The sequence below is a fragment of the Rhinichthys klamathensis genome, unplaced genomic scaffold (genome assembly GCF_029890125.1).
Source record: "Rhinichthys klamathensis goyatoka isolate OS25496 unplaced genomic scaffold, OSU_Roscu_1.1 h1tg000098l_1, whole genome shotgun sequence".
NCBI lineage: Eukaryota > Metazoa > Chordata > Actinopteri > Cypriniformes > Leuciscidae > Rhinichthys > Rhinichthys klamathensis.
Genome location: NW_026606637.1, coordinates 3,255,409 through 3,512,941, shown reverse-complemented (window position 1 = coordinate 3,512,941; position 257,533 = coordinate 3,255,409). Strand labels below are relative to the sequence as shown.

Below are 257,533 nucleotides of genomic sequence, written 5' to 3'. Positions count from 1 at the left end.
CTTCCATTTTCTAATGATTGCGCCAACTGTTGTTGCCTTCTCACCAAGCTGCTTGCCTATTGTCCTGTAGCCCATCCCAGCCTTGTGCAGGTCTACAATTTTATCCCTGATGTCCTTACACAGCTCTCTGGTCTTGGCCATAGGGGATTATCACGCTTCCGGGTTTCATGGGCGGGATTTGTCAACTTTGTGCATGTCCACTTCCGACGCAGTTCAACAATGGCTGAAACGAAGGCTAGATGTCACTGCTCTGTTCCACTTTGTAAATCTAACCAACAACGCTAACCCTACTTAAGTTCTCATGGATTCCCGACTGAATTGAGTATAAGGAAGAAGTGGATTAAAGCGGTTCGCCGGGATTAAGGTCCAAACTTTAAAATAAAACAAGGTAGCACGTTTGTTTGTAGCCGGCACTTTAGTGAATCAGACTAATTTACCAGGGATGCCGTATAAATAAACTTAGTGTAGTCCGTCATCAGTTCGCCAGAGTGATCGGTGATTCAACGGAAGTGGCAGTGCACAAAGATCACTGAATGCGGAAGTACTACGTATCAGCATGATAATCCCCTATCGTGAAGAGGTTGAAGTCTATTTGATGGTGAGTGTGTGGACAGGTGTCTTTTATACAGGTAACGGGTTCAAACAGGTGCAGTTAATACAGGTAATGAGTGAAGAACAGGAGGGCTTCTTAAAGAGAAACTAACAGGTCTGAGAGAGCCGGAATTCTTACTGGTTGGTAGGTGATCAAATACTTATGTCATGCAATAAAATGCAAATGAATTACTTAAATATCATACAATGTGATTTTCTGGATTTTTGTCACTCACAGTTGAAAAGTACCTATGATAAAAATGACAGACTTCTACTTGCTTTGTAAGTGGGAAAACCTGCAAAATCGGCAGTGTATCAAATACTTGTTCTCCCCACTGTATATATATATACATAACCATAAAGTATATAACCAATTTGAATTTAATGGTGATAAATGGGAGCATACAAATTGTCCGATATATTTATTTTATTTTAAAATTTATTTTTTTTATTTGTATTATTATTATTATTTTTTTTAGTAGTATTTTATTTTATTAGATTAGATTTTTTTTAAATTATAATTTATTATATTTTATTTTATTTACTTTTTCCTGCACGAAATAAATGTATGAAATAACGTGAACAAGTTCAGTAGTATCCTGTTCATTAATCAGTATTAAGTGATGGAAGCACATACTATGAAAATTCAGATTCCCATAGACTTCGTCATCAGAAAACACAATCTGTGATGTTGTTTTATCGTCCAACCTGTTACCAAACATGGGTCATTCTCAGTTAAGTGTGCCCAGCTGTACATCCAGCAGCTGTCAGCAAGGTTATTGTCCTGTAATTTGAAGCTGACCAGATTAGCCGTGTTCATACAGCCTCACACCATATAGGCTACTTGCTAAAATGACGCTCTCCATCTCACTCCCTGCCTCCCTTCTGCTTTCCAGTGCAATCTAAAACTTTATAAACACCTTTCCCCTGCACAGCGGCTTATTTTCATTCCTTGTTACAGGAGACTAAAGCTGCCCTCGCTGTGACCCTCACAGACGTCTCGCAGGATTTAACATTCTGGAAACATCCACAGAATCTTAAAGAGGAAACATTATAGCCTTTAAAAACTCAAATAAATGAATCAACCAAAAAAAAAGAATCATCAGTATTCCACTGGCATACTGTTGCGAATGCAGAGAATGCTTGATTTCTATCTAGTTAACTCATTTAGACCATGTGATGCAGATAAGACCCATCTGAGTATCATCATCTCAGGATGGAGAGAGAGAGAGAGAGAGAGAGAGAGAGAGAGAGAGAGAGAGAGAGAGAGGAATCACTGATAACAATTACAACTACCTCTCAGCACTTCCTCTTTGAAGATTGTTCTACTTCAGCTGTTCCTGCTCACAAGAGGTAGAAACAGTTCCTCACACACACACACACACACACACACACACACACACACACACACACACATACTGGTACGGGTGGTTTATAAAGACTTTTTCCCCTAAAAAGTTCCATCCTGGTTTATGGGGACCCACCTTTCCCTTTGTCATAGAGATTAATAATAAATATTAAACTGCTCCTTATGGCATGGGGTAAAAAGCTGACTGCTCAGAATTTAATTCTAATGAAACAGTCTGGTAATATGAAGACCTGACAAACTAAAGCACTGTAAGGACAGGGCAGGAGTGGGCGTTTCCTGATTTAATTATGATTTATGAGGACTACCCTGGTTTATCTGGACATCACTCACATACATACACACACACACACCTGACCCTTAATTATGAGGACAACCCTGGTTTATCTGGACATCTCACACATACACACACACACCTAACCCTTAATTATGAGGACTAACCTGGTATAACCTGGACTAACTTTACCCATGAGAGTGCCGCATCACTTAAGTTTGTTTCAATACCAGCATATAGAAAAACAAAACAAGAAATTATCAGCAATTGTTCAACCTGGCTTAAACTTTAAGAGAGATTTCAGAAAACTAACCTGAGTTTGTAATGTGAGATTTAGCAGGTGTGAAGTGAGTGAAGAGCAAAGAGAGAAGAAGGAAAGTGAAATACGGAAATATTTTAGCTTTAAAAATTAAGAAATTAAAAAACCAAAAGGAGAGTTTACTATTTAACCATCACTGACAAATGCATTCACCCACAAATATTTTTCATAATTGAACCTTGAATGTCAGTCTTAATTTATTCATTAGATTAAGAAGTTTTGTCTAAAGATAGTTTTGAATAAAGCTAAATATTTCCAGTTGATTGGGTTTGGGTTTTGTTAAAGGTGACCTATAATTCAAAATTGAATTTACCTTGGTATAGTCAAATAACAAGAGTTCAGTGCATGGACATGACATAGAGTGAATCTCAAACTGGACTGTTTTCGCGTTCTCATTTAATTCACGTTTATGAAAAACACCCCTGAAAAACGGTCGGTTCTCCACACAATACCGACTGTGACGCAATAGTCGGGATCATTAATATGTACGCCTCCAAATATTTGCATAATGCCAGCCCTCAATGCCAGGCGGAACTGCGCAGCCGAAGCATGGCAGTTGCTCAGTGTGGTAAACACATGAACACAAAAGTATTTTTTAGTTCCTTCATCTGAGCCTCTGAAGAAACAATGGGTTAATTTTATTTTGTCTGGAAATTTCCAAACATTTCACCGACTGTTTCCTCAACTTGGGCCAATACAGAGCTGGCCTCGGATCGAGCTACCAAGCAACACTTTCTGATGTGTAATTGTTCAAGTTCAGACAGGTAATCTTTCTCTCAAAATCGTTCAATACTGTTTATGCATCAGTAAGTCAAGCCAGTGACTAAAATATCAGCTTCACATCGTTTCTTTTAGTAGGATGAAAATAATCGTTTTTAAATTGTGAACAAATTATATACAGAAAGCGATCAAAGAACACTCTTTCCACACAGCGTGAGTTTATCTGGACACTTGCCAAACTCGTTATGAAATCAATGAAGCACGTTACACTGCACAACGAAGCTCTTACTGTATTTACATCATCATGTTTGCATTGGTGAAAGCATTAGAGAGAGTGCAGGAACTGCTTTGCAATGATAAGATCTTCATTCTCGCGATCAACACACAGTCATCTGCTCAATGCTCATCACGGCAACATTTTATGTGATGGGAATAGATCTAAATACTTTAAAAACATCTCACGATTCGTTAATCTCGATAGCTGTTATAGTAAAAACGTATAATAGCAGTAGTAAAAGTATTCGGGAGAGAGTTTCACATGTAATGCGTTGCTATTTCATATGCAAGCATGTCAGCCAATCACAGCAGTGGCCGCGGTTACACTGAATCCCACAGCAGCCAATCACAGCAGTGGCCGCGGTTACACTGAATCCCACAGCAGCCAATCACAGCAGTGGCCGCGGTTACACTGAATCCCACAGCCAATCACAGCAGTGGCCGCGGTTACACTGAATCCCACAGCCAATCACAGCAGTGGCCGCGGTTACACTGAATCCCACAGCAGCCAATCACAGCAGTGGCCGCGGTTACACTGAATCCCACAGCCAATCACAGCAGTGGCCGCGGTTACACTGAATCCCACAGCCAATCACAGCAGTGGCCGCGGTTACACTGAATCCCACAGCCAATCACAGCAGTGGCCGCGGTTACACTGAATCCCACAGCCAATCACAGCAGTGGCCGCGGTTACACTGAATCCCACAGCAGCCAATCACAGCAGTGGCCGCGGTTACACTGAATCCCACAGCAGCCAATCACAGCAGTGGCCGCGGTTACACTGAATCCCACAGCCAATCACAGCAGTGGCCGCGGTTACACTGAATCCAACAGAGACACGCCCCTTCAAACAGAGCGTTCAAATCAGAGGCTAAAAGCAGGCTAGGAAAAATGCCATTTATTTCTAAATTATGATTATTTTTTATCTAAAAAAAACATACTAACATTATAAGGGTAACCCAGGAAACATTATAAAATAATAATACAAAACATTCAAGGGCACCTTTAATGTAAAAAGAGAAGATTGTTCAAGACTTGTTATTAGTATCTAAATGAACATTCCTGACCATTTGGGTTTAACTGGACATCAGTAACCATATGAATCATGCATACACACACACACAACCCTACCAAACCCTTGATTATGGGGACATTTTGGGTTTAACTGGACCTCACTCACACACACTCTCAAACACACACAACCCTAACTAACCCTGGATTATGAGGACATTTTGGGTTTAACTGGACCTCACTCACACACACACACTCTCAAACACACACAAACACCTAACTAACCCTTGATTATGAGGACATTTTGGGTTTAACTGGACCTCACTCACACACACTCTCAAACACACACAAACACCTAACTAACCCTTGATTATGAGGACATTTTGGGTTTAACTGGACCTCACTCACACACACTCTCAAACACACACAACCCTAACTAACCCTTGATTATGAGGACATTTTGGGTTTAACTGGACCTCACTCACACACACTCTCAAACACACACAAACACCTAACTAACCCTTGATTATGAGGACATTTTGGGTTTAACTGGACCTCACTCACACACACTCTCAAACACACACAAACACCTAACTAACCCTTGATTATGAGGACATTTTGGGTTTAACTGGACCTCACTCACACACACTCTCAAACACACACAAACACCTAACTAACCCTTGATTATGAGGACATTTTGGGTTTAACTGGACCTCACTCACACACACTCTCAAACACACACAAACACCTAACTAACCCTGGATTATGAGGACATTTTGGGTTTAACTGGACCTCACTCACACACACTCTCAAACACACACAAACACCTAACTAACCCTTGATTATGAGGACATTTTGGGTTTAACTGGACCTCACTCACACACACTCTCAAACACACACAAACACCTAACTAACCCTGGATTATGAGGACATTTTGGGTTTAACTGGACCTCACTCAAACACACACTCTCAAACACCTAACTAACCCTTGATTATGAGGACATTTTGGGTTTAACTGGACCTCACTCACACACACTCTCAAACACACACAAACACCTAACTAACCCTTGATTATGGAGGACAAACTGGGTTTAACTGGACCTCACTCACACACTCTCAAACACACACAAACACCTAACTAACCCTTGATTATGAGGACAAACTGGGTTTAAATGGACATCACTATTAACTCCACACATAGCAGGAGTACCTGTATTAGAGTTAACCATACTAAACCAAATCAACTATTCTACATTAAAGAGTGAATTCACAAATTATTGTGCATCTTTTTGCTGCCACTAAACCTGTAAAAGTAATACGCACACCTAAGGAAATAGTGCTACAATGTGCTGTTGCTATATCAACCAACATATACACATGTGGTGCAAAATGAACCTGGTTGGAGAAAATTCAGTGATCAAAAATCAGCAAGTTTTACACTTCATAGAAGACTAGTTAAAGGGCAATTAGATGAAGAAATGCAACTAGACAGCCAATAAAAACTAACAAAATTAAACTGAAAGGGCAATTTTTATTTTGCAAATGGTAAAAAAAGGCTCAACAACTGAGATCTAATAAGGCCATTATTAGAGATGCACAGATTGATCGGCTTGGGACCGGAATTGGGCGATTTTCACGTGATCGGCCGGTCAGTCTGACATATGCCGATTTTATACCGGTCAAACGCACTCGGGCGCCGCATGATTAACATCAGCATCACACGTGCACACGGAACGCACATGTAGAAAACCTCGTGAATTACGTCCGTTTCACACCGCAAGCGTGAGAGGCGTGTATTTTTTTCGGCGTGCATGTTAACCAGTGAATGCATCACACTGGGAGCGGGAGCAGAGCGTCAAGCAGGAGCGTCGCGTGAGCAGCAGTGAAGCGGTTTCGGCACAGAGTCTATTTTTGCTGCGCTGCTCACACTCAATTAAAGTGAAAGCACACTTTTTTTGATGGGCAAAATAAATATGATTTCACACAAAAAGTGCCCAAAATGCACAGAATTTGCATGTCTAGTGTGTTTTAACAAGAACTGGAGTAGGCTATGTCAGAAAAGAAAATGAAGAAGACTCAAAAATATTTATAGAAAATTCACCCATTTAAACTTGTTTTTATTATTCAGTTTGGGTAGAAGTATATGGTGTTTTATAAAAATAAAAAAATAGAAAATAAATATTTGTGTGTGCTGTAAAGTGGTTAGAAAAAATGAAATCGGAATCGGCTAAAATCGGTATCGGCAGGTCAAACTCGGAAAAATCGGAATCGGCCTAGAAAATTGTAATTGGCGCATCTCTAACCATTATGGGACTAAAGTGCATGAGGGAGTGTGCCTCAAAATGACCGCAGCAACACACTGGAAATAAAACCAAATTAAATTGCCTTCCAGTAAATGCATGTATTTGTACATTTCTTTCAAAACAGTGTTTTAATAAAAGTAAATAAAAGGATGTCTTGAACACTCTTCTGGCCCAACAACACTTTAGAGAACAAAACCCACAGACATTAAAGGTTGTATCAGCGATTTCAGGCCCAAATATAAATGATCACATTCATCTAATTTTTCCTAACGATCCACTAGCTGCCCGCTCCATAAGCATGCCGTCCAAAAAACGCATCTCTGTAGGCAGCCTAGGCTCTGAGATCTGCACACAAAAACAATGGGTTTCACCAACCACTCAAAACCAAAATAAACAGTGTTCCAACCAATCACCGACAGTTCCAACCAATCACCGCAAAATCTCAAACCACAACACCCCCACCTTTTGTGTGCAGATCTCAGAGCCTAGGCTGCCTACAGAGACACGGTTTTTGGACGGCATGCTTATGGAGCGGGCAGCTAGCGGATCGTTAGGAAAAATTAGATGAATGTGATCATTTATATTTGGGCCTTTTTTGGGCCTGAAATCGCTGATACAACCTTTAATGGAAGGCGACACTGATCTCTCGAAGAACTCTAAGAAGATTTCTTTTTCAACATCAAACCTCGGTTCCTCACGAAATCCCTTATATTTTGGGCCATTCTTTCTCTCAGAACAGGGTCCTCTGCAGTCTTGCACTGCTCACACTCTGCCTTTGTTGCAAGGTGTCCCTTAGAAATATGGACTCTGAAATGTTTCATGACAGCATTCACTTCATTTGGGCTCCATGGCCTTTTCGCAATTCTCCTCAATTTGGTCCCTGTAAAACAAACAAACAAACAAACAAACAAACATATACATACACATATGTATACCTATACACCTATATGTATATACATGGAATAACTTTAATATACCCAAATGTTTAAATACCTATGGAGTTCTCAGTTTCATCCTGATTCATTTGGCTTTTTCCTGAGGGGTAAAAAGCAAGAATTAAAATGTATTCCAGCCCTACGATCCAAACAGTTTCGGACCATGTGAAATATCAGCAGATAAGCACACAGGGAAAACTAGTCTCTGGTCCTGTGTAACATGAAAAGGACCACTTTACACTGAATTACTGTGGAAGATAAAAAATAAAATCAACATGTATCCTTTTTCTCAAATAAATATCTAAAATATATGCGCATACACATACCTGTGGAGCTGTCAGCCTCACCCAGGCCCATTTTTGTTTTTTCTAAGGGAAAAAAAGCAACACACTATTCATCTTCTCTACACAGCAAACAGGTATATATAATATATATATAATTATTATTATTATTATTATTATGTAAATATGAGGGCTCTGAACCAGTTCAAAGAATGAAAACAAAAACTGGGGAAAAACCAGAAACGATTACTTGAAATGACCATTAACTGGTTAATAATGGTGTTTTTTTTCTTCTTTTTTCTGTTTAAAGGGTAATTCCACCGGTTGAGACATGAATATGTATTGAAAGTGGGTCATATATGTAGTAGAATAGTAGCATACATTTCTAATTTGGGTCCTTCTTGGCCGATAAAAGGCAGAAAATGACTTTTTAGTGCTTGTGGATTGTAGACAACAATCCCCATAATGCATTGCAATGCTCAGCTCCGCAGGCCACTCCCACTACCTACCGCCTGGAAATCATTTCACACAATTTCTAGTGAAGAGTTACTTTGCGAACTAATTATTTGCTTTATCATGCTCGTTAGCTGAGATAGCTTATACCTGCGTGCATGAAGTTGTCTGGACTTGTGTTCTTCCACAGCTTTCTCAGTCATTTTTACCGTCCGTTTTTCACTGTCTTGTTCATCCATAACGAGCGAATGTTTACACACTTTATTAGTGCAAATATCAAAACCGTAGGGTGAGCTTAACACACACACTGCGTTCCACTTTTATTTATTTATTTCTCACACAGCGGCGCGCGCGCCCATAGTCCTCTAGGTTTCGATTAACGATCCACAGCACAGCAAGGAAAGCTACGACTTAGTTTCACCGTGAAAGTTTCCTCCTTCCGGCTTTTATCTCGATATCGTACAGTAGAAATTGGCACCGCTGGAATGAAAAAGTTTCTGCCGGTGAAATCAAACGCACGGCACTGATCTGTGATGTGTCTGTTAAGCCTAGTTCACACTACAGGATTATAAGCCCGATTTAAGCCCGATTTGCAAATCGTTGAGCTCGCCGACAGGTCAGGGTGTTATCGCGTGCAAATCGCGGGGGATTAGCGGACGATGGACGCTCGCCAATCTGTTAGTATGAAAGAGCCAACAACGCATCAAAGACGCTCGCTGACGCCTCGCAGACGCGTCGCCGAGCCCAGAAAAATATTTAGCATGCTAGATATCCAGAGCTGTCGCCCGACTCAACCTCAGTGATGTCATTAGCTACAGCCAATCAGAGCAAGGCATGGGTTGCTCCAATCAGAGCAAGGCATGGGTTGCTCCAATCAGAGCAAGGCATGGGTTGCTCCAATCAGAGCAAGGCATGGGTTGCTCCAATCAGAGCAAGGCATGGGTTTTCGTCTTCTTCGCTGGGTATTAGCGCGCGTGATATTTCGCGTCATTTCCGGTTCGTTTTATCGCGTGATTTTTTGTGACAAAACGTGGTTTGTAGACAAGATTGAATCGTTGGGTGACAGAGTTGTTGTCAACTCGTGTAGTGCGTTACCTCCTGTTGCGGATCAATCACGTTGTGTCGTGTGGTGTGAACAGCTCAACAACTTGAACACTCCTGATTTCACAGAGAGCAAGTCATGTAGTGTGAACCGCACAGTTCAGCCCGACGTTTTAAAATCATGTAGTGTGAACTAGGCTTTAGCGCATTAGGTCCAACCCCCTATGGGCGGGTTTGAAAGGGTGGGAACTAGAGCTTGTAGTCTTTACAGAAATCCCCCCCTCTTACACTTCCTCCTACAATGACGTAAAATGACGATTTTAGGAGGAAGTGAAAAGGGTAAATAGCGGATTTCTCTCGTCTCAGGGGAAAATGAGAGAGAGTGTTGCACGACCATTCAATAGTATGACTGGGTTTCTAACAATGATGCAGATACTGACATTTGCATGTAAGGCCAAGCCATTTTCGACTTGACACAGGTCCACTGCAATCTTCACAAGAATCCAAACTGGAAATAACAGCACTGTGAACTTCATGGTGGCACTATAACAAAAATTATTTATTAAATCAACATATATTGAACATAGCACAACTTTCATTCCAGAGTGTGGTGTGAATGGGCCTTAACAGTTTACGTCTCTGTGACTGAAAGTCACAAAGCATATCCAGATTGAAAAGAGTGCATATTGGGTCTACAGCTTACCCACAATAAAGAAGCAGCCGACACATACCCAAAGCAACATCTTTTCCACAAACCCTAACCCTGACATGATGGTCCTCGTAGTGGAGAACTGTCCTTATATTTCAGGTCAGTGTCATGCCCATCCCCCAACGCACGAGTTATGAAAATGAATGAACCGATTCCATTTTACACAAAGGAACAAATATTATCCAACAGATTGACTTAATTTATATCAATCTGTATAATTCCAATCGTAATTTCAAAAGCAGTTATGTTAAAAAAAATAGAAAAAAAAACTTCATGGGGTTCCATATAGGCTACAGAAAGAGTTTTTAAAAACATGGTTGTGTAACAAGGTGCGATTTGCTGGTGGGGGATTTCCCCCCTCCACAGTAATCAATGCTATAGCCTAATTTACCAATAGACCATATCACATATATTATATATTTTTAAAAATATGCAACACGCACGTTTAAACAACAAACGATACAATCTGAACTGGCGCTTCTGCTCCTGTATTGAGAGATAACATGCAGCGCGTTTCAGCTACGATCCTGGTTCCAGTGGCCTTAATACATTCACGGCTTTTCAGAATGTCACAAAGCGTTTTGAGATGTTTTTGAACGAAATATTGATTGTTTATAATTAAGTGTTTTGGCACACCGAGTGGCGCTAAGCATTGTTCTAAAATTGGGTTTTATTCTGGCATGTTGAACTAGAGTTCGACAAACGCGGCGGCGCTTTCACTTGAATTAATTTTTTTCTCATTACAGCTAAAATAACTTAAAAGGCTAGCCTACTCCGTAATTTTTGGTCATACAGATAAGATATCATCTTTTTTTAAACTGTAAAAGGTCTACAATATGCTAACGATAAAACGTTTTCTCGCTCATGTGAACGAACACACTGGAGAAACAAACGTTTGGTCATTTCACAAAGAGTAAAATCATGGCCGAGTGGAAGAACTTACGGTTCGATCATTTAGATGACACGGGTTCAAATCCCGAACAAACTTGGTACTTTTGTAAATTTTATATTAGCCTATTAATGCATTTTATATCCGATTATTAATGCAGAGAGATTTGTCTAGTTCTAAAACTCTGTTACACCATATAGTTTTTGCTTATATTTATAAAATAAAATTGCCAAGCATTTCCATTTTACACTGGAACAAATAGTATCCAACAGAATGACTTTACATCTGTATAATAATACCAATCGTAATTTATAAATAGCTATAGCCTATATAAATTTTTGGGATTCCCTATAGGTTATAGGCTACTTCACCAATATACCATATACAATATATAAAATAGAAATATGCAACAGGCACGTTTAAACGACAAACAATAAAATCAAAACCAGCGTTTCAGTTGTTCATTAGTTCCAGTGGCCTTAATGTAGGCCCTATGCACGGCTTTTCCAAAAGGTCACAAAGCGTTTTGAGATTATTTTGAATGAAATATTGAAGTTTATAATTAAGTGTTTTGGCACACCACGCCGAGTGGCGCTATTGTTCTAAAGTCGGGTTTTATTCTGGCATGTTGAATTAGAGTTCGACAAACGCGGCGGCGCGTTCATTTGGATTTATTTTTCTCATAACAGCTAAAATAGCTTAATAGGCTACTCCGTATTTTTTGCCTACATCGTTCAAAACTGTAAACTTCTATTCATATTAGGCTAACAACATTTTAGCTGTCGTCTCGTCTCTGTCTCCGGGAACTGCGCGTCACAAAAATGAACCGATAGCCACTTGCCTCAGCTCAGTCACGATAAGAAATCGGCTATGTCTAAAGCCTTTAATTGTCTAAATATTTAATAAATGTTATCTGATTTTGTAATCCATCTGAAACTGAGAGGTACAGATGATCTACTCAAACATGTTTAGCTATGATGTGAGCGCTTCCCAACGAGGAAAGGACAAGGCAAGGGGGAAAATCTCGCTCTAATTAAATGTAGGCTAAATCGCCCTGAATTAAAATGTAAAAGCAAATCAAATAATTTTTTGTCGAAATGTTGCTATATTGTTTCATTTAAGTTCATAATTATTCTATAAATGTTATTTAGTTTAACAGCAGCACAACGAAGCACTGTGGTTCGAGGTTTATTTGAATAAAAAAGAACAACTTATTGAATTTGAATGAATTATTGAAATGAAATATTTAGTAATAAAGTTTCATGACAAAAAATATCACTACATGTAGCTTACATTATTTAATTCCTTCATTATCAACACTTTAATAGTCTAATGCTAGAATAGCGGTTTAAGTGTGAATTGCGACTTCTTTTTGTTGTAAGTCAGTCTCAGAGAGCCTGTGGGGGGGTTGGAGGGACAGTGGCTTTATCGGCACAATAGGTGTTAATGTTCCTCTTTCATATGGAGATGTCGGATAGCCAGCCTGCAGGCAAAGGCTAAATTCTTATAAATCTCTCGTGTGTCCAAATGTAGGCCCTATATCTTATTAAATTATAAATATTGTAGTTTATTTTTTGTATTTAAAGTTTTCACACAAAATTTAAATTAAAGTGTTCAATCCAGTTGTTTCAACATTCTAAAATTCAAGTTTTAGAATGTTTGAGCACTGTGTATGATTGTCAACAATCTGGCATTATCTAAACATTAACTGTTGACTAAACACATTCATGCCACAGCAGATACAGAGCTCTTTAATTCGCGATCAACCTCGTTTTATTGTAAGGTGAATTCAACAAGGCATGCTTTGTCTTTGAAGCAACAAAGGCTAAATAATTTGTTACAGTTTTTTTTTTTTTTGGAGGGAGGGAGGGAGACAAAATAAACTTGCTAAAAAGAGATCCAGCGCGAGAGACAGGCAAAGAAAAACGCATGTTCTTAATTTATGTGGCTTTGGACTATTTTCGTTTTGTACTGTTTTAATTGTTTAATTTAGCTGAAATTCCTTTGACAATACAAATTTAAAATGTTGCAAGAATAAGATTCTGTGTTTCTTACATTCTTCAAAATTTGCGATGGGTTTCAAACTTAATTAATTGTAGTGTTCTTTTACATTTTCATTTGTTTTTATATTGAAAGTAATACTATTTAGTTAGTCTGTCAAGTCAACAAAATCAGTCTTTTCTGATTTGTTCAATGTATGGATCTGTTTTGAAAAATTTCTCCCGTTGCTATGGCCAGGTATCACTGTCAGTCAACTCAATTTCGTGAATGATTCACAAAACAATAATTTAGCAGATGAAAGACGAGCTTCATTATTTTCATTTTCTGACACGATCAGCTTTCTTTTTTTATTTATTTTCATTTCCCTCATCAGCTTTGTCGTGCAGCGGACATGGAATGTAGCAAATTTACGTTAATGTGGCATTGATAATTAAACAAAACGCTTGACTTTAAATAAATAAACAGTTAATGAACTCGCTAATAAACAGTTACCTATTTAAGCATCAAGAACGGTAAAACATAAATGAAGTCGGCCAACATTGAGATGAGTTGGCTACATTGAGATTCGATCTCGGATCGCTTGAAGCTCCGTGAGGCTCATGTTGTTGCGTTAACCACTGAGCTACCGTCTGAACGCTATTAAATTACGTCTTATGCTCTTCCAGACCCTCATTGATAGCCTAATATATTTCTGTTGCAATGTTTTATGTTGTAATGTTTTCACTATTTATTCAATTTAATTTCAGTATTGTGATTATGAATTCGTTTAACTACAATGTTTCACTTGAATTCATCTGTTACCAGCTTTCAATCGCTCTGAATGAGTCGCGGCGCGGCGGTAGATTACGCAATAGAGAGAATAAACTGACACCTTGATTGTAGCGCCTCTTAGCGGTAAAAGGCAGCAAATACACATCCGAATTTTACCGCCGCGGGGGCGGCGGCGGTAAAAGTATTATTCTTGAGTACCAACTGTACCCAAAGCAACATCTTTTCCACAAACCCTAACCCTGACATGATGGTCCTCGTAGTGGAGAACTGTCCTTATATTTCAGGTCAGTGTCATGCCCATCCCCCAACGCACGAGTTATGAAAATGAATGAACCGAGCAATGTACATTTTACTCGAATTTGAGACGTCACAACAGCGTCTTTAAGACGACAGTCCACGTCAACCAGTCTAGCATGATGCCCAACCATCCTACACTTAACATTGCCTGTGTCAAAGAGAAGAAAACAATGAAGGAACATGCGCTCACTTACTTTCTCTTTCACTGATGAGGAAGGATTCACACTGCATTCAGTCACAGCCACTGATGTCTCGTCACACAATTCCTGTAATTATGAGAAAGACAGGTACAACACTGAGGCAAGGATGCTTGCCAATCGGTCACCGCAACTAATTCTAGTATCAACCAAAGACTAAATATCTAGTGTCCCTTTCATGGCTCCGTCATGCACAAAGCAGACGTGCAGAATTTTTTTTAATAATCTGCATCATATAAAAAACTAACATTCATGAAATACAGAACATGGTTGACTTTCAGTGATAAAGTCTTTAAGAGACTCACCCTTAAACGCGAAGGCCAAGAGGAATCCCCATAGTTGTATGTGACCTCCTCATCTGGAAAGATATGTCTTATACTAAACAGACACAGGTGTGGCCTTCCGTCAACAATGATTGTCTTGACTTTGCAATTTGGATTTTTGTCATCATCATTCCTCCACCGTCCTCTTTTGTTGCATCTATGCTGTGATAAAAATAGTGCAGTAAGAAACTTAAAACATAGACACACACTGAAACATACGGTTCTAACTGAACATTTGGGTTAGGCTAACCTTGGCCTATTTAACCTATATTCAAATACACATTGTGAAAGTTAACTTGACTTCCTAAGAATTTAATAGGTCAGATGATCCACTTAAGGTAAAAAAATAATACCCCAGTTGAACAATAACCATGTTATTGATTATCACTAACTAATAAGTTCCTAATGTTATGAGAACCCTAGCAAATCTGCTATTGTAATAGTGCGGCACGATTAATCTTATCGCAATCGCAATCGCGATGTCAAGCCTGTGCGATTATATGGCGCAAAATGCTGCGATTTTATGTAAAATAAACAATGGGCTGTTAACGCAATTAACGCAGCATCTGTTATTATTTGTCATCCTTTGGCTAGTGTTACATGATAATGCTCTCATGCGATTGCTTAAAACCATTCATGCGAGACAAGTCAAAAGAGAGCGCGCTGAATGTCCGACTGTGACTCACAGAAAGACGCGCCAGAATACAGTTCTCTTTCGCGCTTGAACGAACAACAACACACACAATTATGCCAAAATGTCGTTTGTCGAGTATCTTCATAACATAAGAGCAGTCTTATGATGGACGTATAGAGTTGTGAGAGGATGAGGCGCATGTGAGATCCGTGTCTCTGTCAGCAGCGGCTGCTCTTAAAGGGCCAGCAGCCAAAGCTTTCTGTCAGTAAAGTTAATCACAGAACAAAGGGGACAGAGAAAATTACTCACTGCTCTTGACTAAAGAACTTATGTAGCTTTAATAAGGATTAGTCTATTTATTATTTATGCAGCGCAGAGTCGCAGACTGTTTGATAACTTTATTAAATTTCTGCATACCTGTTAGACAGGAAGGGCACAGGTAAATATGACATGTCATTTATAATGGGTTTATGTGAGGATTATTTGAAGTTCACTTAAATTAAAAGCTGTTATATTTTTTGACGTCTAATAAATGTTTTTAAAAAAATTATAGCTTTCAATTGTAATGATGGAATCACTGTAATGTTGGATGGCTATAATTAATGTTTTAAATGGGGGTGGATTAATTTTTATCCAGACATCAATGGCTTAGATGTTATCAATCATTTAGTTGTTGTTGCTAGTTTGAGTTGAGAAATACACATTTCAGAATTATCACTAATCTGTGTGTGCATTTTGCTTTAGAACCAAGCAAGTTGACTCATGAAACCATTTGTTTATTATATCGCAATCGCATATTCCAATTGCAATATTGACCTCAATAATCAGAATGACATTTTCCCCAAATCGTGCAGCCCTATATTGTAATAATAATAGTAATAATAATAAATCATAATTATAACTGTTTTTATTAGAATGACATGCAACTAGTTTGCTCTGAATATGAACCAAAAATAAATAAACCAAAAAAGAAACAGCCAGCTTACCAATAACGTGTTCCATTCCATGTGAAGTCAAACAAGTAGTTGCCTTGAACATCTTTAACATGTTTACTTTGAGAGAGAATCCCACGGTATTCAACAACAAAGGTGGATGGTTCAATGTGCTCAAGTGCAAACACACCTCTCCCTGAAAGGGCAAAATAATATATAGGCTAATAATACAAATAAAACATGAATCCAAGTGCACCTATATGTTACACAGCTAACCAACCTATCCTTTTAAAGAGTTAAATCCTGTAAAACTGTGTAATGTAATATGAGGTGCAGGAAATAAAAAAAATAATCAAGCATTGGCTTTCACTGTGATATAGCCTACTAGTTGATTTTGGTTACACTATTCTCTGTATACATAGTTTTATGTATTTATTTTAAAATAATAATTATAAAAAAATTGTTTAAAGTTTTTTTTTTCATCTCTTAACCTTTATGAAAATGAGCGGCTTACCCAAGGGTAAAATGTGTGAATGTGAAAGATCATGTCCAGACTGCCAGCAATAGGCCTACTTTTCATTCTTACAAGTGCATGCCTACTTTATGATTTGATTTGCCTGCAGTCTGAACATAGTCAAATTGCCTTGTGGTGCACAATTTACCTTTGAATGTGTTGATTTGTCGTCCCTCAATGAAGGCTTTGTCTTTGCCCGACAATATGTGTTCTTTTGCATCCTGCTCAGGTTTTATTCTCTTCTTTCTTAACATGTTGACTGAAAACATTCCAGACAACATAATTAGTATGTATTTATAAATATATAAATATATAGGCCTATATATATATATATATAGACAGATAGATAGATAGATAGATAGATAGATATGCTTTATATACAGTACATTATTGTCAGACTGTAGTCTATATCAATAAATACAACATTTTACACAGAAATAGTTGATCAGTGAGGTAACTTTTGAGGCTTGTTACTTTTGATAAGAAACAGTCTCCGATTTCAAATTCAGTCCATTTTAATACCATTTTATCACTCTTTAATGTGGCGCCTCAGATCAAATGAAGCTAAACTCGTTACTTAGAAAAATTAACTATAGAGAGAAAGTTTTAGAAAATGTTACATGTATTACACCTGATTTACATTAAAATAATAAATGTAAAATCGAATTGGAAATAGAATCGAAAGCACGTGAATTAAAATTGAATGGAATCATAAAATGTCTGCTAATATCCAGCCCTAAAATGAATCAACCAGATAATTTTGGCAAGTCATTCTAATGACAGTAACGTTACATTAATGAAAGTATACTTTTACATTAGTCTCGTTTCTGTTTATTTAATATATTTCTGTATCTTACTGTATTAAACTGTAAATTCATCCACTCAACTTTACCAGTCATCACGATGACAACATAGATTTGATTTATTTCAAAATGTAAATTAATTCTCTCAAGCATCCATGGAGATGTATCTTTCATCAACTAATACTAATACTGTAGTATCCAACTGCTTATGGATTTATATTAGCACGTTTAGTGGCCACGTTTAAAGTAATGTAACTAACGTTATTAAAAACTGTCTGACTCATGACACTTAACTCCATAAAGGTAGAATATATAAATAAACGCACTTACCTTCCTCGTGATAAAGTGAAAATCTCCCACTGTAGCTCGTCAACTTCGCTCGAATTCTGCTAATTAATCTTTCATGATGATGATTAATCTTCTGATTAATCACACGGTCACACCACACGTCTGCGATAGAAGATCAGAGGCGCAGGCGCGCTGACTTTGACGGATGTGAAATGCAGCCAATCACTGACGAGGATTCCAGCAGCCAATCACTGACGAGGATTCCAGCGTTCCACCAATGAATCGCGCTTGGGCGTGGTCTGGGTGTATGAAATGTGTATGATACTGCAGTAGCGTCGAATTTCACATAGAGGGAGATTATACACTCTGAGCATACTCTGGCACACACTGAAAAACGGGTACAACGGATTTATAAGGACATATTGAGAAAAAGCGGGAGGTGGTTAGGCGCAGCCTGATAAGCCTTTCTACACTGCTCGACTTATGAGGACACTAGTGCTGTCCTCGTAGTTACGGTATGTCCTCATAGAGTCGGTATGTATCCATGGTTTTTGTCCTCATAATCCGGTCGCACCAACGCACACACACACACACACACACACACTCCAATCATCGTATGGAAACTCATTCCCTCACCTTGACAGTCATTCTGTAGCCCTCAGCTGTGGGAAGCATTGTAAGCGAGCTGTTCGAGACTGGGAACATGGAGGAACAGCTTCTTAAGGGCTTATTTTGTTTCACTGGCTGAAAGGGATGGTGTGCTTTGAGAGTGAGACTTGAAACACCTGGTCCCATGGCTGTATGGGTCTTTTTTTTTCAACAAGGTTTTTTTTTTTTTTTTTTTTTTTGACCTGTTGACTCTTAGAAACACACTTTTTTTAACCCTCTCCCAAGCATTATATATATCAGGAGAACTTTTTCAAAACATTTTTTTCCAAAATGTTATGACCATTTCTACTACACTTAGTGTAATTTCCATCACATATCAAGTGATGCACTTATTAACAATGCTGAAAACGGTTGTGCTGCTTTATATTTTTGTTGGAAACATAATACATTTAATCAAAACTCTGATGAATAGTTCAAAAGTACAGAATTTTTGGGAATATAATCTTTTCGTAACAATTATGTCTTTACGCTTTTGATCAATGTAATGCATTTAAATGCTTTACAAATGTGATATACATACATATATATATATATATATATATATAATACAGTTGTGGCCGAAAGAGATGTTTCGAGGAAAATGTACCCTTTATTCAAATATTACAAATTTGTTTAAGATTTTGTAAGCATATACGCGATGCTTGGAATCAATTGTTTGATAATGCAATGTGAAGCCAAATTGTGCAGACATAATTTTTGGCAAGGCTGACATACAAAGAAATGATCACATGCATAAACAAGCAAGAACCAACTAAATATTAATAACTGAATTATGTTGTAGTCAGTGTATGCTTTTTCCATTGAGCTTTTTGTTTTTCTGTGTATTTGTACCAAGTTTAGTGTTTTGCTCTTTCTCATGTTTGAAATATAAAAAAATATATAAGATATTGTCCTCATATTTTGATGGTTTAATCAAACTTGTAGGATTTATATATATATATATATATATATATATATATATATATATATATATATATATATATAGCCTATAATTACAAATCTACTAAAATGTAAAAAAAAATTATCAGCATTTTTTTATATATATTTTTTTTACTATATTTGCCTTGAATTTTTTTTTTCACACATTATGTCTCATATCAAGCATGCACTTCACTGACTCTTTGGAAATCAAGTACACATGGTGATTTTCAGTGGCAGCATATATCCTATGATATCCCACAATCCTCTGTGTGTGGATTGGCTTCTTGAAAAAATGTAATTGGCATTTTATAGAGCAGTTTAAAGCAGCATATTTGATCGATTTCTACAAATGTACATTTTAATTTCTCCCTGAATATTCAGTTGGCTGACTTTAAATTCATCAGATGTGAATTTTTAATAGCTTGAAAGGTGCTCTGAGGCAAATTTCTTTAAGTAGTATTAAATGGATATTTCACCAAAAAATGACATCTGACATCAATTATAACCTGCGAGCCATTCTAAGCACGACTTTCTTATTCTTTGGAGCACAAAATATTTTGAAAAATATTGACGCCCATATGGACCCCATTTACTTGTTAGGTAAAAACAGTTGGAACATCCTTATTGCTGTCTGTTTGACATGTCTGTTTTTAGTGGCTTTATACATGAGCCAGTGATTATTGAAATTAAAAGAGCAGTATGCAGGGAAACTCAAAGTCTTGATTACAATATCGCTCAAACATTAAATCTGTGTTGATTTCCGTGGCGCTCCATGCAGCTGCCATTTGGATGTTTTTGTCATCAGCGCTGCAGAATATAGCCTACTTAAAAGTCTCCACTGGTTTCTGCACGCTGACCAAATCAAATGTTTTCTGAATGTCCTATGCAAATATAGCCCTCGAATTTCAACACGTTCTCAAGAAGGATGTGAATAATTGAAATGGTCTCTGTTAAACTGCTAATGTTGCCATGAGATGACCCATCTGGGCTGCTGGGAAATTTGTCACAGCAGCGTATGAAGGCTGAAGACTGTGCGATGCGCAAACAGCCAGCGCTTGTGTTTACCACTGAGAGCTGTTTCCCTTTCAAGCAGAACTCTCATTTCAATGCCAGCACGTCTTCTTATTTACAACTTTGCTTATTTAATGTCAAGAGATTTAGCGGATTTACTGCCATGTGTTCAGCAGAATTCTGTCTCGTGCTCTTTCTTTGAAACACTAAATGTCATGTAGTCTCAAAATCCATATATCCATGTTTTCTGGGAAACAAATGAGCAAAAAAGGTAATGGATCCGATGTGCTTTTTTTAGTTAGCTTACTTTTAAATGTCAATTGCTAAGGGCTGGGTCCTCATGCAGCAAATAATTACAGGTTATCAATGAATGTGGGCATTTATTCTTTCATTTTTAAGTCTTGCTAAAACATTTTTCATACCCTCACATTTTGATACGTCAAATATAATTAGAAATGTGGGACTAATCATGCTTGCTGCTTTTAATGTACTTCACTTTACCCGTTCTGCAAGTACTTTTCATTGATTTTCTTCAAATAAGTTTAAAGCCTTGAACCAAACCATCAAATCCATCCAAATAACCATAACATTGTAACATTTGATTCAAAGCAAAAGGAACAAAATGCAAAGGTATACAAAGATTTAATATCCTTTAACCCTGCACTGTTCGAATTCTGTGTACACCCTTTATGGAGCGGGTCAAATTGACCCTAATTGGATTCAATACAATTCCTCAAAAATCACACTATAAAACAACAAAGATTTAGATACATACTGTAAACTTTTAATATCAACATTTGTCAAACATTACAAAAACATTATATCTGAAAATATGATTTATAAAAATGTTTTTAAACCAATTTTTGACAAAATTGGAAAATAAACAGTATACTGACTTTTTTTGCATATAATTTTTTTTTCCTTTTTTTTTTTTTTTTTTTTAACATTTTATGCTTTGAACATCGTAACTGAACAATAAAATTTTGCTGTATAATGAAATTTTTTAATTTTCCTAAGTTAACTTTCCCTAATTTCCTAAGACCTAGTTATTAACTCACAGTGAAGTGAGAATCCAAACATAACAAAAACATACATCAAATAAATGTTTTTTATTCATTTTTTGGCTCTGTGAAGCTGCCTTTGAAAATCCTACATAAAAGTTTTGGTAAAAGCTTGGTATTTTAGATAATTTGACTATTGAAATGAGAGCTTATTTTACTATCTGTGTCTGACAAAGATTTTCATCTGTAATTTGCAAATAATTCTAAACACTGTGATTTTAGCTTTTTCAAGTGTGTTTAGTTAGATCACTTTTAGATACACTTGCACGTTAGAACTGGAGTTGAAGTGTCCTTACATACAGAAAATAAATGTTTTTATTTTGTGTCTGTACAGTTGCTTTTGAATGGCTGCCTATGAGGGTCAAATTGACCCGCGAACATCACGAACGTAATAGTAATTTTGTTTGTATATGTCAAAACACATCAGCATGTTGAAACTTTGCATGCATGTTCATCATGAAAAATGAGAAAAAGTCACAAAATATCAAGAAAAAAAACAAAGGTTAACCAGTATTTCCAACAACTAGAAAATCGAAACGGGTCAAATTGACCCGCAACATAAGGGAAGGAACTACTATTCCCATAAAACATTGCATATATATATACTGTATATCAGTGGCAAAAAAAACAATTTGCTAAAAGTCAATGGATTAAAGTAACAGTCTATGAACAGTTTAGGCTTATGAAGGGTGTTTAGTTTGAGAGACCCTGCTATTGGCCTTGTTTTTCTTTCATTTGCCAATAAGTGGAGGTACTCATTAATGTTCATCAGTTATGGACAATATTCCTTAGGATGCATAATAAAATACAGTCAGCAGCAGAGGAGCACCCGCATACTGTCCCGTCGGTCTCTGATCTTTTTTTCTTTTCCTCCAGGCATTTATAGGGATATTTCAGGGGAATATTTTATCACAGAATTTCAGATGTCTGTGTCTTATTTCTGACTCTTAAAATTGAATTAAAGTCCCCCTGTGGTGTTTTTAATATGCTTTAAGACACACCATGTGCAAATTCACAAGTCAACACCATTGCTGAGTATTTTCTCCTTAAAACTGCAGTGAACCAAAGACAGTCTCAAAAATCGAAAATCGCTGGTGTTTCTGACGTGACAAATACCCTGTAACCAATCACAACAACGCGTCATCTGGAGTGAGTGAAGGCGGGGCTAATCTGCATATTCATAGAACCCTCAAGGGTATAGAGTTACATTCAAGCTATTTTAAGACATGAAGATGTTTTTAAGGAAAAAACACGTAAATACGTAATTTTGGTGAACAAAGATGAGTTTTAAAGGGGTCATATAATGCCATTTTTGTACAAGCTAATATGATTCTTTAGGGTCTAAATTAAAAGTTTGTAATATACTTTAATTAAAAATTCTCATTAGTATTGTAAGAAAACACTTATTTTACTTGGTCAAAAACAGCTCTGTTTTCAGCATGCCGTTTCAGTGCATATGACTTTAAATGATAATGAGCTTTGCTCACCCCGCCCCTCTGTTCTGTGTACACCGTTTGAACACAATAACACAATAACCATAACGCGTTGTTCAGTATAAACGTGGGATTATGAATTATATTGAGAACGTCATACATAGAAAACATGCCGTAATGTACCCTAAGTGTAAACCTTGGCTTAGACGCATTCATTGTGAAGCGTGCAGCTAGCGATTTGCAAAGATTAATATATTAATATAAAGTTTAATAAAACGTTACACTCACTTCCATTCTTCTGGAGATTCAGCAGGAACACGAATAGCTGGTACCGATCCTTTTTTGAGCAGCTTCTTAGCAAATCCAGCTTTATACTGATCCTCGTTTATAAAGCAGTCTGGTGTGTGAAATGATTTGCGCAAACATGAGAGCATTGACGTTGCTCGTGGGGAATATTCCCTTCGAAAACAAACTCAGCCACTGCGTCTTCAGCGGTTCGGATTTAGGAACATTAAAATGACTGCTGTGTTCGTTATTGCACCCAAGAACAGAACACCACAATCGCTTAGACGCCATTCTGCTCATAGACAGTGCTCCAGCATATCAACAATGACCGCGCCTGTCCGCGCGGACTATGATTGACAGCTCCCTCACGAGGGTCTGTGTTGAAACGCTCCTGTCAATCAACAATCGTGGGAGGGGCTTCCGACCGTGTGACGTCACAAGGTCGAACGGCTTGATTTGAGGCAGGGGAAAACATAAGGAGATTAAAACAAAAACACTGGATGGATTTTTATCATTATATGATGGTTGTGTACAGGCACTGCCAACACACATTTCAGTACAATCAACTTGTAAAAGTGCATGTACCATTATATGACCCCTTTAAGGGATAAAATTATTGACTACAGGGGAACTTTAAAAAAAAAACCCGTACATATACTGGATAATGCATAGCTGGTGTGGACCAAACTTCCCACGAGGCTTGGCTAATGGTCTCATGATGCATCTGAGACTCTTGTTGTTAAAACTAAAGGCTTTTGGAAAGCTGTAAACTCACAGATACCATCAAATAGCAGATATAAAACTTGATGGTCTCTTTTATAAGTGTAGTCAGGTATTTAATACATACAGGAGTCAGGGCCATGCTTGCACTTCTCAACAATCTCTCCTTGTTGTCAGTGAATATACAACAAATCCAAAGAACCCAGAAAAAAAGTTTCCACAAACATATTAAGCAGCACAATTATTATTATTTTTTTTTCAACACTGATAATAATGAGAAATGTTTCTTGAGGACCAAATCAGTGTCTTGGAATGATTTCTGAAGGGAAATGTGAGAAAAGGGAAAATTCAGCGTTGCAATCATAAGAATAAATTACATTTTAAAATATATTAAAATAAAAAATTTTAATAATATTTCACAATATTACTATTAATACTATATATTTGATTTGAAGAGGCTTTCGAAAATATGATTACAATTCTTTTACCAACCGTATATACACACACAGAGAGAGAGAGAGAGAGAGAGAGAGAGAGAGAGAGAGAGAGAGAGAGAGAGAGAGAGAGAGAGAGAGAGAGAGAGAGCTTTGGATGGACAATAAATTAAAAGAATATAATTGTATGTGGAATGAGCTGTGGTGTTCTCCATGTGTGTGTACACTGGAGGAATTTCAATGCATGGTAATTTTACTCTGTCATTCAGCTGGTTGGGCAAAGCAGTGGTGTGTGAATATATAATAAAGGGGTTAATCCAGAATTCTCTAGAGCTCACACAAAAGTAACAAATCCACCTACTTCGCTTGGTTCAGTTTCATACAGCGTGGCCTGACCGTGATGAGATTTCTACAGCCTGGATCCTGACTGTGACATTTAAGAGGCCGGTGAAGAGAGTGAATGTGGTTTCGTTGCTGATCAGATTTATCACATTTTTTTATGCATGTCAAAGCACAGGAAGTGAGTGGAATATGTCTGTAAGAATCTTTTTGTATATGTGAATGTTTTAAGCGTACTTGTAGGGTTTTTTTTTTTTTGCATGATATTTCCAAAAGACCACAAGTTTGGCTATAAACATTTCTGTAGACAAATATTTTATTCAATGGGTCATGTGACATGTTTTTCTGTTCTTGTAGTTGCTGGGACGGTGCACTCCTGCATGAGTGAAATTACAGAAATACTGCGCCTTTCATCAAACCAATTATAGACTCCATATACTTAAATATTTTGCTTATGAACTGAAGTCTTTCCTACAAAGCAAAGATAAACCCAATGAATTAGAGAAATGAAAATCAAAAGAGCGCCGTAGTGTTATATAAAAAGGAAGATGAAAGTAGAAAGAGCCTAAAATAAAGGAAGTGAAAAATAAATGCCCACTGTAACATTTGGAATAGAGGTCTCAGATCTAGTGCTGTCGATCGATTAATTTTTTTCTGTGATTAATCGCGATTAATCGTAATTAAAAACTATTTTTATGTTTTTTTATATATTTTATAATGTAATCATTTCACAGTCAATCTCCAAATTAATGTAGAAACATCATAAAGACAGTATAAGGTCTCAACCCAGTCACGAGTGTCCAGGTGTCTAGACCTTTTTGGTCTCATGGTTTTTGTCTTGTTAGTCTCCCATGTAATGAGGCAGAGAATTAGGAAGGAAAGACTTGGCATCAAGTTTGCATTACCGAGATCTGCCTCAAGCACCTCTGGCCCTGATCCAGTTTCACTGAGCACTGAAATCCGATTTTTAGGTGATTGGATGGAAACACAAGAGTGAGAGAGGGGAACTTTATTTTTTTAAGGGTAAAAGGTTTTGGTGACTAAATGAAGCGTATTCCCAAAGGACGAGAAATATTGTGTCTCACAATTGCTTTTTAATAAATGGCCGAAGGGAGCAGGCACAGTGAACTTATAAATCAGATACTGCATCAACACAAACAAGAAGGCTTTTCTGAAATTACCTCAACTATAAGGAGATATTAGAGTTCTGATCATGGAAAGACATATTCAAGATGGATTGGTTAATAAAATTGGATATGACTACAGTAAGCAACTCTGAGGATTGAAATATGTGACATATTTAAGCAGCATCACAAGCAAAAGTGGTCTAAATCTATGAAACCAGGCCTTAGATTATCTGATTTTAACCGTAATAATAATAATCTAATTACAATGACTTAATTTTTGGAATCTGATTACGTAATCCAGATTACATGTAATCAGTTACTACCCAGCACTGCGTTTGACAACCACAAATTGCCCGTATTTGTTAAATACATCTGTCTTTTTTCCCAATAACTCCATTTGTTTTGATATTTTGTCTAATACAATCTGTTGAGTATTTGGGCCACGTGATTGATAGTTCGGGACTTCATAAGGCACCCTCGAAAGTGAAGGCAATAGTGGAAGCGCCAGCTCCACAAAACGTCAGTCAGCTTCGGTCTTTTTTGGGGTTGTTGACTTATTATGGGAAATTTGTGCCAAATTTAGCTAACAGGCTGAAACCGTTGCACGAGCTACTGAACAAATCCAAAAAGTGGGAATGGACTAAACAATGTGAAGAGTCTTTCAATGAGGTGAAAACAGCCTTAGCCAAGTCTGAAGCTCTCACTCATTTCAACCCCGCTCTGCCAGTGCAGCTGGCATGTGACGCATCGCCCTATGGCATCGGGGCTGTGGTGTCACACATCATGCCATCGGGTGAGGAAAAACCCATCGCTTTTGCTTCACGAACTTTGAGCAAGGCAGAATGTAACTATGCCCAAATTGAACGTGAGGCACTTGCTATTGTCTTTGGGGTGAAGAAATTTCATCAATTCTTGTTTGGCAGAAGATTCACGCTCCTAACTGATCACAGACCTCTCACCTCCATCTTTGGCCCACATTCAGGTATTCCTTCACTTGCTGCTGCAAGAATGCAGCGTTGGGCCCTTCTTCTGTCTGCGCATCAGTATGATATCAAGTACAGAAGATCGGAACATCATGCTAATGCTGACGGGCTCTCCCGACTGCCATTGCCCACTACACATCCAGAACCAACAAAGGCGGAAATTTTCTACTTCAAAGAGGTAGTTAATTCCCCTGTAACGGCAGCTCAGGTAAAAAAGCACACACGTACTGACCCAGTGATGTCCAAGGTATTGGATCTTGTGCTCAGAGGGGAAGTGGGAGAAATGTCTCCTTTCCTAAGGCCTTATGTGATCAGGAGAAATGAGCTTACAGTTGAATCTGGATGTCTACTGTGGGGCTCAAGGGTCATTATTCCACCACCATTGAGACAACGAGTACTGGAGGAACTTCATTCTGGACACTGTGGAGTTGTTCGGATGAAGGAGATTGCCCGTAGCTACCTTTGGTGGCCAGGTTTGGACTCTGAGATTGAAGAAAAAGCAAAAATGTGCAGTGCATGTCAAAAGCTGAGAAATACCCCTCAACCAGCCCCGTTACACCCCTGGCAATGGCCCGAGGAACCGTGGGTGAGAGTCCATAGTGATTTTGCAGGGCCATTGGAAGACCATATGTTTTTAGTTCTTCTTGATGCCCACAGCAAATGGCCAGAGGTTGAGGTAATGAAATGCACGTCATCAATGAAAACTGTGGAAGCCCTTCGTTCAATCTTTGGTCGGTTTGGCTTGCCACAGCAACTTGTCAGTGACAATGGGCCTCAGCTGGTCTCGGAGGAGTTTGAGGCTTTTATGAAGACCAACGGGATTCAACACATTCGATCAGCACCTTATCACCCGTCCACTAACGGTCTTGCTGAGTGGTTTGTCCAGACAATGAAGCAAGCTCTTAAGTCGACACAGGGTAAAGGATCACTGAATCAGCGCCTCAACACTTTTCTACTTTCATACAGAAACACCCCCCATTCCACCACCAAAGTGTCTCCTGCCACCGCTATGTTCAAAAGACAACTTCGCACACGTCTGGATTTGTTGAAACCCCTGAAAACAAAACAGACTGTTCAAGCGCAACAACATCTTCAGATGGAACGACGTCTAAAAGCAAAACATCGTTGTTTTAGACCTGGAGACAAAGTGCTAGCTCGTAACTATGGGAAAGGTGTAAAATGGCTACCAGCAGTAGTGATTGCACAAACAGGGCCAGTGTCTTACACGGTTGAGCTGGCTGATGGTCATCTCATCTGGAAAAGGCATGTAGACCAATTATTAGCTGCAAATTCATGTGACAACTCGGGAGGACAGGTGACAATAGATCCTTACCTGGAAATTGCTCCAGAATACCATGATCTGTCTGAGAGTTCTTCCACACCAACCCTCGAGAATGCACAGACTGAGGCTCTACCAAGTCCGGCGAAAGAGACTGTTCCAGGTACAAGTCAGTCAGTGCCCCTGTCAAACCAAATCCCTGCAAAAGAGACTGTAACTGTGAATGTACCTACTGTTCGGAAATATCCTAAAAGAGAACGTCGTCCTCCAAATAGACTGACATTCTAGTTAGTGACAAACCCACAACAATGGGGCAGAATAATCCCCAGGGTTATGTCTGGGAATAGAGGTAGTCTACCCTCTTTCCCTAGTTACTAAAAAAAGAAGAAGAAAAAGAAAATATATATTATCTTCTAAAATAAAAAAAAATAAAAAAATATTGTATGTATCTGATGTTAAAAGAAATTGTTACTGTTGAAGTAATATTGTTTTTTTTTCCTACTACAAATTTAGGAGGGAGGAATATGTTGTGTATTTACGAAATGCAACTTGACCTTTCTGTGTTTCCTTATACCCTTCTATGTTACGTGATTGTTCTACGTAAACACCGTAGAGTTCGAGTGTAAAAGAATAAACGGCAAGCACTGGTTTACGGTTACTCCTGCCTCTCGTGTCTTTAACTAAAAAACATATAATACATAACACAATCACATTCATGTTTTTTTTTAGTTCTCTGAACAAATTTCAAGGCATTTTCAGGAGCAAACCATATGCTGATACTGAATAACTCAGATTGTAGGTTATAGAATATTCATGATTGCTTGCCAAATTCTCAAGGCAAATACCTGAGGTGGTTCAACCATCTGACAGCTTGTTTATTAAGGATGGAAGAATCTGACAGATGCAGAGTGAATGAGAGTTTTTTAAACAGAGAGAGAAAGAAACATTCACTGTTATCTGAATCTGAGAGGATAATGAATAGGCTGCGAGCGACGCTCATCTGGCATAGGGCGATTCAGCAAAAGCAATGTGTTTTCTTCTTACAGAGGTATATATGACAATATTGACATCCGGTACTGTATTTTGTACATTATTAATGATAAATTGACCTTGACATTTCACAGTTTGATAGGATACCAGTGATAAATGATAAGTGATGAGAAGGGTATTTCTCTGTCAACTTATTTAAAACCATCATCTACATCCCCCCTAAAGAAAGCTCGGGTAATTTTGTGGCATTTGTGGAAAATCCCCTTTATTTTCATAAGCTTTGAAGATATGTGATTCTCCTTGCTTTAGTCACCTGGCTCGGAGAGTGTACAAAGCACCCTCCTTCATCCCCTGTTACATTTCACGCTCATGTGGAACCACGGACGTCTCAGGAATGTTGAAACGGCACCATGACATTTAAAAAAGCTGACCGCCTTATTGCATTGTCACGATTCTCTGACAGAAAACAGAAGGATAAGACAAGGTTCTTCTTCATCTCAAAAAGGGAACTCATGAAATGGGGTCTTCTTACAAAGGTGACTGACCATCCAACCTTTAGATCCTGGTAATTTATTTCTGTCACCTACAGATGATGATTTTTTTGTAGAACTAAAATTCAAATAAAAATGTTTTCACCGCAATGCCATAGAATAATCATTTTGGTTGACCCAAAGAACTTTTCAGTTAACAGTTTATTAATTTTTTTTTTTTTTTTTTTTTTTTACTAATCTCAAGAACCTCTTTCTGTGACAGAATCACGGACTCAAAACAGGTGGTTAGTGGAGAAACTTAGATTTTTTATCACAGCAATGGGAAATGCAGGAAAGCAAATCCGAGTTCTCTTTCATCATCTCTTGTTCGAGATCCACCTATGGGAAGGGCATCCGTACCTGACCTCTGCAGTAGCATCCAATTGCACCAAGTCTGGCTAGACAGACAGAAGCGCTCAGCCAATGCCAGGTAAGGCCCACCCGCTTACCAAGGGGCATATAACGCCTGGAAGCGCTACTGTTCTCCAGTCGACATTCGCTTCTCGCGATCTCTGCACTTACACAGTTTGGTTGGATTTTCACTACTCACTTGCGTGTCTTTAGTAGGACATATCGCCAGATAGGCCTGCGCCAGACGTGACAGTCGTTTATTCAGCCTGATTAGCTGTGTTTTGCATCCGGAGCCGCTCACGCTCTCGCCGTTCTCACCTGCTCCTCCTTCCACGGCTGCCCGCCACGGATTTTTCGGAGTTTTTCACCGGTATGTCGCTGTCTAAATCTGCCGCTTTTTCGGGGGAACAGCCTATCACAGGCCTGCCCGGCCGCGTGTGGTGCGCTGATCGCCGCAAAGGACCTTCACTCTTTCTGCGTGGTCTGCTTTGGCCTCAAACACGCTCAAGAAGCCTTGGAGAACCCGAAGAATTGCAGTCAGTGCCTTACCTTTCCCAAAAAGCTTTTGCGACGCCAAATAAAAGTCGCAGCAACCCAGTGCGCCATGCTCGGCCTTTCTGACTGGGATGCGGTACAGGTTGACGCCGACGCACTACAGGGGGCCTCCCGGGGCGCCACTTCACTTATCTCGGCTGACCAGCCCAATCCTGCGTTTCCCGAAGATGACATCTTCGTGGGCAACCTCCCGCTCATCGACGAACCGGCCGGTTCCGGCGATGAGGATGAGGATGACGCGGCCCTTCTTGGGATCTCAGAGGACGAGGAGGCCATCTCGCCCTCTGGCGTTTCCCAGGCCTACGCCCTCGCGGCTTTGCCTCAGTCTATTCTTCTGGAAGTGTGTGAGCGAGCGGCCACTCGGTTCAACATCGAGTGGCCGGCTCCACAGAGCGCCACCGACCAGGAGAGGGACATTTACGATGGGAAAGTGCTGGGACCCCCTCCCGGTTCGAGGAAACAACTCTTCCCCGTCCTTCCAGCGGGCGCTAAGCACATGAGGCACAGCTGGAGCGACCCGCTCGATCTCAAGCATGGTCTCACGGGCTTTGAGGTGAAGGATATGGCGGCTCTTGGCATGGGTGACCCCCCCGCTATCGAGCCATCCATTGCTAGGCAGCTTAACCCCACCCAGGGTGGGCTGCTCGCTCCCCCTAAGTCAGTCTTGCCCAATAAGATGGACCATTTTTCTGCCTCAGTTCACCAGGCTGTTCACCAGGAAATAACTTGGGTTTACTGTCTTTGCAGGTGATGAAGAAGATCGTTGATGTGGACTGGGGTGAGTAGACTGGTATTTTGAGGGGCACTGGTAGACAACACTGGCGATGGAGAAACGAAGGAGATGGAAACACACTAGAGAAACGTCAGAGCTTTGGAACGGTAAGTAGTCCTTTTCTCATAAAGTAGACCAGACAATGAGGGTAGGTGAGGTGTGCAGCAGATGTGGATCCTTGAACCTTGAAAAATATATTTTTTAAAAAGGCAGCGGCTATTTGCACTAGTGAAAATAGTATTTTCATTGCACTGTGTACATAGTTGTTAGATATTTATACTTAGCACAAATAGTGGCAGATACTATTTGCACCTCAATGTATTGTAGTATGTTATAAAACAGTATGCAATAATAACAATTATACCAGACGGAGTTGTTGAATGCTTGAATCTGATTGGTTGACAAATGTACTAAACTGTGCAGGGACAGCTCTATTTTTAGTGTCCCAACTTATTATTAAAAAATCATGTTTTTGAAGGTGATCATAGAAGCAAGTAGTAGTCTTCCGTCATGCGAGAATAGCCTAATCAAAGGTAGCCAATCTCATCATAGTATATTTTGGAGAACAAAACTACCCTCCAATCACAATTAGTTATTGATTTACTTGCAGTTAGTGAAGGCGGGAGAGAGCGTGGAGGAGATCAAGTCAAAGTATCGTCAAGTTATCGTCAAGCCAGTTGAGGTGGTTTGGACATCTGGTAAGGATGCCCCTTGGGCGCCTTTCTAGGGAGGTGTTCCAGGCACGTCCAGCTGGAAGGAGGCCTCGGGAAGACCGAAGAGGATTAGGTGGAGAGATTATATCTCCACATTGGCCTGGGAATGCCTCGGGATCCCCCAGTTAGAGCTAGGTAATGTGGCTCGAGAAAGGGATGTTTGGGGTCCCCTGCTGGAGCTGCTGCCCCTGCGACCCAACCTGGATAAGCGGTTAAAGATGGATGGAAAAAACCCATTATAAAACCCCATAGGAAAATCTCGAAGGAACCAGCGGAGGAAGGAATTACTCTTCTGGGTTCTGACGTCATACCTGCACCACTCTATTTGCACTTTGTGTAAATAAACGCCCCATTTAAAAAAAATAATAATTCAGTGTGTAAGGAAAATATATTATTACTTTTTACTTGATGGTCATTCAGTTGAAACTTTTCTTAGAAATAGAGTAAAAGTTTTTCGGAACAATCTGACACAAAAATAAATTCAAAGAGTACATTTCTTAGAACTTGACGGTTTTTTTTTAAAGTAAAGATTTTCCTTTCTATTTTCGACACTTATTTTTAATCAACCCTATTTACACATTTCATCCGCATTCTTGTTTCACCTTCTGAAAGTTACATTCTTAAGGTTTTCTTTGTCAACGTACTAGGTTTTCTTTTAGGAATCCCCCCCATACCCCCCCCCCCCCCCCCCTCCCCCTCCCCCCTCCCCCCTCCATCTTGAGACTGCTTGTGTTTTCTGCTTAGTATCAAATGTTTGTGAAATTGACACAGAACAAGGGCACACACTACAGCCAGGGAGTTATCTGTTAGGTTCAGACATTATTTAAACAATGACAAAGTCTGCATATTTGCCCTGGCTTTTTTTGTTCATCTTGGAGAGATAAAGTCTTTCATTTAATTGGTGTTGTCCTATGTTGGCTTTTGTATCACAGTCTCCCTGTTAATCTCATCTCATTTCCTCTGCAGTTGAAAGGACAGTGGATGTTCACCTATTATCAGAACACCTTTAGAGACGAGGATACCTCTCTGCTGTGTATTACCCAGCTCAGATCAGTTGATCGCGCACGCTGATCAATATACGGTCTCGAGGAAATTGGCTGGGGTAGTTGTATTACAGAAAAAGGTTCAGCTGCATGACAGCTGTGACTGAGGGGTTCCTAATGAGGCTGAGTGTTCGTGCAAGCTGGGTGATGTTGCAAACCAACCCAATTATATACTTCAGGGAGGCCTTATTGAAAAAAACAAAACAAGCTGTAATAGCTATGAGTTTGTGCATTATCACTTTCCAGGAGTTTCTCGTGTTCTTGTAGCTCACATCAAGTTTTGTTCAACCAAAACATGCGCCCAGGGGATCGATTGGGGGTTAGGTGTCTTGCTCAAGGGCACATCAGTCATTTCCTGCTGGTATTGAGAATTGAATCTGCAGGTTACCAGTCTGACTCTCTAACCATTAGGCCAAGACTGCCCCAGTCATTTTTTCTTTTATTTGTTGGCTTGTAGACCTAATGTTTTATGCTTTCTTGTTGATTAAAGAAGGATAAGGATTTTTTTTTTTAAATGAAAAGCCTGTTATTATGAATTTATCTCTTCAGTGTTATTTATGTTTTATGTTTCCTGAAAAAATGAATCAGCAGTCTTATTTTAATGTTCTGTGAGAAATGCAATATGCTAATTGTAGCATTCCATAGTGCTGACAAGTATTAACTGCATTGCATAGTGATTACATACCTTCAACTACACGGCCTTTACAGTTTTAAATAAAGCCGACGAGGGAGTGACAGTAAATTTGCACCTTCCTCTTCCTATGAGTGATTTAATCCATATTTCATACTTTTTCCTTTCTGTGGGAAAGTTATAGAATCTTAATAGATTTTTTTCTTACTGTTGGAGAAAAATATTCCTCTACCAGCTGTATTTACCCTGCTATTGTTTACTTCAGCGCATCAAACTCAGAAATATGAAGGGTCAGCTTCAAACAATTGAGCATATTTGCTGACAGTTTTTTTTTTGTTGTTACTTTAAATCCAAAGATTATATTCTGACGTTTCATTCACCACACCTAAGGAATAACCAGCATCGATGTATGGTGACTTTTTGTTGTTGTTGTTCAATTCAGCTTTTAGTGCTTAATATTATAGGCCTAATTAAGGGGAATTCAACATTAGTCTCACATTCCATGCTACTCTAGTTCTAAATAGCGTATAAAAGAGAGTATGATTGGTCGAGGCTTCAGTCCACTTCTATCAGATTCGATTTTACCGCATGACTGGCCCGTATCGAATCTCTGATACATGGGTCCAAAACAGTGACCCACTTACCATCACCTGCCTTCTGTGATCTCTCTCTTCTATTTTTCATGTTAATTTAAGCGCTTCTATCCCTCCATCTTGTTTTTTTTTCTATAACTGCAGATTTGATAATTTGATGTTGTAAATTTGAATGTTGTAATATTTGTGAAATATTACATGAATTAATCATATTTGAGTGTCTTAGCATGTGAAAATGCATTGAGGGTTTTACACCTATAGGACAATTTTGGGAGGAGACATAATTTACCCAATGCTTTGATAATTCATTATTTCTACTCACCCTCTTTTTGTTCCAGGTCATTTCAAAGCATTTTTTTGAGAACTTTTAACAGATCTGTATGCCATACTTCCACAGTAAACAGTAGGCTAACCAAAGAATGACCACAATCTGCCAAGCTCCAAAAAAGAAAAGAAAAAGAAGAACAAAACACTTACAAGTTGTGGGCTATTTTCCAAGTCTTCTAAATTCTATACGATGAGATAGTTTTGTGTGACAAATAAATCAAAATGTCAGGCATTAAATTAATACCATTGGTTCTTGTATGGGAAGCCATTAGTTTGAAAAGACTGATATTTGAGAGCTGCAGTGGAGGGGAAAGCTTTCAGTTTAATGATGAATAATTTTTTTTTAAGTGTGTGTGCCCTTGCTGTAGCCTATCCTGCATCTTTTTTCATACAAAAAAAGAAAAAAGAAAAAAAAAGAAAAGACTTTTAGTTAAATAAGTTCTTGTTTATAATCAGTTTCATGGTAGGAAAAGTCATGTAACTACCTCTCTAAAACCGCAAACAACATGAGGATTGAAGTGTAAAAAACATTACTTTGGGCAAAAAGAGGTGTTAATAACAGAGTCGTTCTCTCTCGCGCTGTTCTCCTAATGATACATTACGCCTCTCCAGCGCTTCTTTGGGTGTGAACGCAACGACATCCCCGCCTTTCGAGAAACCCCCACCTCTCCTGAGCAGAGTATCACATTCACACAGTAACTCCATAGATCACTCCTCATACACCATCCTGCACAAAAAAAAACAAAAAACAAAAAAAACAAAAAAAGGACGTTAAAGAAAAGACCAGACAACAAGGCGAGCAATGCTATCTTCTGACAATGCCTCATCACCACCTTTGAGAGTGAAGCAGGATGAATTTTATCTTCTACATATTCTTGGCATACTTTTATTTGGCATCGCAAATATTCCTTCTCCATACCCTGCTCGTCCAGCCCGCTCATTCTCACCCGCAGCCCTGCCACATCCTAGCGCGGATAGGACACACCGTGCGCCTGGGTGCCCTCCTGCCTTCCCGTCAGTCGGTCCGGGTGCGGGCGGCTCTCCACCGCGCCCTCAGCGGTCTCGCCGAAAGCGGCAACAACTTTCTTCCGTACAACTTGAGCCTGGACGTGGTGGCTCGGGAAGCCCCGAGCGGAGACCCCGAGTCGCTCTTCAGGTGTGTGTGTCAGGATATAGTGATCCAGGGGGTCTCGGCTGTGCTCGCCTTCCCTCAGACGCAGGAGGAAATAGTACAAATGGAATTTATGTCCTCTTTTTTGGAAATTCCTTTTATAAGCATCATTGAGCACGGAGAACCCATCAAAACTCAGGTAACGCGTTTCATTTAAGCAACAAAGCTGCTTCTCTTTTTAATCATGTGATGATTTGTTGACTTTTTAACGCGTAGGGCTATTTGCAACTTACATTTGTGATGCGTTTTATGCGCAAACCTTATACACACACGACTTTCATTCATCTGTTGACTGGTTTTAAAAGCACATGAATCTGTGTGAGTTATGTGGCGTTTGGAGGCAAGGGCTAATTAAGGCTTGAATGCCCCCTAATTAATGCTTGACCCTACCAAAAATATTCAAATCAAAACACCCTGTGGGTGTGTATGTTTTCTCTTTTTTTTTATTTTTTTTAACTTAACATATGCACTTCAACAATTATTTCAAACTACGTTTCAGTAGCCTAATCAAAAAAGTTGTCAAAAGGAGGTAACCATAGCAACAGTTCACAGCTCGAACACTTTCCATTAAGATTACTATTGGACAGTGCCATGTACGGGCATTATATAACTTTATTGAAGATGTTCACAAAAAAAAAAAAAAAAAAAATACGTAAGTGTTTGATTTATAACGTTTTTAAAGTAGTTGTCTAAAGTTGTTACAGCCTAGTTGTTAACAAAACAGTGGACAATTACATAAATACACATAGTAAAAAAAGTAAAATTCTTGAAGGACACATGTAAGTTTTCCCTCTTTTTCATCACTTTATTGTATATTTTCTTAGGTTTGTCAGTAGGGGACAATCTTAAATAGTTAAGCATGTTACCATGATTTTGTGCAGTAAACAACTGATTATAAAAATAAGAAAAATAGATATAAGATTTAATTCATTGTAGGCCTAATAAGCACATTCTTGTCATGACCTTGAACAAAAGGCTAGTAATGGCTAAATTACCTTTGTAATTCCTTACCTTGTTACTGTCAACCCTGTTATGTTTTTAAAGGCATAACTTAATCTTAACGTGTTAAAATGTTTAAATTTAGCATGAGATGGCACAATGCAGATGATTGACAATGTCCTTGACAATGCAAATGTCACCTTGGATCATCTATAATAGTTCAAATATTAATAATACAAATCTAGATGATGTTAGATAGACAACACACAAGACAAATTTCCAAATATTCCAGTTTTAATATAGCTAATCTCCAAATCAAGGTGTAAAACAGTTTATATAAGACCAACTAATTAACCACCATGCCCTCAATTTATGTGCTACCCGAAATGGCTCATACGATTCAGAGTTTTTTTTCTTCTTCTTCTCACTCTCTTTGATGTCAACGGAGATTCGTTTTTGTGGAGATTTTGGCTTCGCTCTGAGATGGCAGCTTTACGTGGACTAGCTGATCTTTCCCTCAGGGTCACAACAGATCTCTTCAGCTTGTGTGCTAGCTTTGTGTTCGGACTGTTATGATGCACCTGCTCTATATGAGAAAATATTTCTCTGACAGGTGTGTTCTCTCGAGCAGAAATATATGCCACATTGCATTACACTCAGTCAGGTATGTCATACGCTGAGACGGTTTCCCAGACATCAGTGTCAAATTAAATGTTCTGCTAAAACGCTGGAGTTAATGATATGCCCTAGAACACATTAGATGCATAATGACATTTGCATGAAGCAGCTGCACTGTATGAATTTGATTGTATTTCTCTCATTTGTTCATTGTCATGTTTGATTCTGAATTCTTGGCATACATAATGATATATTGTGAAGTTCCGTTGAGCATATTGAATATTGTGCACCTGTCTGCAGAAGGAAGCTTCATGTGCTGGTGTATTTGGCATGCGCCACTGGCTGAAAAGTGCTTACATCACAAGGTACTTTAAGAAATTAAAAGAGGGCAAAAATACTGTAAATCTTACAGGCAGCTTGGGCAACGCATACATTTGTCTTATTTAATATCCATCCATTAAAATAACTTCGGGGGCTTCTTAACCCTACAAATATGTGGTCCAATGAAAATCTGCACATCAAGTCTTTCCTTTTAAATAGAAAGACTTTGATCTCGCCAAGGAAGGACACTGTCTTAGATTAAAGCAGGAACTCCAGTCCAGATGATGTTGCGGCATTAACACGGTGCGGTCCACTGTTGAATGATTATTACACGCTTGAGTCATGATGCTGACATCGAACAACCGTCACAGATAGATCAGACAATGACAGAGGCTGTAAACCTCCTATGTCTATGTCCTTCTGGGATCTGCCAATCAGTGTAAAAGCTCACGACGCTCTGCTCTAGTGTGCGACATCGCTCAGGCAAAAATAAAGGCAGAGTGATAATAGGGCTTGTGAACTGGCTATGCTGTAATGCTTATGGGACACTCTGGAGCTCCGAGCCGCTTGGATCCTCCTTCACTTGATCTGCTAATCTTGCTGGTTGAGGAGAAACGTGTGTTTTTCAGCAGGCTGGCCTTTGCCTTGTGTTTTGTTCATCAATTGTTAGAGCGAGGCGCACTGGGCAGTGATGTAGTGCAAGTTTTTTTTCCTCTCTCATTGTTTTATTCCTTACAGTTTGATTTGTGAAGGATGATGCGGTTCTAGCAACTTTAAAGCTTAAACTCTGGTGTTCTCATGGTAGAGGTCCTTAAGGCCCCAGGGTCTTTTTAATTGACCCCAAACAGAAACAATGTAACTATAGTGGTGGCTGACAATGGCTTTTATAACATGTCTACTTCGTAATAATACAACAAACCCAAAAGCTTCAGTTATCTCAGCCTAATGGGTTTCAATTAGATCAGACAAGTTGGCCTATATATATATAAAATAAAAAAAATACAGTAAAATAAGAAGTTAATCAGTGGTAGATTCAGCATTGCAATTCAACATTGTTTAATGTAATAAATACAGATTTTTATACCTCTAAAAATGTGGTGTAACCACCAAGTAAACAAGTAAAAACATGTTTTCCCTTACACCTTGCATACATTTAAATGAATACATCTTAATTATTATTTTCAAAAATGTTTTATAACATATGTTTTCATATTATTATTATATTTTTTTTTTTACAAATATTATGAATAACAATTATTCATAAATATCATTAAACATTTGGAAAGTCACACCACATGACATTCTACAACCGGAACTAACACTGGCTTGTCATGAAAAGGTCAAATGATCTTTTAAGACACTTATTGACCTTGATGAAGTCGTGTTATATGCTTCCATCAGCTCACTTTCTGATTTGGTATCGTTTCATTCCACGTGACAATCTACAGAATGCGAGTGTGTCGGGATTTCTGATCTTGCTGTAAATATCCAACTTGTTGAATATCTATGATTTGAGATTGGTGCGGCCCCGGCGTACTTCAGAGCGTATTCAATCACTCTTAACAGACCTCACACCACAGGGAAATCTGATAAGATAATCTGAGAACCATCAAGATAATTGAGACTTCACCTAGGATTGTCGGAAAGGAAGAATTGGGCCCAAAATCGGGCTCAGTCTATAGGAGGTTCAGGCCGATATTTGCCTTATTTACCCCTCCCAACATTCAGAGAAAAAAATCACGTCCAGGGCATCGGTCGGTTCCGATGTTCGGCCCACATTATTTGGTAAGGTGAGGCAATTTTATGTGTAATCTTAAACCTCCCGATCTGCTCGCGGACACATTGGGGCCACCCCGACAATATCAAACATGTTTGATATTTAGGATTTTAAATCGGGATGATTCCGACTAGGATTACGTCAGTAGTTCCACCAGAAAGACTCGGGAGGCAAAATGACATTAACAAAGCATTCATTTATTAACAGCCCAGCAAGCAAGTATCGTGTTATAAAGTTCTTTGGCATAGGCCACAATCCGAGGGTAACGGAACCTGCATTTCCTGTCTGAAGACGAAGGCAGGGGCGCAGTCGACCCCCTGGGAGGTATGGGCAGGGACCATCCTGGTGGTGGTGGTGGGGAGGACAGAGGTGAATGTTGGCATCAGCATCTGCGAACTCAGACATGTGTAAGTACCGATCTTTTATACTCCAAGTATTAGAACACGATTGGTTAGATGTGAAGGTAATAAGTGACGTAACAATTGAGTCTTCCTGGCAGAACTTAGGCTAAAGCTTTCATTTCCACAATAGCCAATGAGAGACAAGTCTACAAGGAGACAATGGCAACCGCAAATGGCAACCGCAAAACAACAAGCAGTTAAAGAACTAGTGGCAATGAAAGCTGACTGTGTTGTCGCCTCACATCGGCTGCGTCTCGGCCAAAAAGCTGCACTTGAACACACTGCAAAGACTACAGGCGACTGTCAGCTAGTGCTTGCATTCTGAGTCTGCGTGTAACGAAACAACTGTCTATATCAGCGGGTATCAATAATCTATATTCGTCATTCAAAAAGGGAAACCAAAACCAGGACGGCAGATATACAAACAGTAAACAAAGCAGCGCTTATTTATCGTTTTTAAAATCAATCATACTGATTACTTTCTTCATTCCAGGCGGCTCATGTTATTATGAAAATGTGAAGTTCACAACGTAATTTCGGGAGGAGTGAACCAATCTAATCTTTCAATTAACTGCCGGAGCATATAAGCAGCCACTCACCTTGCTCTTGCATCAGCCGTTTTGGCATCCCTCCACCTCCCCAACTCCACAAACATAATTTAGGCATCTTGCTACCATACTCATCATCCAAGCATTAGTAGTCCCACATCTAAGCTCGAGTTGAAGCTGCTTCCTTAAGCCCCTCCATTGCGGACAGCAAGCCAAATACACTTAACGCTATTAGCTTAAAGATTATATAAAGGAACTCGTGAAATTCATGTAATCTAATGTTCAGGAAAGGTATTATAACAGCCTTTTTTTCTGTTCTTTGCTCACTTTCATCACTTTCGCTTTTATTCTCGCCACTAACTGGGGTGCGTTTCCCAGAGCCACGTACTGTCATTACTAACATAATTCAACAGAATCTGTGACCATAGTTCAGGCGATTCAACACGCTGATTCTGGTAAACTCCCGCCGACGGAAGCCCAAATACGTGTGGAACACTCCGCAAAAACTAACCCGAGAGATGCTCGCCGACCGTTTTTGAACAAAAATATAGTAAAAACTGTAATATTGTGAAATATTAAAACAATCTAAATGTGATTTCTATTGCCAGCAGCCATATCACCCTGTAGCCCAAGGCTGGTTGCCCACTGAAGCTAAGCAGGCTTAAGCAAATTTGCCATTGGCCTCTGTCCATAATCTGATATATAACCAAATATATATAGGCTATATATATACTGATTGGCTTTATCACTCTGTCTCCAGTCCTCTCCACCAATAAGCTGGTGTGTGGTGGGTGTTCTGGCGCAATATGGCTGCCGTCGCATCGTCCAGATGGATGCTGCACATTGGTGGTGGTTGAGGAGATTTAAAACACAGTATGTGAACTAGTATTTAAGATTTTGAAAAGAACATATACTGTAACAAACGGTAATGCAATAAGAATATAGAAAAAAAGGTGTGATAGAATAGTCTAAAAAAACTTGTTTGATTCTTTTTGTTGGCATCAGTGTGAGTAGTGTGTGTGTGTGCATTTACTCATTTCACATTTACTGTTGCTGTTTTTCATTAAAACTAATGAAAAACGGAATGGCAGTTTAAGGTCACACCATTGAAGACATATATTATCATATTATAACATTATTAATATATCATATTAATAATATTATTAATTAATAAACATTAAAGTTCATAAAACATTAAAGGTACAATATGTAGAAGTTTTTCGCCATAAGAGGGCGCAGTTACCAACAATAACAAAGGCGAAGCTTAATGACGCTATGAGGGAGAGTTGAACGATGGGAGATCGTTATGAGATGTTATGGAATTAATGAATCATGATCACGGATGAGGTGATTTATTTGTTTTTGTATTACCTGTACGTCTAATTTTTATGTCACCATAATGAATTAACTGCAAGGAACGCGAAATGTTATGCTATATTATCCTGTTACAGCTATTTGTCAAATGATTTGTTGGGTTAATGCAGCGCAGTTTTACGTGTTTATGGTTAATGCCGTGTTGTTTTACGTGTTCAAACCAATCGTACTCAAAGTAAATTTGAACGAACATTTGCAAGTAATGGCTAAATATTGTTTAACAACACATATCCGATTGTATTTAATTGCACTGCCATAATCTCGGTCAAAACACAAGTGATAAAAAGCATTACCAGAGCAAGAGCAATATAACTGTGAATTTTCATCAGCATAACGATCACTTGATAGTTTTTGAGGTGAATCAACATATGCATAATGATTGATCTGTCACGTCATATAGGCCTTCTCGCATTGTTTATAAGTGATATTATTGACAGTTGCATGTGTTGCAAGGAAACACAGATACATCCTTTTGTTTTATGTACATTTGCTCACCTGTCTAATAAAGTATATGCAAGAGCGGTGTTGCTCCAAATTAGTCGCGGACGTGGAGCTCTCGGCATCTCGAAAATGCCACGCCGATATTGATCCTCATTTTAGTTCTCCTTTTTTGTCCCAAAGTCTGCTTGCCATGGTCCATAATGATTGAACGAAACAACAACAGCGTGCAGCTAAACGTTACGCACTACACAGTTGTCCACGTCTGTCGCCATGGTTACGTCATGGCTATGGCAGTACGAGCGGAAACCGAGGAAAGCGCGGATATTGCGTCATTGACAGGCGGCAATTTTTTTCCGGGACAGCCACTTTTTTAAAATTGGAATTTCTCTGAAATAAAAAATCTTTGGAGACTTTTGGGATATTGTAACTACACAACTGCAGGAAATATATCACACTGTGCAAGTGATTTGTGGATATTTTATTACAAAATTCCTACATATTGTACCTTTAACATTAGAATTTGTTTTGAAATGCTTGCACAAATTTTACAACCTGGCACACAACTATGTTATGAGGTTCCTGCTGATATCCTTCAAGACCTGATGCCTATTGCGATTAAAACAATTCCTGTGATCTACAGCTCTGAAAGATCTTCAAATTAACTTTGAATATTATCAGTTGATACTATTAAGATTATTACAATTGCAAGTTGATGGTTATACCAACATAAATTAGCAAATAAATGTCTTATGTTATATTGTGGTTATATTTTCATTGTGACTGGAGACCAATCAGAGACCAGGCAGTACTCATATTATACAAACATACAATTGTATTGGTTTAAACTAAAAACCATGTGATGTCTATTTCAATGACCTCAGGGTCTGAAGGGGTTAAAGTAAAAAAAAAACGTAATTATTCCAAACTTTTGACTGGTAGTACACACACACACACTCACACACCCACATACGCGATTAACAAGCTTCCACGGTCCAAGGACATTTTTATTATTTATTATTATTGTAGAGATACTGTATATTTGTTCTCTGTCCCATCTGGACTAACATCCAAGCTCTGCTTGCATGAACTCGATTAAAACAACAAATGTTCCTTCTTGTCTCTAATTTGCAGTAGAAAAAAAAACACCAGAGGGGATGCTATAAAATGAAAGAGAAACCCAGCGCGCAGACCCAAAACCCAAAGCTCTTTAGAGTCTATACCTTTATAGCTAGCACTGTCATGCTGTGGAAGTATTCTATAAAGACTTCCATAGAGCTTGCACTGACTGTTGCAGAGCTCATAAAAGTGTCGCTTTATTTTATCACAGTTTATCACAGCACCATAAATTTAAACACAATCCTATACGAGAATTGTTAACTGGCAGTTGCTAAATGCCAGTACTCAATTGTATTTGATTAGAAACTGTCTCTGCACATCAGCAAAGATTATTAAACTGAAGCCCAATTCTTAATGTGTGTATGAAAGGTCCCATGTATAGTTTGCTTAACATGAAATGTGAGATTTTAAAGGTCACCCTCGGGCAAAACTCAAGACTATTACTTGCTCCATGAATTTAAAGTTCATAGAATCCAGGTACCTAAAACAGCACAAAATCGAAGCAGAAATTGCAAAGGATTCCAAGTCATTTAATAAGAAAAAGTATGCTGTTCAAGGAGTTTTGGTTGCTGAACAGTTAAAGGAACTTTACTTGACACAAATGGCCAGTAAGCGCAAAACATTGTGCTTCGTCTTTTGCTGATTGTTGGTTAAACATAAAAAAAAATCAGCAATTTATACAATCTAGTGGTCATTTATTATTATAAAATAGTTTTTATGTTAACAGCAAAATTGCAAGGTGAACATTAAGTACATATACACTAGTGGTGGATACAATGGTATCCTGTCCCAGGAGCTTAAAGTTGCAGGCTCCTGCTGTTCTCACATCTTGTTGAAACAATTCACAATTGTTTGATGTGAAAAATCCATACAAATCACTACTATTGAACTTAATATTCAAATGCCCGGTTTCATAGACAAGGCTTAAGCTAGTCCTAGACTAAAATGCATGTTTGAGCTGTCTTAACTGAAAGCAACTTGCACTGACATATACATCAGTACCATTTTTTTGTCTCAAGATTCACACCATAATGTTATTTTTCTAAGGCACGTTTATAAAAGCTACTTAAATGTCCTAATTTAACTAAGACCACTCCTTGCTTAATCCAAGCCCTGTCTGTGAAACCAGGTTTCAAACTATGTTGTTTTGTCTTTCTCACTGCATTTACTAAACTTCCCCATTCCAAATAATAACCTCCATGTATAGCCTGGTAACTTGGTGGATAAAAATCAGGGCTGTTAATACGAATCAATCCCAGGCAGAGGTGAATCCCATGAGCTACCTACAGTAACTACTGTAATTACTGAGATCACAATCTTTCCATTATTGTGACCTTGAACAAAGCACTTAACTTGAGGGACTGACCCATGTGATCGCTGTACTGTGGAGCCTTTTAGATAAAAGTAATGTTGCTTATCATTATGTTACGATAATAGTTAATGTTGTTCTTTAATTCTAGAGGGATGTTTGATTCTGTTTTTTACCTCCCATTTCTCAAGACTAAGTTTCTTCTTATGTGTGTTATACACTAGCCTGACTACGTCAGACTTTGTACTTCCGCTCAATTTCATTTCGCTTCTGTACTCAGTCTGAGACAGCGGCCTATCTATCCGTTTTCCTCCGGCCTGAAAACAGCCGGGCCAATCAACGAACAGAGGGCGGGCTGAAAGCCGTGACGTAGTCGCTAAGCGCCGAGTTTAAGATTAGGTTAGGGAAATCGAAAACAACCACGGATATGGAGACGCGGATGCAATTCAATCTGTTGTGGAGAATATTCCCGGCATTAGCAAACTGAAGCCCGAACAAGAAGAGTGTGTATTAAACATTTTGAATGGAGGTGATGTTGTGGCCCTACTCCCTTTGGGAAAAGTTTAATTTATCAACTATTATCGATCGTCAGCGAGAAACTGGGGAGCCTTTTGACAGGTCAGTGTCTCCTTTCTTTTCCAGGTCTTAAATATTGCCATGACATGCTGTAATCTTGCAATTAAGTTGCAGCATTTCCAACAGACTCGAGATGAACAAAGAGCTGTCTTTAACAGAACTAATCCTAACTTTGACAGTTGGCTGCAAATATTTTTTTGTTTCTCTCTACTGTCAAATATCAGTTTAGAGGCCCTGATTGTACCGTGGATGCGTAGATTAACTTCGCATAATCTGCAAAAGTCGTTTACAGCCATGTTCACTCCGGTATTTCGCTCGCATCATCAAGTGTTTACAGCAGGTTTACAGTGGAAGTTCGATCATAGATTTGAGTTCGATGCATGATGTCTGTGGTTCCATGCGGCTGTGTCGGCGCATAACATATGTCATATATAAACTTATCTGATTGGCTTACGGGTAACCAATGATTTTAAACTTCAGACAAGCGCCCCCTAGCGAGATAGAAAACACTTCTCTATTATGCCATTCCAGACTCTGTCTACGAAGCAAAGTGAAGTAGCAGAGTCTGGTATTACCAGGCTAGTTATACACTGCCAAGACCAAAAAAAAAAGAGAAAGTTTCTGTTTGGATTTAAATAGGCAAATAAGAGTCTATGATTGGATCATTATTCCAGTGATTATTATGTTTCTAGCATGTTATATGTTTGGCAACGGTTCTTCTAACCTTAATTGATGGAGTGTGTAGCTTTTTATTTCCTAAACAACCATGTAGGAAAACACATCATGGCCGTAATACAGCACGACAATGTCAAGATTCATCAGGCTCAAATTGTGAAAGAATGGTTTTGAGGGAGCATGAAGAATCATTTTCACACATGAAGTGGCTCTGAGTCCAGACCTTAAATTCATTGAAAGTCTTTGGGATTGTGCTGGAGGAAACTTTACAGAGTGCTGGACTTTTGGTCAATATAAGATCTTGACCAAAAATGTATGCGCCTCTTGATGGAAATAACACCACAACATTTATTTCCATCTAGAGGTGCATACATTTTTGGTCAAGATCTTGTATTGACAATGCAAGAGTCAAGCACTCTATAAAGTCTACTCAGCTGATGATTTGATGTAATGTTACTTGTTCTGCCTTAACACAAGTAGAATTTTTACTTACAAGCATTTGGCTTTTTATTTAACTTTTTGGCTTTTAAGTATTTTCAAACTGTTCATATGCTGGCTTTAGAGATTTTTTTTCATAATGTTTAAATTGTTCAAGTGAGAGCAGAAAAAGTTTGCTCTGTTTGCTCTGAAAGCAAAACATCATCAAACTTGAATGCTTCTGATTTGTAACTGAATTATGTTTTTTAAATGACTCTCCAATTTCAAAATATGTTGCAATAACTTCAGGAGTCATTTGAGTCAGAGATCAGAATATCACTAAAATCAATATGAATGTAATCAAAATTCCAGGAGCCAGTTATTAGGCAGGATGATACCGTGTGTTGAAGAGAGTGTGGGATACACACACTCCACGACCTCAGCACTCAGTGTAAAGTGAACAAACCATACCTGTATCTCAGCACTGCAGTCAGAGAACCAGCAAGAACTACATCAATCCTTCAGAGATCATCTACTGTCAAAGATGTTCATACTCTTTCAAGTATGTTTACGTCCATCCTCCCTCATCCACGGCTGTACTTAAACCTTGACAAGAAATTGATCAAAGGTCTAAAATACCAGGAGAGAGCTACCCGTTAGCATTCTTATTCAGGCATGGGAGTAGCCCACATGATCTACATGCCATGTGACTGATCACAATGGTGTGATGGCTGGTTGATGGCACCATGAGAACACACTCTTGAGTTCTTCACTAGCAGTGTATTAGAACTCTCGCTCCAGGCTAATGTGTCAGCTGTGATGTGAAAAGGCAGCAGACAGGGAAAAGTAAAGTCTATTTCATGCTTTTAAAACCCTGGAAAATTGTACACTGGTGAAATATGTGATATAATGAATTTTTGATTTATGTGGTTTTATGTCGTCACAATAATACATGGCTAATGAATGGCTATGGAGAAACAGAGAACAGCAGAAGACAGAAAACTTGGAATGTATTACAGTCATAAGGACCAGGGGTTTTCAAACTTTGAAAGTTTTTAAAGATGCACTATGCAGGATTTTTACTGTTTGTAAACGCAACATTTAAATTTGGCTCCTCCTCGTGGGCGGAACACTGCTAAACATACGCCCTCTCCCCTGATATGATATCAGTTGCACACGCAGCCCAACCGACTCAAGAAACTACTTGCGGGAAGATGAGTGGTGAGCCATTTTGCAAATATTGTGTTTATCATGCATAAATAGCCTTTTTTTATGTATATGAATGAACAGTTACACCTACAACCCTATCTCATGAAATGCGTCTCTATAGCACGCATTGTATTTATTGTGCAATTCATACGCAATTTATATCGTTTTTACGTGCAGTCTAGCTCGCTAATAAACAATGATTACGTTTCATCATAAAAACATAATTGCAATGCTGTCGAGTTAAAGATAGCAGTCAATAAACCTTATTCAAAGCAGCGCCATCTTTGAGGCTGTAAGGGATAGACATACATCTCTTCAGTGGGTGGTACTAAAATTTTATGTGTTTCTGGATTGTTCTGCTGACGAAACACTGCAAAAATAGTAGATGAGTTTACCTGTTCGGTATGAGGATGTTTACTGCCCCTGCAAACTCTGTAGTCCCATTTAGCCACTTGTTAGCCACCACCTTTTTCAAGACAAAAAAAAAAAAACAAAAAAAACATCACAAGTGGGTATTACTAATGTATTTTATGTTCTAGAATAAAATGTGAAAATATCTTACAGTTGTGGGATTTTGTTAAAGTCCCCCTGTGGTGAAAATCAAGCTTTTAATGTTGTTTATATGTCTATGTGGTGTTTTTATAATATGTCAACACCATTGCTAGTATTTTCTCCTTAAAACTGCAGTGAACCAAAGACAGTCTCAAAAACACGGTTTGAAATCGCTGGTGTTTCTGACGTCACAAACTACCTTGTAACCAATCAGGTCAACGTGTGATTGTCGACGACTGGATCTCTGAGCTGGTGTGAGTGAGTGGAGGCGGGGCTAGTTTGCATATTCATAAAACCAGGTATACTAAATGAGGCTAGGGTGTAGAGTTACATTCAAGCTATTTTAAGGCATGACAAATGCATGACATGAGCTTTAAGGGATCAAATTATTGACTACAGGGGGATTTTAACAGACTTTATTTCAGGTATTTAACCAAAAACTAAAAAAAGTCAGGACGATGGAACCGGAACTCATTTCTGGGTTTTGGCCTACAAAAATACATCATCCCTTCAGCACTAAATATTTTTTTGTGTGAGCCCCATTTATGCTGTGAGAGGAAATTAAATAAGCCTCTTATTATTCACATAAGATGTTGTTTACAAATTTAAATAGTTACCTTTTATATTGTCACTGTACTTGGACAAATCAACTTATTAAAATATGAAATTAATATCTATTTTCTGTATAATACTCAAGCCTTATTAAACTGTATTTGTTTTAACATTATTTGTCAAATAATGTCCCAAAAGTATCTTATAAAATTCAAAGAAAAAAAAACCCCCGGAAGAAAATAGTTCAGAAAGATTTAAAGGTTTTCCACCAACAATATGCAATTTTTTTGATTTCTTACTGTTAAAGTCCTCTGAAATAAATTTGAAACATTGATAATAACAAATTAGTGTATTTTATGTTAACTTTGACAGCCATAAAATATATTTTGTAAAATTATACTTTATCAGTCAGATCATAATTAAAAATTGGATTGAACATACGGTGCTTTCATGTGTGTGTGTGTGTGTGTTGAAAAAAAAAAAACATTGTTAGGAATAATATTAATGAGTAAATGGTGATAGAAATACAGATTTAACATTAGCAGACTGAGACAGGCTTCTGTAACGGTCCTAGACGTACAACACTGGCCTTCGAATTACAGCCCGTGCCCTTGACATTCCCACACTGTTGCAGTTGTGTAATTCCCCTCTACCTGACGCTCTGTCTACTGTCTGGATCTGTGGAGACGGCTTGCTGTGTCGGAGCGAGGCAGACTTGATGAGCAGTGACTTGATAAGTAAAAAATTGAAGGAGTCCCAGAAAAGGAGGCTGTAGAGGCGTAGAGAGATAAGTTATAACAGTGCACAGGTGTGAGACAGTGATAGGCAGCCTTGCCTCCTGGGTACAAGACTTCTCCGGGAGATTTTCACCCCTGACGTTTGGAAGTGACAGTGTGGCCTCTGTGGGAATGTTCTGGCCTGTGCTAATTTTATACTGGCAATGTGAGAGAACCCAAAGGGCCAGTTTAACAGCGATTTCCTTTAACTCCCCTAGCACATGTGAAAATTAGCATGAATCTTTGTCAGAACATGTGCTTGTTAAATGTTTGCCTTATCAAAAGAACCATTCCCTCTTGGGTGAACAAAAGCAGACGACTGAGAAATTCAGATTTCATCTTGCACATTTAACCATCAACAACTTAGATTTATTCCGGGTTTAATTCAAGTTAACGTCGACATGAAATGAAAATTCATCTTATCTATATTGCAAATGCATGTTTTGTATCTTGTTGTGAACGAATCATCCATGTATGTTTTTTTTTTGTTTTTTTTTGTCAACCTTCATTCTGATCCTCTTTCTAAAATGATCCGTTTTTAATGGGCGGCTCCTTTAAGGCTTGTCAGTAAATGGTCACTGTTATGATTGGCTAACGGCATTGGATTGCAAACAGTATCAACGGCCACTCGCTATTGCACGAGAGTAAGTGTTTTGAAAACATTATCCACATAAATCCATCATTTACAGACAACGCATTATGAAATTGTTTACCTACGGTTTGCGATACAGTTGGCTGCTTCGTCTTTCAACACATTTTTTTTTGTAAACTCTCCATTACACTGTGCATCACTTACAAAACAATCTGCAGTCAATTTCTCAGAACAAACATATAATCCTCTGACGCAATTAAATTAACCACCCCCTTGCTTCCGATGCTGTGATCCTTCTAAAATCTGTACAGAGACGCAAAAGAGCTGTTTGAACTGGACACGTCAAAGTAAACGTTCTTTCTCTCTTCCATTTGTCCTGTTGTCGACAGACTCAAGGGCTCAAGTATGTCAGAAACTGAGCACGCATCTGTATACTGTATCTAGACACCATTTCTGATTATAATGGGTACTATTTGCTATTGACGCGACGCAACGCTCACATCCAGTGCAGGCAAATGTCAAGAGTTAAGCGACTGAATGCCAGTGGGCAGAGCATTATGGTGCGATGATTCGTCGATGTCTTGCTCTGGAGGCAGTCACGTGCAAATGTATTTGCCTATGTGATCTCACAGATCCTGCAATATCAAAATGAGCCATTCTTAGAGCTTGATTAAATAAATGCTTTGTTTTGTAATGAGGAGGACGTTTTAAGATATGAAATTTGCAGGATGTTTTAATGGAAGTGTAAATGATTAGCCTGGGAAAACCCAGACAACTTCCAGCAAATTTAGATTTGCTCTGAAAGTTAGTCTGGCAAAGAGCTCATTCAAGCTCATTTCCAATCCGCCGAAATCACGGCACCAATCAGAAACGTTGGGGCGGGCTTTACAAGATGACGACAGCGCTGGGATTTTGAAGCAGATTTTGTAGCCTACATTACAAAGATGGATGCCCCCGTCAAACATCACTCGTTCGAATCAGCAATCACGTCTGTTTTAAGCGATTTGAACGTTTCCTTTTTGTTAAAAACCGAGCAAAGAACAACACTCGGAGATGTGTCTCCGCCGCTCTGCATACGTCATCTCCTTCATCGCTCTGATTGGTTTTAGGTCTATCCGCGACGTCCGTTGGTGACGCCCCTCTGGAAATGATTTGTCTATGACGCTTTGCCAGACCATAACTCAGTTACAACTGAGAATGGTCTGGTTTTAACCATGCAGGCTAGTAAATGATGACAATTAAGTACTGATTTTGGAATATTCCTTTAAGATCCTCCTCCATTTTGTGTTGTTTTGAGAAATTTGTCAATTGGTTACCTGCTCACTGCTGACTTGATATTTCTTGGGGTTTAAATTGGTTCCACTTCTGGCATCAAAGTGGCTTGTAATGACCAGGATATATTACCTACGTACTAAATGAGAGAAAAAAAGTAATTTGGCCGCTTACCCACTGCTGTCTACAAGCTTGATACTTAGTCTTGATAATGTCCTTAAAAGACCCAAGAGCAAGAGAAGCATTTATCTACCACAATGCTTTTTTTGCTCAGATTAAGCACTAGAATCAATTTGAAGTGTCTTGTCACGAGAGAGAAAATGTTTATCAATTACAGCTGTTCTTTAAGTGAAGCAGTGATTTACAATAGAGGGTATGCATTGACGTCACTTTCCCGCCGGAACACGCACCCTTAAGCCGGACTGAGTGGCAAAAGAGCTGCTGCATGACTGGATTCAATAGGGGAATCTGTGAAAATGTGAGTAAAACAAATGATTATCAGTTTAAACTAAAGGTTGGACTCGATCTAGGGTTCCTTACAACTTACAAAAGATCCAGTGATCCATGGATATTGACATGCAGCCAGGAATCGTGCGTGTTTCCTGACATTCATATTTGCCTGATTTCGACGCTGGGGAAATACATAAAATGAACGCTATATAAAAATACAATATAAGTAGGTCTAAATCTGGGTCATTACTTATATCAATGTTTTACATATCATCATATCGTCCACACTCTTAAAAATAAAGGTGCCAGGAAGAACCTTTTTTTGGATCCCCAAACAACCGTTCTCTGAAAGAACCTATTTTTTCTAAGTGCCACAAAGAACCTTTTTCAGTACTGCAAAGAACCCTTCTCGAAGGTTCTTTAAATAACCTATAACAGTTCTTCATGTCACTTTATTAGGTTCTTTGTAGAACCATTTATGAAAAGGTTTTTTATGACACCCATAGTAAACAACATACAAAGCACCTTTGAAGAACCTTTATTTTTAAGAGTGGAGCCGTTTTTGTCCGTCTTTATTTGAAAAACAGCCAATTAATGATGTTTTATTAACAAAGTTTGGGAGGAGCACGTTCAGATAATTAACACGGGTGGAGAGCACTCAACAATCAATGATAAGAGGCGTATATATAGACTCAGCAGTCTCACCTCAATCCATTGACAGTTTAGGAGCACCCCTCCACCGCCCCTTCTCCACACTTCTAGTCCTAACTACTTACATAGGGGGGAGTACTCTGGGTTCGGGCCAGCACGCCAAATACGCATTAAACTTTACCCCCCTCAATTGTATGAAACTGTGAACTCGTGAATGCAGAATATAAGATGGTAAATATTTAATTGATGAGTTGTCAGTACAATATATAACAAAACAATGTATAGGGTATGATTTTACCCCAAAAATTCAACATATTGACACGTTTCGCTGCCTGGAGTCCAGTTGTTTCTGTGAATTGCAGTGATCATTTGCTTCTCTATTCTGTAGCTTTCAGCAGTCTGTAAAAATATACTTCAGATTTCTTGTCAAATCTATTTGTACAATCAAAGCTGTTTTCTGTTTTAGATGTGTTTAGTGTGTTTTTCGCAGCATTCACGCTGAAAACCAATGCTGCCATTAAGTCTTTTTGCCACTCAGTGGGCGTAACCGCAGTCACTCCAGCCGACGGTGACGTCACACGCATACCCTCTATACTTGGATGGGCTTGGAGTTTCTTGAGTTTTAGTAACTGATTAACAATTATAATAAAAGCAAGTGACCCAACAAATAAATACTTAATATATTTATATGGTATATGTTATAATAATTCACCTAAAAAGGAACACAGTATCATGCTTTTCTCACCCTGTCGTTCCAAATTGAAATGAATTTGATATGATATGAATACAATGAAAATCAGTGAACTCCAAAACAATATTGAATCCAGGTGGCTTTCATTGCACAGACTAATAATTATTTTTATAAAATTATTTGATAATCGGTGTTTGTGTGAGACTCCCCTTTTTTAGTATCAAACCTGCATACTAATCCTTTATCTGTAACGGCAACTTAACCCTGCTTTGATTTTTTTAAATCCCGTGAATTTTCTTTTTTTGTCATTTTCAGTTCCTCTGTTCTGCCTTTTCTTATCCCCCCATTCATGTACTCTTCTTTTTCTCTGTTCATCCACTCTATTACTCATTGCTTCTCTTTCTTATTCATCTACTTTTCTGCTCTCTCTATGAATGAGTTCAGCTGAGTAGGCTTTGGCAGGTTGAAGCGTGAGATGGGCCCTCCTTTAAAACTAATCCTTTGTTTTTCACTCAGACTGCAAACCATCTTTTGGCAGGCGACAGACTCATTGGATTCCAGCAGGGCAGAGGAGCCTGCCAAAGCCTTGTCTCCCAACACAGCGCTCTGATATTATCCAACTCTTTGTCATGTTGTGCTCCTAATGTTTGGGTCGTGACCGCCATTTTCTGTTCTGATGCGTCAAAGTCTGGGTCGCCTGCGTGTCTTCGGCAGTTGTCTGCCAGGGGTCTTGACAGAGGCTGTGCTAAACTGGGGCAGCTCTGACCCAGTTGCTGTAATAGACTGTCAGGATAAAGGAGCTGATGACGGATGCTTATGTGACGAGCATTTCAACAAGGCACTTTTCACTGACCGATGTAACAGCAGGGATGGACTTAACACCAGGCAAAGGTATGCATCTGTCAAGGACCCCCTTAAACAATTTTAACTATAAAATGCCACTGGTTTAGCAAACACTTTAAAATAGAAGTTTAATTATAGCATTGCTAGTTCAATACAATATACTCATCCCTTGTTTTCTTTAAAAAAAAGTTATGGTGAGACACTTTAGGTGGGGTTCAGCAATTTTTTGTTGGCGAAATAAAGTAATTTCAAATCAGTAAGAATCTTCGAGAAGTTTCGAGTTAATGCGAAACGTTTAACATGCTTATTCCGTATATGTTCAAGGTGGTTATATAAATTCACCACGTTGACCAAAGCTGCTTGGTTTGAAATTGACTGAGCTGATTCATAAATCGCTACACTATTGACACTGGACCTTTTTTCTTTTGCCCCGAACATCTTGCAGAAATGACCCCAACTTTATATAGAGCGTTTCTAAAGGGACATGGTGATGGGAAAAATATGAGATGGGAAAGAAAATGGATTTCTGTGCCATGTTTGTAGTCCCTTGTAGTTTGTCATGTTGATTAGTTCCCTGATTTTCCCCCTTGTGTTTCCCTTGTTCCTTGCCTGTCGATGTTTACTCTGGATGTCTTCTTTAGATGGTTCTTGTTTCAGTTGCCTGTGTTCCCTGGTTTCCAGTTCTCGTGTTTATTGTTTTGTTGAACGTTGTTGTACTTGAACGCCTGCCTTGAATTCAGCTCCTTGTGTGACTGAAATACAATTTCTAAAAATACTAATTTTCCCCCCATCACAATGTCCTTTATAGTGGCTCTTTACACTTACATTGGAAGTCCATTTTTGGATGGTTTGAGTATATAAATGTAAAGAAATTTGTATATATTTTGAGCTAAAAAGCTGTAAATCATAATCCTTTTTGGCTTTTAGGGTTTTTTTCCGTTTCATTTTAAGGCCAACAAAGTTGTAAAATTGAATATTACTTTACAAAAATTAATTTACACAGGTTAATAAGTAATTTTCAATTACTAAAATAATGTTTTAAAATATTTTGTTCATATCTTCCGGTTATGATTTTGAAGCAGTGAGTATTTTAACATATACGGATTTCCACTATTTTAGTGCTTCACTGAAACTTACAAATTTTTGCTTTCTTTTAAAGGAAAAAGTCAAATAATTTTTTTTTGTGGTAATCAACATTGCACCGTTCATTACACAAGTTCAGCTGTTAACTAAGTTTGATATTGAATCTAGAATATTCCTATAATGCAAGCCCAACCCTCCAGTCTAGATAGTAATGGAATATTGCAAAGTTTTTGTGACTACACAACTGCATTGCGGCAAAGTGTTTCAACCTTAAATGGAAGTCCTAAAAGGAACTTTCAGATAGTCGATTATTTTAATTAAGCCTAAACCTGTTACCTCAAAGAGTCTTAAACTAAATTAACAGCAAAACAACAACAACAACAAACAAATTCCATGGTGCAAGCTGGGGAGAGAAGGCTCTGGGAAAACCCTGATTATTTTCTTTTGGACTAATAACACTCAGTCACTATGGTTCAATTTACTGTGGTATAGTGTGGTGTGTACTGTTACTGTAAAGTGATATATAACTTCTAATTTAGAAGATGGAGCCATTCAGTGATGAGATGTTTATTGAGAGTTGCGCTCTGTGGCGCTACAACAGTTTTTTCTTTATTGCTTTATAACTGTTTATTATGGTTTTTAATGAAAGGTTCATGGCAATGAGTATTTTTTAGCTCTCCTGACTAGACCACAGGCTTTATTCAAAGCAAATTTATCTGGGGTCTCCTCCTTCTCATTGCCAAGCTAATTAAGTAAACACCTAAATAAAACGAGCAGATTCACCAACAAAGTCAGATACTACACAAAACAGAAATACATTGGTTATAATCAGAAAATATAATTATAATATAATCCGAGTAATCAGAATATAATATAATCCGAGTAATCAGAAAATATTTGGCGATTATTGGCATCCTCTGATGAACATGCCAGCTTAGATGATTAACAGAAGAATGATTAAACTTGATTAAACAGATCATGTTTTCCGGGTCCAAGCCCAAAGTAACAGGGTCAGGACTACAACAGACATTAGGGCACCATGGGGCACATGCCCATCTTGCAATATACAGATCAGTGGTCAATAAATATGGTTTTGTCAGTGACAAACGCACTGAAAATAACATGATTAGTTTTGTAATGTATCATACAGTACACAGTTAATCCATTACATTTCTCTTTCAATACAAATTTGTTATTTGAAGGTCAATATATTACACAATAGTATACCATTATTTTTAAAGAGGGAAATGGCAGTAAAAATGGGTTGAGCAGAAATTCAGTTTTTCCTTAAATTGTATCACACACACATGTACTGAACTTTTCAGGGTCTGTACATTTTTTTGTTTGTTTTGTTTGTGCGGTTGTTCGTTTTTGAAAGACTTCTCTTATGCTCACCAAGCCTGTGTTCAGTTGACAAATACAAAAACAGTAACAAAATGTAATTTATTCCTGTGATGGAAAGCTCATATTTTTTTTTAGAAGTCATTTATCTAGTCTTCAGTGTCACATGATTCTTCAGAAATCATTCTAATATGCTTATTTGGTGCTCCAGAAACATTTCTTATTATTATCAATGTTGAAAACAGTATATTTTTGTGAAAACCATGATATAATTTTTTAAAGATTCTTCAATGACTATGAAGTTCAAAAGAATGGCATTTATTTGTGAAATCAATTTTTTTGTAATAAATGTAGAAGTCTTTACTATCACTTTTGATCAATTCAATGTGTCATGAAAGTGTAACAGTAGTGACATAACAGTAGTGTATTATATACGTATATATATATATATATATATATATATATTTTTTTTTAAAATAAAAGTAAGATTTAACTAGAATTATTTTTTATTTGTATATCGTTAAAAAACATTAAAAAAAAAATAACAGGGTCTATTCTAGCGCTCTTATTCTACAAGCCCTCTTTAAGCTCTTTGCAAAGACCACACTGTACCGTGGCCAAATAGGAGAGGTCGAGGGAAACACAGATACGGCCATGTTGCAGCAGCTCTGGAGCAGACAGGGATTTACTCAAAGGCCCAACAGCAATGATAATGAAAGCACATCAGAGCCAGCAGTCCTCTGGTACCACATCTATATCCTCAGAGCCCACATAATGATGCTGAACACAGACTCGTCTCATTTAAACAGGGTTTATTATTAACACACAGCGAGACATGAAAGCTGAAGCCAAGAAAATCCAGATCTTCCAACAAATAGCTCCTAATTTGCTCTTTAGTTCTCTTTATTAGACTAGTGCGACTGACTTCTCACTGACCCTCCAACCCCTGAAACAGTCATGCACCCCTGCCTGACTGTTATAGACTTTCTTCATATAAAGGCGGTCTGTGCCAGCCGAACAACTGCCGTGAGATCAATGTGAAAGCTAATGGATAACTTTCTCCAGATATTATAGAACTCCTCGATAAAGATGCTGAAACCTTTAGCACAAATGATTCAAATGACCTCTCAAACAGTTAGTTCTGCCACGGGAAGGCATTCAGCTAAGAAGAAATAAATGTGAATGACGTCAAATCCTTTTTGAACTTGCTTGACCTATATTTAGAAAGTATTCAATGTTTTTTTTTTTTTTGAAAATACCTAAGATAAATGAATTAATTCATAACTTTTTTCAGTAATTCGTTTAGCAGAATCTCTTCTTGTGTCAACAGACTGAATCATCTGACAACGGAAACACTTCTCTGTCTGGTTTACTTTTGTCTTCTGGATGCGTTTGTGATGAACAGTGATCTCTCAGTCTTGTGCGAGAACTATTAGATAAACTATTATCTAACATATAAAATTAACCTGCATGAAAATGACTGAAATTATTGTACGAGACCCTTTATTATTTTATCCTAATTAACGTTTATGTACGCTATACTGTTCAAAAGTTTGGGGTAGTTTTTTTCATAAATGTTTTTATATGCTCGCCAAGGCTGCATTTATTTGATCATTTAAAAAAAGAAGTGAAATATTGTGAAATATGGTCATATTGTGAAATATTACTACAATTTAAAATATCTGTTTTCAAATGTAGTTTATAATCAAAACTGATGAGCTGATTCTCAGTGAAATTGGCAAACTCTTTACAGCTTCTTCACATTCTTTCATCGTGTGAGCAATCGCATGCAAAATTATCCATTCAATTATCAAAATCTGTCAGACAAGCACGTATATTCCATACATTTCTGACATGGAATGTTTATAATGACTGCTAAATTGGCAAATGGATGAATATGAAATAAGAATCACAATCTTACCAATCAACCAATCAATTTTGGATGCATAAATAGTTTGCCCAGCACAATCATAGCAGTTTTGAACATGGAGGAACGCCACAACCCTAAACAGCAGCAGCTACAGCATACGGTATGAATACATTTGTATTGTAGGAAGATATGCAAGAATGTGTGGTGGCGGTGGCGTTAGGGGAAGACATATAGAGTGTAAAAATGAACAAGCAACTGTGAATTTTCAGTTTACATGTTATTTTATGGGGGTTTTTTTAGTCAAAAAGGAAAGACCTGTTCATGTTTAATGCAGTTATGTTTGACATTTAAAAGAGATTCTGTAATGTACATGAAGGTAAACAATACATTGATTCTATAAACGACAAGTATCGCACTTGTTCATAAAATATTCATGCTAAATTAGTTACATTTAAAATGTTCTATAGCTGTGGATTTTAACTAAATTAGATAAGATTAGAGTTTTTCTCTGTTGCTTTAGTAAATACATACTCTGTAATATGTATATGTGTGTATGTGTATTTGTGTGATATAGTATGCATCTGTATTTACAATAGTATGCATCTGTATTTAAGTGTATTTACTATATACTGTAAAAAAGCAATATGCTACTGTAGGTGTAAAATGCTACCGTAATATAAAGCATTACAGTAAGTATACAGTAATTGAGCACAGTGCACATTGTTGAAACACATTCCTGTTCATTCTACGAAATGCTTGGATGATTGAGGAAACATTGTTCTCCAAACATTCGACTGCACCTTTCGACCCACCTCAGCCAGTAAGGTCATGATTGGGAACATGGTCTACAATAGTGGTCCTTATTTCATCAGAAACACACTTCTGTTTTGCCTCCACACATCCTTACTCCTCTTCTTCTTCCCGGCTTGCTTGTCCATTGAATGCATGTTATTTCTACTTTGTGACACAAGTCAAGGCCATACCAGTGATGACAGCAAATGTAATATATCTGAGCTTCATGGATTCTGGCAGATTCTTACACTAATCAGTGAATTTTTTATTCTCCACAAGTCAGAATCATCATTCACTTCTTTGAACTGAACTTTGATTAAGACAAACTTTACATCAGATTTTGACATGGTTCTTTCTCATTCCACTGTGGCAGAGGGCTTGCGTCTGTCATGATTGATTCTCCTTTTGTCTAATGAAGCATTGGGCTGCAGGGGTTCATCTTTGGTCTCATCAATCAGTGTCAACAGTGACATGATCTGTGCACAGTCTTCGTGGAGACTAGAACACAGAACCACGGCAAAGAACGACACCAGCATCGCAGAAATGTCAGGGTGAAAAAAGGCCTAATTAGTTCAAAACAAAACAGGAAATGACATCACAAAGAGCCCCTGCTGGCCCTCATTAAGGTCAATAATTTACTTTAGTTACGTATAAAACAAAAAGTTATATTATTATATCAAATTACACAATTAATTAATTTCAAAGTAAACTATTGCAATAGTAATATTTCTTATTTTTGCGTAACAATTTTATTTAATAATAATAAAATATGTAATACATTAATAATAATATAATAATAATAATAACAATTATTACTATTATTTTAATATTACAGGTTTTCTCAATCGATTTGACACATTTCTCCAAATAAATGTGGTTGCTCTCAAAGCAATTAACACAGCAAACTAACCACACTCTTATGTTGGCGAAACAGTTCAATATTCACTGCATTTTATTCTAGCAATGCATTTATCAAAAATGTCTTCTTATATTTTCTTCTCTAGCTCTTTCCACTAATACCATTGCATTCCACTCTGCCATCTCTTCTCCCTTTACTCCTCTTTCTACATTAGTCTCAGCTCTTCTTGCTTCTCCTAAATCCTCAACTCTTCTTGCGCCATCTCCTCTAACTATACCATCTATTTCTTTCCCCTCATCTCTTTCTGCCTCTTCCACTGTTCCTCTCCCTCTCAATATTACCATTCTATCTTCTCCAAAAACCACTAACTCTTACACCTCTCCCTTTTCCCATTCTTCTTCTTTTTTTTCTTTTCCCCTTTTATTGTTTTTGTAATTGAGATAGCTGGGTAAACATTAGGACATTTGCATTTCCTGTGTTGTGTATATTATTAACTCAGCAGATATATATACATTTGTGGTTTTGTTGTGTTTGGAAAAATGGTGCACAAATGATTGTGATTTTTGTAAAACAAATAAAAAGAGCTGCAATTGTATTTTCCTCATATATTAAAGTGTTGATTGGCTGTATGAACTACTGTGAAAACATTTGAGAAAATGATGCGTGTGATTTGTAATTAGCATGAACTGAAGGGTAATTTACAACCTGTTTAGGACAATTACAAAGCGTTCAGATTACTGTGTTAATTGTTTTGAGAACAGTGACCTGAGTTTGGAGAAATGTGTCGAATTGAAAGAAAACCTGTAATGTGTAGTCATATTAATACAGTATATAATCGCAAAAGTTTTGGGTGAAATTGTAATTGAAATCGCAGACTTACAAACAAGCACAGCAAACCTTGAGGTTTTTTTTTATTTTAAATAATAATAATAATAGTCACATCTAAATTTTTATAATAAAAGTCACACATTTTTTTTTTGGCCTCCAAATCATGCCACCAGGTGGGTGGCATTGTAATCCCATCCATCACTGAGAAGCCTGGCAGGAGCCTTGGCAAGGTATTTGATTGCAGCCTCAGGGATGCAACGGCCATCCAAGCCACCATCAGGGAGCTTAAATCTCGGCTCACCACAGTCAAGAAGTCTGGCCTACCAGGATTTAAGGCCTGGATATACCAACGTGGCATCTTACCTCGAGTCCTCTGGCCTCTGCTGTTGTAACCTAATCAAGAGTGGAGACCATGCAGAAGAAGGTCAGTGGCTACCCTCGCAGGTGGCTGGGACTTCCACAGAGCGTGAGCAGTGCAGCACTCTATGGAAAGAGAAGCAAGCTCCAGCTCCTGTTGAGCAGCCTCGACAAGGAGTTCAAGGGCTCCCGCACCAGAGGTGCACTACTCTATCGGGACTCCAAGGACTTGAGAGTTGCATCAGCAGGCATCACAGGTAGGAAGTAGAGAGCACAGGAAGGCCTGGAGATTGCTGAGACACAGGGCTTTGGTTGGCACGGTAGCTACAGGCCGGGCAGAGTCAGGAGCCAACCCATAACCCTGTTAAAACAAGGTCCACGATAGGGACCGCAGCCAGCTGGTCCTGGAGGAGGTGCAGGCTGGTGCTGAAGAGAAAAGGACCTGCAGGATGGTGGGTATGCAGCAGCAGAGAGCATGGACGAGGTGGAAGGGCACACTGGAGAAGAAGATCTCCTGGACCGAGATCTGGCAGGCAGATGCCCAGCAGATCAAGTTCCTGGTCTGAGCGGTCTTTGATGTCCTTCCTAAATCTGACGCGGGCTCGTAAGCATAGAAGCATAAAGGATCTACAATAATGTACAGTATGTGAAAAATTATTTATTTTTTGAATATTAAAGAATGTTAACATAATACACCCAATACACAAAAAAAGCTATTTGAAAATACATCATGACACCTTTAATTTAAAATATTAGATAATTTTATGTTTTTATGGCAAAGCAAGGTTAGTTCAGGTTGTAAAATGTATGTGGTGTGTTGTTATGTTAATGATATTTATGTTTTTTTAATATATATTTTTGAAACACGTGTTTTAAAATAGACGTTTTCAAAGATTTTTCCTTTATCGTTATTTTCATTGACAAATTTTTTACGTTTTGTCAGCTGAAAATCAAAACTTTTTATACATGTTGGTAACTGATAAAAAAAAAAACCATTATAGATCAAATAAGCCTCACCAAAGATGTGACTTTGGCATGCTGGGATATTCAAAGTGTATGTTATCCTGTCCAAACTGTCATCTCCTGCAGTGTAAAACTGCTCTTCCGCTACACACTTCAATGATAAAGTTTTGCTAAACTTCTGTGGTCATTAACCTTCACCTTGAATTAGCAGCATCACTGACAGATGCCGTTGTAGCGTAAGATTGTTTTTTGGGAAGCTGGCTCTTGCCTGCTCTTTATCTTTCCAGGTCATTGGGTCAAATATTAGTTTGTTGATAACTGGCCTGTAAACCGTGGCTGCTGTTTTCACCTGTTTAATCATTAATGTCTAGAAAGTGGGTTAATTAAATATACGATTGAGCAGTGTTGAGGTAAACTTTATTTTCATTCCTTATATTTGGGGAAAAAACATCAAACTATCTGATCTCTTGTCTTAGTTAAAGAGCCCGTGTGGTGAAAATTACGTTTTTAATGTTGTGTACTGTATATGTAATGTGTTGTTTTTAAAATGCTTTAAGACAAACCATGTGCAAATGTATCACTCAACACCATTGCGAGTATTTTTTCCCCTTAAAACTGCAATTTACAAAAGGCAGTCTCAAAAACGCTGTTTTAAACCACCCGTTTCCTGCCGTCACGAACATGTAACCAATCCCGTCAATGTGCGGGGCGGGGTTTTTCTCCACGGACTTTCTATGGTGTTCAAAGCGTTTCTAAGGATGTTGATTTTAAGAAGGCAGCTGTCTAGATGGTGAACGAAACAAGGTTTGTGTAACATTAGCAACACATTATTAGCTGTTTGATAACATAGTCAAGCCAAAGGCTTATCATATCAATTACCGTTATGTGTAAACCAATATTTCCACTTGCCATAGCGTTTACTGCATTTGACCGAGTGGATCCGGTAGTCCAAGCTGGTGTGATTGAGTAGGGGCGGGGACTAATTTACATATTCATGATTCCACGTATACTGATTGAAGTAAGGGTACAGAGTTACATTCAAACTATTTTCACAGAGAAAAAAAACATGTATATAATTTTGATTATCAAAGATGAGTTTTGATAAGGGATGAAATAATTGACTGCAGGGGGACTTTAAATTGTGGCCACTGTTTGACTAAATAAAAATGAAGGAAATAATTAATACCACACAGTCTTGATTTAACTAAATTGAGGGAACAAATTCTTCATTTGTAGCCACGACATATATTTTTTCTTCTATATGTCATGTGCTGGGCTCTGTAGATATCTGAGTGGGTGAGCTGTGTATTTTATGTTCCCTTTCGAGGGTGCTCACGCTGCGTCAATGACACTTTGGGAACGCCTTTGCGTGATTGCGTCTAAAGCACGTGTGTCAACATGTCCAATGGCGAGACGGAATGTCACGGGCGGGTGACATCACAAACAGGAAAGCTGGAATGACCGGCGTTAGCTTCTGTGTCCCCGCAAGATCTCTGTGTCAAAGCTGTTTGTCTTATTTATTGTTGTCTGTCCCGATATAGTGCAGTACAGAAACAAAGAAAAAGAATGGTGAATAAGCAGACATTCAAGTTGTGTGCTTCTCCCTGCCCTTGTTTCCTTACGGGTGGGGATACACATGACTTGTGTGTTATTTGTTTGGGGATGTGTTATGTCAGCCTTCGAGGGGGCTGACTGTTAGCATTGTGTGAAGTTGTTGTTTCGCACGCTCCGCTCCCGTCTGTCCCTCTTCGAGGAGAGTGTTGAAACTCGCGTTCCCTATGGTTCCGGCCCCCGCTGTTCCGGCCCCCGCGGGTCGGGTCCGAATCTATTACTTCGGGTCCCGGGTCTGTTTAACATTGTGTGTACCCGTGCGATCGGAGTCATCGGACTCGATCAGAGTCAGAATGAGTCAGTCAGCACTGCTTGTGTTTTTTTGCAACTTGTAAAATTAGGTAAAGAAAGTGTGAGCCGAAAAAAAGAGCGATATCACTCTCTCTCTCTGCCATTAGAAGCAGAGCGCGCAGTCTCAAGCCCGTGTCATGTTTCTATTGCAACCAGAGCTTCCGCCAAACCGCGCTTTACATTTTCTCCCATTTTTATAATAATATAAATAAACCGTCTTGTTTAATCTTAAAGTTTTGGTGGTCAGATTCAGACTCAATGCAGAGCAAAGAGCACAGATATGATAGCAAATAAATAACGTCAGCGGCCATGGCACTGAACGAGCATTCGTTATTGTTCAAAAGGGCAAACAGTTAAAATTATTATGCGAGTTAACTCGAGTCAGAATGTACATGTGCAAAGTTGCATTTGTCATCCATCACCGTGACATCAAGTGGACTTTTAAAGCTGAAATAATGAGTGGATTAAGCTTGGAATAACGAGAGAAATAACATGGATAGAACTTTCTTGTCGGTGGATTGTAATGCATCACAATCACAGTCAGTCTGGTAACGTTAACGTTTCAAGGAAGTGAGACGACGGCTACTAAAATTAGGTAAGACAAAAAGTTTAATTTTTCGCAACTTGTGTGAAATAATATGACAATCGGGTCCAGTCGGGTTTGTGTCTTCCCGCCGGGTTCGGGTCCAGTTTTCAAATAATAGACGGGTCCAGGTCGGGTCCGGGCAGTACATTTAAGGCATTTCTCGGGTCTGCACGGGTCCGGGTCCAACTTTTGAAATAATAGACGGGTCCGGGTCGGTTCGGTGTAGCACATTACGGGTCTCTTCCGGTTCGGGCATGAATTTTTGGACCCGTGAAGACCTCTAGTCCACGCCACCAGGCCGTTCTGCCAACCTCGCCTCCTAGGAAATGGATGTTTTCTTTGTGGCACTTTGAGGCTGAGGCCTGCAATTCGTACCAGGGTTCCTGCTTGGGACCTGGCTATTGTTCTAGAAGGCTTATCTGGGGCTCCCTTCGAGCCCCTTGATACGGTCCCATAAAAAGTTTCTGACCTTAAAAACAGTATTCCTTCTAGCCATATCTTCTCTAAAGAGAGTAGGAGATCTTCAGGCCCTGTCGGTATCCCCCACGTGCCTTGAGTTCGCACCAGGGATGCCGACCAACGTACCTCGGGCTATAGTTTTGCAAGCCTTCTGCCCTCCTCCTTTCAAAGATCAGGACCAGGAAAAGCTGAACCTTGTGTGTCCAGTTAAAGCGCTGGATACTTATGTCAACAGAAGCGCCCTGTGGAGGAAAACAGATCAGCTGTTTGTCTGTTTTGGATCGCCTAAAAAGGGGCTCTCCCCATCAAAACAGACAGTCAGCAAGTGGATAGTCGAGGCTATTTCTCTTGCTTATGAGGTCTCTGGTCAGCCATCCCCTTTGGCTGTAAGAGCTCACTCTACTAGGAGCTGCCTCCAAGGCATTAATTTCGGGGGTCTCCCTTCAAGATGTTTGTGATGCGGCGGGCTATCTGCTCACATTTGTAAGGTTCTACAACCTGGTCCTGGACACTGCCCCAGGTTCACTGGTGCTCATGTCTTAGTTAAGCTCACAGTTTTCACACAGACAGGCACTTGTATGGCTTTGGGGCATTATCATTCCCAAAGCATCATTGACGCAGGGCGAGTTCCCTCGAAAGGGAACGTCTCAGGTTACGACTGTAAACATAGTTCCCTGAGAACGAGACGCTGCGTCACCCTGCCATACTTCCTTCATCGCTGTGATCGACTTGCTTCGACTAATTGTAGCTAACGCCGATCATTCTGGATGTGCTTTTATGCTTTATTGGTCATGACGTTACCCACCCGTGACGTTCTGTCTCACAATTGGACTAGTTTACACACATGCTTCAGACGTAATTATGCAGAGGCGTTCCCCAAGCGTCATCGACACAGCGTCTCATTCCCTTCTCAGGGAACTATTGTTACAGTCGTAACCTGAGATGTTTTTCTGTCCATTGCCACTAGTTTTACCCATTCAAGGGAGGAATAGAGCTGCTACCTCCTTTGCAACATGGCATCATGACTTTGCGTAAACATACACGCCACTTTCAAGTCAAGTGGCGTGTTATCTATACGCATTTTGAGCTATCCGCGTGTATGTCCACGCCGAAACGAACTGTCATCTTTTGGGTGTATGTCTACGCCGTTAAATGTCCGAGTGATTCCGAGTGTATGTACACTCCGTTAAATGTCCGAGCGAAACGAAGCAAAATGTAGATCTACATCTGGGGAGCGATATTTTTTTTCCTAGGATGGTAGGGGAACACTAATAAATGGTATTAACCCCAGTGACGGGTAGGTTTAGGGACGGGGTAGGTCATATATTTATACAGTAATGTAACGTAAGTCAACGGCGTTGATAAACACGCTGAAAAGCGATTATGCGTGTTGATAGCACGCCAAAAATGGAAATACGAAGTGGCATGTCATACATACGCCATTTAATGAGATCAGTCTGTCCTTTGTGAAACATGATCTACTGCTGTAATTTCTGGACAGTTTTGATTTGGATAAATGGAAATGTTACACACTATTTGATCTTATTTTATATTTGTTCATTTATTGTTTTATTTTTGTACTGTCAATTATTTTCTAATTTATTAATACATTAAAATGTGTATTGTTTATTTTAAATTAAATATAAAAAATCGAATATTAATATTGAAATTAATTAATAAATTGGTAAAAATGAATTACATATATTTATATTTAATATATATAGATATTAAATAATATATATATATATATATATTGAATATAAGCATTGAAAGCATTACAATAATGATATAAGTATTATATTCATATATTGAATATAAGTATTGAATGCAGATTTATAGATTGAACTGTTTTATCAGTATTGAATTCATCTCATTGGAATGCATTTTGGGATTGTTTTTACCCCAAACTATGTTAGAAGACAGCATAATATTGCCATTATCATGTCTTAAAATGCTAGATGTCTAAATAGGTAGCTCAATAAGTTTGTGTTATGTGGATGGCGGATGAACCCAAGCGCATACAGCAAATGACTTTCACAGGATTTAGTAAAGGACAAAAACAAAAGCCCACGATGGGGCAAAACAAGACAGGGAGAGGCAAATACTCACAGTAAACTAACAACTACGACAGGAACAGAACTTCTAGATGACAAGACTCTCAACAGATTACTCACGGCAAGACTCACACAACGTATGACAATGTCAAACAATGACCCAACACAGGACAGCAAACACAAAGGGATGATAAAGGGAACACTAATGACAAGGACAGGTGAAACTGACTTGACAAAAATGACGAGACGAGGATAACAAGGGGGCGGGGTAACGTAACGAGACAACACAAGCACATGGTCCAAACAATTGGCCATGCGCTTGTACACAAAACATGATTCTGTCATGATCCTGCCTCACGACTAGGAAAATCAAGGATACTAAGGCAGAATCATGACAGTTTGTATATGTACATGGAATGTAATTTGTAAATGTATATGGAATGATTTTTAGGTTTGTTTTTCAATTGTGCTCTTTTGGTCTTGGTGCTTTTTTGGTTTAACAACTAAAAATGCTTAAAAAATGTTTCCTCTTCACTTCATGTCATCCTGACTGAGATATCCAGAACACTTATCATAATCCATAACAACACACAAACAAACACACACACCTCATCTATAATCCAGTAAAACTCTTTATTCTTCTCTGCTGTGTTTGCGGCTTTCTGTGGATCCAGTATTTGCGTTCAGGGCTTTAAGCCTCTATTTCTTTTTCTCGCCCTTCTGTCCTTGAACCCCTGTGTTCAGCGTCTGTGGGAATATCAAAGGATTTACACTTCAGCATAGTCATTCTTATTAAAAAAAGAAGAGGGAGAAAAAGGTGTGGAATCTTCCATTAAATCTCTTTTATCTCCCAGAATGTCAGTGCTGGCATTGAGGGATGAGTGCGCCCAATCTGAGAAAAGATAAATTTAAGAAAAGAGAGAAAGAAAAAAGTAATCGTCTCAATCTGTCCATGTCCTGCTCACTCTGCACGATGGGAGGGTTTTTAAAGTCAGTCTCAGCTGAGGTGTACTTGAGAAAGGAAGAAAGAGCCTCAAATGACTCATCTTAATTTGTGACGCACTGCAGCCTTTGATTGTTTGATGTGGACAGACGTGTATAAGATCTCAATGAGATTTTAAATAGTTGTGTTTGGTCATGAGTGTATTTTTCAAATATGCCCCATCAATTTACTTTATTAACACACTGGATACACTGCTAAATCACTTTGGTAGGAAAATATCTGTTGAGAGCTTAAATATAATGTAGAAGGTTAAAGTGGCTCTTAATTTTCCCTTTTATTTATTTACTATTATATTTTTGGTGACACTTTACAATAAGGTTTAATTTGTAAACAATAGTTAGCTACATTATTTAACATGAATTAACTATGTAAAAATACCCTTTACATTGGTTAATCTCAACAAATACATTTTTAAAATCAAAATTTGTCGGACTGTATCTGTATTAACATTGTATAATCTAACAAAGGTTAATAATTACCTTAAAAAAATATATTGCTTATTGTTAGTTCATGTTAATCAATGCATTTATGTTATCAAATGAGATTTTATTGTAAAGTGTTGCCATTTTTTCCATCCTCTTGCAGACAATTAGATTGAAACTATTTTGGCGATACATCGGTTGACTACTATATTTAAAGGTATAGTTCACACAAAAAATAAATATTCGGTCATCATTTACTCACCCTCAAGTTGTTCCAAACTTGTATGAATTTATTTCTTCTGCTGAACACAAAAGAAGATATTTTGAAGAAAAAGGGTAACCAAACAGTTGATGAACCCCATTGACTTAGTATGACAAAAATAAATACTATGGAAGTCAATGGGGCCCATCAACTGTTTGGTTTTCATACAGGTTTGGAACAACTTAAAGGTGAATTAATTATGACATAATTTTCATTTTTGGGGTGAATTCCTTTAAGAAATGCCTCCTTCACTTCCTTCACAAAGCAATCTGCAATGAAAAGTGCTGCACAGACGGTTAAGATCAATCTAAATGATCATAGTTCATGTTTAAATTAAACATCACCTTCTCATTCGTAACATTGGGATCCAATGGAAGAAGCATGTCGTTCAGCTTGAACTCTATAGAGCCGGTACAGTATCGTCTGTTCTATTTGTCATTTAGGTTTTACCTTGATTGCTATTGGTGCTGTACATCACCACAGGTTATTTTTTTGAATGTCATTTAATCTCATAAATTATGAATTGGTAATTTTTCACAGCATGACAGCAAATTCTGTGACAAATTACACCATTATGTGATGAAATGTAAGTCTTGGTTCATGTACTATATATTGAGCATTTTCCCTTTATTCTGTTTTCCAGAAAATGGACTCTGTGACTGTGAGGTGCTTATACTTTTTAATTAAAGTCATATCAATCAAATACCTTTACTGGTATACTGTAATCATACTAATTACTGACTATTTCACAGGTCTTTTATGTCATTTTTCACTAGTCCCATTTTCATTAGTTTTGCTACTGTACCTGTAGGATGAGTAGTAACTGACATTCGTTTTGAGGGGTTTGTTTCTTCAACACACAGGAATGTTCAAGTAATATTCAAGTTTGGGGTTTCCTGTCAGACATACTGTATGGAAATCTAGTTTTAAAACCCACTGGTGGAGTCTTCCATGAATTGTTTAAGCCTGAAAAAAGGTGTAATTTTCATTATCATTATGGTGGCTCTGTGGGCCTGTGACGAATGTTCTCTAAATGATGGTTTCTCAGAGCCGTGGAACAGACACACTAATCTCAGCGTGTTTTGATTCGGCAGCTGCAGCAGACAGAGGGCAGATAGCATTCACCACTGATCCGCTTTTCTGACTGGAACGGCAGCCGCTAATGAACTTGCCTTTGTTTGGTGGAACAGGGTCTAGAAACGGCCGACTTCACCGACAGGTTTATTTTTGAATTTTGGACACTCAACTAGGTTTGCTTCAGGACCAAATTTTACATTGGACATCAAGTGACAACCCAACAGGATACCAGAATTGTTTTTCCATACAAAAGAGAAGTCAAGTCACCTTTATTTACATAGTGCTTATACAATACAGGTTGTTTAAAGCAGCTCTAAAAAATGACAATAGTGTCATTGTTTAGCTGAAGTCAGATCAATGTTGATTCAGTTCCGTTCAATAATTGTGTAAAGTTCAACAATTATGAAATGAGTTCAATTCAGCTATAAAGCACCTCTGGAGATAACATCATCCAGCTCAGTTCAGTTCTCATTCAAAAGTGTCAGGGCAGACAAATCAATAATATTTCTGAATATTTAGAAGATACATATCAATTAAACATTGAAATTAATATTACCAATATCAATATTATCATTTTAATGTAACCATATTGCATAAAGGAACTAAAGCTTTGGCTGGAGGCAAATCACCTTAAATTTAACTTCAAACTTAACTGCGGTGATTCTGATTGGTTCTAAATCTGTTGTGTTTAAACTATCTGGACAACTGATAGATCTGGAGGGTGACCTGATTATGCCCTCTAGGACAGTTTGAAATCTTCTTCTCGATTTCACTCTTTCATTTAATGCTCACATTGGTAGAGTGGTAAGGACAGCTTGGTAACACTTTATAATAAGTATACAGTAACAAAGCACTTGTAAATGACTCGAAAACTATTAGTTTATAGTTAATCAATAGTTTATTAACATTAATGGAATAAATTCAAATTGTGAGTTATTCATTCATTGTCACTGTAATTAACAAGTCAAGTCACCTTCATATAGCGCTTTTCACAATACAGATCGTTTCAAAGCAGCTTTACAGTGATAATAGGAAATTAATGCAACAAAGATTGTTTTGGCTGTACAGCAGCTCTGCAAGAAAGTCATTGTCTTAAGTACTGTAAGCTTAAGTAAGTTTTTGATTGATTAATTTCCATTGTAAAAATGATTAGTTATCAACTTAGGCGCTGCTGACATGACACCGTTTTTTCTGAAAAAGTTTCACAGAAAACTTTTAATGAGTTCTGGCCGTTCATTTACACGACAAATGCATTTTGGTGGCCTGAGAACGCAAACTTTGAAATAGGTTATCATCTCCATGTAAACTTCACAAATGTGAATCTGTGAAAACGGTGAAGGCATGCACATGCCTATTATGTGTTTAGTCTATAGGTGAGCGTGTTTGAATGCGTATGTGCACAGGCTCGTAGTCTTTCTTTACAAAGTGACATCACCAATTACTTGTCTGGCATACATAATGCAACGGTTTTAGTCGTTTCCGTGAATCCGTGTGAATGGGAATCATTTTGATAACATTTTTATCTGTACAGAGAAAAAACTTTGTCGTGTTGATGAGACCTTCGCAGTGGATAGTCTAGGGCCTCGTTTACACTGTCAGTGAAATGTGACCCAATTCCGATTTTTTACTCGTATGCGACACAGATCGGATGTGTTCTATGACAGTGTAAACAGGAAAAAAACGCATGCATTCGGATATTTCGAGATCGGTTTCAGGCCTCGTTCATATGTGGAAATAAATCAGATGTAAATCGGATATGTGCCAATGCGACTGTCATGTAAACAGGCAGATCGGATTTTCTGAGGCATTAGGCTGTCTCCACGGTTTAGTGACGAGAGAAACCCCGACGCGCATCTGCGGATGGACGGATGGCCCGACGAAACATTGTGTCGTCGTAGGAGAGGAATGTGGACACGTTGACACAACATATCAAAGGTTGGCTTGCTCATCCTAAAATTTCGGACCCACTGCTCCTCGTTAAAGCCCGCCACGATTTCATGAAAGTGCGTTTATTGCACGATTTTTTTTCATGTGGCATTTACGCCAAAAATAGTTTTTGCGTGCATGATACGCACTTTATGGCGTTTAATACGCACGTTTACAGTGCGTATCATATGCAAGCAAAAACTATTTTTGGCGTATAAATGGCATGAGAAATAAAATTTGTGCTATAGATACTTACTTTTATGAGATCGTGTTGTATGTTCCCACCTGTCCTGAGATCTCGCTGCGCGTACGTCCATCTGAGCAAGAAGAACCCTTTAAACATGCGCGATGTTTCAGTCAAGTGTAAACACATGACTCGGATATGGGTCACAATTTAAAGAACGTGTAAACGGACGGTAAAAAAAATCGGATATAGGCAACAAATCAGAATTGGGCATCAAGACCTGCAGTGTAAACGAGGCCCTAGTTGACACGGTCCCTGCTGACACTTCAGGATTGCGTTGTGGTCGTGTCCAGGCGCAGGTCCTTCATCTGATCCGGATACAGCCCGCGCGGATCCGGCTGACTACGGTTTAACCTCGGGATAAACAGAGAGACTAATATTAGTGTAGATGCCATTCTTCATATGATGTAACATGTACATCAGGTGTTATAAGAAGTGATTCCGGATCCTAATTTATGTAGCCTAACAATCATTTTACATTATTTGAATTATAGAAATTGATAATGTGTTATGTGTGTGCCAGGTTAAAGAGATGTGTTTTTAGTGGAGTGTTGACAGAACCGGGCTAATATGGTCATCCGTCCTGCTTCTAGTAAGAACTCTAACTGCTGAATTTTGGACTAGCTGGAGTTTGCTTATTAAGCATACAGGGCAACCACCCAGTAGTAGAGCATTATAATAATCTGGCCTTGAGGTCATGAAGCCTTGAGGTCACCCAGGTTCCTAACTGACAAAAAAGACTTGAGTGTTGAGTTTAACATTTGCCGGAACCCGCCTCCTTCTTCCCTGAACTTGGAATTTGTTACAGTAACGTTTGATCCCTTAAATTCAGTTTATTTTATTTCATTCTAAGGAAATAGCCGCAAGTGTTGAATTACTACTCATACAGGTCACTTTATTTGACAAATTAAAATTAAAATACAATGAAATGTTATAATGTTACATAATATATATAACTATGATTAGTTTTCTATCGATGAAGGTATCCAAACAGTTGTTCTGCTGTCTCCTAAAACAACATAATAAAGTGCCTTTGTTGTTTCCATGGATTCTATGGAAGTAAAACCGGAAATCGAGGGTGTGATTTCATGTGATGCATTGACAGGCGACCCAATGATATGGGCCGTTACACGGGTTAAAATTGCCGATTTATCTGGATTTAAAAATTTGAAAATATTTGGGATACTGTACATAAGCCAAAAAATAAATAAAATAACAATGTTATTATAATATTTTCATCCAAAAATCTTACGTATTGTGCCTTTAAGATCTTCTAGTAGCAAATTAGCTCTATGAAATATTAATAATCAATCATAACTTGTTATAATTGATTATGAATATTTGGATCAGTTAATCGGGTTAACTTGATGTAGCTACATTAACATTACAACCAATTACTCGGTTCATCCTGTGAACACTCAATATTGGTTATTAATTCTAAAGAAATGTACATTTCCAGGGTATGGGAAATGTCTTTTTTACTGTACAGTACTATTCAGAGCCTGTAGCCAGAAATCTATGATTAGTGACTCCAGTATGTGAGCTTGAGACATGGACAACTTTACGTGTGACATGAACAAGATTTTATTAACTAGACTAAACACTTAAACTACTCTAACATACACAAACATACATGCATACAGTTTACCAAGGCAAAGAGAGCAGAAGCAGAATACAGGAAAGCAAGAATTTATAGCATTGTTTGAAATTCAGCAGATCAACAGCCTTGAGCAAACCATCAGTTTAGTTCCAACACGCCCTTCTTTAAAAGGGGTAAGGATACTTATATCAAATAATGAGACTAAGTTTGATACTTGCATGTCTCGCCCATTTGAATTAAACTGTCCTGATGCAATTTGTTGAGGCTCCAGTTGATCTTTGCTGATGTGGTCTTGATGAGAGAGAACCAGTGGGAGTCAGAGGATCTTTGGTGAATGGAAAGACAAGGCCAAACTACATAAAAGGAAAATCATGAGATGGGAAAATTAGATACATGTTTATACATTTCTCAAGTGGTTATATATATGGAATATATAGGATTAACAGGGTTTATTTCTCTTTCTCAGTAAGAATTAAGTGAGTGTCACAGCCCTCTGCACATTCCCTTTTGGGGTCGTAAACTCTTATCAGTCTTAAGGTGTCCTGTAACAGAACAATGGGTTCTGCCAGTGTTGGCTTCATTTGTGATGTTAGTTTTGGGGGAAGTTTCATAGACCTTTGTTGGGAGAGTGAGTTTGCTGGATTATTCATTAAATATAAATGAATAATTAGTGTGTGTCTGATTGGTCCAGACGCTATAACAGAATTGTTAATGACTCCTAATTTTAGTATGGTCACTATGAGTGCCAAGTCTTTTAGTGGTGTGGCTCCCAGGATGGGGAATACTCTACCCCAAGACATCCGTCAAGCATCCTCTCTTCTTTTTTTCCAAAACCTCTTAAAAACACACTTATTCTCTCTTCAGCTTCTCTTCTCTTCATTATTGTTATAATATGGAATGATAGAAAATAAATAACTAATAATAAAAATATTCATTTGTCTATTCTTATAAATGTATTTATCATTATTTTCTTGGTTTATTATTAGTATTGTTATTATATGTCATAATTAAGTCAAAAGCGCAACGGGGTAGTTTGGCAGTGCCCATGTTGTGTGTTGGAATTCCTTGCTATGACATATTTCAGAGTGTGTGCAGCTGTTGGGTGTTTGAGCCCATAGTGGGACTGTAAAATATGACAGGCTGAATACAGAGAACAACCTGCAAAACCTCCCCAGTCTACAACAGATCAACCGTTTTCTCGTCTGTCTCTGCTGGTCTCTCAAACTCTCTTCCTGTGCTCCTTGTCTTTCTATGCATTTCCTATAACTGTGATTTAAGTTGCCAGTGCCAGTAATCCACATCCTCTGGGATTTAGGTTCCTCTAAAATCTCACTCAGCTATTTACCATGTAAAGTCTCACCATCCACACTATGGAATGCATATCCATTGTTCCAGAGCCAATGGTAACTCTGATCCTATAAGAGAAAAGTGGTGCTTTACTCAATATAAAACTAATGCTCTGCACAGTATTTTCTGTCCTTAATTTCTATCTTCATTTACATTCTCTCTTGCAATTTCAAGTTATTTAAATTAAACTAGGAAAGAATTACTTACTGCAGCCCTGCCCTGTGTATTCGTCACAAATACATTTACAAATAAATAAATTAGAATAATAACTCAAACAATTAGAAAATAATTATTTTTGCTATATTTTGAGTTTACTAGTCACTTTTCAAATATATCATGCAACAAATGACAGAACAAATGAAAAAACAGGACTCAAATATTTTATGATACAAATCACTGTCAAACACATTATTCACGTTTTTTTTATATCTGCTTTACTTTTAAATTAACAATGTGTCTTCCAGAAATAGCATAGCATGAACATGGATCAGTAAATGTTCCATGATATTTTTATGTGCGTTTAAACTCATATAATGAATAAAATTAAGTGATGTAACAGGAAGAGATGTGATGCAACCATCCAGGAATTACATATGTAGCACATCACCAGAAGTTCATTTCTTTTGAAAAGTAGAGCAAGAGTATGCAGGGTGTTGCCTGTGGTGAGAGAATGCATGATCTACCAGATGATAGCAGACTGAAAGTGGGGACCATAGATTTAGGATTCAGCGTGGGACGTGGAAGTAGGAAGAACTGAATTAATAGGATCTGAGCTCAATGCAAAGTTAAAGACGTCTAAGTCCAACATACCTTTCCACCAGGTAGGAGAGGCTGCAGGTGCTTGTTCAGTCCATGCCTACCCTTACGAAAAAGAAGTTTATTCAAGTTTCCTATTGGTATACTTTTTTTAAAACTAATAGTGTACTTTCAGTCCACTTTTTATGTACTTCTCAGAAATATAAATAGCACTTTAGTATATACTTGACTTATACTGACAGAAAGGTCCAAGTATATTTGGACTATACATGTACTCAATCTTTTGATTAAGTATATATATAACTAAGTATTCTAAGTACACTTGGCTTGTAGTTGTGTTTACTCTTTTGATTGAGTAGCCTATTAAATACTTTTTTCACAAATTTTTGCATACTGTATAAACTTACATTGTTTGAAAACATTGATTTACAAAGGAAACAGATATGTTACTAATTCTGAGTATCCGAATATTGTGTAGGCTAGTTCACTGGTAGCGTCCAAAGGAATTTACTTCAAATCTACTTTACTCTTTACCCGCCACTGACTGAATTTTCCGGTTATCCATGTTTTTACTGTTATACGGTAGGAGGTGCTATAATGTATCTTCTGAAAGAGTACACAATCTCCGGATCAAAACACAGGGGGAAGAAGAAGCAGCGATAAATAACATGGAAAAAGTATGCGATCATCAACATTAAACAGCATATAAATCAAAACTGCCAAATGTTACCTAATGAAATGTTGACCCAGGACAAGCTATAGGACTGTGAAGCTTTAGGGGTGTTGATGGACTCAATCTACTCCATCTATGTTTTGATCATTGTTCTGAATCCGATCAGGATGTAGTCTTTGAAAAAAATGCGATTTCTCAGCTTTTTGTTTAAAATGAATGAAACTTACCCACGTTCAAGTGTTGAAAAAAATGGATGCATGAAGCTAGAATAAAATGTTTTTAAAATGGAAAGAGTTAAAGGTACAGTTAAAGGTATATTCCAAAAATTAAAAAAAATAATACCTAAATAGGAACATAGTGGTATACTTAAAGTGCAAAAATAATATAGGCCTATAAATAGTAAACTATAAGTATAATGTTATGTTCACTTAAAGAAAACGTCTAGGTTACATATATGTAACCCTCGTTCTCTGAAGGAGGGAGCGGGAGACGTTACGTCGAGATTCCGATGTAATTGGGATCACTTCAGGGAGTATCTACAGAAAAAGCCAATGAACGTTGGCGTGCGTGAATCGCGTCACGCGACCCGCCCTCCCTGACTTTGCACAGTGTCTGTGTAAGAAGGCTCACTGGGGGAGACACATACTTACATAGGCCCCGGGGCCAGCTGTGTGCCAGAGCATCCGTGCCGAGTAGAACAGCTGGCAGTGGGACGTGTCCGGGGCGGCAAACAGATCTACCTGTCCGGTCCCAAAGCGCCTCCAAATCAGCTGGACCACCTGGGGATGGAGTCTCCATTCTCCCGGTAGCACCTGCTGCTGTGAGAGCTAGTCGGCTGCACGGTTGAGCAGGCCCGGCATATGAATGGCACGACGCAACCTCAGATACTTCTGACTCCAAAGGAAGAGATGGCGGGCGAGTTGTGATATGCGGCAGAAGCGTAGACCACCCTGGCGGTTGATGTACACAACGGCCGATGTGCTGTCCGTACGGACCAGTACATGCTTGCCTAGTAGCAGCTTTTTGAAGCGGCCCAGTGCAAGGTGTACTGGTAACAGCTCAAGGTAGTTGATGTGCCAATGCAGTTGAGGCCCCGTCCACAGACCTGAAGCTGCATGCCGCGCTGCCACGCCCATCTCGGGACTCGACCCTGGAGCCAGTGTTGAAGCGGCCTCATATGAAGCAATCCGAGCGGCGTCACCACGGCTGCAGATGCCATATGCCCCAGGAGCCTCTGAAATAGTTTCAGTGGTGCCGCTGTCCTGCGTCTGAGAAAGCTCACGCAGTTCAACACTGACTGGACGCGGGCCTCCGTGAGGCCTCGCGCTGTCAGGTTGATCGAGTCCAGCTCCATACCGAGGAAAGAGATCCTCTGCCTGGGGGTGAGTTTGCTCTTTTTCCAGTTGACTCGAAGCCCTAGGTGGCTGAGGTGACTGAGCACCATGTCTCTTAGGTAGTTGAGAATGCGAACACCACGCTCGCACATGGGAGCAATGGCCACCTCCGTGACTTTCGTTCAGACATGGGGCAACAGGGCCAGCCCGAAGGGTAAGACTTTGTACTGATATGCCCACCCCTCGAACGCAAAGGGAAGAAACGGTCTGTGTCAAGGGAGAATCGAGACATGAAAGTACTTCAGGTCAATCGCTGCAAACCAATCTTGGGGACGGATGTACTTGAAAATGCATTTCTGCGTAAGCATCTTGAATGGCAGCCTGTGAAGAGACCGGTTCGGGACACGCAGGGCCAAGATTGGTCGTAACCCACCGCCTTTCTTGGGTACAATGAAGTACGGGCTGTAGAAGAGGGACCGGCTCGATCGCGTCCTTCGCCAGAAGGACTGGGGGCGCCGGGCGAACTGAATCGTATAGCCGAGTCTGATGGTACGGATGAGCCAGCGAGACGCGCTGGGAAGCGCTAGCAAGGTTCCCAGGAACAGTGCAAGTGGGAATGTCATACCCGCGGTGGGGCAGCGCGGCGGAATGCAGAGATCGGACTCCGACCCGGGGGCTAGTGGCGGTACAAAAAGAAAAGGAAACAAAAGACTTTCCACCCGGCCCTCCTCCGGGCGTGTTCACTGTCTCCTGAAGAGCAGTCTGATCCACCTCCGGGTCGCCCGGGCGTTTGCACCTCCACTTGCCACCTGGTTTGGCAGCGGCCTGGACGGGCGGGGTCGACTTCCTACGGCTGGCTCCACGCTGAGGCCTGGTTGGTGGCTGCTGCTGCAGCTTAGCGGTAGCAGAGGACACCGCAGGAGGTCGACCTCGGCGAAGAGCAGATGGAGGGTCTACAGCAGGCGGACGGGTGGAGGCCACAGTGGTCCGAATAACCCTACCTGGGAGAGGGGGGAGTCCAGGAACCGATATTTATCGGTCTCCCTCATATCCACCAGGTTGAGCCAGAGGTGGCATTCCTGGACGACCAAGGTGGACATCGCCTGACCAACTGAACGTGCATTCTCCTTCGTCGCCTGGGTCAGAACCCCCCTTGTGCATGTCCATGAGCGCCTGGGCCTGGTGGACCTGCAGGAGTGCCATGTCATGGAGGGCGGAAGCAGCCTGTCCACAGGCTTTGTAAGCCTTCGCCGTTAGAACGGATGTAAACGTACAGGCGTGGATTACCCCGCCTCCCGTCCAAGAGGAACGGACGCCGGACACAGTTGCATCGCGACGGCTTCTGGCACTATACGGCGCCTTCCATGTCCAAGTGAGCTCCTCATGCACCTCCGGGAAGAATGGCACCGGGGCGGAACGCTGAGAACCAGCGCGGCCCGCCCCTAGAAACTAATCGTCCAATCGAGACAGTTCGGTACGTGGTGGAGGGTTCCACACAAGCCCTACCTTCTCTGCGGCCCGGGAAAGCATAGCTGCCCATTCTGGATCTGACTCGGGCAACGCTATACTCCCTGAAGGAAGTAACGTATCCGAGTCCTCATCTCCAGAGGACTGAAGCTCCCCCTCCGATGCTGCGACCAACATTTGGTCATCAGCTGGAGCCCCAATGGAAACGACTGGTCTTCCATGTGAAGGATCAGCGCGCTCCGTTTGAGGCTTCATCGGCTGCTGTAGTTGTGAGGCGTGAGGGGCCCACCGAGATTGCCTCGGCGGGGAAGCCTCAGATCACCCTGGCTAAGCGCCGAAGTAGCCTTATTCTGGGGACCAGAATAAGCACTAGATCGGTGAAGAGGGGACTGCACCTCCCTTGAGGTAAGCGAGTCTCGATCTTAACACAGCAATAGTCATGTTCCCGCACTGAGAACATGTACTATGCACAAAAGCAGCCTCCGCGTGCTTAATGCCCAAACACGAGAGGCAACTATTGTGGCCGTCTGCTGGCGCCAGGGAACGACCGCACCACAGAAATGACTGGGCCCCTGAAAAGGTCCAGTGAATGGGCCCTCCCCAAATCTGCTAGGCTACTCATATCATGCGTGTTCTCTCTCTCTCTCTCTCTCTCTCTCTCTCTCTCTCTCTCTCTCTCTCTCTCTCTCTCTCTCTCTCTCTCTCTCTCTCTCTCTCTCTCTCTCTCTCTCTCTCTCTCTCTCTCTCACACACACACACACACACACACACACACACATTAACATACATTTAACAGAGAGACTTGACTCTCAAACGATCTGCACTGTAAACCCGAATAAGTTGGCAAAACTCAAAACATTTAAAGGGGTCATGACCTGGCTTTTTAAATTGTTTTATATTGTTGTCTGAGGTCAACTTATGACATTCGCTTGGTTTTTACATTCAAAAACATCAAAATGAATAAGTAATAGGCTATTTTCTACCCTAGTTTTGAGCCTAGCTCAAAAACGCTCGGTTTTTATGGGCGTCTCACGTTGAAGACTTGGAAGTAAACGCCCACTGCTGTGAGTGGATAACAGTTTTGCATATTATAATGAGTTTCGTGTAATGCGCAAATCGGTGGGCGGGGCTAAACCTGGCCGTGTTGAAGTAGGCGTTGATCTTCTTCTGCGGGGCTGGTGTTTTATCCTCTTTGTCGTCATAGTTCCCCACTTTGAAAAACGAGTCGTTTGCTGAGCCTGGTGTCAATAAAAGCTTTTATTGGACTAACAAGGACGTTTTCAGTTCTGAAACTTACAGGATATTCTTATAATTTGATGACCTCTTAGATGTCAAAAGGGGTGGTTGAATATGATTTCACTTTTCTAACTTTAGTTAGTGTGTAATGTTGCTGTTTGAGCATAAACAACATCTGTAAAGTTACAAATGAAGCGTGAACACATGTTACAGTGCACCCCACAAACACAATCAAGCCTTCGAAAAAAAGTGATTTACCACCCCTTTAAGGCAATCGATTGCCTCAATGAAATTCAAAGTTTAATTAAGCAGAACTGGCAAATTTTATTTTGTACTAGGGATGCACGATATTGGATTTTGGCCAATATTCGATATGCCGATATTTTCTAACTAATTTTGCCCGATGCCGATATATTTGTATTTTTTTAAGTGCAAAAAAAGCTTATTAAAGCTTCTATTAAAGTTCTCAGTCAAGAGCAGTGAGTGATTTCCTCTGTGTTTTGTTGTTTTATTAACATTAAAGGGATAGTTCTCCCAAAAATTTAAATTGTCATCATTTACTCTCTCAAGTTTCTTTCTTCTGTTGAAAATAAAAGTTATTTGGAAGAATGTGGCTAACCAAACAGTTGCTGTACTCCAGTGACTTCCATAGTATATTTAAGCACAAGAAAGAAATGAATACAGGCAGTGCTTAATTTGTAAAGTGGGAGGTCCCGGAGCGCAGAGGGGGGGTGGATCCGGCGACTCAAAACGGGTGTTGGAGGTAACGAAAAAAAAAGAAAAAAAAGCTATGTAGCTTTTGACTAAAAAAAACCCTTAACAACACTGTGTGTGTATCAGGGCAATGTTTATTTTAATTTCAGAACATGCACTACATGGGTGCAAAATGTAAAAAAAAACAACGTTTTCACAAGCAGCAAGGGGGTCGCACACCGGACGAGAAGCGCCGCGTTGCGTCTAGGACAACTCGAGGTATCGCACATCAGACGCGCACTTTCTCAGTTTATGGCCAGCAATATTGTTATGTTTAAGGACATTATGGAATTAAGATAATGTCTGTATTATGTTATGATTGTACTGTACAATCGTTGCTAGTCTGCAGACTCTGAACACTTCACCTCAGAGTGTCCGTTAACTGAATGAATTGAGAATCTCACCTGAAAATCCGATAACATCAGCAATTTTCATTCAAGCAACTGATTTCTGCAAATGAATGTAAAACTAAATGTATATTGCATGCAGCACAGGGTGAAGTCAGACAGTTTTTACATTAACAACGCCGAATGGTGCTGCCGGTGTGTGTACATAGAGAATAATGTGTTCGAATTTTAAAGACGTGGCGCTGCGCTTCTTGTCCGGTGTGCGACCCACTTTACCCTGAAAATTCACCTCAAAAACGCATCGAAACTGCAAACACAAGATTTTTGTGGAACTTCAATGGGGAATAAAGACTAACAAGACAGATAACAACATTAAACCTTACACAAACAGAAATGATTAATTTGCCATAGTGACACAGGAGGTGCCAGATCCAATAAAAAAGGTTCCGGATCCAACGTCGGAGGTGCAGGAACATGTTCCGGCGTGTTCTGGCTCAAATTAAGCCCTGAATACAGGTTTGGAACAACATTAGAGTGAGTAAATAATGACAGAATTTTTATTTCTGGGTGCAGTATCTCTTTAAAGGGTTAGTTCGCCCATTTAAGACATGAAGTTGTATGCAATCCTTACCAGCACTATAGTGCATACACACTGACCCACTCTGTTGTCACCTCCCTGGTCAGAGTTCTGGCCGCTGGAAGTTTTTCAATAAAGTACTCCCGGTTATTTTCCGGGGCCACAAAACTGTGCGTTTTTACGTGAAACAATGATTTGCGTTTCAAAGCTTGAGTAATTTACCACACAAAAAACACGCCGGTCAAAATTCATACCTCAGTTTTAATCGGCACTATTTTCTATCCATTTCTATCGATCCGCGCTGCTGTCAACGTCAACAGTGCGCACGTTCCGATCAGCTGTTGATAGCGCGACTCGCTGACAACATGTCTGACTGCGAAACTTCTGATGATGAAACCAATTTTAGCACAATGTCAGACGGATCAGATGATGAAAGTAATTTTAGCACAACGACAATGTTATTGATTGCAACACAAAACCTCAATTGTGTGTGTGTGTGTTCAATCAAATAGTTTTCTCAGCAAATTGTACCAATATCCCTATATACTGTTTTTATTTTAGACATCTTTTCACGTGTTTTATAATGGAGTCTAAACATCAGCTTGTTTACCGTACAGTTTAGACATGGGATCATAAAGTCAGTAAATAGAGCTTACCCGTGGTACTACAGCAAAACTCTTTAATTCTCCTTTTCCTCCTTGGTTGGGGATGTAATCGTCTTCGCTGAAGTGAGCACTACACACACGAAAATCCTTTATTATGGATATTTTAGCTCCCGCAGAGTAGCCGATGGCAACCAGCCAAAGCTGTCTCATAGTTATATTCGAAACAGGAAAACGATGGAATCCCGGCACGTCCTTGTGGTCACAGCCTGTGAATTTACAAGTTCGCACCATTGTTAATTTAATACTTTTTACGTCGTTGTCAATCGATTGTGTAAACACTATGGAACAGCTGATCGGAACGTGCGCACTGTTGACGTTGACAGCAGCGCGGATCGATAGAAATGGATAGAAAATAGTGCCGATTAAAACTGAGGTATGAATTTTGACCGGCGTGTTTTTTGTGTGGTAAATTAATCAAGCTTTGAAACGCAAATCATTTTTTCACGTAAAAACGCACAGTTTTGTGGCCCCGGAAAATAACCGGGAGTACTTTATTGAAAAACTTCCAGCGGCCAGAACTCTGACCAGGGAGGTGACAACAGAGTGGGTCAGTGTGTATGACCTATAGTGCTGGTAAGGATTGCATACAACTTCATGTCTTAAATGGGCGAACTAACCCTTTAAGGACAAGCGGCACCATATTATTACTGTCTCTTTAAGAACTGCACGCGACGCGTCTAATGCTGCGTTCCAGGCAGGTTTTTGAGCACGTAAATCACGACTTCAAACCACGACTCACGACTTTGTAGCATTCCAGGCCAGTCACGCCAAACTACCTGAGCGCAATATACATACTTATTTTTTCAGACACATAACATTGTAATACATAATCGTGTGTGTATATACATACTTATTGTTTCAGACACATAACATTGTAATAGATAATCTTGTGTGTATTATTATCATTATTATTATATTATTATTAATTTGACTGCAACGTTATATTGTCCAAAGTGTATTCTCACTGTGTACCGCCTGCAGAAACACTGCATCCGTAGGGGCTGCCATTGTTGTTTTGTATGGTTTTGCGGGCTATGTGACGTCAGAACTCGTAACTGGGAGTACATCGATCTAGTACGAGTTCACGGGTGGGAAGTCACGGGTTTGACTGCCGTTCCAGTGCACTTTCACGGGTATAAGATTGGAAAAACACGGGTTACAGGTTGCCTGGAACGCGGCATAATATACACGCATTTGATAAGCAGATTTTCTCTGTTTGCTTTCACTTTAGACATAACCAACTTTGTTTATGTAAACCTTGTGTGTATTTGACAGTATCAGCGCAATAAGACTCGAAAGATTAGTCCAGTATGCAGGCGCTGTGACAGGCTTTTAGTTCCTGTGAGTGTCAGGTGTACGCGCTCAGAAAAGCGGATGTTAGAACAGCGCATCAGCACGTGAATGACATGTTTACCTAGCAAGACTTTGACGCACATGCAAATAATGAACTTTTGTGAATTGCAGTGTCCCGTGAGTGTAACTCTACCTCTGCGTTTACATGTGATGTGATGTGAATGTACGTCGCGTTGTACAGTATGTTGAGATGAAGGCGCCAGAATTGAACTGATAGAATGCACGATACTATGATTTTTCTTCAAAAGCAGATCGTGAAGAGATATTTTAATCGTCCACGATCAAAAAACGCGTGAGACGCACACCCCTAGTTGGAAGTTTAAGTTGCTGGCGCTCATGCTTCGTTCACGGTCGTCACGTGCGCATAGGAAACACGCCACCCTATCGGCAAGGCTCATCGGCAGAAATATTCATATCGGCCGATGCCGATGATGGTCATTTTAAGCTTTTATCGGCCGATACCGATGTTGTCCCGATATCATCGTGCATCCCTATTTTGTACTTAAACATTTCAAGGTACTTAAGATTTATGAGTACACTAATTCATACATTTACTTAAAACCTTCATGTGATCTCAATTAGAACAAATCTCCCAGTTAACATTAATCTTGCACAAAAAACAACAACATTATATTACACTTCATTTTAGCATTTACTCTCGAGTGCCATCAGCAAAGCATGCTGGGAAATAGACATACCAGCCGCTTCAGTTAAACTTAATTTTTTCTTAATTAAAATAAATTTCATAAAACTCAGTACAATGAAACAGTTCAGTTTACTTAAAATATATCAGTTCTGTGAACTAAATACTCTAATAAAAGTTAATTTGACTGAACTAATTAGTTTAATTTAAGCAATTTTTATTTTGAGTGTCAGGATTTCTCAGAAGGAAATGAATCTTTGCCTCTTATATAGCCATCTTCCTTGTCTTTCTGGATGCAAAGTCCTTTATAATGTCTTTAAAGTCCACCTGTTTAGCCAGTTCACACTCAATGGCAAGTTTTGCCAGGTTATTGAGTCTCTCTTGGCTCATTGTGGAGCACAGACAATTCTTTATTATTTTCAGTTTACTGAAGGATCTCTCTCCTCCGGCCACAGTAACAGGTAAAGTGCAAAATATCCTTAGTGCAATGCAAACGTCACCATAAATGCTCTCAAGCTTCAAGTCATAAATCCTGTTGAGCAACTCCAGGGGTGTTGATGATCCTGCGAATGTGGCACTGTAAATCCTTTTCAGATGGAGCATTTGTTTTTCCAAATCTTCAGATAGATCTATGGAATATTTAGTTATCAAATGTCTACAAGATGACTTAAGATCCTCCTCACTCAACTGCTGGAACTTGAGTATTCCCTTGAAATCATTGCAGATGTCTCTAATTGACTGAAATCTGGACGTCAGCTGTGCAATGACAGTATCCAGTGCAATATAATACACAGAATTCCTAAATGTTATATCAGGAGTAACCTGTGCATCTGACCTTTCTTCAGGGCGCTGGCGCTTTCTTTGCCTGCTGTGGGGGAACTCAGGTGGGATACCCATTGCATCCGCTATATTTTGAGATTCAGCAAGGATTAAGTCCCACTTATTTCTCAAAGAAATTATTTCCTGCTGTAAAGCTTCAATGTTTGCTGCTTCCTGATCCAAAGATAGGCTGCCACTCTGCAGAAGCAAATTCCTATCTTCGATATGTTGTAGTATTTTTAGCCAGACAGTGCACATGACAACTGCTGTAAATGACATGAAATATTCTCTCAGTCCTTGCGCATCTGATAAGGCCTCATTAGATAATTTACAGGACGATATTATGCAATCGATTGCTTCAATCACACTGGGGAGGTGGTGAGCATTATAGGTCTTACCGCGTCAATTCGGCCACTCCATCGTGTGTCACTCAGTCGGTGGAGTGAACATCCCATCTTTTCCTTTAACACAGACCACCGGTCTGGACTCGCGCTAAAAAGTGTGTAAAGGCGATTGACACATCCGAAATAATAGTTGATATTGATATTTCCTTACATGACTGGACAGCATGTACACCTACTAGATTCAGTGTATGCGATGCGCAGGGGGAAAATGTGGCCAAAGGATTTACTTTGATAATTTGGGCTTGCACACCCTTAACTTTTCCCGACATATTACTTCCGTTATATACCCTTGTCCACGGCAATCAGTGAGGTCGATTCCATGCCTTTGGAGAGACTCCTCTATTATGCTGGCGATTTCTTTTCCTGTCTTTTTTTCAAAATCCACAAACTCAATAAAACGTTCGTTTATTGTCCATCCTTTGCCATGTGCATTATCGTTACACACGTATCTCAGAAGCAGAACATTCTGCTCAACATGTGATATATCTGGGGTTGCATCACAAATGATCTAAAAATATATTGACTGGAGTCTTTCCCCGAGAATGTTGTTGAGAACGGGATTCCACACAGTTCAATGAATTCATTCTGCGAGCGTCCTGAGAGATAGAGCGCTGGTAGCCATTTCCCTCTCTGTCGATATTCTTTGACTTTTTCTAGATGCTCTCGCATGACAGAATCATATTTTGCAATCAGCTCGAGTAACCCTAAAAAAATTCCATTATGAACATCATCAAGCTCACTGGTCTCCCCTCTGAAAGCTAAATTTCTAGATGCCAAAAAGAGCGTTACATCTAATAATCTCTCCAACAAAGCCCTGTTTTTTTCCACTTGCGTTTGGAACTCCTTTTGAAACTGGCCATCAACTCCTGTGCCATGCATCAGGGAATGTTGTAGATTTCGCCACTTCCAGTAGCAGTGTTTATGTGGGCTGGTTTTTTCATGCTCTGGTAATTTACTGTAGAGTTTTTGCCACTTCGTTGCTTTAGAGTATGAAAAATACTCTGGGAAAGGCCTGCAGAATCTTTAACTGACATACCTTGTAACAAAGTAATGCTGTCAACACCTGTCAGTGCTCTAACAATGTTGTCTCTCTCTACATTGTTAAGTCTTTCGGGCCATTTTCCTGGATCGGTGTTTCATTATGGCACTGGCTACATTTTAGTCAAGCAGCATTAAATAAAATGCATTTTCAACAATTAATGGTGCTTTTTTGGTTCAACATAAAATATGGTAACCTGATATTTAGGATGAACATAATTATTGCTGGACTGCATGGGCCCCCCCTAGCGGCTGGGCCCCAGAAAACGTTCCCCTTTATCCCCCCCTTATGGACGGCCCTGCACCCAGAAACGTCTGCTCGAATGTGTTGCTCTTTTGTGAGGAAAAGTACTCTTTTTCAATCTCTCAAATAGTGCTGAGGCACCCAGGGAATGGCCGCAGTGCACAGGAGATATAGTGCAGGCTGCTCTGCAATCTGAGGGAAACGCCCACCGAACCGACACAGAAATTTGTGTGCTGTGAAAACAGCAGTTTGTTGAGATGTTTATAGTTCGCGGCCACTCGCTGCTCGCACCCTCACACCAACACTATAACAGATGTGTGTGAGAGAGAGAGAGAGAGAGAGAGAGAGAGAGAGAGAGAGAGAGAGAGAGAGAGAGAGAGAGAGAGAGAGAGAGAGAGAGAGAGAGAGAGAGTCTCAGATGCAGTTGAGTCTATACTGAAGACAAACAGGATGCTCGGCTATGAAGTTAAAGACAAAGGTGCATGCGTCCGCTTCCGTGTTTATACCCACGCGGCGGGGTGCGTGAGGCGATTCACGCACGCCAACGTTCATTGGCTCGTTCTGTAGATACTCGAAGATGATAGGGCTCCCTGAAGTGATTCCAATTATGTCGGCATGTCGACGTAACGTTGAACCTGACCGACTGAAGGGAACTTACAAGTATACTTGCCAACAATTAGTTCATGCGTTCATGACCTCAAAGCTAGATTATTGTAATGCTCTACTGGGTGGTTTCCCTGCACGCTTAATAAATAAACTACAGCTAGTTCAAAACGCAGCAGCTTGAGTTCTTACCAGAACCGGGAAGGATGACCATATTAGCCCGGTTCTGTCAACACTGCATTGGCTGCCTATTAAACATCGTATACATTTTAAAATATTGTTGATTACTTACAAAGCACTAAATGGTTTAGCTCCGCAGTACTTGAGCGAGCTCTTAACGCATTATAGTCCTTCACGTCTATTGCGATCTCAAAATTCCGGCCAGTTGATAATACCTAAAATATCAAAATCGACTGCTGGCGGTAGATCCTTTTCCTATTTAGCACCAAAACTTTGGAACAGTCTTCCTACCATTGTCCGGGAAGCAGACACACTCTGTCAGTTCAAAGCTAGACTAAAAACACATCTCTTTGACCTAGCATACACATAATACATTATAGACTTCTATAATTCAATGTTAGGCTGCATAGATTAGGTCAGCCGGAACTGGGAACACTTCCCTTAAATCCAGATGTACTCGTTACATCATAAGAAGAATGGCATCTACGCTAACTTTAGTGTCGTTGTTTATCCCGAGGTTTTCCCGCAGCCTACCGGATCCAGGCTGTATCCAGATCTGACGAAGGAGATTCGCCTGGACCCGATGACAATGCAGTGCTGAAGTGTCAACTATCCTCTCCCTATGGAGGATCCCTTTCCCACTCAACAGATAAAGCGTTGTGAATTTCGGTTCGCGTACCCCGAAGTGATAAAATAAAACAAAATTCTGTATCAAAATTTATAGGCAAGACAAGTAGTTTGTTAGGCATGGGTTGTATGGAATTACAAACCTGCGCACATATTTTCAAAAGCACATAACTATAGAATCAATTCTTAATGTGCATGTGAACGCTGTCAGCGTTAATCACAGGTTCGCGTTTAAAGTCTGTTTAGAGAGAACGGCGTCGTCTTAGCGGCCCCTAATTTAATTACAAATGATCATTTTAACGGAGGTGAATCAATCAAAACTAACTTTAGCTGGAAATAACATTATTCAAGAGCCGCTATAAAGCCAAAACTGTCATAATTCTGCCATCATGTTATTGATTATTCCTGGTCTTGTGGCAGGATCATGACAGAACCAATGTTTTGTGTACAAGCGCATGGCCAATTGTCAAGGCCATGTGCTTGTGTTGTCTCGTCTCTTAACCCCGCCCCCTTGTTATCCTGATTCAGTCTTTATTGCTTCACTCGTGTCACCTGTTATGTCTTGATTAGTCTCCTTATTTAATCCCCTTGTGTTTGCTGTCTTGTGTCGGTTCATTGCCGAATGTTACTTGTGAGTATCTTGTGAAAGTCTTGTCATTGAAAGTCATTGTAGGTCTAGTCATTGTTAGTATCTCTCGAAGTGTTGTTTGTTTTCTAGTATTTTGTCAGTGTCGTTGTCTAGTTAGTCACCAGAGTCCTGTCTTGTTTTGCCCCCTCGTGGGCTTTGTTTTCCCCTTTTTGTCTTCAATAAATTGTGTGAAGAGCATTCAGTCTGCTTTTGGGTTCGTCAATCTGCATCCACGTAACAGAATGAACCGACCAGAACTGAACCCAGCAGACAGTATGTCCTTCCTGCTTAAGCGACAGTCAGCTGACCAGGAATTATGGTGGCAGTCAGCTATCACCGACAGCAAGTTGGGCAAGCTTCCTTTCCCTCCCCAGGGAGAGAGGTCTCTGAGGAGATATGCTCAGGCCGTGGAAGCAAGGAGGTTTTTCTTGCCTGAGATCCTTGTCAACCGTTACCTCATGGCGGGTCTCAACGCTCCGCCTCCTCTGGCTGAACGGGAGAGGCTGGTCCACCGCCCGTTCCGGGACATGGTGGACTGTTTGTCTCGTAAGGAGCCGCAGGGTCCCATCGTGTCTTCACCTCCTGCCTGTCTGCCGGTGATCCCGGAGGGTCGTATGTTAGGCGTCGTGACGCTTGGAGACCAGACTCGTCCCACTTCGACACCCGAGGCATCATCTGCACCCGCTGATCTCCGTGGCAAACGAGAGAGACGGCTGTCGTGGGAGTCGACTTCGGAGTCCTCTTCCGCTGAGACTGCAGTCCCTGCTGTACAGCCTCAACTGGTCACAAGCCCGGCTACGGCCTCTGCTCCGCGACCCAGGAAGAAGAAAAGGAAGAGGGGAGTCTCTTGCCCTCCGTCTCTTCCAGAGCCCGCTCCTGCAAGCGCTGTCCCAGAGCCCGCTCCTGCAAGCGCTGTCCCAGAGCCCGCTCCTGCAAGCGCTGTCCCAGAGCCCGCTCCTGCAAGCGCTGTCCCAGAGCCCGCTCCTGCAAGCGCTGTCCCAGAGCCCGCTCCTGCAAGCGCTGTCCCAGAGCCCGCCCCTGCAAGCGCTGTCCCAGAGCCCGCCCCTGCAAGCGCTGTCCCAGAGCCCGCCCCTGCAAGCGCTGTCCCAGAGCCCGCCCCTGCAAGCGCTGTCCCAGAGCCCGCCCCTGCAAGCGCTGTCCCAGAGCCCGCCCCTGCAAGCGCTGTCCCAGAGCCCGCCCCTGCAAGCGCTGTCCCAGAGCCCGCCCCTGCAAGCGCTGTCCCAGAGCCCGCCCCTGCAAGCGCTGTCCCAGAGCCCGCCCCTGCAAGCGCTGTTCCAGGATCTGCGGAGAGAGTTGCGGCCGATCTAGCCGCTAAAGATGTTCTGCAAGCTGTTTCTGCTTATCAGGAGATGCCGGTCATCATTGCGGCCAAGGCCCTTTCTAATTATCTGTCCCGTCTTGTCGCGATTCTTGAACCCCCTGTCTGTCCTGCCTTGTCCTCCGCATCCAAGCCTGTCCCTGTGAGCGCTGCACCCGAGCCGGTCGCCGTGAGCGCCGCACCCAGTCCTTCCCCGTCACCTGCCATGTCCCCCGTCAGAAGTCCCGTTACCTCATCCTCCGTGTCCTCTGTGTCCCCTGTGTCTGAGTCTGTTGCTGCAGCATCCCCGACTGTTTCCCCGTTCGTCCCTGTCTCCACCAGCCCCCGGACTGTTTCCCCGTTTGTCCCTGTCGTCACTAGTCCCCGGACTGTTCCCCCCGTCACCACGAAACCCCGGACTGTTCCGCCCAAGTCTTGTCCTCGTGTGTCTTCCGCCAGACCTGCCCTGAGTTCTTGTCCTCAGCCCTCATCCCATGGACCCAAGACCCCCAGTCCTCCCATCCACCCTGGACCACCCCCCATGAACTCTGTGTTTCCTCCACCTCCTTTGCCTTGTATGTTGTTTTTGATGTTTCACCCTAACCCTGTTATTGTTTATTCATGTATGCCGCTTTTAGTGTTTTCCATGTTTTGTTGGTTTTTGTCAATGTCTCGTTCCGTCTTGTCTTGTGCTTAGTGTCCCTTTGAGGAGCGTCTGGTAGCCGCTCCTTAAAGTGGGGGTTCTGTCATGATTCTGCCATCATGTTATTGATTATTCCTGGTCTTGTGGCAGGATCATGACAGAACCAATGTTTTGTGTACAAGCGCATGGCCAATTGTCAAGGCCATGTGCTTGTGTTGTCTCGTCTCTTAACCCCGCCCCCTTGTTATCCTGATTCAGTCTTTATTGCTTCACTCATGTCACCTGTTATGTCTTGATTAGTCTCCTTATTTAATCCCCTTGTGTTTGCTGTCTTGTGTCGGTTCATTGCCGAATGTTACTTGTGAGTATCTTGTAAAAGTCTTGTCATTGTTAGTATCTCTCGAAGTGTTTGTTTTCTAGTATTTTGTCAGTGTCGTTGTCTAGTTAGTCACCAGAGTCCTGTCTTGTTTTGCCCCCTCGTGGGCTTTGTTTTCCCCTTTTTGTCTTCAATAAATTGTGTGAAGAGCATTCAGTCTGCTTTTGGGTTCGTCAATCTGCATCCACGTAACAAAAACAATCTCTGTTACCTTAAATGATATGTTTATCTCTGTAAAGCTGCTTTGAAACAATCCATTGTTAAAAGCGCTATATAGAAGATGACTTGACTTGCAGTATAGAACTACTATACAAGTAGTTTACTAAGGGCACACATCAAAGTGTTCTTTCATAAACTCAAAAGAATGTACTACAAGTATTAAAGAACTAGTATAATTATAATTTCACTTGTAGTACAGATGCAGTACAAATGAGGAACGTATTTGTTAACAAGTTGTGCACTTAAAGTTTACTACTGTTACACTTATAGTATACTTAAACGTATACTTAATATACTGAAACGTGGGCCAATTTAGTACCAAGCAGAATTGAATTGAAATAGTACACTTACAAGTTTACTACTGGTACATTGATATAAGTATACGTACAACATAAAGTATACTTAAAAATATACTAGAACTTTACTTAAGTATACTTCACTTGAAGTAGGCTATACTTCTTTTTTGCAAGGATATAAATGGCTTTGAAATTTAGACAAAATTTGCCCACATACATTTCATTACATTTATGTAGTCCTCTGGATTTCTCTCCCTGATAATCAGACAAAAGTTGTTCTGCCGTGTCCAAAGTCTATATTGTATAATAGGCAGCTCAAGCCAGTTGAATCCACTCACAGCTGTATTTGCCTCCTGTAATGAATGTTTGTCTTTTACTGCCAACAGAAAGCATCTGCTAAACAGAGTTATTTGAAAGGGATGTCTGATCTATTGACCATGGCAGTAATTCATCAAATGAGGATCAAATGATGAAGAACTGACTATCTTTACGATTTATGGCAGATGTCCTCAAATAGCGGATCGCCATCCAGTTCCGGACCCTTGTTTGGTTCCTACCGGACCACGAGACATAATGCCAACATTAGCACCATTTTACCATTTCTACAGTTTAAAGTGAGCAGCGCATCAAAACAAGCAGTACGCACTACCGAGTGATCAGGGTCATCTATGGTAAATACTCTGATATTTTTATCTAGAAGCAAACGTGCTTCATTCAAGCTATTTCTTCTGTGATCGGAATCCACATCAGATCCAAGTTGGATGTTTTTTTTTTAACTCTCTCTGGTGTTTTGAACACAAAATATAATAATCACAAATGATCATTTAGATATCAAATTAGACTTATTGAACGGCATTTAAAGGCTAATTCACACACCGAACTCCAACAAACACCACAAACACAGTCGGATGACTGTCGTGTGCACACAGAGTGTCATCCCCTGCAAAAAGCAATAATGAACTCACTGAATCAGCAATAATGAACCATTTTAAGATTGCACATATCTTGTACAATCACACACACATACAACTGTGTCAAGGTCAATAAGTATCTTTAAATAACAGATATGTTCAGTTTGTTCAGTATGTTCAGTTTGTAAATGATCATGTACTGTGACCCTGAATGACATTTAGAAATGAATAATTTATGATATTTAGTTTAAAAAAAAACATATTATAATAACTTATAATAAGGTTATTATTATTTCTTCTATATTTTCCTTAATGTTATTATTGTCCTTAATCTTAATTTACATTCTCTCTTTTATTTCAATTTTAATTGTTTAGAGGTAAGAAGATTTTGATTTGAATTTAAAAGTGATGTTTATTTTTTTCCCCATATGCCTATTGTCACATTCTGTTATTTTTTCAGGTTCATTTTAATGTACTTTAAGTTTGTTTTTCATTGTTTCCTTTTTCCTTTGTTCCCAGTTTTCCTACTCATCTTTTACATGGTTTTTAATTGGTGATTTTGCTTTTTGAATTATCTTCTTGTTGGATTATTGTCTTGCTTTTGTATATTAAAGTGCTGCAGTTAGATCCGCCTTGCCTTGCCCCATCTTTTTGCCTGACCCCGCTGTGACACCTATATACAGGGCCTAAAATTAACACTGCGAGTAAAAAACAGTGTTGGTGCGTATATGAAATGGTGTCATTCAGCAGTTGGCCAGTAACTTTTTTAATGAATTCTAACGTGAATTCTAAGTGCAATGTTGTGAGAACATGAACAACGCTCTGGACAGACGGGCCAGACAGACGGGCCAGCACTGCATTGTCACAAAAGTTCAAGCTTTGCCAATTTAAATATTCCAGAGCAAGAAGACGCAAAGAGGAACTCGATTCTTTACTCACACGCTGTGTGGGAAGTTTAGTGTGCGTACACATCCGAAGCTCGAGCTTTGTTTTTGCAAAAATGGTTTAATGGCTGGTAAAATATATTTTCACTGGCCATTAGCAGGTGTGGAAAAGGGTTTTAGGCCCTGCCTATATATTATAAATATTATATATATTATAATTCTTGATTGTTATTTTTCTCTATTTTCAAAATGATGTAAAACCAACATGAATACAATGTTTTAAACTATAGATTATTCCTTTTCTTTATTATGATCACTTGTATTTGTACAAGTCATTGCAATACACATATTTATTGGCACTTTAATTGTACTGTCTTTAGTCAGCGCTAAAACTGCTGTTATTAACAATTCAGGTTTATGATATACTGTTCTGAGTTCTGACTGAAATCACTGGTACTGCAAAAAACATTGTCTGACTAACTAACAGCAAATGATTTTAAGCATAATAAAATTGTCATTTAGCCCCAATAACTGTGAGAACAACAAAGCTGAGCTAATGATCTTATTAAGTGTGAACTTAGAGTTACCCACTCTGAGACTTACAGTATAGCATCCAAAGTATGCGCTCTTCTCCAACCTTAAGAGCTTGTCCTTTATGTTAATCTCTTGCGCAATCATTGGTTTATGCGTCTAGTTAGATTCTTGGATGGAAAGTCAAATTGTGTCCCTGACTAAAGAGATTTTCTCCCACTAATGCATGAGGCAAATATCCATCAGTTTAGTGAAATGCATTATTCTATTTGCCCTTCAAATTTTTAACTCTTCTCCTAGATCACACTGACAGGATTGTTATGCTTTGTTTTGCCAGATAAGAAATCATTATATAAAATGAATCATCTGTAACGCATTTGGCTCCAGTTCTCATTGTTTATGCGCTTGTCAGTGTTTATTCCAGTTGTTGTAGAAGTCAGATGTGAAGCATCATTCTCATAGATGCAATAAAACATATTTTATTATTATTAAATACAATTTTATCATGTATGTTTTAATTACTATTTTAAATTATACTATTATTTTTATTTACTTTTAGTCAATTTTATGTGTAACAATGTATTAGATAAGAGCATAGAACTGATGCTGAACTGTGCTGTTGGGTGTAATGCATTACAGTAATCACATTACTGTATCTGTAATGAGGTAATAGAGGGGGGTACTCTTTATTTTTCAGTAATAGTGTAGTAATTACCGTTTTGTTTTCATCTATTCTGTTGTAAAAAGTAATTTAGTGTAACGGTCTCATTCTGTTTTGGTTTTGTTTTCATTCGTTTCCCTTTGCCTATTTCGCTGGCATTAATTTCTATGTATCTAAATTATAGTTAGACCTGTGTTTCTGTTCTTGTTAATTAATTACCTCTCTATGTTTTTATATACCCATATAGGCTGAAATCGCATACTCTCTTGAGTAGGTACTTATTTTGAATAAGTAATTACTTTGCGTACTAAAAAAGTATGTTCTATATAGTATGAATGCTTGTAGAATGAATATAATCCGGACATCACTATCATGTGACCTACCAGCATCAGTTGTGTCGCTTCACTGCCATTCATAAATCCATTCCCGTGGCTATCCTAATGGATAGTAGAGTGTCCATCGTATGCACACTTCAGAATCTCGCCGGTATAGTAGTAGGTCATCCGAGTACCTTTTGCCTACACTTTCATGAGTGCTGTGAAACTTCTTTCGTCATATACTGTTTTTCGCCTACTATAGGGTCGGGAAGTATACGATTTCGGATGCAGCCTTAGTTCCTTCACTTCATTGTTCCATGGCTGTCTTTAGATAAGTGGTATGTTACTTTGCTCTCCTGCACGTTCTCTTTTATCAGATTATTATTAAAAGTCTGTTGATTTATTTCTCGTCCTTGTCTGTTCATTATAGCCAACAAGCGTGACAATCTGTGTGCAATCTGATGACATTTTGTTCTTCTGTCTGTGTTTCCATATTTATACAACTTCCATTCTTCCATATTGCTCCATGTTTATTCAACAGATGTCTCTTTAACTTTACTTGTATTCTCCCTCAAGATGGGCATCGATGACTGAGTCTCATGTTCTTAAAGGTGCATTGCGCACCTCTCTGAGTTTTTGCAGAACTATGCCCCCTCTGGCGACAAGCGAAACTGCCTTACAGTCTTTGTCTTACGTGGAGTTTGCGTTGGGGTTTATGAACTACAAGCCAGTCTCTTTGAATCCACCTTGTACTTTTGTCGAAAGTTTTGTCGCCTGAGTTGTCTTCGCTAATACGGAGAATGGCGGTGAATACACAAACCTACCAGACATAGCCAGGTGAGCGTGAACGCGCATGACGTCACGCCCAGTCTCACGTTCCGGCCCGAATCCCTCTTATTTATTTGACTGTACAGGATTATAGAGGCAATCGCAGTGATCAGAGAAGGGCTCATTCAGCCCATCAGGCAATTGTTTCCTATGGGTTAGAAAAACGGGTATTTTTAACATGAAATGTTGTGCAATGCACCTTTAAGTTTCTTAATACAAGAAAAATACAAGAAATAATGTGAGCACAACAGAGGAGCTTCACCAGTAAAACTGACACTTCGGAAATTCATCTCATATTTAGTCAGGATGGAGAGGTGTTCTTTATTATTCTCTTTGTATTTTTAACATTTTCAGTAGGACATCTGCGCCAATGGCAGGTGGTTGGTCACAAACAATCTGTCAGGGACCAAATAACGCTGTGATGCTGGAGATACCGAGGGAGTTATGGGGGGACAGGTCCACCGTCTCTGCGGCAGGCTGTCTCATTCTTTTCTGTGACTTTAGATGAGCTCTGGTGTGTGTGTGTGTGTGTGTGTGTGTGTGTGTGTGTGTTAACTTTTTTATTTTGTGATTTGCTTCTTTTTACTTAGCATAGAGTAGAGAATGGCAGGTAATTATTGAGGAGAAACAGGGTGAATAAGGAAATGTTGTAGGCCTCTCAAACCACCTCAGTGTTGCAGAAGCATGTGCGACAGGGACATAAGAATGATCTGAAAGTGTGTGTGGGCAGTAGTGCTGGAGGAAGTTTCAGAGTGGACAGGGGACAAACATTGGTGGGTTATGATGTCACTGCATGGAGAAGCCTGTGGATATGAATATTAATTAGCTGATGTAGTTATGACATTGATTCAGAATTTAGTAGGTTTAGTCGGCTTGGATCTTCAAAGCAAAAAAGGTACAAATACCTGTTAGGGTAACCTGTTTTGAATAATATCATTAAATCATTAATATCAATAAAATCATTGCATAATTTAGCCTGTATAAGAAGTGTTTTTAATGTGAGCCAGAAGAGGTGGATATTTTAATAACATTGTCAGAGTGAGCTAAAAGTGCTGGCACCCTTGGGCGGTGGCGGGGCGTCTGGGCTAGGCGCATTATAAATCTTATCAATTTTGCTAATTAATATTAATTAGGTGATGTAACACTGACCTAATCCTGATTTGCTGAAAGGAATAACTGGGCTGTAGCCCAATACAATTACTGCTTTCACATTACTTTAGTCCTCTGTTGATGGCAAAATGTTATTGTAATTAAAAAAAAATTTGTAATGTAAAATTTCTTAATTGTTTGTTTATATAATGTATGTATTTATACAAATATAAAATAATTGATTGAATCTCCCAAAAATAGTTTATTTTTAATTGTATTATATATTTATAAAGATTATAATAGAGATTAAGATTATAAAGAATACAGAACTAGAATATATTATATATTGTGTTGGGAGGAGGGTAATAGGTTGTAGGTTTTTTTAGCTGCTAGGGTTCACTAAAATCCGTGGAGTTTCAGCCAGATTGACAAGATGTAAGATTACCTATTGTAGACAATTTACAAAGACAGAGTTCAGACACAGAATACAGGAGGTGATATTTTTCCTTTCTGAAACATCAGAAAACTCTAGGTCCATATTTCTTGCACTTTGATGTCGAAGCTTGCCACATAAAATAAAAGTGTGATTATTTCTCATTTTTTCACTCTTTCTGTGTGTTTTTACAGCATTGCACCGAACAAAGTCAAGTTGTCAGTCATGGCCATTTAGTAATTATTTTCTCAAAATGAAATGAATGACTTGCACAAACAGGAACATGAGCATCTCAGTCAGTAGAGAACAGAAAGAGAAGCACACACCTTGATCAATACTTCATTCCTGACTCCAGTAACACTGTCTCACGGATGCACTCAGCTGAGCCTGAACTGAGCAGAGATCAAAAGAATTCAATCAGTGCCGGTCAGGGCCGTGGAGCACGCCAGCTCCAGAGTCATCGTGGCAATCATTAGAAGTCTCTGGAGATCAGGTGCCCTCTGCCTCCTGTCACCCTGAGTCCTCACTGCACACTTTACGTATCATGAACTAAGAATGAAATCCACAGGATGCAACGTCTCAGCCGTCTGTTAAGCATGGGAGGGGTTTCACTTGTGAACATTTGGGCTGCAGGGAGGAAGGTATACAGACTAACTTCCAAAAACTTTCTGGTTATATTAATTTATTAATTATTATTTAGCATCGATTTTATTTAAAAACATATTTTTGTGTCTCTATATGAAAGTGCAACATTTGAATTTGATGCTTGGTAAGTGTTGATTTTGGACCCTGGGCATTTATAGCATGAAAGATGCTTGCAGACACTCTTTTTAATACACAGAGTCAACAAACTACATGTACAGTACATTGTAAGAGTATAAGCTCTTAAAAATAAAGGTTTCAAAAGGAGGCTTTTACAGTGATGAACCACTTCTTCTTGGTGTGAAGAACATTCAATTAATCTAAATAAACCTTTTCCACTGTACATATGTTTCTAAATGTAAAAATAATAATAGCCTGATAGAACATCTAATCTTACCTTTTACTATTCATATCCCATTGTGCATGAAACATTGATTTTTTTTTAAATTATCAGATGCCACTGCTTTGGTTCTCGGGACCCGTTATCCTCTTTGATGGCTATTTTGACTTTTTAGAAAAACAATTTTTTTTTGTCTTTTACAAACTACTACTGCTGCCCAGATAGAAATATATATAACTATTTTGCAGCCGGTCTTTTGATTTTTCTGATTTTGCATTCATCTGAATGACAAGGTACAGTAGGCTTCATAAAGCATAAAGTCTTTATAAATAAATTGGTTGTCAAGGATAACTCCGTCTTCCGGGCTGTCTTGGAAAGTATGTGTTTGTGAGGCTAACTGAATGGTGATGTTGAGCTGAGTTGTTGAGTGGGAGAATAAGAGGCTTTTGTGTTTTCTGCAGTAATTAAATGTAGCATAACAATAGCACCTTATTACTTAGCAGTTAAGCTTGAGCTTTTCAACTGTTTTGTACTTGTACTTCACTCAAGAATCTCGTGTTCCAGATATTGTGTTCCAAATAATGTATTTTCATGACATGCTCAATCAGCTCAAGACTGGAAATATTTGATCCAAGTGTATTTGCTGATTAAACTTTTCTACCTGGGGTTGCATTCTTATAATCACAATGATGCATTGAGAAGTCTGAATTGGCAGAGAGAAAATCATTTACATTTACATTCACATTCACATTTATGTTACTGGCAAACACTTACAAAAAAACCCCTACTTAATCAAAACTACTTAGTCTTGCATAGGTTTGACTGAATGGCAAAAAGTCTCTTTCACACTGCAGCGTATTCTTGCCAAGAACACACTTAGACAGGAAGAGTCAATCTGGCTGATATCAAATCTGAAGAGACAAACCACAGTTGATTTTGTATGCATACATATAATAACTATGCATATGTATTGACTCAATATTCTGCTCCGTGAAGGAAAACTTCTGCAATATATCATCCTTTTGATAATCAATATACAAAAGCATATTGTTCAATCTTGTGGCTGCTTTCAGCATGTTATGAATTTTAAAACAGAGTTTTATGGAAGTTTAGAGACAATTTATGCTTTCACTTCCTAGGGATATGGGACAAGAAGAAATGTTCCTCTTATACAGAGACGGCATTAACCGTAATGCTTCATAAATGTTGATTAGCTGCCATTATGATGCCAGTACTTTGCATTGTGATGGCAGTCTGCAGTATTAAAATATTCCTCTTTCTCTGTCCATTACCGTAGTAATCTCACATTACAAAAAGAGGACGTTTTTGCTTATGTTCACTGAATTGCAAGCAGGTTTGACTGATGCAGCCACAATTTTTGCTGCCCCTTTTGAGCTGAATTGCATGTGAAATAGTTGTGTAATATGGCTCTTGAAAGTATCTATGTGGACATTAGTGATTTCAAACATTTATAAGGAGATCCTCAGGGAACTGCTCCGGCTCTGGCTGAATATATCACTTTTTATGTGAGAAAGGGGAGAGAGCAAATGAGCAGAATGAGTTTTGATAACCTCAGATGTGTTTTTAGTGTATAATATATCAATGATCATTATTGAGACCAGCACCATATTCATCTCAGAAAACAAATGTCTACCCGAGCAGCTATGAATTGAAAGTAAACATCCTGTCATCTCTTATGTTTATATTTATCCATCAAAACTCGAATGCTCTGAATTTGTTCCTGTAGCAGTCTATTGTAATTTTTCTCAATGAGATCACACACATCATCTTACTTTACATTACTGCTGCATTTAGCTAGCCACAACGATAGACGTCTTCAGAATAATGCAGGTGTCTGACACAGGAGAAATTGAAATTGGTGGTTTGTGATGTTACATTTATTTTGGATTCCTGTCTCCTTTAAGACTAATGACTCGCCTCCAATAAACACCTAACTGAAAAGCATCTGCTAAACAGCCATCTCAAAAGTATTCAGTGGTGAATCATTCTTTTAAGTTAAGTGCTGCAAAAGACAAATTATTTTTTGCACTTTGCATGAGTTTAAAGAGGAACTTAAAATAGCAGCTTGAATACATTTGGAAATGTTGCAATATTTTTTTTAAGTAGTTTTTAAATATTTCCCCATGGGGCCGGGCTGTATACTATGAAAACTTGTTTCCAGCACAGAAAAAAAAAAAAAAAAAAAAGGTAATTGCGACTTTTTATTTCACAATTCTGACTTTTTCTCACATTTGCGAGTTTACATCTTGCAATTCTGACTTTTTATCTCACAATTGCATGATATAACGTTGCGAGTTATAAAGTCAGAATTGTGTGATATAAAGTCAGAATTGTGAGATATAAACTCGCAATTGCAAGAAATAAACATCAGAATTGACCAGATGATTTTCTCAGAACTCGCAATTCTGACATTATAACACGCAATTGGGAGATACAAATTCAGAATTGCATGACATAGTCACAATTGCGTGTAATAAAGTCAGAATTGTGAGATATAAACACACAATTCTGAGGGAAAAAGACACAACAATCTTTTAAAATGTTTAATTCTGTGGCGGAAACAAGCTTCCATAGTATACCTAGCAAACTACATGATTTATAATGGAAGTCACGTGACATGTTAGCATGTCCCTCCTCACATGGGTCTGAAAAGTTTCTGATGTGAGTCAGATGAATGGTTAAAATGATGTAGTCATGAAACAAATTAATAAAGTTAACTAACGGATTTAACAAAATAAATCAGAGAGGCAAACAACCACGAGACAGACGAGCCATAAGACAAGCGAGAAAAAAACATCATGAAGATCAATGCTTTTATTTTCAGAAGAGATCAATCAATTCCAACAGTAGTGAATATTGTATTGAGAAAAGCTGCCTCCTGTTCCATACATGCTGTTAGGCCAGTGCTACATGCTTTATTCATACAGTACATGGGAGAATCTTCTTGAAACATGCTTTTCAGACGTACATGACATGGCAGCAGTGAAATGTATTCTGACAGAATAAGACAGATAGCAGTAAAGTTCCTCCCAAGAGAGTATCCTGAAACCTAAGCTCTTTGAAACAATAATATGCTATAATATTTATAATATATAAAGTGGTCTCCGAAAGTTAAGAAACGCCCTAGGCAAACTGAGGTTTTGGACAATACCTGCATAAATGGTTAGTATATTTTGTAAACTTACAATACAGAAAACTTTAAGCCTAACCTGGTTTGCTGGTCTTAGTCCACTGGCCATCTTAGCCTGGCTGGGAGACCATCTGAAACCAGTTAAAACCAGCAAACCATTTTAGGCTGGATTAAGCCGTTTTCTTTTCATCAGGGAATTACTAGAGATCTTTATAAAATATCTCTAGACTGTTGTAATTTGTTCTGTTGTGTAATAACAGTAATTGGCAATCAATCCATGAAGCTATACATTTATATATTATAGCTTTCTTTCTTCTGAGGAAACAAAAGAAGATATTTTGAAGAATGTTTTAGTAGTGTAACTCAATGGAGCCCGAAACAACACTGAACCCAATTGACTTGAGTGTATGGTCAAAAAAATGAATAATTTTCAGCAAACAAATTCTCATCATGACCAGTAAGACATTAAACAACTGTATGGGGTTTCTTCTGCATGTATATATGCACACACTGCACCGGGTGTCATAAGATGTGTGTGTCCGTGTGTTTTGAGGATGATAATGCTGATGAGTCTCAAGCCCCTGGTGACTAAACGCAACAGCTGCAGGGACTTGGAGTGAGTTGATTTGGGTCCCATCAATTCAGCTGCATGTGCAGAGACTGCATTAGACACTACAGTGATTTCTCCTCATCATCCAGAGACAGGTGCTTTGGTTTCTGTGCTTCAATCATAAAGCAATTGTATATGTACGTTATGTGCATTAAATTAGTACATGTGAGAGTTGGGTAATTTCATTGAATCAGTGTACATATTCCTTTGTGTAACTGGCATAATAAATCACTTTGCAGAAGCTTTGATAAGGGTAAAATAATTTGAAAGGCTATTTTGTTACACCAGTTTTATTTTATGACTCCATATGCATTTACTGTAATAGTATTTGTAATAGTATGTCTTGCATTTGGAGGCAAAGCTTACTATTATTATTACCTGCCCTACCTTATTCCTGATGATGGGCAGGAGGAACCACAAATCTTCCCGTGAATGTAGTGTGGCTAATAATATGTTTATCCCCGCAAAGGGACAGTCAACAAGAGGCAAATATGTTAATGTATTCCAAATGTATTATATATTTTAGTGCAAAAAGACGTAGAAAAGTTATTAAAACGGGAGGCCCCTGGGGAGACAGAAACAGGAGACAGCAACCCAGCACCAGTCGAAGCATGCAACACAGCAAGCTCTACACACTTAAGATCTTTAGATACCACTACAAAATATCACACCGTGTTGTAGTTATAAGTACACACCAATACAGTGTCTCTCCCAGTGTGGTCCCCTGAAGAGAAGGGGCAAAGCATCAGTATAGATCCGACCTTGTACAAGGATAACCTACGCAGAAAACATAGTTAGGGAGGAGAACCACCAGCATAAATGGCAACACTTAGTCAAGAAAAATAAAATAAAAAATGCCACTATGAATGTGCAGCCCGTTCTCATCCCAAGGCGTCATACATGTGACGCTTTTGACATTTCGTCTAAATCCGACGCACATGGCATCCTTTAGCGTCAATATGAGACGCAGATCCCAAGGCATCATAACCGGAACCCTACCCCAGACCTAAACCTACCCATAACAGTGCGTGTTATATTGACGCTAAAGGATGCCATGTGCGTAAGATTTCGACGAAATGTCATATGGCGTCACCTATATGACGCCAAAGGATGAGAATGTGTTGGAATGTGGCACATGAGAGACAAAATTAACCAAACAACAACAGGAAACACTAAAGAAATGCTTAGCAGTCACATGAAAACAGTGGCTGGCCTGGTCCTTTTCAGTATGCTCAACTGTCCCACAGCACATTAACACATGCAGAGAAAAGGTGAACGTTCCGTTGCAGTGCAGCCCAGCAGCTCGAGTCACATTGGGGGTGATCGCATAAAGGTTAAACCCCCAGACAGAAGCCTGTGTCCTCCGTGAAGAGTAGACACGCGCTTCTGCATAAAAAAGGGAGCCCAACTCACACAACATAGCATCAACACAAAAAAAGTCTGCCTTGCAGGCAGCAAACATTTATCACTTCCTGATTAGTCATGTGACCTTACAACAGATCATATGATCCCGGGTGTTGAGTGAATGTGCTGCAGCTGTGTTGTATGCCTGCCTGAGTAGATCCCCACATTAGTTTAGTCACTGACCCAACTTACCCTGTCAAATCACGTTTTAGCCAAATAATTTTCATGGTTTTATATTGACAAATTGCAGATTAACTTATTTACCTTGCACTGCTCTATACAGTATGTCTTCATTCTCTATGTATGTTTTACATTTTACAGTATTCCCAGTATACCCTCTAAACTCTTCATGAAGGTCCTCCTGGCCTTGGATCGGATCTTTGGTTCAATAAATCTGGTTGAAATGCATTGCATCATCTGTTGCACTGATTTCACAACCTTGATTTTATCCAGTTGTATTGAGAAACTTGGAAAGTGGTTCTTCATGACTCTTCATGGACAGTAGTCTCTCTCTGATGTGTGGACCACGGAGAGCCGAGCTGCCACATTAACTCGTCAGACAGGTCAATGAATAAACGTTGGCCTTTTGAATCAGATTGTCGATCAAGATGAGTCAATCCCGAGATGCACATCCCGAGAGTGTGCAATGATCTGTGTTTAACGGTATATAAGTTGGTGAAGAGCTGTGATCAGTTGTTTCTGTATGGCATTAAAACTGCTGGTGTAGCACTGTCTGTCAAGAGCATGGCAGAGAGAGTAAATTTCTTGTGGCCTTTGGTTTTACAGTACAAAATCAATAGAGCAACTAGCAATATTGTGGAAGGACATGCAGAAACTGTGGCCAAGAATACAAGATGGCAGGACATGTGGGGTTATTTCATGTGAGCAGCATACTGAGGAGGAAGGAGCCCTGGGGAACGAAAATATAAAAGTGATCTCTTTAACATCTCAAATGTTTCTTCTAGACAAAAATGAGGTCACTTCAACATCAAATGGAGACTTTTGCTTGAGTTTCCTCCTTCTCACACTTGTCTCCTACAAAAACACTCTCACAACGGTCTCTCCTTTAAAGTTTTAGAAGAGATCTCATCATCATCACACACTGTGCTCAGATTTTTCTCCTTACCAAGAGACTCTGCTGGACTCACATTTGTCTCCTCTAAAGATTTAGAAGAGATCTCAACAACATCACACTGCGTTTAGATTTTTCTCCTTAGCTATAGAGACTTTGGATCGCTCACATGTGTCTTCTCTAAAGATTTAGAAGAGATCTCAACAACATCACACACATGTGCTCAGATTTTTCTCCGCATCTAGAGACGCCGGTGATCTCATATTTGTGTCCTCCAAAGTTTTAGACAAGATCTAAACAACATCATACAGTACATAGGCTCAGATTTTTCTCAGCTAGAGGAGCTCTCACATTTGTCTCTTTTAAAGTGTCGAAGAAATCTCAACAACTTTACAAATTGTCCACCAAGTCAAGTACTTCAAAGGCACCTGCAGAGTTTAAGCTGAGTGAGTTATGCAGAAATAAGATTAACGTTAATCTTAATTGCTGACACACAATAGGAGAATAGAGCTGTACAGTTTATGTGCATAGGGCACATTATTTGTTCTTGGAAATAGTAATGTACCTGATGCCTTTGTAAAACTTAATTGCAGAGGTCTTACTAAAGGAACAGTAACCCTGGAGCTTACTTTTCTAAAAGGCACATTAAATGTCTCACGACTCAATCCTTGACCAATTTGATTATTCATATATATTATATGGTAGCAATCTTTGAGTTCATACTGAGACCTTTTGATTTGTAAAGTTGTTGAGATCTCTTCTAAACTTTAGAGGAGACAAATGTAAGACCCCTGAGTCTTTAGTTTAGGATAAAACTCTGAGCACAGTGTGTGATGCTGTTGAGATATTTTCTAAAACTTTAAAGGAGACTATTGTGAGAGTGTTAGAATTGTTTTTGTCTCAGAAGAAAAGTGTGAGAAGCGACTCAAACAAAAGTCTCCATTTGATGTTGATGTAACCTCATTTATATCTAGCAGAAACATCTGAGATGTGAAAGAGATGACTTTTATTTTATTTTATTCACTCTGGGTAGCTTCAATCTCATTCATCCACACCATTTCAGTCAAACACAATACATGCATTGTCATATTTGAAGTTGTTTAGTGTAGACATTGTTGCACGATGATTTAATAGAGAAAATCATGACCTATATTTACATGCAAAATGAAATGCACAAGACAACATTTTCAATGCTAAACAAAAAAAAAGGTTATGCAATAACAATGAAGTACTGGTATACACTAGTGCTACTTTTGGTAAGTAAGTATGTATCTCTTATACTAAACATACACTTCTCTAATTCTAGTGTGTTTGGAAAATGTGCTGCATATACAATGCTGGGCATTGAAGATAAATTGAGACTGGTAACCCTTAATATTCTGAAATGTATAATGGTATTTAAATGATAGTTTCAGTATTTACAATCTTAAAATGCTTAAGATGCTGCACATTGGTGGTGGTTGAGGAGATGTAAAGCACTTTGGCCCAGTTTCACAGACAGGGCTTAGATGAAGCCTGGACTAGGCCTTAGTTAAATTTGGACATTTAGTAGCTTTTTTTGACAAAACATTACTGGTGTGCATCTTGAGACAAAACAATAGCACCGGCATATTTTAAGATATTTCAGTGCAAGTTGCTTTCAGTTAAAACAGCTCAAACATGCAATTTAGTCTAGGACTATCTTAAGCCTTGTATGTGAAACCGGGGGTTTGAGTGCAGAGAGAAGCGCTATATAAATGTAACAAATTATAAATAACTATAATTAAATAAAGTTGCAATTGCGAGAAATAAAAAGTGACAATTTTGAGACCTAACATCACAATTTATGAGAAATAGAGTTACAATTATGAGAAATAAAGATTTAGAGTCTCAACTGTGAGATCTAAAGTTGCAATTATGAGAGATAGACTGGCAATAGGAAATAAAGATAAAAAGTCACAACTGCGATATTCAAAGTCGTAATTGCGAATAATAAAGACAAAAATTCACAATTGTGAGACCTAAAGTTGCAATTACAAGAAATAGAGTTGCAATTGACCCTTCGCAGGAACCTTGATTGACAGGTGATCTGACCAATCATACTTCGCCATCCGCCATTTTGTCCGACAAAGCAGTCAGGAGAGTTAGTTAGTTAGTAGAGGATTTGAACTTGAAAAACGGAATGTACTGATGCCTTTCTGCGGTTAAAACAACATTACTTCTTATGTTCATTCATGTTTATTTGATGCTATAAATGAACTAGAAGGAAGAGATGATCGGATCACGAGCAGTTTTAACTGATGCTCTACAGTGATCTGTCACGACACATTAAAGAGCCACAAAACGGTATTTATTGTTTAAATTTCTTTAAAAATGTTTTTGAAAGGTGAGACTTTGTTTAATATGTTTAATATCAAAAGTAACCGAAAAGTAACCTGGTCTGTCCTGTCTGTCAGCGTGTTGTCAGTCCGCGATGTATTTTTCACTGCGTGAGAACATGATGTGTGTGAGAGAGCAGCGTAGCTTGTCGGACATAGCGACAGTAACTAAGGGGGGCGGGTCTTTGCGAACGGTCAATTGCAAGAAATAAAGATAAAAAGTCACAATTGGGAGACCTAAATTCGCAACTATGAGAAATAAAAATAATAAAAAAGTATTTTGAGATCTAAAGTCACAATTATGAGAAATAAAGTTGCAATTAAGTCACATTAAGAACTAATTATTTGATGACCATATTGTCTTTCTGTGCTTGTTCTGTTTTCAGAATCGCTTCCACTTGCAGATGACAACTCGTATGTCCCCTTCAGTACTGGTGGAGCTGCTTCTAGATGTTCTGCAGCGCAGTGGCTGGGAAGAGAGTATGGCAGTGCTTTGCCAAGGCTGGGAGGACGCTGGTCTTCTGGATCTCCTGGAACTCCAAAGCCGCTCTGGCTGGGGACCCTCACACTGGCAACTTCGATCCGCCCTGAACCTCTCCCACAGCATACCTCACATTGCCAACATTTCTGACTTCCTCTCTGAACACTTTAACCAGGACCATCCTCCTCCTGCCTCTGTCCTGCTTTTTGGGGCCGACCCGGAGTGTGCCTCTTCTGTTCTGCGCAGTGCGCATGACCTGGGGTTGACATTGCCCACTGTACATTGGATTATGGGACATCCTTTAAGCCCAGACACCCTTCATTCTATTGGCCTGCCTTTAGGACTGCTGGCTTATGGAGAGGTCGACCGCAAACCACTAGACCTCTACATTCATGATGCCCTGCAGTTGGTCAACCGAGCTGTTAGTGCAGCAACGGTCGTACGGCCTGATCTAGCCCTCATCCAAAATATGGTAAACTGTTTTGACAAACCCAACAAACACGAGCTGCCCTCATCAGGACAGTACATTGCCAGGTAAATCCATATTCTCTCAGTTTATCAGTCAGTTCAGTATGTAACCTGTTAAAAAGGTGTTTTGGGTGCAGGTCCCCAACAAACTTCTAGTAGTCTGTATATAGCAGCTAACCAGTTTCATCACAGTTGAGTTCCAAATGTTCCAAAAAATGTTCCAAAAATATCCCATAAAGTAAATTGTCATGCCATAAAGTGTATGATACACTTAACATTTGATGAATTTGTCATTTTCCATTTGAAGGTGAATGGCTTTTCAAATGCACCTGATATGTTTTATTAGTGTCACTTTAGCATGTTTAGCCCAAAGCTGTGACCGTTGAATTCCTAAACTTTATGTACTTTACTCCAAAGTATCCATAAAGTATCCAACTTTGTAGTTTCAGTTGAAGAGCTGGTGTAGAATAGTGTGTCAAATGGGATGCACCTTGTGAACAGCATGGCGAGGCTTGTCCACCAGCTACTGTAGACTAGCACCAAAGTAGCACCATCTGAGACCACAATATAAATTAATCTATTTATTATTTATTCTTGAGAAAAGTTGCCATAAATCTTGTAAGTATAGTGTTACATGCTTTATGCATACATTACAGAATGTTTTTTGAAACATGCTTGTAAAAATGTACATTTCAACAGCCATAGCAAATGTACCCTGGCAGAAAGGACAGCAAGCTCTTCAGTTTTTTCCAACAGAGCACCCTGAACCCCCAAGATAAAAAATGAATTATATTTTGTGAAATGGTATGTTCCAATAAAGTCTGTTTAGCTTTTGTATTGATTTAGAACCAGGGTGTATGCATCAGTGTACAGCACAACAGTATTGCAGGGGCCTTCTTATTTTTTACAATTAAATTAGAAGTGATTTAATTCTTCAAAGAAGCCACATCAAAGTGGCAAATATAAAAACAGTTTTTAATGTAGCATAGAGCTGAAACTAAATAATTACAGAAACAATTAAGGCCCTGATATACTTCAAACTAAATCGAAGAATGAACTGGTGTGGCATTATTTCGAACATAATTGGGCCGAAACAAAGTGCTAAAGTGTTATTTTGTTAAATAACAGATTGGAGATTAAAATAATAGCAGATTTGTGTCATTTTTTATAAACACTAAAAACTGAGATGAAAAAGTAACATCAGGAGGAAATGTACTTTTGCTTTGGTTAAATAAATATTCAGTGATATCTTCCAAAGATCTTTGAATTTTGGTGCAATTTTTTTCTCTATATATTTTTGAAATGGCAACTAGTAAATATGATTTTTGTCATGCTGGCATGTGTGGAAACCTTTAAACCATGTGTGTTATAACTAGCCCTGTGATAGGTTGTGCCCCACCCACCCCTACAGACACCTATTTATGTGTTAAATTAACTGCTCTTAGAAAAATAGATTGGTATTTCATACATAAATAATTGAATTGAGAAATTTGATTCTTCAAAAAGTCATCAATAATTGATAAACAGGAATAAAACTGCCGCATTTGACACTTTATTACATGTAACATATTTTTAGAGAATAAATGGCTTTGATGTTTTATTCTGAACACTCATCAGTAGAACATCCTACCATCTGGATGAGATGTTCCAGACAGCTAGTGTCATGCTTAAGGACAGGCGCACGGCCATTTTCTCTTGCTGCGGCAAATTACTGGTGTTTGCCCAGACACTCAGCTGGAATGCAGACATGCTTTAGAGCTTTAAGCTTTATTTATGACTTCCCCTCAGTTGCCTTTCCCTGAGGAGGGATCACTCTTATCAAAAGCTCTGGCACATGCCTACCATGCAGGCCCGTCATTTTGTGTGGATCATGCCAGCACTCTGCCACACACCACTATATCTCTCACAACAAACAGAAGTGAAATGTGGCTGTGTAGGAAGCCTGGGTCTCTCATCACAACAGGATAAGGCTGAAAATCTGCCAACCAGACCCAAACATGCTGCATAATACCGGACAATTGCGAGGGTATAGCTGCAGGAGTGTGATACATAGCTCAGCAGCTCGTGCAAGATTTTGGCCACATTGTAATACAATAAAAGTAAATAACTTTCATTTTTTTATCAATATTTTGCATTTGCATGCATTTTTCTTACATTGAGGAGTTTAGTGAGGGAGAAGATAGTTATTAGTCAAACTGTGGCATTATCCCGCATAGGACAGTACCCGAGTCCTGTGAATGACTATTGTAAAATCGAAATTCTGTTCTTTTTAAGGAGTTTTACTTTACTGTGAAATAACGATTAGATCGAAAAATCATCCTATATTTTGCTAAATTGCCATATTGGTCAATACCCATTATATACAAAGCATTGGGTAGTAGATTAAAACTAATATTCATGTGTAATGTTGAAATTTCTTATTAATTCTAGTGAATCAGTTCAGATTGTTCATGTAAATGAACCAATTCTAGAAATATTTCACAGGCTTTGCTTCACAGAAGTTCTGTGCTGCATTTTAGGTCTTCTTTTTATAGTCAAATATTTATTTAAATGGTGCTGTTTATTAATATAATCACATAACAGAGGTATGTTACTCGTAGTGAGCAACCTTTTGTTAGTAGCTTGTGTAGATATTTGTCCCAAAAAAGTAGCTTGACTTTAGATTAACTACTTTAAATTGATTCACAAGTTCACACATACAAATAACCGGATAGAGTAAAAGAGTAGGCGTATTTAGCGTGCTGTCCGAGGGGAGGGCTCCGAGCTCAGAATTTGGCCCAAACCCAGAGGGATAGGAAGCAGCGGAGAGTTGCGAGTCGGGGGTGGCGGAGGGATGCAGAAAATTGTCGAGGAACATAGGTGAGTCAGCTACGTATATGGGCCTCCTCTTGTTCTGAATGGATAGATCATTTGAACGTGTTCCTACTGAATAAAACATAATTTAGCAACATTTTCTAAGTAGCTTCACCTACAATGAACGCTTGGATTAATAGAAGTAATATTTCTCTATCAGTTCCAATATCTTTTCCCATCTCACCTTACAATAGCCCCTCTCTTCTCAATATATAAAAGATCAGAAAAGTAAGAGCAGAGACAAAGAAAGCTTTTAAGTATTTAACAACATGTTCTCTTAATTGAGCTGAAACACACATGCTGTAACTTAGATGTCCTTTAGATACACACTGTCAGTCATTGGCAGACTAAGATGGGCCATTTGCTTTCTGTGACAGGTAGAACTATGGATAAATGTTTGGAGCCAAATTATATATTAAGCTTTTCTCCTCAGTTTTTCATTAACCAGCACAGCATTTGTCAAATGTCATATCTATTATTTATGACTCCAGACATTAATCTACAAGCTCAATGTCAAGACATTTCCTTAAGTGACCCGACTTGTGCACCAGAGCAGCAGCTGCCGACTGAGCGGCTGTAATTCTGAAGAGTGGGAGGGGGTTTCTCAATCAAATATATTGCTCTTTGAAAGCAACATCTGTAGTTTATGGTGTGACGGATGCCAGACCGTGTCAGTCATCCAGCTAGCCAATCCCTCTCCCAGGCCTTCCCCCCTCTGCCGCAGTTATATTTACTGTCTGCTTTGCTGTTGGAGAGGATAAAGCAAGCTTAACCTGTGTCCGATCCTGTTACTTACTCCCACATGTCTAGTTGTGAACCAGAGTCTTTGTCTGGGATCCCCCTGAGTAATTTTTCAGGCCTGATTAGCTTGGGCCCATTAGCTCGTGCTGGTATCATAGCTACATCATAAGCATTTTTGTTTACTGATGGCCATTTAAACTTACAATTCAGACTCGAAAGGTTCCCATGAGCAAAGATGGTAGCTTTCAGGTTACATACTTCCAGAGGGTTCTGCTGCAGCCGAGCAACTCGGCATAAATAGGAATGCTAACAAATAGTGTTCTCCAAATAATATAGGCCTCTTCCGATCATAATTTGACACTTGTATTCTTTCCCCCTCAGGTTCCTCTCTAATACGTCCTTTGTAGGGTTGACTGGCCCTGTCAGCGTTCAACGCAACCTTTCTCGTGTACACACCTCTCAGAGGGTCCACATTTGGAGTCTGCGGCGTGATGCCATCGGTCAGCCCACGTGGGTGACTGTAGGCAGCTGGGAAGGCGGTAGGTTGGATATAGAGGAGCAGGGATTGTGGCAGGGCTCGTCCCCTCGGCAGCGCACTGAGGGCCAGTTGGGCAGGGAAGGTCGTAGATGGCGGGCTGGCTTTCCTGTGTTGGGGAGTCGTGTGCGTGTGGTCACTCTGGTGGAGCACCCGTTCGTGTTCACTCGAGAGGTAGATGAGGATGGGAACTGTCCCGCTGGGCAATACTGTCTGGATGCAGGGACAAACAGCTCGGGAACCCTGGACCACTTGTATTCCGAGCGGGCTCAAGGCAACAGCAGCTTCTTGCCACCGGATTACAGCAAGTGTTGCTATGGATACTGTATTGATCTACTGGAGAAGCTGGCAGAAGACATGAACTTCAAGTTTGACCTGTACATAGTTGGGGACGGAAAATATGGTGCAGTCAAGGGTGGGCAGTGGACGGGGTTGGTGGGCGACCTGCTGAGTGGGGTGGCCGATATGGCTGTTACCAGCTTCAGCATCAACTCGGCTCGCAGTAAAGTGATTGACTTTACCAGTCCATTTTTTTCAACAAGTTTGGGAATACTGGTGCGCAGTAAAGACACAGCTGCACCTATTGGAGCATTCATGTGGCCATTGCACTGGTCCATGTGGATGGGCATCTTTGTAGCACTGCATATTACAGCGCTCTTCCTCACCCTCTACGAATGGAAGAGTCCCTTTGGCATGACGCCTCATGGACGTAACCGTGTGAAGGTCTTCTCCTATTCCTCAGCCCTCAACCTCTGCTACGCCATCCTCTTTGGCCGAACAGTCTCTAGTAAGACGCCCAAGTGTTGGACTGGACGTTTCCTGATGAACCTGTGGGCCATATTTTGCCTGCTGGTTTTGTCAAGTTACACAGCAAACCTGGCTGCAGTCATGGTTGGGGAAAAGACTTTTGAAGAGCTCTCTGGAATACATGATGCCAAGGTAAGATCTTTTGAGACACTTCGGTATATAGTAGAGATGCACGATTCTGGATTTTTTGAGATTCATGCTTTATTTGTTTAAACAAATAACAAATAACATGTAATGTACTAGAGGTTCTGACAAAATGTTAATTGCTGCAGTATATTTAGAAAATATAATTTTTTTAGCGGTTTGACTGAATGCTTCACTAATGCCGAGTTCAGACTGCACGATTTTCAAAATAATCGGGTCACTGTTGTTTTCACTCTGCATGACTATCTGGGGTAACATTCAGTTGCTGCTGTGTTCACACTGCACGATGGATCGGCGACAGGAGGTTTCACACTGCATGACTTTACAAAAGAAAGAATCGCCGACAACTTCTGCCTGGTCCGCAAACTACGTTTCACAACCAAACAAACGCAAGAAGTGATAGGAAATAACGGAAGATCACGCGTGCGTGAGACCGGAGTTCTCGCGCGACACTGAATTTGTTATTAAAAATGATAGCCTACAAATTGTCTGTGCACTGATTTGTAGCGAAAATGAAAAAAAATAATAAACAGTTTATGCAGAAAATGGTTGGGAAGACGAGGGGAGCAAGGACTGTGTTTTGCAAAGAGAGTTGGGGGTAAATAAATACATTTGCAAATGTCCTGCTGTTGCTGCTGGTCATGCAAATGTTTGTGCTTTGTTTCTGTTTGATATAATTGTAAATATAGGCCTATCTATTAAAATATTGATATTCTGGTCTATAACTCCTCCCCGAACATCCCGCTGTCCTTTATCTTGCTCTCTCATTGGCTGTCGGTCATCGCCGATGTAGTTTTCAGTCAGAACACATTCACACAGCAGGATTATGAATCGCCGACAGCTCCAGATATTTAGCATGCCAAATATCTCACGGGCGTCGGCGACTCGTCGGCGATTCTCTCAGATCGCGTCTTTGCTCATTCACACTGCGTGATTGTCACTCGCGTGAACGAGCACCGATTTGCCTGTGATTTCGGGCATTTGTCGGCGATTTCTCAAAACCTGTCGGCGAGCCAAAATCGGGGCTAAAATCGTGCAGTCTGAACTCGGCATAACTTGCGCATAAAGAGTTACTTGTTTACTTGCTGGATGATTCAGGGTATTTGAACAAATCTCATGAATGAATCATTCAATGACAAATAATTTTTTTAACAGTCATTTGTCGCCACCTTCTGGTGTAATGATGTAATCAATACAATCTTTATTTGAAGCTTCAAGTTCGCTACCGTAGACATCAGTGTTTATATCCGAACTATAAACTTGTATCCCAGTACTTCAATGATAATATGAATTATTGTAACACAGACATTTTGATACTGTGTGGTTAAAAATACTTTTTGTGAAGCTATTTCATACCTACACATGATAACTGCTCTCTCTGGGTCAGCGGCAGGGCCAAAGCAGATTTTAATATTCGCTATGAGCGTACTTAGACACAGCCGAATCGTTGTCATTTAGAAATAAGATTGTGTGGGTGTTTGAATCGGGATCACAAACTTTTAACAATTAATCGCTCAGCTCTAGTGCATACTGTATTTATAACCTCCATAAAACAATGTTGCTATAATTTAGTCTATCTTTGAACAGGTCATGTCATAGTTTTTTTTTTTTTTTTAAGACAAGGTCCTCTACGTTAAATGTGCAGTATGTAATATTGACAGCTAGTTGGCGAAATGGGTACTGCGGTTTTTCTAATTTCTAATTCTAAATATTGGAGAGAGTTGTTTCCCCCGCCAGAATCAATGGTCATGCTGGTTGCCAGTTTGAGGAAAAGCAAAAGGATCGAGCGCAATTGAAAATGGAAGGCGAGCAGACTTGTAAGTTTATGAGTTGATTTATCCGCGTTTTAATATGCTCCCATTCATGGAGATTTTTAGAAGGATGCTGAGGCTTCTGAAACAGTCAAACTGGATCTCTGACCCAGTTTGATTGGTCTCCATGGCTGCAATACGCTGTGTTTTTGCCAACTGGCAACCTGGGTTGTCGAAATACTATTGGGTAATTGGCAACGTGCCGTATCGCACAGAACAAAACAAAAACACACATTCCGACAAGGAATGCACATTACAAAGTAGAATAACTGGCTGTTGCGTTGTTTTTCAGAAAAACGAGTATGTGAACTTAGCATGTTTCCTAAATATCTGCAAACATATTATGGTATTTTTATGCTTTAGTACAGTGAAAAAATTGCATACAGCACCTTTAAAGACTAGTGTAAACATAACGTCTATCCTGAAGTCTAGTCCTACAGTGCTTCTGTCTACTTCATAGTGCCTGGCATGTCAAGTTGCTGAAAAACTAATGAGTGTTGACATTTATGGGTGGTCTCAGTTTAAAAAAAACTTTTTTGGACTGATACATTTTTGGGTTCTGAAACATACTCTATGCTTACATTATACATAAAACTGTTAAATCAAAGTTATCAAAGAGCATACAGTAGCTCAATCAGTAGAGCATGGCGCTGACAATGCTAATGTCATGGGTGCTATTCCCTGGGAATGCATGAACTGATAAAATGGATACTTTGAGTACAATTTAAATCACTGTCTGACAAATTAATTGATTTAATGTAAATAAAGTAAAATTGCATTTATCATGATATCACCCTGTAGAGCAAGCTAAAACAGTGCACTATAATCTGAGACTTAGCTGTTTTTCAGCTTCATCACCCATCTCAGGGATTCCGATTTGGCACTGTTCGGGAAAGCAGTGCAGAGGATTACATGAAAAAGAGTTTTCCTGAGATGCACGAGTATATGCGGAAATTCAATGAGCCCACCACACCTGAAGGGGTCGCCACTCTCAAGTAAGAGACCAATTCACCCAACAGAATACACTCAGCTAGCAGATGGCAGTTAGTGCTCCTGGTGTAGTCATACTGCCAAACACTATTAGTACATAGAGAAATGTACAACACATGGAGAAAAAAAACTGTGCATAGTTATCAATAATTCAAACAGCAGTTGCGCCCTTGTTCATTACAATGCAAATGCTGAATCTCAAGTCTTTTCTATATCAATCCTCCCTAGTGACTGGTTGACAATACTAGAGGTGTCAATACCTCGGCCAAAAAATTTCATTTTTTGAAAAATGCTGTCATTAAAATGAGGTGTTTGCCTGAAGCATTTTTTTCCTCTCAGCATATTTGAGTCTAAGTTCTGAGATTCCCTCTCACGGCTGCTCGCCAGGCGAGCGGTTTGTTGTTTCCTGCCAGATGCAGTGACACAGTCTGTCTCACACATACCAAATTCTGAAGAGTGTGCTTTTTTTTGTTTATTTATTTAAATATTGATTTATTTTTGGGCTATATAAAAAAATAGAGGAGAACTATGATGGAAAAAAGGAGGAGAATTAAAAATTCTTATGTGATTTTTATCTAAAGCCTAATTAACAAGTTTGAAAGCAACGACATAAATGGATTTTTTTTTCTAGCCTAGTTTGCACTCACACTAGAGATGAATTTAGAACAGCAGAAATATTAACATTTTGAGAGTCAGCGCATCTCACTTCCTTCCATAATTCCTTAGTAAAGGTTTGAGTCTGTATGACAGATGGCAGAATTAAGCCTGAAATCATGGCATAGAAGTTGCTTCATTTAATATTTGGATGTATCATTCGGAATGTAATTGGAAGAAAAACTTAAAAGAGACAAACGTCTTCAAAAGAGTCAAAGATCCATGAAGTATTTAAATTGGCTGGAAACACTTTAATCCTTTTTTTTTTCATTTTGAGAAGAGGATCAGAGGTATCAGTGACCATATGTATCGCAATGAACCAGCAAAGCAATTCATTTCTGAAATATTTGATTTTCAAATTTATGCCACAGTATGTCTGTTTTTGCCCTTTGATGGTGTTTATATGCAGTATTATTTGTACTCTAGATTTAGAAAAAATCATATTTAAAAGAATATACTAGTGGTAAAATGTTAAAAGTTTTCATTTGTCAATAAGCATTTTGATTAGCCAGATTGGGATAACACAGATTGGGATAAAATGTGTGGGAAAAGAAATGTTCTTATCAACCAAAAGTGCTACTAAATATGTTTAATTTCAAATTTGCTGCTGGCTGAACTTTTTGATAAATGACATCTTTTTCTTAATCATTAAATTAAGTAAGGGTGGACCGCTGCCCTTAAGGTGTCACAATCCATTAAAAGTCATTTTCGGGCTCTATTCAGCTTGCATGTGGTTTAGCGTATAGCTGCTGATTTATGGCCGCCACTGGAGTTTAAGAACATTTAGCTCAGACAAATGATGTCTGTGTTCCATTTGCACCGGAATCATACTGTGAATGTTTAATGAGAGTGTGTGCTTGCCTGTGTGTGTAGTTTTGTAGCCCCCCCTCTTTTTATGTTGTGAAGGACAGATCCGCCTCAACTTGATGCTTTTATCATGGACAAAGCCCTGCTGGACTATGAGGTGTCCATTGATGCCGACTGCAAGCTGCTGACAGTTGGTAAACCCTTTGCTATTGAAGGTAAGCAGAATGTACTATCAAACTCTTTTACTGGACACATTGGGCAGTTTAGTGTGTAACATTAAAGAGATAGTTCACCCTACTCACCTTCATGTTGTTCCAAACCTTTCTTTCTCAGTGTTGCTTTGGACCCTATTGACATTCAACTATATGAAAAACAGTTACAACATTCTTCAAAATATCTTTTTAAAGATTCATTCAAGGCGGCAGGGTTGCCGCGGGTCCTTTAAATTCAGTTTTATCAAGTTTAAAGCCATAAAAAAGTCTTAAATGGCTTAAATTGAATACGAAAAGTTTATACATTTATTATAATTTCAAGAGGTCTTAAATTTGGGACAGAAAAACAGGAAAAGTGAAATGCCCTAATGTGATTGATTATTAAACTTCAAAAGGCTATGATTTAATTAAAGGTACAATATGTAGGAATTTTGTAATAAAATATCCAAAAATCACTTGCACAGTGTGAAATATTTCCTGCAGTTGTGTACTTACAATATCCCAAAAGTCTCCAAAGATTTTTTATTTCAGAGAAATTCCAATTTTAAATAAGTGGCCGTCCCGGAAAAAAATGTCACCTGTCAATGACGCAATATCCGCGCTTTCCTCAGTTTCCGCTCGTACTGCCATAGCCATGACGTAACCATGGCGACAGACGTGGACAACTGTGTAGTGCGTAACGTTTAGCTGCACGCTGTTGTTGTTTCGTTCAACCATTATGGACCATGGCAAGCAGACTTTGAGACAAAAAAGGAGAACTAAAATGAGGATCAATATCGGCGTGGCGTTTTCGAGATGCCGAGAGCTCCACGTTCGCGACTAACTTGGAGCAACACCGCACTTGCATATACTTTTAGACAGGTGAGCAAATGTACATAAAACAAAAGGATGTATCTGTTTTTCCTTGCAACGCAAGTGAACTGTCAATAATATCACTTAAACAATGCGAGATACATAGGCCTATATGACGTGACAGATCAATCATTATGCATATGTTGATTCACCTCAAAAACTATCAAGTGATCGTTATGCTGATGAAAATTCACAGTTATATTGCTCTTTGTACTTTGGTAATGCTTTTTATCACTTGTGTTTTGACCGAGATTATGGCAGTGCAATTAAATACAATCGGATATGTGTTGTTAAACAATATTTAGCCATTACTTGCACATGTCTGTTCAAATTTACTTTGAGTACAATTGGTTTGAACACATAAAACAACACGGCATTAACCATAAACACGTAAAACTGCGCTGCATTAACCCAACAAATCATTTGACAAATAGCTGTAACAGGATAATATAGCATAACATTTCGCGTTCCTTGCAGTTAATTCATTTTGGTGACATAAAATATTGTGATTAGACGTACAGGTAATACAAAAACAAATAAATTACCTCATCCGTGATCATGATTCATTAATTCCATAACATCTCTGGATGGTGAAAACGACATCTCCCATCGTTCAACTCTCCCTCATAGCGTCATCAAGCTTCGCCTTTGTTATTGTTGGTAACTGCGCCTAGCCTGGCTCCGCCCTCCTACGCACTTCCGCTCAATTTTATTTTCCTTCAGTACTACGTCTGGGATTGTGCTGTAGACTTTGGTTTCCAGAAATAATTCTTTTACCGGTCCAATCAGCGAACAGAGGGAGTGGCTGAGAACGATGACGTTGATGTAGCGCGTCAGTTTGAGTTGGAGTTCAGTTGCAAAACTGCCGAATATCCAGAAGTTAAAGCCGGAGCAAGATCAATGTTTTGCTAAGTGTTGTTGGTGGCCATGATGTTGTGGCCCTCCTCCCCACGGGGTTCGGGAAAAGTTTAATTTTCCAGCTCACTCCGCTAGTGGTGAATGAGTTAGCTAAGGCGAACGATAGGATGCAAAGCCTATAGTTGTTGTCGTCTCCTCTTGTTGCACTAATGGAGGACCAAGTGAGGGAGGCAGAGAGGTTAGGAGTTGGTGCTGGGCAGCTCGGCGTGCACGATGATCACTGTACAGCATTTTGCGGCAGATCCGAAACGACCGCAGCGGCGTATTGTTAATGATTACACCCAGCTTCGACAGTTGACTGAATACATCACTGTCATTAGTGTCAAATATACATTTAGAATTTAGAATTGTTCCTTGAACTCTTAAATTCTATTCTAAACATCTTATTCTAAACATAATCCTCTGATCATTCGGACTTGTTTTTTTTTATTGCTTAAAACAATACACAAGTAATAACAGAAAACATAATACAAAAACAAACAAAAAATAATAATAAAAACAAAAATAAAACAGTAGGGGGATAATATAAAATAAACATGAACAAGTTAAGAGAATTACATGACACTGAAAAAAGGAAAATAATTACAAACATAATGTTTTTAAGGCTTTTTTTGTTCTCAGACAACTTAATTGAAAAGAGGTATTTTTACAATTCTTTCACAAATATAAGAAAGAGAGGTTTAGCATTTAGATATTTAGATTTATGAATATGGAATTCGGACTTGTTGTTTCCAGCCGGTTTCGGCGCATGACATACGTCACGACCACACGTTAGCGATTGGCTATGGCAGATCCTGAGTGACGCTGGGCAGATCCAATAGTTTTGAACTTTAACAGAGAACCCGCCTACAAGGAAGTAAACGTTTCTCAATGGAGCGAGGCCAGACTCTCTGTACAAATGAAATGTACGAGAGTCTGGTAGAACCAGGCTAAACTGCGCCCTCTTCTGGCAAAAAATTCCTACATATTGTACCTTTAAATGGGAACGCTGCACGTTTCAAAGTAAATACATGACACTGTTGCACGTTGTAAAGGCTCATGGTTTCAGAGTAGTTCGCAATCAATGAATGCCACAGATTTGTGCCAGGCAATTGTCGACTGCTTAGGATCTACTGTTGATGAATTATGACATTGTTTACATTATGGTGTTTATATCACCAGCAAACTCATCGCCATTCTAATACGTTCAACAGCTTTGTATACAGGGGTTATCAGGGTTTCAGTTGTATTTCTTCTGTTCCATAAGTGCCACCTACTGTCAGATAGTGAATTTGCATTTTCATTCAGCCAGTCTGCTGTTTAAAGGGTGGAATATGCAGGATGTTTTATAAAAAACAAAGTATAGGCTCATACAAAAATAATCCCTCTCAATCATTACTTATGATCCACTAGAAGTGTGTGGTGGTGTTTGTGTCTACAAAGACCTTAGTTGCATCAGAAATAGCAAACTTCCCTACTATATAAACAGACTATGTGACAAAAGAAGTATGTCCGAATTCACAGTACTGATAAAGGAGTAGGCAAAAAGTACCTGAATGACCTATTACTTCCAGCGAAATTCTGAGTGCGCATACGATGGACACTTTACTATCCCATTAGCCACGGAAGAGGATTTGTGAATGGCATTGAAGTGACGCAACTGATGCTGGTAGGTCACATGATAAAGACAACATGGCTAATCCATAGACTGTAAAAAAATATGGACGTAGTGTCCCTGACGTCACCTGTAGGTTTCTGAAGAGCATTTTTAAAGCCCAAAGTGGGCAGAGCCGGCCATCGCCGTCTTGGCCGCGCGTCACTCCCGGATAACCAAAACTGGGCAAAGAGGCAGGATTAGCTGAGGTGACGTGATGGATAACAGACAGCAGACAAACGGCTAGTAGTGACAACAGCGACAATCCACCTGTCACTCAAGTGGCCATCCCCTTAATTATGCAGAACTTTAAGGCTTAATATAATTTAAACGAATAAGTTATGAAAAAAATAATTCTCCCCTCACAGTTGTCATGAAGGGAAAAATTAGCTATATAGACCAAAACCGCTTTTTGTACCAGGCTGTAAACCTATTTTGTTCTGCTGTAAAGTTATTAAAGTTAACATGGGGGGTATATTGACTCACTTTTGCAGCCTGTCTCTAGCGGCCAGTCGATGAATTGCAGTTGAAGTCACTTCCGTGTTGGATTCAAGAAAGAGACCGGAAGGTTGCCGCTTGGGCTAATGTTGAACGTCCGGATTGCATTCATAATACACATATTCATACTATATAGAACGTACCTTTTTTAGCAGTTGTGAAGTAATTACTTATTCAAAAGTACCTCTTCAAGAGAGTATGAGATAGATGCAGATATTGTCTTTTGCCTGTATTTTCTTATTTTATAATTCTATTGCTGTGCTTGGAACGTTTCTGGGCTGCAACCTTTGGCAAGTGTCGTCTGTGCTATTCGCTAATGTTGCTATTGCCTTATTGACTGCTGTCTGTAACTCGACAGATTACTAGGCATTGTAATTACGTTTTAATGATGACACGTAATTATTGTTTATTATAGCGAGCTAGACTGAAGATGGGTAAACAACTCACTCGCAAATTACAGTCAGTCATCAAATGATTAGCCTAACTGTTCGTTGCACACAGAAATGCCATTTATGCATGATAATCTTCCAGTTAGTCTGCTCTGTTAGGCGCTGTCTCATGTGATGATGATGCAGGTTGGACTGCGTGTATTCTGTCAACTGATATGATGTCAGGAGTAGAGGGTAATTTACAAATCTCATAAACTTATATTTTATTCACAATAGAATATAGATAACATATCAAATGTTGAAAGTGAGACATTTTGAAATGTCATGCCAAATATTGGCTCATTTTGGATTTCATGAGAGCTACACATTCCCAAAAAGTTGGGACAGGTAGCAATAAGAGGCCGGAAAAGTTAAATGTACATATAAGGAACATCTAGAGGACCAATTTGCAACTTATTAGGTCAATTGGCAACATGATTGGGTATAAAAAGAACCTCTCAGAGTGGCAGTGTCTCTCAGAAGTCAAGATGGGCAGAGGATCACCAATTCCCTCAATGCTGCGGTGAAAAATAGTGGAGCAATATCAGAAAGGAGTTTCTAAGAGAAAAATTGGAAAGAGTTTGAAGTTATCATCATCTACAGTGCATAATATCATCCAAAGATTCAGAGAATCTGGAACAATCTACAATCAAAGGGTCAAGGCCGGAAAACCATACTGGATGCCCGTGATCTTCGGGCCCTTAGACGGCACTGCATCACATACAGGAATGGTAATGGAAATCACAACATGGGCTCAGGAATACTTCCAGAAAAAATTGTTGTGAACACAATCCACCTTGCCATTTGCCGTTGCCGGCTAAAACTCTATAGGTTAAAAAAGAAGCCATATCTAAACAGGATCCAGAAGCGCAGGCGTTTTCTCTGGGCCAAGCCTAATTTAAAATGGACTGTGGCAAAGTGGAAAACTGTTCTGTGGTCAGACAAATCAAAATTTGAAGTTCTTTTTGGAAAACTGGGACACCATGTCATCCGGACTAAAGAGGACAAGGACAACCCAAGTTGTTATCAGCGCTCGGTTCAGAAGCCTGCATCTCTGATGGTATGGGGTTGCATGAGTGCGTGTGGCATGGGCACCTTACACATCTGGAAAGGCACCATCAATGCTGAAAGGTATATCCAAGTTCTAGAACAACATATGCTCCCATCCAGATGTCGTCTCTTTCAGGGAAGACCTTGCATTTTCCAACATGACAATGCCAGACCAGATACTGCATCAATTACAATATCATGGCTGCGTAGAAGAAGGATCCGGGTAGCTACTGAAATGGCCAGCCTGCAGTCCAGATCTTTCACCCATAGAAAACATTTGGCGCATCATAAAGAGGAAGATGCGACAAAGAAGACCTAAGACAGTTGAGCAACTAAAAGCCTGTGACAAGAATGGGACAACATTCCTATTCCTACACTTGAGCAACTTGTCTCCTACGTCCCCAGACGTTTGCAGACTGTTATAAAAAGTAGAGGGGATATTCCTCGACCTGGCCAATGCTTTTGGTTCCGTCTCCCATTCTGTCATCTGGGCAGCCTTCAACTTCTTTCATGTGCCTGAAACCATCACAAATTTGGTCAGAAACTACTTCAAAGATTTGCAATTCTGCATAACAACCGCAGAATACACAACATCATGGCAACCATTGGAAGTGGGTATCATGGCAGGGTGCACCATATCTCCTCTAGCCTTCACCATGGCAATGGAGGTGATTATCAGGGCATCTAGATGGGTAGTCGGAGGGGAGCGTCAGCAGGCTGGACAGCGGCTACCTCCGATTTGCGCCTATATGGACGACATGACCACCTTGACCTCAACCATCGCCTGTACCAAACGCCTGTTAGTGAAGCTTCATTCCAACATAACATGGGCAAGGATGAAGTTGAAACCCAGTAAATCCAGGAGCATATCCATCATCAAAGGAAAGCTTACAGACCAGAGGTTCAATATCAATGAAACACCCATTCCATTGGTATCAGACAGTGTTGTTTTTGGCAGCCCTTTTAGTTTTAGTCTTAGTCTTAGTCTTTTGGACGAAAATGCTTTTTAGTTTTAGTCACATTTTAGTCACTTAAAAACTTCATAGTTTTGGTCAAGTTTTAGTCGACGAAAACGCAAAAAGGTTTTAATCAAGTTTTGGTCAATTTTAGTAAAAAAAAAAATAAAATAAATAGTCTTTAAAAAATAGAGAAAATAAAATGTGGCTGTGTCAAAATTGGTATCAAGTTCAAAAATAGAAAAGAAATAAAAGTGCCACTTTGCAATCTGTTAAAAAAAAGAAAAGAATAGAAATCCATTTGGCAAGACAGGTCTATTTATCCCTGCATTAGTGGCTGCAATGAGCCTGTTTTGAATTGCACAATTTCTCAAAAGTCATGCTCAATGTTCAGCTGAGATCTGTATTTTGTTTTCAGTGAAACTGAAACAGCTGAAAAGCCCATCTCACAGACAGAGATATGATGTGGCGAAGGGAAGAAGAATGCACACAGCTCTCTGCCTTTAGCCTACTTGAAAATGTGATATAGACTTAGACTTAGACTTAGACTTATCTTTATTAATCCTTTTAGGAAGACTCCTGCAAGGAAATTGACAATTCCAGCAGCAGTTTTAGCAAAGGAAAAAGAGAGTAGCAGAGAAAAGGAGAGAATTCAATACAACAGTACAATAATAATAATAACATTAACCAGAATATCAACAACCATAAATTATTTAAAAAATTGTCAATGTTAAGTCCACTGTTATAGTGATATAGTGACCAGGTATAATGTAAGTCCAGGTGTGTATGTATGTGTGTATGTATGTGTATGTATGTATATGTATTGTCCTCTCTGCCCTATTTCCTCCTCCCCCCCAAGTGAGGAGTTGTAGAGTCTGATGGCATGAGGGAAAAGGGAGTCCTTGAGTCTATTAGTCCGGCACCTGGGAAGGAGCAGCCTTCCACTGAACCGGCTCCTCTGAGTGCTGATGATGGTGTGCAGAGGGTGGTTGGCATTATCAATAATGTCCAGTAGTTTGTCCAGTGTCCTCCTCTCTGCCACCATCACCAGTAAGTCCAGCTTTATACCGATCACAGAGCCGGCCCGCCTGATCAGTTTATCCAGCCTGTTGATGTCCTTCTTGGATATGCTGCCCCCCCAGCACACCACAGTATAGAAGAGGACACTGGTGACCACAGACTGGTAAAACATGAACAGCAGTTTGCTGCAGATGTTAAAAGAACGCAGTCTCCTCAGGAAGTACAGCCTGCTCTGTGTCTTCTTGTACAGGTGGCTTGTGTGTGTTGTCCAGTCCAGTTTGTTATCCAGCCACAGTCCGAGGTATTTGTATGATTTGACTGCCTCCACCTCAATTCCCTCCAACAGGACCGGTTGCGGTCTTGATCTGGTCCTCCCAAAGTTAACGACCATCTCCTTTGTCTTAGAGGTGTTGAGCTGTAGGCCGTTAGTGCGACACCAGATAGCAAAGTCCCACACCAGACTCCGATACTCCTCCTCCCCATCACCCCCAATACACCCAACGATGGCTGTGTCATCCGCGTACTTCTGTACATGAGACAGCTCCGAGTTATAACAGAAGTCCGAGGTGTACAGGTTGAAGAGAAGAGGGGCCAGCACTGTGCCCTGAGGAGCTCCAGTGCTGCTGACCACAGTGTCATACATGATGTCCTTCATCCTGACGTGCTGTGGCCTGTCCGTGAGGTAATCTCGGATCCAGTCCACCAGAGAGGGGTCCACTCCCATCCTGATCAGTTTGTCCTGGAGTATGGGGGGGCGGATGGTATTGAAGGCGGTGGAGAAGTCCAAAAAGAGTATCCTCACTGTGCCGTTCCCCTTATCCAGATGGGAGTGGACCCGGTGCAACATGTAGAGGATGGCATCCTCCACACCAACATCTGGCTGGTACGCAAACTGCAGGCGGTCCTCGGCGTGCTGCACCTGGGGTCTGAGGAGGCTGAGGAGGAGCCGCTCCAACGTCTTCATCAGGTGTGAAGTGAGTGCCACTGGTCGAAAGTCATTCAGCTCGCTGGGCCTGTTCTTCTTGGGAACTGGAACGATGCAGGATGTCTTCCAGAGGGTGGGCACTCTCCCTAGCTGCAAGCTAAGGTTGAAGATCCGTTGGAGCGGCTCCCCCAGCTCTGCAGCGCAGGTCTTCAGCAGTCTCGGACACACTTTATCCGGGCCCGCTGCCTTCCCCGGCCGGAGCCTTCTCAGCTGTTCTCTGACCTGGTCTGTAGTGATGAGGGGCGGGGCTTGTATTGAGGAGGAGGGGGTACTGTGGTGTTAGGGGAAAAGTATATAGAGGGGGGCATTGCAAAGTCGGGGGGGGTGATGGGTAGACTGGGGTATGGTGGTGTCAGAGGGGAGGTGTGTGGGGGGAAGGAGACATTGCTGCAGTGGGGGTGTGGGTGTGGGTGAGGGTTGGGGTGACAAGGGCTGATTAAACCTATTGAAAAATTCATTCAGCTCATTGGCCATCTCCATTGTCCCCCTTGTAGCTCTTGTCTCTGTGTTATGACCAGTGATGGTCCTCACGCCATCCCAGACCTCCCTCATGTTGTTCTCCCTCAGCTTCTCCTCCACTTTCCTCCTGTAGTTGTCCTTAGCTTCCCTCACACATTGTTTCACTTCCCGCTGTGCTGCCTTCATGGCCTCCCTGTCCCTACTCCTGAAGGCAGCCTTCTTCCTGTTGAGGACAGCCTTGACCTCCCTTGTTACCCATGGCTTGTTATTAGGGTAACAGCGAACAGTCTTGATGGGGCAGACCATATCTGCACAGAAGTTCAGGTAGTCCGTCAGACAATGTGTCATCCCCTCTATGTCCTCACCATGCGGGTCGATCAGCAAATCCCAGACTGTGGTGTTATAGCAGTCTCTCAGGGCACTTTCCATCTCAGGGGACCACCTCCTGCTGGTGCGAATTGTCACTGGTTGTTTTTGGACCAGGGGAGTGTACAGTGGCTGTAGGTAAACCAGGTTGTGATCAGATTTCCCCAGTGGGGGAGGGGAGTCGCTCTGTATGCATCCCTCACATTAGCATACAGGAGATCAATTGTCCTGTTGTTTCTTGTAGGACAATCTACAACCTGGTAAAAAACGGCCAAAGTAGAGTCCAAAGTTACATGATTAAAATCCCCCCAAGATGATCATAAAAGCCTCAGGGTGCTGTGTCTGCAGCGCTGCTGTGACGGAATGGATCTTCTCACAGGCAGCGTCTGCGTCCGCTCTCGGAGGGATGTAAACACAGAGCGCGATCACATGGCTGAACTCCCTCGGCAGATAGTATGACCGCAGGCTAACAGCTAGCAGCTCGAGGTCCCGGCAACATGAGGCTGTCTTTACGGAAACATATCCTGGGTTACACCAGCGATTGTTGACATACATAATGAGTCCTCCACCTTTGCTTTTTCCACTTGCCTGTGTGTCTCTATCGGCTCTCACGGCAGTGAATCCAAGCAGGTCCACGTTAGCATCTGGTACAAGGTGGTTTAACCATGTCTCCGTTAAGATAAACAAACTGATCTCACAGTAAATCCGCTGGTTGTTCAGCGCGGACAGCTCTTCAATCTTATTCGGAAGCGAATTCACATTCCCCGCTCGCTCATTCAGCTCAGGGTCGCGCGCTCAACACAGAATGGCCTGCTGGTTCGAGAATATGTGGAATAAGAGCTGCCTCCGACTAAAGTTTTTATTTTAGTCGACTAGTAGTTGTTCATTTAAGGGACAAATCGCCCCTTTATATTAATTTAATTACTTAAATAGGCTATACGGGATATTGAGCGTTATAGCCGCACTCAAGTGCACGACCGCACGCATAAAGCTTGCCACAAAGAACCGGCAAAAGTAATGATTATGAATGTGTAAAAAATAGCAAGGAGACATTTAATTGTTTATTAATAAACTGGTGTTTTCGGTGTCGCTGCAAAGATGAATTTGACGATGCGGACTCACCATGAACGAATAAAGATAAAAAGGCATAAAACAGAAAATTTCCTCCCGTTTTGGAGGAGACCTGTCACGCCAGTGGGGCGCACCCCACACTTTGAGAACCGCTGGATTATACTGAAACTGAAAGTATGTCCATAAATCATCTCGTCGTTTCCGACCACCAAGCCCGTTTATTGGCTTCGCCGCCATGGTCCTTCGAAGATGTGTGGTGAGTGACTAGCCACAGCCGCAGGTGTGTTGTTGTGTGGAATCTGGTGCGCGCGCGGCATGGGCACCAAAAACAATGATAGGAAGCGGCAGCATTGCTGATACTTTTTTAGCTCAAAACAGACAGATTTCACGCAAAATAGGCAGAAATGACATGCATTGCGAACGTCAGACTTATAGTCATTTTCGTTCCGTCTCGTCTTGTCAACGAAAACTCGAAAACGTCTCGTCATGTTTTAGTCACCTTGGAGCCATTTTTAGCTAGTCATCGTCGCGTTATCATCATAAAAAAAAGTGCGTCAACGAAATCATTTCGTTATCGTCATCGCTGACGAAAACAACATTGGTATCAGAGCAGCCCGTCAAGAGCCAAGGACGGTGGTACAATGCAAGTCTCAAAGACACAGAGCAGGGTAACCAACTGAGGGAGGAAACCATCAAAGGCCTTGTCAGTATTGATAAGACTTCACTTCCGGGCAAGTTGAAACTGTGGTGTCTGCAGTTTGGGTTGCTCCCCCGCCTAATGTGGCCTCTAACGGTGTACGAGTTTCCCATTTCCAAAGTTGAGAAGCTGGAGAGGACAGTCAGTGCATACGTCAAGAAGTGGCTGGGACTCCCGCGCTGCCTCAGTAACATCGGGTTGTACGGACACGGTGCACTGGAACTGCCTATCTCTAGCCTCAGCGAAGAATATAAGTGCACCAAAGTGAGACTGAGCATGACCCTGGCAGAGTCTCAAGATGCAGCCATACATACAGCTCCTCCCAGATTGGCAACTGGGAGGAAGTGGACCCCAGCTGAGGCGGTAGAGCAAGCACAATCCGCTCTCAGACATGTCCCAGTATGGAGACATACTGGGACATGTGCAGCAAGGAAGATATGGGTTTGGACTTGGGACAAGTCGACCTACATGGCACAAGGCAATACCTGCAGAGAGAAGAAAGCTGGTAGTAGCTGAGGTCCAGCACCAACAGGAAGCAGAGATATGCGCAAAGGCAGTGTCACAGGCCAAGCAGGGCCAGTGGACTACCTGGGAAAACCTGGAGCACCGTAAGCTCACTTGGAGAGATCTGTGGGAGATGGAAGGAAGCCAAATCAGCTTCATCATCAGGGCCACCTATGATGTTCTTCCTACACCCAAGAATCTTAAACAGTGGTTTGGAGATGATCCAGCATGCCCTCTCTGCCAAACCCCGGCAACTCTCAGGCACATCCTCACCGGCTGCAAAACCAGCCTGTCCCAAGGGCGGTACACCTGGAGGCACAACCAAGTCCTACGCCAACTGGCTGTCATTCTGGAAGGACGGCGATCGTCCATCAATGCCCTCCCTCACCCAACAGCCGGACACTCATCCAATATCCCCTTCGTGAGAGCAGGGCAGTGCCCAGTGAAAACAGCTGCAAGAGTGGATAGCACCCTCTTGGACTGGACCGGGACTGGAAAATGCAAGTGGATTTAGATCAGCAACTCAAGTTTCCACCAGAGATTTTAAACACCAATCTCAGGCCGGATCTTGTTTTGTGGTCTACTTCACAGAAGTCCCTGTTCATCGTGGAACTAACTGTACCATGGGAGGCTGCTGTGGGAGAAGCGTATGAACGGAAAAAGCTGAAGTACTCTGATATAGCTGTTGAGGCAAAACAACAAGGCTGGAGTACACAGGTATTTCCGGTAGAGGTAGGGTGCAGAGGATTTGTGGCCACATTCATAACCAGACTCCTGAAGGGGGTGGGAGTTCGGGGACAGGCCTTCAGGAAAGCCATCAGATCACTGTCGGAGGCAGCAGAGCATAGCAGCAGATGGACCTGGATAAAGAGGAAGGACACCAACTGGGCTGCAAAGAACAATAAAGAGGGGTAAAAGCAGAAGGGGGCTCACCTGGGACGCCAGGTGTTGCCGTTGAGTCCTTTGGAGGTGTCGTGGGTTTATCAACGAAACACCGGTGAAGGAGGGTGCCCACCTGAAGACCCTAATGACGTTCTTACCCCTCTCCCCACTTAAAACAAGGAAGTGCTGATTACTAGGGATATTAACATCAAGTCCTATGAGCTGAACAAAATGCCACTGTTGTAATTAGAAAACGTAATGCACCTTTTATAAATCATAAGTTTAGATTTTTGATTTTTACATTAAACCATTCATATTTTATCAATATATGTAAAGGCCAGAAAAAGATCAATTGGAATACCATATTATTTACCCTAAACTGTCAAAGGTAGGGGTTGTGAGATGAGGCGAGAACTCGGAGATGCAAAAGAACTGGCTTTTTTTTTTTTTTTTGACAAAACAAAAGTACTGCATGGGGGAGAACAAGACCAGCATCTGGAAAAGGCAGGATTGGACATGGTTACAGGATCAGGCAGGACACAAATGGTACATAAGACAATGAACTGGCACAAGACTGAAAGCACAAGGAAAATAAATAGGGAGAGCAAACAAAGCAGGTAATAAGGGAGGACAGGTGTGGCAAATGAACCAATAATCAGATAACAAGAGGAGTGGGGTTAGACAATAGACAGGGGAGCACATGGCACAAAGAAACAAACATGACAAGTCATGTGCTCACACCAAACATGATTTTGTGGCAAAACTTCTGTTAAACATCATCACTGCGTAAGAGACACTCAGAGTCAAATTAATAAAAAGAAGTATTTTATTCTTGCAAGAATAGGTTCAGTCCTAAACACACAGAAGTTCAATCTGTGCGAGGAGTGACACACACGGATGAGCAGAAGGGGGGTTCTTATAGCATTTTCAAGGACCTTTTCCTTCTAAGTTTACACTATGATAAAGGTTGTTGTGTCTTTTAAGGGCATGACTGCATCTTCCAGGCGCCTCTCAGGCTGCCTCAGTCCCTCTCAGGCCTTAACTTAATACAGAAATGCACTAGTCAAACACTGACCAGTCCCTAAGGTCAAAAGGTCTCCTCCCATCTGCTCCTGAGCATCACCCCATGCACGTACACAGACATTTCAGTTTATGTCATCAAAATCATCAGGAGCCACATGGCTCAAAATCCATCTAGTCACATTAACTACTGATCACTGTAAGATTAAAATTTCCTCTACAATGACAACCCCCCCCCCCCCAAAAAACAAAACAAGAGCATGAACACAATCACAAGCCATGTGCCCAAACTTGACACGAACATGCCTGCGTGTCCACACAGCACAAGACATACAGTACATGACATGAAAACACACGGCCGAAATAAACACAAACCGCGTGCGACACCGAACACAAAACGCACGCGGACAGAAGAGTGTACGGCCTGAGCGAACTCGAAACCACATGCTCACCAAGAAAGACAATAGGAGTGTCAGAGCTCTATCACCAAACCAAGAATAAACAGACCGAAGTGACAGAACCCTGACATGGACATGACGAAATCTGCTATGTAATGTCATTCTCTGAGCAAAATGGGTGTAATTATAAATATGGACTGCCATCAGGGGGTAGATGCTGTGCTTGAGGGAAATAAAGAGAACAGAGACAAATTGGGCAGAAATATTCAAACTTACATTTGCATATTTTAACAAATCCCCAACTGACAAGGGAAGAAAAAAGTAAGAAGTCAACTTGGCACAGATCTCTCCTGCTGTCATGCATTTTAGTGGAGAAGCCAATTTAAATGCAAACCTGGGTTGTTTTCCTGAGCTGCCTATACAGGAAGCACAGCTCTTTCTAGGAGGAGGCACTGAAAGGTGTGCTGTAGGAAAGAGAGAACGTTGGGTAAAGTTGTGGTCCAGTTTGTAATTTTTTCATTTCCTCAGCTGGGTGTCTGGGCTAATTGAGCTCATGCCCCGCTCGAGTCGTGTTAATTAGCATATGCCTGTTGTCTCAGGTCTTGTGCCTGGTCATTCTCACTCGGCCCGATTAATACCTCTGTAAACGTGCTGGACAATGTTATGCATGTTTTTAATGGATTAATAAGCATGGGCTCATGCATCAGCCATAATTTAACAGAGTGGTCTTGCCCTTCAGTTCTGCCCTTAAATGGTGCAAAATTATTTGTCATAGTCGTGAAATTGCTCAGAATTTATGATTGCAGAGAGGCACAGAATATAAATCATTTCCCCCTTGTTTCACGAAAAAGATTTAAGCTAGTCCCAGACAAAAATGCAAGTTTGAGCTGTTTTAACTGAAAGTAACACTGACCAGTACCACTGTTTTGTCTCAAGATGCACACCAGTAATGTTATTTTCTCAGAATTTATGATTGCAGAGAGGCACAGAATATAAATCATTTCCCCCTTGTTTCACGAAAAAGATTTAAGCTAGTCCCAGACAAAAATGCAAGTTTGAGCTGTTTTAACTGAAAGTAACACTGACCAGTACCACTGTTTTGTCTCAAGATGCACACCAGTAATGTTTTTTTCTCGGGCACATTTATAAAAGCTATTTAAAAACCCTAATTGAACTAAGGCCTAATCCTGGCTTAGTCTAAGCTCTGTCTGTGAAACCGGGACTTAATCTTATATACACTGCAAAAAATTATTTTCTTAATCAGTATTATTGTCTTGTTTTCTATAGTTACAATAAATAAACATACTAAAAACAAGATGCATTTATTTCAGTCACAACTCATTAATATTTCATATAATACTCATTTAATAGTTTAATAAATAAAATATATTTTAAAGTGTATTCTTCAGTGTGAACTGAATGTAATGGATTCGGACACGCATGTTAAATGAAAATGTATTCATTTAAATTCAAATTTTAAGTTTACATTTAAGCGCTTTGAGCGCTTTTGGCCGACAGAAGTAGGACTTAAGTAAATCTTTATATATAATTTCATAATTACTACTGTCTTTAAATATGGTTAAAATGCACTGCTGAATGCAATGACAAGCACCAATGAAACACTACTTACTTTAGAACACTTGTATTCTTCGGTTAGACTAGTGAGAGGTAGTTCCAGGACCCCTTTGCCATAGAAGCTGATGTTAGTTAAACATCATGAGACACTGAGCCGCTTTTTTGCGTATGAAGTGATGGTTCGCTCCATCTTCGCCACGGTTGTTAATGGGACTTCATAGACCTAGTGGCCACATTGTCCAGGGGAGGAGTCCGAACTGTTGGTAACAGAGATTCAATTTCCCCATTTCTTGTTGATGTTGTCCAGGCCATTAACAATGTCTTTTGCTTGGTTGTTGCACCTGCTCTCTGACCTTAAGGCTTGAGTTGTACCATCTGCCTAGGCTTTAGACAGGCTGCTCAGGTATTGGGTCGTCCCTCTAAGCACCCCTTTGACTACGGAGATGCTGCCAGATCATGCTTGTATGCTCTAAGCAGCCAGAGAATCCTGGAATTTCTGCTTTCTGTACAGATGCATGTACTTGTTTCTTTCCAGAAAGGCATACAGCATCGGTGCTACTATGCGAAAAAATATTTTGCCCTCGACGTTGAAAAGGCAGATTGGCCCAAAATTGCCTGATGTCTGATGCACCCTTTTCTTTTGGTATTAGCATGCTGCAAGCTCTTTGCCAAGCCTTGGGTATTCTTTGCTTCTGCCATACTACTCATGAGGGTCCACAGAAAGCGTAGGATGTCCAGTGCATTATTGTAGAGCTTGTATGGTACTCCGTTAGACCTCAGAGCCGATGCTGCTTTTGCTCGTCAGACCGTGTTTTCTACCTCTTTCCATTTAGGAGCGCTAGTGTCCAGGTGGAAATCAGGTTGTTGAATCGGCGGTATTTTAGGTTGGATGACTATCTGCTCATGCCTTTTTGTGTCATGGTGGACGTTTTCCAGGTGTTCAATTCCTGCCTTGATGTTTTCAGAGTTCCACTTTTTTCCTTTGCGAAGAGGTCTTTGACGAACTTGAAAGGGTATTTACAACAAGGTGTTTGCTTGTTCTTTCTTCTTGCGCCATTTCATCAAGTTCTCTGCCTTTTGCAGAGTTGCTCAACATCAACCTCTCAGCGTCAGAGGCTCTTTTCCACAGTTTTTTCTTCTGTCTCCTCTCTTTGACTAGCCTCTCAATCTCTTGCTGCCTTCTGGATTTGGGTGGTGTGGTAGTTTCTTTCCACTTCTCCCTTTAGCCACTCCGAAGTGCTCATCTCCATAGGTTCCACTTCCAAGCTGCCACTGCTGTGCCTACTTGTTGCTCCAAGATTTGGATTTTTAATTGTTTCTCATTCTTTTTTGTTAACAGCTTTGGGACACTTCACACCAGGTTTGCTGCCATCAATCTTTTTTTTCCCTCGGAGGTCTTTGTGGTTGCGTTGGCTCCTCGAACCGACATTTCTTTGCTAGTAGCTCTCTCTCCAGTAACAGGGGTGCTGATGCTCTGCAAACTTTGGTTTGTGTCCTGTCACTGTGCTTCACTTGACTTATGTGACCAGTTACCTTGTAAGAAGTACTGGTCAATACGAGGCCCTTGTCTCTGCTCTGTCAAGAACCTTTTTTTCCCTTGGTGGATCCTCAAGCCCTTCTCTGATGTTATTTCTCCCAACCACAAATGCACACCTGGAGCTGTCATCGTGGATGTTTTGTGTGATGTGCTCTCCTTGTCCATAGTTGTTTCCTTACTTGGGTCTGTACAGGGCCGGATTTACCTCATATTGTGACGTAGGAAAAAGCCCCCCTGTTCGCCGTATGCAGTGGGCGGGACTGGGAATGTAGCATCACGGACCATGGAGAGTGTCACTGTGTCACTCATCACTGTGTCACTCGCCCTGCCCCAGAGCAGCGCGGAGTCGCAGTCCGTGCCTAGTGGACTCCCGATGGAAAAACGCGAGAGTGCCAATGTTCACCCGCCGTGCACGACACCGCTCATGCCCGATCGGCAGCCAGCCTGGCTGGGGTAATTCAACACAGGTATTCTCTTCAGTCCAGACGCAGACCACCCCGCGTCAGGCGTGGGTCCGTCACTGACTTTGCACTTCCATTCTCAGAATGGGGCGTTTTGAGGCACAGACGCTATTTCGTGGTGTTCAAGAGGGATGGAGGACTCCATCTGATACTGGACCCGAGACCCATCAACCGAGCACTTCACTAGTGCATGATCAGGTGAAAGACCCCCCCTTAACATGTGAGCTCACTCGTCAAGGTCTATCGCCTCTTCATGGGCCATGTAGGCGCTTCTTTAGGGTTGTATGTTTTGCAACCGGCTGATCTTTACAGAACAGTGCTTTCGGTGAGTGATTATCCTCAATTATCTCCTAGTCTTGCGTCTTGACTACGGGTTTGCGCAGTCGTTGCCGCTTCGGCTCCTGACGGTGTGCTTATGTATACTGATATGTGTTTATGGCATTATGTTGTCCTGTACTGTTTGAAATTATCCTGATGCCAATAATTGTAATGTAGCGAGTAGTTTAACAACTGCTGAAATGGAATGTGAACGCTGAGTCGGAGATTCGATGTCATCTTTGATTTCTTCCAGTAACTGTAATATTGCTCATTAAAGCTTCTATTAAAGTTCTCAGTCAAGAGCAGTGAGTGATTTCCTCTTTGTGTTTTGTTGTTTTATTAACATTAACGGGATAGTTCTCCCAAAAATTTAAATTGTCATCATTTACTCTCTCAAGTTTCTTTCTTCTGTTGAAATTATAAAAGTTATTTGGAAGAATGTGGCTAACCAAACAGTTGCTGTACTTCAGTGACTTCCATAGTATATTTAAGCACAAGAAAGAAATGAATACAGGTTTGGAACAACATTAGAGTGAGTAAATAATGAGCCCTACCCCTTTTAATTTTTATTTCTGGGTGCAGTATCTCTTTAAGGACAAGCGGCAGCATATTATTACTGTCTCTTTAAGAACTGCACGCGACGCGTCTAATATACACGCATTTGACAAGCAGATTTTCTCTGTTTGCTTTCACTTTAGACATAACCAACTTTGTTTATGTAAACCTTGTGTGTATTTGACAGTATCAGCGCAATAAGACTCGAAAGATTAGTCCAGTATGCAGGCGCTGTGACAGGCTTTTAGTTCCTGTGAGCGTCGGGTGTAACGCGCTCAGAAAAGCGGATGTTAGAACAGCGCATCAGCACGTGAATAATATATGTTTACCTAGCAAGACTTTGACACACATGCAAATAATGAACTTTTTTGAATTGCGGTGTCCCGTGAGTGTAACTCTACCTCTGCATACATGTGATGTGATGTGAATGTACGTCGCGTTGTACAGTATGTTGAGATGAAGGCGCCAGAATTGAACTGATAGAATGCACGATACTATGATTTTTCTTCAAAAGCAGATCGTGGAGACATTTTAATCGTCCACGATCAAAAACCGTGAGACGCACACCCCTAGTTGGAAGTTTAAGTTGCTGGCGCTCATGCTTCGTTCGCGTCACGTGCGCATAGGAAACACGCCACCCTGTCGGCAAGGCTCATCGGCAGAAATATTCATATCGGCCGATGCCGATGATGGTCATTTTAAGCTTTTATCGGGCGATACCGATGTTGTCCCGATATCATCGTGCATCCCTAGTACTAAGGGAAAGACGTCAACTGTCTCAAAACAGAGACTTTCTCACTGGATTGTGGATGCTGTCGCGCTGGCTTACGTGTGCCAGGGGAAGGTTGTCCCCCCTAACATATGAGCTCATTCAACGAGGGTTGTTGCCTCTTTGTGGGCCTGGTCTAGAGCTATGTCTATCCAGGATTTATGTTTTGCTGCTGGCTGGTCTTCTCAGAACACCTTTCGCCAGATTTCACAAGATGGATGTACCGTCTGTGGCGTCTCAAGTGCTTTCAGTGAGTTAAATTCCTGACTCATGTATTGTGAACTGCTCTAGTTGTACACAGTGGCTACCGTTATGCTGTTGACTCTTTGTATATGGCTACTAGTGTTTAATACATAGATATAAACACTAGATGTCGCCTTGGCTACGGCAGTTCATTGGAACGAATGCGTCAATAGAGCCGCCATCTTGAAACAGGGGAACCCCTCATCAGCGTCAATGTAGGAAAAGGTCTAACGGAAATAAAATCACCATAAATCGTCATGAATGCGATTTTCTAGTTGTTTTGGTTCGTTCCAACGGTCAGACATGTAATTATTATAGAGTCCAGAGAAATTAAAAAATTTTTACAAAATTTCACAATCTTGTGATATGTAATCCCTTGCTGTCCGGTTTTGCTCTCTCCCTCTCTCTGCCGTGTGCGCGCTACACGGTTTGGAGCACAGTATGTTCTCTCTCGCATGCGCGTTAGGTCATGTCCACACGGACACGGGTATTTTTATAACCGGAGTTTTTCCTACAGCGTTTAAAAAAAAATCCCGTCCACACATGCTCGGTCTCCGTCTACATGAAAACGTAAAAACACGCAATCAAGCGCGGTCAAGAGCATGCCACGCCAGCAGGCGGCGATATAAACCTTAACCCTAAAGCCACGTTGGCCAATCAGAAGCGCAAATCTGACGTCAAACACAGCTGATAACGGCGCACACTCTGACGTCGCAAGGCAAAAACCCCGGTTTCACTGTCTACACGACAACACTGTAACCGGCGTTTCTGAAAATCCTCACCCTGGCAGGGGTTTTCAAAAATGTTCGGTTTCAGTGCGTTTTCGTGTGGACGAACGGCCGAACCGCGTAAAAAAAGTCACGGTTATAAAAATACCCGTGTCCGTGTGGACAGGGCCTTAGATTCCGGGAGATTTTAACTAATTTTAGGGAGCCGCTATCAATAGAGACTTGGGATGTCTGCGTACCATATAACTCCCACAAGTGCATACAATTCGACACAACTACACAAGCATTTTTTAACCTTTTTAACCGAACGTTAACGTTACTCTGTCAACAGCCTATTGTCTAAATTACCGAGCTAACAGAGCTACGTAAACAGAGCGAACATGAGAGCATCCGACTGCAGACGTCAATAATGCAGCGTAATGGAATAATCTCCTGATCAAACTCCGCTTCCCGAAAGTTATAAACTGCCTCCGGAACCCAGTTAAGGTACAAAAATCTATTCAACAAAAATAGTGATGCAGTTAAGTGTTTTTTCGCTCAGCCGAGCCCACTCTGTTGCTGTGTGGAGCAGCCTGTGTCAGTCACTTCTTCCTGAACCTCACTCACTCACTCTAACTCACTCATCCGTGGACGCACTGCGGTCTCGTGAGGAAACGCAGCTTTTTGATATAAAGTTTTTCTTGTTCCCGAATACAAATATTTTTTCAAGTATTTGTTCGAAATAACTATTCGTAAAAAACACGTTATTTGTACCTTTCCGAATACCGTATTCGGGTTCGGCTCCACCCCTAGTTGACACTGTGTTTTCTTTCATGCTTGAGTGCTTATTGTGTTGTGTCTGCCCTGGATCAGTGCAGCCTTCTCTTTCATTGCGTTTGTATATGCAAATTTTGATAGGGTCAGGAATGATGTCTCATTGGTCTTTACGCCGATCAGATGCAAGCACTCCTAGCGGCACGCCTATTGGCTGACTGTCTCTTCCGTGGCTGGTGTAGCTTGGCCCCGCTTTCCCCGGGCTTATCTTCACTACTCTCACAGCGAGCTTTAAAGGGGTCATATAATGCCATTTTTGTACAAGCTAATATGATTCTGTAGGGTCTAAATTAAAAGTTTGTAATATACTTTAATTAAAAATTCTCATTAGTATTGTAAGAAAACAGTTATTTTACCTGGTCAAAAACAGCTCTGTTTTCAGCACGCCGTTTCAGTGCATATGACTTTAAATGATCATGAGCTTTGCTCACTCCGCCCCTCTGTTCTGTGCGTACACGTTTGTAACACAATAACCATAACGCGTTGTTCATTATAAACGTGGGATTATGAATTATATTGAGAACGTCGTACATAGAAAACATGTCGTAATGTACCCTGAGTGTAAACCTTAGACTCATTCATCGTGAAGCGTGCAAGCGATTTGCAAAGATATAAATATTAATATAAAGGATAATAAAACGTTAAACTCACTTCAGTTGTTCTAGAGGTTCAGCAGGAACACGAATAGCTGGTACCGATCCTTTATTCAGGAAGCTTCTTAGCAAAACCAGCTTTATACTGACCCTCGTTTATAAAGCAGTCTGGTGAGAAATGATTCGCGCAAACATGAAAGCATTGACGTTGCTCGTGGGGAATATTCCCTTCGAAAACAAACTCAGCCACTGCGTCTTCAGCGGTTCGGATTTGGGAACATTAAAATGACTGCTGTGTTCGTTATTACACCCAAGAACAGAACACCACAATCGCTTAGACGCCATTCTGCTCATAGACAGTGCTCCAGCATAACAACAATGACCGCGCCGGTCCGCGCAGACTATGATTGACAGCTGGCTCATGAGCGAGGGCGGTTCTGTGTTGAAACCCGGCTGTCAATCAACAATCGCGGGAGGGGCGTCCGACCGTGTGACGTCACACGGTCGAACGGCTCGATTTGAGGCAGGGGAAAACATATAAGGAGATTAAAACAAAAACACTGGATGGATTTTTAACATTATATGATGGTTGTTTACAGGCACTGTCAACACACATTTCAGTACAACCAACTTGAAAAAGTGCATGTACCATTATATGACCCCTTTAATACAGTTACCGCAGCATAGCTACGCAATGTAGAGTTACCGCTCTCGAAAGGGAACGTCTCTGGTTACTATCGTAACCTCGGTTCCCTGAGAGGCGGGAACGAGACATTGCGTTAGGGAACCGAGGTTACGATAGTAACAGGAGACGTTTTTTTTTTCATTTGGCCAAAATCTCACATTATAATGAAGCGCTATGCGCAGGCTATTTTGACTGTGACTCGCGGACCAATGCAAGAAGCTCTTCTCCGCTCCTCAAATACATAAAAGATTACCCTTTATATATAAAGTGTTACTTAAAGGGGTCATATAATGCCATTTTCATACAAGTTAATTTGATTTTTTAGGGTCTAAATGAAAAGTTTGTAATATGCTTTAATTAAAAATTCTCATTAGTATTGTAAGAAAACACAAATTTTACCTGGTCAAAAACAGCTCTGTTTTCAGCACGCCATTTCAGTGCATATGCCTTTAAATTATAATGAGCTTCGCTCACTCCGCCCCTCTGTTCTGCGGGCGCTTTGACACAATGCACGTGGAGTGTTGCCTTGACAACAGTTGAGGGTATATTTTGGAGAAAGAATGGCAGCGGGAGTTTCTGAGGACACATCTGTGCAACCGTATCAATTTGAACCGGAGTCGCACCCAGAACAAGATGACGGCCGCAAAGAAGTTCGTCAATTAAGGCTCGAACAGGACGTCTCTGAATGGTTGGTTAACGTAATGTCACTTTGATCTATCTTTGTGTACTGGCAGGGTAGAGTAACTTAGTGAGATGTACGAACGCTATGTGTTTACTGATGTATACGTACTCAGTTTGTAATAACACAATAACCATAACACATTGTTCATTATAAACGTGGGATAATGAATTATATTGAGAACGTCGTACATAGAAAACATGCCGTAATGTATCTTAACCTGAGTGTAAACCTTAGCCGCATTCATCGTGAAGCGTGTGTCACCGGGTGAACAAACTAGGAACCAAAAAATTTTTTGACTCGTTTCCAGGGGGAAGAAATGCCGATGTAACACCAGGCCGGCTCTGGGTTTACACATCATGGCCACCGACCATAATGATCACCAGCTGAAGCCAATGAGTAGTGCTTCATTGAACCACCTGCCCGGGAAAAATGAGTATAAAGGGAAAAGAGAAAAAGCTGGTTGGCGTGTTAAAAGCTGGTTGTCCCAGGAGAAGTGGTTGTCTCAGTGCTTCCTCTGGAAAATTGTCTGGGTGTGGAAGCCGCCCCATTGAAGTTTGCTGGATCAGAGTGATCGTCTGTGGGAAATCTACTGGACTGAGTTATCGATTGAACCTGCACTATGAAGAGAAGGAGAAAGATAAGTGAATTGATTTCATCTTACGAACATTCAAACAGCTTGAAGAGGATGCAGTGAGTGTGGATCTGACTGTTGGAGAAGCTATGTGTTTCAGAGTGTGTTGAGCAAGAACGGAAGATTTAATGTCCCCCACGTGAGTGTAACAAACGGATTGACGCCTCTGAACAGCCTTATCGTGTGAGTGAATTGCAGTGCTTTTGCCTTTTTGATACACATTGATTCATGGCTGTGGAATTGAAGTGAACACGAGTGTGGTGTGCTTTTGCTGAGAAGTGGCCCCAACCCATGCGAACACGTTTGTGGAAAGTTGTTAATATCTGTTCTCCATCAGAAGCCTAGAGTGCTACAGCTGAGCTGAAAAGTACTTTGTACTGTGAAGAATCCTTACCTTTCTACTCACTGTCTGAGTTTGGAAGTATGCAGCAACGCTGGTGAAGTAAGCTTTTAAACCACTGTCTCAGTACTCTTCGTCGGTGCACAGTAATATGTACTGTGAAGAATCCTTACCTTTCCACTTATGGTCTGACTCTGGAAGTATGCAGCATTGCTGGTGGAGTGAGCTTTTGAGTCACTGTCTGTCCCACGAGCCTAATCGACGAGCCTGACGACGAGAGGAGTCACTGTCTGTCCCACGAGCCTAATCGACGAGTCTGACGACGCACAGAGCCACGAACGTTCCTGTCCCTGCTTTTACCCTGTTTAAACTGAATAAAAACTTACCTTAAAGTCACTGTGGTTGTCTGCCTCTTGGTGTCTGCTCCTGTGTGGTGAAATAAACCCTTGGCCTTAACCCCGGTGACACGTGCAAGCGATTTGCGAAGATTAATATAAAGGTTAATACAATTTTACACAAACTTCTTCTGGAGGTGCAGCAGGAACATGAATAGTTGGTACCGATTCTTTTTTCAGGAGCAGCTTCTTAGCAAAACCAGCTTTATACTGACCCTCGTTTATAAAGCAGTCTGGTGAGAAATGAATCCCGCAAACATGAAATCATTGACGTTGCTCGTGGGGAATATTCCCTTCGAAAACAAAACTCAGCCACTGCGTCTTCAGCGGTTCGGATTTAGGAACATCAAAATGACTGCTGTGTTCGTTATTACACCCAAGAACAGAACACCACAATCGCTTAGATGCCATTCTGCTCCAGTGTATCAACAATGACGGACTATGATGACAGCTCGCTCAGGGCGGGGATGTGTTGAAACGCTGCTGTCAATCAACAATCGTGGGAGGGGCGTCCGATTTAGTGACTGATTTAAATCGAACGGCTCAATTTGAAGCAGGGGACAACATATAAGGAGATTAAAACAAAAGCACTGGATAGATTTTTATCTTTATATGATGGTTGTGTAAAAGCACTGCCAACACACCTTTCAGTACAATCAACTTGAAAAAGTGCATGTACCATTATATGACCCCTTTAGGTAAAGAAAACTGTTGTAAGAGCCACCTGTAGTCTCCCATGTGTTCTATGTTTATGGTCTCATTCATAATATTCACTGCACTCGGATTGTAGGTGGTGGGCGTGTCCACCGGGGTTTGGGCGGAAGTGATAGTGGTCTATTTGTTTGCTACACCTGTTCACCTGAGTTCAATGGGGCTTTGACAGAGAGAGGGAGTGAGCCTGGCAGCGAACACTTTCTGTTGACCGCACTTTCGCACTCACACAGCACTTTTATGACTTGGTAACTGCAGTACCAGTTGTATTTTTACGTGTGGAAGTAATAAATGAGTGAACTTGGATCGTTGAGTGGAACTGAGTTTTTGCGCGTCGCAGTGTTTTCAGTCTCTCAGTGTTTAGTCCCTCGCGGCTGCAAATTTTGTTTTTCGTTGTCTACAGCCGCTATACTGTGTACTTATTCAAATATCCAATTCTGTATTTACTAGGGGTGGGAATCTCTAGGCACCTCACGATTCGATTCGATTACGATTCAGAGGGCTGCGATTCGATGCTAAATCGATTATCAGAATCTTTTTTTTGTGTGTGTGTGACTATAAATACTTTGCTTTAAAAGTACAAAGTAATGACCCATAAAGAATTAACGTACAATATATTTTATTAACATTGCAAAGAACCAACAGGAAAATACATGTGTGTCTGAACTAGCAGCAGCATATTTGTAGTAAATTAATAATATAACAACGACCGGTAACGTTACAGCCGAGTGTTTTTCCTCCTCTGGCTGGAAACGTGTCATATGGCTTCTCATATGTGTCTTGTTTCCGAAATATTTTAGTTTTACTCTACAAAGCTTACAACTAGTGTGGCTCTTGTCCAGCTCCTTTCCCCCTTCAACTTCAGAAGCCAAAATATTTCCACACGTCAGCTTTTAACGAGGAGGGTGTTTGGATTTGGCGCTCAGCCATCGCGTCCGCGTCTGTTATGTGCACGCCACAGACGGTCCGGCCACTGCACTTCCGCGCTTCAGAGTTCCGTCTTTCGCGTTCCGTCAATATTACGTTATTATAAATATATATCTAATTTTTTTTTTTTTTTTGAAAATCGATTTTTGACAATTGTGAATTGATTCAGAATCGTCCACATCCGCATCGCGATGCATCTAAGAATCGATTTTTTCCCCCACCCCTAGTATTTACCGTAAAAAAGCAGGGACACTCCAAATTGCTTGTGAAAATCTTTCATTCCAAATGCCATTAGTAACCTTAACCAAACAAAGTAACAATAACAAATGAGCTGCTATTTTAATGTATAAGTATATTTATTCTTAAGATGTGTTTTTATTTTATTTTATTAGTCTAGAAATGTTTCTTCATTATGTCTGAGACATTTGTATGTTTTATCTGTTTTTGTACTGTATGTTGCGGTGAGCCAAAGAAAAATTTCCACCCCGGTGGACAATAAAGATTTATTCTATTCAATTCAGGAAAGAGATGTTATGAGGTTTGACTGACAGTTTGAGGAGGCAATGGAGTTACATTGGTTAAATATTGCAAAACCCACAGACAGAGGTAAAGGGTGACCATAGTAATGATTTATGTTAAAAATAACGATTATTTTAAATTGTATTAATTTATAAAGTAATTGTCTCGCATAGTTTTAGCATTAGAGGGAATTAATAATAATAATAATTAAAACATATATTATTTCTTCTCATTATAATTGGGCCCCCTGGACGTGCGCCCCTGAGTCTGTAACCGTGTTATCAATCAGTGAGCCTTCTTGCACCCCTGCTCTCTCAGGCTCTAGGGGTATTTTCTTTGGTGGACTTTTTGTAGCATTTAGCGGGTGTCTCCAACTGACTGAACTAGCATTGGGGACTGCTGCCATGAGCCCCTGACAGCCCCAGTGGGGTCTCTTCCCTCCTGTCAGCTGTCTCTCCAAGCTGTCACACGGACTTTCCCATGTTGTCAGCTGCCCTTTCACAGCAGTCACTGGACTTGTCCAGAAGATCAGGAAAAAGAAAAAGAAAAGAAAAAAGGACCCGCTATAGGCAAAATGACTCATTTGGTTTTTGGACACTGACAATGTGTACAATTTACCAATTTACTCATGGAACAGCATTAAAATCTCTATATCTCTGGGATTGAACCGTATGGGTCTTTACAATTAAGAGACCTATTTATGTTTGTCTTTCTTCACAATTGTTTTTTAAAGAAAATCTCAAATTTAAGCTAAGGAAGTTTTCAAAATTTGGTTGATTTGACATGGAATGACCCATGTATGTCATGTGTAACATGTATTTTTAATTACACATTTGCAATGATGAAGTTGCAAATTTTTACATTTAAAATATATAAACCTTAAATATTGAGTAACACACTACAGTTCAAATTATAATCAAGTACTTTACATGTGCTTTATTTTGTTAGTCAAAACTTTAAAATAAGTGTACTTCTTTAAAGCATCACAAAAGATTAAAACATAATGATTTAAAATGCACTTTAAAGTAAAAGTGTCACTGTATGTAAAGGGTCATATCTGGTAAAATCTGGCTATGGTAAACCATGTAATTTCAGGTTTGCCGGATGCATGCGGAAAATACCTAAGCCAAGTTACACAGAACAGTACATTTTCAGAAATACCCAGATACTTGGCGTACACAGACATATAAAGGAATCCATGAAATTTCATGGACATTTACAGCTGAAACACTGATGGCTGTCAGGTGTGAAGACCTTTCATATGTTAATGACTGGCTTGCTGTGTTCTCAGATGGAGGGAGGGGGGTGAGCCAGGGAAGTTTCACAAAACAGCCTCAAAATAGTCTAATGCTTTATCATTTTTAACAGTGCCATTAGAGAACATATATGATTTATAATTTGAAGGTAGGCTATCCTCTCTTCCCAACTTAATTCTTCTTTCCATATTATTTCACAGAAATTAAGACCGGTCCTTTACTGGTGTAGAGGGACAATTGTAGTTTCTAGCAGTATTCCTATAATATTGATTAATGCCCCCCAAAAAGTCAACGTGTGTTATGACTTGTATCTTTGGGCAATAACAGTGGAACTGTACAATAGCTATATTTAGTCAAAATTAGAAAATAGTATTTATATCTGAAAATTATAAACTACAAATAAATAAACAATCCTACTTTCAAAATATACCTCCCCGGAGAAATATTTTATGTAAAAGGTGTGTCAAACAGCTTTGGTTTCCCATATATCTAACTCTACATAAATAATCCCCTCCCAACACAGTACACACAACCACACACACACATACACCCCATCCCCTGTTTTAGCTGATCTACGGTCGGTGAGGAGTTGTTTTAAACACTTACAGTTACAGACTGAAACACTGTAATCTGCACAGTTCTGAGAAGAATCCACTTCAACATCATGCACAAAACAGTTAAGACTGATTATCTATATTGTGTAAAAAATAATATATTTAATGTCAAAACTATATTTATTATACTGCATTTTTCTCAGAATACGTTTCCTCTTTTTCACAGTATCCTACACATAAGACTGGGTCAACTCATCTTCTGAGATTATAAACAGTAACAGAAGTTCAGAAGGTTGTTACAATCTTTTAATATACATTTTTGTATTGTTTTACCTATCCAATTAAATCTTTTCTGTTACTAAACATATTTCTGTCAGGTCCATTAAGTCAAGAACACACAGACAAAAAAATAATTTAAGAATTTTTATTGAATAGATTGCAAACAAGTTGATGTTCCTGAATTAAAATTTGGCGGTATGGCTCTGTTCAGGGAGTCCTCTGACCTTTCATGAGCACCATGAAATAGCAGAGAGTCAGAGGACAGCAGCAGCAGCATTAGGGAACGCTCACACAGTTTTAGACTGTGAGAGCTAGAATATCCCCCCAAACAAAACCACACCTGGCAATCCTCTGTGATACAGAGGATGATTAATTGACTAGAAATTTTCTATTCCCCCCAAAACAAAATTGAGTGTCTCAAACGGTGATGACTGAGGCGCCCTAATTTAGCGATTTATAATAATGGTAAAATTATTAATTATTTACTGTAATGACTAATCAAGATCGCAATAGCTAAAACATGCTGTTATCTAGATAATCTGACTTAAACTGTTTGACGGTCTACAGTGTAAGCTCTGAAGAGATCTACCTCTGAGAAACGGGCTAGATGAAAAATTAACAGCTGATAGCGCATTCAGGGGCATTTATACTGAGCAGAGCGCGAGCAAAATAGTTATCAAATGTATTTATTGCGAAACAAATCAGAGACTTGAGCTCATGGCTTTCTGGGCATCAAGAATAGCCCGAACATCGGGACGGAGGTATCGTTCGTAAGCAGCAGAAGACCACCGCCCCATAGCTTTGAGGGTTGAAACCGGAGCGGAAGCTGCCGCTGTTGTTGCTGCACCGATGCGCAGAGAATGAACAGTATAGCGGTCCGGGGGCAGTCCACAGAATTGGCAAAGGAGGCGTAGGTGACAAGAAAACCAGGTTCTGGACATTGTTTTCCCTGCCTGCGTGACGAACAGCGGCTCCTGCGGATCGGCACTAGGGCGGTACCTCAAATAGAACAGCATGGAAATTAGAGGACAAAAAACAGTGTTAGACTCAGAAATGTACACGATTACGCCTTTACGATTTTTATCAGTTTTGGAATGTTTTAAAAATAGTGTGAAATGGTGATCATGAATTGAGACATCAGAAATTGTTAGATTGAGATTTGGGTCAAATGAATAAGAAATTTCACCACCCCTTAGAAAACCAAAAAAAAAGCTGTGAGAATGACTGTTTCTAACAACTGATCGGTGTACGGCCCAAAACACCCATCCCGTAATTTTGATATGACTTGTTTAACCAAAGGTAGAGTAAAAGGGAGACGTTTATCATTGCCTTGTGGAGATTGTCTTTTTATCCCGTTCAGCAAAAGGCGAATGGAAGGATTTTCCAAAATACTGGAGGCAGATGGATCCAAGCAGCGCATGTGGAATTGAATGCCAGCGACCATACTTTTGATGGAAGAAGGCTGCAGTTTCCGATTCTCGAAGCAGTGGACTATAAACGCACTAATATATGATATATTGACAGGCAGAGCAGCTACAGATAAAGAAGCACAAAAACTGATGAAATAAGACCATGCAGAGTCATACGATTTTAATGTAGAACTAGCCAAACCCCCCCCCGCATGTACTGTGCAGCAGAATGCATATAGAATTGAAGAGGGTTATTCAATCTAGAATGGTTTGGCTGAAAGGCGGGCATTCCAGGCTTGATTGTGCTGCAGCTGGACACAGGAGATGAAATTTCTGAAAATTGAAACGAGACAAAGAATCGGCCACTTGGTTATTCAAACCGGGAATATGTTCTGCACGAAAATGATAGTTCCCCGTAACTGACAGCCATGTAAGACGTCTCATGAACCTGTTGATAAATGGAATGGATGAACGCCTCTTGTTAATTATATTAACCGCAGCTTCGTTGTCGCAGAAAAACATAATTTGTTTCCTAGCCCAGTGTTTACCCCACAGAATGCATGCGACGACGATCGGATACAATTCTAATAGGGCTGTCGAGGAATCACCGGCAGGTGCGGAACGCAATTCTTCCGGCCATGCAGACGCAAACCATTCGTTTTTGAAAATCCCCCCGAACCCTACGGAAGGTGCAGCATCAGTATACAGATTAAGAGCTAAAGATGATTCCATGAAATCATTAAGAAAAAAGGAAATGCCATTCCATTTATCTAGAAGCAGAGACCAAAATTTTAGCTCAGATCTACATCCTGCGTCTAAAGAAACTATATCACTGAGAGCTTTTGCAGATTTAGAAAGGTCAAGAAGCCTGGAAATAAATGATCTGCCTTGAGGAATTACTCTCATAGCGAAATTAAGGTGACCCAAAAGAGAGAGCAAGTCCCTTTTTGAAAAAGATTTTGAATTTTTTGCGACTTTCATAACTTGTCTTATCCGGGATAATTTCTCGAGGGGGAGTGAAGCTTGCATGCGATTTGAATCGAGAGAAATGCCTAGGAATTCGATGACTTTGACTGGACCCACGGTCTTTTCCTCCGAGAGAGGAACGCCTAATTCAGAAAAGGTGCGTTTGAGAGTTGAGATAGAGAAGTCTGATTTTTTGGAAGGAAAATCTACTAGGAGAAAATCATCTAAAAGATGAAGGACGAATGATAATTTCTCGTTATTAAGAAGAATCCAGCACAAAGCCTCCGACAATATATCGAATATTTTTGGACTGCTACGACAGCCAAAAGTGAGTCTAACCGCAAAATACAATTTTTTCCTCCACTGGACGCCGAACAAATGCCACTGCGAGGGATGCAATGGCATAACTTTAAAAGCATCGGAAATATCTGCCTTTGCAAGCCAAGCTCCACGTCCTGCCTTTTTTATGAAATTGATGGCATCATCGACAGTGTTGTAAAACAGAGAAAATGGGGCAAAAGGAATAAGGCTATTGATGCTGTCAGCCAAACCATTGTGGGGAGCAGAAAGGTCGATAATTAAACGTTTTTTACCCGAATATTTTCGAGTGGCTACTCCTATAGGACTTATCCTAAAAATCGGGAAAGGAGAATAATCAAATGGGCCTATCATGAATCCTTTCTTAACCTCTTTCTCGAGCAAGGTATCCACGGTTTCCGGCTCCTGAGACGCGGACAGTAGGTTATGGCAATGAAAAGATACAGCAGGAAAATGCAGCAGGCCAGCAAAAAAACCCTGAACGAGACCAGTCAGTAAATAATCCACAAAACAGCCGTCAGGATGCTTTCTCAACGCCCGTCCCAGCTTGGGAACGTTTATGGGAGTTGAAGGTTTTATTTCTTTCGCTCCATTTTTATGAAGCGTGTTCTCCTCGGGCACACGGACTTTGGGTGGGCGTTCCCACAGTAGCTACAAACATGAAAATATTTACAATTATGCATCCTACAAATATTTTAATTGAAATTGAAGCAAATAGGAGTACCAAAGTTATTCACCTGGGGGCCGGCTTTATGGCTCGGGCCAGGATGAGACATGGAGGAAATAGGCTTAGATTTAGAGCATAAATTAGTAGAATGCGAAAGAGAGCCGCAAACGGAGCAGGACAGGATTTGGTGACCTGTGAAGTGTCTACTTATGAGCGCGAGATCGACCACGGACCAGTCTAGTCTTTGATTAAAGCGTTGAATGAACATGGCTGCCTTTGCAGAAAAAGACTTGTGATACTCGTAGAACAGAACCCCACCGTAAGAGAGAGCTAGGTCAGAAATTATGGCCAGATAGGTATCTAGTTCGGCTCTGCGCGCTGGATGGACCTCACAGATAACATCCCTATAAACTCCAAATGCGGTAACGAACTCGGGAAAAGTTAGAATTTTTGAAAGTCTAGGGTCCCCATCTTTTAGCTCGACATGCACGTCACCACAGTCTACTATACACCGTTCACACAGCTCGGAACCCAGCAGGAGTTTAACGAGGTTAATGTCATTACCTGCCAATATCTGTCCCCTCAGCTGATGAGAGATGGCAGCAGCTGGTGGGAAAAAAGGCGAGCCAGTGGAAAGAGGTACGGCGGTTGTTAGGGTCCTTTTAGGTGAAAATTCCGTGGTGACGTCATCACTTTGAGGCTGGCGCGGATGGTGATGCGGGTCGGAGACAACAGCGGCGGTTGAAGCAGGGAAGATGGTCGAGGAAGGTCTGGAAATGGAGCCGTCTTCCAGTGTTGATATCCTAGCGGACATGCCGAGGAGAGAAGATTGGATGTCAGAAAGTGCCATGAGCACTGGATCATCTGCTGAAAAAGTACTTGGGCCCGGACGAACAGAGCAGCTGACCCGTTTTTGTGCTGGGGCTTTGCTGGCTGTCTCGGGATTTTTGCGCTTCGAGGTGTGCTTTTTTCCGGAGGACTGAGGAGGAGGCACCGGCGGAGATTCAACGACTGGGATTATTAGAGAATCGCAGAGGAGGACAAATAGGTCCTCGTGAGAGGCGCCACGCGGAGGCTGAATGTCATTTAAAAATAGGGTTTCCAGTATTTTTGCCGCGGGCCAATCGCCGATGCATGGTTGGGACGAGGATTTATTCGCCAACCGCCGAGAACTCCTACGAGCGGTAGCGTTATCTTCCGGGCAGGCATCCTGCACCTGATCCGATTGGAATGGTGATGGCCGGGTTTCCTCAGAAGAGTCTCGCCAATCTTCCTCGACAGCGGCGGAAGTCATAGCCGACACTAGGGTGAATAGAAGCAGTACTTTTGCGTTTAACAACATGAGTGTTTTACCAGCGTACAGAACAGCAGAAGCGAGCAGCGAGCCAGCAGAGCGAGCAGCAAGCATGTATGAGCAAGGTGAATGAGCTTTAAATAGGGCGCCTTGTTTGAGCTTTGGCCATTGAGCAGCGAGGGGAGTTAATCAGCTAATGCAGCTCAGCTGGAGCAGATCAGCTGACGGGACAGTGTTGATAGCAAAGCATTAGCAGCGTCTTGACTACCTGGCCTGCCAGAACTGACGCTGACGCTCAATTTTATAGCTTTCGGGTACACTGTAAAACCACATGCATGTTTGTGCACAGGAAATTACTATATACAAGTTCACAGTAGAATACTGTAGATTCAGTCAAAAATGGCAGTAATGACAGAATTACTGTGAGAGCAATTTCCTGTATAAAATCACAGTAATTACCAATGCACTGTAGAAAACGCAATAACCAGTTATGTACAGAAAAATTCACAGTAATTACCAATGTTGTAGAAAACTCAATAATCAATTATGTACTGTAGAAAATCACAGTAACTAACAATGTTAAAAATCATTGTAATTCAATTACATTTTCACTCTGAATAGAGAATACAGGAAGCAAATATTGTCTTTAATAAAAAATCACCAGAAGGTCACAGAGATGATTATTGTTTTCAACACATCTAGCAATAAGTGAAGAATGAAAAATGAAGCTTGTCATAATGATGAGCTGTTTACTGTTGATAAATGGATATTCATATTCAAATCATGCAATATGCATTACTTATTTTATTTATGTATTTATTTTGGCTGAAACAATATAACTAAATAGCACTTAAAGGTGCTCTATGTAACTTTTCTACTAAAATGAATCCTTTTTTTTATTGCCTGTGTGTGAAGGGGTTGTAATCACACATTAAAATGATCCACTTGTCGAGTTTTGCTATTACCTCTGAAGGCCAGTATTCCTATTTCTAAGTGAAGTCTCCGGGTCGGATTTACCGCGAAATCCAACGGATGTGACGTGCATGCGCGCTCCAGAGCCTCTCTCCTATATACAGTCTATTGTAGACGGTCAGGGAGTTACGTCCGGTTAAAGGCGCACGTTTTTCGGCTTATATCTCAGTCAATCTTTGATCAATATTCCCAAGACTCTAATCGTTCGTAGTGCTGGACGGGGCCTTTCGAACGAGCCCACCCCCGAGGTCCAACTCGCCCAGCTCCCCGAGTTATAGCCGTTCAAAATCGGGGGTCCCAGCGAACGACGATCCGGTAGGGGGCATCCCCGAGGCCCGCCACTCTAGCGTTCGGGCAAGGGTTCCCCTGGGACCTCCTCCCCCGAATTTGAGCTCTCTGGGTCTTTGCGTTCCAGAGATACGAGCGATTTTCTTCTGAGATCGTGACGTCACCGGCGTCCGCAATTTTGCAGCGTGCCCGATGGTTTTCTGCTAATATCTCCGCGAAAACACCACCAAAAACTATGGAACTTATATGGTTCTTTTCAGCTCGACTAGATGGTCCCAACGAGCTCGGTGCTCGCCGAATCCGTCAAGTATTTGCCGAGATATTTGCGTAATAGACGGTATTGTCTATGAGTTCGAGCCCGAGCGCTCTTGTAAAATTTGGTTGCAATCTGAAACATCACCACTAGAGGCCGCTAAAAGTTACGTAGAGCACCTTTAAACATTAAGAACTAGTCGGTGTTTATAGGCTAATGATTAGCACACTGACATATAGTGCAATTGTGCCTCCAGTGACCTGAGTTCAATTCCTACCTCGAGGTCCTTTGCTGATCCCTGATTGACTTTTCTGTCAATCGCTACACTGTCCTGTTTAATAAGCAAAAGAAAAAAGCAGTACTTGCAAATTAGCGAGTTTTACTTTACAGTTACATGGTTACTACTTTAAATGAAAACTGAGAAAATATGGTTATTTCTAGTAAGTTACTTGACAATTGCCACCAGTTAATTACTGTAAATACTTTTACTGTAAGCTACTTGTCACTTGCTGCCAGTTAATTACTGTGAATTTCACAGTCAGTTTCTTACAGTGTATCCCAAAAGATGTATAATGAGGCTATGAGTAAGAAGCATTCATAATTTTATTCCGGAAAGGCCCAGCTAGCCCGACTCAATCACGATTGTGGCAAAAAAAAGCCAAAGAGAGACAACAGTTAGTTTAGAAATTGACATGATGCAACTCTTTTTAAATAGGCAGTAGTGAATATTGTCAGGGGTTACATTACTGTTATTTTGCAGTTGCTGGAGACAAGGTCAACAGAGACAAATGGAGAAAGAGCACTGTGAAAGACAGAAATGGTGGAGCTCAATGTAAGAGGAGGAAGATATTGTTGATGTGAATTCATGCAGGAGCTACAGTGAAGACTGGAGTCTGCTGGGACACATCCTCTCATGTGTTATTTACTGCCTTTGTTTGAAATCTCTAATTCAAAGTAGATGTTGTATTTTCCAATGTTGTTTTCTGACTGATTTTATGTTTTAGATAGGCCTACTATTTACTATTTTTTCCTAATAAAGACAAACAATCAATTATTGGTTAAACTATATATTTTTTTTATATCTGCCCACCTGGCGTGCAACCAATCAAATCACTCACCTGTATGGGTTTTGGGAGGGATATATTTTTAACAAAACCAATCAAATCATTCACCTTAAAGGTTTTGGGAGGGATATATTTTAAATGTAACCAATAAAGTCACTTTGCTGTTAGGGTTTTGGGTGGGATAAATTATATAGCTGTCTGGTTTAGATGTGAAAATGTCCCTTGACAAAAACCTTGATGGGATTACTTGCCATGACAACAAATGGCTGTTGTATAGTAGTATGCCTCAGCAACATACGTCCGAATTGGTATCATTACGGAAGAATTCGGACTGGTGGATTTTGATATACTGTATACGGACAGGAGTACTTGTCGATACTTCCAAAAATCAGTGGTGTATGCATGAGTTTACTAGTCCGGGTACACCTCTTTTCATGCAGTGTGTTAATTAGATATTATTACAAAAATGCACTTTTTAAAAAGTGTGTTAAGAAACTGGTAAGAAAGTGAACTTTCTTACTCTTTACACTTAAGTGGTCATATATTTCATTAATATTAAATTATCTGTACATTGTTTTTAAATTTGAAGTGCACTACAAGTGCACATTCAATACAATTAAGTACACTTCTTTTCACAAAGCGTTAATTGCAACAGACACATAGCTCTGACTATTGTAAATCAGACTCAGTCGGCACTCAGTCAGCACCTTTTGTGGACCTTAAGCAGATTTTCAAAAGCTGCAGTTTCACCTAATCACCCCTCATCCCCCAATATACCTATAGAATGAACTCTTAATACGCATGTGCACGCCATCAGCGTTCTCACAGGTTCGCATTTTTAAAGTTTGCGTAGAGAGAACTTAAAAGTTTTCAGTTAAAACGATGTCGTGTTAGCAGCCCCTAAGTTAATAACTAATGATCATTGCGACGGAAGTGAATCAATTAAAACTAACTTTAGCTGGAAAATAACTTTATTCTAGAGCTGTCATAAAGCCAAAACAATCTCTGTTACTTTAATTTCCTATTATCACTGTGAAGCAGCTTTGGAACAATCTATATTGTTAAAAGCGCTATATAAATGAAGATGACTTGACTTGACTAGCATAAGATGTCTCCACCACATCTGACTGCCGAGGGTGCTGGAGGAACTAGTTCGCCAGTTGGGGAGTTCACCTGGGGAGCAGGATAAGCGCACATATCCGGTCCTTAAAAGGGGAATGGCGCTGCAAGCGAGGCACCGAGGGGGTCCTCAGTGTTACTGGCTTCTGCTGGCCTCCATAGCAGATGAAGAGCTGGTTTGAGGTCCTGAAGCTCTGTGTTCGGTCCACGTATAAGTGTATAGGTGTCCGGAAAGGCAAACAGGTCTACCTATGTGGCGTCAAAGCATTTTCTAATCAGCTGGACCATCTGGGGGTGGAGTCGCCATTCTCTCGGGAGCGTGGGCTGTCGCTAGGGCTCGTCAGCTGCACTATTGAGCTCTCCCAGAATGTGAATGGTGCGAAGCGACCTCAGATGCTTCTGACTCCAGAGGAGGAGATGGCGGGTGAGTTGCAACAGGGAGCATAGACCACCCTGATGGTTGATGTACGCAACGGCCGCAGTTTTGTCCATCCGGACCAGTACATGCTTGCCATGTAGCAGCGATTTTGAAGCGGCACAGCGCAAGGTGTATTGCTAGCAACTCGAGGCAGTTGATGTGCCACTGCAGTCAAGGTCCTGTCCAGGAGCCCGGTGCTACATGCCCGTTCCACATGGCAACCCAGCCAGTGGTGGAGGCATCTGTTGAGACAACAACATGCCTGGACACTTGTTCTTGGGGAACTACTGACCACGGGCTGAAGGTTGGGCGACAGGCCGAGGTGATTGACACCCGGTGCATGCCGCGTTGCCATGCCCATATCGGGACTCTGCCGTGAAGCCAGTGCTGAAGCACTCTCATATGAAGCAACCCGAGCGGTGTGACTGCGGCTGCGGATGCCATATGCCCCAGGAGCCTCTGAAATAGTTTCAGTGGAACTGCCTGAATGAATTCAGGCAGTTGAGCACTGACTGAGCACGCCCGTTCGTGAGACGTGCTGTCATGTTGATTGAATCCAGCTCCATAGAAAAGAGATCCTCTGCACAAGGGAGAGTTTGCTCTTTTCCCTGCCGGAGCACCAGGTCCTTGTGTTCAAGGAAACATCTCGACCGCAGCATCGAGATGGTCATGTTCCCTCAATGGGTACATTACTCATCCATGAAAGCCCCCTCAGAGTGCTTTAAGGCCAGAAACGCAAGGCAGCGATCTTGACTGTCAGACGGAGCCAGGAAACTACGCAATCCAGAAACACACGGGGGGAATGATTTCTTTTAAAAGATGCAGTGTCACACCCGTGCTTGCTCTTTTAGACAAATTAGCTCTTTGAAAGTGCTGAAGCGCACAGGGAAATGGTCGCAGCACAACTTGCAAGACCTATATTTAAGTCTGCAATGTGCAGCAATGCTGTTTTAGAACAGTACGAAATGCTCTTGAAGCGACCGCCGCTGACATGCCGTCACAGTCACACCAACACTTGACTAAAGAGCTTCTTTCAACTCGTAGCACACTCGTTGATGATTGTAGAGCAGAACAGCAACAACCACTCAGCTCCGAAGCGAAAGCTTGAATGTGCGATTACTAGGGTTGGGAACCGAGAACCGGTTCTTATGCAGAACTGGTAGTGTTTTTTCAAAAATACCGGAACCGTGCGAAATTCCTGAGTTTCGGTTCCGAAAACGGTTCTGATGCGATGTTTGGACGAAGTGCTGGGAGCTTATCCTTTAATAGCGACGTCTCACCACATGAATATTAAAATTGTAATGAATGCACTGTACCTCGCGCTATTCGTATAACAAGTTAAACATTTATTTTGCCAACGCAGAGAGAGAGAGAGAATAAAGACAGTAGAGCTGCACCATTAATCTTTAAACGATCTCGATTCAAACACCCACGCGATCTTATTCCTAAATGACAAAAACTTCACACCGGGACATTCAAATCTGTTTGCGCTGTCGCTGATACATGAAACAGCTAGCTTTACTTTCAGTCTTTTCAACAACACAGTATCGATATTTAAATAAAAATAAATATCGATCATTTAAAGTTAAAAATATTCAAATGATCACAGAAGTACTGAGATAAAAGTTTATAGTTCGAGAATAAACACTGATGTCTACTGTAACAACCAAAACAGTTAATCACCTTTTGAAAGTCGCTTCAAATAACGAAAATTCGCTTCAGAATTTACAAAATGTATATAATGAGCGATTACATCATGAATGCCTTTTGTCAAAACGTGTTTTTGTCTTATCCTGAATCACTATGGTAAGGCTGTAATAAGCGTTTAGACTCGGACTACTTTACACTGGTCGGTTCGGCACTGCTGCGGAGTATCCCAGTGCCTGCATGACTCACCCGCGTCATAGACATAAACATAGAGAAGTAGCTCCGGCTACAATGTTCTTCCGCAAGACGCATGCATTTCTGTGTATTAACTTTAATCCAGCAAGGAAACAAGTGAAGTTTTTATGAATCAATCATTTAAACCGATTTTAAAAATATTATGTTTCACCTGTCTGGATCTTACATGTGTGTTCAAGCATATTCTACCCCTTCTGAGAGAGTATTCCACTGCTGGAGATACAATAAGATATAGGAGAGGACGAGAGGTCCCAAATTATCTTTGAGAATGCAACATTTTTTATTTTCCTTCAGAAAAAATTATTGCTAAATAATATGTTGCATTTGTTGACATTGCCAGTCTGTTAAACTCATTTGACAAGTATCAGAAATAAAACACAAAAAGGATAGTGTATTTTCCCCGTACTACTATTTGTATTAGTTGTTTTAATAATTTTTATTGAATGGGAACCGGAACCGGAATCGTTTGGCGGAACCAGAATCGGAACTGGAACCGAAAAATGTCTTACGATTCCCAACCCTAGCGATTACACATGCTCTTCCTTATACCGCTTCATGGGGCGAGGTGCATAATGCAAATTTCGCTCGTTTAGTTTACACTCAAAGGTGATTGGGCTCTCAGACGAGATCCCAATTCCAAGCTAATGAGTTTTCTGACTTTTTTCTCAGAATTGCAAGATATAAACTCGCAATTGAATTTTTTTCCTAGCAATTGCAAGGTTGTCTTGCAATTCTTTCTTTCTTTCTTTTTTCTCTTGCAGTTGCAAGTTTATATCTCATAATTCTGACTTTTTATGAGAAAAAAGTAGAATTGCGAGTTTATATATGCAAAATTCTGAGAATCAAAGTCACAATTCAGAATCTCCCAGTTTGAACTTTTCGCAGTTGTGAGTTAGGGCCTATATCTCTTGTAAAATTTGTCAGAATTGTCAGAATTGCAAGTTAAATGTGAGATCTCGCAATTACCTTTTTTATTGTTTTTATTCAGTGGTGGACACAAGCTTCCATAGACACAAGCAAACTTTATCAAAGTAATTATTACCAAGCATTAATGTTGAATCCCTGGTGCATGCCACGAGGGCCCTATATGCAACCACTTATGTCACTTATTAGGTAGGGCCGGCAATTCTTAATTACATATGATGCAATTCTTAATTACATAACCTGGTTTGTTAATGAATGGTTAAAGACTGAAATGCAGCTACAGCAGCGCAACTATTTAGTGAATTTGCCGCTGTGTTAGTGTGTGTACATGTTGCAGCTTGGCAGTGATAAAATGTGTAGATGTCAACATTTGAATATCTGTGATCTGTGAGCCACTTAGGGGCCAGTGGGGCCTGTCGAGTGACAGATTTACTGCAGAGAGCTTGAGGGAAAACAGCCCACCGACTTGTTCTATATATTTGCTCCTTTTTGTTGATATTTCCCTATATTTTGTCATATCTGTAATTTCTCCATTTCCAGGCCTGACCCTCCCTTGGCTGTCTGGGCTAAAATAGTATGTTATGTTTAATCAGATCCTTCTGGGCTGTGCAGGACTCCTGACTGTGCTAATTACCATATGCCTGTCATCCAATATCTTATTTCAATTCTTCTCCCATGTGTGTGCTGATTGAATGAGATTCATGCCTGTCTTCCACTAGGAACACAGGTCTATCAATGAGATATGCATGATAGTACTCTTAAGCCCCAACCACATCATAGCTCACCTGTGAGACGGCCCAGAATGACATACCCCTCCTGTCACTACATCATATATCCTTGCTCTCACATTTTTTGTCCACATTTCCGAAGTTCATGTCTGCAGCATGTCAGTCCAAACTGTCAGCTGTGATTTTTGATTTTGACATGAGGGGTGAGTAAATATATAACATTTTTGGTCAACTGGCCCTTATAAAAACTGTGATTTAATTTAGTCAAAAATGTCATTTTATTCATGAAGCCTAATTTGCATGTTTTACTAGCGAATTTAAAGAATTCATGGAATTGAGAGAAAGTAATATAATACCTAGAGGTCAACCGATTGATCGGTTTTGCCGAGAGCTGTCTCTAGAGGCAAAATTACTGATACCTCGTGGAGTTTGTTTTGACACGGGAGACTATGAGCTGCACAAAAATGGACTCTTCTGATACGAATTTAAAACAAAATTCAAACACTTTTTGGTAACGCTTCCTTTTACAGTACAGTACTTACGTGTACTTACAGTGTACTTACCTAGAAAGTACTGGCTAATATAAGGTAAGTACATGGGTTAGGGGTAGGTTTAGGGGTATGTTCAGGGTTAGTACCTAGTTATTACCCAGTAATTATAGTTACTATAATAAGTACATAGTAAGTACATGGGTAACAGGACTGTAAAAGGAAGCGTTACCCACTTTTTTTTTAGTATACACACACCGACAATGCCCAGCTACGACTATGTGGATGTTCAAAATTCTGCTGCACCACAGTGCTCCACTCACATAGTTTTCCATTAAATTTTGTAATATTTGTCCCAAATCGTTGTTAATGTGCATTATGACTTTACCCTAGGCTGGAATATTGTGCATTGAGCATTTTTCAGCAAAACATTTGTTTTTCTGTGGCTTTAATATATATATTAAAGCCACACAATTTTTTTCCACTCAAAAAAATGACTCTTTAAACTTACTCAATTAAATTATGGACAGTGGTTCCACACAAGCAAATTATCTTTTATTAACATTAATGGAATTTGTTGAATCTATGTAAGCTCCTTGTGTTGTGACAACACAACTGAATCAGAAAGAATCTATGTGAAATAGTAATGTCCAAACAAATCAATGGAATTGCTTCCCTGTAACTGATACAGACTTAACTGAACCGATATAGACTTTCATCGAACCTTTGTACAAGGTTAAAAACTAGTTCAAATGTGGTCATTGTGGACATATTTTCAACATCATTTATGGTCTCATTTAGACAGAATTACTTTGACTATTGCTGTCAGATGATCTTAGTGAGAATTAACAGAAGTTTAGATGTTGATGTTTCATTTGAGGTGTCACCATTGTGGTGATCAGTGTTTGCTTTAGTTGGGCTCTTGGTCCCCTTGATTTTTACTTTAGCTTTTCTTTGGCTGCTGTAACTGTGTGTTTCTATAACACAGTCTATGTTGCAAAGAAAGTCAAGATTAAGTAAGATCAGGTGTGTTATCAGCTTCATGTTGATGATGATGATGAAAGCTTCACAAAATATGCATCTAATGTTGTCAGACACTTTCGCATTTCTAGCCGCCACCATGTGGATCTGCAATACTGGCACCAATAGCATTTTTATGATCACTTATTTAGAGGTTGATAAAAATTATGTGCATACGATGTTCAGAGCAAACATATCATGTCACACACAGACATCAAGATTTTGCATATGATTCACAACAATGGTGACAATAAAAAAAATGGTAATGCAGCAATGCATGATGGGTAGCTTTCATAGTTCAAAACTCATCATTGATTCCCAAGCTTTTTTGTTTTGATTGTCACCGTTGTTGTGATTCATATCCAAAATCATGATGTCTGTGTGTGACTACATAATACATTTGCTCAAAACATCATGTGCACATGCTATTTATATTTTAAAAATATTTTTTATTCTATTGGCACCAATATTGCTCTTCCACAAGGTTGGTAATGCCAAACATAAATACAATTTTAAACTAAACATTTGAAACTTGATTTGTGATGATTATTTCATCATCAACATTGAGCTGATAACACCTGATCTAACTTTTTCTTGGCTTTCTCAAACACACAGTTACAGCAGCCAATGAAAATTTAAAGTAAAATCTACAGGGACCAAGAGCCCAACTAAAGCAAACACTGATCACCACAATGGTGACACTTCAAATGAAACAAATATCTAAATATCTAATAATCTAAATATCTAAACTTCTGCTAATTCTCACTAAGATCATCTGACAGCAATAGTCAAAGTAATTCTGTCTAAATGAGACCATAAATTATGTTGAAAATATGTCCACAATGGCCACATTTGAACTAGTTTTTAACCTTGTACGAAGGTTCGATGAAAGTCTATATCGGTTCAGTTAAGTCTGTATCAGTTACAGGGAAGCAATTCCATTGATTTGTTTGGACATTACTATTTCACATAGATTCTTTCTGATTCAGTTGTGTTGTCACAACACAAGGAGCTTACATAGATTCAACAAATTCCATTAATGTTAATAAAAAATAATGTGCTTGTGTGGAACCACTGTCCATAATTAAATTGAGTAAGTTTAAAGAGTCATTTTTTTGAGTGACAGGTTAAGATAATTAAATGCAATACAATAGTGTTTTGGTGGTAAAAGAAATATATGTGTGTTACTTTAACAAAACATACTTGGGTAAAAATAACAGAGCCACAAAACCATTTTTTTGAGTGTAGTCTGTATTCTTCAGTGATTAGTATTTATAAATGTATTTCATTTAAAAAGTACAGAACATTTTCATGGTTCAGTACTGTCTTTTATTTTTGTAGTAAAGTTTAGCACAATTTTACTTGCAGTGTTTTGGTTGTTTTATTCAGTATCCAATTTAAATTGAATAGGTTGATTAATCGGTAATCGGCCAGTGTGGTCCAAGTTATTGATATTGATAAAATCCACTATCGGTTCACCTCTAAAAATACCTTCCAGACTTTCGCTGTTTCTCAATATGCGTTCATCAACAATCTTGCATCATTGTCAAGTCACATTTATTTATATAGCGCTTTTTACAATACAGATTGTTTCAAAGCAGCTTTACAAAGATAACAGGAAAATAATGCAAAAAAGTTTGTTTCCAGAAGAAAATTGCATCACAGTGCAGCTTAAGTAAGTTCAGTGATGTTTCATTTTTGTTTAAAAAAAAGTTATTAATTTAGTTGATTTATATATGTATATTATATATATGTCATCGTCCAGTTCAGTTCTTGTATAATAGTGTCAATGCAGGCAGATCAATATTATTGTTGAATATTAAATTTAATGTTAAATTTAATGTCCCCAACTAAGCAAGCCAAGCCAATGTCAACAAAGGTGGAAAAAGGCTACTGTTGCAAGGAACCAAAACTCCATCAGGGCAGAATGGAGAAAAAAAAAACGTTTTTTCTGAGAACCTGAGAACCCAGGCTCAGTCGGGGGGAGGCTTGGTGAAAAAGTGTAGAGTAGCGTGTTGTGCTAACTGTGCTAAGCATTATTCAGGTGTCATTTATTGACTCAACTTGTCAAAACATGAAATTTGTGATCATTAAACAGGCAGTTTAATGAACCTTTGTAGCCTATTCTATTTGTTCTGGTGGTGTTTTGATGAATTGGATGAGCTAAGTGGTTTTGTTTCTCCTTCAGGTTATGGTATTGGACTGCCCCAAAACTCGCCACTCACCTCCAACATATCTGAATTCATCAGCCGTTACAAGTCAGATGGCTACATGGACATGCTGCATGACAAGTGGTACAAGGTTGTGCCGTGCGGAAAGAGAGTCTTTGCTGTTACAGAGGTGAGCAGGTTTCAGTCTAATTGAAAGTGAAAAGAAAAATGAACCAGGGTGCATGCATAGTGCAAGAAATCTTCAGAGGTGGCCCAAAACAGAACTGGGTCATTTGGTTTTATGATTAACAAATTAATAAATATGTATTTATATAATTCCTATATCAGTTAAATCCTTTTTACCAGATTAGAAGCATGTAATGAATTCATAGTTGACAGTGTCACTTTCCGATCTCATACATTTGAGCTGTTTGATGGTGTTATCCATGCCATGTAAATGTAAATGTGTTGATTTGATTTTGTGTTTGAATGTTACATTTAGATTTCACCTAGATGTTTTTAGATACAGTTATATTGTTGGTAAATGGAGATTATTAAGTGATACAGCAAATGAATAAGGCATAATATAGAAAGACAAATGAATGTATTTTTCAGTAATGAAACTGCACATTATCTCACACATGGCTAAATAAATATCAGATAAATAAATAAATAAATAAATAAGTGGGAAAATAAATAATTAAGTTCAGCTGACATACATAAAATGATAAATCTAATTGTCCTTGATCTGTTGACATATAAGAGGTCTTTAAAACATCCTGCAAGTTTCATAGATTAAAACATCCACCTCATCATAAAAAATAAATTTAAGTAATCATCCTGTAGAAATAGCTTGTTTGGATATTGTGTTGGATATTGTACAGTGTTGGATATTGTACAGGCAGGTGGGACATCAGGACATTCAGACCAAATGCAATGATTGGACGAACAGTTTTTGGTCCTGAGACTTCCACAGAAGATATGTTTTAATATTTAGACCACTTCTTGTATTGATTGCAATCAGAATGTGAAGAGAGTTTTTCAACCAGTATAAAAAAAGTGTTTATTAAAAAAATGCCTATACCCTACCTTTAACGCCATTATCTGAACACTTTGTCTGTAAATGACGGTTTTATATGGATAATAGCGGGGGGCCATTGATACTTTTCCTATGCAATGACGTTATATTTAAAATCTTTCAGGGGAACAGGACAAAAAAAATGGTGACATCTTCTTGCACTCATGGGTGTGTCCTAATTCTGTTATTCTCTAGAATAACAATCTGTTATTCCACCTGCCTCTGACTAGCAAGTAGGAAATCATGGTTTACTGACTTTGAAATATCCCAGCTTCCTGTTTCAAAAAATAGATAATAAAACTGCGTTCAACGCCATTTCATGAGGTCCTTCTTAAAGCTCAGTCATAAAATATTTGTGCCAATCAATCAAACCTCCATACCTGCCTGTCATACTACCAAATTACATTTTTCTTTAATTAATTACTTGATGATGCATTATCAAATCAAACAAAGCTCCTGAGATCATAGTGGTGACACCATCCTGTCATTCTTCATATGAAAGAGCCAATAGAGAGCTCAAATGTTTATCATTTCCACTGAGCCCCTTTAAGTCTGACAGGCTGATGTGAGTAAGTGATATTTGCTTTAGCGATCAGTGGCAGAGGGGCTTCAGTTCTTACATATTGATTTGGCTCAGTACCTTCACTAACTTATCTTGTGTCATTATCTCCGGTGCTGACAGAGGTGTGCGTTAGATCTGCTCGAAACCTCAGAAGATTTCAGAGTAAATGACACTTTTGGAGCGTGCTGATCGGCTGACGACTGACATGCAGAGGAAGAAATAAAGGCTGAACTATCCCTCTCTTCTACAACACAGATTTCTCAGTGCTGACGAATACTTTAAGCTTGGAGCAGGGCATGTTTTTTTTCCATCTCTTAATTTCAGGGGGGGGAATTACCATTGCCTGAGCAGAAAAGATTATTCCTCATTTCCATTTCAAATCTCTGTGCTCTTATGGCATCAGAGGCTCACTGAAGTATGAGAACATGAGGACAAAGCATTGTGTGCTGGTTAAAACCTACGCAAGATACATTCGGTTTTGAATCGATCCGACAAGTGAACATGTTTGAGAGAGAGCTAATAGGATGTGTTAATTCCCAGAAAGCTGCTTGATTGGCAGTACGTGGTGGCCTCACAAGATTTACAGGATTGAATTTGTACTTGTGGATAAGTAAAATACACAGTGAACCTGACTTCACCTGCTTTTTCATTGGTTTTGAGAACACAAGGTACCCAAAAAAAAAAAAAAAAAAGAGTTCGCTAGAGATAATAGAGCAGATGAAAAGTTTCTCTGGCAAGACACAGGCCTCATGCCCTGCGGTCAAAACACACAGATCAAAGACTTGTAAGGTAATTCATGTAGTTTTCTTTTCTTTTCTGTAGTCTCTGTTTCAGTTGTGCAATATCTGCATCAAACAAAAGTGAAAAACTAGTGACTGTTTTCAAAAAGGTTTCCCAGAACACTCCTCCCATCTTTCCTTGATTGACAAACATATAGCTCCGCCCCAAACTCACTCCATTGGCAGAGCCACTGTTGATATGTCGGGCTGCAGGAAGCTCAAACAAACAGAGGTTGTTTTGAGTCTTAGGGTGTTTCTCAAACGGAAGGCTGCATCCTACAAATGCTGCATATCTCGGTGGCCACGTCATCAAATGTCGCTGAAGGCCATCTCAATTTAAGGATCCTTGGAAGGCAGCCTTCACTTCGCGTCCTGTTTTGAAGGATGCATCGGATGTGTCCTTCGTGGCTTTAAATCCCCCACAGTCCTTTGCACACATTCCAATTCACGAAAATAAACAGACAGAAAACGAGTCGGTACTGAGCTTGTCTGAGTTTAATATGAAATGTAAGACACAAATTATGTTTTCGGACATGACCGTGTTGGTGTTATCTTTTGTTTTGCTGAAAATTATTCACTAACACTAAACTGCCAATAATGTAAGACACAGGGAGGTAATATAAATATTATATTTTATAACCAAAATTAATTTTTAATAGTATTTTCGTGCCGTGACCACAGGGGCTGAAACGTGGGTGACGTAGCCATGCACACTTATAAGACCGTCTCATTTCTAGCATTTCAGGGAAATAAACCTTTAGATAGTTCACTTAAAAGTTGACTCTGCAAAAAAAAAAAAAAAGGATCACGTTTCCACAACATTATTAAGCAGAACTGCCTTCAACATTGATAAAAATAATAAATGTTTTTGGATCAAATACATACAGCCTTGGTGAGCATAAGAGACCTCTTTCATAAACATTAAAAAAATCGGTAACACTTTATTTTAAGGTGCTTGTAATAAGCAGTAATTAACAGTTAATAAGACACTTATAAGACCTTATAAGACACTTATAAGACCTTATAAGATGCATATAAGATGCATATAAGCATTAACTACTTCATATAAGGGTTAATTAAAGGTCCAGGCCCTGAAGAGATCAGGGAAACTACTCCCTCTTGGGAAGGTCAATTTTTAAGGGCCTGGGAGTTTGTGTTACCATTTATGTTTGTTCGGCTGTTCTAAAAGTGCAATGTATTGATACTTGAGAAATTTATTATTTAATTTTATTTATTTATTATCATTAGTTAATGCTTATATGCATCTTATATGCATCTTATAAGGTCTTATAAGTGTCTTATTAACTGTTAATTACTGCTTATTACAAGCACCTTAAAATAAAGTGTTACCAAAAAATCTTACCAACCTCCAACTTTTAATGTATATTCTATTCTACTGATAAAGTGTCCTATTTTCTAATTTAAAATTTAGTTATTTTTTTACAGGAAAATTAACTATTATCCATATATTTTTCCCGCCCATAATGGTGTCTGCAACCGACTATTAATTTTCACACACAAAAAAGAAAATGAGCCCTTTAATATGTCTGACTAAACATTCAGGTACAAAAATATGTCAACACAGGATAGAAAATGTTTTTTAACCTAAACAAAATTACACACTCTACTGTACCTTTAAGTTTTAGCATTTCAGAGGCATGATTTTATACAGTGTGGAAACTCTTTCTGCAGTTTCAAAAAAACCCAGCAGATTTATGATTAAAAAAATAAATTACAGCTGTTTGATTTGATTGATTTTTGTGTCTAAGGTCTGTGGTTAGCTCTAACAATCTAGAGGTACATACAGATCAGTTCTCCCCGTATAATATTGATGTGGCTCCTGCTTTGGTTTAAAGATGATTTTTAATGTCAATTAGTTCAAGTTGGTATGTATCCTTTTGACTTTTCCATCAAAGGCACTGCGGGAAGGGTATGCTCTTCTCTCAGACTAATGAAATATCAGTCAGAATGATTATACTGCCCCCCTGTGTACAAGTACTGCGTCACACCCATTTGGTCATTAAATCTGCAGTGTATCATTTCTTCTATGTTTGTTCTCTCTCTTTCCAGACGCTGCAGATGGGCATTCGTCACTTCTCAGGGTTGTTTTTGTTGCTTTGTGTGGGTGTGACCGGGGCCTTACTCACTCTGGCTGGAGAACATGCCTTCTATCGCCTGGTTCTGCCACATATCCGCCGCAAACAGAAGTTCAAATACTGGCTTCACACCAGTCAGGTGAGCCATTAGGCTAATTTAAAGGGACAGTTCACCCGAAGAAAAAAAAAAACACTCCGTCATGCTTTACTCACCCCTTCCAAACCAGTTTGACTTTGTTTCTCCCGTGGAATACAAAAAGAGATGTTTCACAGAATGTCCAAGCTGCTCTTTTCATAACTATAAAAAAGTGAATGGTTACCACATCTGATAGTTTTAGACTAATGTTGGGGTATGTTTATGGTGCTTTCTGTCATGTTTGGAGTTTGTCATTTTGTTAAATATCTTTTGTGTTCCATTAAAGGTGAACTAAGTAACTTTTTTACCTTAACCGAACAGCTTTGGAGTCAGTGTAATGTTTATATTAATGATTTCGTGTTGAATGGTGGTCGTCTCGCACCCCCCTGGTGCCTGTGAGCCGCAAAACCACCCTTGCAACTTTGGGCTGGCGGGCCGCCGGCCTCAGTGTTAGGAAGTATCGTGTGATATCAGGTCTCGCGAGGTAACGAATTGCTTTACGGCAAAAAACAGATCTGATAAAATTCTGATAAAATGAGCATCAAACAGAAATAACCCGGCGCCGTATACATGTGGTGTTCGAGGCGCACATACAATACAGACTGCCGACAGTTAAACAGTTAAAGGGGCCATACCTTATTTCCACTCGTTACAGCGTCCATCCTACTGAACAGGTACCGGTGTACAGGGGGAGGGGATCCGGCCGTGAGTGCGAGCCATCTCTGCGTGAGTGCTATTCACGACAGTACAAGTACTCCACAGCGACTCTAGGGGTCGCTGTTTGACAAAAACGTAATTCCTACTTAGTGCTGCTTTAAACCCAACATAGGCTACATGTTTTGATAGTGAGGGTGTGTAAATGGTCAAATTAGAGAGCGGGGTATGTTGTCACACTTTTTACACTGTCTAACATTTACTGAGCACCATATATCACACTGGTATAAATGTCATACCAAATGAAAGAAGGAAGTCTTGGGCACATATGTTGTATTTATAACATCTTCATATCTTATCTTATTACGGAGGTTAAGTGGACTTTACTTTGAACTTTAAACTCAAACGTTCTCTGGCTTGCACATAGATCCATGAGAACTGACTGGAATGCTGTAGATAACTCGCTTAACTTAAAATGTTTAACCTCTGAACAAAACAGATGCCCTGTATCTGACTAATCAGACTCATCTTCAGTCACAATTTCAGTAGCACCTCATTGCAGTACACGAGATCCAGGGGGCAGAGTTGGATCCAGATCTAAGGGGTGGAGATGGGTAGGATTAGGGGTGGGGTTAGGGATCAGGGGTTGGAGATGGGTAGGATTATGGGTGGGGTTAGGGAACAGGGGGCGGAGATGGGTAGGATTAGGGGTGGGGTTAGGGATCAGGGGGTGGAGATGGGTAGGTTTAGGTATATGTAAGGTGGGAGATCTGGATCCAACTCCTCCCCCTGGATTTCGTGTTCTGCAGTGAAGACCATCTCCACAATTCTGGCACACATAAATTGCCTGGCCTGAGGTTCAAGCATCATGGGCCCAATCGTTGCATTTTACACATTTTACCCAGATCTCCTTTGGACGACTGTTTGAAAATGGCTCTACACAGACGGGGCAGAAGCACTCTTCATCACCTGATGATGAGTCTTGTTTGATTTTTCTTCTTTTAGCTGCCTTGCAGAAAAATAAGAAAATTGTGCTAACCTCAGATTAGAGTGATAGTGACCACATGTGAACAGGAAGTTGAATATAGAAGAAGATTTGATTTTTGAGATAGAGCCTCTAGTGTTGGAGTTATGAACAGTGTGACAACTTACCCTCCTCTCCCCCACATGTTTTGATAGTGAGGGTGAGTAAATGGCCACATTTTTATAGTTGACTGAACTGTCCCTTTAATGCTCATGATGTTTCCTATTGACTGGGCTGTTTCTTGCTAAATTTGATTTAGCTGTTGTCAGTTTATTATTTCGTCAAAATGTTTCCTTTCTTCCCTCAGCTGATAACTAAGACTACGAATGGCACAGCTCTGATATTCATGGGGCAAAGCTTTGACTCTGTAAATGAGCCGTGCTTGATCTCTCAGGGTTTTATAAGCTACTTTCTCTGAGTGGTGGGGAGGGATTACTGCCAAGCCGAGTCTGTAATTGCCATCTCTGGAATATTGATTTTTAAAATCAAAAGCATGATGTTGATCTCTCTCATTCATCTCAAGCTGAGACAAATCCTTTTTTCTTTTCTTTCTTTCTTTTTTGCAGAAGATCCACAGAGCATTGAACATGACTTATGAGGATGTGAAACGGCAGCGGGCGAACACAGAGAAAAGGTGTTGCCTTTGTTTTATTAATCTATTTTCCATTTTAATAACAGCAGGATTGTGCTTATCACAACTTGTTTCATAGCTCTCCACTTTAAATGTCAAAAGATGCACTTGGGTTTATGTTTGTTTTATTGTTTTTTACTTAGAATGTTGCTAATTTTATCACAGCAAGCTTGATAAAGCTCTTTTTAGGGATAGTTTACCAAAAAATAAATAATAGTCATGAATATTTTGAATTAGCTTTTATTTTTATTTTTTTCAGTTTTCATTTTACTATAATTTAAATTTTTAGTAATTTTATGTTATTAATTAGGTGCATAGTTTTAATTTAATTTATTTTTATTTTAGTCATTTTAGTACTTAAAACTTATTTGAGTTACTTGCCAAGGCAACATTTCTATACATTTAAAAAAATTATTTTATTTTTTCATCTAATATTTATATATTATTTCTGCTATTATTTATATATATAAGTTAACTTCAGCAGTACAGGGTTGTTATTCTTATTACAGCAACCTGAGGATCATATAATGATGGACAATGGTGTATCTTTTTTAAAGAGATAGTTTACCCAATAATGAAAATTCTGTCATATACTTTTTCTCATGTTATTCCACACTCATCCATAATTCCATGACTTTCTCTCTTCCGGAGTCACATATGGTAACTTTTTTAAATCATATTTTGGCTGCTCTTTTCAGTATACTGAAAAGTGGATGGAGACTGGAGCTGTCAAGTTCTAAATGCACCATTAAAGTACCATAAAAGTAGTCCATATGACTCAAAAAGAGTTGGAATATAGCACACAAGTCAAATAGATAACTTTTATGATACTTTTATGCTGTTTTTTTGTTTTGAGGTTGTTGTCATTTTGGAGCTTCAGAGCCCCAGTCCACTTTAACTTTCATTATAAAAGAGTGAACTTTCAGGGTTATTGCAAACATTCAAGAAATGATGACAGAATGTTAATTTCTGGGTGGTCTATTTAACAAAATCCCATTTCTTGCATCTCTCTTCCCAGTTGTAACATCCAGAAAGCCCAACCGCATCCGCCTCCTCCAGCTGCTCCCCTCGGATCCTTTGCCAGATGGAACAACGAAAGCACCAAGGCAGAAGAGGAGCCCAAAGACAACAAGAGAGTCCATTTCAACCTGGAAACTCTCAACACACGCCGACTCCTCACCCGTGTCATGACGGAGGGGGGTCAGGCCAGCTCCTCATCCGCGTTGAGCTCTGGGACTGGGAGTTTATTGGCGAGAGTGTGTGAAAACGGAGGGCCCATTCAGCAGCCTACTTCCTCTGTGAGATCCTTGAGCCCCTCAAGAGACGGCGAGCTTGAAGAACTCCAGGTGAAGATCGAGGAAATCCGTGGGCATTTGAAAGCCGCTCTGGCTCGTAGGGCGGAGCTTCAGACTACACTGGCTAAAGAACGAGCGGCTGTCGCCACGGCGACCACAGTAGTTCCGCCCACAGTCACGGCCACCATTTGCCCCGCACTCACCAAAGAGCCAGCAGATTTAAAAAGGTGATGCTCACAATGTCTGAAATGAACAGTGGACATGTTTTTCTATCTTTCTCCTCCAAAAATAACTTTCATATACACCAGGACTCTTTTAAAATCATCATGCTGAGGGAACATTGATCCTTGGTACCGTTTTGCTAATGATAATGCTATAGGGCCTCATGTGGCTTATTTTCTAAAGCATCACTCCACAATTGCTGTTAAAGCTGGTGCTGCTGGCAGGTTGGGGATTTTTTTCTTTGAGTCATTCAGACTTATGCAGGTGAAACCTGAAGAAGAAACATTATAAAGTTTAAAGCACCAAGCAAGTCCATGCTTTTTTCTCAGAGCTTTGTTTATTCATATCCCAGGAGGACCTTTCCCTCTGCCCATCTGTGAATAAGAATCAGAATAAACCCCTGTTGCACCTGAGGTCTCATCATGGAGTCAGAGGTAGAACAGAATATTGACTTGACTGCTTTACCAATTATTTTATAGCTTGGTTGTGTCTGATCTCAAAACTGCTATTGTTATTGAACTTTTTTTCCCCTCCATAAAGTCATATGGACATATGAATGGCCAGGTTACCTGTTTGAATTGAGTTTGATGTTAATTAAATAAATGTGATATTGTCATAAATATCTTAGATATCTTAGCCTACTTGAAAAATTCCAGCTCAGAGAGTTACTTGGATAATTTAAATAGAAAGGCTGTTTTTTTGAAGAACACGGCATTATAAATCATAATTATACAATATTTACAACTATAGTTCAGAAATACTTCCACCTGATGCACAGTCAGCATGATGTTTCTGCTTTGTCATTTAAGTTGCTAAGGATATCCACCTTGATGTTGATGTTTTTGATGATCATGAATTTCCTACAAAAAATCTTCAAGTAAATTCCCAGTATATTTAACAAAAAACTCACATCTGATTACCTTTTTTGCATTATATTTTAGCATTACATTGCAGTTATTTGACCAGTGAGGAAGATACTGTCCATAAATAGGTCACACAATTGTGTGTGTGTGTACATATATAAATGGATGAACCTCTTGATGGATTGATTTCCATTACACGAGAGTAGATGTTAAAAACTTCATGCTGATTTGTACTCGGCTTTCGCCAAGATAAGCAAAACTAAGACGAAGCTTTACAGTAAACTATGCTTCTCCATCCATTTACGCTTCTTTCCATAAGGTAGTGTGACTCCCCTTCTGTCCGGCGTTAACGGCAGCAGTGTACTTGCCGCGTTAGCGCACGCGACGGCTGCAACTACAGGACCAGCACGACAACCGTCTGGATTGAACCGAGTAGGGGACATCTCTAGGGTCTTCAAGTGGGCACCTTCCGTCCTCAGTGTTTCGTCGACTAGCCCACGACACCTCAAGAGGGCTCGACAGTGACTCTGGCGTCCCAGAGTCACCCCCCTCCGTCCCCCACTCAACTCAGCCCAGCTTACTGACCTCTACATCCCTCCTGCTGCTGAGACCTAACCACAATATCACAATCTCTCCGCGACCCAACCATACGCGCCAACCCGTTGACTAAGGCTGTCGAGCCCCACTGGTGCGTTAATATGTTTCAGTGGACAACGGTTCCGTATGGCATACCACCTACCGCAAAATACAATATCTACCCAACCACCCGTCATTCACGCAATATCCACAGGAACGTATACAAACAAACCAACAGACTCTTCAAGTTTTCAAGAACTCTACGAAACCGTAGCGTGGCGGCCTGTACACAGCCAGCTAGAATCTTTCCGTCTCAACCAACAGCCAGTTGCTGCTCCTTTCTGCTGCTTCAGATAAGTTCTTTACTGTGCGACGCAACTCTTGGCCACTGAATCCGACGTCTCTGAGGAACCGGGTTGTAGAGTGTGCCACAAAACCTCGACAACCCACTTCCACTGGATAAACCTGGACTCTCCATCCTCGCTGTTCTGCTTCAGTGGCCAAATGAGCATACCGCAGTTTCTTCCTCTCATATGCCTCATCTACCGCATCCACCCATGGCACTGTTAACTCTATCAGTTGAACAATGCGTGCTGATCCAGACCACAAAACAATATCTGGTCGTAGGTTAGTGGTGGCAATCTCAGGTGGAAAAATAAGCCGTTGGTCAAGATCAGCCAGCATCTTCCAGTCCCTAGCGGCTTCCAGTTGTCCTGGGCGAGAATTGGTGTTAACACCTTTTCTTGGTGGTTGCTCGCCTGGGCGGATGAATATTGTCTTCTGCGTGTAATGTTTTGCTAGAACAGGTGGCAACTTATTGGTCATGTTACGCTTGCCTTCTAATGCTAAAGCCAAACATCGCAGTACTTGGTCATGGCGCCAAGTAAACCGACCTTGGCTAAGAGCCACCTTACATCCTGTCAAAATGTGCCTTAATGTGGCAGGTGATGAACACAAAGGACAAGAGGGATCCTCTCCTACCCAGAGGTTTAGGTTCTGTGATGATGGGAGAACATCATATGTTGACCTAATAAGGAAACTGATCCTACTCTCTTCCATTGACCAAAGGTCTTGCCAGCCCATCTTACGTTGTTCCACACTCTCCCATCTCATCCACTCTCCCTGCTTGGCCTGTGAAATGGCCTTTATACACCTCATCCTCTCCTCCTGCTGTCGCACCTCGTTGACTACCAGCTTCCTCCTTTGAGCTGGGCCTGCCTTGTGCCATTTAGGAGGAGCTAAACTGAGCCCAAAACCCCCTCTTCCATGCTGTACCTGTCCCACGATATCCCTAATTTGAAGGGCAGCCTTTGCCTCTACTACAGATTTCTTTGCTGACCACTTTCTACCAGTTTTTAAAACAGGGGCTGCCTCCCTTACACATTTGTCGCGTGACTCTACTAAGGTCATTTCCAGTCTGACCTTGGCACACTTGAACTCCTCGGTTAAAGCAGAGACTGGCAGCTGCAATATTCCTTTACTATAAAGTCCTACTCTGCTGAGGCAGCGTGGAACTCCCAACCATTTCCTGATGTATGAACTTACCAACGCTTCCAGCTTCTCCACTGTTGTCAAAGAAACCTCGTACACGGTCAGTGGCCACAGCAACCTCGGCAGTAGACCAAACTGAAAGCACCAGAGTTTTAGTTTACCAGGTAGAGCACAGGTGTTTATGCTCTTCAACCCTTCCACTGCTTGTCGTCTAACTTCTCCCACCCGAACTGTGTCCTTTAGATCCCCATCGTACCATCTCCCAAGACTCTTCACTGGCTTCTCAGAAACTGTTGGTATTGCCTCACCATTAATGAAGAATGTTTTATCTACTACCTTTCCTTTAACTATCGAGATGCTCCTTGATTTAGAGGGCTTAAATTTCATTCGTGCCCATTCAATATTATCTGTTAACTTCCCCAATAACCGATTAGTGCAGGCTACTGTTGTAGTCATGGTTGTCATGTCATCCATGTATGCTCTGATTGGTGGTAGTCGCATCCCAGAAGCCAAGCGCTCTCCTCCTACTACCCATCTTGATGCCCTCATGATTACTTCCATCCCCATGGTAAAAGCCAGTGGAGAAATGGTGCATCCTGCCATTATTCCAACCTCTAGGCATTGCCATGCAGTGCTGAATTTTGGAGTTGAGAAACTGAATTGCAAATCTCCAAAATAGGCTTTCACTAAATTTGTTATTGACATTGGTACTCTGAAAAAATCAAATGCTGCCCAAAGAAGCTCATGTGGCACTGAACCATATGCATTAGCCAAATCCAGGAATGTCACATGGAGCTCCTTCCTCTCCTTTTTAGCTGACTGAATTCGTTGCCAGATAACATTGATGTGTTCTAAGCATCCTGAGAACCCTGGAATACCCGCTTTTTGAACTGAGGTGTCAATGAAGCCATTCTTTAACAGGTAGGTGGACAATCTCTGGGCAATAATGCTGAAGAAAATCTTACCCTCAACGTTTAATAGTGAAATAGGACGAAACTGACTGATGCTTGTAGCATCTTTTTCTTTAGGTATAAAGACTCCACCTGCTCTGCGCCATGCTCTAGGTACAACCTGTTTTTCCCATGCCACCTTTATCAATTTCCACAGAATTCGCAGAACTCCTGAAGCACTCTTGTACACTCTGTACGGAACTCCATTAGGCCCTGGAGATGATGAAGCCCTTGCCTTTCTCACAGCCTGCTCTACCTCTTTCCACTTAGGTGCACAGACCTCCATTTGGTATTCTGGTGGGTTGATAGGTGGTATGTCTGATGGAATTGACATAGGCTCATGCCTTTTTGCATCTGTATGCGTGTCCTCCAAATATCTCTCTAGCTCAATCCTAGATGTTTTTAAAGTGCCATTCTTCTCACTGGTGAATAACTTCTTTACGAATTTGAATGGGTCTTTATAGAAATTAGCCCTCGCACGTTCCTTCTTTTTGGAAATAACACCACAGCATTTATTTCCACCAAGAGGCACACAATGCAAGAGTCCAGCATTCTGTAAAGTCTACTCCAGCACATGCCAAAGACTCAAAAGGACACAGAGGTGCCAATTATTCATGCTTCCTCACGACCATCCTTTCACAATTTGAGCCTGATGAGTCTTGACATTATCATCCTCTGGAAAATGGCCATGTGTCTTCCTACATGGTTGTTAAAGAAATTAAAATATTTACAAACACACACACACACACACACACACACAACAGTTGAAAGTGAGAGGATGTATGTACACTGAACAAAATAAGTCAAGTTAAGTCATCTTCATTTATATAGCGCTTTTAACAATGTAGACTGTATCAAAGCAGCTTTACAGAGATAAACATAATTTAAGAAATAATATAATTTAAGGTAACAGAGATTGGTTTGGTTTTATAACTGTTCTTGAATAATGTTATTTTCCAGCTAAAGTTAGTTTTGATTGATTCACTTCCGTTGAAATGATCATTTGTTATTAAATTAGGGGCCGCTAAGATGACACCGTTCTCACTAAACAGACTTTAAACGCGAACCTGTGATAAACGCTGATGGCGTTCACATGCGCATTAAAAATTGATTCTATAGTTATGTGCGTTTGAATCCATGCCTAAACAAACCATGCCTAAACAAACTACTTGTCTTGCCTATACATTTTGATACAGAATTTTATTTTATTTTATTTTATCACTTCGGGGTTGGTACGTGAACCCTAATTTCCACAACGCTTTATCTGTAGAGTTGAATAGGGATCCTCCATAGGGAGAGGCAAGTTGGCACTTCAGCACTACATTGGCATCGGGTCCAGGCGAAGGTCCTTCGTCAGATCTGGAAACGGCAGGCTGCGGGAAAACCTCGGGATAAACAAAGACACTAAAATTAGCGTAGATCCCATTCTTCTTATGATGTAACGAGTACATCAGGATTTAAGGGAAGTGTTCCCAGTTCCGGCTGACCTAATCTATGCAGCCTAACATTGAATTATAGAAGTCTATAATGTATTATGTGAATGCTATAGGTCAAAGAGATGTGTTTTTAGTCTAGCTTTGAACTGACAGAGTGTGTCTGCTTCCCGGACAATGGTAGGAAGACTGTTCCAAAGTTTTGGTGCTAAATAGGAAAAGGATCTACCGCCAGCAGTCGATTTTGATATTCTAGGTATTATTAACTGGCCGGAATTTTGAGATCGCAATAGACGTGAAGGACTATAATGCGTTAAGAGCTTGCTCAAGTACTGCGGAGCTAAACCATTTAATGCTTTGTAAGTAATCAGCAATATTTTGAAATGTATACAATGTTTAATAGGCAGCCAATGCAGTGTTGATAGAACCGGGCTAATATGGTCATACTTCCTGGTTCTGGTAAGAACTCGAGCTGCAGCATTTTGAACTAGCTGTAGTTTGTTTATTAAGCGTGCAGGGCAACCACCCAGTAGTAGAGCATTACAATAATCTAGCCTTGAGGTCATGAACGCATTAACTAATTGATAATGCGCATGAACGCATTATCTCGTTCATACAGTGTTGATAGAACCGGGCTAATATGGTCATACTTCCTGGTTCTGGTAAGAACTCGAGCTGCAGCATTTTGAACTAGCTGCAGTTTGTTTATTAAGCGTGCAGGGCAACCACCCAGTAGTAGAGCATTACAATAATCTAGCCTTGAGGTCATGAACTAATTGTTCCACATTTGTCAATGAGAGCATATGGCATAATTTAGATATATTTTTAAGATGGAAAAATGCGGTTTTACAGATACTAGACACGTGACTTTCAAATGAAAGATTGGTATCAAAGAGCACACCCAGGTTCCTAACTGACAACGAAGACTTAACAGAGAAGCCATCAAGTGTTAGACAGTATAGACCTTATTCGCAAACACCGGAAGTAGCTAACCGCGGCCATATTGTTGACATGACATCTGTCCTGCTGCCCCTAGCCGCGCGCAGATTTGAGTTGAGGGGAGCAGTAGCCTAATGGCTTCATCTCGTCGGTATCAAGAGAAGATAAGCTTGATTGGTGTGGACCCACATGAAATAGACCCCAGTGGCGGTTCTAGCCCATTTCAACTGGGGGGGCCAAGCTGGGGCCAGTTGTACTGTTAGAGGGGCCAGTTACATTTAGACCTTATTGTTGTCATATCATTTTCTGCACTGCACTGCAGGCATTAACAGGCAAAATACTGTGTTTATAATCATTCAACAATGTATTTGCATTTCCATTATATTTTTACATTTGCATTACATATTCAGTATTAGTCACAGTAACTGTAATAGACAGTTACTGTCTATTACATCCTTCTAATCCTTCTTTCTCTTCATTTTGAGAACTATAGAGCAAAAGCAATGGGGACCAAGAAGCTTATTAATTCATTTACTGAAAATAACTGACTTGATATGTCTAACCGTTTACAGGGTTCCTGCACACTTTTTAAAGTCAAATTTAAGGCTTTTTAAGACCTAAAGAAATCAAAATTAATACCATACATTAGGGGTGTGCAATATTGACAAAAATATATTTCAATATTTTCAACATTTTGTTAATAATTAGATAATATTTTACTGATTGTGTTTTTGTGCTGGTGCCATGGCTGGTTTAGGCCTGTTGTTGACAGCTGACTCACGAAGATATTAATATTTTTCATATTCTATGCAGTGGTCAGTTCACAGCAGTGACAGAAATACATTTTTTAATTAAGAGGCAATATTTGCCACCTTAAATTGATTTCCAGGGGCATTTTCACCTATATATGGACATTTTTTCTAAACTTATTTAGAGTTATGCATCACCTTTTATGTCAAATACTAACATTCAAATTATACAGTAATTATACTTATTTATACAATAATACTTAATTATGCAATAATTATACAGTACCACTGTTACCAGTCAAATTAATGAATTCAATCAAAATCCATCTTTGCAGTGCAGAGGTGACACAGAAGTGGCATTAATATATTTACACTCCATTTACAATTGCATAAATAAAGCTATGAGATTTTTTTTAAATCAATATTTAAAAATGAAATTATTTCTAATTTTAACGTTTTAATTAAAGGATACTTTAAATATGAAACTAAAACCGCCAGTAGGCGGCGGCAAGTCCCTGTAAGAGGGATTCATTCATTCAAACGATTTGTTCAAACGGCTGATTTATTCGGGAAAGAAGCAAGTGATTCGTTCAAAACGCGGATTTCAGTCAATAAATCATCGCTGTGTTGCATTGAGACTCACTACGGTTTCATTATGAAATTCTAGTCGGCGAAATAAAGGGAAAACAAACAATATTGACAATATTGTGTCTAAAAAGTAACTCCCAATGTTAACTTATTGTTAATTAACTGTTGTATAACATAAATATCACAGTTGCAATTGTGCACGGAAAACGGCACTCTTGCTGATGTGATATTCTAATATAAGAACATAATATGATATAAATATAAGACAAAAAATAATTTGGGGACATAGCCTATATGAACTGCACACAGCAGTGAAACGATAGACAAATGCTATGTCAGCTCACAGTGCCTCGTACATAGTTAAAACAATGATTACAATATCATAATAGACAATACACATCGCACACCCCATACGCACATAAAGAATGAACTTACAACTGAACTGACATTTCCCAACTTTCTTCTTCTCTCCTCTCTCGCGTGGAGGAGACAGGCGTTATTCTGCCGCGATTCCCGCGAATGTGATGCGAATTGTCACGTGAAAATGCAAATCCACAAAGATAGAAAAATAAAAAATAATACGCATACGATAGCAAAAAACAGTTTTGTAAAAATTATTTCAAACTCCACATTTAGGGGGGCCACAAGGGGGGCCAAGCTTTTTGTCACAGGGGCACGGGCCCCCCTGGCCCCCCCTCTAGAACCGCCACTGATAGACCCAATAGCATTAAGAAAAGATCTGTCCTTATTGCCAGCCGTAACTTATCCGGATATTTATAACTAACTTATCTCGTTCATACAGTATCCGTATACAAACTACAATTTACCTCAACAAGGCAACATAATGAACGACACTCGTCTCATTCGTGGAGGTGGAAAAACAAGTTCTTTGTGACATGCAAGATTTGTTGTATTAAAATGTATATGCAAAAGAAAAGGCATGAGAGTCGGTTGTTTTTGTCAATTTTAAGTTTTAATTTAAAATGTTTGCGATTTTAATATAAGTACATGGTTACATATTTGATCACTTGCTTGAGCAACTTAATATATAGAAGTAATGCATGGAATAATTGGCTTATGTTGTTAAAATAGTGAGTATGTGTTAAAATAAAAATAGAGAGCACCGGGGTGTTTGTGGTACAGCCGAGGATCAGTTACGCACCGCAAACGCAGCATATAAAGCACTATAGCGCGTCCTGCTTCTGTACCGTATACGCACCGCACACACATTGCACACAGATTATGTGTGAAACCTGTGGTAAAATGATGGGAACAGACTTTTCTGTGGAGAGTTGGCTGAAAGTTTAGCCTATTTATCCTAGCTAGCCTCTCCTGCGCTGGCTCAACTCTGTCTCCTTCCCTTCACGTTTTCTGACAGTCGGTAACTTATCGCATAAAAACTAACTCCGGGGTTCTTATTGCTGTTGTTAGAACAGCCGTGTATTACACAACACACCATCACGCTGTAAAAAAAAAAAATACAGTGATAATACCATGGATAATACCGACGCTGCCTCGCTTGTCAATTGACAGACTGACAGTTACTGTGGTTTCAATGTCAACAATATGGCCGCCGCAAACATTAATGACGCAGATCGAATAACATATATTCTAGGTTATTACGTGAGGAAGTTTTTTTGTCCAATAATTAGAATCTGTTTTTTTTTCTGAATTTAGTAGTAGGAAATTACTAGTCATCCAATTTTTTTTATATCAGCTATGCATTCCGTTAATTTTGTGAATTGGGAAGTTTCGTTAGGTTTTGAAGAAATATACAGCTGAGTATCATCGGCATAGCAGTGAAAGCTAATTCCATGTTTCCTAATGATATCTCCTAATGGTAGCATGTACAGAGTGAACAGCAGCGGTCCTAGTACTGAGCCTTGTGGTACGCCATACTGAACTTGTGATCGATAAGACATCTCTTCATTTACTGCTACTGTTACGACCCCTTGGCTCAAGGAGTAGCAACATGAATGGAGAGGCCATACAACATAATCAAATTTGCACAAATGTGTATTTAATCAGGAAAACAAACATAACTACATTAAAGGGGTCATATAATGGTACATGCACTTTTACAAGTTGATTGTACTGAAATGTGTGTTGGCAGTGCCTGTACACAACCATCATATAATGATAAAAATCCATCCAGTGTTTTTGTTTTAATCTCCTTATATGTTTTCCCCTGCCTCAAATTGAGCCGTTCGACCGTGTGACGTCAATAAAACGGACGCCCCTCCCGCGATTGTTGATTGACAGCAGTGATTCAACACAGACCCGCCCTCGCTCGTCCTGTCAATCATAGTCTGCGCGGATCGGCGCGGTCATTGTTTATAAGCTGGAGCACTGTCTATGAGCAGAATGGCGTCTAAGCGATTGTGGTGTTCTGTTCTTGGGTGCAATAACGAACACAGCAGTCATTTTAATGTTCCTAAATCCGAACCGCTGAAGACGCAGTGGCTGAGTTTGTTTTCGAAGGGAATATTCCCCACGAGCAACGTCAATGCTCTCATGTTTGCCGAATCATTTCTCAGTGGACTGCTTTATAAACGAGGATCAGTGTAAAGCTGGTTTTGCTGAGAAGCTGCACCTGAATAAAGGATCGGAACCTATTCGTGTTCCTGCTGAACCTTCAGAAGAACTAAAGTGAGTGTAACGTTTTATTAATCTTTATATTAATCTTTGCAAATCGCCAGCTGCACGCTTCACGATGAATGCGTCGGTTTACACTCAGGGTACATTACAGCATGTTTTCTATGTACAACGTTCTCAATATAATTCATAATCCCACGTTTATAATGAACAACGCGTTATGGCTATTGTGTTATTGTGTTACAAACGGTGTATGCGCAGAACAGAGAGGCGGGGTGAGCAAAGCTCATTATCATTTAAAGTCATATGCACTGAAACGGCGTGCTGGAAACAGAGCTGTTTTTGACCAGGTAAAATAAGTGTTTTCTTACAATACTAATGAGAATTTTTAATTAAAGTATATTACAAACTTTTAATTTAGACCCTAAAGAATCATATTAGCTTGTACAAAAATGGCATTATATGACCCCTTTAAAGTATAAGATAAAATATAAAAATACAAAAACAACAACATCAAGCCTTGGACTGGAGAGGGTGAGAAAGTCAACAGGACAACCAAACAGCAAGACCAAGCTCCTAGCCCCCCAGCAGCTATTCTCCAGCTTCTTATGAGCAGCATGGTTAATCACCGTCAATTCTCCACACCTGTTTCACAGCAATTAACCTGAGGACACAAATGGTGTTACCCAGAGACACCTACTGGAAAAAAATAAAATACTACACCCCGTGATCCATCACACCTCCCTCCTAAAGACAGAGGCCCTTATACAAAGGTACTCTGTAAACATAATACAGAAAAAAAAACACATACAAAGAACAGATATATCACAGAATAAGATTTAACCAGATTTAGAAATCAAACAAAATTATTGGTTCCACCTACCCCTTATTACTCCACCTCCTAATGCTCTCAGGCGCTTTGAGAACACGAAGATGAGGTGAAAGATAAAGAGAAGAATCAACAAAAATGTAATAGAGCACTAGTTCAATGGAGCTCGTGACAAGGTATCCGCCATAATATTATCTACCCCTCTAATATGACGAATATCCAAGCTGTAAGACTGCAAGAATAAAGCCCAGCGAATAAGTCGTTGATTTGGACTATGCAAGGACTGTAAGAAAGTAAGCGGGTTGTGGTCTGTAACTACTACCAGAGAGACAGAACCTCCCCCCACATACACATCGAAATGTTGTAAAGCCCAAATTAATGCCAACAACTCCTTTTCAATGGTTGAATAATTTCTCTGACACAAATTAAACTTCTTAGAAAAGAAGCCAATTGGTCAATCAATGCCGTTGTCATCCTTCTGCAATAATGCAGCAAAAGTGAAACCAGTCATTGGAAGCATCACCAAAACCTGATCTCCAGAATTGAATTCCCTGTTTTCTGCCTTTTGATCAAACCAGGCTTTCATTTTAGATTGCGCCTTACCCAGATTTTCACGGGCTTTTACGTAACCCGTTTACGTAATCCAAAAGATTTACAGGCGGTTCAGTTTCCAATAAATCATCACGCAAAAGCGAGAGCGGTCCTCTTACTTTATGTCCAAATACTAGATCGTTGGGGCTGAAACCCAAACTTTCTTGAGTGACCTCGCGAGCAGCGAGCATCAACCAAGGTAGTCCCTCCTCCCAGTCTTTCATCAACTCAGTACAGTACGTTCTCAACTGTTTTAGTGTTTGATGAAAGCGCTCGAGGGCACCCTGACTCTCAGGATGGTAAGCACTGCTTTTTTGATGATCTACACGCAGCTGTTTTAAAATTTGGGCAAACATACGAGATGTGAAATTTGTTCCCCTGTCAGACTGAATAACTAGAGGAATTCCAAATATGGAAATAAATTGAGTCAAAGCTTTCACTACAGACTTTCTAGTAATATTTCGCAACGGACAGGCAGCAGGGTATCGCGTAGTTTGGCACATCACTGTCAATATATAGATGGAACCGGTTTTAGAAGGAGGTAATGGCCCCACACAATAGTTAGATGCTCAAAGGGATTTTTCACCACAGGTATAGGATACAACGGAGCAGGAGAGATCACTTCGTTCGGCTTTCCGACCAACTGACAAACATGACAAGTTTTTATAAAAGCAGCCACGTCTCTCTTTAATCGAGGCCAAAATAAATAATGCATTACGCTGTGATAGGTTTTCTTCACTCCAAAATGACCAGCTATGTCACCGTGAGCAGTTTTCAAAATTAACTCCCACAATCCCTTCGGTATCACTATTTGAAACACCGGTTCACCCAGATTCTTATCATAACACGGCGTCCATTTACGAAGTAATAATCCATTCTGCGTGAAATATCCACTAGCCAAACTTTTCATCTCGTAGTAAACAGATTCAAACAGTGTCTTTAGCTGCGCATAATTTGTTTGCTCTACAATCAAATCCTGCCGGGAAAATCGACGGAACAAGCCAAGACAAATTCTTAGAAAGATCATTAGAAGATTCCTCTAGGTATTCATGCTCATATCATTATCATATCATTGTTCTTACTCATCTCTCGTGTTATGGTTTTAGTGGTTTTAGCAACGGGAAACACATCCGTACCCCATATTTTACTCCCAGACAGATTATTTCCCAAAATCAAATCCACCCCCTCGATAGGCAAAACTGATCTCAATGCAATTTCTACCTCTCCTTTTCACAACCACAGAATCTAGCTGAACTCGATGCAGAGGAGCCGAAAATATGTCTAATCCTATTCCTTGAATTAGAACGCTTTTACTCGTATATGTTTCAGAAGAAAACGGCAGTTTCGAATCCAATAAGAAAGATTCAGAAGATCCCGTGTCACGTAATATCTTAACAGATCTTCATCAAATCTTTCAAAGACACAGTCCCCATAGTTATGAACGGTTCGTATCCTGCTTGCAAAAGATCCTTACTCCTTCCATAAGTCTTTACTTCTCCTGCATCTGATTTTAAACTCAATCCGTTAGTAGACACGAGACCAACAGCTTTTGGAAGCACGGACTTGAACTTATTTCTTAATATAGGGCACTCTTTTTTCCAATGACCCTTTTCCAAACAATACCTGCAACTCGAATCTGGATCCACTTTTCTAGCATGCTCTGATTTGTTCGGACTCATCCTCACTGTATTTCCGCTGTTATTTGGCTTTTTATAAAAAATAATCACCGGCGCTTTTATGAATTAGTACATATTCGTCCGCAAGAATGGCAGCCTCAGCAGCCGTTGTCACCTTATGTTCATTTACATACATCGTGACACGCTCTGGGATAATGTTTTTAAACTGCTCCAAAACTATTAGATTAGAAAGCTTTTCAAATGTACTAACACAATGATGTACGCCAACGATTAAAAAGACTTGCCAATTCCCTTGCCACTTTTACGCTCGTCTTTTTTCCATCCCCTAAAACGTCGCCGATACGCTTCAGGGACAAGTTCATATGCTTTTAACACAGACTCTTTTACTACCTTATAGTTCTTTCGATTTTCAGAAGAAAGTGAGATGAAGGCTTCTTGAGCTTTACCTTCCAAAACACTTTGTAGTAAGAGTGTACGTTCAGCATCGTTCCAACCCCTATCCTCAGCCAAGCTTTCCAACAGAGAAAAAAAAAACACATCCGGATCCCGGTCATTGAATTTAGGCAAGAGTTTAATCATCTGTACTAAACCTGTCATTCGATTTCCACTCGCCCCCACAAGTTCCTGCTCATTTAAGGAATCAACATTACCACCAGAAAGCTTTCCTTGTCCGATCAATCTTAACCGTTCTGCATCCTGTTCTAATTTAGCTTCTTCCATTTTTTGTAGCATTCTAAATGTTTAAAATTTTCGTTCTTGTTCTCGCTCTTGGATTTTCAATTTCTGTAATTCAAGTTGTCTATCCAATTCACGTTCTTTATTTTGTATACTAAGGATTTCCAACTGTTGCTCGAATGTTAACCCGATAGGCGCTAACAACGCACGAGGCGTCGAAATACCTGCAGGTGTCAACTCTTCTTCAGGAAGAAGTTAAAAAACTGAAGTTAAAATTAACATCTCTCTTAATTTCTCCTCTACAGCCTCTCGGAGAGGTTTAGTACTTTTTGTTAAAGCTAATTCAAGATCAAAATGTTCAGCTACTTTAAATAAGTGCTCTTTTGAAAGACACCCTAATTTTCCCATCGTAGGAGCAATTAAAAAATCCTGTAACAATTCCATTTTTTGCCTTATTTTGTTGTTACTAAAAGAACATTTGAACAAACAAATAGATAACTCATCAGATCACACTTCAACTGCAAGAAGAAAAGCCACCCCATATCTATCTAATACATAAACAACTAATTATCCTCAACCTAGTCTTCAGTACGCCCACATGCAGCTCAGCTGCTAACCAGTCTACCCGCGTCCGACGCACCAAACACAAGAAACTAAAATAAAAAAAGCGTTAAGCGCTCTTCAGCCTAACACAGAGTTATATGGCTTATTGCAGTCTAAACCGCAAAATCTGAGCAATTTAGTGCGACTGTCGGTTGGTTTTATCTCTCTCTCTCCAGTCCAAAAAACACTAATCAAAATAAATAAACAAAACAAATCCTTTTATATGACACTCCCCAACTTATTTTACCCAAATAATAATCCAATCCAATTTTCTCAAACCAATTATTCTACTTAAAGAACTACCCAAATCGTAATTCTAATTAAAGAATTAACCAAATCGTAATTCTAATTAAAGAATTAACCTAACCAAATCGTAATTCTAATTAAAGAATTAACCAAATCGTAATTCTAATTAAAGATCGGCGCGCCTTATTCGGCAGCGTTTTTCAACGCGTTTTTTGTGTTCACACCCAAGCGATTTTCGCTGGCGATGAGCCGAGTGAACATGCAAATTCATTCCCTGACATTAGATGGCGCCCATTTGCTCTGCAATACCACTCCATTAACATTCTCTTTTATCAAGATTTGTGTTGTCGCTGTCGCGTTTGTCATATAGTTCTTTATGTTCCGACACCAACGAGACCAGCAGCTCTACATTCATCTTGCCTTGCATCTTCCTCGTCTTATTTCTTCCCGGCAGTGTAGACGCTACTTGGCGTATATCTTCTTCGCCGTTACGTATGTGTGCTCGGCAAGACCGTTTTGTGTTTGAGCGCCCCCAAATTGTGTTTTACTGTAACTTCAGAAGCTCCAGACACATGAGCAAAAGCGCCAATCTCATTGGTCAGATGAGTTTTTTTCAAAATAAAAAAACGAACCCGAGGTGTTTTTCGTATCGGTGTGCACACTCACATTGGCGCCCTTTGTTTAGTCACGAGGCGTTAAACGTCGGCGAATATCACGCGCGAAATTCGTCCCGGTGTGAACAGGCCTTAACACTAATAGAGAGATACAACCACGATCGGATGATAAGAGCAAATCATTTGAGACTCTGATGAGAGCTGTCTCAGTACTATGGTACGGTCTAAATCCGGACTGAAAATCCTCGCAGATATCATTTATTTCAAGAAAGGAACACAGTTGTGAGGATACTGCTTTTTCTAATATCTTTGACAGAAAAGGCAGATTCGAGATTGGCCTGTAATTGACTAATTTAGTATGATCAAATTGCGTTTTTTTAACAGGCGGTTTAATCATAGCCAGCTTAAAGGTTTTTGGTACGTATCCTGGAGACAAAGACGAATTAATAATATTAAGAAGAGGATCTATGACATCTGGAAGCATCTCTTTCAGTAGCTTAGTTGGTATAGGGTCTAACATACAAGTTGTCGATTTAGATGATTTAACGAGTTTGCAAAAGTCTTCCTCTCCTATAGCAACAAATGAATAAAATTTTTCCTCAGGGAAACTACAATGCACTCCCTGATGCAATACTGTAGTAGATGGTTGCATAGTTATAATTTTGTCCCTGATATTATCCATCTTATAAGTGAAGAAGTTCATAAAGTCATTACTGCTGTGTTGCTTAGAAACTTCTGGGCTAGAAGCTTTATTTTTCATTAGTTTAGCCACTTGTTCAAATAAATACCTAGGATTATGTTTATTTTCTTCTAATAGGGTTGAAAAATAAGCAGATCTAGCAGCTTTTAAAGCCTCTCTGTAAGCAATCGAGCTCTCCTTCCATGAAATCCGAAATACCTCTAGTTTAGTTTTCTTCCAGTTGCGCTCCATTTTTCTGGCTGCTCTCTTAAAGGTGCAGTGTGTAAAAATTTTGAGTATCTATTAACAGAAATGCAATATGACATCCATAACTATGTTTTCAGTGGTGTATAAAGAACTTACTTAATAAACCGTAATGTTTTTATTACCTTAGAATGAGACATTTATATCTTCATAACCGTGGGCACCCCCTATGAAGGTCGACATATTGTGACGTTTCTACCGTATTGTGTTTCTACCGTAGCCGAACGCGAACACACAGCGCTACTGAGCGCGTTTCGTCACTACCTTGAAAGAGAAGCCGCAGAAAGCTAGAAGCTAGCCATAGACGCCGTGAGTAGTGACTTTTCCCTTGTCAGTGGTGTAAAATATGTAGTTGGATTGTTTCATGTAACTTAGTTCTTCTCCCTCGTTGTGTTATGGCTTTGCTATGTGGGGATAAATGTGCTGGTTACGTTCGTGAGACAGCTGATTAGTACTCTTGTCATTGACCGTAAAACAGTATGTTACAGGAATCACCAATCCGTCGATTGCGGTCGACAAGTCGATCTTGGAAGCATTTTAAGTCGATCGCGAAGAGTTTTCAAAATCAGAGAAAAAAAGCCTATTGTGTGTAGTAAGTGGTGTCTAGGGGATGCGGAGGCGCGCGCGCTGTTACAATCATGTCATTTTTGCCGCACGCACCTTTGGGCTCATGCGGACGCGTCGAGTTTAAACAAGGCTTTACACTTTAACCAGCTCAGCCACAGTAACAGCTCATATTTAGCCAGCTAAACTTTTACTACCCTGTTAGAAAAAATATATAGTTGCATAGTTTCATGTGGTTCTTCTCCCTCGCTGTATTATGGGAAACTTTACTGCCGTACCATGAGAGCAGCAGGCGTAATGATATGACGCAGCGCCTGAAAATAGTTCCGTTGTGTTGACCTCTATGGTGTTGACGGAAGGTAGCCTATTTTCAGGCGCTGCGTCATATCATTACGCCTGCTGCACTCATGGTACGGCAGTAAAGTTTCTTGATTATTACGCAGGAATGAGAGTATAGTTCCTAGCCATATCAGCCTAGAAAATCGCAACTTTACATTTTCCGTCGGTCTTAGTGCACGATGTAACTACAGAAGAGTCAAGTTTTAAATAGGAAAAATATCGAAACCCTTTGGTCATTTTTTTTTGAGAAATGCTAATGGTCTTGTCCACTTCAATGATGTATGCTAAGCTATGCTAAAAGTGGTACCGCCAGAACCGGAGATCGGCTGAATGGATTCAAAAACGGTAAAACTCAACAGTTTAACTCTGGGGGAGTTGTAAAATGAGCCTATTTCCAAAAAAAGTGGAGTATCCCTTTAAGGGCCCGGGTGTGCTCGTTGTACCACGGCATTGGACTGTTTTCTTTAATCTTCTTTAAGCGCAACGGAGCAACTGTGTCTAAAGTGCTGGGAAAGAGAGAGTTACAAGTTTCTGTTGCAATATCAAGTTCTTCTAAGCTATCCGGGATGTTGAGATGATGAAACTGATCAGGAAGATTATTAATAAAGCAATCTTATAAACGCAACACTTTTGTTTTTGCCCCCATTTTTCATGAGCTGAACTCAAAGATCTAAGACTTTTTCTATGTACACAAAAGGCTATTTCTCTCAAATATTGTTCACAAATCTGTCTAAATCTGTGTTAGTGAGCACTTATCCTTTGCCGAGATAATCCATCCACCTCACAGGTGTGCCATATCAAGATGCTGATAAGAAAGCATGATTATTGCACAAGTGTGCCTTAGGCTGGCCACAATAAAAGGCCACTCTAAAATGTGCAGTTTTATCACACAGCACAATGCCACAGATGTTGCAAGTTTTGAGGGAGCGTGCAATTGGCATGCTGACTGCAGGAATGTCCACCAGAGCTGTTGCCCGTGAATTGAATGTTCATTTCTCTACCATAAGCCGTCTCTAAAGGCGTTTCAGAGAATTTGGCAGTACATCCAACCGGCCTCACAACCGCAGACCACGTGTAACCACACCAGCGTGACGCCACACCACAGCAGGTTTCCTGATGTCAACGTTGTGGATCGAGTAGCCCCTAGTGGCGGTGGGGTTATGGTATGGGCAGGCGTATGTTATGGACAACAAACAGATGCATTTTATTGATGGCATTTTGAATGCACAGAGAAACAGTGACGAGATCCTGAGGCCGATTGTTGTGCCATTGATCCACGACCATCACCTCATGTTGCAGCATGATAAGGCTCGGCCCCATGTTGCAAGGATCTGTACACAATTCCTGAAGGCCGAAAACATCCCAGTTCTTGCATTGCCAGCATACTCACCGGACATGTCAAACATTGGCCTTTTGTGTACATAGAAAAAGTCTTAGATCTTTGAGTTCAGCTCATGAAAAATGGGGGCAAAAACAAGTGTTGCATTTATAATTTTGTTCAGTGTATATATAGATATCTGCAGTCAGATGGGTTTAATGCAGAGGACAAATTCTGAGTACAGATTACCATACTTGGCCTTCATGTCTTGTCACTTCACTTCACTTAATTGTCTACCGCCTTAAAACTGTTAGTGTCCCCCCTATAGCTATAACAGCTTCCACTCTTTTGGGAAGGCTTTCCATTAGATTTCTGGAGTGTTTCTGTGGGATTTTCATCCAGTAGAACATATGTGAGGTCAGACACTGAAGATGGAAGACAAGGCTTGGCTCGCAATCTCCATTTCAGTTCATCCTAAAGGTGTTCAATGAGATTTGGGTCAGGGCTATCTTTGGGCCAGTCAAGATCTTCCACACTAAACTCATCCAACCATGTCTTTATGGACCTTGGTTTGTGCAATGGGTCACAGTCCTACTGGAATAGAAAATGGCCTTCTCCAGACTGTTCCCACAAAGTTAAAAGCCTAGCATTGTCCAAAATGTCTTGATATGAATTCACTGAGCTCCTCAGGAGGGCCCATTTTTTTCACAGATGTTTGTAAACGCAGTTTCCATGACTAGAAGCTTGATTTTATACACCCTTGGCAATGGGTCCGATTGAATTCTATAATGAAGAGGTGTCCCAATACTTTTGTCCATTTAGTTTATATAGATATCACTTTAAAATGGAGGTAACAGAGTTGCAAATTTAAAAGCCTAAATAAATTTCAACTGAAGTCAAATGTTGGTTTGTAAAATTTCCCGTTATTTGAAAAAGTAGTTTTATTTGTGCTTACAATACCTCTCAAGTATATGATACAGAACCGCAACTTTGAAAAATACATCGCATGACACTTTCTGTGAGCTTTAAGCATTATGTTGCAGTTTCTTAAGCAAAGGAGGAAGGTACTTTCCATGAATAGGTTACAAAAGTAAAATCAAAAAGCCAAATGTTGGTTTGTAGTAACTGATGAAATTTAATCAATGCTAAAATATGTGTAGTATCCTTATTCACTTGTCATCTCACCATGTTGTGGAAAACGTCACAATGAGGTTTCTGCAATAACAGTAAATATTTCAATATGCAGTAACAATAAATATTTGAATTAATATTAATAAATATTTTAAATGGTTTTATTTTTTCCTGATCCAACAATTAATTTGACCTCCGGCGGGTACAGACAATTTGCGTTTAAAACAATTAATATGTACCCTATTTATAGAACATGCCTGAAAGATATAAAAAATAACCACAAACAAAAGGTTCAAAATGGAAATTAATTTTGTCTCTTTATGCAGTTATTTTAAACATTACAGTTAAATACATTTGAATGACATGGAATCGAGTTTATCACAGAACTGCGAATTTTTAATTCCAGATTCTGTCTAGACATCCTACACAATCTAAACACTACAATCATCCGCTTCCTCTGACAATGGCAAATAGGCACAGGAAAAAATATATAATAATGAGGAACTGATCATAAAACCATAAATCACTCTTTTAGACCTGGAATCCTTTATGGATCTGAGCCTCACAAAATATTGCACAATTTGAATTGAAAAAAAAAAAAAGAAAAAAGAAAAATTCCAGAGCCTGGAAGCCTGCCATATTGTTGCATAGCCTTTAAATGACCTTCCCCCATCCACAGTCACAACACAAGATATTTCTTTATTTGTTCTCTTGCTTTTAGTAAAGATTGTACACATGGTCATGTAGATCAACAAACTTGTCCTGTCATTGGACAGCCACCGATCTTCTCAAGTCAAACACATGGACAAACCACAACAAAAGCAGAATATGAAAAGACAATGGACTTATGGATCAGTGACTTTAGCTGAAGGGCCGCAAAGCTGTGAATATAACAGTCTGACATTCACTGCTTACGTCTAATTCTAAATAATATCTGTTAAAAGTAACGACAAGTTTACTCTTGCTTCAGTTGTCCTGTCCCATGACTTTTTTCTCTACTGGCTTTGAAGCCTCTGGTAAGGCTATCGACACCAATGTACTTCCTAAAGATGGAAATACAAGGTTAATGTTCGGTTTTAGAAGCATAAGGCAATAATCTATACACCTGCTCTCTCAAAGCCAGACTTGACCTGAAGAAAAACCAAAGACTCTGATGAGATCGTGCAAAAGACGAAAACGTCTGCCTAAACTAATCACAAGAACAAATGTCTCTTGATGAGGATTAGAAAACACAGAAATGACCCCATGACAGTTTTCAAAGAGGATCATGTTGAAGGAGGACTTATTCTGAGTATAAGGATTCTGTCGTCACCTGTCCACTTCTTTGACTGGCAGTCCAACCTATATATCAACATCAGAGCACTCTGACCATGAATAGCATCAAATTCAGTGGTCAAACTGCTCCATGCATATGATAATAGCATACCTGAACACACCGGCATGAGCTAGATAAGGAACATTTTGGTGGCTTGCTGTAGTGAACGAAAGTAGTAGGGGCCAAAACGTCATTCTAAATGAATTTTTACTGCTGTAAGTACGCAGCGTTAATGTTATCATTAGAGGAATGGAAAGAGAGCCAAAAATAACCCTCGCACAAGATGTGCAAAGTGTGATGTGTATTTGGATTTAAAGCAAGATTGCCGCTCATGCGGCCTGCTGACACCTGTAGCTCCATAATCAGGAGCCACAAAAAGTACCATAATTGAGCGATACATCACGTTTCAGACTGAATACTCCCTGTATTAAAAGAAATAAAAAGAAAAAAAGAAAAAGAAAAAATAATTCACATGTAAAGTCTCCAAATTATCACACCCTCACAACATGGCATCATTTTGACAATTCACTGCGTATTTACTCTTAAGAATATGACTAGATGGCGGAAGTCTGCCTCTGCCCTCCTCATGTTCACGTTGGAGGTTTCCAGGATGTTATTAAATAATTAAATAAAGCTCCATCACAGCTTCTCCTCTTGATGCCTTCTGGATTAATTTACAGAGAGGGGTGGCGACTGCAGAGCGTGGATTCATTTGTTCCGAATGGTGGAGACCGAGTGCCCAACTCAAGCTGGGGCGGAGTGAGAGTCCGAGCTCTCGCTTTTGTTCTTTGCCTTGTCGTCCCAGTCTGTGGCACCCATGCACATTTCTGCAACTCTGCAGTCTGTGTGTGAGGTCATTGTGGAGGAAGTGGGATTCGTTTCAGATTCCACCTGCCCACCTCCGCCACCAGGGGGCCCCAGACCCTGAGCGCAACCCCGCCCCTTTATGTCAACCGCAGGAGCATTGGCTGCGCTAATGTTTCCGTCTTGGTTCTCTCCTGCTGTGTTAAGACTGTACAGCTCTGTTACACCTGACATTGGCTGCTGGATCCCTCCCGGCTCCAAAAGAGTCTCGCCCAGGTGTGTAACAGACAGAACGTCTGGGCCAATGGCAATCTCAGCCATCCAGTCGAGGTCAGAACTGGATGGGTCGATGGGCAGACCGGGATTTACCACCAATCCGTTGTGGGTTTCAAGCTGAGGTTGATCCTGAGCAGCTTGCCGGTCCTGGCCGTTAACGTTCGCATTAGCGGCTGCGTTACCCTGGCCGGCGGGCGCAGCATTGCTAGTGTTGTTGTTAAGATTGTCCTGCAATGCAGTCTGGTTTCCTTGGCCCACCTGCTGGTTCTGAAGCAGCATCTCCTGGATCCGGATCTGTTGCAGGATGGCTGGCAACTCATAGTGGTGGAAAAAATAGATCATTGAGTGCTGTGGAAGACAAAAACGAAAAAGCCCATGAGCTACAAACAATTCCATCCAAATCCACAGATTTCCCAATTACATAAATAAAAAAACTGAAATACGATACCTGAATGAAGAGCCAGGAAGTGACCAGAGCCAAGCTGCTGTACTGGCCGTTAAAGCGGTAATGATACGCATAGAAGGCAAAGTGATACAGATAAAAAAACCTGCAAAACAGCACAAGAGATGCTTTATATGAGGGTTTAAATGTTCAGCTTAAATGTGTGATGTGAATAAATCGTGCTCATAAACCTCTTTTTATGCTTGGACAGTAGAGGCGTGGACCCGGAAACAATATTCCTTACGTTGCGACTCTAACGTCACCCTCTATCCACTTGTTAAGTTAACAACATTATACTTTCAAGGCATAAAGAATTTGGTCCCACTCTCTTCGACCAATAAACTTCTATGACTACCGGACAAGGATTTTTAAAACTCAATCAAAAAAGTTAATCAAAGTTGTCCCAAGACAAGAACGGGTATTGTTCAAAATTCACGTATAACTCTGAGGAAAGGTTTTGATCCACTTCAAATGTTGACTACTGTAGTTTATGCCAAAGAACCATTCAGATTATTTTATTTATCAAACAAAAAAGCTAACTTGTCTTATTTATCAACTGCATTCCTGCTGTATAGGTAGGGAGCTCACTAAGTTTTGGAACAGAGACAATATACACCACTTCAGTTGAGTTTTTAATAGGCTGATCCGAGTAGAGTCAACCTACAGTCCCCATTTCCCTATCTCCGATTAACAACAAGCAACAGATCATTTCCAAAGGATAGTAGTACAGGAGCTGTGGGGAGCATGGAGTGTATGTGGAAAGGAGTATGCTGTAGGGATGCACCGAATATTCGGCCACCGAAAGACTTTTATCACCGAAACAATACGTGTTGTGATGACGCAAACAGAAACCGCGACCTGCACGTGCTTGTCTGAAGCAACGTGTCTGCAATGTGGACGCATTTCAGTATATCTGAACCGATCTGATCTATAATGATCAATAAGCCATTGATGTCTGGATAAAAATGACCCCCTCCCCCCATTTTAAACATTAATTATAGCCATCCAATGATTCCGTCATTAAAATTGAAAGCTATCAATTTTTTTTAAACATTAATCATGCTTCAAAAAATAACAGCTTTTAATTTAAGTGAACTTAAAACAGTCCTCACATAAACCCATAATAAATGTCATATTTACCTGTGCCCTTCCTGTCTAACAGGTAGGACATATACAGAAATTAAATTAAGTTATCAAACAGTCTGCACAAATTCTAAATGATATATAGACTAATCCTTATTAAACGCAAGTTCTTTAGTCAAGAGCAGTGAGTAATTTTCTCTGTTCCCCTTGTTCTTTGATTAACTTTACTGACAGAAAGTTGTATTGGCTCCTTGCCCTTTAAGGGCAGCCGTTGCTGACAGAGACGCTGATCTCACACGCGCCTCATTCTCTCACAACACTTTACGTCCATCATAAGACTGCTCTTGTGTTATGAAGACACTCAACAAATGACATTTTGGCATAATTGTGTGTGTTATTGTTCGTTCAAGCGCGAAAGAGAACTGTATTCTGGCGCGCGGTCTGTGCATGCGCATGATACTGGCGCGCGTCTTTCCGTGCGAGTCGTCAAAAACATTCACAGGCAGCGTGCTCTCTTTTGACTTGTCGCGCATGAATGGTTTAAAGCATTCGCATGAATAAGAGCGGGATCATGGAACACTAGCCAAAGGATGACAAAAAAATAACAGATGCTGCGTTAAAGCAGCACTAAGTAGGAATTCCGTTTTTGTCAAAAAGCGACCCCTAGAGTCGCTGTGGAGTACTTGTACTGTCGTGAATAGCACTCACGCAGAGATGGCTCGCACTCACGGCCGGATCCCCTCCCCCTGTACACCGGTACCTGTTCAGTAGGATGGACGCTGTAACGAGTGGAAATAAGGTATGGCCCCTTTAAGAGCAGCGCGCGCCCAACACCACATGTATACGGCGCCGGGTTATTTCTGTTTGATGCTCATTTTATCAGAATTTTATCAGATCTGTTTTTTGCCGTAAAGCAATTCGTTACCTCGCGAGACCTGATATCACACGATACTTCCTAACACTGAGGCCGGCGGCCCGCCGGCGGTCCGCCGGCCCAGTTGCAAGGGTGGTTTTGCGGCTCACAGGCACCAGGGGGGTGCGAGACGACCACCATTCAACACGAAATCAGTAATATAAACATTACAATGACTCCAAAGCTGTTCGGTTAAGGTAAAAAAGTTACTTAGTTCACCTTTAATAGCCCTTTTATTTAAAAATCGCAGCGTCATTTTGCGTCATATAATCACATAGGCTTGACATCGCGATTGCGATCTGATTAATCGTGCAGCACTAGTGCAATGTCTTGCAAAAGGCATAAAAACTAATATTTTGTGAAATCTGAATAGAGAACTATCAAAAGATTTGTCAGTGATTTAGAGCACAGCAGACCTCGGTCAGACTTAAGGAAAGTGTCTGCCAAACAAATGAATTGTATTAAAAGGGGAGCTATAATAAAAAAGCCACTGTTGAGCAGCAAACAGCTATTTGGCCTCTGCCACCCCTAACCAAAATGTTTTTTGCAGTATGGGATAGTGCGTTGTCCTGCATGAAAATCCTTTTATTTCTGAAGACAGACACTATTCTTCTTTTTATACCACAGCAGAAAATGGTCAGCTATAAACTCCACATAAGTATATTGCAGAAGTCATTTTGACACCCTAAAGGGACCTTCCATCTCACTTCCCAATATTCCAGCCCAAATCATCACCCTTGCTGAAGTCACAGTATTGTTGGAACCGGGTGGCCATTCACCAATCATCCAGAAATCCATTTATCCATTTAGACCAGGGATAGGCAACGTCGATCCTAAATTGCCACTGTCCTGCAGAGTTTACACTTGGTTGGAGGTGAACTTTGCAGGACCATCCCTGATCTAGACCATCCATTGTAGTACGGCATTAGTCAGTGATTAAAACCATTTTAAAATGAGTCTTCATATATTTCAAAACTAGGGATGGGCATTTTTCAAAATATATTGTATTCAAATATTTGGCCTCCTAAAAAAAACAACAAATATTTGAATATATGCTTATTTGAATGAGGTTTAAGACTTTTTTTTTTATCATTACGTTTTTGTCACCATTTCTGAACAAGCTTATGATTAGCAAATATACACAAGCTTACATTATATCTTGAGATTTTCTTTTAGTTGAAAACATTAAACAATGTGTGTAAACAAAAAAACAGAACAAAAGCATTTAAGCTAAAGCAAAAGTAAAATAAAGCTAATAAGGCAGACTGTATACATACAGTATACACTTGAGTCAGCAAATGGTTATCGTGTTTATATTGTTTTACATGTTCATGTTGAGAAAAAAAAAGAATATCCACATGATCGGGTGAAAGTTGGCTCCTCAGCCTGAAAACAATAAGGCCGGGTGCAGAGAAAATGGGCTCCGCTGACAAACGTTGCAGGGACACAAAGATAGTGTGCCAAGCAAAGTTTCTTACAGTGCTTTGTGTTTTCTGTCCTTAAACCCGTCTCCTCCGTCGAAACTTAAAGGAAGCATATGTCTCGAGATCATTTTGCTATCATATAATCTACTCGTGAATGCAGTGATGGACAGCTGTCTTTCCTCATTCGACTGGTGTTTGGATTTCATGATGGTGATATTTATGATAACTCAGTATCACACAATGTTGATCCATTTGATCAAAAGTAATCATTTTGATCAATGTAATTCCATACTTTGCTGTGCCTAGAGGCAGATGATGACATTCTGTGATCAAATATAATCAACTTGTTAACAAGCTCCACAGCGCCATCCAGTGTATTCAGTTATAACTGTGAGTTTTAGTTTGCGTACTTAGGATATCACTGCATTTACGGACAGCAAAGCAGCATATGAAGCAAAATTCGAATAATAATTACAGATTGAACATTCTTACACAACCTTATTCAAAACACAATGTAAATGTTTCTCTTTGTGAGCTTTGGTCAGGGGTGGCTGAAATGCAACTTTATACACAACTGTCAGCCTGCATGGAGTTCTTGGGACTCCAGAGACACCAGTGGCTTCAAATACCCGTTTCCTGCTCAACAGTGGGTTTTTTTAATAGCTGCCCTATTAATACAATTAATTAGTTAGACAAAAACTTTACTTAAGTCTTTATCTGACCGAGTTCTGTGCTCTAAATCACTGACAAATCTTTTGACTCTATTCAGTTTTCACAAAATATCAGTTGTTTTCATGCCTTTTACAAGACATTGAAGCATTTAATCTTAAGAAATTTCTTTCTTCCATGTTGCATGAGAACTGTGACTTGCTTAATAATGTGGAATGACCTCTTTAAGAAGGATTTCCATTTACCCAAGAAGACCTGGCAAACTATTTAACGAACCTGCCTGAGATTGATTCCAGTTATCTAAAAAGATATTAGAAATAAAACAAACTGAATGTGTATTGTAGTGAAATCACAGTGATATGTCACTTGCATTATAATTTGGAGCACAATGTATATTGCTATTGTACAGTAGAATGTACCTCTCAAAGTAATTATATAATAATAATACAATTAAGAAAACTTTAAGGAATAATTTTTCTTCCATGTTTTAATTTGAACAGTGAACCACTGTTGTACAGCATTTTGTTTGCCAAAAAAGGCATTGTTTAATTTTCATTTGATTACATTACAAATTTATATAATCTTTTTAAAAATCTGTTATGCCTTCATTTGATTATCACTGTTTTTGATAAATTTGTATTAAATCATAAATCCAGGAAAATTAAAACCTCCTCTAAAATTATTTCCTCTAAAAAAAATAATAAATGTAAACGCTTCATAGTGCCCTATTAGTGTTAAAAAAAGAATTGTATGAATTAAGTTGTTAAAGTTGTATGAATTCAATTAATTAGACATTCTTTTTGATTCATAAACACAATTTGGGAAAAATAAAACTGAACTTCGTATTCATAGGGTCCTAAAAATTACTTTTTTTGTTGAACTTAATAAAAGTCATGTCTAATTAATTGAAATCAACAATTTAACAACAATTTATTTTACATTTAATTCAACCATTAAATTGAAAAAAGTTAAATGAAATTTGGGCAAAAATAAATCAGAAGTTTATAGGGCCCTACTAAGCACAATGAATTCAAGTCTGTGTGAAACTAATCAAGCTGTAAACCTTCTGCAGCTTTCCTTAGCTCAAACAGTAGAGAATGGAGCTAGCATTGCCACGGTCCCTTGCCCAGGGAATGCATGAACTGATAAAATGTATATCTTCAATGCAATACAAGACGCTTTGTATAAACACGTCTGCCACATGCATAAATGTAAATGCAAAATGAATGTAAAACATCAGAACAGTCTGAGCCATTGGCTAGGGCTGGGTACCGAGTTCGGTACTTTTTAGGTACCGACCGAATTGCCTCGATACTACCGAGTATCGAAACATGTCTTGTTTTTCGGTACCAAATTTCGGTACCTAAGTGGTTAATCTCGTCAACGTCAGTGAAACAATAAGCATTCAGTATGATTGGCTGTGGCGGAAAAAACACTAGTTTACGCGGCTGCCCAGAGACGCGGCTCGTCGCACGTGAGGCTGTAGTGTGTGTGTGTGTGTGTGTGTGTGTGTGTGTTAGAAGCGCACAGAATACACTTGAGAGTAATGGTGTGTTCACACCGAACGCGAATAGAGCGTCAAATACGCGTATATCGCGTCTAGTCAGACGCTTAAATCTTCCGCTCGAGTTCAAATTGTTCAACTTGCGCGGAAGACGTTCGCGGCAAACGCATCATTCGCGACGCCCGGCGCGAATGATGCGTCTATTCACGTCTTTGCATTGACTTTGTATGTAATCTACTCGCACAAATAATTAAATTCGCTTTCGGTGTGAACAAACCATTAGTAAACACTTGTTCATTAATAAATAATTAAAATATCTCCTTGCTATTGTTTCCACATCCATAATCATTAGGCTACTTTTGCCAGTGCTTTGCGGCAAGCTTCACGTGCTGAGCGCGAGGCATATAGGCTACAGTATCCCGCCCCCCAGTAGCCTATATTTAATTTAATTCACATTTATTTGTATAGCATTTTTCACAATAGATATCGTTTCAAAGCCAAAATATGAGTGTAAAAAAGTAAACAAACTGAAAAAGAAAAAAAATTAGGTAATGTTATATTGTTAAAACTGGTTACACAAAATTGGTATCGAAAAAAGTATCGTTCAGGAACCGGTATCGAAGTCAAGGTATCGGTATCGGTATCGGTATCGAACATTTTGTTACGATACCCAGCCCTACCATTGGCATTTACCTGTGTTGGTGAGGTAACATACCTAAGCCAGTGGCGCTTGCTTGTGTTGGTGTGACAGCAGATGGCATCATATTGGTCCGCCAACCAAACAATGAGGATGATGTAGAAGGCAGTGGTTGTGTCATTGAAAAACTCAGACATTATGGCCTCCATCCCTACAGACAGGATCAAAAAGAGGCATTTAATTCCAAACAACCTTCATAAAATGTTTTGATAAGAAACTATCATGTGATTATAGTATGATGTCAATAAATTAACAGATCAGGCATCAAGTTGATAGGAGACACAAACAGATATGAGAACATTTTTCCAAAACCTCAGCAGTGATCTCTACCTACCCACAAGAGCTAGGATGACAGTGAGAAGAGGGGCGGCAGGGAAGGCAATGGTCATATTCATCTCCAACATCTGGAGAAGGTCCACTGAGACAGAGGAAATCAGAGAGATGGACCTTTTAAAAATTGGCTTTTTTATGAACTTCATCTTGGAACATGATCATAGATGCTGATGCAGTGGTAAAGATCTGAGAGGCTGATGGGAGCCTACCTATAAAGACAAAAATCTGGTGGTGTGAGTACCGCAGCAGCATGGAAACGGACAGGGTCTGAAAGAGAAACAAAAAAGACTTGTGGATGATGGAATTTTGCATTTGATTCAGTGTCGTATTAACATTGAAGACTCATCTCTCCATGGTCCAAGTGACTCAAAAGAATAGTCCACACAAAAATGACAGGTCTGTCATCATTTACCCACCCATATGACTTTCTATATTTAATGAATCCTAAAAAAGTCAATTTCTGAAGAATATCCTGATCATTTTTTTTTTTAGATTATGAAAGTGAATTACAACACTGGACTATCAAGCTCCAAAAAGCATTAAACACATTTCATGTTAAATGTTGTCCATGTGACTTTTCTGAAGTTATATGATAATGTGAGTCAAGTGAAAAACAGATCAAAATTTTGGTTATTTACTGTACTGCACGTTCGTGAATTAATCATTCTTTCCCCAAACTCACTAATGATTATGTCACAAGCTTCTATCTTAAAGCAATCATATAACAGAAAATTCAGAATATTGCACGTGGGTCACTTTTTAGGATATTTTAGTTTTTAGGATATTTTAGTGAACATTCATTGTAATTGCGTGGGGGGAAAAGTAACTAGAACATTGTTAAAATTTCACCTAATGTTCCACTCACAAAAAGTCATGAGAATGAACAAATTGAGGACTAATTACCTAAATGCAGAAACTGAACTAATGTGATGACATCACACCTACAATCCAATCACTAACAAGCACTCTAGTCTGTAATGCAGAGGCAGTTAAAGTAAAGTACTCACAAAGATAACCATGATTACAAAGGCTGCTAGGTACGAGGTACGAGCCATCCACATACTGACAAAACGGTAGTGTTCTCCAGAGACCACATTTCTCAAGAACCCTAAAAACAAGCAAATCACATTCTCATGTCATAGTTATACCTTCATCAAAAGAAAAAAATTTTCTGAGAGAGAGAACTTCTAATTTACCTTTGTTTTCCTCATTCTCTGCTAAAGCCTTCACACTGGACATCAGGATATCGTCATAACCCAGGCATTCGTCTAGGAGGAAGCGACTGAAACCATCTCCAAAGCACTGATCCTTCATGGGGTCTGCAGACAGACCGAGAGAGATTCTGGTTACTAACACAACAGTACTAACTGGCACTGCATTTCTTAAAAAAAAAAAAAGTTAAATACAGGGGTTGGACAATAAAACTGCAGAAGTTTAAAGGTTGAATCAGCAGAGCAATAGCACAGCTGTACATAAAATATTGCAATCCCCACAACATAATGGGAGACAGAGTTCAAAAGAGGATAAAGTTTTGGTGTGCGTCTTGCTGGCTGATCTGTAACATGGACAGCAGGTCTTTGCGGTGTATCGAAAGCTATGGTATCCAGAGTAATGATGGCATACCACCACATAAGACGAACCACATCCAACAGGAGTAACTGTGTTGACGCAACAGGAATCTGTCTGAAAGGGATATCGAGGAACTAACCCTGATTGTATCCAAAAAACATAAAACCACAACTGTCCAACTCACTGCAGAATTAAATGCGGAACTCGACTCTCTTGTTTCAACCAAAACTGTTCGTCTAAAGCTCCACAGAGACTTTTCATGGTCGAGCTGCTATAGTCAAACCTTTGGTCACTCGTGGCAATGCCAAATGTTGGTTTTATTGGTGCCAACAGAGCAAATCTTGGGCTGTGGACAATGTGAAACATGTATTGTTCTCTGATGAGTCCACCTTCACTGTCTTTTCCACATCCGTGAGAGTTACGGTGTGGAAGAGCCCCAATGAGGCTTCACACCCGGATTGTTGCTGCCCAGAGTGAGCACGGGGGTGGATCAATGATGTTTTGGGCTGCAATGGACTGAGCAAGTCAGAAAACATTTTCCTCCACCAGCATCAGTGACCTGGCCACTGTTCTGGAAGAGGAATGGCTCAAAATCCCTCTGGCCAATGTGAAGGACTTGTATCTGTCATTCCCAAGACGAATTAATGCTGTATTGGCCGCAAAAGGAGGCCCTCCACCATACTAATAAATGATTGTGGTCTAAAACCAGGTGTTTCAGTTTCATTGTCCAACCCCTGTATGTCTGTCTTATTCGAACAGTTCACCAAAAAAATTAATTGTTATGGCATTTTTTTTTACTCACTCTCATATCATTGAAAACTTGTATGACCTTTTCATGAAAAACAAAAGTGACTTTCTGAAGAATATCATCCTGCAACCCTATTCAATACTATGAAATGCAATGAGGACTGGGGTGTTAAAAGGGATAGTCCACTGGAAAAACAAAACAAAAAACAATTCGAGCATCATTTACTGACCCATGTTGTTCCAAACCTGTATGGCTTACTTTCTAAAGCGGAACACAAAATATAATGTTTTGAAGAATGCTCAGTTCCCATTGACTTCCACTGTATTTTTAGTCCACACAATGGAAGTCAATTGATAATATAAACATGTGATTAGTCGACTAATCGCTTAAATGAACGACTACTAGTCGACTAGAAATTTTTGGGTGGACTATCCCTCAAACAGCATGAAGGTCAGTAAACAACTACAATTTAAATTTTGTGGGTGAACATTACCAAGAATATTCTATTTTGTGGAAAAAGAGGATTGTGGGTATGGGCAGGTTTTCTGTTGATGTCCTGGAAGGTGTGATGTACTCACCCAGGGTCACCACCATAACAGGGATGTTGAGTCGCTGACGTGTGGCCTGGGACAGCCGAAGGAAACCATATTCCAGAGAATATTCCACAATATACTCTTCTTGGGGCCACACTGCACAAAAACAAAAACTGATCAACGCTGACAACATTTCACTGAATTCAGAAGTTCTACCATTAATCTTAAAATCCGTCACTTCACACCAATGGTAGAATGTTATAAAGTTTTTGTATTAAAACAAAAAAATATATACACTGATTATATTGTCATCAATCTTTTCTAGTTACAGAAAAATATTAAATATGCAAAATAAAAATGTTTCATAAATGTCCTTTTAAAGGGATAGTTCACCCCAAAATAAATTCTGTCATCATTTACTCACCCCAAGTTGTTCCAAACCAGTACGAGTTCCTTTTACTGTTGAACACAAAAGAAGATATTTTGAAGAAAATGGGTAACCAAACAGTTGTGGGGCACCATTGACTTCCATAATATTTTTTTTTCCATAATATGGAAGTCAATGGTGCCCACAACTGCTTGGTTACAAAATATATTACTTGGTTCTTCAAAATATATTCCTTTGCGTTCAACAGAAGAAAGAAATTCAATTTAACAAAAAAATAACTCATTTGTACTGTACTGAATTAGAGACACTTATATATTATATCTTACTACAGTCATTGGTGTGTGACGCAGCACATGTGGCCTTATAAAAGGGTAAGGTCATAAAGGAATGTGGGAATAGAAAGGAAATCTGACCAGGGGAAGCGAGGAGGGCTGCACTGGATGGAGGGAGGAGAGGGAATGAATTCACACAGGAGGAAGAGGAGAAGGACCAGATGGCTACGGAGTGGGGCGTATTTGAGATGTTTACCTGCTCGAGTTAGCATCTCAATCTCGGAGACAGTCTCCCTCAGCGGCTGCATACCTTTAGAGGGGGCCTGGCTGAAGGACAGATCCTGGGATTCATTCAGGCTGGAGCCATGAACACCGCTGCTCATCGATGGATTCAGCCGCGGCTCGATGTCCAGCTCAAACTGCATTTGTGTGTGAGCGATAGAGAGAGCGATAAAGAGAGCGATAGAGAGAGCGATAGAGAGAGCGAGAGAGAGAGAGGGCACTGTCAGAAAGATCTGAAGAAGGGTGGCCTTTTTAATGGAATGATTCACAAAAAATTATATTGTATAATTTACTGACCATCATGACATTCCAAGCAATTCTTTACCAAGGAGCACCCATAATGCTTTTTCAAGAATATTCATGTAATTACTACCTTGTATGAGGACCAAACTGAAATTGTGTAATTAAAATTATATATAATACATTCTATATAATTTATATCAAGTGCTATTATATCATAGCACATTTAAAAACAACCACAGTTGACCAAAGTGCTTAATGTCAGGACACACACAAACTATATAACTTGGTAGTTAAAATAATAATAATAATAATAATACGTGGTTATAATTATTATTAGTAGTAGCAGATGTAGTATATATAATATATCATTAGAACTAATAAAATTACAATTATTTAATTAAATAATATACAAATAAAAAAATAATATTAATTTACTGTTAGGCAACTGCATGCTATTCTATTACTTTCACATGAATTAATTCTACATAATTTTATAGAAAAGAGCTTAAACAAAAATATTTTAGAATATTCATGCAACTTTTCTATAAAAAGACAGTTTATAGAGATCTGTGAAGTAAAAAAAAAAACAAAAAAAACACCATGAGTCCATTTAACTTGTTTGAGGATTATTTAAATTGATACAGTTAATATTATATATATATATATATATATATATATATATATACAAAATACATTTTATAAAATAATAATAAAAGTGATTTATTTACTATACATTATATTTATTAAAAATAGATTTTTTTTTTTATTCACCCTTTTCTGTGATTAATCGCAGTTAATTGCACACTTATCGTGAAATAATCGTGAAATTATGCATACACCATTTATCTTGTTTAACACGTTCATTGTCATCATTTTCTATATCCAGCAAAGTAGGGATGCACCGATACCCATACTAGTATCGGCCTGATACTGTGCTCGTGTACTCGTATACCAACAACCGATACCACGCAGTGTGTGTGCACAGTGTTTGTGTCCAGGCAAAGAAACACTGACAACAGAGAGTATAATGGAGAGAAAAGAGAAGGCCGTCTAAGTAAATGGATCTAATTAGTGGAACATTATACAAATGATAGCAATATCTATATAGCTTTGGTACATGAGCTGATACGTGGAAAACGCGCAGTGGATTAAGCAGGCAGGGGCACAGACACGCAAGCTTGTCAAGCGCATCCCTTTTTCACAGACATCAGTAGAAAGTTTGTAGTTCTGTCAGATATGTCAATGGCAAAGAAAGTAAAACGAAGCATGTATTATTAACGTTAACTGATGGGAGAGACAGAGAGAGAGAGAGAGAGAGAGAGAGAGAGAGAGAGAGAGAGAGAGAGAGAGAGAGAGAGAGAGAGAGAGAGAGAGAGAGAGAGAGAGAGAGAGAGAGAGAGAGAGAGAGAGAGAGAGAGAGAGAGAGAGAGAGAGCACTTCTGTTGCATGCTCTTGGTTGCTGATTGTTCACTCGTACATGTACATAAAACATGAACTGTTTCGTTTATTTATGTATAATGAGTGGTTCCTTAAATTACAGGACCTTTGCAGGTCAAGAATTTTCATGAATACAAACATCAGAAGCGTGCGCCAGAAAACCGTGTAGACAGCACGCAAATTGAATTTAATGCGCTTGAACAGATGAATTCAAAATTATGTAAAAACTTCATCTTGGGGACTATTCTGGTAAACATAGACGGTTATATCTTAATGAAAGTAAACGTAAACGTGAAATGTGTCGTTGTTTCCCCACACATTCAGAATAAGCACATAAGCATAAATGGTTTGTTTCCGCATCAATATAACGGACTGCCGCATCATGCAGCTTACTGCACAACTGCTTTACATCACTGCAATCGTTACAATCCTCATCCATTAAGGGGGCTTTTACACTGGGCTCGTTTGCTGCGGTCCGAGCCCGAGCGCGTTTGTTCCCGGCGCCCCCCGCAGCGTTGGTCTGGTTTCACACTCAACTTGATTCTATCGAACCCATAGACTGTAAAAAAAGATGGACGACGCCCCTTCGCTCTTTTCCATTGGAGAGAACTGAAGCCGCCAGTGTCCCGATATGTCGCTGACATATTGGAACTTGAGTCTGCGCGGTAGCGTTTTCGGGACCAGTCATGCGCAGTCGTGAGCAGGAAGTAAAGCCGCGAAATCAAAGCCCCGCCCTCACGCTCGTTGAATCAATCGCAAGCACACGCCCTGCACTTTTCTTAAGTGGCCTTGTCTGCTCCGTTCCTCTCCAATAATGTCTGCCGATTGCAGTACCTCGTTAAAATAAGGTAAATACAACCACTGAACACATAGTCAACATTATGAAAAAAAGTCTGTGCGTGCTTCAGTGACTACTTCACACAGAGAACCTGTCAATCACAGCTGTCAATCATGATGTCACAGCACCGTTTTTATAGCATCAAATAACTAACTAAAAACTAACTTATTTTAAAAACAAACACTTGAAATTACATCAACGTGATAGAAACTACAGTAAATGACAGAAACTATCTTTAGAAAAAAGATATGTGAAGTGTAATTTAATTATTTTCTTGGTCTCACGTCCCGTTGAATAACATGGGGAGGCGGGGTTTATGAGCTATACTAGGACCGGTCACCGGGGGGCGATCGAGACGTTTTGGCTTCACTTTTGAGGGCTTGTGCGGCACGCTTGATCGAACCCTGGTGCGTTCGCGACGCGTGCATTTTACGTCATCGCAAACGTGCACGCCGCATGATAGAAAACAGAACGCGGGTCAATATTGTGTTTTTTTATTAATTCGCTGCTATTATGCGCAGTTGAGTGAACAATACAGGATTACTGTGAGTGTGTCACATAGGCCTCGTTTACACTGTCAGTGAAATGTGACCCAATTCCGATTTTTTACTCGTATGCGACACAGATCGGATGTGTTCTATGACAGTGTAAACAGGAAAAAAACGCATGCATTCGGATATTTCGAGATCGGTTTCAGGCCTCGTTCATATGTGGAAATAAATCAGATGTAAATCGGATATGTGCCAATGCGACTGTCATGTGAACAGGCAGATCGGATTTTCCGAGGCATTAGGCTACGTCTCCACGGTTTAATGACGAGAGAAACCCCGACGCGCATCTGCAAAGGGACGGATGGCCCGACGAAACATGTCGTCGTAGGAGAGGAATGTGGACACACGTTGACACAACATATCAAAGGTTGGCTTGCACATCCTAATATTTTGGACCCACTGCTCCTCGTTAAAGCCCGCCACGATCTCATGAAAGTGCGTTTATTGCACGATTTTTTTTTCACGTGGCATTTACGCCAAAAATAGTTTTTGCGTGCATGATACGCACTTTATGGCGTTTAATACGCACGTTTACAGTGCGTATCATATACAAGCAAAAACTATTTTTGGCATATAAATGGCATGAGAAATAAAATTTGTGCTATAGATACTCACTTTTATGAGATCGTGTTGTATGTTCCCACCTGTCCTGAGATATCGCTGCACGTTCGTCCATCTGAGCAAGAAGAACCCTTTAAACATGCGCGATGTTTCAGTCAAGTGTAAACACATGACTCGGATATGGTTCACAATTTAAAGAACGTGTAAACGGACGGTAAAAAAATCGGATATAGGCAACAAATCAGAATTGGGCATCAAGACCTGCAGTGTAAACGAGGCCATAAGGTGGCCCTCTGCTCCTTGCAAACGGACTCTTTTGAGGAGACAGAGGATTTCCAAATGTGGTGCCCTGATTTCACGCGCAATGCACGGATACACTGCAGGCTCACTCTCGCTCGTATCCAAGGTAAATAATCAACACTATCATCCCTTACAAGTTTTTTATTTAACTGAATACATCACAATAAGCTAAAACGCATCCGCAGGTCACTTTACTTCCTGAATAAGTGCGCACCCGAGTCCGTGCTGCTTTCACATTCACGAGAACCGCGGCACGGGAGCAACCGAACTCAGACCACCTCCTCCAGGTAGTCTCGGGTTCGGTACCCCAGCGCGCACCCGGGTCCCATGACAGCGTTCACATAAGCTTTTTTAAGCAAATTTAAGACCAAACCTGTGATGGAAATACACATTATATTACAAACGTATATGTAGGCTAATATTTATTATAAAACGGTTAGTTACAATCCTTGATTCTGATTGGTCAATAGCTGTGCTTTATTCACGATAAAACACGGCTATGACCGCTTCACCCAACGGTTCTATTTATCACTGCGCCCTTAGCAACACCCTTAGCAACCACACGTATCAACATAAACAGACAAAAAACGTAAGAATTAAAAAGGCTAAAATGTTTAAAGTAAATTTCGATTTATTAGGTGGCATGACGATGGATAAGTGGTTTGAGGAACAATTTGTAGAGACTTCTACAAATATGAACCGTCATGCTGAAGTGCTGAAATGTAACATTGATACATTCGAGAAGACTCGTAATGAAAAAAATACCGTGCAGCAAACCCGATGGGCAGTGAAATGCTTCGGTGACTGGTGTAGTGAAAAGGGTTGCAGCATTGATTTTAAACAAATCACCAAGACGGAACTCAACGCACTTCTCCGTGACTTCTACGGAACTGTCAGAAGCTCCAAAGGCGAAAAATATGGGATCAGTAGCTATGTAGCGTTACGTGCGGGTGTGAACAGATTCCTGAATGATCCACCTTTGAGTTTGTCCTGGTGTCTGATGAGAGACAGCGAATTCACCTCATCCAATAATGTTTTCGTTGGAGTCGTAAAGACAATGAGAAGAGAGGGTCGTGATAAAACGGAGCATCACACATCGATTTCTACGAAAGATTTCAGCACCATAAAACTGTCCGATGCGCTTAATCCTAACACACCTGAAGGACTCGTTAACAAAGTCTGGTTTGACGTGCAGTTACACTTCGGACGTAGAGGAAAAGAGGGGAACCGAGAACTCATTCCAGACTCATTCCGCATTTTAACAAACGAAAATGGTGTAAAGTATGTCACAATGAGCTTCAATGAAGACACAAAAAACCATAAGGACCCACATGACAGAAATAAGGAGAGCAGGCGTGGCTTCATGTTCCAACAAACTGGGAACCCGCTTTGTCCCGTTGCCTCTCTAGAGAAGTACGTTTCTCTTCTGCCATCTAACCCCCCTGCTTTTTACCTTCACCCCAAAAAGCAAAACCTCTCTAAATGTGTTTGGTACGTAGATCACGCAGCGGCACATAAATCATATTAGCTATTTATAATTTGTGTTAAATCTTGTTGTGTTAAAGTTTTTTCTCGTTTTTGACTGTTGCAGGTACACAAGAGAGCCTATGGGTGTGAACTACCTCGCAACAATGTTGCAGAGAATTTGTAAAGCAGCAGGCACCTCAAAGGTTTACACAAATCACTGCCTTCGCAGCACCATGGTGCAGAGATTGTCCGATGCTGGTCTCGAATCGAGGGAAATTATGTCTGTGAGTGGACATAAGTGTGAAAGTTCACTACAGAGCTACTGGAGGCCAAACTTAAAACAAAGAAAGCACTGGAGCGACATTCTTGCTGCAACAGAAAACACTGCTGACAGTGCTGAGCCCCAACTAAAGAGAACCGCGTTAAATATCACCACAGTGGAGCCGATTGAAATGAGACAAATATTTAATGCGTGCACAATTAACGGAGATGTTCAAATAAATTTAAATAAACAACAATAAAAAAGAATCTCTTGTTAGGCAGCATTTTAATAACTGAATTGATAACATTAATAAAATAGATTAAAGACCTAACTGTTATCTATCAAAATATGTGCCCTTGTGTTTTTATTTATAGGCTATGTAAATATTTAGTTTAGTGCAGAGAGAAAATAACGGAATAAACAAAAAAGTAAACGTTTTCTCATGCTGAGAGATAAGCTATGCCTATTTGTGTGAGGAAATTTCACAAATATTGTGTTGTAAAAAATAAAAAGAATGAGACAAGTTTGAGAACGGTTTGTTGTTTTTATTTGAGCTTTCATGCATATTACACATTGGAACGTTGTTGTTCACGGTCAGGGACTATTTTTTTTCTAGCGGAAGGAATGCTTTTAATGCTTTTATTGATTTAACTTCCATGAAATTTCCACTAATAATTTTTTTTTTCTTTAATATTGTGTGGTAACCGTTTTATAAAAGCAATAAGGTACTCGAGGCAAGTGCTGTATCGTGAATAAGTAACGGCTGAAGGGGTTGCAGGCACTCCGCTTCGCGTCGTGCCTAACAACGCCCTTCAGCCGTTACTTATTCACGATACAGCACAGCCTCTCGTACCTTATTGCTTACATGTAGGGCTGTCAAATGATTAATCGTGATTAATCACATCCAAAATAAAAGTTTTTTTTACATAATATATGTAGGTGCACTGTGTATAATTATTTTATATATATAAATACACACACATGCTTGTATATATTTAAGAAATATTTTCATGTATATACTGTATATAGATTTATATATAATTTATATTATATATAAATATAAATATTTTATATATAAATAATATTTTTTACTTAAATATACATGCATGTGTGTGTATTTATATATATACAAAATAATTATACACAGTGCACCCACATATATTATGTAAAAAAAACTTTTATTTTGGATGTGATTAATCGTGATTAATCATTTGACAGCCCTAATTTAATGTTTAGCCTGACCTAAGTAATTTAATATTAACTACTTGTTTAATGAACTAAAATCAATGTTACATTTGCAATCGTGAGAATATTCAGCAAAATAGCTCCCGTCATGTTATGTTACTATATCATATGTGAATTTTTACCTCAGTATGTTTCTTCAGTGAGTTTTTTCATTGTGCTGTTATGCTCGTTTGTTTTAATTTATCACTATAAAATCTCTCACAAAGACAGGCGAGTCTCAACAGCGCTACCAGAAATACACAATCATTATCAATCGCTGTTTATGTAATAAAATCAGAATCATTCTCGCGATTCGATGCTTCGCTGGTTATTTGACGGACATTGGGTCCGTCAGACAGGAGAAATTTTAGCGGTAATGTGACCAGAAATATTTAAGACCCATCGAATCTGAATTTAAGACATTTTAATACTTTTTAAGGCTTTTTATTAGGAAAACTTTATTTAAGACATTTTAAGACTTTTTAAGGACCCGCGGCCACCCTGATATTATATTATTTTAACTAATTATTTCAGTTTAAGTTATTGTTATTTGGAGTTAATGTTATATAAATAATAATAATAAAAGTGACACATTATAATATATTATTTAAATTACAACTACAATAACATACAATAATTTCAATTAATATAAATATTTAATTAAATTAGAAATGATTGTTATTTCACTGTTTGGTATATTGCATGCTATATTCTCTTATTTTCACATTAATTAATTATATTTCATTGTATAGAAAAGAGCTCTTCCTCTAGTGTTTCACAGAAAACATGACAAAAAATTAGTTAGGAAACGATAAGTCAAATAAATGTTCAATTTTTTATTGATTTTTTTCCTTTTAATGCTTGGCTCTCAATCCTTGGTTTCCTGTTAAACTCACCCGTACTGTGCTGTTGTCAAACATCTCCATGGTCATCTCTTCCTCCTCTTCAGCGTCTGCCGGCACCATTGGCTGTCTGGTTTCACTTCCGTCGTCCTCCGATTCCTTCACGAGCCCCTGGATTCCCTCCGTCTCGTAGAACTGAAGAAAGATGGGTGCGCGGCTGGAGTTGCGCTGGATCTCCACACGCAGGATGCCATCGCGGGGCCATTTCTCCCGCACATGCTCCAGGCAGTTGATTGGAGAGCGGGAGAACGCAATGTGGATGTAGGCCAGGATGAAGAGCATAAACAATGCCTGCCAATCAAATGCCATGAAATTAAAGTCAAGATAAACTCAAATGTGCACACAAACCAGTTTAGGCAACAAAGCATTACCTAAACATAGCACTTCCATAACATGGATGGCATATATGATATATGTATAAAAAAAACACTCCTTTGAAAGTTCTTCACTTAAACTGAAATTGAGATTATGTAAATTATTTCATCATAGTCAGTTCTAATGCTTGTTTATATTTAGTTTATTGCAGAAAGTAGGGCAAAATCTGCTTAATTAATTGTGACTGCCATTTTACAGCAAAAGTGGGTTAGCTCAGATCCAGAATCTACCAAGGTGTTGTCAATAGATTATGCATGCAATATTTACTCAAAATTCACTAAAAACATTTGGAAACAGCAAATGTGCATTAATACATTTGTTTCAATTACAATTTTTAATATGCCACACATTTTTTTACATGTTCTTCAAACACGATTTAGTTTTTTGTCAAATAAGATAATTAATATACATTTATGAATGCAACAATTTTTATAATTTCATCATTTTGTTGGATAATGTCAAACATTTTAAACACCTTTAGGATACTTTTCCTTGTCAGCCAAAAAAAAAAAATCTCTTACAATTTATGTACAGTAATTGTTTCACAGCTTTATAATTTAGCAAGATTATGAACTGCGACAAAATTTTGTGGTTAGCTGAGAGACACGAGTGCCTCACTAACTTAACAGGTAATTCTTGAAGCAGATCTACATGCCAACAACATTTGAATAAAATCATTTCTGTGTGCACCTGTTACAGTGATTTCTGAGTTTATGATTGAGTTTCCTGTGGGGGTTTCCCCCCCCCCAAGATGATCAGGTAGACGCTTGAATATTAAATACGCTGTTCTACAGTTCAGGCTTATTAATCATCCAATAGCTGTCTGTTTTAAGATTATCTGCATTGGCTGATAACCATGACACTTGGCCAACTAACCTTGTTGTGGCATCTTGTGTCAGTTCCAAAGTCTGATGACAGCCTTGTCAATGGATATTAAACATTTTGTGAAACTAAAATAATTTGAGAATTGAGTAAATATTTTACATTTTATTTATATTTATTTACAATGTTAAAAAGTTTGGGTTCAGTGATAAAAATTACTTTTTTTGTTAAAAAACATTTCATATATATATATACACATATTTTTTTATTAAAAAACATTACATATATAAAATTTATTTGTGTTCTGTGATGAATAGAAAGATAAAAATAAATGCTTTTTATAAAAAATATATCTATAATAAAAATATTAATCAGAACAACTCTTTTCAAAATTGATAACAAATGTTGTTTTTGATAACAAAATGTTTCTTGAGCAGCACCATATCGGGATTTTTGAATTATTTCTGAAGGATCACAAAGACTGCTTAAAATTCAGCTTGCCATCACAGTAATAAATTAAATTATAAAATATATTCAAACAGATATTTTAAATTATAATATTTCACAATAAACATTTTTTTTAAGTTATTTTACAATATTACCGTTTTACTGGATTTTTGATTAAATGTAGCCTGGGTGAACTTAAAAACTTCCCAAATAACTTTTATTAAATTTTACCGACCCCAAACTTTTGAACATTAGTGTATACACATTTATTTAATTTGTAACGCATTAAATATACATGAAACATTAATACTGCATATTATGAAAGTAAAATGGGTTATTTTCAAATAATACAGGACACAAGAACAAAAAGGTAAAGGGGGACTGTCTCTGTGAAGTCATTTCAGAGATTATATTTATAATAATAATAACATTCGATGAAAAATGACAAAGTTTGTTATGACGTCCAATGATGATTCAGTGCAGGAACATGCATTAGCAATTTTGCCATTAGCCATTTTGATTTAATGCCTCGTTCAAAGTACATTGCATATACAGGAATAGACCTAAAGGTAAGACCTAAAGCCATGGGTTAATTGGAAAATAAATTATGCTGATGACCAGCATCCACCCTGATGTTTAGTGAGCTTGGCACTGCATCCCAACAGATAAACATTCAAAAAGACATCAGTCTTAGGGTGTCAGTTTAGGGCTTCTGGAAGTGATCGACAGATTCAACGCACATTAAAAATGTCAAATCTCACCTTTAACAAGACCAAGAACTCGAATATTCGTCTGAAGGATGGTGGGAAGAGCCTGGCATATGTCACTGCCATCTTAAAGAATAAGGCGTGGAAGAGTCTGTCTCTCACGTTGATCAGGGGGTTCTGGTTCATCGCGGGGTTCCGGATCCGGTTCGGCCCACCGTTATTGTTGTTGTTCAGTGGGACGTTGTTGTTCAGATTGCCCTGGTTGTCGGACATGGTGGTCGTTGTTCAGTAACTTGATAAGGAAAAAGACCAACTGAGGTCAGGCAGAAAGAAACTTGCGCAGATCCAGTTGAGCAGGCCAGCAACACAACATCAGCACACACTGATGATGGTCCTGGTTCACCAAAACAGGACTGACCTTCAGAGAATCACCACAAAACACCCCAACAGATTCTGAATTTTGAAAGGATGTTGGTGGGCAAGGCTGCTTCCACTCCTACCATGTCATAGCCTAGCGATCTAACAAACTACTAAAGCTTCAATGCCTTTGACGCCCCTGTGGATCATATATATATACCGTGAGACCAGAGGAGCATGTCAGACTGTTAAATTGTGTTTTAGGCTCAATTTGTCCTGCAAGTGTGACTCAGGCCTCCTGCACCCACTGTCACCCCAACCAAAATAACTAAACTTGCTAACTCACACCAGCTAAATTAATCATATTTACTCTGGTTTGGAAGTGAAATCTGTCCCAGACTATGTAGCGGAGTGTTTAAAAGCAAAGAAAAGTGGAATATCACACAGCACGTCTGCTAATAGTGGTAAGCTAACAAATTAGCCGAGCTTCCTCTGAAGAACCCGTATGTTCGGTTTACTTTTTAACAAACACCTCCTCGTATAACACTGACACTCTTCGGTTAATTAAGGCCTTAGATACGTGATGATATCCCGCCAGAACTATCCGATGGTAGCGACGTCAACGTGTCTTACAGACCATCTGTTTACACAACCATTTTCGAGAGCTGAGAGGACTTGGGAGCAGCAGCCAAGAAGCTTTTAATGAGGGAAGCGTTTCCACTCTGGGCTCGCTTCCGCGTTTAGTCACGCGACATCGAGTCACGTGATTTTTGAAGACGCAAAAATCTAAACGATTCCACATAATTTAACTTCATATCATGTACAATACTTTAATAATATATTTATATTTTTTCTGTAATTTATAATTTCACTAAATTGCAATGATTTTTTTCAGTTTGTGTCAGTACAAGTTAAATAGCGCATGGTTTATAAGTACCGAATATTTACTCTAGTTTGGCAGGAAATAAGTTAACACTTTTCTGCGTCCGAAAACTTAGGTAGCTGACTTGTTGTCTCGCTGCCCTATCAGGCAATGACTTTGCAGGCAGCGTCTGCGCACGAATGTACCTCACGAAACTGATTTCGGACAAACTTCTGAGGCAGCATAACGGGTTTATGATCCACAGCAAAATAGAGAGAGCTTTGGTGGAAACTAAAAGAATGTTTAATGACTACAATAGTAATTTCTCGCTAGAAATGTCATAATAGGCATTTTGTTTTTTTTCAAGCTCATTACGGAATGGAACGCACAGGATTGTGGGATATCAAAGGCAGCGAAGGATACATGCTGCCTTCAAACATCGATCTGATGAAGGTATCTTACGGGAAGTGAAACATTGCAATCTTCGGACGTGCCCTGATACCTTCCGTCCTTGAAATGCGTCCTCCGAAGGCGGCATTTATCAATTTTCGGCATAGACAGGTTTTCGGACGCAGACAGGGATTGTTGCGATCTCATGTGAGTGACAGGTTGTTCCACCCTAGGGCCTGTGAACACGTCATCAAAGATGCAAGAGGGAGAGGAAGATACTTTGATTAAAAAAAAAAAGATACTTTTTTTGTATCTTTTGGGCACATGAATTAATATAAAAATCATTTATGATGAATACTGCAATATTCCATAAAAAAATAAGAATTTACTTTTTAACTCAATTAATGGTTTACGATACTTAAAGAAGGGTATGTTATTGGAGAGTGGAAGGGCTAGTCAGCGCAGCAGCTACGGAGCATTTCATTCAGTGGAAGTACCACTTGCACAGTATAGCGCCTAGTTGTGGTGGGATGACTACAGGTAAAAACACAACATAAGATATTTATTTTACAATGGCAGAATAAAGAAGAAAATAAAGATACGTAGCCTATACATTAAGTCCACTTTAAAGAAAGAAAGAAAGAAAGAAAGAAAGAAAGAAAGAAAGAAAGAAAGAAAGAAAGAAAGAAAGAAAGAAAGAAAGAAAGAAAGAAAGAAAGAAAGAAAGAAAGAAAGAAAGAAAGAAAGAATACATACAGTCCTCCAGTCCAATAGGGGGCAGCACGTCTTAGTTGAGTCTCTAAACACGGAAAGAATAGACGAACATAGACGCTCAGTGATGTGCCGCTTTAATATGCCGATAAAAGTATTAGAAATGAAATAGTTTACAAAAAGAAGAAGAAGAAATTAAATAGTTTTCGTAATGACAGGACAATTATACTTTAACACATTTCTCTCTTTTCTATCTCAAAAGCAGGAGCATGCAGTTTTATAACTGTTATTTCCATCGGTCTGTTCTGTTTCTTTCTGTAACCTACACTAGCAGGGATGCTAACTGTTAAGTGTTTGCTTTTTTTTTACTCACACAGTGATTGTTTATATATGTAAAGGTCTTCAGTAAAGGTATATGTGCTGTTGACCTTCAGTTTAATTCATTATATAATGGAGATCGCATATGTTTGCGAGTGGGAGAAGAGACCCAAGAGCAACCACTGTCCCTCAATCCCTCTGGTGTGCGCCTGGTCATGTAGAAACCTCATCGCCTTCACCACTGATCTGAAGAATGAGGAGGATGACAAAGGTCTGGACAATGCCTTTATTACCAATATTATCAGACCCGTTGGTGAGTTATAACTGGGTGATGAGGAAAAGCATACACTTTTAATTGTTTCTGAATTGGAGATGCCCAGAGCATCAGTGTTTTTGATGAGATACTGTACTACCAACAACAATAACAAGAATGAGGGGATAATTCATTTATGAACGGATGTCTTTTTCTGCTGTAGATCTGAGTCATATGATACACATCATTGACACTGATCACCCCTGGGATGTGTACTCAATCAACTCTGGTCACACTGAGGTCATTTCCTGCCTGGAATGGGACCAGTCAGGTCAGTCATCATGATTAATTTATGGATCATGAAATGTGTGAAACCTCTGGAAACATGTCCAGGTAATAATAACAATTAAAATGAGAAATAGGATCTATATATATATATATTTTTTCATGTGCCCTTGTAATCTTTAATCAAAGTATCTTCCTCTCACTCTTGCATCTTTGATGATGTGTTCACCGGCGCTGAAGTGTTCAGTTCTCCTTGTTCTAAATGGGTATTCTCACTTTTGTGATGGAGTAATTTTAAAAAGTGTTACGGTAATGTGATAATTTTAGTTAAATCAGCATAAATTAGAGACAGAACAATAGATGCTACTGTAATGTATAAAAAGTTTCAACATTTAATCATTTAGAAGAAGCTTTTATCCAAAGCAACTTACAAATGATGAGAAAAATAATTAATATCATCATTTCATAATTTATCATCTGGGGAGGGAAAATGTAAAATGTAGATCCAAAATACTGCAAATCATGGTTATTATCATTACCTAAAACTGTTACAAACTGAACTGAGCTGGACGTTGACATCACTGTTTTCTCCAGAGAAAACAGTGATGTCTTACACTAACGATAAATTAACTAAGGATCTTTACTTGACAACGATATACTAAAAATAGAAACCTTTTTTCCTCTGTACGACAACATTATCAAAATGATTCCCATTCAACATCGATCAGCGAAAACGACTAAAAATGCTGCATTGTGCATGCCAGACAAGAAATTGGCAATGTCACTTTGCAAAGAAGGACCACTATCACTATCCCACTATCACTGTAAAGCTGCTTTCGAAACAATCTGTATTGTAAAAAGCGCTTTATAAATAAAGGTGACTTGACTTGTTAATTGAAACAGAGCTAAAACAAAATATTAGAGGAAAAATGAAAATTAGAAAAGTTTCCTTGCCAACTGAAGTAACTTAAATAAGCACTAAAATTACTAACTGGAAATAATGAACTAAAACTGAACTAAAACCGAAAAAAAAAGAGCAATCAAACCTAAATAGTAAAATTAATTTTAAAACCCTCATAAAAATAACAAGAAAAATGAAAATATACAAATTAAAGCTAATTAAAACTATTAATAAAATAGTTATATATATATATATATGTGTAACTCAATGAGATGTATGTATTAAATGTACCGATTTATATTGCCATAATTAAATCAATACATAATATGCTGTATTGTCATATGAATGTCACAATGCAAGAAATAAGCTTTATTTTTGATATTATAAAATTTATTTATTATGATAATAAATAAAATGATTTATATATTTTTTATTTTAAACTTCGTGTTAACTGTAAGCCAGACATGTTCTTGAAAGGTTTCTTGAGATTCGCCTACAGATTTAAAAATCTCCTCACCATTATCACCACTTGTTTGTGTGTGTTGTGGTCCGCCAGGCTCGAAGCTGTTGTCTGCTGATGGTGATGGTCATATTAAGTGTTGGGGCATGACGGAGCACCTGGTGAACAGCTGGGAGTGCACACAGAGCAGCTCAGTGGACGGAGACCCGATCGTGTCCCTCTCATGGTTACACAATGGCGTTAAACTCGCCCTGCATGTTGAAAAGGCAAGGAAACCTCATTACCGCCTACTAACTAAGGGTTAAAAAATCCAAACTAACACCCTGATGTCTTTGTTGCTCTTCAGTCTGGCTCTACGAACTTTGGAGAGAAGTTTTCCCGGGTTAAGTTCTCCCCCTCCCTCACGTTGTTTGGCGGGAAACCCATGGAGGGTTGGCTTGCAGTGACAGTAAGCGGTCTGGTGACAGTGTCATTGTTAAAGCCGAACGGGACTCTTCTGACGGCCAGCGAGAGCCTGTGCAGGCTGAGGGGTCGCGTGGCCCTGGCTGACATCGCCTTCACGGGCGGTGGGAATATCGTGGTGGCGGCCACCGATGGCAGCAGTTCTTCTCCAGTGCAGTTCTATAAAGTGTGCGTGAGCGTAGTGAATGAGAAGTGCCGCATCGACACTGAGCTACTGCCCTCGCTATTCATGCGCTGCACCACTGACCCGGTGCGGAGGGACAAGTACCCCGCCGTCACACACCTTAAATTCCTGACACGTGAAAACTCAGAACAGGTACGTCAGAAAATTCATCTTTCATACCTAAAATGACTTAGTTATTCATACTAGTTATTCATTTTTAAATGTTTAAGATGTAAATATTAAAATGGAAGGAAATGATTATTTTCATCTTCAGTATTAATTTCTTTCAAACTAAATCTTACGACCCCAAACTTTTGAATGGTAGTGTACACTGCCGTTCAAAAGTTTTGGATCGGTAAGATTGTATATGTTTTTAAAAGAAGTCTCTTCTGTTCACCAAGGCTGCATTTATTTGATTAAAAATACAAAAAAATGACAATTTAAAATAACTGTTTTCTATTTTAATTATTTTAAAATGTAATTTATTCCTGTGATCAAAGCTGAATTTTCAGCATCATTACTCCAGTCTTCAGTGTCACATGATCATTCTAATATGCTGAATTGATGCTCAAGAAACATTTCTCATTATTATCAACATTTGTCTGAAATCGAAAGCTTTTATAACATTAAACACTACCGTTCAAAAGTTTGGGGTCAGTAAGAAATGTTATTTTATTTTTGGGGGGAAAAGAATGAAAAGAAATCAATACTTTTATTCATCAAGGATGAATTCAATTGATCAAAAGTTACAGTAAAGACATTTATAATGATACAAAAGATTATATTTTAAATAAATGCTGTTCTTTTGAACTTCCTATTCATCAAAGAATACTGAAAAAAAAATGTACACAACTGTTTTCAACATTGATAATAATAATAATTAATGAATGTTTTTTGAGCATCAAATCAGCATATTAGAATGATTTCTGAAGGATCATGTGACACTGAAGACTAGAGTAATGATGCTGAAAATTCAGCTTTGATCACAGGAATAAATTACATTTTAAAATATATTAAAATAGAAAACCGTTATTTTAAATTGTCATAATATTTAACAATATTACTTTTTTGTGTGTGTGTGTGTGTGTGTGTGTATATTTAATCAAATAAATGTAGCCTTGATGAGCAGAAGAGACTTCTTTTCAAAACATTAAAAATCTTACTGATCTGAAACTTTTGAACGGCAGTGTATATAATATTATTTCTTAATATAGTATAGATTTAGTATAATTCTTGGCTGATATGAATGTTGATTTCCATGCTGTTTTCTGGTTATTATATCTTAACGTGTTTTTTGTGATTGCTGTGTTTCTGAAGGTGCTGCTCTGTGCGTCCAGTCAGATGGGCAGCATTGTAGAGTGCTGGTCCTTGCGGAAGGAGGGTCTCCCAGTTAATAATATCTTTCAACATCGATCACCTGTGGGTAAGTTACATAAATCCAGATTTGGAAAAGAGTTTTGTTACAGTATTACACTGATGTTTTACTTTTACATGCTGATGTTTAATTCAATGTTTTTAAAGGCAGTACAACAAATACTGCTATGCTATATTAACATTTAACTTTTTTTTTACATTATTTAAAGGCACAAGATTTTTGCTAAATCACAGAACAGTGTTGACAATACAATTCTGCGCTTCTGAATGTTTCTGATCGTGATGTGCAAGCTATTGTCTGTATGTGTGTGCGTCACAATGTAGCAGTGCATTAGGTTAGAACGGCGATTAACTTACATGTACAATAAGCTGTTTAAAACGTGCATTCACCCATTCAATTTTGAGCATCCAGATGGTGTAATCAAACATATCTTGCGGAGATATGTTTTTCGTTTTTCTCGCTCTCTGATTATGACATTTATTTGTCATTTTAACTGTTGAATGTGGACTTCTTTCTTTCTTTTTTTTTTTCTTCTTTTTTTTATTGAAGGAAAAAGGAAAAACAATACAACAATAACAAACAATACAGAATTTCCATTCACAGATACAATTTATTCTTTCCCCCCTTTTTTGTTTTTTCCTCACACTTTTTAAACATATATGTACATGTACCCGGACACATATACACATTGAAGATAATAATAAAAAAAAAAAAAAAAAAAAAAAAGGAACCCAAAAAAAACAAAAACACAACACTCTAATAAGAATTATTAGAAATAAGTAAATTAGATCACAGAGTGTCGTGTTAGAAATAATAAACAACCCCCCACCCACTCAGCTCACCATGACCAACACACAAATTACTGGTTAACTATGCAATACAAACAGTACAATAATAACAGGCACACATTCAATTGGGTAGTACCTTTAAATTTGTGAAATAGGAAATAAAGGGTTGCCATTTATGGAAAAATTTGACTGTACATCCTCTCAATGTATATTTAATTTTCTCAAGTTTAAAAAAATACATGATGTCTCTGAGCCAACGGGAGATAGAAGGATATTTAGCAGACTTCCAATGTAGCAATAAGGAGCGTCTTGCTAGTAAGGATGTGAAAGCTATGATGTCCTTTTGTGTACGGTTAAGTGCCATTGAGGGGTCAGGAATCCCAAATATAGCAATCAAAGGACAAGGTTGGAGATTTACCCCAAGAACAGAGGACATAATATTAAAATAAGCCACCCAGAAATCTTAGCCTGACTTCGTCATACTCATATTCTAGTCAGAATGTGAGTCTGATACTGCTTCATAGGGCTTTGATTATGAGGCGTGTCTTAACCGAACCAGAAAAAAAAAAAAAACTCTGCACTCAATTGGATAGACCTACAACCAATGAGAGCAACGCAGTAAGTCAACTACTTTGCATAGCACAGTTGTCAACTACAGAACTCAAATGCACGCACGCTGGAAGAAGTAAAATAACGAGTGTTGCTTCTTTTACTTGCCCCTCTATGAGTGCGACCAAAGGAGAAACCACAACGACCACAGGGTTTTCATTGCGTCCCATCTTCTTAGTTACCATCGGAGCCAGCTGATAAATTGAACTTTTGCCGAATCCCATAGGAAGGACGGCAAACACATCTTTCCGATCGACAAATGCCTTGATTGCAGTTCTATGTTCGTCTTTTAAAATGAATGCGCTGTCGATTTCTTTTACAACGGACGCGATAGCTGAATCTCTATATCTCAGTTCTCCAGCGGCAGTCATCTGTGAGGGAAACCAGTTCAACCCAAGCGCTCTTTGATAACGTGAGGATTACGTCCCTGCAGATCATCTGTCCATCATCGTATAAAGCCCGCCCTGGCAATTTGATTGGCCCGACGATTTCTGAACCGATCATAATTACTCCTCAATGGAGCGAGTCCAGACCGAACTTCCCGATCAAAAAATGTTGTGGGCGGGGTTCGGGCTGGCATCCAGGCTACAGAAATCTACCAAATCAGGACAAAAAAAAAACATGTGGCTAAGATGACAGGGGGAGCCATGGCATTTATCACATTTGTCTTCCACAATTGAATTGAATTGGAATTGAATAAGTCCAAGACGAGCACAAGAGGTGGTAGAACGTATCCTCTATATGGCCTGTTCCCAAGACTCCTCCTGTATTTGTATTCCCAGTTCCCTTTCCCATGTACCCTTAAGTTTGGCATTTGAATGGTCGCTAAAAGCTAAGATAATGTCATATAGCTTTGAAATGATTCCCCTGTGATGAGGGACAAATGAAAGCATGGTTTCCCACCGATGCACTGGAGGTAAAGAAGGGAAATTAGGGAAACACTTAGCCACAAAGTTGCGAGTTTGAAAATAGCGAAACAGATGAGTAACAGGGATTTCAAAGCGAGATGACAGATTGGTAAAGCTATCAAAGACACCATCTACATATAAATCTCTAAATTGCAAAACACCCTTGTCATACCACAGTGAAAATGTCGAGTCCGAAAGTGATGGAGGAAATAAATGGTTGTTATTGATAGGACCCAAGGAAGATGCATCTACAAATTTAAAGTGTCGTCTAAATTGATACCAGATTTTGAGTGTGTTAAGAACCACTTGATTATCAGTGTATAGAGAAGGTTTCGTAGGTAAAGAGGAATAAAGTAGAGCAGGTATAGAAGATCCCCTACAGGATGATAGTTCTAATTTACACCAAGAGGATCCAGGGGATTTTAACCAGTAGCAAAGTTTATGGATGTGAGCCGCCCAATAGTAAGTTAAAAAATTAGGTAATGCCAGTCCTCCATTAAGTCTGCATCTCTGCAGTAGAGTTTTACGAATCCTAGGTGATTTTCCGCCCCAAATAAAAGAACAAATTATCTTATAAAATGAGTCAAAGAAATGTTTTGGCAGAAAAAGAGTAATTGACTGGAATAAAAAAAGAAATTTCGGTAAAATATTCATTTTAACAACATTGATCTTGCCGATTAGTGAAAGGGGGAGGTTACCCCATCTTTGAATATTGGATGTAATCCTAGAGATAAGGGGAGTGAAATTCGCAGACGCAAGGCTAGATAAAGAACGAGTCACGTTAACACCAAGGTATTTGAACCCTGATGGACTAAAACGAAAAGGCAAATCTGACTGTTGCAACTGACATGCTGCAGTATTAATGGGAAAACACTCACTTTTCTCCAAATTTAATTTGTAACCTGAAAAGGCGCTGGAGAAAAAAAGTTCTCCAGAATACCCAAAACCACAGGGATGGAAAGTGTAGGATCAGTTATATACAATAACAAATCATCCGCATAAAGTGATAATTTAGATTCGAATCCATTACGGGTGATACCTTTGAATAAAGGGGAAGATCTTAATGTAATTGACAGAGGCTCGATAGCAATAGCAAAGAGCAAAGGTGATAAAGGACAACCTTGGCGAGTTCCACGTCCAAGGGCAAAATAATCAGAATAAACATCATTAGTATGAACACTAGCCTTGGGGGATGAGTAAAGGAGGCGAATCCAAGAAATAAATTTTTCACCAAATCCAAATTTTTTCAGAACTGCAAACAAGTATTCCCACTCTACCCTATCGAATGCCTTTTCGGCGTCTAAAGAAATCACAAGCTCAGGAAGTTCAGCCGAGTGTTTTGAGTAAATTATATTGAAAAGTGTACGGGTATTAAAAAACAGTTGACGTCCCTTTATAAAACCATTTTGCTCATCAGATATAATATGAGGAAGCACATTCTCTAAGCGGGATGCAATTACTTTAGCCAATACCTTGACGTCAGCATTAAGCAAAGACAATGGTCTGTAAGACCCACAGGAGGTCGAATCTTTGTCCTTTTTGAGAAGGAGAGCAATAGTGGCTTGTGTCAAGGTTGGTGGTAATGAACCACTTTCTAGGGATTCATTGAATACGGATAAAAGTAACGGTGCCAATTTGCCAATGAATGTTTTAAAAAATTCAATCGGAAACCCATCGGGGCCTGGGGCTTTATTAGATTGCATAGCATTAATTGCTATTAATACTTCTTCAAGAGAGAGTGGAGAGTCCATTTGCGTGGCAGTATTTGTACCAATGACAGGGTTCGAAAGATTCTGAAGAAATGTATTCATTTTAGTGTTGTCAGTAGGAAATTCAGATTTATATAATAAAGAGTAAAATGATTTAAAAATAGCATTAATTTCCAAGGGGTCTGTAGTAATAGTGTCATGCGTGTTTTTAATAGCAGGTATCAAACGGGAAGTGGCCTGCCGTCGTAACTGATGTGCCAGTAAACGACTTGCCTTGTCGCCATATTCGTAGTATGAGCCACGGCTGCGTAATAGCAGGCGCTCTGCCTCTTTAGTTGAGATGAGATCAAATTCTGCTTGCAGATCGAGACGCTGCTTAAGAAGTTCTGGAGAAGGGTTCAGCGCGAATCTTTGATCAAGGTCCCCAATCACAGATGTAAGTGCATTAAGCCTGGCATTAATCTTTTTATTAGAAAGAGCAGAATAAGAAATAATTTGACCTCTCAGGTAACATTTAAGTGTCTCCCACAGCAATGAATATGAAGATGAGTCATTATGATTGAAAGACAAGAACTCATCAATAGAGTTTGAAATGAATTTGCAGAATTCTTGGTCTGCCAAAAGGAGAGAGTTAAATCTCCAAAGTGGTGGGCTACGTTTATAGGTAGAAAGTTGAATATCTAATAGTAAAGGTGAATGGTCGGAGATTACAATACCTAAATAGTCCGAAGAATTAACACATGAATTAAGCGTACTGTCAATAAAAAAATAATCAATCCTAGAATATGAATGGTGCACCTGGGAAAAGAAAGAGAATTTTTTAATAGAGGGGTTACGAGATCTCCATGGATCAATAAGACCATACTGTTCCATAAAATCAGAGAATGTTTTAGACATAGCAGATTGAGATAGATTTCGAGGATTAGACCGATCTAAGATTGGTCGAAAACACAATTTAAATCCCCACCGAAAATCAGCAGGTGTGTATTCAAGAAGGGGATGTTACTCAGCAATCTGTTAGCGAATTCAACATCATCGAAGTTCGGGGCATATACATTCACCAACAAAACCTTTTTTTGCATCAGGGTACCAGCAACCATGAGGTATCTGCCATTCCTATCAGCAATAACGTCAGTGGATGAGAACTGGACTTTTTTGTTAATTAAAATAGCGACTCCCCTAGCTTTTGAATTAAAGTTTGAGTGAAAGACTTGACCTACCCAAGGGCAATGTAACCTAACATGGTCTTTAACACGAAGATGAGTCTCCTGCAAAAAAACTAAATCAGAGTTTAAACGTTTCAAGTGTGCAAAAACCTTAGATCTCTTAACAGGATTACCCATACCTCTGATATTCCAACTGATGAATCTGAGAGGTGTGCCTGACCCAGCAATGCTGGGATCTATATTGCCATTAACCATTTGAAAAAAAAAAGAAGAATTTATTTTTGAAAATGATCATATAGAGCCGAGGTGGGCCCCCCTCCCCTCCCAACATACCCCTAAACACAGATGCACCCAAAGTCCCCATATAACCACAGAACAAAGGAGACAGCAGTGCTTCCCACAGTAAACAAAAGTTGTCCACAACACCGTTGAACAACTCGGAGGCCATGCAAACCAAACAAAAGTAAGAGAAGAAAAAAAGAGAGAGAGAGAGAGAGAGAGAGAGAGAGAGAGAGAGAGAGAGAGAGAGAGAGAGAGAGAGAGAGAGAGAGAGAGAGAGAGAGAGAGAGAGAGAGAGAGAGAGAGAGAGAGAGAGAGAGAGAGAGAGAGAGAGAGAGAGAGAGAGAGAGAGAGAGAGAGAGAGAGAGAGAGAGAGAGAGAGAGAGAAAAAACTCCCGCCGATCTCAACACTATTTAAACATATGCGCATGAATACAGTAAAGCACGCGAAAATACAAATAATAACAGTGGGCCCTCAGTCCTGTGCAAATAGATGCAGAAAGCATAAAATGAGGTAATGTTGATCAGATCTAGTAAGTGCAGCAAGCTAGAAAACCACCTAATACTAAACAAATTAAGACTGGTGTATTCACAACCTCTAAGGAATAGGCCTAATAGAACATAGATCAGATACGCAGTTGGAGCTCACCCAGGAACCAAAGTTTTGACAAAGTCGCTGGCTTCCTCCGCAGAAACGAAATCCTTCTCAACACCGTTGTATGTGATGCGAAGACGCGCTGGATGAAACAGACCATATCGAGCACCGTCAATGCCACGAAGTTGACGTCTGACCTCGTTGAATGCAGCCCGAGCCCGAGCTATCTTGACAGTGTGGTCAGGGAAAACTGAGACGGTCACGTCTCTGACTTTAATCTGTCGGAGCTCTCTCGCGCGGCGCAGAATGTCAACACAGCCACTGTAATAATGAAATCTGCACACAATGGCTCGTGGACGATCACCCGGCTTGGGTTTGGGTTGGAGGGTCCGGTGGGACCGGTCCAAAAGCGGCTCCTTTTCCAAATTGAACGCTTCCTTCAGTAAGGCGGCCACAGCAGCCGTGGTACAGGTGTCAGGGCCCTCCGGTACTCCCACTATCCTGATGTTGTTACGCCGTGATCTGGACTCCAAGTCTTCACATTTATTTTCCAGCATGGCTATGTTAGCTGTGAGGCGCTCGATAGTTGTTTTCATCTCGGCGATGTCATCTGAGCACTCGGTGAGTGCATGCTCCATCTCTCCGACCGTACCTTTTAGCTCAGACATGGTAGCATCGGTAGCAGCTTTATCATTCGCCAGCTGTGACTTCACCGCTTGCAGGTCGAGCTTAATAGTAGGCAAAGCATCCCCGAGAGTATCCTGGAGTTCCTTTTTAAAAATATCAGCAATATCTTTCCTCACCGAGGCCAATAACTCGAGCTTGAGTGCAGCGATGTCAAGGTTGGCATCCGTCGAGGCGCCCTCGACCTCTGAGGTAACAGATGAACCGCTCGAAGACGCGGTCGCAACTTGCAGACCAGGCCGCAGTTGTGTCTGAATAGTTTTGCGAGTTTTAGAATTCTTTCCAGCCATCTTATGCAGTCCGGAGTTAGACTTTTTAGTAAAAAATGTTGCGGAGTGAGACTATACTAAATATGTAACGAAAAAGCGCAGAAAAATAACAATATTAACTGAAATCGGCAGGAGCTAACAAACTCACGTCCTACTCCATTGATGCTCGGCAGCGCCCCTCGACTTCTTTCTTATCCTGTTGCGCCCTCTATAGGCCATGATCAGCGACTAGTCGACATCAAGCTTAAAGCGTCATGGCCAGAGCCATAGAGAGAAAGCGTTGCGACACTCCCATAGACCGCCATAGGAACTTTGGAATGCGGAAGTACAGTAACGCGTGTCGTGGAGCAGCCAATAGTTCCAAACACTGATAGTTCCCCCATTGAACCCCATTCATTTTCAGTGCTTCCGAAGTACGCTCGCTGGTAAATTAATGAAATTACTGTATTTTTTTACTTTTACACACATTAGCCGACCTCTCGTGAATCTAGTCTGTAGTTATATTTTATGTAGCCAGTTTTAGTAAATGTTTATTGGAAGATAATAGGTTAATTGCAGCTATAGCTTACGTGACCAACACTTCACTAACGTTAGCTAACTTACGGTAACCTGATGTATATAATATATAATATTTTTAAAAATATTTTATATGTATATATATATATATATATATATATATATATATAGCCTATATATAATATTATATATACATACACACACACACACAATTCATTTATTTAAATGGGTTAGGGTTATGCATATATGTGCTTATATGTATTTAGGAACATAGTTAATTCACAACTATCTCTCCGGTTTAATTTTATGAAGAATATTTTTCGGTTGAATATTTACCGAACATTGCTGTATATAGTCGTTGCTTTCTGCGTTATTGGAGCAGTCTATTTCCCTCCTAAATCATTCATTTGCACATGCACAGCGTAATTATTTATATTTTATGTTGGTTGGAATTCTGAACGGACCGCAGACCTCTTCGCGTGATCACGAAGCGGAATTTATAAGCAAGATCACGGGAATCAATAGCCTAATACAGCCCAGTTGTGCTAAAATAAATATCATGAGACGTCCATCATCAGATGAATGACATGGAAAAGTTAAGTTAGAGCGGCTAAAGCCAGTGCTACTACCCATGCGAACATGAACACTAGCGTTTACCTCCAAAAATATAGCCTATAAACTTATCTAAGTTGTCACCCTGCCTCTCCAAATGCAAAACTGACATTAACAAAATGCAATAACAGCTGAAAAAGTACTTGGGTGTGTGTTTTATTTTATATTTACCGTTTGATAATGCAATCGCTGCTGTCTGTCCATAGAAGAACATGACAGCCCGCGTGTGTTTTGGAACTATTGGGGCTTACATGAACCACGTGACAGCCGTCGCGGCGACATCAAAGCGTGTCGCAACTTTCTCTCTATGGCTCTGGTCATGGCATACTAGCATTAAAGTTGACTAGTCTGTGCAACCCCTAGCAGATAATTCATTAGAATTAAATAAAATCAGGTGCATAAAACGTAACGGTTAAAACTATATTTCATTAGCTCATCCATGAACATTATTTGTGAGTTCTGTCGGATTGATTTCCATCGGCTGTGGAGGTGAAGACGACAACTCCCATCATTTCTACACTCCTTCCAGTGTCATCAAGCTATGGCTTTGTTATTGTTTTGAAAATCTGACCTCTAGCAGTGTAAAATACATACTGTGCCCCAAAGCGATTTTGTCGTTATTTGTCTGGAGCTGGTGTGCTGCTGGTGACAAACAACAAACTCCTGCTTGTATATTTTCTTTTGTATTGTATGTTCATGTTTTGCTCTTGTCGTTTGTTAGTCATCTTTGCTTAATTGATTTGGGCTGGTTTGGAATCAGTTTGGTGGTTTAAATTTTATAGGCTAATTAGTTAACAAACAGAACCCAAGTGTGCATGTACTCTATCCAATCAGTCATCATGACGTCACTAAACACACACGCCCACTGCAGAGTCGGCTAGTGTTGGCTCATGTGTAGCGGGGTTTTAGCGCAATAAGGGACCCTCTCAAAACATGTACAAAGTCTGTTCATTTCTTTACTGCTGTTTGAAAATATTTTACATGCTTTCATAGTTTCTAACTCTTTGGGTAGAAACATTTCTGTTATATTTGCTAATTTTCCTGCCGTATTGCCATGTTTTGAGTTATTTTTAAACATTGGTTGTCATGACAATAGAATTATATCCCATTATTTTGGGAGTGAATGTTTTGGGCAGGTTTTGGAGAGTTTTGGGCTGGACCCAATTGTCGACCCAATCTGGCAATGCTGGGGGCAGAGCAATGAAGGGAGGGGGTGTGTTTGTGTGGGTTGATTTCAAATATCTACAGTATATATATATGTTAGTTAGTTTATTTAGAGTTTGACAAGGCAGGATATTAATAGAACAAAACCCTGAAATGAATCAAACATAACACATGCTCAAGACAACCTTATGTACCTAATTTAAAACAACAACAAAAAACAAAAAAAAACAGGTGGAGTAAAACAGATACACAGAAAAACCTGAAATACATCAGGCTTCATACAATCAAACCTGTACGTTATTATAAAACAATTTAAAAGCATGTGGAATAAAATAAAGTTCATGTCTTCTTGTTTTACTCCTGGGCACAACAAATTCCCTGAGCTGCAGTAGTAGGTGTGAGTGTATGTGTTTATTACATCACTGGATTGAAACTTAAGTTGCTGATATCATCAGACGTCAACCCTTTGTCATTTGTTTTCTCACCATTTTTAGTCGGTGAAAAGCAGCCAATGATTCTGAAGTGGCGTATTCTCTCAGCGACCAACGATCTGGACCGTGTATCTGCTGTCGCTCTGCCTAAACTTCCCATCTCCATCTCGAACACTGATCTCAAAGTCGCCTCAGACACCAAGTTCTTCCCAGGCCTTGGTACAGCCTTTGTATCCTTTCTCTTACTTCAAAGAACGTGGCTTTGATGGCTCAGATTGATTATTTTTTTGTTGTCCTCAGGTCTTGCCCTGGCGTTCCATGACGGCAGTATCCAGATTCTCCATCGCCTTTCCCTGCACACCATGGGAGTGTTCTACGGTTCCTCTGGTTCCTCCCAGCGTGTTGGAGAAGAACCCGCCATTAAACGCCAGAGGACTGGCGGCCCGACGCTGCACTTCAAAGCCCTTCAGTTCTCCTGGACATCTCTGGCTCTGGTGGGCGTGGACAATCATGGCAAGGTATGACGTCATGACACCTAGCGATGACAGAAGCACCCTCAGATTTTATGTTTCCCCTCCTATGATTTCAGTTGCACATGCTTCGAGTGTCCCCGTCTATGGGCCAAATGTTGGACATGAACACGCTTCTGCGCCACCTACTGTTCCTCCTTGAGTACTGCATGGTGACGGGATATGACTGGTGGGACGTTCTGCTGCACGCGCAGCCCGGCATGGTGCATAACCTTCTGGAGAAACTTCACGAGGAGTACATGAGACAAAACCAAGCACTGCAGCAGGTAGATCAACCTGTTATTATAGAAACTTCCACCTCATGACTTATCAATTGACTTTCTTGTGATTCCTGTCTTTAAGGTTTTGTCCACCCGTATAGTGGCAGTGAAAGCGTCTCTGTGTAAGCTGTCCTCTGCCACTGCAGCAAGAGCCTGTGACTTCCACGCTAAACTGCTCCTTATTGCCATCAGCTCCACGCTGAAGTCTTTACTGAGACCTCATGTGCTCAACACCCCCGACAAGAGTCCCGGAGACAGACTGTCTGAGATCTGTGCCAAAAACACTGACATTGGTAATAACCCACCACCCAAAAAATGCTTCAGTGTAGGCCTGCCGTGATTATTGATCAATCGTCTGATTTTGGTTATTTGACCTAATCTCAATTATTTGAGATAACCGTGATAATTGTGCAGTTTAAATTTCAATTACATTTCGACATCCAAATATGGGAAATTTAAGTGCTTAAAAAAGTGCGCAATCTCGTATGTCCTTTTCCGGTTCGGTAGGGAGAAGCAGGGGACTAATCTGGTGGAGAATAAAGATGAAATAAAAAAATAAAAAAACATTGGTGTACACAAAGAAAGTCAAAGGTCTTCCTTCATACGAATTGAAGGCTTGTGGGTTTATATATTATATTATTATATTTTGGTTCTCAAATCTGATTGGCTGAGAGCCTTTTTCAGTCATTTGTAGAATATCACATGGAAACCGTTTCACGATTTGTATAACTCCGTCTGTTTCTGCCAGATAAATGGCAGAGGAGAAAACCTACTATAATATTACAAATAATACTGTAACATAATTTAGTTTTAAGAGGTTTTTTTAGGTGTGAATGTAGTTGTTTAGACCTCAAATATGCAATTTATAAATAAACATAGCACCTATTTGAAAATTTGTTTAGACGTTTTCAGTGATGTGAGCTCCAGGCTGTCAGGGAAGCTCATATTTACGAGTTGGGAAGTCGTAATTACGACAGAAGGTGCGTTCAAGTCACTTTGTTCAGAGCAAGGTGGCTGCAAATTGTTCAGCTAAATTTTCCCACTCAAAATTATGACTTTGTGTAGCAGTTCATGTAAATACAATCTTTTCAACATGACTTGAACACACCATTACACTGTAAGTGACATGAACAAAATAGAATGAAATTTTTATTTGTATGACAGATAATACAGGTCTACATCAGAGCATCCATACTTCCATTCTCCCATCTTCCCACTTTTGTTGTTGTTTTGACGCTAATGGAGATTTCTGATCGGTTAATGTGTTCAGACATTGATAAAGTGATGATCAACCTCAAGACTGAGGAGTTTGTTCTGGACGGACCCCCTCTCCAATCTCTCCAGCAGCTCATTCAGTGGGTCGGAGACTTTGTTCTTTACCTGCTGGCCAACCTGCCCAACCAGGTGAGATCAACTGGACGACCTTTACTAAGAGTACTGCCAATTTCTGCCAAATTATCCTGCCAATTTTGAGTTTTACATGATGCTGTTATCCCTTTATATCTCTTCAGGGCTCCATTGTGCGTCCAGGGTTTGGGTTCCTGCGGGATGGTGCGTCTCTGGGCATGCTCAGAGAGATGCTGGTCATGATCCGTATCTGGGGCCTGCTGAAACCAGGCTGTTTGCCTATCTACACGGCCACGTCTGACAACCAGGACAGCATGTTTCTGCTCTTCCGGCTGCTCACCAAACTCTGGCTCTGCTGTGAGTTAGACCCTCTTAGACCGTCACTCTTTGGGCCAAAATTTCAGTTCAGTGAAAAAGCTGTAGAATCTAAAAAAAAACAAAAAAACTTTACTCTGTTTTGCTGTTTTCTTTTGGTTGATAGCTCGAGATGAGAGTCACCCGCAGGACCCCGATGAGACATTGATTGATGAGTGCTGTCTGCTGCCCAGTCAGCTTCTAGTACCCAGCATGGACTGGCTGCCCATCAACGATGGTGTCATCACTAAGATCCAGAGCAAACACCCGCTCAGACTTCAGTTTGGCAAACCATACACCCTGCCTGGGGTCAACCCCAATGCACAGGTGGAGGTGTTCAGGTGAGCGATTATCGGTTTCTTAAAGGAAATTTCACCCAAAAAATTCTATCATCATTTAATCAGAAAACAAAAGATGCATAATTTGAAAAATATCCTGTCCACTTTTTAAATATAATGAAAGTTAATAAAGACTGGAAAACAAGCTTCAAAATTAATAAAAAAGCAGCATAAAAGTAGTCCGTATGACTTTTGCGCTATAGTCCAAGTCTGATTTCTGATAAACTGAATTGACAGATAATTGTCTAATAAAAAGGTTTAATTGTTGCCAGTGGTTAGTGCATTTATGTTTTGATGGTGTTCTTTCAGGATTCCAGCATCTCAGAGGATGGACCATCTGAGATGTTTACATTTGGGAATCTCTCCAACAGAGGACAGCAAAGCTTGCACCAGGTATCACTTTAGAAGTATTCCTCACATGAAATGTTAATGTTATAAACAAATTAGTTTATAAAGCCTTTAAAATGTATTTTTGAAAAAAAGGGATAAATTCTATATACACACACACGCACATATATATATATATATATATATATATATATATACAGTGGTGTGAATAAGTTATTACCCCCATGCTAAAGTTGCCTAAAAAGAGGAATAAAAAATCATCTTTTGGAAATTGATCTTAATGCCTTAATTAGAAAAATGAGGAAAAATCCAACCTTTAAGGACGCCAATTTTCTTTGTGTATGAATAATGTATCATAAATAAATAAATGTTCTTCCTTAAAATACAGGGTGCATAAGTCAGGCCCCCCCCTATGTTAAATTCCCATATAGTCAGGCAGATTTTTATTTTTAAAGGCCAGTTATTTCATGGATCCAGGATAATATGCATCCTGATAAAGTTCCCTTGGCCTTTGGAATTAAAATAGACCCACATCATCACATTCCCTTCACCATACCTAGAGATTGGCATGGGGTACTTTCCATAAGATCATCTTTCAATGCAAATCAAACCAGCTATTAGGCTAACTGAAATAACACCATGCCAATCTCTAGGTATGGTGAAGGGAATGTGATGATGTGGGATATTTTAATTCCAAAGGCCAAGGGAACTGACTTATGCACCCTGTATTTTAAGGAAAAACATTTATTTATTTATGATACATTATTCATACACAAAGAAAATTGGTGTCCTTAAAGGTTGGATTTTTCCTCATTTTTCTAATTAAGGCATTAAGATCAATTTCCAAAAGATGATTTTTTATTCCTCTTTTTAGGCAACTTTAGCATGGGGGTAATAACTTATTCACACCACTGTATATTAGGGGTGTAACGGTTCTCAGTAAAAACCGTACCGTGCCGTTCGGCACGCATCTAAATTTGCTGGTCTGGAGCATTCAGGTGCGTGTTAACATAATCCCAAGGAGGAACGACATCAACAATGATCATGTCTTAAAGCAAGTGTTGCTGCCATCAATTTGAGAAGGGTTACACGGCCATTTCCAAACAATTTGAATCATTCTACAGTAAGTAAGATTGTTCACAAGTGGGAAACATTCAAGACAGTTGGCAATCTTCCCAGGCGTCGACGTCCCAGCAAATTCAGGTCAGAGAAATCGCAGAACACCCAAGAACTACACCTCGGACTCTACAGGCCTCAGTTAACATGTTCAATGTTAAAGTTCATGGCAGTACAATTAGAAAAAGACGGGACAGAGAAAGCTTCTTTTCTCTAAAAAGAACACAGCAACACTGCTTAGGTTTGCAAAGTTGCATCTGAACAAACCATAAGCCTTCTGGAACAATGTCCTTCGGGCAGATGAGACCAAAGTGGAGATGTTTGGCCATAATGCACAGCGCCAAGTTTGGCAAAAATCAAACTCGGCATATCAGTACAAACACCTCATACCAACTGTCCATCACGCTGGTGGAGGGGTAATGATTTTTGGCTTGTTTTGCAGCCATAGGACCTGGGCACCTTGCAGTCATTGAGTCGACCATGAAACGCCTCTGTATACCAAAGTATTCTAGAGTCAAATGTGTGGCCTTCTGTCCAACAGCTAAAGCTTGGTCGATATTGGGTCATGCGACAGGACGAAGATCCCAAGCACATTAGCAAATCTACAACAGAATGGCTGAAAAAGAAAAGAATCAAGGTTGCAATGGCCCAGTCAATGTCCAGACCTCAACCCTGATTGAAATGTTATGGCGGGACTATGAGAGAGCTGTACATAAACAAACAAACCTCAATGAACTGAAGCAACGTTATAAAGAAGAGCGGGCCAAAATTCCTCCAGAACGATGCGAGAGACTGATACTGTCATACAGAAAACGATTCCTTCAACGTATTGCTGCTAAAAGTTTCCATTTTGGCTTAATTTTTTCTTGTGAAAGTCCCCCTGTATTCAATAATTTTCTCCCTTGAAACTCATCTTTGATCTCCAAAATTACATATTTAAAAGTTTTTTCCTTGAAAAAAAATCGGTATTATGAATTTTTAAAGGAGAACTCCGGGCAATTTTTAAGTTAATCTCGATCGTTACACCTTTGTGAGTACTGTCTAAAGAAAAAAAAAAACGAACCGGATCGGTGCTTGCAACACGGAGCTGTTCCCGCAAATGCCCAGAGCTCCCACTCAGCTAAAACGGCAGTTATGGGGGCATAAACAAAAAGAGTGTCTTTGTCCCTCTTAGCAGACACAAAATGCAATTAAAATGTCTGTCCAACATAGACAGGGGCCTTACGTGTGAACAAGATCATAGACTGTAAAAAAAGATGGACGACGCCCCTTCGCTCTTTCCATCGGAGAGAACTGAAGCCGCCAATGTCCCGATATGGCGCTGACATCTTGGGTCTTGAGTCTGCGCACTTGCGTTTTCTGGACCAGACATGCGCTGTCGTGAGCAGGAAGTAAAGCCGTGAAATCAAGGCCCCGCCCTCACTCTCGCAGAATCAATCGCAAGCACACGCCCCTGCACTTTTCTTAAGTGGCCTCTTTCTGCTCCGTTCTCCTCCAATGATGTCTGCTGATTGCAGTACCTCGTTAAAATAAGGTAAATACAACTACTAACCACATAGTCAACATTATGAAAAAAAGTCCGTTGGTGCTTCAGTGACTACTTCGCACAGAGAACCTGTCAATCACAGCTGTCAATCATGATGTCACAGCACCGTTTTTATAGCATCAAATAACTAATTAAAAACAAACTTATTTTAAAAACAAACACTTGAAATTACATCAACGTGATAGAAACTACAGTAAATAACAGAAACTATCTTTGGAAAAAGGATATGTGAAGTGTAATTTAATTGTTTAGTTGGTCTCACGTCCCGTTGAATAACATGGGGAGGCGGGGTTTATGACCTATACTAGGACCGGTCACTGGGGGGCGATCGAGACGTTTTGGCTTCACTTTTGAGGGCTTGTGCGGCACGCTTGAACAAGATGCGTTTAGCAACTTAGCCATTGTTTAAATTCACCTAAATAGTGTTTTAGACGGCAAGCTGTAGTCTCGCGCTGAAGTCCTGTGGGAACTCAGTTGTAGCCGGAAAAGGTAAACAGTGTCCAGGTGGGAGGAGCGCGAAGAGCATGATCGGAGTTGCTTACAAGTGAAGAAGCTTGTAGTAACGTAACTATGGAGAATATAATTCAAGTCATAGAAGCTAGTGAAATAATTAAAGTTTTGCAAATAAGTCTACAAAAACATTACTGCACAATCTCTCCTCAAGCCGCGTGTGCCCAAATGGAAGGATAAATAAAGTTTGCATTACCTCCACAGTGGTTGCACCCGTCTTCGTCCACGGAATGTTTTTTTTTCTTCAACCGGCCCCGCTGTGTTGTGTCTGTGTAGTCATCCTTAAGTGTTCGCTGCAAATGCGGTAATCTTTAGCGTGTAGTACTTGTATGGTAGTTTGCACATCAAGTTGAAGTACAACTAGCCACAACTGCAGAATCTCGAGGTCATGGAAAGGAAGACGATGAAAATTTAAGTTTTTATATTTTCGAATTCTGTTGCCACAATTCGGAAAGGCACAAACACGAACCATTTCTTCTTCACTTGTAAGCAACTCCGATCATCACTCTTCACACTCCACGCTCCTCCCACCTGGACACTGTTTACCTTTTCCGGCTACAACTGAGTTCCCACGGGACTTCAGCGCGAGACTACAGCTTGCCGTCTAAAACACTATTTAGGTGAATTTAAACAATGGCTAAGTTGCTAAACGCATCTTGTTCACACGTAAGGCCCCTGTTCATGTTGGACAGACATTTTAATTGCATTTTGTGTCTGTTAAGAGGTACAAAGACACTATTTTTGTTTATGCCCCCATAACTGCTGTTTTAGCTGAGTGGGAGCTCTGGGCATTTGCGGGAACAGCTCCGTGTTGCAAGCACCGATCCGGTTCGTGTTTTTTTTTTTCTATAGACAGTACACACAAAGGTGTAACGATCGAGATTAACTTAAAAATTGCCCGGAGTTCTCCTTTAAGGCCAGACAAGTAATTTGGTGAGATCAATTTGTAAAAAAAAGACTTGCACGCCTGTGCACATATATATTCAAACGTGCATGCCTATAGACTAAATACGTAATATGCATGTGCACGCCGTCAGCGTTTTCACAGATTTGAAGTTTTATTTTATATATTTATATTTTTATATATATATATATATATATAGCCGCTCTGGAGAAAACCGTGATGTCACCGTCCAGCTCAGTTCAATTCTCATATAATGGTGTCAATGCAGGCAGATCAATAATATTGTTGAATATTAAATGTCCCCGACTAAGCAAGCCAAAAGCCCAAGGCAACAGTGGCAAGGAACCAAAACTCCATCAGGTGACAGAATGGAGAAAAAAACCTTGGGAGAAACCAGGCTCTGTCAGGGGCCAACGAGATGTCATGTGTTGTTGTTCATCTGAGGTTGTATTTACCTCATTTTAAGACCTGAGGGCTGTTCCATAAAACAAGATTAGAATACAAGCCAGGCTTATTTTGGTTAGTCAGACTTATTGTCGGTTGATTCTGTTTCATAAAGCAAACTTAAAATAGTTCAAACTCAGTTACTCTGGAAACTTATGCTGGGAAACTAACCTGCTCCAAGACAGGCTAACTGTCAGGCTAAGCCTGAGTTGTTACACAGATCCTCTAACACTGAGCATCAGGAACACAATGATATTAACATTGACACTCTCTCGTACCATTATTTTATTACTTAATTACTTTTATTAACCACTATCTGTCCATAAATAAATACAGTATACAGGAAATGTACTTAAGGCTACAATGATAAATGAGACAATATAGTTTTCAATTATATTGTACATAAAATGTTTATGTTAAAGTTGTTTAACATATATATATATATATATATATCCTATGTATATCCTACAGGTTTTCTTTTCTTACTAGCTGAATGTTTTGTGCCCAAGATTTAATTTAAGGATTTAGGAGTACATTTCTCTCTGGTTTTGTTTGGCAGCTGTAGTACATTTTTATGGTTATTAGAAGAACATTAGAAAATTACAATCCAAAAAAAAAGCTTTTTATAGCAGAAGTTAAAATCACAAAATAAAAAATACAAAAGCACAGTATACCTTTTAACTGGTATGACTCTGAGCTTAGTAATTGGCCTATACAGTATATTAGCCTGCATTTAATTTACCCCATTACAATAGTCCCTTTACAGTTATTGCTATCATAAAAATACACTTGTTGGTTTAAAATTCTAAATAAGGCACATCTAATATCCAAATTACAAATATTTTCGCATATTTTATTTTATTATGTCTTTCAATTCAAACACATTTAACGCAATTGGACAACAAATGGACAGTTCCTTTAAAGACATAATATTTAATATTCCTTATTTTTCCTTCTACTTTTTTTCTTTTGTGATAATACCCACCAACACATAGCCTAAAAAATACATAATTAGAACAATAACCAATAACTACAGTTACACACTTTTACATATGAAAAAAGGGAAAAACGACAAAATATTTATTGATAAAAATAAATATTAATAAAAATTAAACATTCACATATTTATATCAAACCCTTAGAATGACACACAATTCTTAATGAGTTATTCAAGTAATATTATTTAAATATTCAATATTAAATAAGTAAATAACTAAAATAACAAATAACTAGAATTAAAAGGGAGGGAGGGTTATATAAAAATGTAGTTAATGTGGCTAATATGTATTCCTTTATTTTATGGAATATTCTTTGATTTTAGAGTTGCACATATCTTTTCAAAATGTATACTTTTGCTCTTAATTTCATGTTATCCTCTCCATATTGTACTTTAGAAACTAAATCTAACCAATCATTTAAAACTGGGGATTCTTGCTTTCTCCAAAATAAATTATTGCATTAAAAGCTGTAATTCTCAGCATTCTAAATAAGTATGTCATCTTTATTAAGGAGCATAGGTCCTATACCCAAAACTATATTTTGTATCTTTATTATATTTGGTTTATTAAAAGATTCTTCCCTCAATTATGCTACTTCTGTTACATTTTTTTTTATTATTTTAAGTATAAAATATATGAGTGTAATGAGATATAAGTTCAATGCAACTTATCCAACATCCTAAAGACAAATTATTATAATTAAAAGATATTTCTGGTGTTATAAAATATTGCATATGAATTCTCCAAGCAAAATTGATATTTTAGTCAGAATTATTGTGCTCCTTATTTGGCACGCATGTGCGCAGCAGCGCTCGTTCAATGTGAAGTTTAGCAGCAAAATGGAAATATTTGCATGACGTTCTAACATTTACAGATGGAGAATATACATGTGAAATGTAAGTTTTGCACTGAGAAAAAAAAAAAACATGTCTCAAACGCATTAAACAGCACAAAATATATGCTGTTTGGTGGTGGATCGATTTGATCCACGATCGACCTCTAGGGCTGCTTCAGAAACGCGTACACACGCAATTATCTAGACTAGATAAACCTGGATCAAATTAGTGGGATTGCGTGAACTTCAATTATCTTTTATAAAACCGCTTTAGCCCAAACTTATTTGTTAGGTTCATTCAAGTCAGGTGTTGGAGTTTATCCCCGCTTTTCTTAGCGTCTTTTATGGAACAACCCTCTGCTAACGACCAGGAGATTTTTATTATAATACGTAAAAACAAATAATTCTAAAGAAGAAAGTGTCCTTTCTTTTTCACATGAATGTATGTATGTGTGTGTGTGTATATATATATACATACACATACACAGTGGTGGCTAAAATGATTAGAACATCTGAAGATATTGACATTTTGTTTGCCTCCTGAAACAAATGATCATCATGAAACATGATTTAATTTCATAATGTTCATGAAACATCCAGATAGTTGCTCTGAGCACAACAAATATCAGATGAAGTGAGTCGTACTGTTTTTATCCTCTTTTAACTTTAATATTTGGTATGTCTACCTTTTGCAGCAATTACAGCAGCACATCTCTCTGGCATAGTGTCTATATATTTCCTGAGAACTTCAACACTATTGTTATCCCATGCCTTCTGCAACTGAAGCCAAAGGCTTTCCTTTGAATGTACAAAAAGATCTGTCCAGTTTTTTTTTTCCCAACGCACCCCAAATTTGCTCAATGGGGTTGAGGTCCGGACTTTGACGGGGCCAGTCCATCATTTTCAATGTTTCAGCAGATTCCTTTTGTCGCAGTTCCTGCAATAGTTAGAAGAATGTTTAGGGTCATTGTCCTCTTGGAAAATAACAATTGAAACCTCTTAAATATGCCAAGTGTTCTAATAATTTTGCCCACCACTGTATATATATTTATTTATGTGAATTATTTTATATTGTGAATTATTATTATGATGTCACATATTTTATTATATGAATTAACGTATATATTGTTATTTTGTCTTCTGAAATGAATATATATGTGCTAGTTGTTGTTTGATGTTGATAGTTGATGTTGAAGTTGATGTTTTTGAAAGTCTCTTATGCTCACCAAGGTGGCATTTATTTGATTAAAAATACTGTAATATTGTTAAATTTTATTATAATTTAAAATTAATTCAAATTAGTAACAAAAACAGTTTCATATTTAAAAATGCCATTTGTGCCATATTTTAAAATGCCTGAATCACTACAGTACGCCTATAAGGAGTGTTTATATTGACACTATTTTAGACCAAGCTGGACGACAACCGCTGTGGAGTAGCTCAGTATCTGTGTGACTCCTCATATACAGTACATTAACAGAGAGAAGTAGCTCCGGCAACAATGTTCTTCCGCAAGATGCATGCATTTTTGTTTATTAACCACTAGAGAGCCAAAAGTTACATAGTGTACCTTTAAATTTATTTATATATATATATATATGAACTTCTGACTTCTAAAAAGAGTTTGATGGAATAATAAAGACAAATTCCATTTAAATTACTTTTGATACAAAAAATAATAATACTTGTAAACAGACTATGATGTGCTATGCTTTTTGTGGGTAGTTGGGCCTGTAAATCTTTTATCTCCTCATATGATGATGATTCTGCCTTCACAAACTCTATATTTAGCACCACTCTTCAATGAGCTCTTGTCTTTTCGGTCTGTTTAGGTGTGGCTGTGTCACCATGCTGAGATCCCCAAATAAAACCAACGCCATGAGACAGTGGGAGCAGCGCTGGATCAAGAACTGTCTGTGTGGAGGTCTCTGGAGAAGAATCCCCTCCACACTAACATAAGAACCACACCGTCTGGAAATGTGAGGAAATGTTAAAGCTCATTGTAAACTAACCTATAGATCTGTGCAACGAAGCAATCTTTATTTTCTTGAAAACATGTCCTACAAGACGTTCTCCCAGCCACAATGTCTGCTGGAGAGAGTGAATAATATCTTATTTTTTTGATGTTGTAAATATGAAACCATGTCATTTTTTTTTTGTAATGTTGTAGTATGTAATAAACATTTTTGTAATAAATAAAATAGATTTGCCTTCTGATTTGTATTAATGAACATTTTAAAACGATAATTCTTCTTTTCAGAAATATCAATTGTAGAATTGTCTGTCATCTGACAACCATTGGGTGGTGCTAAACCTGACAAACACAGTCATGTTAAATATTCATCATGCTTATTTATTCATAGACAAATTAGCATCATGTGTTACATCAGTAGATCCAAAAGATGCCCTACTGATTCTGCCCACAACAGACTATTAGAATGATCACTTAAGTGTAGACAGCCACTTCAGTAACAGCACTATTTAACTGTACACTTAAAAAAATTAGTGTGAAATTACAGTATATTCCAGGTTAATAATTGCATTACTTTCACAGTAGGACTTCTCTTGTATAACTGCAATCTCAAAAAATTACTGTAAACAAAGAATATCATATTGTATTTCTACAGTGCATATGTACTATGAAAGTACCCAGAATGCAGTGTGGCATGAATAGATTATGCTGTGGAGTTTCTTGATTCCTGTTGGTTTTATCTGCTGCTTTTTTTTATTATTATTATTATTTGTCACCATTGTCGTGTTTTGTAGTATTGATGTATGTGCATAGGTGAAGCTAATAAAAAAAAAGTATTGTGCTTCAAGATGATGTCACACCTTTCAAAGACAGTTGCTTCACTACTGTGAAAGATCAATGCACTGTTATGAATTTTAAATAAGATCTTAATGCTAAAGCGAAATGCTAAGAATAGTTTGACTAACTTAAAATCATCCAAATAACTTATTTTATATTCTAGCTTTGCATTGTTTAAACAAATGGTTTCATTTGTCACACTTCTGACTTGGCTAGATCACACATTTGAATATGAATATACAAGGTCCAAGATCCCAAGCAAATGGAACATTAATCAAAACAATTACAGTACTAAACAATATAATTTCTTACAGTGTCATGGTTAAACAGTAAAACTGTTTACAGTAAAACAAGAGCAGTATATTACTGTGATATCAGCATCATTCTGCTGTAGATGAACAGTAATTTGTAAGAAAATGACCCAGCATGCATTAATTTCACTGTACAATTTCTACTTATTGTAAAATAATACTCTTTAATCCTGTAAATTCCTGGCAATTGGTTACAGTGTAGGGACATTATGAGGATTTGACCATGGGAATAAATGGGACATGAAGAGGAGAACTGTGACAGCCAGCTACTGTGCTTTGGCTCTGACTCAAGAGGTCATCCCAGCACGGGACGCTCAGCAGAGGTATGACCAGAGGGCCATCGGGCATCTCTCCAGGCCTTCAGTGGCAGCAGCTTGCTGAGGGTTCACACTTTTTCCTCAATGCAACCAGAGTTCGTCCCCATATTCAGACCATCTGGAAGCAAGCAAAAAAAAAAAAATCTCAAAATCACTGATGCCCTAAAGGTAATTTAAAATCAAATTATAGAGAGTTTTTTTTTTTAAATCAATACTTTTATTTAGCAAAGAGGCATTAAATTGATCAAACGTGACAGTAAAACCGTTTATAATGTTACAAAAGATTTCTATTTCAAATAAATGATTTTATTTTGAGCTTTTCATTCATCAAAAAATCCACAAAAATACTAAGCAGCACAATTATTTATTTTGTTTCTTAAGCACCAAATCATCATATTAGAATGATTTCTGAAGGATCGTGTGACACTGAAGACTAGAGTAATGATGCTGAAAATTCAGCTTTACCATCACAGAAATAAAATAATAAATAAATGATAAGAAAATAAATAAGAATTAAATGTTTTAGAATATTTTAACAGAAAAGTATATATATATATCAATCAATATATATATATATATATATATATATATATATATATATATATATATCAATATATATATATATTTTAATTTTACCAACCCCAAACTTTTGAATGGTAGTATATCTTCTATATTAAAATGTATTTATAAATGTATGATAGGTGTTATTGAGGAAAGTGTTTGTTAATGTTATTAATGAAAGATGCAAATTATATGTTACCAAGACCATTTGGCTTTTTAAATGGGGGTCCGCAGCTTTTATATAATCACATTATTATATTGCCAAAATAAATACTGCATGAATCACAAGTATTTTATTGAGTCACCTCTGAACTATAATGCATATAAAATGAATGCATGAAAATGACAACTATGCATTTGGTTAAAAGCCAGTTGGGTTAAAAGTAACCCAACAGTTAAGTTAACTATTTATTTGTATTTATTACATTAATAAATACACTTAGTTTTCAATACAGATTACTTATTTGTATAAAACAATAAATATGTCTCCACATTTATATATAAAAAATTACAAATTAAATATCGGGGAGTCTAGAATTTAATGTAAATATACATAACTGTGTAAGCCTACATAAATTCAAAATACACAAGTGTACATACAAGCATATGTATTTAACCCAACAGTTGGGTTATTTCTAGAAATGACCCAACGTTTTTGAAAAAAAATAACCCAACATAGTGACCCAATATGTGTAACCCAACGGTTGGGTTAAAAAAAACAACCCACCATTTTTAACTGTGTACATTCTTAAATCCATATTCATTCAATTAAAGTAATATAACACATGCAATCCACAGGCTAATTGTAATTTGGCTTATTCTGCTTATTCTGTGGTCCCTAACACGGCTAAAAGGGAAACCGTTTGTAAGATTACAGCAAACAGGACATCATGATGTGTAGGGGTGTTCGAGTGTGTTTTCAGCCTGCATCAAGACATAAGTTGTCCAATAAACCAGTCCATACCATCTGCACTCCACCCTGTTCTAAACACGTTACCTGTGCAATAGCTACCATGTTACCACTGCTGGAGGAGATCCACAGATGCACAGGAATGCTGCCACACCTGATGACTACTGATGATGGACCGATTTTATAGTAAGATCAATTGATGCAGCTTCATGCAGCACTGACAAATCATTGTTATCTCTAATAGTGTGGAGTCCAACAGCTACTGAAGCCCCTCAGATATTGGATGTCAGTAGGATGTCAGACCAGCAGCTCAAGTGAGTTGAGGAATATTGTGGTTGGCTCCAGAAGGCAGGCATATAACAGGAGTTCGTGATTGCTCCGTGGAAAACGTGAGCAGAAAGAGGAATATGAACTGAAAGAGCCGCAGTATAACCTCGTGAAGAAGGAATAAGCTGGGATTTTTTTTCACTCAGGATATCGTTCTTTCAGACAATCGTCTGTTTTCGCAGTCAAGGTGAGATTTTTTTTTCCCTCAAATTTTTACCTGCATGAAGAACAGCAGCAGATCTGTAAGAATAAACAACACGTAATTCCGACGCGACGCGACAAAAACGCTGCCATTATAATTAACCTAGCCTATGTGGGAGAAAACGCGTGCGGGTACGGTCGCGTCGCGTCCAGTGGAGATGTAGTATTATTTCGATAAATGATAACTACTGAGGGTGTCGCAGTGACGCGGCTGTACGGCAGTTTTACATAACAAACACAATCTCAGTCTCACTTTCTAGTATGAATCAAAATTATTTAGGCAGGCAAATGTATGTAAACGTATAGCCTACTGATATCGACTGCAGGTCATTCAAGCCTTTATGTGAAACGATTCTCTCAAGGTTTCAGTTCAACTGACACCTGATCAATGAATAATGAAACTGATAAATTCCTTTGTGATTAAAAATTCTTGCCATTTAATTCACTATTGCACTACTCACTATTTAATTCACTAGCTACTGTAATTCACTATGACAATCATTATTAGACATATTATATTCCTGTCATTTACTTGTTTAATTTGGTTATCACTGTTCCACCCTGCATATATAGCTTATGTATACTTATATAAGCTATATTATTATTATTTTATATATGATAAGTAAATAAACTATATACTTATATATATATATATGCCTATATTTATATATATGCCTATTATAAGGCAGGGGTAAATAGAGTATAGGGTACCCTATTTTTATAGGGTATATATATATATATATATTGAATGTCTATTCTGTGAACAACAATCAAGGTTACATGTGACTGTCAGTCTAAATTTCCAGTGTAATTGAAATCATCATCAGTGACTTTTCTCATAATGTGTGGACATTAGCGAGACTGATCTAGCTCATTCTTATCTGATTTCATTATTGATTTTTCCTGGGTCACTTCACTTCAAGTGTAGGCCTACAATGATTTCGCCATGACTGGTTGTCGTTGCTCCAAATCTTTATCGACCTATAGCTATTTGTTCTGCAGTGTTGTGGACAAATTTCGCTTGGGTTCTTGTGGACAAACCAGGGTCAAAAAGTAGTAGTGTTGCACAGCTCACTCTTTAACCTCACTTTACCCCACAGATTCGTGTGATAACCCAGTCAAGTTTAATTACCTTTCTCTGCAGTCAAAGCCTCTCACTGTGAGTATGTGTGAGCACAAACACAGTCTTTTTGGAGAGAACTTAGTGCCTATGGATTCTTCCTTAAAAGTCACACACACACACTCAGAAATCTTTTGCCTGTGAGACATGCGGCTCTTCGAGATAAACAGAGCTCCCACTCTTGAAAACAGGCTCTCTGCTAATTTCAGCAGAGCCTCGCTCACTCCCACTTGAGAGTTGGGAGAGTGTCTTCAGGACAAGTGCCTTGTTTAGTCACTGTTGATTTGGCAAAGAGCACGGAACACTATTCTCTCAATGCCTGCTCAAACAATAGCCCACATCAACATTTGTTCATTATGCTCTTTTGAGAATATTCAGAGAGAAGCTGTTTATTTAATATTTATTTTCCTCAGGCACACAGACTGCTATCCATTTATTCAGGAGGGCTTCATTCTGTTTCAGATGAGAAAATAATAATTTGAACATTTTTGTGCATGCCTTTTCCAGTGGATAACCACACATTTATATTTCAAAATATAGTTAAATACTCAAATATATTGTAAATTAATTTTATGGTTGTAAAATTGTATATTTTAATGTTTTGTATTCTACTCTGCCAAGGGACTACGGGCGGAAAATAGCACTTGTGCTACAACCTGGCACCATGCATCTCTCTTTGTTTTTAAACAAGGTTAATGTTAACTTGTGCATTGTCCCTATTTAAATAAAATGAATCAAAAAAATATTATAGGCCAAACATTTATTTCCTCATAAATTTATTGGATTTTTTGGGGGGATATTATCAATCTTAATATATTTATATTGTGCAAAATATTATATGTAAAAAAATATATAGTATTCATTTACCCAAACTTGATTTAAGTTTGAAAATACATTTTCAATCTTAAATCAAATGAAAATGCCCTTTGAAGTGCATTTTGATATATAGGCTATAGACCTGTTTATATATACCTTATGTAGCCCCGCCCCTTTTGGGCACTGTGCTTGTTTTGTTCTGTCTTCTGGTTTGTATTGTCATAGCATGAAGGTAAGATCTTACAGATTTATGAATGAACCGCTCATTTTAAAATCTTCCCAGTCTTCTGATATAGGCCTATCTCATGACGTCCGCTGCACTTAAAACATTACACTGCTCATGATAACTTTAGTTAACTCTACAATAAGTAAATAAACTTCACCAGGTAATTACTCTTCGACGCAGCGAAGCCATAGAAATATAAAGATCACAGAAACGGAAATTCAAAAACAAAACTCTAAAGATGGCTGTCCTTGTCTGTAATATCTTTATATGCTTTATATGCTATATTGGAATTAAAAAAATTGAGCAGCTATACATATTTAAGAAGCTATTAAGCATTTTTTTCTCATGTTACACTCTCACTCACATCCACATTAAACACATCCACATATTTGTCCAATCAAATGCTCTCTAGAATAAATATGTGCCACTCCCTAATACCGCCTACTGATTAGCATTAGTAATTAGCTAATCATAGTTCACTGCTATGAGGTGCAGTAAATAAACTGCACTTGTCAAGCCTTGGGGTCCTTTAAATGAACTCATGTGTTGACAGAATAACTTCAGAAGACCACCACCATGATGACTGCATGTGAAAAACTTAAGAAGAAACCACCCAAAGACAGTTTGACACTGCTACCCTGCTTCTATTTTGTAGAGGTACGTGCCATCAATTATTACCCATTTAATACTTCAATAGAGCAATTAATGTCTCAGGTAATTACATTACGCACTCAAAATAACTGGGCTCCTCATTTTCATTGAAGACATAATTGAAAATGCATAATAGCAGTCAGTTTGAGTGCGTTAGTGTGTATACCTTCCACCACACTGTCAGCCCTGGAGTAGTACTCTGTGTTGACATTTAACAGCCATCTGGCTCAGTCGTTCTACAGTAATCAAACTGTGTTCTGATGTTATGTTTGTGTATTATCAATCTTTAATATCTGTTTGTAGGCAATTTAGTACATTTTAAAATTGAAATAGGCTCTTGCATTTATTACATTGTAATAAATTAGTAACTACCATGTAATTACACATACTGTCCCTCCCCTGAGAAAACAGCTACCCATTGTGGCATCCTCCATGGTTTCACTGTACTTCCTGGAACTGACGGATGTGCTCCAGCCAGCGCTGGTGGGATTCCGCTGCCATGACCGTTCACTCAGCATGCCCTACGTGGACAGCGGCGATGAGCTCATCCCTCTACTCATGCTCCTGAGTCTGGCATTTGCTGGCCCTGCTGCCTCTGTGAGATGATAGCAATCATGACAACTTTATGTTTAAATATTTCTAACATTTGTGACCTGTCAGGGTTATTAACGTCAACTTGTGCATTGTTCCAAAGAAAAAAATGATTTACCTTAAATGTATTAACTTGCTTCTCCAGAGAAAAGACACAACCATAGGTTTAAGTTATATTTCTCTGCATTTAATATCTGAAATAAATGTACTATATTTAATCATCCTCAAATTATATTTAAATATGCCAAAGTAACATTTTTGATTATCAATCATATAATTCTTGTGTTCAGATCATGATGGGTGAAGGTCTGCTGTATTGTATGCAGTCCAAACTGAAGGTCCGTCCAGGGATTGAGGGAAGCATCAATGCTGGTGGATGTAATTTTAACTCTTTCCTGCGGAGAACTGTCCGTTTTGTTGGTATGTAACTGTCTTTTCATTGTAAGGCAATTTTGTATAGCAAAAAGGAATGTGTTGGATGCTAAAATACGCTGAATCTGAGGGCTGTGAGCTAATAATTTTAGTGTGGATTTACAGTATAATCCTGGTCTTCAGTTGCCTTACACTGTAATTTTTATATTTTTAAAAGTAAATGTATTCTTTTTAACTGTATTTTGTGACTCAGGAATCTGAAAGGAGTTGTGTTGTAAAGATACACTGATAAAGCATTTTTATTGAAAGAAATGACTAGAAATTTAGAAAACTCCTCACAATTTTTCCAATGTGTGAAATTAAATAATGTTTTATTAACAAAGTTCGGGAGGAGCACATTCTAATCAGTGTGATTTGAGGCCTATATATATATATATATATACACTCACCTAAAGGATTATTAGGAACACCTGTTCAATTTCTCATTAATGCAATTATCTAATCAACCAATCACATGGCAGTTGCTTCAATGCGTTTAAGGGTGTGGTCCTGGTCAAGACAATCTCCTGAACTCCAAACTGAATGTCAGAATGGGAAAGAAAGGTGATTTAAGCAATTTTGAGCGTGGCATAGTTGTTGGTGCCAGACGGGCCGGTCTGAGTATTTCACAATCTGATCAGTTACTGGGATTTTCACGCACAACCATTTCTAGGGTTTACAAAGAATGGTGTGAAAAGGGAAAAACATCCAGTATGCGGCAGTCCTGTGGGCGAAAATGCCTTGTTGATGCTAGAGGTCAGAAGAGAATGGGCCGACTGATTCAAGCTGAGCAACTTTGACTGAAATAACAACTTGTTACAACCAAGGTATGCAGCAAAGCATTTGTGAAACCACAACACACACAACCTTGAGGCGGATGGGCTACAACAGCAGAAGACCCCACCGGGTACCACTCATCTCCACTACAAATAGGAAAAAGAGGCTACAATTTGCAAGAGCTCACCAAAATTGGACAGTTGAATATTGGAAAAATGTTGCCTGGTCTGATGAGTCTCGATTTCTGTTGAGACCATCAGATGGTAGAGTCAGAATTTGGCGTAAACAGAATGAGAGCATGGATCCATCATGCCTTGTTACCACTGTGCAGGCTGGTGGTGGTGGTGTAATGGTGTGGGGGATGTTTTCTTGGCACACTTTAGGCCCCTTAGTGCCAATTGGGCATCGTTTAAATGCCACGGCCTACCTGAGCATTGTTTCTGACCATGTCCATCCCTTTATGGCCACCATGTACCCATCCTCTGATGGCTACTTCCAGCAGGATAATGCACCATGTCACAAAGCTCGAATCATTTCAAATTGGTTTCTTGAACATGACAATAAGTTCACTGTACTAAAATGGCCCCCACAGTCACCAGATCTCAACCCAATAGAGCATCTTTGGGATGTGGTGGAACGGGAGCTTGGTGCCCTGGATGTGCATCCCACAAATATCCATCAACTGCAAGATGCTATCCTATCAATATGGGCCAACATTTCTAAAGAATGCTTTCAGCACCTTGTTGAATCAATGCCACGTAGAATTAAGGCAGTTCTGAAGGCGAAAGGTATTCGGCCACAGACACAGTATTAGTATGGTGTTCCTAATAATCCTTTAGGTGAGTGTATAGCCGACTCACCTCCATTCCTCGACTTTTCTGCATCCCTTCACCACCCGACTCCTCACTCCCAGCTGGTTACTATCCCAGCCTGGGGCACACTGGGTTCGGGCCACATTCCGAGCTCGGAGCCCTCACCCGGACAGCATGCGCCAAATACGCATACTCTTTTACTCTATCTAATTATTTGTAAGTGTGAACTTGTGAAATCCGAATAGGAATGATGCAGATGAATATTATGTAACATGAGTCACAGAGTGTTACATGAAACCGATGAAATGAATCATCAATGTTTTATTCCTCATGATCTGTCTCTCCTTGTAGGTGTTCATGTGTTTGGGCTTTGTGCAACAGCACTGGTTACTGATGTCATCCAGCTAGCCACTGGCTACCACACACCATTCTTTCTCACAGTGTGCAAACCCAATTACACTGTCCCAGGTGTATCCTGTGACAAGAACCCTTACATCACCAAAGACATTTGCTCTGGCCAGGATCAGCATGCTATTCTATCGGCCAGGTAATTGAGTGTGTTGCTACTAAATTACATCCAATTATGTGATTAACTGTGATTAACTCCAACCTTGTACAATCACCATTTTCTTTTTCCCTTTTGTGATTTTCTTCCTGAAGAGCACTCCCTAATCTCCCCCTTTTTAAAAAAAAATCTAAACATTTAACATTGACTTCTGATGCATATCTTGTGTAGACTTACTCTAGATGTTTGCTTTCCTTTGTGACAGGAAAACCTTCCCTTCCCAGCATGCAACCCTCTCTTCTTTTGCTGCTGTTTATATTTCAGTAAGTCTCTTCGACACAGTGTCAATGTGTGTTTACTCAATGTTTACAGCAAATACTGTTTGTATATAAACCTAATAGGCTAGTGCTGTAAATTCCTAAAAAGTATTAAAAGAGAGTATTTAGTACAGTTTAAAGTGATTGTCCTGTAGATAGAAATAATGAACAACCAACATAATATTGAATTGTACTTTAGATGTGCATAGAAAAGACACGGCACATGCACTGACACAAGTGATAGATTTCAACACTCCTCAAATTTTTAAGACATTTATGGTTTGATTTAATATGCTCAGTTGCATTATGTTCGCTAGATTAGTGGAAGTCTAATTATAAGTAAGCACTTCACATGTCTAGGTACTTAGCAGGATCCACTTCAAGCGACAGGCATGGAGATAAGTTGTTACTGCTTCCCACCTTGCGCCTGTCAGACTTTCAGAAGCTGTAAGCCAGCTTGTTATTAATTTGGACATGACAGCTGGAGACCTCTGCTGCTCTCTACTCTTCTAGATGTACTTCAACTCAACAATCTCAGATAGCACCAAGCTGCTCAAACCCGTTCTGGTGTTTGCCTTTGCCATTGCGGCTGCATTGACGGGACTCACTCAGATTACCCAGTACCGCAGTCACCCCATCGATGTGTATGTTGGGTTCTGTATTGGCGCTGGTATTGCTGCGTACCTGGTGAGTGATTGATTTTCTGATGTCTATTGTATCAGTGGTGTAGTTTATTTGGACAGCCATCCCCCATGTAATGTCATGCCAGGTTGCTAATGAGCTTAATGTGTTTTACCCATGTAGAACATGTTCCTGCATCAAAATCCTTGTTGGTTCAGGAGCAACATTATAACCAACTAATCAGATTTTAGTGTTTTGGGTTGGGCAAAACCTGGGGATAGGTGCTTCAACAACATTCAGCAAACTATCTGTTCCCTCAGGATTAGGGCTATGGCAGTTTACATTTGACATGAGTTTATCCTAAAAAAGGATGCAACTTACATTGGATTCAAGCTATACATTTTACCAAATCTTGTATTGCCTGAGAATTGGACCCAAAGACTATATAGAAAGACAATTCAATCCTATTACTTAGGAATGGGAGAAACTGCAACGCGCAATATGGCGGAATACGTCCCGCCTTCTGCTGCCTTCTAAGGAAAAAAGCCAATCGTTGATTGGTAAAGTCATTACGTCATTGCGCTGGTCTAGCCTGAAAAATAATCTTTTTTAACGCTATTTGGGCATAAGAAACAACATTTAAGGGACAGTTCATGTCAGATTTTGTTGCTGATTTGAAATACGTTATTTATTGGTGAGTTCAGCAAGCAGTTTTTGAGATTTTAGGATTCCACCATTAAAATAGATAGGACTTGATCTTGGATGCTCCGAAATAGCTGCCCGGAGGCGTTGCAAATATGGCTGCCGAGTGGCTATACAGTTTTAAAAGCAATAACATTGATCCAGGAACACAGTGATCCTACTTGGCTAAATCAAATTTCTGGATAGGTTTTCAAATTGTTCCTGGAGCCTCCCCAACACTGCACATTTTGGTGCATATCTGCTTCCTGAACAACACTAGGAAGACTGTTCCAGAGTTTAGATGCTAAAATAAGAAAAGGATCTACTGCCAGCAGTTTATTTTGATATTCTTTGTATTATCAACTGGCCAGTATTTTGAGATCACAATAAACATGAAGGACTATAATGCATTAAGAAATCGCTCAAGTACTGGGGAACTAAACCATTTAGTGCTTTGTAAGTAATTAGCAAGATTTTAAAATGTATACAATGTTTAATAGGGAGCCAATGCAGTGTTGACAGAACACTAATATGGTCATACTTCCTGGTTCTAGTAAGATATCTAGCTTAGAGGTATGCACGGGCTTTAAACTGAAGCCCGAACCCGGCCCGTACCTGCGATCATTTAACCCGACCCGACCCGACCCGACCCGACAATTACATTTACATATTAAGCCCGAACCCGACCCGAACCCGAGGTCCATTCTGTTTCTCACAGCAATACCATTTTTGCAATATGCTATGTTGTATTTAATGATTGCTTGACTGACATATTAAACAAATACATGTAGGCGCAGCGGCCCTATCAGCAGGCAGCACAGCAGTAAGAGAAAAAACTTACCAAGTAATTTTTTGCTTTATCAGACTCATGGTTTGCTTGTTGTCGTCGGCTGTCTGTATTGTTACTGAAATAGGGCGCGAGAGCGGTAGCACATGCGCAAAACAGTTTTGTGATATAAATGATATGATAAAATAAAACAAATAATTAAAAAAATTATATTTATATATCATTATATTTGAGAGAGAGAAAATCGCGCACATATTGCACATCTGCGCACGTAGCCTATACTTTCTCTCTCTCGCGTGCCGGTCACCACAACACAGCAAGCAGGCAAAGCACACGGCACGCAAACTATATATAGCCTATTTAGTTTTTCTTAGTTAAACCCGAACCCGACCCGAACCCGAGGCTGTTCATTAACATTAACCCGAACCCGACCCGAAACCCGCACATTTTTCGGGACCCGTCGGGCTCGGGTCGGGTAGCAGACCTCTAATCTAGCTGCTACGTTTTGGACCAGCTGGAGTTTGTTTATATAGCATGCAGGGCAACCACCCATTAGAGCATTACAATAATCTAGCCTCTAGGTCAAGAACGCATAAACTAACTGTTCCGCATTGGTCATTGAGAGCATGTGTCGTAATTTAAATATATTTTTAAGATGGAAGAATGCGGTTTTAGATTAGACAGTATTCTAGGTTCTTAGTCTAGGACACTATACTAGATAACATTTCTTTCTAAAAAGGAAGATAGTTGTGAGGAAACTGCCCTTTCTAGTATCTTTGACAGAAAAGGAAGATTCGAGATAGGCCTGTAATTGACTAGTTTTGTAGGATCAAGTTGCATTTTTGCAACGCAGTTTTTTTTGTGCATTTCTTTGCATTTTGCAAAGCAGTTTAATAATAGCCAGCTTAAAAGTTTTTGGTACGTATCCTAATGACAAAGATGAATAAATTATATTAAGAAGAGGATCTATGACCTCTGGAAGCATTTCTTTCAGTAGTTTAGTCGGTAGGGTCTAACATACTTGTTGTTGATTTAGATGATTTAACGAGTTTAGACAATTCTTACTCTCCTATAGCAATGAATGAATGTAATTTTTACTCAGGGACACAACAATGCACGGTCTGATGTAATACTGTAGTATAGACGGTTGCATAGTTATAATAGTTAGTATACATATACATATAGTTCTCTCTAAAATGATCAATCTTACAAGTAAAGAAGTTCATAAAGTCATAACTGCTGTGCTGTTTGGAAACATCTGGGGTTGAAGCTTTATTTCTTGTTAATTTAACCACTGTATCAAATAAAAACCTAGGTTTGTATTTGTTTTTTCTAAGAGGGTTGACAAATAAGCAGATCTAGCAGTTTTTAAGGCCTGTCTTAACGCAACCGTGCACTCTATTTCCATGAAATGCGAAAATCTCTAGTTTTGTTTTCCTCCAGCTGCTCTCCATTTTTCTGGCTGCTTTTTTGAGGGCCCGAGTGTTATAGAGTACTCAAGTAATCATCTAATGAGTTAATTCAGCCAGGTTACATAAGGGTGACACCCAAAATGTGCAGTGCTAGGTAGGCTTCAATAATTGTTTGAAAACACCTGCTGTAGCTTAAACAGTATCAGGGGTATCAGCCTATCCTATTCCTGGAGGGTTACCATCCTGCAGAGTTCAGCTACAACCCTAATTAATACAGCTGGTAACCAAGGTGTAAATGATTACATAAAAATTACATGTATGAGTGTTGATGCAGGATTGAAACTGAAGTAACCCTCTAGTAATTAACCATTACCTTGGATTAAAGCATTAACCAAATGTGTGACTGTGATTTTGCCAATTAGAATTATGGATCCATTCCATTTCATTCCAGGCTTTCCATGCTGTTGCCAACTTTAAATCTCCTGAGGACACTGTCATCCCTCAACCCCCTCCTCTCCAGAAGGATGCTTTGAGGGCTCTGGCCCAGCGAGGTCATGACTCTGTCTATAACAAGGGCCATGCCTCTGAGAGCAATGAGGAAATCACATTACCAGCATCTCTAGATGGGTTGAACCGTCCTGTACAGCGAGAGAAAACCTCGTTGGGAAGCTTAAAGAGGGCCAGTGTGGACGTGGAGCTACTGGCGCCTCGCAGCCCAATGGGTAAGGAGACCATGGTAACCTTCAGTAATACATTACCCCGTGCTACAGCTCCAGAGGAGCCAACAAGGCGTCTGGTGACAGTACCTGTACCAATGGACCCCATGCGGTCACAGCAATTAGTATCTGAATGGAAGCAAAAGTCAATGGAGATGCGAGGTGGCAGCTTGCCCGATGAGGACACCAGCGAGCAGGGCTCAGACGGTGGTGACGACACGACCACAGAGGAGGACAGCGTCCATTCTTCAAATTATTCGTCTGTTCCACAAACTACCAAACCAGCTAACCCACCTGCAGGTGCAAGAGTAGTGATGCCCCCTCGTCCCCCTGGGCAGCCAGTTCCCCCGCCTGTATCCCCTAAAAGTGCCAGCACTCGGGCCAAATGGCTGTCCATCACTGAGAAAAGTGGTGCTAATATTCCAGTTATAAAGCCAGGAAATCAGCCTCGGATCATGCAGGTCATTGCCATGTCAAAGCAACAGGGACTCCTGTCTGGATCAGCAAAATCCTCTGAGACTTCGTCCTCCTCTGGTACCTCGTCCATCACGGGCACAGAATCATCACCCAATCGCTCGGAACGTGACAGCGGTTCAGGCATCATCACCGTTGATGCCCATGCCCCCCACCACCCTGTAGTTCGTATGACCTCAAATCCAAATAACCCATGGGAGTGGAGAGGATCTTGTGATGGAAACATGGCAGAGTCATACGAGCTCAAAAACCTCAACCGTGAGAGTTCCCGGAGTTACCGTCATATCAGGAGCAGCTCTCCTTGTTCTTCTGCCAGTGAGGCTGACCACGGGCCGCCCCAGCTCCCTCAACCTCCCCAGCCACCACTTCCCCCTCAACTCCCACCTGTGGGTCAAATCTCAGAAGGTCGCAGTCTGCGCCGCAAGACCCCTCTAGTTTTGCTGGACAGGGAGGGCAATCAGAACCACACTGAACAGGAAAACTACTACAGAAAGCTACAAAGCGGCAGGCATTTCAAAGAGTGACCATGTGTTAAAACTTTTTTGTCTTTTGGTTTTAAATTATTTACTTGATTCTATGAGGAATATCTGAATGACCGGATTCACTACACTTTGAGTCAGTGGAGCTTTCAGGAGAGCTTTCAGGTGATGCTGCTTCTGACGACTTAAGAGCACAATGGTTTTGCCCTCTGAGGGTAAACCAAACTATAAAAATTCATCATAAAAATTCCTCTCAGCTTTATTGTATTTACATTATCTTTATATTCTCAAATTCCTACAAGGCAGATTCGGGTTTATTTATATTGCTGCTCTTTTTGTTCATACTTGACTTACATAAACGTGTGACTGAGATGTCAAGTTGAATTTATGTGTATATGTGTTTACGCACGATTGTTTAGTGTATGTTGTAAAAAAAAAAATATATATATTGCCTTGTAACCCTCATGGTGAAAACCAAGTTAAAGTGTTTTGTTGGCTCTTTATGAATGATAATTGCTTTGCAAAAGGGTAATGTCCTTCATTCTACATCTGACTATAATTGCTGATGCGTTCTGGACACTTTGCAAATCTACTGAAAACATTCTGTGAAAAAGCAGTGGAAAATATGGAAGCACTTTGAATAAGCACTTATGAATTACTTCATCTCTATGTGTGTTGACAATTGAAGTGAAATGGAATGTCTGTGAGGTATTCCAAAGGAATATAGGACTGAGCTGGACTCTATAAGGAAAGTATTTTTTAAAATTCATAATTTACCTTATAGCCTAATGGAGTACACATTGATTGCAAGTCCCACATTGTATGTGTCATAATGAGACCATAATGAGACTTTTTTCCCCAAAAGAAACTTTTTTTTTTTTTTTGCTGTAAATCACAAAAATAATTTCTACAAACTCTCTGGGATTTATATGTAATAGTTAGCGATCTCCTTGTCATGCTGTTTCCCAGAGGTTCTCCTCTAGATGAACTTGATGCATGTTATGTGAGTGTCGTCAAGGTGGAAGTGAAGCCTTGTCAGTAAAGAATTCCAATCTGTTATAATGTACATGTGCAGCTGTCACTGCAGGTTGAATTCTGTGTGCATCAGCTCTCTCTTTCCGGTGCTCTGAGCTACTCCTGGATCTCTGTAGATGGTTGTCCTTAATGGATGCTTCGTGCTGTTGATGCAGTTTCTGAAAAAAGA

At 39.6% G+C, this 257,533-nt stretch overlaps 6 protein-coding genes and 1 long non-coding RNA gene across 10 annotated transcripts; 5 read left to right on the top strand and 2 right to left on the bottom strand.

Annotated features, from left to right (window-relative positions):
• Window positions 1-14,892: 14,892 nt before the first annotated feature.
• LOC130086572 (uncharacterized) lies at window positions 14,893-17,128 on the bottom strand. Of its 2 annotated transcripts, none has more exons than XR_008807230.1 (3): window positions 16,986-17,128; window positions 16,378-16,519; window positions 14,893-14,919 (listed from the first exon to the last, which is right to left on the bottom strand). It is a non-coding gene; the product is annotated as an uncharacterized LOC130086572 (long non-coding RNA). The 2 variants fall into 2 exon arrangements; XR_008807229.1 differs by having other exon boundaries at window positions 14,896-14,914.
• Window positions 17,129-26,369: 9,241 nt separating this feature from the next.
• Window positions 26,370-28,478, top strand: LOC130086559 (uncharacterized protein K02A2.6-like). Its single transcript, XM_056252620.1, has one exon. The coding sequence runs from the start codon at window positions 26,712-26,714 to the stop codon at window positions 28,476-28,478; it is 1,767 nt and encodes a 588-aa protein (XP_056108595.1). The 5' UTR covers window positions 26,370-26,711.
• A 6,885-nt stretch (window positions 28,479-35,363) lies between these two features.
• Window positions 35,364-170,665, top strand: grin3bb (glutamate receptor, ionotropic, N-methyl-D-aspartate 3Bb). The gene is made up of 9 exons (XM_056252679.1): window positions 35,364-36,005; window positions 107,757-108,385; window positions 112,295-113,387; window positions 116,060-116,205; window positions 117,761-117,876; window positions 162,200-162,351; window positions 166,651-166,815; window positions 169,057-169,124; window positions 170,140-170,665. The coding sequence occupies exons 1-9, from the start codon at window positions 35,547-35,549 to the stop codon at window positions 170,645-170,647; spliced, it is 3,336 nt and encodes a 1,111-aa protein (XP_056108654.1). The 5' UTR covers window positions 35,364-35,546; the 3' UTR covers window positions 170,648-170,665.
• A 21,391-nt stretch (window positions 170,666-192,056) lies between these two features.
• On the bottom strand, window positions 192,057-214,765 carry tmem259 (transmembrane protein 259). 2 transcript variants are annotated; one of them, XM_056252680.1, is made up of 11 exons: window positions 213,755-214,765; window positions 211,344-211,640; window positions 203,539-203,701; window positions 202,668-202,778; window positions 200,969-201,091; window positions 200,780-200,880; window positions 199,982-200,039; window positions 199,774-199,857; window positions 199,458-199,590; window positions 193,156-193,255; window positions 192,057-193,055 (listed from the first exon to the last, which is right to left on the bottom strand). In XM_056252680.1, the coding sequence occupies exons 1-11, from the start codon at window positions 213,971-213,973 to the stop codon at window positions 192,372-192,374; spliced, it is 2,073 nt and encodes a 690-aa protein (XP_056108655.1). In that variant the 5' UTR covers window positions 213,974-214,765; the 3' UTR covers window positions 192,057-192,371. The 2 variants fall into 2 exon arrangements, with proteins under 2 accessions (XP_056108655.1, XP_056108656.1); XM_056252681.1 differs by having other exon boundaries at window positions 203,593-203,701.
• Window positions 208,083-209,504, top strand: LOC130086607 (uncharacterized). Its single transcript, XM_056252682.1, has 2 exons — window positions 208,083-208,985; window positions 209,086-209,504. Exons 1-2 carry the CDS (start codon window positions 208,105-208,107, stop codon window positions 209,480-209,482), a joined length of 1,278 nt encoding a protein of 425 aa, XP_056108657.1. The 5' UTR covers window positions 208,083-208,104; the 3' UTR covers window positions 209,483-209,504.
• Window positions 214,766-216,350: 1,585 nt separating the features above from the next.
• med16 (mediator complex subunit 16) lies at window positions 216,351-241,489 on the top strand. Of its 2 annotated transcripts, none has more exons than XM_056252678.1 (14): window positions 216,351-216,609; window positions 216,815-216,922; window positions 218,334-218,503; window positions 218,584-219,015; window positions 220,180-220,285; window positions 230,031-230,186; window positions 230,268-230,485; window positions 230,557-230,763; window positions 230,840-231,050; window positions 232,028-232,161; window positions 232,269-232,461; window positions 232,586-232,799; window positions 233,106-233,189; window positions 241,330-241,489. In XM_056252678.1, the coding sequence occupies exons 1-14, from the start codon at window positions 216,471-216,473 to the stop codon at window positions 241,454-241,456; spliced, it is 2,499 nt and encodes an 832-aa protein (XP_056108653.1). In that variant the 5' UTR covers window positions 216,351-216,470; the 3' UTR covers window positions 241,457-241,489. The 2 variants fall into 2 exon arrangements, with proteins under 2 accessions (XP_056108653.1, XP_056108652.1); XM_056252677.1 differs by having other exon boundaries at window positions 216,351-216,651.
• Window positions 241,490-244,712: 3,223 nt separating this feature from the next.
• Window positions 244,713-257,161, top strand: plppr3b (phospholipid phosphatase related 3b). Its single transcript, XM_056252675.1, has 8 exons — window positions 244,713-244,919; window positions 247,649-247,752; window positions 248,158-248,343; window positions 248,628-248,757; window positions 250,689-250,884; window positions 251,108-251,165; window positions 251,673-251,846; window positions 255,112-257,161. The coding sequence occupies exons 2-8, from the start codon at window positions 247,672-247,674 to the stop codon at window positions 256,372-256,374; spliced, it is 2,088 nt and encodes a 695-aa protein (XP_056108650.1). The 5' UTR covers window positions 244,713-244,919; window positions 247,649-247,671; the 3' UTR covers window positions 256,375-257,161.
• Window positions 257,162-257,533: the final 372 nt, after the last annotated feature.

Coding starts and splice junctions, on each gene's coding strand:
- LOC130086559 (XM_056252620.1), top strand. CDS start 26,712: ATGCCATCGGGTGAGGAAAAACCCATCGCTTTTGCTTCACGAACTTTG.
- tmem259 (XM_056252680.1), bottom strand. CDS start 213,973: ATGTCCGACAACCAGGGCAATCTGAACAACAACGTCCCACTGAACAAC. Junction 200,881..200,968: donor AGAGAATGAGGAAAACAAAG/GTAAATTAGAAG, acceptor GCTTGTTTTTAG/GGTTCTTGAGAAATGTGGTC. Junction 199,858..199,981: donor CCAGATTTTTGTCTTTATAG/GTAGGCTCCCAT, acceptor CCTCTGTCTCAG/TGGACCTTCTCCAGATGTTG.
- grin3bb (XM_056252679.1), top strand. CDS start 35,547: ATGAATTTTATCTTCTACATATTCTTGGCATACTTTTATTTGGCATCG. Junction 116,206..117,760: donor GAAGGGGTCGCCACTCTCAA/GTAAGAGACCAA, acceptor TATGTTGTGAAG/GACAGATCCGCCTCAACTTG. Junction 169,125..170,139: donor CGGGCGAACACAGAGAAAAG/GTGTTGCCTTTG, acceptor CTCTCTTCCCAG/TTGTAACATCCAGAAAGCCC.
- med16 (XM_056252677.1), top strand. CDS start 216,471: ATGGAGATCGCATATGTTTGCGAGTGGGAGAAGAGACCCAAGAGCAAC. Junction 216,923..218,333: donor CCTGGAATGGGACCAGTCAG/GTCAGTCATCAT, acceptor GTGGTCCGCCAG/GCTCGAAGCTGTTGTCTGCT. Junction 230,187..230,267: donor CAAGTTCTTCCCAGGCCTTG/GTACAGCCTTTG, acceptor TGTTGTCCTCAG/GTCTTGCCCTGGCGTTCCAT.
- LOC130086607 (XM_056252682.1), top strand. CDS start 208,105: ATGTTTAAAGTAAATTTCGATTTATTAGGTGGCATGACGATGGATAAG. Junction 208,986..209,085: donor AACCTCTCTAAATGTGTTTG/GTACGTAGATCA, acceptor TGACTGTTGCAG/GTACACAAGAGAGCCTATGG.
- plppr3b (XM_056252675.1), top strand. CDS start 247,672: ATGATGACTGCATGTGAAAAACTTAAGAAGAAACCACCCAAAGACAGT. Junction 250,885..251,107: donor CATGCTATTCTATCGGCCAG/GTAATTGAGTGT, acceptor CCTTTGTGACAG/GAAAACCTTCCCTTCCCAGC. Junction 251,847..255,111: donor CTGGTATTGCTGCGTACCTG/GTGAGTGATTGA, acceptor ATTTCATTCCAG/GCTTTCCATGCTGTTGCCAA.